We start from the raw sequence: 231,342 nt of genomic DNA on the forward strand, positions 1-231,342 counted from the left end.
AACATAAGCTCTCTCGGTGAGTTTGGAGTCCTCGGATTGTGCGTTAACTAACACACTGAAACTCATGATGAGAGCCTGTGGGATGAGGTGCAGCATCATAGCGGTGCAGCTGGACGAGGATGGAGGATGGAGACGGTGCTTGCTTCTTCCGCTGGAGCATCCGGGTCCTAAAGCACTATCGGTGTTCTCAGAGCTGAAACGATTAGCATAGAGAGCAGTGGTGGGCAATAACTAAGGACATAAACTCACAGTACTTTTTGAAAACATACATTTCAGAGGCACCTTTACTCCACTACATTTATTTTAACACATACAAAATATGCTGATAATGCAGTACTGTAAGTAATACACACCGTACTGTAAGTATCTGAATTTGGTCCACACTGACATACCTTTCTGAGTACTCTTATTTTTCATACTTGAAGTACATTTTGTCAATAATACTTGTTTACTTTTATCTATATAAATATTTGAAATGAGGAGTTTTACGTAGTATTTTAATACCATAGCATTTGTACTTTTACTTAAGTAAAGGATCTGAGTATAGTTGTCAATGGGAAGATTTTTTAATTACTAATCCTTTTTTCTAACAATCAATAATTTCATGGCAATGTAATATAAATAATACAAATCAAATTGTTTTAGATTTAGCATATACGAATAGATATGGATATTTAATTCTACACTATTTGCATCCCACCCACTGACGTCCTAGGACATTATAAATGTTTACATTTCATTTTTAGACTGCCAGTGTTAATTGAATTCTTCAGGCCGTTCTTCCACCCTGACTGCTCCTGAAAGCTTCTGGTGTCTCCAAGTAGCTGTGGAAATTCAGAGTGTATACAATCTTTTTCTCTTACTGATTACCATCAAACAAGTGCGAGGCCTTCATCACATTTCCCCATATCTGAAATGTCAAAGAGCAATGAAGAAAAGATGAAAAGGTCAAGCTCCTTGCGGTTATATCCTTATATAATTAATGTGCATGACTGATGTTTATGGCCTTTACCTTCCTCCTCTATAGAATGTAAGAGTGCACACCATTACAAACACTTATGGTTCTTAACTACATGCCAGAGAAGCTTAATGAATCGTAGGAAATGTCACTCACGCTGGCCTGAAATTAAAACTGAAGGCTTCCTGGAAAAATTCATCAAAACTAGAAAACATTTCATTACAGCGTGAACTCAGAGAAAGGAGACATTTAAACTGGCTTTTCTTAGTTTACATAAATCAAGAATGGACACTTTATAGGTTTTATTTTTAATAAGGAAAATCTTCTATTTCTATGCTCCTGTTGATTCATCAATGGATTTGAACATTGTCATGAGCATCTGTAGATGTATTTATTTATCACATCCTAACATTGTTAAATAAGCACACTCATTTTTTAACAATAGTTACATGGATACAATTCAATGAGGAGAAAAATCTCCAAGCGTATAGGACGCTCGTCACTTGACAACATTATACTACCACCTTACCTTTTGAATACTCTTACTCACTGTTCAACAAACGTTACATCTCTATATTCCTATACATTCACACAAACAGTTGACTTATATTTGCATTCAGATTATTCAATTTGAAATTATATATATTATTTTGTATTTTATCCCTTATTTGAACTTAGTTTCTTCTTGCATGCTTTCTTTTTTTATGTATTTAATTAGCATTCCTTGAGGAAGTGTGATTCTTAAGATTTTGTTTTTGTGTTGCTAGCGGTTGCTTAAATTGCTGTTCATATGATGAATATATTATACTCGAACTGATGATCTTTTTCACTCTTTTTGAAGTAGTGGTAAATTATACAGTATATATACTGTATATACAAAATCTATGTATATGCAATAATACAATTTTAAAATTAAGCTTATCTAGCAAATGAAAAATAGCTAATATTTCCATATCACTCCTGCTATCTGAGACTTATACACTCAGAGGTAGTACTAGTGCCATGTGTTTTGTCAGGATTAATGGCCGCACTTCAACATGCACAGTATCAGTCATGTTGTCCTTGATATACTGTTAGCTGAGCTGTTCATGTCAGGTAGAGAAGATACCATCTATTTAGCAGGGTCTCTTTTATGTTTCTCCTGTTCTCTACTTCAATGGCAGTCAGTGACACAAAGGGGCTTTGATCTGTACGTCCATCAACCAGAAGCTCAATGGGGATCATATGTTTCAAACCCCTTCTCCTCTCGTCCTCACCATTACGTTCATAACTGTCGTCCTTGAAGAGATCGCACTTTTTAAATCTAAAAAGTTGTTGAAGGTGTGTGTGTGTGTGTGTGTGTGTGTGTGTGTGTGTGTGTGTGTGTGTGTGTGTGTGTGTGTGTGTGTGTGTGTGTGTGTGTGTGTGTGTGTGTGTGTGTGTGTGTGTGTGTGTGTGTGAAGGTAGAGGCTGCTCGATTTCCCTGTATGTTGATGGATTCTGGATATTGCAAATTAGCTTGTTAATTAGAATATCTAATAGAGGTGAGCAGCAACAGCCAACAGCCGTCACAAAGACATGAAGATCACCATATGGAGATTTACAAAAGAAAACCCTCTTATGTGATCTGCTCCGTGTGTCACAGTCAGGAAAGAAAATACCTGTTGTAATACAGAGAGTGGAATTTAACGCAATATATGTGATGTTAAGTCTGTTTGGTCATGTTTAACCTCCAGGAATGAAAAGAACCACAAAGATAAAATATGTTATTTACTATAATTCATTTATACACATCTTACTATTACATAAACCAGGTTTCAAAAGGACTGAAATCAAACAACAATCATCACCTTGCTCATCACATTATTCTATAAATAAAAATAAAGTATAAAGCACTTTAGATTATCAAATGGAAAAGTGATATTACGCTATGTGTCTACAAACATTTTTTTGAACAGTCTCAAAGTACATTGAAAACATTGGAGAGGCACAATATCAATACAACCTTTACAAGTTTTGTACATACAGTGTAATATTTAGGCAGATTAAGGCAAAACAGGCTATCTGGAGTTAAATATAGGCATCAGATGGAGGTCAAAAAGTTCATTTTGGATTTGAAGAACCAACATACTTACAGTTGGACATATTGTGTTTTATATTATGATGATGTACTGTAACTACAGGCAGGACTTTTTTGGCAGAAAAATGAACTGATGAACTTTGTCTGAGTGCCTCACATATCTCCATTACAAAACAATATACCAGCACTGTATTACAGATCTACTTCATGAATATGAAAAACAGCATTGGCAAAACTCAAGGAAGGTCTGAAATTTACTGGTGAACTGATTTAGGTTTGGTCCCATCTTGTTTGTATGTGTTTAGACTAATTCCAACACAAACCACACACAATATCTGTTCAAATTACCACAAATAAACTCAGCAAAGTCTGTAACATTTGGTAAAACATCAGCCGACATACTTTCAGATTTGTTATCTATAAAATGAATAATAAGCCTAATAAATAAAGTTAATAATTATGTGAAAAAATGCAAAACTCTGCTGCCATGATTCTAGTGGAATAAGTCTGTATAAACCTCTGTTTTGATTGTTTCATCTTGCTTTTCACATACAGAAAATGTTGAACTTAACAAGAGAAACAGCCCCATGCAATAGAAATAGTTGGCTAAATGTTACATATAGAAATACTTGTTTTTATTTTCCTTGGGATATACCGTAGTTCTTGTGTGATAAAGATAGCATATTAAGAAGTAACCATTTAGTTGAATTATTCACTACCAACTCCCACAACCACACAAATGCAACACATGGCAAAATGTGAAGCTGTAGATCTGAATACACACAGACCATTCTGTAAGTTATGAGTATTGCTACCTCAGTTCCTCCTGGAATAACAAGTTTAGCAGCATTTATCATTTTACCGAGTGTTTATGTGCAGTGAAAGTTGTCATGTTGGATATCATCAGCAGGTAACAGTCACGTAGTCAGATAACCTTCAGGTCCAGTCATAAATAATACCTTTAAAATGTGTTTTTTGAATAGAAACTACAAGCAAGGAGTATTTTTCATAATGTGTTTTTCTTTCTACGGCACAGTGGCCATGTTGAGGCTGTCAGCGTGGATGTCAGGTAGGGTCCTCTCTGGTCTGAGACACACCGCCAACCTCTGTGGGAAAACCAGGCAGTTAGAAATTGAATATAAAGGAAATTTATACAACACTTCATTTTGTATTAATTTCTCTGTCATCCACTGACCTGTTTGAGAGATCCAGGGGTCCACACCAGCTTGTAGACCATGTAGATGGGGATCCACATGAAGGATGAGAAGCCCATGAAGTATCCCACCGTGATGCTCCAGTCTGGGTATGTATAGTCGAACAGCGTCAGGTGCGGCACCTTCAGCACGGAGCTCACTATAATATACTGGGAAGAGTTGGGACACAAGACATTTCCATATTTAGCATCTCTATATGGAAATACAACTTTCATAAATAAGAAAATATATTGAGAAAGGGTAATATATCTGTCACACTTTCATTCATAAAATATATGTATCTCTAGAGGAAGTCATGATAGTGTAATAATGCAAAATGTCAACAGGAAGATTGATTGATGCAAATAAGAGAGAAATATATTAGACTATATGTAGGGGAGGGAAATTTGACATTTACCTGGCATTTATGCAATTAAAATTGTGTTGGAAAAGTGTTGTGGAAGGAATTTCATATAGAGGAAGGTTTAATGTGCTAAAAGGGGGGTCAGCTGGTCTCTAAAGGCCATTGGTGGAGTCGTCCTGTGATCTTACACACAACTTTATGTATTGCACTACGTTCAATGTGTAAGTATGTTTTCACAGTTAGAATATCATGTACAAAAACCAGAACAATTGTGCCATTTAGGGAGACATTGTAAGAAGCAGGATCATCAGGTTATCAAAGTCAAATAAAGCCAGAAACCACGTAAAATGTAGAACACAGAATTATGTTAAAACATTCATTCTGATATTTAGTTATCCGGATAACGTACGTCTTTGAGACCTGCTTACTTCTTACCTGTCTTGTTGACCTACTTATTTGTAATGATGCACTTCTGCCTATTGGATGAGGCCTATTTGATGATACATTTAAAATGTCTACATGTTACTTATCTTGTGTTTAATATAAAACCATCAAAGTAAAATGTTAGCATTGTAGAGATTAAGCCCCAGTTCAGAGGATTTCATATCTTACCGCTAGAAATGCTGGACTGATGGCAACCCAGCAAACCTTCCAGAATAATCCTGGAGCTTTGCCCAGCATGGCTTGAACATCACTGCTAAATCTTTTGATACCTGAAAGCAACAAAAAACACGCAGCCGTTTGTTTTTCATATGCTAACAATGTATTTCAATATCAAGGGTCAACAATTTACATTGCAGATAAAAGAAACTGAACACAGGTCAGTTGATAATAACATTGTGTTTACCGTAGAACCAGGAAACTGCAATGGCCTCGAGGAAACCCACAGCTATAATGGAGCATCCCACTCCGAATTCCTCCAGCAGCTTCACCACATAGGCACCGCCCTGTCAAAATCATTATACACTTATTAATAAAACACAATTTATCCAAACAATAACCCAACCTTTAAAGTAAGAAAAAAGAAACGTACATATGTAAGGGTGCTTAGAGAGCCCAAAAAGCAGACAATAACCAAGCCCAGAACAAAAAGTTCCCGTCTGTGAGAGAAATGATCCGGGTATTCATCCAACACAGCAGTGATGATCGCCTCCAGCCCGCCGAACTGAAACACACAGTAACGTGTTGTTGTGAGAAAGTCTGAAATATATAGGGCTGTATTTTACTCTGAAAAAAACTGAAACATTGATTATAAATAAATGTATTATGTCAACAAATTTCACATAACTGTAGTAGGTTAGATGAAAGCAGTACTATTAAGTTGAACCTTACAACTTGATATTATTGCTTTCAACTAACCTAATACAGTATGCATCAACGTTTAACAAATCAAATGTTAAACATTGACTTAAATAAATATATTATGTAAACAGATAACCTATAATTGTATTAGGTTAGTTGAAAGCAATAATATTAGATAATACAATTATGTGGAACCTGCTGACGTAATAAATGTAATTAAAGTCACTGTCATTTCTTCAGTGTATGTCCACTGTTCACAGTTCGTACCGTGCTGTCCAGTCCCAACGTGATCATCATCACAAAAAAGATGATTGCAAAAAAGGTTGAGCCCATCATGTTTGCAATGGCCTCTGGGTACGTGATGAAGAGTAAACTTGGTCCTGAAAGCATGAACATATTGAATATACACAGTGTAAGGTTAGCGGTTGATTCATAATTGAGTCTTATCTTCACTTGGTTTTAGTAAATACAACTAATTCCCTGACCTTTATCCCTGGCCACATCCTCCACCTCCACCTGCCTCATCTCTGCCATGTAGCCGAGCACCGTGAAGATCACAAACCCCGACACGAAGCTCGTAAAACAGTTCACCAGACTGGTCACAATGGCGTCTCTGTGGGGAGAGAAATGTAATTATGTTAAACGGCACGCAACATTATAATCCATTTCTGAAATTCTTTTTTAAAACCTAATTTTTCATTTCTATCAGAGGCATTGCTCCAAAGTATCAGTGTCTGAGTGGAGAGCTGTTCAAAGCGTTGCCTTTGTTTAATGGGATGCTTTTCTATTCTGCGTATATCCGACATATGAAGATACTCCTAGCAACCATAAACATCTCACAACAAAACTAATGAGGAATACTCTACTGAAGGATGTGTGTTGAAGGTTCATTAAAGATGTAAAACAAGTGAAGATCAGTCGATGCTTTTAGAAGAGGACCGTCTTTTATCTCTTGACAGCCTCCACAGAATAAGTCACGGAGGGGTTTTGATAAATGAAAAAACATCCTTTTTCCTAATAAGAAATACATTGATTTCAACCAGGATGGGATATTTGTTAGGTACTTTGCAATTCACATGTACTTTTCTAATATCATAAAGAACACACGTTCATGCACGTAAAAATATATTTGTTCAAAACTCAAAATAGTCAGAATAAGTCATTCTCACACTGAGGTTCGACATTATATTCTAAGTTATGTGTTTAGAAAATGTCTGAGTCGACAGCATCCAGTTTCATTCAATGGAGCAATGGGGCATGTGAGGAAACACACATTGTGTTTCCTCACATGCCCCATTGCTCCATTAATCAGTCACACACACTATTAGTCATACCATACAGCTGATGGTGTTCTCCTGTGTACATCTTGGCATTTGTAGCTAACATGTAGTATTCATCACTCCGGGCCTCTATAACACCGTCTGGACCACACCGTCTTATTTAATGCATGAGCAATAAGTCACACAGCTCCTCTTGCAGATCCAACCGCCTATTGTGCACTGAAGTCATTAAACTCAATCCTCGAATTCAACAGGAGGTGTTAAAGCCACAAATGTAGGGTCACATGACTCAGTGTGTCGCAGCTCTTACCGATAGCAGTTATTTGAGAAAGGATTGTAGCTGGAGAGAGCCAGGAGCACCCCGAACCCGGGCCCTAGAGAAAAGAATATCTGAGCCGCGGCATCCACCCATACCTAGAAAAGACCAAAAGAAACATAATATTCTCTAAGAATACAAGTTGTAGGCATATAAAAGCTTAACAATACTCTCATTCTTACAGATTATAACCAGTTTGGGCCAGGTCATTACTTTCAGTGTTTTAATGTCACCCTCCAAATGAAATAACTATTTTTTAAATTTGTATTTTTGTGTTTTGATCCCTCAGTATAATTCACCAGGCAGAAGAGGTGTTGTTTCAGTAGTATAGAAATCTAGTTGCCACACAGCTGTATGCAGGGAGATCTGAAGAGCAGCACGCATTCGGCATTAAAAAGAAGAGAGCAGCGTTGTATATCGGTGAGTGAGACAGAAAGGGAGGCCTTTGTTAATGGGCAGAAAATCTAAACCAATTATGCATCTTATTATCCTGCTCTGTGGCTTATTTATGCATCTCATTAAGTCTCATCCATATTCCCTCCCAACCAAAGCACTCACACATGTTTAGCAAACAACCGGTGTGAGCCGGAGAGGAAACCGAGGACATTTCATAGAGTTACAATTGAAAATATAATAAATTCTTAAGGGAATAATGGGTAGAAATAGGTTGAGTTATATTGTAACTACTGCCTCCTATGCTTGGTCTTATTTTCACTACAGTAGTCCAGCAAGTTAAATACAGGAGGCTTTACAGTAACTCCCTCATATTCGCAGGACAGTAGAGAAATACATTTTAGTACCCAGAATTAAAGTCCTTTTGGGAGTTGAAACAGAAAATGCAATTTATTTTTGTTTTGCAATAACCAAACATTTGTACATTCTCTGAAAAAGTAAGTGTATTAACACTGACTGCTTTTCACCCAAAAAGACATCAAATCCAGCATGTCAGAAACAAAAAACCTGAATTAGTGAAATCTGTCCTTTTCTGACTGACTGACAGACTGACTGACTGACAGACTGACTCTGTACAACTCACACTGGTCTCCAGCAGCTTCCCCCACTGGGGTTTCAGGTAAAACACCACACCTCTCCAGGCTCCTGGCAGAGTGGCTCCCCGAATAAGCAGGATGAAAAGCACAATGTAGGGCAAGGTGGCCGTCACCCACACTACCTGGTGAGCAAGAAAGAGATAAATCAGTACAGCATAGAAAGTTGATTACAGTAGAGAAGATACATAATAACTTCTCCATTGTTCTGGTAATAAAGCAAACAATGTGTTACCTTCCCTGAAGTCTTTACGCCCTTCCAGAGGCTGAAGTATACGATGGTGAAAATTAGAAAAAGGCAGAGCATCAACTGCCAGCGAACACCCCCAACGTCTCTCAGCCCCGAAGACTTGTGGATCTCAAGAACATTCCTCCTGTCACGATGAAACACATGAATCATCACAGCTTCAGTATGCGAGACAACATTTCCCGTACATCATAAGCCGGCTCTATTTCTAGTATTTTTTGAGCATTACTGTAAAGCTATTTTTATATGTGGTTTCTGTAACTCACACTTACATGAACTTACGTGTAAAATTCCTCTGCGGGAGACCTGGAGGAATTCGTCCAGGTGACATTGTCCGTGCCAAAGTAGTTGGTGCAGTCAGGGGTGTTCCACACGTTGTCGCAGTTTGTCCAAGGCAAGATGGTGGAAAAAGAGTGGTAGAAGTAGAAGAGGGCCCAGGCGATGATGGTGTTGTAGTAGAAGGACACATACAGGGCGATGACACAAATGGCATATCCTATACCTGAAACAGAATCACTCACTGAGTCCTTTCGATGTTACATAACATCAAGATAGAATATTCTATTTAGAGCACATTTACACAGTACCTAGCTACGTTTACAAGCTTGATAAACACATTGATACATCAATGATTATAATGAAAACATATATAATTATGAAATGGGCCAATGTGCGTTGCCAGTACTTTTGTACTTTCACTTGAGTAATATTTTGAATACAGGAATTTTACTTGCTACACTTTGGTACTTTTACTTTAAGCACACAATCTGAGTACTTCTTCCACCTCTGTCTATCACAGGCTAACTATCAGATGATCTGTTGCTGAGCAGTGCAGTGTGAGGCCTTACCTTTGAAAATGGGACAGATGTGTTTCCATATGGATATGGCTCCGGTTCTGTGGAACTGGCCCAGTGCCAGCTCCATGTAGAAGAGCGGCACACCACCAAAGATGGCCATCAATATGTAGGGAATGAGGAAAGCACCTGCACAGAGACAAATAATGGTATTCATGACTTTATGTCTAATGTAATAAAGGCTGAACACAAAAAAAAGAGGCGAGGACTAAACAGGGCTGAACTTAAAAATGTAATAATGAAAAGTAGAATGCTGTTACCCTTAAGTCACTGTTTTAATGGTGGTCAACGTTCATTTTCAGCGAGGCCGGACAAAAATAAAAATCTTTTGACCACAACATACCATCAAGGCTATTTTAAAAACACTTATGTTGCACTGAAATATTATGAAAAAATGAATGTCTACATAATGTTGTTTTTCAGTTTTTAACAACAAATCCTGTTTTAACTGTCACAAGATTATTATTTTTATATGGAAAAAAATCGTAATGGCTTTTTTTTATATCTCATTTGCATCATTTGCATCAAAGGTATTATATAAATGAACATGCCCTGCCTTACAGGATGGCCGTTGTAACGCTGTCGACAATTAGTTGGTGATGCTAGAGTAAAGCACACAATTTTCTCAACAAAATACATATGTTTTACAAAAATCTATGCAGAAAAAAAATGATGAATAGAAAAAATTGGTTTCGTTTTTCTGTCAAAAAAACAAAGTTTGAGAGACTTTTGTTTGGTAAATAAGATTGATAAAAGAAAGAAGAAAGTTGATAATCTTTCGTGGTAAACGTGTTAAAACTTTTGAGTGATGTGAAGGCTGTATGTGCCCTTCAGCACCATGGACAGTTTCTCCTGACAAATGCGCAGCTTCAGCCTGATTTCTGAATAATTCAAAGTCATTTTGAGCACAAATTCTGAGTTTTAATCAGCTTGAAAAAGGAATGAAAGTGTATTTCAAGTTGCTCCTAACTTGTGAAGGAAAGGCCTGATTTAAAATATTCAAACCACTTACCGCCACCGTTTTGATAACATACATACGGAAATCTCCAAACATTTCCCAGGTCCACCGCAAAGCCAATGACAGACAAGAGGAAATCCATTTTTTTGCTCCATTTGTCCCTGGAGTCCGTCTGTGTGATGGCCGGCACCGGGATAGGGGCCGCGTTGTTGGAGGTGTAGCCGGGGTTAGGGGAGCCTGGGTGGGGCAGAGTGCCGGCCATGGCTGCTGGGTGCTGTTGGGGCATCGGACTGTGAAAAGTCAGTCAGAGGAGCAGCTCCACAGAGAGGGGGATGTTTCTCCTGTGGTGATGACAAGGAGCAGTGGGAGGAGTTGCTGGAGCTGCGGCGGACACTTGGGGATACCTGTTGGCGGGGAAAGATCACAGAGAAGCGGTGGTGTAAAGTAACCAAGTACATCTACTCAAGTACGATACTTACTTCAGTATTTCAATTTCCTGCCAATTTGTTCTTCCATACCACTAACATTAAGACGTTAATAGTGTACTTATACTCCACTACATGTGTTTAATTCATTTGTGTTACTTTACACATTTTGATTAATAATGTAAAAAAAGACTCCATACCTAAATAAGACTTTAGTTACACCTGGAGTAAATCGTCAAGCTACTCTGCAAAACACAAAGTAAATCAAATCTGCTGCACCTTTACCAGTTTTGATAAACAAATCAATGCATGAAATAATTATAATTGCATATTTTCCTCTATAATGTCCACCTCTGTTCTGGGGTTGGTTTAATGTTCATTTAATTCAATGAGGGTTTTATATCCCATGCTTTAAAAAAAAAAAAAATTCGTTAATCAATGTTGTTAAAACAAAGATGTGTGCTTAAGGGGGCGCCCCCCCGTCAATTTGGCGCCCTTGGCGGTCGCCTTGATGGCCTGTAGGAAGAACCGGCCCTGGTCTCAGGTAAGGGGCCAGACTAAGATTGGTTCAAAAAGACTCCATGAATAACACAATTGGAAGCGAGGATACCCGACCCGTAGGAAGCCCGGGGTCCCCTTCTGGAGCCAGTCCCAGAAGGAGGACTCGTCAGCGAGCGTCTGCCGGCCGGGCACAGCCCGAAAAAGCAACGTGGGCAACACCTCCGCTTCTCCGTCCCGCGGGCCCACCACCTACGGGAAACAACGATGGGGTCGGGTGCGCTGCCAGAAGGGTGGCAGTGAAAACAGAGGGTCTCGACGGACCAGACTCAGGTGACAGAAGTTGGCTTTGGGGACGTGGAATGTCACCTGTCTGGGGGGGAAGGAGCCGGAGCTTGTGCGGGAGGTGGAGCGTTACCAGTTGGATCTGGTGGGGCTCACCTCTACGCACAGCGTCGGCTCTGGAACCTTACTTCTTGATAGGGGTTGGACTCTATTCTTCTCCGGAGTTGCCCAAGGTGTGAGGCGCCGAGCGGGTGTGGGGATACTCACAAGCCCCCGGTTGAGTGCCGCTTTGTTGGAGTTTACCCCAGTGGACGAGAGGGTCGCCTCCCTACGCCTGCGGGTCATGGGGGGGAAAACTCTGACTGTTGTGTGTGCTTATGCACCAAACAGCAGTTCAGAGTATTCGGCCTTCTTGGAGAACCTGAAAGAAGTCCTGTATGGGGCTCCTGAAGGGGACTCCTTAGTCTTGCTGGGAGACTTCAACGCACACGTGGGCAATGATGGAGACACTTGGAGGGGCGTGATTGGGAGGAACGGCCCCCCTGATCTGAACCGGAGTGGTGGTTTGCTACTGGACTTCTGTGCTAGTCATGGATTGGCCATAACAAACACCATGTTCGAACATAAGGATGCTCATAAGTGTATGTGGTACCAGAGCACCCTAGGCAGAAGGTCCATGATCGATTTTGTTATCGTATCATCGGACCTGAGGCCGCATGTTTTGGACACTCGGGTCCATGAAGGGGGATCAATTCCAATCTCACGGGAGGAAGTCTCTGAGGTAGTTAAACAGCTCCACAGTGGCAAAGCCCCGGGGGTGGATGAGATCCGCCCAGAAATGGTGAAGGCTCTGGGTGTTGAGGGACTGTCATGGTTGACACGTCTCATCAACATTGCGTGGAAGTCGGAAACAGTACCGAAGGAGTGGCAGACCGGGGTGGTGGTTCCTCTCTTTAAAAAGGGGGATCAGAGGGTGTGTGCCAATTACAGAGGCATCACATTACTCAGCCTCCCCGGGAAAGTTTACTCTAAGGTGCTGGAAAGGAGGGTCCGGCCGATTGTCGAACCTCAGATTGAAGAGGAACAATGCGGTTTTCGTCCTGGTCATGGAACGACGGACCAGCTTTTCACTCTCGCAAGGATCCTGGAGGGGGCCTGGGAGTACGCTCATCCGGTCTACATGTGCTTTGTGGATTTGGAGAAGGCGTATGACCGGGTTCCCTGGGAGATACTGTGGGAGGTGCTGCGGGAGTATGGGGTGAGGGGGTCTCCGCTCAGGGCCATCCAATATCTGTACTCTCAAAGCGAGAGCTGTGTCCGGGTCCTCGGCAGCACGTCGGACCGATTTCCGGTGAGGGTTGGCCTCCGCCAGGGCTGCGCTTTGTCACCAATCCTGTTTGTGATATTCATGGACAGGATTTCGAGGCGTAGTCGTGGGGGAGGGGGTTTGCAGTTCAGTGGGCTAAGGATTGCACCACTGCTTTTTGCAGATGATGTGGTCCTAATGGCTTCATCGGTCTGTGACCTTCAGCACTCACTGGATCGGTTCGCGGCCGAGTGTGAAGCGGCTGGGATGAGGATCAGCACCTCCAAATCTGAGGCCATGGTTCTCAGCAGGAAACCGATGGATTGTCCACTCCAGGTAGGGAATGAAGCCTTACCCCAAGTGAAGGAGTTCAAGTATCTCGGGGTCTTGTTCTCGAGTGAGGGAACAATGGAGCGTGAGATGGGCCGGAGAATCGGAGCAGCGGGAGCGGTACTGCAGTCGCTTTGCCGCACCGTTGTGACGAAAAGAGAGCTGAGCCAGAAGGCAAAGCTCTCTGTCTACTGGGCCATCTTCGTTCCTACCCTCACCTATGGTCATGAAGGATGGGTCATGACCAAAAGTACGAGATCGCGGATACAAGCGGCCGAAATGGGATTTCTCCACAGGGTGGCTGGCATCTCCCTTAGGGATAAGGTGAGAAGTTCAGTCATCCGGGAGGGACTCGGAGTAGAACCGCTGCTCCTTCGCGTTGAAAGGAGCCAGTTGAGGTGGTTCGGTCACCTAGTGAGGATGCCACCTGGGCGCCTCCCTAGGGAGGTGTTCCAGGCACGTCCAGCTGGGAAGAGACCAAGGGGTAGACCTAGGACCAGGTGGAGGGATTATATCTCTTCGCTGGCCTGGGAGCGCCTTGGAATCCCCCAGTCAGAGCTGGTTGATGTGGCCAGGGAAAGGAAAGTTTGGGGCTCTCTGCTGGAGCTGTTACCTCCGCGACCCTGACGGAAAAGCGGGAGAAGATGGATGGATGGATGGATGGATGGATGGCATATTTTCCGTTTTAATGTTACTGTAAAAGCGTATCCTGATTACGTAATCCCGTTACATGTAATCCGTTGCAACTCAAGCCTGTGTGTGTTTTAACATCACAGTTTTTTCTCGATTTAATTCATCATTACTATATAAATAAAGCTAGTAATCTGGGCAAAATCACATTTAATGCAAATTTAACAGCAACAGGTTGTCGAGTGAAGTAAATGCTCATATTAATGGCAATCAAGGTTATCATCCTTTAATGATAAGGATGTGACATGCAGAGCTCAACATTGTCACATTAAGCTGAAAGCACCTTAATTGTTACAAATTACCAGCATGCACCATTGCCATATGGTTTAATGTCCTTTTCCATCTGAAATCTGGTATTTTGAGAATTCTGAAATTCCAACAATATATGAAAAACATTAATCAGCGCTCTTTTGAAGTTAAACTACTGTTTGTTTCCAAGCCTCTAGATGTTCAGCTAGAATTTCACAGAAAAATGATTAGCTTATGATAAAACACACGTTGCTCTATTTCAGCAACAGGTTGCCCAGCAAAGTAAGTATTCATGTTGAAGTAATTGTAGTGCTCTATATTCACACAATGACAGTAGTCCTTGTTTTAAAATGTTACACAGAGAGCTATAAAAAGCACCTTAAGTCATCTGATCTTGGATCATCAGTTTCAGTAATATAGTTTGGTGAAGACGGCTGAAGATAATCATTGCAACTTAACTTCACTCAGAAAAAACCTAATAAAAATACTTTGTAATCAAATCTACCGCTTTTAGCACCGAGCACTTTGAAAAGGCTGCTAACAGGACATTCAGAGTGTGGTAGAGAGTGCATTTAATGAAGTTACTTTGACACAGAGATGGGACAAGAGGGTTCCAACGGCATCATAAAATTGTGACTTACAGCCAAACTGTCTGCCCTGGTGTTACATGAATCATATCTGGATGTGTGACCTGAAGCTTGGAAATGATGAGATGCAGTTTCTAGGTTTTTTAATCTGTTCATTCAGTAATTTCCTGCAAAGATGTGCATCAAAAAGCAATTTCAACATGGATGGATATATGGATACAGGTAGGTAGATAGATAGATAGATAGATAGATAGATAGATAGATAGATAGATAGATAGATAGATAGATCTAGATAGACTTTTTCTACAGCTCAGATTGCTCCAGATTCAAAATGTCTTTTTGCTGCCAAGCTACTACAGGGAAAAATAAACAATCAGCTGAGGGGGAAATACTGTGGTTGCTCAGCCGAGGTGTGGCAGCCCCTGAGGGTCAAAAGCATAACAACAAACCATATAGCACTGGCCTTCTCCAACATACTATCCTGTCAATGTGCATTGGCACACATGGGCAGAAGAAAATCAGACTGACAGGAGCCTCTATCGCACGTCGAGTCTAATCACAAATGTGCATGTTTGCCCTCTCTGCTGATAGACAAACAGACATGGACATGACACAGCACTGTTGTTTCAGAAAAATGCAGGATGTTATTTTGTGTTTAACTGTTTTCTGCTGGTCACATTGCTTATCATTTTCCTCTCTGGTGTCCTCTGAGCACTTAAAGTGAACTATCCTTTACGCTGGAGTTTCTGATCCTCTGAGACAACATAAATTCTCAAAGTCAAGTATGTGATTCTGCAGATTACCTGCTTGGCTTAAATGCATGTGTTTGTTTTCAATGACTGTGTATTTACCAATGTGAGAATGTAAAGGCTAACTGTAGATGAGCTCTGGTGTGCATGCTTACTCGGGCAGAAGTCCTGGTGTGGTATTTAACAAGACATGCTATTACCTCACATCATCTAAAGCCGCTGCCGGTGAGTCATGTCAGCAAGGGGGAATCCTGGTTATAGAGTGTGCTTGTGAGAGAAATAGAGACCCAGTCCTCATAATGAAGCAGGAATAAAGCCCCTTTCTCACAGCCAAGAACACACAAACCACTGCTATGTATTTTAAATTATTATGTATATCCCAAAACACTCGTAGCTCTGAATATACTAGTTTTTCTTTTATGTTCAAGCTGGTATTCACATAAACAATGGTAAGATTGCAGGTCTGAACAGGTGATTCAGCGTCAGGATTTAGGATAATAGCACATGGACTCACATCTTGACATGTTTGACTCCACTGAGTCTGTCATCCTGTGTTATGCCTCCATGTTTTCAGCACCTGATCTACATGACAGCTCAGTCCTGCAGGCAGAACTGAAACTCCACACTCCGGTGCACTAAATGCTACACCCACTCCTCACACTGTGACTCAGATGGTGGTTTTCCTGAACAAGCTCTCACTCACACCAAAAACCCTCGAGTGTGAAATGTGTTGCTACATATGAAGACTGCATTCTCATTAAGATTAAAGCTGAGAATTGTATGTATTATTTCATCATTTGTGTTTTTTTCGGGGTTGTACGCTTAGAAAGAGACACAGTCGCCATCTTCTGGACAATAAGTGATACAGCTTTTCTGAACCCGTATTTATATATATTAATAAGTATTAAATGTCTCATAAAAGGGATACAACATTGTTTTTAATTTGTTTGCACAATTACACATTGTTCTTTAACACAAGTGTTTAAGAAAACGTTACCAAATGTCTATTCGCATCAATATTTGGATATTTTAATGTAAGGAAGCATGAGATATTTTGTATGAATTCAGACTCAGATTTACTTCGTTTTGTCTATCCCATTTTTTTAAATGTTAACCCAGAGATTTGTCCTGATGTGCTCCACGTGTTGAACTCCAGGCTGAGTGTATCCAGCAACAGGTGGAGCATTGTCGCTTTGAAATGCTGTCTGTCCGATTTTCTGGTACATCATACATTCTGAATCAGAATTTCAGTGAAGCATACTAAGCCTAAATATTGCTGAATGGCACGACTATAACAATCAGATGTGATTTGGAAATAAATCACTGGTACATCACAAGATTTTTTTCCCAGCCCATTCCTCATGTTGACCACAAGATGGCGGGAAGGTAAAATGTTTCCATGTTGCGAACATTTACAACCAGCACAAAACTCCCAACCGTCATGCATTATGCTTTGTTTCAGTTTGGGGATATGCATACATCTATATTTATCTACATGGCATCTGTTCGACAGAAAACATGAAAGTAAGGAGATCCCTGCTTTATGTGCCATTCAGTGATGTTGACTTTTTTATTTAAAGGTGGGAGAGGTATCCAGATCTTGTAAAAAAATAAAATAAAAATAAAAGTCCTGCATTCAAAATGTTACTCAAGTAAAAGTGCAAAAGTATTGGCATCAAATTATCATAGTTATCATGCAAATTAGCCCATTTCAGAATAATGTTTATTACATGTTTTGATTATAATTATTGATGCATTAAAGTGTTTATCAAAGCTCTAAGTGTTGATAATATTTCACATTATTAATCACAATCTGCAAAGTAACTTGAGGTATTGAATATATGATACTTATATTTTAATAATACAAAAGTAATCCTACACTCTACTTACTTGTACTTTATTTAAGTACAATATGTGAGTAGCTACTTCTTCCACCTCTGCTTCTATGTCATTTTTACACTTATGCTTGACACCCCTAATTAGAATACTATCTCCACTGGATATATTCGATCTAAAGGAGATTATATTGCTAGAATATTCAATGCTATATATCTTCAATTAATAGTGTGTTCTTTTCACACTCGGGCCACCCAATAGCAGCCCTGCATTTGTCTTTAAGAGGCGGTGCTGTGGTCCTCAGTGTGAGGCAGCCCTCAGCGGATGGGAGGAGTGCCGCTCGCAGACAGGAGACAGGATCCATGGCAACAATCATGGCAGGTGGGAGCAACAAAAAACCTGAGGATAACTGTATTTCTAAATCCGAATAGTGTTTTTAGATAGATTGTGATAATGTCCTGTGTGTGTGTGCTGTGTTTCAGAGGTAGAGACTCGCCAGAAGCTGCTGCGCACCGTCAAGAAGGAGGTGGGTGTTTTCAGCTCAGCACTTATCGCTTCGGAAAAACAAACATGTTGGTTTTTATTAAGCTGTATAGCCAAGTTTCCCCCTGTGGTTGGATAGGTGATCCCTAGACAACATGTGTTGACATTTGCATTGAACGCCCCATCTTTTCCTGATGATGACACCTGAGATAAATTGGTTGTGATGCTCCTAAAACGCAATCTCTTTAAAATATATATATTTTAAAGTCCAAAATAGTATGTATATTAATACAAATATATGTTTAAAGTGTTGTTTTTTCCTATAAACAATGTTTTAATAGAATTATTCATTAAGAGCTTCCTGTTTTGAGTGTTCGTGCTGCAGCTCAGTAATTATTCCATGGAGAAACAGATTGTGTGTGTTGAGTGTTTGTAACGTTTATGGCAGAGCAAACCATCAGCCTTCTGCCAGCCATTTGGTAAGAGTCAGAAACAAACTGTGTGTGTGTGTGTGTGTGTGTGTGTGTGTGTGTGTGTGTGTGTGTGTGTGTGTGTGTGTGTGTGTGTGTGTGTGTGTGTGTGTGTGTGTAATTCATGTAATGAGTTATATGATGTTGAGTGGAAACAAAGATGGAAGCAGCTCTGGAGGTTTGTTCAGCTGGTTTTCAGCCTCCTGTTGTCACTCATCATCATTTGAGGGAATTGCAGAAAAACAGAAGACCAGGGTTCAGCAGAGATCAAATGAGATGTCGCTACCATTTAGTCTGTCTGACATTCAGACGTGGAATAAGGTTTTACTCTATTAGATCTTCATCCTGGTGTGAACAGTCCTTTACAGAAAGCCTACAGGAGTCTTAAATATAGATAACGTTGGACGGAGGACATGGTGTTAATGAATACTTGTCACATAAACCCTGTCTCATGGAAAATATAGTGCTGGGATGCAAAGCTCAAGTTACGTTAGCATCCATTCTGAGGAGATTTCTAATGTCTTTCATTGATTTTTCTTAACAGACTGCTTTAGATTAATGCTGTGTATATCTAACATACACAGTCCATGCTAAACACTCAAGAGTTACTCTTGGTAAGAACATTTTACTGCAATGTGATTAAATATTTAAAGTTGAACTAACCCAGCTTCAAACCCGTATTGGATGTAGATGAAAGGTAATTAATTGTGCCAATGAAAGCGTGACATGTCAGTGCGTGCGTGTGTGCGTGCATGTGCGTGTGTGTGTGTGTGTGTGTGTGTGTGACTCTATTGTATCTCCACTTTCCTACAGTGGTGTTTACATGATATATTTACACATTTAGTGTCAAATATCTGAAGCTCTACAACATCATCAACATAAAACCTGTTATATCGTTTGTTTTTCTCACTAAAATACTGAAGCAGGGGAAGATTAAAAGAAGTTTCAAGGGAACAATGACTGTTGGTTTAACAACCTTCTGTTAATTATTGATGGATCTATTTCATTAGTTTCATATTAGATTGCCTCATAAATTACAACTTTATTTCTACCAAACAAACAAAGATAAAAATCTGATCCTGGATCTTGTGAATGGATGAAATAGCTAGACTTTGGTCTGATTTGTTTCCCTCTGAGTCCTGTTTGCAGTCTTATCAGTGGAAACCAGACCCTTCCCCATGATTAAACCTGCCTCCTGTGCGCTGTTATGGCTTCAGCGGGATTCATTCACTGAGGCTCTTTTACTGTTCACCTTAAATACAGCCTGATGGAGTCTGTGGATGGAACAACAGTATGATAGCTCATTTTATAAACAGATAGCCCTCATGAAAATCAGCATTAATAACAGTGAGTTAACAAAGACTTATATTGTGTTTCAATTTATAAGTCTTGAAAGTTGAGAAAATTACTATTTTTCTGTTTAGAAATATGTTTGAATTTGAATATATCGCTTTAAAATGTTTATATTTTCACCTTTGGAAACCAAAAATCTTTAATATTCATCATGTTTGTTGTGTATGGGCTCCTGACATCTCATAACACATGCACAGTGGTTTCATTTATAGTACAAAGTAGTATAACAATTTATATGTGATCATAAAGGCTCTTTGAGTCTGCACTGAAACACTGTAAGGTTGATTTAAATCAAATATATTACGTCAACAAATTCACATAACTGTATTAGGTAAGTTGAAAGCCGTTATACTAAGTTGAACCCATTATTTTGTATTTAAAATTGATATTATTGATTTCAAGTAACCTATTACAGTATGTGAGATTTGGTGAAATAATACATTTAATTAAAGTCAACGTTTCAGTTTAGATACCTTGAAAGTGCTTTAATATTACTCTGTAGGGACAATTCCTTTTGACGAAAAGATAGATATTGGTTCCGTTTTCCCATTTCCCGTTTATAGTTAGTATTGCTCTGTGTGGGCTTTACCATATGCTGTGTGTTCTCAAGCTCCCCTTGTCCAGCTGGTTATTTGCCACCGCTCTGCTCAGATATACCTGGATGTGGGCCATTATCCAGAGAGTGCAGGACGTCTGTGGCAGCAGAATTACCTTCTGGTCTTTAATTGCTTTGAAAACGTCTCTTATTTGCTTTAGCTTTGATACAGAATCACTCTCAGACTGTCTCCGTCTGTCTGTCTGGCTCTGATCTTGCTCCTCCCACTGTCTTTTGTATGTCACACGTGCACACAAACACACACCTGTGTTTGCTAAAGGATTGAAATGGGGAGAGAGACGTATGAGTAGAACAGGCAGCAGGCATCTCTCCCATTTACTCTGCTGCGTGCTTGGGATAAAGTTTCAAGCAGTGGAGTGTAAATGAATCCACCCATTCCTGATTCCTGGTATCACGTTGATGTGAAACATTAACGGGGTGGATTTATATTGCAGGAACAAGCAGCCATGAAATGTTATTGTTGTCATAGATACCGATAGATATTACACTGAGTCTATAATACAGTTTTTGACCTTTCTAGATGAATGTATTCATAATCAGGTTTTGGTTTGAGATAAGATAACATGTCAAGTTTATTCACCATTTAAAATCAAACAGAACTACAAGGTGCTGTTAGCATGACAGCTTCATAGTCCACCCCTACCTTCAGACATGCTGTACAGGTATGTCACTTTGAAAGGATTTGAAGTCGAAGCTCTCACTCTGTTCCTTGGAAGTTGGCAAACAATCTCGCCACGAGATTCAGCCAACATGGGCAAGAGGTCTTTAAAATGCTAACAAAATTGATTGTTAATCGAGCATCTGCAGTTCCACGACTCCTGATCTGCTGAAGAAGATCATGTGATCAAAAGCTCCAGGAAAAACTACTGCATGGATCCTGTGCTGAGCCATGCCATACTTCATAATAGATGATCAGTCTGCTTATTCATTGTTAAAGTACTATACAAATAGTAGACACCTAATTCAGGTGCAAATCTGAAATAAGAAGTTTAACTCCATGCAGAGATTAGCATGCATTAGCAATGATGATTTTTCTCCTCCTCCACCTTACATTCCTCGTTGGCCACAGAGATAATGAGTTGTGAAGGCTGGATGTTTAATGGATAGGGCTTTCCCTCTGGCTCATATCATTTGGCTCTGCTGTTGCTGGAGTTAATTGGAATACTCTGAAGATCTTTTATCACTGTCTGATACCTCCGGGCTACAGCGGTTAGTTCAGAGCAGATTCATCAGATTTTGCTGCTGTAAAAGAGCTGTTTAATGTTGTTTGTCACATAATCACCGTTGTTTTATCTGTTCATTATAGTGAAGATATATTTTGTTGTGGCATTTTAGTCGAATGGGGCTTATCTACATGTTCCAGTTTGTGCTGATTTGTGCTTTGTTGATGCACACCGGGACTCTAGGTGGATGGATGTGAAATCATGACGCCACAGTGCTTCTATAGATGTTCTAATGTACTGTAGTTTTGTTTATTTCGGTGATGAATGACTGATGTTAACGCATCTTCCTAGGCGGAAGTGATCCAATGTGAGACACGTGCCGTCTCCATAGAAACCCTGCAGGTTGTCTGAGCTTAGACACTTCACAGGCCTGATCTGTTGCCCAGATGAGGAAGAGAGGAGAAAACACAAGGTGTCTGCGTCCTCAAGTTGGAAAATAAATCAGCTTTGTGTGATTGCATGCTTTACATAAGTCTGATCATGAGTAGAGCGGGTTTGCATCTCATCAGACTGGCACTGTCTCTGTTGTTTCGGCAGTATGAATCATTTCTGTTGATGCAGGAGATGACTGCCACTGATGCAAACAGGCCAACTTTGTGTGATGAATACTGTCTAATTAGTGAATGGTATTTCTATTCTAAATGTCTTCATGGGGGAAGGGTTCAGACCCAAGTGTTTGGTAAACCTTTATTTTTTGTGAGTGAGTGAGAGATTGTTCAGTGTAAGGAACTTACAGTAACAGCAAGGGGGCAATCAGTGATAGGTGGGCCGATTCATCCCAGCACCATCATTGGAAAACAAGTTGTTCTGTTTTTCACAGTTAGATCTGAAGTCTGTGGTTTTGTTGTTCTCTCTATATAAAGATGTTGCATTATGGAAAAGTACTCCATATGGACTCATGGATGTGAGAGCATTTACATATGTGGTTAGTCTCTTAATATAAAGTGCTTTTACTTGAGACATACACAGTTCATCTTCCACTACTGAAAGTTACAGGTATTTTTATCGTTTTGTACAGCTAGAAAGATTGAAGGATATTACTTTATTTTTTACCCAAAGTTGAAAATCTTACCCGAAGACCGAAATTCATCTCCGAGAAAGTTTTATGATCAAGCTGTAAATATCAAACCATGGAAACTGATATTATAAGACCGCTGGCTGCTTCACAGAGAATAGATTTTTTTTATCACGGCAACAAAGATTTCAATCAAGTTTTGGATTGGAAAAAAGGTTAAAAATAAGACCAGAGAAAACATCGACTACTCAAGCGAAAAGCTGTGTGTACTGTATGTGTGTGTTAGCGAGTTTGTGTTTGTGCAGCAGGTGAACTTGGCAGTGTCATACGGCCGTTGTGGACAGACTCATTTCAGCAGGAAATTACAGCTATCTGTGCGTCTGTGTCCGGAGGTTGATATTCCCCATACAGATTGCATAACAATGCCCAACGAGGGGGGACGTCTCCGTAGCCACGGGAGGGAGGGATGGATTTACCAGACATCTTAACTATTGGTCTGTCGCTGTTGTCAGGCCAGCGGGGAGAGAGGGACATCGCCGTGACAACAAAACCTAACTAATGAGCGTTACCTTGTGAGCTTGTGTGACCTTCCCCATCGCTTTTTAAAGAAGTTTGATTTGCATGACTAGGATAACGTCAGACATTGACGCAACAGAATCAATTGCTCCCACTGAGGATTACAAACTTTAAGAAAAAAGGGGTCTGTGATGTGGTGGATAAACCCAACCCTCCCTTTACTCCTCCCCCGCCCCTAAATGTACCACCTCCAAATCCCATGGGAGGTCCTTGGGATGAGAGCTGGTGAGTCATCCACCAACTTAACATGCACTCTTTCCCACTCAGTGGTTCGCTTCCTCTTAACTTTTTCACCCCCTTCCACCCTGCGCTCTTTCATTTAATCCTTTCTATCATATGTGGTTTTTTTATATTTCCTCATGGTTACATTCTATTATATGTGCAGTAAACACTCACCAATAAGCTGCCTCTGTGTGTATGTGCCAGTTGTTAATGAATGACTCATCCAGCATCTTCATGTCGTTGACAGGTGAAGCAGATTATGGAGGAAGCTGTAACAAGGAAATTTGTTCACGAAGACAGCAGCCATATTGTGTCCTTCTGTGGTGAGTAACCAAATACCAAAATGAGTCACGATGCTTCTGCTTCTTTGTAACCTCTTCAGCTTGGACCATTCTGCAATACTGAGGACACAATTTTATTCAAATCATTCCGGATTGAATTTACATTTATAATGAAGTCTAGAATCTGTTCGTAAGTTTCATTGACTGTCTTTGGATTCATTGTAAGATGGTGATTTGCTTGCTTTCCTGTACATTACATAAAAGATTCTACTGATCATTTTTCATGTTTATCTTACTACACTTATCTATTTAGCCGTGATCACAAAGGACTTTACAAAAAACACATCTACACAAAACTTTATTGGTCACAGGGCAAATTCAAGGACACGAGGAAACAAAGTACATAGGAGGCCAGAAGGTACACTGAAAACCAATTCCACAGGGTAGCCATTTTAATAATAGAAACTAACTCTCAAAAGGTGAGGTAAAGGTTATAGGAAAGTAAGAAGTTTACTTAACTTTACAGTTCTCCAAGTACATAGCAATAAGACTTTATGTTTCCTTGTGGGAAAGCAAAATACTTAGTGTCACAGAACCAAGACGACTCACTACCAACAATAATTTGCTTACACACATGTTCTGATGCATGGAAACACCAACCGTAGTCCTTCAGAAAGGATAGCATGAAGTTGATGATCCATATTATGTTAGTTTTCCTATTATAGAGCTATTTCTCCAACAATAAGAATGTATATGCAAGTATAATATACATCTTTAAAAGGAAGTCGAGATTAGAGTTGCCACATTTAAAACAGACAGTCCAGTGAAGTCAGGATCCAAATCATAGGCATAACACAAGCAAAGGACATTTAAAGTTCAATATTTCACCAAATGTTATTGTTCTTGCCACCAAATGGCACCAACAGAGTGCAGCACGATTACTGTGAAAAACACACTGCCCACATGCAGCCGCTCACACCGGTCAGATGTGTGGCTCCGTTCAGAGCTGTAATCAGTATCAACATGTATTTGGGGATTTCAGCAAGAATAAAACGACTCTCAGCTTGCAGGAAATGTGATATTTATGCTAGCCAGAGCCAATGCCTTGCAGACCAAGACTGCTCTTAACTCATATCATCAGACTCTTGGCAAGCAGTGGTCATTTAGGAAAACGTGTTTATGGTATAAAATGAATGAGACCTTTACACAGACACTTATTAGCCAAAAATGGTGCCAATAGGACGTCTTTACTGTGGCCCTTTTTTAAAATATGTTCGAGTCGATGCACTTATACATACTGAACAAATAAAACCTGTAAGAAAAAAGGTTATCATCATGTGAAAATCTGCTTTACTGTGAGACAGTTTCACTAACTTTTAGAACTGAATCCCATCTTCTTTCATTCGCGTCAGACCTGAGTCACTGTGCCTACGTACAGCTCATTTGTGGCTTATTTATATTTAACCAGAGAAAACGCCTCTCAGGTTTTAAAAATATACAATCAACATCGTGTGCTTAAGGGACCTTGGAGATAAAATCATTACAAGTTATTACATACCACAGAATTGATTGCAATAGGATGTTTTGTACCAGTGTTTTGGGCATTGTATGTGTATCCATTTGATTTTAACATGTGAGCAGTATTGTTGGCCTGCGCTGTAGACAGTGGATCAACAAACAGCTTTTCTGGTCAGCCTGAGGGGGTTTTTCCTCCACTACTATCATACACTCTCAGAGGACATGTAGAAGCTCAGGATGACCCTCTCAGCTCTTTGTTGTTGTCAGTCAGCTTCCTCCTCCTGTGATCCTCATAGTGGCTCTTATTACTCCACATACTCTTTCGGCTGTGGTCTGTTTAGAGATAAGAGCGAGTGGAGGATGGGCGAGAAGCTCGGCCAGCCCACCGGGGAGCAATTAGCCTGCACCATCACGGCTACTCTGATGAGAGGCCCCCGGTAGAGTCTGAAATGTAGACGCTCTGAAGAGATGGAAAACCACCGTTAACTCGAGTTATGAAGCTTTGAGTATTATGATGGTTTATAAAATCAATTGGTCATTTTTTACACATTGCTTTTTCTTCTTTCTCCCTTATTCCTGTGGGTTGAAGACCTTGCTTCACACGTCTGTCATGACGGATCAAAACAGTTATTTTAATGGCACCCTTGCTGATTTCTGTTGAACAGTGAAGAGATTTAAGCCACTTCATTTGACTTCACCTTTTTTAGAAATGCACAAACCTATTTAATCAAAATGTGAGCTGCACTCTGCCTGATGGTGACGTTAGAGATGCAATCACGAATTTTGTAAAAATTGGCTAAAGGATTTTTCCGTTGTAAATGTTTCCATGTCACGGCCAAGTGGCTTCGACACTCCACTAACTATTGTGCTTAAAAAGTCAATCCTTTCCCCCAAAGATGTACATATTGAACCATGGTAAAGATTAGATCAAATTTTGAAACAAAGATAGCAAAAAGCGTAAAGCTGAAGCCACCAAATAGCTTAAAATGAACCAGAGCATTAGATAGATAGAATCAGAGATGAAACCCTCTTTATTAGTCACATGCATGCACACAGCAGAGCACACACAGTGAAATTAGTCCTCTGCATTTAACCCATCCTAGTGCTAGGAGCAGTGGGCAGCTATTGTGCAGCGCCCGGGGAGCAATGGGGAGGGGGGAATGGAGGTGTCCGGTGCCTTGCTCAAGGGCACCACAACAGGGCCTAGGAGGTGAACTGGGACCTCTCCAAGTAGCAGTCCACTTTCCATATTTCAAGTCTGTTCGGGGACTTGAACCGGCAACCCTACGATTCCCAGTCTAAGCCCCTACTGACTGAGCCACTGCTGGATCATTACTTGATTTAGATGGTTGGCTGTTAGTTAATGTGGAGCCTTAGACAAGCAAGAAAGTATAGTCACTTATATAATACCTCTAAAACCAGTTTATCACCAATTATGTATTTATTACTGTTTGTAAATCATATGACCATTTTTATTTGAATCGCTCAAACATTACTCCGTGTGTCTACAGCTGTATTTAACATTTCCAGACCAGAAAAAAAAAAGTGCAAATCTGTGTCTTCAACCAAACAGATTGCATTTTTAGCTGACATGTTGTCTTGTACGACATGATTAAAATGGACTATAATATACTACGTCCACATCATGTAGATTTGGTAGAAATTCGTGATGAATCATTTTCTGGTCTTGGTATTTATGTTCGGTCATTATTGCTGATGAAGCTAGTGATTCATGTTGAAATGAATCACCAATACTGCTGTCATCCTCAAGTGTGTCTTTTTATCACAGTATATGGATAACACACATAATACATTGATTAGGAACATCATTAGATAATATTCTGTGGATGCACTCTATGAGTTATTATCAGCACTGTCCACGATGGGCTGTTTGTCTGTGGTGGGTAAAGTGTTGGTCACTGTCCAGGAGTCTCTTAATGCACTCAGTTGCCACAGATACAGGGTGATTAGAGGCAATTTACTGTGTTAGCTGTTTTTACCAGGAGACACTGCACCAATAAGTGATCCTACTGACATGAGGCTCATTTTCTTGTCACTTCTGTTTTTAATTATGTATCTGGTGAAATGGTAAAATAAGATTTCCATTCTCCGTGCTTTATGACTCAAACTGAAGCCTTTTGTTATTTTTACGTGCCATACAGTGAACAGATTTCCCAAGTGAAGGACTAACAGAATATTGTTTGGAAGATTGCCCCTGATGTCGTTGTTTATTTAGAGTTTGTATCAGACTGTGACACACTGGGAATTTTCTCGCTCTAAAACAGTGTCATGTTTGGGAGTTGCTTTCTTTTGCACCTTTGCCATCTCAGACTTGTTAGCAGGAACGATGAGAGGAAGCAGGATGAACTTATAGTGGAGACCTTTTAATGTTATGCTTTGTTCTGACATTTGGCTTCTTGCTCTTATAATGATGTGTGGGGGGGGGGTAAGCAGCACAGGGAGGAAGGGAGCAAAATGCAGGAAGAGATGGAGATGAACAGATCAGCAAAGATGACACAGTTTTATTAGAAAGAACACTCAAGCTGATGTCGGAGCTGACACTTTTATTTCCCAGGTAGGAGTCAAACGCCGTTAGCAGCAGCGACAGAGAAAGTGACGGATGTTCTGATAGCATGGAGGCAGGAGAGACGCTGTGTTTGAAGGGGTGAGGGTGATGGAGAGAGAGATGGAGGGATTGTGATGCTGATGAGATGCTGCCACCCCTCCCTCCCTCCCTCCCTCCGCTGCTCGTCTCCCAGAGCTCGATAGCTCCATCAACAGGGGTTACCATGGTTACACCAGCCTTCCCCCTGACCCCATATGAACAGAGCCACAGGATTAGTCCTGAAAGCAAACTCAAATGTCAACACAGCTCCAGGCGCTGCCACGTAGGCCTTAGAGAGTAGAGGGCTGTCTGCTTTTCTGCACAATTGAGCAATTTTGTAAGTGTGTCATGGACTTGTGTGTGTCGCCACAGCCCGATGGGTAACTTTTTGTAGGTAAAGATGATAACGTAATGGCCTGAATCTTCATTTAAATCGCTTCAAAATGTTTTTTTATGCAGTTTTGAACTCATTCAAGATATGCTGAGAATTGAACAGGGCACCACTTTATACTCGCCTTGTTTCATATGTAAATACTCACCGTCAAACACATTAGTACTGCGCATAAACACTTCATTAAAAACATACAATAAATAGGCACTGTGCAGAATTGCGGGGGGTGACGAAACTCACTTGACATCCTGCGTGTGCGTACATGCATTGTTGCTTTGTTTGATTGTATTATAGTGCGCTTGAATACCTTGAAATCATTGTCAACATTAATTATGACTTAAATCAGTATGATTATTTTTGTGCCAATTAAAGAGATAAAATGTTATGGCGGGGAGTGTTTAAAAATATAATTGCATTTTTTTATGATCAGATTAGTCAAAACAATCATATTTGTAATTTCAAATGTAACGCTTTGGCATCTTAGAGCTGATTGTTTTCTTTTTATGGCATTATTAACTATGTTAAGGGGCCAGATATTTTATATAATAATAATAAACTACTTTTGTTTTATATGCATGCATTTTTAGTATAGTGCCTCTTGTCTAACCCTGTGTTTGTGTCCCCACAGCTGCGGTGGAGGCTTGCGTTCTGCATGGGCTGAAACGGCGAGCGGCAGGCTTCCTGCGTAGCAACAAAATAGCGGCACTCTTCATGAAGGTGGGGAAGAGCTTCGTCCCGGCTGAGGAGCTGTGCAGAAAGGCCCAGGAGCTGGAGCAGGTCATCGAGACAAAGTGAGAGACCAGCATCTCACACATCACAGCAGACTTCAAAGCTTACATCAAAGCCCTGTGCAAGCGAAAGCCCTGAACAATAAATGGCTGTCTGCTCACTTGAAGTATTCTTTTTGTAATGAAAAGCTTCTAAATAATTCATGTTTTCAGCTTTTATGAATCATGAATTGCTGATGCCTTTGAGTCATGCAAATGCAGTTTTGGCTGAATGAGAATTTAAACCATGTTAAACTTGTTGATATTGTGACTCTCTCCTCCTGCAGGCGAAGTCAAAGCTTGCAAAGTCAAGACGGTGTACGCAAGATGCCTCGCCTGCCCAGCCTCAACCCACAGGGAGTCAAGAACCTGTGGATCCGGACGGCTTTATTTGAGAAAGTGCTGGACAAAATTGTCCTCTACCTGGTGGAGAACAGCAGGTACATTGAGGATGGTCAATAAAAACACTTTTTTACTGCGTTACAAGACTCGCTGTCCCCTTTTAAAATCCCCCTTCCACGTTTGTCTTCCAGCAAATATTACGAGAAAGAGGCTGTTCTAATGGACCCTGTGGACGGACCTATCCTTGCCTCTTTGTTAGGTAATTATGTGTACCATTACAAGTGTGTCCTTTATTGTAATCATCTGGCATCATGACGTGTGTAATCATGTCATTATAAGAGACAAATTCAGCAGAGTTGTACTTTTTTGTTGTACAAAAGCTTGTGAATTGACCAGTATATTTCACAAGGACATTTTGGGTCATTTTTTCTCTCTGTTTTTACTAATAGCCAGTCTTGTATTGCAGTCTTTGATTGTGCTAATGTCAACCCCTGACCACTGGAGGTTTAGACTAAAGCAAATAGTGCTGACAGGCTAACCAGTAGGAGCTCGTCTTGCTGAGACGGGGACATGATTCCTCGCCAGCTTCCCATCTGTGCTAACTGACAGTTGTTTCATGCGAGCCGACTGCACTGCAGCTGGGGGCAAAATTTGGTTCCCAGCAGAAAATGTAATGAGTGTGCCAGTACTTGTATTTTTTTGAGACTGTCTTGGTATATTTGGTACCCTAAAGCAGTGAAACCTGAAACAAGATAGACACAACATAAATCAAAGGGCATGGTAAGTTGATTACCAAGACACAAAAACAGATAAAGAATATTTGAGCCGCAGAAAATTCAGTTTGTATTTTGTTTGTCTAAGCTTTGCCTTTTGCTTGTGAATTGTTGGGTACACTTGCAACTTCCAGTCCATGAAAAATGTCATTTTAAGATGAAAATGTTTTTGTTTTTACCACCTGTGAACTTATGCAACCCGTACCAACGAAGCAAAATAATACAACACTTATTTTAGAGTGCCAAAAATAAAATGTACCTCTTATTACTAAAATGTTATCCTGCTATTTCTATTTTTAAGTGTACTTTTAAGATGATCCTGCGCTGTTGCTATGGTTTAGAAAAGTATTTAGTGAGTGCCTGCACCATGTAACTGTTCACCTTTACTGTGACAGTTGGACCTTGTGCTTTGGAGTACACCAAGATGAAGACAGCCGACCACTTCTGGACCGACCCGTCTGCCGACGAGCTGGTGCAAAGACATCGTATCCACGGGGGCCACTGCCGACAGGATTCTCCAACTAAGAGGCCTGCACTGTGTGTGAGTATTAAACACTAGCAATGCAGTCAGTGACTATGCATATGCATTGTGCCAGGCTCCTTTTTCATTTTATTTATGAGTTTTAGAGGTGTAGCTGATCCCTTCTGAGATGCTGCATGTCTGAATAAAGTGAAGTTGCTATGATTTCTGCACAGCGTGTCCCGGGAGAAAGAACAGAGAGTATCTGAGACCTATACACCTGTTCAGTCTCCATTGACTAACCAGGTCAACTCGGCCTTTCTTACCACAGTGCTCTAAACATTTGCACGGTGTTGTGTATTTGTGTGTGTGTGTTTTCCAAGCAGAAGCAAGTATCAGAAACATAGGAGGATGCATTCGTGCGCATGAATGAATCTTCTCTTTCTCTCGTCTTGATTTATGTGAAACAGAGGATCATGTTCATGAAAACTGACTACACTGGCCAGCTGTAATTTATTCTGCTGAGACAGTCATCGGTTTAGCTCTGGTTTACGATGTTTGTTATCTGATGTGATGTATTTTGTCTCTGTGCAGATCCAGAAGCGGCACTCCAGCAGCAGCATGGATGAACGCCCTTCCCCCTCGCCATCAGCTCGTGAATATGTGGAGTCGCTGCATCAAAACAGCAGGGTGACCCTACTGTTTGGCAAAAACAATGTGCTCGTACAACCGGTAACTGTCCGATACCTCTGAGTGACTCATCGATATAGAACTATAACACTCCCTACATATAATATCTGACAGGTGCAAGGAGGTTGAAAACATCTCTGTTATTATTTCTAGATTTACTTTGATAAGAGCATAACATGCTAAATTAGAAATATAAACGCTACGACGAAAAAAACTATTATTTAACTTATTTATATTTATTCATACAATATTTCTAAACTGGATCATTTAAAATACTTCCTTATCCTAACCCGAACCCTAACATCTATGGTTGTTTCAGAGGGATGACATGGAGGCTATCCCAGGTTACCTCTCTCTGCACCAGAATGCTGACCTCATGACCCTGAAGTGGACCCCCAACCAGCTGATGAACGGCTCTGTTGGAGACTTGGACTACGAATGCAGGTGCAAAATTATCCAGCTGCAGATGGATTATGATGATGGTGTCTGTCTACTAAGCCTATGCAATCCTTCTCGTATAAAAAAAAAACCCTCTGCCATATATCTTTTATTTCATTCGGTGTGTAACTCGGTGTTCTGAAAAATGCTGTGTGTGTTTGTTTGTAGCGCAGTATGGAGAGTCAATGCTGCTGATCTGATGAGGCTTATTTTCAGCCACCAGCAGCCAGCAGATGGTTTATTGACTGAGACACTGTCAGACATCTTTCAAAATTGACAAACCGTGTTATGTTCCTGTGCCTGTGCATTGTTCCTCTCACCAAAGCAATTGATTATTGCACCAGCCAACTCAGCTCATGCTTGTCTCTGCACACACACTCTCCACTACTCTCTTTATTAGCCATAAAAATTAATGTTGCTTGGGATTTCGAATCGCAGAGATAACCCTTCCCCCTCATGATTTACTTTTCATCTTTTAGATGGTGATTTGCCTAGTGTGTTAAAGCTAGTAACCAGTTTATTTTCTTCATTTCTTTTTGTATTTAATGTTTTCTAGTGTATACTGGGACTATGCAATGACCATCCCTCTCGGGGAGATAGTTTACTTGCACTGTCATCAACAAGGTGAGTCCTCGTAAACCTTTATAGCACAACCTTTTTTATTTGTTATCATTCTCTGAATAAACACTGCTGTGGCATGAAACGGCATCCTCATAATTAAACTTCCTCTGGAATATCTCATGCAGTTGACAGTGGAGGGACAGTGGTGCTGGTCAGTCAGGATGGGATCCAAAGACCTCCTCTTCGTTTCCCCAGAGGAGGCCACTTGCTCCAGTTCCTCTCCTGCCTGGAGAACGGCCTGCTTCCCCACGGACAGCTGGACCCCCCTCTGTGGTCCCAGAGGGGAAAGGTCAGCACAGAAAGTCTTTCTTTAGGGTCCCTAGCCTCAGATACAGTAACCAAATCACACACAATAGGCATCCTTTAAGAAAAAGGGCACTAAAATGCAGAATCAGCCGAACAATTAATCAATAAAAACGTAGTTTTGAAACGCACTGCGTGGTTGTAATATTAGTTTGAGTGAAACTAATGAATGTGTGGCGTAATGTTCTCTCTGCACCACAACACAGAAAGTGTCTTCTTTAATGAATGGATGTTTGTGATGGACTGTGGGCAGCATTGTATCTGCAGCTAAACCTTAGAATGAAAACTGCCCATGCAGGTTCAGGCACTATTAATAAGCTTAAGCACTCTTCATCTTTAATTCACAGGGATTGCTCAGCTGGGCTCTAATGGTTAAGAATGATGTAGTTGTTGATATTAGTTTAGTATTGTTTATATTCTCGACACAGGGGAAGGTGTTTCCGAAGCTGCGGAACAGGGTTCCTCAGGGATCTGGAACCTCAGACTCGGTCTCAGATAAGGAGGAGGACGAGGCCACCGACTATGTCTTCCGCATCCTCTTTCCAAACAGCCACTCTGAGTTTGGTGAGATTCCCTTCACCGATTGTACTTAAGTACAGTACTTGAGTAAATGTACTTAGTTACTGGAAGCAGATGAATATGAGCGCCTCCCGCGGGCCTTTCCAGATTGTTGCATTTAAATTTGTTCACACTCGTTGTTTGTTACAGTGACTGTAACCCATGCTCCCCATCTGACTTCCTCCCTCTCCCTTCAACTGAGTGGGCAGTCCCCCTTCAAAACAGGCATCCTGGTTGTACCAAAGAGGTCCTGCAGCTGCCCAGAAGACCCCCCAGCACTCACTGGAAGCAGCTGTAACACAGTCACACCTCTGCTCTGTCTGTCAGCTTGCTTTAACTCTCTCTAATCTAATCTCGATCTGACCTGTCCTGAGCTTCTGGCGATGTTTATCGATGTGTCCTGTGATTAAAGCCCCGCCCACTCCCTGCCACCCCTTTTTACTGCATTACAGCGCAGTAACCTTTCAGCAGCCGCTGCGTGGATAAGTGATTGATCGATTTCCCTTTTATAAAAATGTAATTGAATATGCCGGCTCCATGCTTTCACATTCTGCATCAATGGAAGATTGCACATGTGTTCTTGGTAATATGCTTTAACCTGGCTTTAACTTTAGGAATCCAACGCAAACAAATTGTACTCTCAGCTCAGGTGCTTTTAGCGGATCACTGTTGATGAGCATGATTCTGCAAGTGTTTACAGCTGTGTTTAAATCAATGTGCAAATGTAATTGTGTGTGTGTGTGTGTGTGTGTGTGTGTGTGTGTGTGTGTGTGTGTGTGTGTGTGTGTGTGTGTGTGTGTGTGTGTGTGTGTGTGTGTGTGTGTGTGTGTGTGTGTGTGTGTGTGTGTGTGTGTGTGTGTTGCAGTGACTCCTCCAGACTTGGATCAGGGAGCTACAATGTGGCACCCCACCCTCAGGAAGTCCTCGTGTTCCTCTTGTTCTCAGGGCAGTTTCTCTGACGGGGCCACGCCCAAGGGGTGCAATCATGAGAGGTGAGAGATTAGCCACCTTTATGCCAGACCTTGTTCATGTTTGTGGTTGGGGAGGGTTACTTTAAAAATGTAATCTGTTAACTGTAAATAAAATCAGTAACCTAATCTGAGTATCAAAATACAAAAGTAATGTAACCTGATTACTTTCCGTAACTTTCGGATTACCTCTATGCAAATGCAATGCAAATAAATACAAGAGAAAATAAATAGATGTTTTTTACTTAAGTAACTTTGGATAAGAAGAAACCAAGCTATTTCATATCAAAAAGTGGTAACAGTAATAGTTTACAAATGCTGTTTAAGCTTGACACATTAATCAAAGCATAAACTGTATTTTAGTTTGATAAGTCAGGTGTCCACTTAATGCAACAAAAAATAAATGTATTTAAAATAAAGAAATAAAGTAGCCTGAATATAAACCATAAAGACCTATAGTATATTTATCTTTATTTCAAAATGTATTGTAACATTGTCATTCTGCTACTCATCTTTTTTTAATATAACAGTAATCTAGTTTATTTATTTTCTTATGTAATTTTTTCTTTTTTATCTTGTTACATGTAATCCGTTACCCCCCAAGCCTGCTTGTGGTACATTTGTGACAGGGAAACCGCTCAAGACACACAGTAACCTGACACCTCATGACTTCTTACTGGTTTAAGAGGAGATATGTCATAATTTCTATGTGTGTGCATAAACAGATTGTTACATCCTCATCCTGATTTTGCTTAGTCGTTTAGATCACCCACACAATACAGAGGAAACAGAGAAGGAAGCAGAGTTACAAAAACAAGGCAATTACCTAGAAGAAAATTATATGACATTTACCTCACTGACATGTGTTTGGAAAATTAGGTGATAAGCAAGGCTGATAAAACGGTTAAAGTTAATGAAAAAAAGGCTATCCTCAGAGCCATTTAGTTCTGTATGGCAGTACGATAATAATTAACATGAGAAAAGGTTAAACCCTACCCTGTAATAAACTCTACATTAGATACAGTTTTTTTACCAGTTACCTCTGCATTGGGTAATTATTTTAATGATAGTTTAAGGACAGAGAAGAGAAAAGGTTTTCCCTTGTGAATGTGCTGTGTCTTCTTTCAGGGCTCCTCTGAAGATGCTGTGCGACAACATGAAGAATCAGATCATCTCTCGGGCGTTTTACGGCTGTATGTTGATTATTGTTTGAATTAAAAAGCATTTCACATAAGTATTCACATTCAGTATGAGAAATGTGTTTGGAAGAAGTGCGTAATATTCTCATTTGAATCATCACCAACATCCGCAGAGCCATTAAGTAAGGAACTGTATTGTCACGCAGGGTTGGCATACTGCCGTCACCTGTCCACGGTGCGCACACACCTCTCTGCTCTCGTCAATCACACCATTGTGGCCCCCGACGTGCCATGCGACGCCTACAAAGGGCTCACCACAGACGTTTGGCAGACGTTCCTCCAGGACTGCACAGTAAGCTGGTGTCACAGCACTGCAACACAAACCTCACACTGCCGCTGACAGTATGCTGTCCACACACACACACACACACACACGGATGTCCACTCTAAGGCTTTCTCCCTCTATCACTCTTCTGTCTCATCCATATTCATCCTCTGTTAATTATGTGGCTCACACCATTAGTCTCTCAACAGAGTGCATGAAGCATGACTAATGGCCCTGTCAGTCTCAAAGTCCACATCTATAGTTCATTTGGACTTTAGCAACATTTACCCAAAGCCATGAAAAGTTTCACCTGAACATAACTTTTCAAATATTGGAATGAAAACCGGTTTATTTTTGTGAAAAATACTAATGTCATATTTGATTGTTGTTATTTGGGTAGCCACACAAAAAAGGGACTCAATTAAATTGAGGACTGTGGAAACAAGAGTTTGACATAAAAAAGAATAGAGAGAGTCTAGAGTAGATTTCTCTCTGTTGTGAAGACACCTCAGTTGTCTTCAGATAACCAAGAGCCCCAAAGAGAAATAGTTGAATCTCAAAGTATTACTTTTTTTTAGTATTTATTAAAACCGATTACTTTATTGATGTATTTTCCCTTAAGTAACTTTTATAAATCCCATAATTCGTATCAAAATAGAACATGTATATAGAGACACAAAATAACCCTTTGAGTGATTAAACGGAAAATGTGCCTCCTTTTGATTAGATATCAAATGAGTGTTGATAAAAAGTATAGTCATTTGACACAATAAATAACTCTGTATGCTACATAAATCGACAAAGTGTGCCCACTTATGCTTCTGCTGCCCCTTGCGCAACTTATGTAGACATAATCTCCCTTTGCTTTTCTTATACTTGACTTGTACAAACCATCAAATACTGTAAAATGTGTGCTCGTACATAACATCTTCAGTTCTGTTTTTGAGCAAAATCTTCCAGCCTCTCAGAAATACTAATAATTTCTGCATTTACAGTTGAAGGTCAGTCTACAGCTTGCCATGTTGTTATTGCTGATAAATATGCAGTTTAAAAATGTGTCATTTGGGGAAAATCCAAACGCTTGAAAAAAGTATTTGCTTTTCGTATCTTTAGGCGTACAAGGAGAATGACCTGCTCCGTCTTGTGTACTTCGGCGGGGTGGAGGCCTCGCTGCGTAAAGAGGTGTGGCCTTTCCTGCTGGGTCATTACCAGTTTGGAATGTCAGAAACTGAGAGGAAGGAGGTTTGTAGTTTCCATAAATATGTCTCTGTGTTCAGAGCTTTTTCCACCTGCACCACTGACCCTTGATGGTTCCCTTCCTCCCCCCAAGGTGGACGAGCAGGTCCGAGTGTGCTACCAGCAGACCATGAGTGAGTGGCTCGGCTGTGAGGAGATCGTCCGGCAGCGGGAGAAGGAGCAGCATGCGGCGGCCATAGCAAAGTGTTCCTCTGGAGCGAGCATGGATGGTTCCAGTCAGAAGATGATGAGCCACCACAACTCCTCCGTCAGCAATGAGGTGAAGCACACTTATATTCAGAGTTAGAAAATAAATGTGAGGAGTAAAAGTCTGTTTATTAGTTACAGGTGGTACTCAGCTTGTTGAGTCAGTTGTATAACTCTTCTGTAGCTTTTGTTTTTTAAAGTATGGAATCCAGCGTTAGAGCATGTTTCAAATGTCCTTTATCCGCAACGTCACACAATTGTTACGTTAAATCCTCAGTGTCCCTTTAATGTAAGCTCAGCACATGAGCCAATGTAATACAAAGTTTTAAAAAAAAGGTTCATATAATAATATCTTGGTCTGAATGTCTTTTATTACCCAGTCCCAGTCCTCCCAGAGCTCAGACAGGCAGAGTCTGGCTCGCCTGCAGAGTGACTCCAGCAGCAGCACGCAGGTATGACACACTCATCATACAGCAGCCTGTGTAGCTGGTCTTATGAAAAGGCCCTTTCAAAGACTGAAATGGTGCTTTTAGACTTCTTGTATCCTGATCCTAAAGTAATGCATGTGATCTCAACCCTTTTCAACATCCCTGCATTTTTTCCCTTGCTAGTTCTTCACATCCTCCCACCCCTTCCCCTGGAGTAGCCTGCTTCCCTTTGGCTTGTTCTTTCAGGTGTTTGAGTCCGTGGAGGAGGTTGACCCAATCGAGACGGAGCCCAAGAGCGAAGAGGCCAAACAGGTGCCAAAGATACCCAACGGTGCTCTGCAGAACGGGACAAGCTCTCCTGACTCCGGACATCCCTCCTCACGCAACTTCTCCGTCACCTCTGGCCTGTCGGATGGCTCACTCAGCACAGAGGACAGCGCTGCACATGATACAACCCCAAAACCTGCAGCTGTCCCTCAGGTGCCACAGAGCCCAGTCAAACCTGCAGACAGTGAAGGTTTGACAGAGGAGATGGACAGCCAGGGGAAAGGTAATGGGGGGAACAACAAGGAGGAGGGGGAGGAGGAGCAGAAAGGACATGAGGTGACCAGAACTGAAGAAAATACCAAGACTGCAGAGCTGTCTGAGGCCAACAAAGAGACAAGTCTGCAACCCAAAACACAAGAAACCGTAGAAGAGTCTGGAGCAATTCAAACAGAGAGGCCAGAAAGTGAAGATAATGATGCACTTAAAGGAGTTGAAGGGGAAACAGAAAAAGCAGTGCCCGGTGAGGATACCATGATGGTATCAGCTGCTGCTACAGAATCTAATGGAGAACTTGTTGAGCACAGTCTGGCAAAAGAAGCAGAGCTAAATATTGAGGAAAAGATTAAGAATGTAGCAGACACAGATGTGGAAAAAACTAAGGAAATGGATGAATCAAAGACAACCGAACCACAAGAGTTTTTATTGACAGAAAATAAAGAAAATGCATCTGCTTATCCTGTGGATCCCGTGGTTGAAAAGAACCTAATCTTCCCAGCAGATTCGAGAGCAAAAGAAGCCTACGTTTCCTCTCAGAAAGACGAGGTTCAAGTCATGACTGAATCTGACGAGTCTCCCTCCGCCATAGAGATGGAGGAGATCCCCAAAGCCAAAGTTTCCATGGTGCCTTGGAGCAGGAAGGGACGTTGTGAAGCATCGTCTTTCTCTGAGGACTCAGCCACCCACTTGGCGCCCGGGCAGGGAAAGCCCAGTGCAGAGGAGCCAGGGATGGAGAACCTGTACCCTAACTTTGACTCTCTGCCTGGGTCTGGAGACACTAAGAATGAAGCGCCCTCTCAAGAACCTGGAAGTCCCTTCACTGTATGCATCTGATTTTTTTCATTAGTTCAAATGAATATCTGCTTGGGCGATAAACACGTGTTGTTATTCAGCTTGTTTCACCTATTTATTGTGTTGTTTTTTTCAGCAAGAGCTTTTGGACTTGTATACATTAAATCTGCACCGAATTGAAAAGGATGTCCAGCGCTGTGACCGAAACTATTGGTACTTCACTCCCGCCAACCTGGAGAAACTGCGCAACATCATGTGCAGGTAAAACACTCACAGCAAAGAATACAAACAGGCAGCTTTCCTCCTTCTTAATATATACTGAACGTGGCTTACCTACCTTTTAAGGCTGGCAGTATGAATGTAAATGTGTTAATGAGTGTTGGGATTATAATAATGTCCCGACCCCCAATCACACAAGCCAACACATGGTTGCCTGCTGGCAATTGACACACTAGAGCACCAAGTGTGTCAATTCACAGCTGAAAATAGTCTACAACAAATGCATAATTGTCTCATTTTGAGTAAGATTCACTTAAATCTACAGTGCCTGGCTGTCTCAAGAAATCATGTAGCCTTTTTAAATGTGAAACTATTTAAAGATTAAAGTCTTTAGTAGGTATAAACGTCTTGGGGCTGAGTTCAAACGATTGAGCCACTGAAGTCAGAAAGATGATTGAGACAAACTAACGTTGTTGGTTTTGGTATTTTCCAAAGATTTCAAAGAAAACACTAGAAAGAAAAATGTAAAAATAATGCCCAGGCTTATTCTTTAACAGTAATAGATACATGTGTTTCCATAGGGCAACTCCACATAAGCATAACTGAAGGGCCACACAGTTATAGCCAACATGTCTGCTCCTCTACCTCTACCTGAGACCCCGCAAGACAAAAGCCCTTTAGTAAAGCCTTATCATTTTGGCAGTAGTTGAAGTGAACATTATTTAGAAAATGGCGTTGAAGAAATTATTATTAAAGGGACACTGTGTAAAAAGGCGCCAAAGTGGCCAAAAAGGGTACTGCAACTACGGTTTTGGCCAAAACCGGCTACGGCGACTCTCGAAGTTCACAAAACTTCTTCCGGTTTTGAAACTGATATAAAACCTGCTAGTTCGGTATTAGCAGTAGCAGTAACAACACAGTTGCGCGACACAGCAAGATCCGTGTCGAGAGTCCTTCTTCTTTTTCTCTTGGATAAAGGAGTTGGTTGCTCATGCCGCTCGGAGTATGTGTGGTCCTGCATTTTTGTTTAGTAGCTACGATCCCGAACGCGCGGTGACTAGTCATTAGGAAAACGCCGGAGGCGGAGCTGCAAATTCTGTATGTCCCCCAGAGGAGGTTGTACTTTCAAAATGGCTGCGGGCCATGGGGAAGATCCCCTTTGTATGTAGGTAAAACTGACTATATCTAAGTACAACAGAATACTTAGATTTCGGGATGGATGTGAAATGGGTTTAAAAAGACTGTATTTATGAATGGGTATCTTAAATTTCGGTAATTAGCTAGTAAAAGTCTTACACAGTGTCCCTTTAATAATAATAATAATACGCTCTATTTGTATAGCCCTTTTCATACACCAGGTGCATCTCAAAGGGCTTTCCCAATGTGGCACAGGTCAAAAATTAAAACAGAAAACAAGAAATTCAATTCAGGTCAAACGGTTAAAACCTTTAGGCACACATGCAGCATCACAACACAACAGAACAGTGCAAGGGACACATCGGAGGTAAAAGAAAATACAATAAAATGAATAGCAGACATGAGACCAAATGAATAAAAACAATAAACTATTAAATCTTATAAGATAAATAAAATAATAAGAAAAGCAAGAAAAAATTCAATCAAAACAAATCAGAATAATAAAGATTAAAGGTACAATTTAAAAGCAGATGCAGCTAAAATGTATAAATGAATAGATAAAAGAATATCAAAATAAATAAAATGAACAATAGAGGTTCAAAAACCAACTAAAAGCGGGGTGTCGATAATAAAGACCTTATCCAAAAAGATGTGTCTTCAGCTGTCGTTGGAGAACGTCCACTGAGTTGTAAAATGTGTGAAGGCCTCTGAATCCTGAGCAGCGTGTGACTCAGCGGATGAGTGGCAGATAAAAAGCGTTCACTTCTCTCGGTTGTATATTTACAGCTATATCTGGAGGCACCTCGACATCGGTTACGTACAGGGCATGTGTGATCTGCTGGCTCCACTTCTTGTCATTCTGGATGATGGTGAGTCAACACTGAATCACCTTCTCTTCTCTGATATGTGGTGTATTTTTACAGTTATTGATGGAACAACAAAGGACAGATTGCCCACACTCTTTCTCACTCTCTGTTTCCTGCTATCAGAGGCCATGGCCTTCAGCTGTTTCACTGAGCTCATGAAGAGAATGAATCAAAACTTTCCCCACGGAGGAGCTATGGATACCCACTTTGCCAACATGCGCTCTCTAATTCAGGTGAACATTCAAATCTTAACACATTGTAGCAATCAGGTATTCATACATTCATTCATGAGCAACAAACGTCCCACTTTTTGTACACCTTTCCTTTGCAACTCATTACTTATTTTTATTTTCTGATCCGCTCTCTGCGTAGATCCTGGATTCTGAGATGTTTGAGCTAATGCACCAGAACGGAGACTACACCCACTTCTACTTCTGCTACCGCTGGTTTCTCCTCGACTTCAAGCGAGGTAAAGTGGTGTGAAAGAGTTTGTGCCAATTAGAGGAGAGAGAGATTCCCTCCTCTTTAAGCCCTGTTGGTGGATAACATGCCAAACACCTCTGCAGCTTGCTAGCAAAACATTTAGTTATCAAGTCTTGGAAAGCATTTGGTAGTGAGATATATTTTTGGAAAGCTGTTTGTGGAAGTTGCTTATGAAGTAATTGCCATGAGCTGCAGCTGCAGGCTTTTTACAACAAAGGACTTTTCTGTCACCTGGGTATCTGAGAAAACCTTTCCTCTCACACCCTCTTCCACTCCTATCTTTCTCCCCTGATAACTCCACTTCATGCTCGCCTCACATCCAAGCTTTCAAGCGCAAAATGTGGTTTGACTACCATCTCTTTTTTGAATTTGTCTTCCAGAGCTGGTGTATGATGACGTGTTTGCAGTGTGGGAAACTATCTGGGCAGCCAAGTATGCCTCTTCTAGCCACTTTGTGCTTTTCATTGCCCTGGCGTTGGTGGAGATCTACAGGGACATCATCCTGGAGAACAACATGGACTTCACTGATATCATTAAGTTCTTCAATGGTAAAATATGGCGCTTTACAGCTGAGATTGTTGACAAACAATCATTGTTTTCAGTGCACATACCACTCGTCCAGTGGAATACTGTACGGCCTGCCAAAACACCTGGCTCTGAAGCGGCTTTGTCCAATCTCAGTAAATAACAGTCATTGGGGTTGTGTAGGGAATTTGAAATGACTATTTCCTAAGCTAGGCACTCATGCAACAAATATATCTATTCAATTGCATTATGGGAATTGTAGGAACCAGCATTGTGAGAGCTTGACTCACACTAGGGACTAAATACTGTATGTCGCCATCTGCTGCACCGATGATGTCCATTCTTTTAAAATATCTTCTTCACAAATCCCTGAGTATTATAGACCTGAGACTGGATCAGAGTCCTGATTTAGATTTGTCAAATAAAGAGCTCTGATTGGGTTGGTTGTTTTTACAACCAGGGAAACAGATGTGACTCATAACATCTGAGAATACATTAAAACTGCAATTCATAGGTCCGGAACCAGGCTAAAACGTAATAGAATAGCAATACTTAATAGCCAGAGTGATCATTTAATTTGAATCCACTGGAAACTGACGCTTCACTGTTCAGCCTATGTCACTGGTTGGTTGCCAAATAAAAATAAAATACAACTATGATAAACTGATTTACAAACCAGCCGTGGCACACCTGTTGTTCCCAAGACGAGTCAGAAAATGTATTCTTTAAGTATCCTTCTTCTGGTTTTAAAACAATAAATTCACTGGCATGTTTCTTTGTCTTTCAGAAATGGCTGAGCACCACAACATGAAGCAGATTTTGACCCTGGCCAGAGATCTGGTGTGCAAGGTGCAGATTCTGATAGAAAACAAGTGATTGAGCTCTTTGTCTTCTCTTTCCTTCCAAGTAAAGTGTGAACGGCTGTAGCAGCACAAGAGTAAAATACATCTGGGCGCACACGCTCTCACACACTCACACACACATTACACCAAGCCTTTACAATCACAGTATGCTGCTATGAGCCTTTTTGACTGTATCCACAATGTTGTTTGTGTTGTCAACAGCTGTATGAGAATATTATGCTACATATTTGTCAGTATGTTCAAGTGAAAACATGTATTTGAAAAGCATTTTTTTTAATTTCTAAATAACTTTGTCAATCTTTATCAGAGTGTGCTTAATATTTTGATAATTATGGTTTTAGTTCCACCTTTCAAACCAAAAACACAGAGCTGAATTCCAACAGAGACTATATTTGTGAGAAAAAAATATTGTTATAATAGATTATGATAGATATTTTATTAGTAAAGTCTACAAGATCGATAAGTAACCCCAATATACCTATCCCTTAATGAATGAAGAATGTACAGTAAGCAGACTTTCAATTTTTAGTTTTAATCAACAACCCAAAAGTAAATTGTTACTTGAACTCCAGTTCTGTTTAACACACGGCATTGAGTATAATTGAGCTGTTAGCACCATGTCAGTGAGTTAGCTTCCAACAGTATTTTTAATGTTTTCATTGAACTGCCTCGCCTGCCAAATATAGTCTTTATTTGTTAAGTGTGAGTTGTATTGTAATGAGAGAAAAATGTGTTTTAATTATGAGGATTATATTATGTAAAAGCATAACCTAATATTCAAGTGACCTATGGATGTCTGGGCAGAGATTTATATAAAGCAACAAGCCTGATTTGTTAGCCTCTTACCTTACTTTTTATTATCCAGTGACCCACGGTTTATTTCGTAAATTGTGAAGTTTACTCACCTTGATTTTTGTGTTGTGTTATCTGTCAGCTGTTTTTTGAATGTTTACATCAGCTTGAATATGTTCATGAATTGGGACATCGGATGAGACAGTGAAATAATGTAGTCACAGTTTTGCTGTGAAACGTTAATCAAATTCTTTAGTGTGCGACAGACTTTGACAGAGATGAACATTTAAACTACAGATTTAGTTGTGAGTGAAATGGTATTGATGTTTTGGCAGATGTGGGGCTTGTGAAGACAACAAATATATGCTTTTACCTCCTAAATGAATACTATTATTGGTCTCAAATACCAACACTCATTGCCAAGAACTTCACTCTGTTGCTCTTCAAGTGTTGTTTCATGAATATGGTCAAATGAACTGCTTTTAAAATAGATGTTTGTTTGTGAATGCTAACTGCTGTCAGAAAACCTTTATTGTAACATTTATTAAGTAAATATTTATTTATTTATTTGTTTTCTCATTCAGATGCTGCTTTGTTGTTAAAGCTGATATTTTTATTTTGTGGCCAGTTCTAAATGTGTATTGTAAAACAATCAAATTCTATACTAAGAGTTCAAATATATATATATATATTGAATGGTATATGTTCTTATAATAAAAAAATAAAAATGGAATCATAACTATTTTTCCAAAACATCTTGTAATGTGTTTTATTTTAATTACTTTATTCAAACTGGTAGTAACTCATTACAACATGCCCATTCATATAAGAGTTGTATAACAACTTCTTTAAATTACTGTTGACAATCAGACATATTTACACATGGCTGTTGACATTGATTAATAATATACTTACATTTTAATATGTACACAATGTTATTTCTGTTATATTTACATTCTTAAATTCATGAAATTTAAAAAGCACTTAGTGGAAAATATCAAACATCATGCACCGGAGAGGTGGGGTTGCAACAATAGACGCATTATTTATTATCAGTCATTATAATAGTTGCTGAGGGAATCCTGCTGCTTAAATAATAAAGGATCTGGAAATTATTCTAAGTATAAGACTGTGGATCACAACCAAAAATACAACCGCCCGAACAGGGACTTGAACCCTGGACCCTCAGATTAAAAGTCTGATGCTCTACCGACTGAGCTATCCGGGCGCTCTGAGAGGATTTCATGCGAGTTCCTTGATAAAATCTACGTAATGTAGGTGGGTGTTGTCTGTCAATGTTAGATTTTCATCTCATTCTTATTTAACATTTAATAAACTATAACGTTAATTCATAAAATTACATTTTTACATTAGTACGCATTGAGACAACGACAACTCACACAGGAAGCGTTGGTTTCACAAATCTATGTGTATATTAAAGAAGTTACTCTACACGAGAGTCACTTTAAAGGGTTAAATGTCGAATATAACAATATTCCTTAACTTTTATGACCCTTTTTTGCAGTCTGGTGTCTGTTTGTGATACAATCGAAGAAGGAAGGAAGTGGAAGTAACCTCTCGCTACTTCTCGTCCCACCACATCCCGTGAGCTACCGTTAGCCACAGCAGGTCGTTAGCTACATGTGCTAGCTTAGACCTCAGTACTGACCTTCCTGTTTAGTTGTTAATTACTCAAAAAATGTGACACTTTTCTCATACTTCTTGGGCATAGCTGTCTACCTTATTATCCCGAACATGTTCTGTATCGTAGTGAAACGCTCCTGTCGTGGCGTACGCGTGTCACTTAAATCATGTAACCTGTTAGCTAACGATGGATACTCAATAACAAACGTGGAGCTCTTACACAGAAGAAGGAAACATTTCCTGCAGAGCCACAACACTAATGTAACGCGACTGTTGAGCTCTCGACCACACAACTCCGAGGTAAAGTAAAATGTCAATTATTTGGATTTGACTTGAAGTTTTTGCATTCAGTAGCGAGTGCAAAACAAGCAATTTGCAGCATTCATTTGGGTGTCTTTTCTAATAGGTACCAGAGGCTGCAACATGGGAACCAGTACCAGAGGACCAACTTCCCCCGGTAGTCTTCTCATGTCTAGTTGAACAAGATACATTACTAGCATAAAGACATGCTGTGTGAACTAATGCCTTGAAATTCATGTTAGACATTAGGTATTTAATTAAAAGCTTTGTTTTAAACAATTGTCTGGTGAACATATGTAGATTGGGAGGGTTAGGTTTGTGTGCTGTAATCCTGCCCCCTGTTATTCTCAAATATATTTCATTAGGGACTAAATCCACAGTCCTTATTGCAAACAACAATGTGTGTATCTGTTGTTAACATGAGGCTTAAGCAGTGTTGATATCTCTGTTGATATCCCCACAATTGTATAATTTAAAAGACATACATTACCTTTTTTGGAGGGATGGGGGTTTGTGTGTTGAGTGTAAAAAATGCTGTTTTTTAAGCCTCTGATTTATGTAGATGTCCTGCTATTCTCGGTTTGATATTGAATATTACAATATAACATATCTCTATATTAAACTGCCCATCTTTTGGTTTGGGACTTACAAAACAAGACATTGAAAGACACCCATTTAGACATAAAAAAAAACACAGGATGGACAGTTTTTCTATTATCTGACATTTTACAGAGCAAGGAATTAATTAAAAAATATAGTCAGTATATGAATATGAAAATAATATTAAGTTACAGGTTTAATTTTGAGGGACAAAATCTCACAATTTCGTCAACATGAAGAGATGAACAAAGGTCGAGTTATTGGGCATGAGTCATGGCAGTCTTTGCTGATTAGTAATGATTAATAGAGGTAGTGACATTATTCAATGGTTAAAAACATTCTTAAAAGATTATGGAAAGAATGTGTCATATTTTTCTTACACATTTACAGCCTGTGCATATCCCTGCTGACCTGGTGGACCAACTGGAGCGACTGGCGTTGGTAGATTTCCGCACCAAACAGGGACTGGCCTGTTTGGAGAAAGCCATCAGATTTGCAGATCAGCTTCATGTTGTTGACACTTCAGGGGTGGAACCAATGGATTCAGTTCTGGAAGACCGGTATGGTTCAACCAGTTATAAAAACTGGATTTGCATGTGGGCCTCCTCATCCAAGCTTTATCAAATTAGCCACAACTGTAGCACAGTTTTGAACTGAGCCTATTGCATAAATATTGTTATGTTTCATCCATGCACATTCAGGTCATTAAACCTTAGGGTCGATGCAGTGACAGAAGGGGACTGTGCTGAAGAACTGCTTCAGCTCTCCAAACACACAGTTGAAGAATATTTTGTGGCACCACCAGGTGAGAACAAACCTGAATACATGTGTTTTTAAACATCAGTGTGGATTTTATCATTGATTTTAAATAACTAAGACTATTTGGGAATGAAATTGAACAAGGCTCATTGGTTGCTGATGTATCTCTGGCCCACTACACTGTATGCTATTCCCATACATGTTTACTACTGGTTTCTCTATGGCTGAATAACTAATCAGAGTTTTGTCTAAGTATTCATCATTCATCACTCCCTTAAACATAGTTTGTTACACATTTTTCTGCTCCAGTCCTCCTCACTATAAATCTCCCTGTGTATTCACATCTATACTGCTGTCTTTACCTGTACTTATCTACAGTTTATATGTTGGAATCTGTCTCTTATTTGTATCCTGTGTATATCTGTGTATTCATTTCACACTGTTCATACTGTTAATACTGTAGGCAACATACACTCATTGTTTTGTTATTAATCCATTTAGTTATTCTCTATATGTTCTGTACATTAATTTAAACTTAAGGATGACATACCTTTCTCTTCCTGTTGTTTGTAGCTGTGAATTTCCTTAACTGATATACATTTTTTTCAACACAGGAAATATTCCTCTACCAACGAGGGAGGAAAGGGCAGCCATACTGAAACACTCAGAGTTATGATATCTTTTACAAACATAAAATGTTGGAGATTGTGTAAATAAAACCTTAAGGTCCTGCATTTAGATGTTGTTATTGTTATTGTTCAGTTTCATTTACACCTGCAGTACAGTTACATCTAATCTTAGTTTCGTTCATGTTAGCAAAAATGAGTCAGCAGTGTTTTGGCAACCTGTGTTATGAGGACATTCATAACAAACGTAGAACAGAGCTTGTGATTTTCATATGTCCTGTTTTTATTCTAGTGTTTAACTTTGGTAATTAAAAAATAATGTTTTCTATCTTTTTGTTTTCTTTGTTTTAAGTTTATTGTGCGGCTCAAATAGACTCTGACGTGTTATGCGCAACTTATCTGATGAAATTATTTCCCTTTAGTTTCAATAACTAGACACTCCTTATAGTACTGTCAGTACGTGCTCATATCTGTGAATCATTAAAGTGCCTTAAGGCTCTCATCCCCAGGTGGGGGTCATGAGGCGTTCATTTTAAGTGGTGTAAAACTATTTTTGGGTCTGGATTATTATTTAAGATACAAACTAAATCTCCCAGGAGGAGGGCCAGGTAAAGCTAATGAACCGAGCTTTCCCTCTAATCTAAACAGTCGCCCTACATGAGTAAAGTATGCAGTTAAATCAACCAAAGAGATACTGTTTCACAACAATGTCAAAACTTAAGGGAGAAGGAAACCCTGAATGTGTCATAAAAGAGAGGAGTCTATTAAATATGTATAGTTGTTAAAACAAATACACCATACAGAAAGAGAATGTTATCAACAGTTTTCAGAAATACCAGCAAAACTCATCTCTGATGCAATAATCACACCTAATAATCTACTTTAAATTCATGCTGCTCATTTTAGGCAAACTCCTACAGTTATCTTATTCCCTTTTGGGTTAACTGCACAGTCTATTCGTAGTTATTGTTATGGTTTAATTCTTTAGAATATCAATAATAAAAAAAAGTAACTTGGAGTTTATTAGGAGTTGGTAATATAGCCTCATGCACTATACAATGACCAAAACACTGCACCGTCCTTTTTGGAGAATAGAAACCGAAAATGTTGAACGAAGGAAAGGGAAAACGAATCTTAAGTGAGGGGGTGGAGCCGATCAGCTGGGCACACTGTATATAAACAGTGGAGAGAGGAAACCACCGACAGCTGCGACAACACATCAATTCCTGACACCGTCTGAAGAACACCGAAGTTTCTGGCAATTATTTTCTAAACTGATCTCAAGGTAAGAAGCGTTCTTTATCAGCACTGTCATGAAATGTATCGTGATACTTTATTCTTCTCGTTTTTTCATGTAGACTTATTTATTAATGTATTCAGTGATGTAAAATTACTATTTACTCAGTCATTGTACTTATTCTTTATAAGGGAGTTTGCTATTTTGTACTTCTACTCCACTAAAGTTCAAAGGTATATAGTGTACTTTAACTCCACTGCATTTATTCATTAAGTTTAGTTACCTTGCAGACTTGCATTAATGGTGTGAAGTATAAGAACACTGTAGTTACTCCTGGAGTAAGTTACCCTTCATTATACGAATATATTAAATAGGTTGCACCTTTATTAGCGTTGATAACACTTTAATGTATCAATAAATATAAACAAAACATGTAATGTATATTATTCTGAAATGGGCCAATCTGCATAATGAGTACTTTTACTTTTGGTACTTTAAGTATATTTGTGTGCGAATACTTTTGGACTCTAATTTGAGAAACATTCTAGTTGCATGGCTTTTACATATAACAGAGTAGTCCTATACTCTGGTACTTCTACTTCTACAATCTTAGTACTTCCACCTCTGAATGTATTCACCTATCTTCCAGGCCATTTTCATCATGGAACTAATCATCGGTATGCTGGATGGGTCCTCCCACACCATGAATGTGCACCCGCAGGACACAGTGGGTTCTCTGAAAATACTCATCCAGCAGGACCTTGGGTTTCCATGTGAGACGCAGAGGCTGCTCTTTAAGAACGGCTCCAGCACACCTCTCAACAACGACTCTGCGACCCTCAAGTCCTATGGTCTGCACTCCGGGGCCATGGTGTCCCTACTGTTGGCCCAGAAAGCCGTCCCCATCCAGGTTTTCCTTAAAAACGAGAAGGGGGTAAGCACCACGTATGATATCAAACCGGATGAGACGGTGAGCCACTTTAAGAGCAAGGTGGAGGCCAGAGAGCGGGTCCCGGTGAGCCAGCAGAGGCTCATCCACGAGAGCAGAGAGATGAATGAGGGGAAACTCTCCGACTACAACGTCACAGCGAATAGCACCATCTTCCTGAACCTGCGCCTGAGAGGAGGCTGAGGACACTTCAAGTTAATGAAACTTCTGGACATTCCTTTATTTAAACTAAAAATGAAGATCACATATATTTGTATTTATTTGAATTCATATTGCAATCATTAATACATTCCTTGATAAGTAATCATTCCAAAATGATTGGTTTTATCTTTACAAACATGTTATTATCTTATTTCAACCCGTTAAATCTGATGTCAAATGTACACCTTAAAAAATAAAATAAAGATCTTAATCGAAATGGCATGTCTCCTCATTTCCTGTTCTTTACTGAGTCTTCAGCTCAGGGGTGGAGCTGCATTCTGTACAGACCACAACCATAAGAAGAAACCAGAAAAGCACACTAACATTGATTTAAAATTGACATTACGAAAAAAAACACTTGCATTTATTATGTTGTCATTACAAATGTACTCAACACATCACAGCAGTATGTTATCATGGCTTAAACTCATTGTACAGGTTTGTTAAGTGTCTCCAAATAACTGTATGTGAGAATTATTGTCCATCTTAGTCCGTCTTTTATAACTAACTTGCCCAGCACGATAGATATGACAACAGCTGGGGTTCAACATCAGTTCTGCAGGAGTCTGAAGCACAGCTTTTTAATAAAAGACGGGTTTGATCCCCGTCTGGGAAAGTTAATTCAGGGGCTTTATAAATCTGGGCTCGGATTTTTGAAACTTTAAAGACCTCTAATAGGAAGCTCTATTAAATCTGTAAAATGCAAACAAATTATAGCAGAAAAACTGTTGTGACTGACTGGGTTGTTGAAAATATGATTTCAAGTTGCATGAAAGGGAGTGTATCCTATATATTTTTCCCTTCATCCAGACTCAGGGCTAAAACTTATTCAGGATATCTCGGCCTCTGCTGCAGCAATTTTGTAGTAACCACAACTTAATGCCTGTGCAATCTCAAATCACTAGACAGCTCCTTTAATCTGATGATAAGGGGGACAGTTTCTGAGATGACCTACCTCCAGGATGTTCATAACAAAGTAGAAAATCAGCAGAAAGCCAGGGGCAAAAATAAGCCGATCCAGTAGCAGACGTTTGACTATGCAGAGCGGGTCTGTTGTGGGCAGCCATACTTCCATCAGCTGGTAAAAGAAATGGCTCACTGGGCCTGTGATAAAAACCCTGAAATACACATAAAATAGAGGGGAGGTCGATTTTCCACAATTGTTAAAGCATTTTAGTTCACGCTCACACAATTACAATACATTTTGGTCACGTATTTGGTCTCACCCAAAGGTTGCATATCGTGCAGCTGCAGCGGGGTCAATCTCACTGACCGGGGCTCCACTCTTGATCTTTTTTCTTGCCTCCAAAATCTGAGACAGAAGATTTCCTAAAGCTGAGAGGAGGCCACTAAAAATATCAAAAACAAACAACAGAACTCTTTTAATATCCAACAGATACATTTATCATCGCTATTACTTGTTATCAAATAAAATCAGTGTCAAAAACTAGGGGAGGTTTCCAGGGCAGATGCTGATTGGCGACAGACACCAAAGGTCAGTCGGTGGTCAGTGCAAACAAAGATAAACTTTGAAGTCAACCATAACGTGAAAACTGCCAACCGATGAACAGAGGTGGGAAGTAACCAAGTACATTTACTTTAATACTTTACTTAAGTGCAATTTTGAGATGCTTGTACTTTACTTGAGTATTTCCATGTTATGCTACTTTGTACTTCTACTCCACTACAATTCAAAGGTAAATGGTTTACTTTTACTTCACTGCATTCATTTTGTACCTTTAGTTACTTTCCAGATTTGGATTATAAGAAATCAAATCAACACTTAAATCAGACTTTATTTTCCCCTGGAGTAAAATTCACAATCTACCCTGCAGTATACAAAGTCATTAAAAGTAGCTGCACCTTTACCAGCTTTGATAACAGCGTATGTGCATGTGGGCCTTCTCATCCCATCAAATGAGTCACAAGTGCAGCACAGTTTTGAACTGAGCCTATTGCATAAATATTGTTATGTTTCATCCATGCACATTCAGGTCATTAAACCTTAGGGTCGATGCAGTGACAGAAGGGGACTGTGCTGAAGAACTGCTTCAGCTCTCCAAACACACAGTTGAAGAATATTTTGTGGCACCACCAGGTGAGAACAAACCTGAATACATGTGTTTTTAAACATCAGTGTGGATTTTATCATTGATTTTAAATAACTAAGACTATTTGGGAATGAAATTGAACAAGGCTCATTGGTTGCTGATGTATATCTGGCCCACTACACTGTATGCTATTCCCATACATGTATACTAATGGTTTCTCTATGACTGAATAACTAATCAGAGTTGTGTCCAAATATTCCTCATTCATCACTCCCTTAAACATAGTTTGTTACACATTTTTCTGCTCCAGTCCTCACTATAAATCTCCCTGTGTATTCACATCTATACTGCTGTCTTTACCTGTACTTATCTACAGTTTATATGTTGGAATCTGTCTCTTATTTGTATCCTGTGTATATCTGTGTATTCATTTCACACTGCTCATACTGTTAATACTGTAGGCAACATACACTCAGTGTTTTGTTATTAATCCATTTAGTTATTCTCTATATGTTCTGTACATTAATTTAAACTTAAGGATGACGTATCTTTCTCTTCCTGTTTTGTTTGTAGCTGTACATTTCTGAGACACACATTAGGACTGTTCGGATTTGGTATATTTGAGTTTTTTGCCTTGTAAATCATCCTTTTTTACAGTATAATCAGGTGTTACCCATCCCAGAAATCAGCAGATTATCATGTAATGTTAAATGTCACTCATTAAAGACTTCTATACTCTATAATAGGGGATTTATACCACAAAACAAAAATAAATCTAAAAACGCACCTTGAATTTTAACTTAGTTCATAAAAACAGAACTGCTAACCATAATATTGTCAAAAACATTCAACACAGAAAGTTGCCCACATTTGCACTGGTTGTTGCACTGTACTGGTTTTAACCAGTGCAGATGTGTGTAGATCTCTGAAAAGGATCAACACAGACAGGGCTCCTGCACCTGATGGCATCCCTGGCCGTGCTCTCAAGGTGTGTGCAGTTCAGCTGACAGATGTGTTCACAGACATTTTCAATAGGTCACTGCTCCAGTCTGTAGTCCCCACATGTTTTAAAGAGTCCATCATTGTCCCTGTCCCCAAAAAGACAAAACCTATCTGCCTCAATAACTACCGCCCTGTTGCACTCACCTCCATTATCATGAAGTGCTTTGAGCTGTTAGTCAAAACTTGTATCACCTCATCCCTCCCTGACTCACTGGACCCCCTGCAGTTTGCCTACAGAGCAAACAGGTCCACGGATGATGCCATCTCCCTCACCCTCCACACTGCCCTCTCCCACCTGGACCAGAGGAACACTTATGTGAGAATTCTGTTCATTGACTACAGTTCAGCATTCAACACCATTGTGCCCTCCAAGCTCATCATTAAGCTCAGGGACCTCGGGCTCAACAGCGCCCTCTGTGACTGGATCCTGAGCTTCCTGACGGGCAGATCCCAGGCAGTGCGGATGGGGAACATCACATCCTCCACCTTGACCCTCAACACCGGAGCCCCTCAGGGTTGTGTGCTCAGCCCTCTCCTCTACTCCCTGTTCATGCATGACTGTGTGGCCGCACACAGCTCCAACATCATCATCAAGTTTGCTGACGACACGACCATCATCGGCCTGATCACAGACGGCAAAGAGACGGCATACAGAGAGGAGGTCAGAGCCCTGATATCTTTGTGCCATGACAACAACCTCCATCTCAACGTCAGCAAAACAAAGGAGCTGATTGTGGACTACAGGAAGAGGCAGAGAGAGGCACACACACCCATCACCATCGATGGGACTCCTGTGGAGAGAGTCAGCAGCTTCAGGTTCCTCTGGGTAAACATCAGTGAGGACCTGACATGGACACATCACACCAGGGTCATATCCAAGACAACTCGACAGCGGCTCTTCTTCCTCCGCAGGCTGCGGAAGTTCAACATGGACTCCAGGATACTCTGCAACTTCTACAGGTGCACCATCGAGAGTATCCTGACTGGCTGCATCACCGCCTGGTATGGCAGTTGCACCGCCCTCAACCGTAAGACTCTACAGAGGGTGGTGAAAACGGCTCAGCACATCACCAGGACGGAGCTGCCATCCATGGAGGACCTCTACACCCAGCGGTGTAGGAAGAATACCGGTAGGACAATAAAGGACCCCCATCACCCCAGCAACAATCTGTGCCGTCTGCTGCCATCTGGCAGACGGTACCGCAGCATCCGGACCAAGACCACCAGACTCAGGGACAGTTTTATACCACAGGCTGTAAGACTGCTGAACTCCTGAGCTCTGTGAATGTCTACCCACATCTGTTTATAGTACACACATACATATAATATATATACATATATATATATGTATATATATATATATATTATACACATCTGCCATACATATCTGTTTATAGTGCACATATCTATATATTGTATATATCTGCCATATACATCTGTTTATACGTAATATATGCATCTGTCCATACCTCCTCATTCAACAGTGTAAAGTATTTAAATACTTTCAATGTATTCCACATATGTATATTTACATCCTGAAATCTTTATTGTTGTTATTGTAAATATTCTTCTCTCTTTTTACACTATTTTATTTATCTTATTTGCACCATGTATGTTGAGTTGCTGGAGGAGCATGGGATATAAGATTTTCATATGCACAACATATACGTTGTATATGCTGTGCATATGACCAATAAAACCTTGAAACCTTGAAACCTGAATTTGTTGGGATTGTGCCAGAAGTGATTAGAAGCTTCTAACTTCTGTTCGTGACTTCGGCCCATCATTTTTATGTCTAAACATGATGTATATCATGGCAGTTGCTGTCCACAGTCACACACAGGGCCACCTGGCATGCTTTGAACCAGAATGGGGTATTCATGGACACACTTGATATCGTTGTTTAGCGCTGTTTCTGTAGTTTAAGAGGCATGTCTCTAGCTCAAACTGCTGAGAAGTTATGACGCTCTGAAGATGACGTGATATTTGGGAGTGTATACGCTCCCGTGACTCTCAGAGGGTTTCCTTAACTGATATTTATTTTCTTCAACACAGGAAATACTCCTCTATCAACGAGGGAGGAAAGGGCAACCATACTGAAACACTCAGAGTTATGATATCTATTACAAACATAAAAAGTTGGAGATTGTGTAAATAAAACCTTAAGGTCCTGCATTAAGATTGTGTTATTGTTATTGTTCAGTTTCATTTACACCTGCAGTACAGTTACATCTAATCTTAGTTTCAGGTTCATGTTAGCAAAAATTGTGAGTCAGCAGTGTTTGGTGTGGCTAAAAATAGTCTCTGACGTGAAAGGATTTCCCCTTTCCTTTAAAAACTAGACACTCCTCATATTCCTGTCTTTACATGATCTTATCTGTGAATCATCAAAGTGTCATCCCACGTGGGGGTCACCTGAGCATTACAAGGGAGTCCTGAGGCGTTCATTTTAAGTGTCGTAAGACTATTTTTTAGTCTTGATTATTATTTACGATACAAACTAAATCTCACAGAAGGAGGGGTAAAGCTAATGAACAGAGCTTTCCCTCTAATCTAAACAGTCGCCCTACATGAGTAAAGTATGCAGGTAAAACAACCAAAGAGATACTGTGTCACAACCAGTGTTGTGGGTAACGCATTAGAGTACTCTAATTACTTTTATCGAGTAACGAGTAACGTAACGCGTTAGTTTCGTGCGTTCGGTAATCAGTAACTCAGTTATTTAAAAAAAAGAAAGTAATCCGTTAAAATCCCGACTGCAGCCTGCTTTTTGTCAGACAGTTCTGTGCCACCTGCGGATGTGTCAGCGGAGGCGCAGCGCTGTGATGCGTCTGTGCCCTGCTGCTGACCTACATTACCTGTGTGTGTGTGTGTGTGTGTGTGTGTGTGTGTGTGTGTGTGTGTGTGTGTGTGTGTGTGTGTGTGTGTGTGTGTGTGTGTGTGTGTGTGTGTGTGTGTGTGTGTGTGTGTGTGTGTGTGTCTCGAACCCCCGGCAAGATGGCAGAGAGGTCAGCGTTTTCATCGTGGAAGTACGCACATTATTTTCAATTCACCAGCGAAAAGGACAAGAACAACATAACGGTGAAATGCACTCTCTGGGTTGTTGAAAAACGTTTCGAAAGTCTTCTTTTGCTACGTTTCAATCACTACTTTGAAGAGTAAATGTGAGTTTAGGCCTGTGATACTTGAATAGTATTTTCATAGTTCAGCTATTAGGCTATATTTGTAATTTGCCTGCTGTGTGCCAGTGAGCGATTTTATTGTTCGTTTTATTCGGCATTTTTGTTAGATCGTTGATTGGTCGTTAATTTATAAATGGATCTGAATCTGCAACCTGTTTACCTCAGATTCTGTTTACTTAAGCGCACGTAAATTCATGCACTTTCATAACTGCATCATATCGGCTACCTGGGCTGGGTACCAAACGTTAGGCAACTCCTGAATCTTGATCACATGTTCTGTGATTTAAAAAATAAAATGCTATGTGGCATATAACTGAGTGTCTTTCTTGTTATTGTTATCCTGCAGAGTTAATTTGGTTGGATGATGTTATTCATTGTCAGGACGTCTCGGTGCATTTAAAGTAGGCTGTGTGTCTGCGTCAGTTAAGCTGCAGCATGTGCGAGGCGCTGCAAACGGCTTTTAATTTTCGGTAACGCAGGAGTACTCTAACGCGTTACTTTTATTAATAGGTAACGCTGTAACGTAACTGATTACTTTTAATTGATAGTAACGTTGTAACCTAATTAACTACTTTCCAAAGTAACTATACCCAACACTGGCCACAACAATGTCAAAACTTAAGGGAGAAGGAAACCCTGATTGTGTCATAAAAGAGAGGAGTCTATTAAATATGTATAGTTGTTAAAACAAATACACCATACAGAAAGAGAATGTTATCAACAGTTTCCAGAAATACCAGCAAAACTCATCTCTGATGCAATAATCACACCTAATAATCTACTTTAAATTCATGCTGCTCATTTTAGGCAAACTCCTACAGTTATCTTATTCCCTTGTTGGGTTAACTGCACAGTCTATTCGTAGTTATTGTTATGGTTTAATTCTTTGGAATATCAATAATTAAAAAAAGTCACTTGGAGTTTATTAGGAGTTGGCAGGCTATTGAAGAACAGGACAAGATTACGTCAAGGAAAAAGGTTTGGTAATATAGCCTCATGCACTTTACAATGACCAAAACACTGCACCGTCCTTTTTGGAGAATAGAAACCGAAAATGTTGAACGAAGGAAAGGGAAAACAAATCTGAAGTGAGGGGGTGGAGCCGATCAGCTGGGCACACTGTATATAAACAGTAGAGAGAGGAAACCTCAGACAGCTGCGACAGCACATCAATTCCTGACACCGTCTGAAGAACACCGAAGTTTCTGGCATTTATTTTCTAAACTGATCTCAAGGTAAGAAGCGTTCTTTATCAGCACTGTCCTGAAATGTATCGTGATACTTTATTCTTCTCGTTTTTTTCAAGTAGACTTATTTATATTAATGTCTTCAGTGATGTAGAGTATTTATTTGGTCACTGTACTTATTTGTTTAAATGTTTTGCTGTTTTGTAATTCTACTCCACAGCATTTATTTATTACATTTGGTTACCTCACAGATTTGTATTATACATGGTGTGAAATATTCTTAACCCTTAAATAAGACTGTAGTCACACCTGGATTAAATTCACCAGTTACCCTAAACTATTCAGATGTATTAAATTAGCTGCACCTTTACTAGCTTTGATAACACTTTAATGTATACATACAATATTATCAAAACAGTTAATATATATTATTCTGAAATGGGCCAGTCAGCATAATGAGCACTTATACTTTTGGTACTTTAAGTTGAGTAACATTTTGATGGCAGGACTTTTACTTGTAATAGAGTACAGTTTGTACACTCGCCTAATTCTACTTGAAACGTAGTAAACAATCTTAGTACTTCCACCTCTGAATGTATTCACCTATCTTTCAGGCCACTTTCATCATGGAACTAATCATCAGTATGCTGAATGGGTCCTCCCACACCATGAATGTGCACCCGCAGGACACAGTGGGTTCTCTGAAAATACTCATCCAGCAGGACCTTGGGTTTCCACGTGAGACGCAGAGGCTGGTCTTTGTGAACGGCTCCAGCACACCTCTCAACAACGACTCTGCGACCCTCGAGTCCTATGGTCTGCACTCCGGGGCCATGGTGTCCCTACTGTTGGCCAAGAAGGCCGCCCCCATTCAGGTTTTCCTTAAAAACGAGAAGGGGGTAAGCACCACGTATGATATCAAACCGGATGAGACGGTGAGCCACTTCAAGAGCAGGGTGCAGGCCAGAGAGGGGGTCCCGGTGAGCCAGCAGAGACTCCTCCACGAGAGCAGAGACATGAATGAGGGGAAACTCTCCGACTACAACGTCACAGCGAATAGCACCATCTTCCTGGTCCTGCGCCTGAGAGGAGGCTGAGGACACTTCAAGTTAATGAAACTTCTGGACATTCCTTTATTTAAACTAAAAATGAAGATCACATATATTTGTATTTATTTGAATTCATATTGCAATCATTAATACATTCCTTGATAAGTAACCATTCCAAAATGATTGGTTTTATCTTTACAAACATGTTATTATCTTATTTCAACCCGTTAAATCTGATGTCAAATGTACACCTTAAAGAATAAAATAAAGATCTTAATCGAAATTGCATGTCTCCTCATTTCCTGTTCTTTACTGAATCTTCAGCTCAGGGGTGGAGCTGCACTCTGTACAGACCACAACCATAAGAAGAAACCAGAAAAGCACACTTTAGCATTGATTTAAAATTGACATTACGAAAAAAAACACTTGCATTTATTATGTTGTCATTACAAATGTACTCAACACATCACAGCAGTATGTTACCATGGCTTAAACTCATTGTACAGGTTTGTTAAGTGTCTCCAAATAACTGTATGTGAGAATTATTGTCTATCTTAGTCCATCTTTTATAACTAACTTGCCCAGCACGATAGATATGACAACAGCTGGGGTTCAACATCAGTTCTGCACGAGTCTGAAGCACAGCTTTTTAATACAACACATTTTTCCTAACCCTAACACTAACCCTTCATTTCAAGTGGTGTAAAACCATGTTTTACTCTTGATTATTATTTACGATACAAACCAAATCTCACAGGAGGAGGGGTAAAGCTAATGAACGGAGCTTTCCCTCTAATCTAAACAGTCGCCTTACATGAGTAAAGTATGCAGTTAAATTAACCAAAGAGATACTGTCACTCCCTCCAGTTAATACACGACACCATAGCTCTTTGTTACAGGTGGATTTATTCCTCTTAATTGCGCTCCAACATCACCGTCATCAAATCCACCGTCGAACTGTTCAAATACAAAATACATACAAGTAAACAAGCATTCATATCACACACAACTGTAAAGACAAAACGAATATGAGTGACGAAACATAAACACGTAAATAAACACACCTCGCTGGCTGCACACAACCGAACGAGAACGAGTCCACACATCTTCAAACGTATATTGTCATGACCTTAAACTTCTTAAACGTTCAACTTATAGCAGAGTATACACTTCTCATGCTGCTTCTTGGAGGTGGTTGCAACAACTAAAGGTGTCCCCGAACAACATGGGATGTAAACACATAGTTCCTGCGTAGTGTTAATATAACAATCAATATTGATGAAAAATAAATATGTAAACAACGAACCAAAAAATGACATCAATAATATGTATGGCAGTTAAAGATACTGTGTCACAACAATGTCAAAACTTAAGGGAGAAGGAAAACCTGAATGTGTCATAAAAGAGAGGAGTCTATAAAATATTTCTAAATGTTAAAACAAATACACCATACAGAAAGAGAATGTCAGGGGCTTCTTGGTAAGGGGAGGGGGCACAACTCTCAACACTAATATGAAAAATATATGAATCAATCAAAGTATAAAAATAACATGACCAATGACGATTAAAGGAAATATTTTCATTCAAAAAACTGTATTCTTCAAAAAGGAGCACCTGACGTGAATGCCCTTTTTATTATTTTTATTTTTAAATTTCACATTTTTTATTTGGGTGGGCTTTAAAACAAAATAGGCCTAGCTATGCCCCTGGAGAATGTTATCAACAGTTTCCAGAAATACCAGCAAAACTCATCTCTGATGCAATAATCACACCTAATAACCTACTTTAAATTCATGCTGCTCATTTTAGGCAAACTCCTACAGTTATCTTATTCCCTTGTTGGGTTAACTGCACAGTCTATTCGTAGTTATTGTTATGGTTTAATTCTTTGGAATATCAATAATAAAAAAAAGTAACTTGGAGTTTATTAGGAGTTGGCAGGCTATTGAAGAACAGGACAAGATTACGTCAAGGAAAAAGGTTTGGTAATATAGCCTCATGCACTTTACAATGACCAAAACACTGCACCGTCCTTTTTGGAGAATAGAAACCGAAAATGTTGAAGGAAGGAAAGGGAAAACGAATCTGAAGTGAGGGGGTGGAACCGATCAGCTGGGCACACTGTATATAAACAGTGGAGAGAGGAAACCACAGCTGCGACAACACATCAATTCCTGACACCGTCTGAAGAACACCGAAGTTTCTGGCAATTATTTTCTAAACTGAACTCAAGGTAAGAAGCGTTCTTTATCAGCACTGTCCTGAAATGTATCGTGATACTTTATTCTTCTCGTTTTTTCATGTAGACTTATTTATTAATGTATTCAGTGATGTAAAATTACTATTTACTCAGTCATTGTACTTATTCTTTATAAGGGAGTTTGCTATTTTGTACTTCTACTCTACTAAAGTTCAAAGGTAAATAGTGTACTTTAACTCCACTGCATTTATTCATTAAGTTTAGTTACCTTGCAGACTTGCATTAATGGTGTGAAGTATAAGAACACTGTAGTTACTCCTGGAGTAAGTTACCCTTCATTATACAAATATATTAAATAGGTTGCACCTTTATTAGCGTTGATAACACTTTAATGTATCAATAAATATAAACAAAACATGTAATGTATATTATTCTGAAATGGGCCAATCTGCATAATGAGTACTTTTACTTTTGGTACTTTAAGTATATTTGTGTGCGAATACTTTTGGACTCTAATTTGAGAAACATTCTAGTTGCATGGCTTTTACATATAACAGAGTAGTCCTACACTCTGGTACTTCTACTTCTACAATCTTAGTACTTCCACCTCTGAATGTATTCACCTATCTTCCAGGCCATTTTCATCATGGAACTAATCATCAGTATGCTGAATGGGTCCTCCCACACCATGAATGTGCACCCGCAGGACACAGTGGGCTCTCTGAAAATACTCATCCAGCAGAAACTTGGGTTTCCATGTGAGACGCAGAGGCTGGTCTTTGTGAACGGCTCCAGCACACCTCTCAACAACGACTCTGCGACCCTCGAGTCCTATGGTCTGCCCTCCGGGGCCAGGGTGTCCCTACTGTTGGCCCAGAAGCCGCCCCCATCCAGGTTTTCCTTAAAAACGAGAAGGGGGTAAGCACCACGTATGATATCAAACCGGATGAGACGGTGAGCCACTTCAAGAGCAAGGTGGAGGCCAGAGAGCGGGTCCCGGTGAGCCAGCAGAGGCTCATCCACGAGAGCAGAGAGATGAATGAGGGGAAACTCTCCGACTACAACGTCACAGCGAATAGCACCATCTTCCTGAACCTGCGCCTGAGAGGAGGCTGAGGACACTTCAAATTAATGAAACTTCTGGACATTCCTTTATTTAAACTAAAAATGAAGATCACATATATTTGTATTTATTTGAATTCATATTGCAATCATTAATACATTCCTTGATAAGTAACCATTCCAAAATTATTGGTTTTGGCTTTGCAAACATGTTATTATCTTATTTCAACACGTTAAATCTGATGACAAATGTACACCTTAAAGAATAAAATAAAGATCTTTATCGAAATGGCATGTCTCCTCATTTCCTGTTCTTTACTGAATCTTCAGCTCAGGGGTGGAGCTGCACTCTCTACAGACCACAAGCATAAGAAGAAACCAGAAAGGCACACTAACATTGATTTAAAATTGACATCATTATCAAAATCTTAATCAATGTTCACTACAGAATCACATTTGACAAGTGAAAGTAGTGCTCTGTTAAAGAAAAACACTTGCATTTATTATGTTGTCATTACAAATGTACTCAACACATCATAGTATGTTATAATGGCTTAACCTCATTGTACAGGTTTGTTAAGTGTCTCCAAATAACGGTATGTGAGAATTATTGTTCATCTTAGAAAAAGGTCAAAAGGTAGTAGAGGAAACCGCCCAATGCTAAAGCCACAGCTTCCAGTTCAGTGAGGTTAGGAAGCGAAGCTTTATTTCCTGACAGATGCCAGGTAGGCGTACCAAAATAAGGCCACCATGTTGGCAAACAGCACTCGGAACTGAAAGCATAAAACAGAGAGGAAGCGGAAAACCATTACAAGTGATTCATCATTTATTTGATGACAGGATGCCAGTGAATGAAGTGCATACCTGAACTGGCACAAAGTTGATATTGACGAACTGAAAGGGAGTCCACACTTTCCAGTTCATTTTCAAGGCAGTCCAGTAACTTCCTCTCATCTTACTTTCAAAGTCTCTCCATCCTTTTGCCTGGAAAAAGGGGATGGGAAGGTCATTTAGTTTCATTTATTCATCTTTTGTCTATATGGAAGCAATATTGCATGTGTTTATTACTACACGATAGACACTGGACCAAATACTGTGGGAAATAAATGTAGGCTGAAGCATTGCATTAGTGGGAAAAGTCCTTATTAAGAAGATTTGTAGCAGTGTTGTTAGTTACATTATTTGCACCAACAGTATGACCTTCAACTTCTCCTGGACTGAGTATATTCTGATACTGCCTCCCTAACTTCCAGAATGATCCTTTCATTATCGCCAAGCTTAACCCCCCCCTTTCTCCTCTCTGTGGTAAAATATGCAACCCAAACCCTGCTCTCTGTCTTTCACTCTGCAGACAACATGCTCACTGTGTGACTGACTGAACAGTCTTGCAATAAATAGAATAAGACAAAGACAGCTGAATGGTTGGATTCTTTATCCACAGTTGATGAATAAAAATGCCACCACATATGTCAAAATGGGCAGTCTGCCATTTGTACACATCAGATTAGTAATGGGAAAAAGAACTGTGTGCATAGCAATAGCATGTTATGCATAGCAGAGAAATAACAGACAGAAGTATGCAGTTGACGGTCAGAATAGAATATTCACAAATCTGTTTAATAATAAATAATATTTGATCTAAAATAATTATTGGCTTGGCTATGCTTCATCAAATTTAGAAAGAGAAGAACAGTTAAGTTGGATTCATTTTATAACTAACTTGCCCAGCACGATAGATATGACAACAGCTGGGGTTCAACATCAGTTCTGCACGAGTCTGAAGCACAGCTTTTTAATAAAAGACGGGTTTGATCCCCGTCTGGGAAAGTTAATTCAGGGGCTTTATAAATCTGGGCTCGGATTTTTGAAACTTTAAAGACCTCTAATAGGAAGCTCTATTAAATCTGTAAAATGCAAACAAATTATAGCAGAAAAACTGTTGTGACTGACTGGGTTGTTGAAAATATGATTTCAAGTTGATGAAAGGGAGTGTATCCTATATATTTTTCCCTTCATTCAGACTCAGGGCTAAAACTTATTCAGGATATCTCGGCCTCTGCTGCAGCAATTTTGTAGTAACCACAACTTAATGCCTGTGCAATCTCAAATCACTAGACAGCTCCTTTAATCTGATGATAAGGGGGACAGTTTCTGAGATGACCTACCTCCAGGATGTTCATAACAAAGTAGAAAATCAGCAGAAAGCCAGGGGCAAAAATAAGCCGATCCAGTAGCAGACGTTTGACTATGCAGAGCGGGTCTGTTGTGGGCAGCCATACTTCCATCAGCTGGTAAAAGAAATGGCTCACTGGGCCTGTGATAAAAACCCTGAAATACACATAAAATAGAGGGGAGGTACATTTTCCACAATTGTTAAAGCATTTTAGTTCACGCTCACACAATTACAATACATTTTGGTCACGTATTTGGTCTCACCCAAAGGTTGCATATCGTGCAGCTGCAGCGGGGTCAATCTCACTGACTGGGGCTCCACTCTTGATCTTTTTTCTTGCCTCCAAAATCTGAGACAGAAGATTTCCTAAAGCTGAGAGGAGGCCACTAAAAATATTAAAAACACACAACAGAACTCTTTTAATATCCAACAGATACATTTATCATCGCTATTACTTGTTATCAAATAAAATCAGTGTCAAAAACTAGGGGAGGTTTCCAGGGCAGATGCTGATTGGCGACAGACACCAAAGGTCAGTCGGTGGTCAGTGCAAACAAACATAAACTTTGAAGTCAACCATAACGTGAAAACTGCCAACAAATCAACAGAGGTGGGAAGTAACCAAGTACATTTACTGTAGTACAATTTTGAGATGCTTGTACTTTACTTGAGTATTTCCATGTTATGCTACTTTGCACTTCTACTCCACTACAATTCAAAGGTAAATTGTTTACTTTTACTTCACTGCATTCATTTTGTACCTTTAGTTACTTTTAAGATTTGGACTAATGACATAAAATCAACACTTAAATCAGACTTTATTTTCCCCTGGAGTAAAATTCACAATCTACCCTGCAGTATACAAAGTCATTCAAACTAGCTGCACCTTTACCAGCTTTGATAACACTTTAATAATCACTAATTATAATCAAACATATAATATATATTATTCTAAAATGGATCAACCGGTATAATGAGTACTTACTCATTGTCTTACTTACTTTCTTTAATTATATTTTGATGCTAATAAATCTGTACTTTTACTTGAGTAACCTTTTGATTGCAGGACTCTCACTTGTAACAGAGTATTCCTACACTCTGGTACTTGTACTTTTACTTAATTTGAGTACTTCTCTGTACCTCTGCAAAATGCGACATAATGTAGCAAACAGTAGTCTTTAAAAACACACGTGGATTTTTGTGACTGTCAAACTGAGTAAAAAACTTCAAACAAACACGAGTCTGCAGAACAGTGGCAGTCAGTGAATAAGCAGAGCTACAGACCTCGTCACAGACTTAGTAAGGATGGGGTATTTCTTCAGGAGAATCAGATACTGCTGTAGTAAACGGAAATGTATGGACGCATCCCGGACTGGCAGGCTCTCCACAGGCATCGTCAGTAGTTTAACTGTACAAACATTACCAGCCTGACAGGGGCGAAGTTTTAAAGGAGCTTTCCAATATCTTCCTGTCCACGTCATTGCGTCACTGTTAGAGCCACGCCTTTACGTCGACGAAGAGGCGACTTACTTCCTGTTTTGTTTTTTTTTACCCCGAAATGAATCTCCACATTAGGGTGCTCTTGTAAAGGTCCATTTATTAAGAGGACAGTATTTGTTTTTTCTAGTTTTATATAAGGAACCTCATGTTTGTATAGGTGTCAGAGGTGGGAGAAGTATTCAGATCTTCTACTTAAGTAAAAGTAGTGTGATACAAGTCCTGCATTCAAAAATGTTACTCAAGTACAAAAGTATAAGCATCAAAATATACTTAAAGTACCAAACGTAGAAGTACTAATCATGCAGATTGGTCCATTTCAGAGTAAATATATGATTATAAATATTGATGCATTAATGTGTTTATCAAGCTGGTAAAGGTGCAGCTGGTTTTACATTGCATAGTATGCTAAAGGGAAGCTTTCAAGTTCTACTCCATGTGCAACTAAAATTGTTGATTATATTTCACATTCAAAAATATATATATGTTAAGAGACTACAGTAAAGATTGTAAATAAATGTAGTGGAGTTGAAGTACACTTTTTACCTCTGAATTGTAGTGGGGTAGAAGTACAAAGTAGCAAAAAATGTAAAAACTTGAGTACAAATCTCTCAAAATTGTACTGAAGTACAGTACTTAAGTACATGTACTGAGTTACTTTACACCACTGGGTAATTTGACTGAATGTTAATTAAACCTAAGCTACTTGTTTTAGGTTAAGCAAAGTGACTGCTGGTGAAATTACTGACCAGATATTTTACAAACAGGTTTAAAAAGAAGTTTTCACTCCTACGAAAAGCAGCGGAACATGAACTGCTCCTCTCGGTATGTTATGTATCTGAGGAAGTGGGCATATTCAAGATCACATTACGAAACATCAATAAACATCATCCACATTTTGGAACCTCTTTAATGGAAGCAAAATTTCAATCAAAAAGTAATAAAAAAAACACACACATATTTACAATGTTGAAAAGCCATATTGAGAAAGAGAAATGCAAGACAATTCAGTGTATAGCACAACACACAACTTTCTCAACTGCCAACATGAAGTCTTTAGTCTCATAAAGAAATATCTGCACATTCTATTGATCAAACAGGAAACTGTGGAAGCTTATGGGTGGATTTTGGTCTGAAGTTAACTAACATACATGTCAAGAAACCTTAAAGTGACTTCCAGTTTATGGGTGACTTTCCAGATTGCTTCAGCAGCTCGTTGGCCTTGGAGAAATGGCTGCACCCGAAGAATCCTCTATGAACGGACAGTGGGGAAGGATGCACCGCCTGCAGGACGTGGTGGCGTGTCTACAAACACAGAACACAAAGCATGAACATTTGACTCTGATTTATCCAGCTGTTTCATTTTTCTTTTCTTATGTCCTATTTATAATATGTTGCCATACCTACACTGTAGCTCAGCTCCTGTGCATATGATCATTAAAACCCTTGAAATGAACATTAGAAATAAGCTTTGTTTTAAAACCACAGTGCTGCAGACTAACCCTGTCAATGGCAGCTCCTTTCTTCTGAGCATACGCTCCCCAAAGCATGAAAACAAGGCCTTCCAGGTTTCTGCTGAGCCACTGCACGACGGCGTCAGTGAAGGTCTCCCAGCCTCTGTCTTTGTGGGAGTTGGCATTGTGCGCTCGGACGGTCAACACAGCATTGAGCAACAACACACCTGATTGAGTGAGGACACAGATGGAGAAGACGGCAGGTCAGGTAATTGCCAACAACTCTCTTAGCAGAAACATTCAACAAACTGCTTTTAAAAAAGACCTTGTTTGGACCATCCAGTCAGATCTCCGTGTTGAGGGTGCTGAAAGCCTTCAATGTCCGACACCAGTTCTTTGTACATGTTCTCCAAACTAAAAAACAAAAAGCATCAAAATGTGTGTTAAATATGTCAAAAGCACTGCATAGTACTGCATTGTGTGATTTGAAGTTAGAAGACTGAGTGATTCACAGGCAGAGATAATGAAAAAGGTTCTAACCTGGGTGGAGGACGCACTGGCCTTTTGACACTAAAGCACAATCCATGGGCTTGGTTAGGACCATGATATGGATCCTGGCCAAGAATCACCACTTTGACCTGGAAATAGAGGCAGATCTTAAAGCAACCCAAAACAAATTGCCTGCAATTCATATTTTCTGTTTTTGGTTGCACTTTTATTATCCATGTTTTGTCCTCAGTGCCTCCTGGGATACGTAGGCAGTTCTGTTTGGGTTTGGAACGTGGGAGGTGCTAAAATATGCTTGACAATTTATGTCATAAAAATGATGAAGCAGGTTAATATACTGCATGAGCTTAGGGAGAGAAAGTAAGTCTCACAGTAAATCAATAAAAAACGTTTTTGTTTATTCTTCGGGGGTTTATTTGCTAAGATAAGATATAGTTTTATTGATCCCAGTTTGGAAAATTAAAGAAAGACAGAGCAAAGCTAAAGCTAAATCACTTTAAAACATATTTAGTTTATATGGAAGTTATTTTGTACACATTACTGCATCTTGTTTATATATTTATATTATACTTTCTGTCTGCCTCTTTTATTTATGCCATGGATCAATCATACATTTAAAGGGGTTTAAGGGGTGCAGATAAACTCACATCTTGGATGTCACACATTTGAGTCCAGGTGAAGACTTCTTCAGCAGGTGGGTAGACAGTGCAGCTCTTCCTCTCTTGTGAAACAAAATCCATCAACTGTGGCACAGATGTAGAGTTACTCAAACTGTTCAAAACACAAGACACACACTATGTACAGTTGTATTTCCTTTTCTCATACTTTTTTAAAGTAAGGCTTTCCAAACTCTGTCGACAGTCCCTCTCTCCAGCTCTCCCCAAACCCTGGAGGTGTTTGGGCGGAAATGATTTTCTCCAGCGCTGCTCTCTTGTTGCGGGCGATCCTGTCCAGCTGCTCCGGGGACAGAGGAGTAGGAGACCGGCTGGAAACCTCAGGCTCCACCGCCGAGGACTTTGGCTTCTTCTGCACAATTTTAGTGTATTTACCAAAATACAAAACGTGTGAGAAAGGTGCAGCTTGATGATTTAAAAACCCTCGACAATGCAGAACAAACATATCGTGGTTGGTAGCCGATTGCACAACTCTTATCAACAAGGAACAACACAGCGGTGCTTGTGAACGCAGCTTGGGTTACCCTGAACGTGTCGCGGGAAACTACGCATCCCTCTGCTTTAATACTACCGCAAGTACAATGCAAGTTATGTTTTAATATGGATATATTTTAGCATTGCACAGTTCACACAAGGCTAATGTTAAATGACAGACTGAAGTAATAGACGTTTTGCTCACCGGGTCTTTTGCATTCTCCTCGGATTCATTTGTTTCGTTAGAAATCCGTTTTTTCGGGACTGGTGAGAAAAATGAGTTAATAGTTTTTTGCCCAATCATTTTGTTCAAACCTCGACGGTAAGCTATTGTGAAAAACGGAGATGGGCTCCTTGGAAAACTAAACCCCTCTCGCTGGGATTGAAGTGTTCGCGCCAACAAGAAGTGACGAAACGAAGTTATGTTAATGAGCTGAGCTCTGTTCAAGACACACTGCTGTTTGGTGTTTTCACAGTCAAGTAAATGGGTGAGCATTGCTTCGAGCAAAATATGTGGTTTGCATCTATTCTGTGTTAAGTTTACTGTGTCGTCTATTTTGTTTAGCTTTTTATTGGTTATTATTATATAATGACTGTTAGTTGTGTTAGGTTTTATGTTATGCATGTTAAGATCTTTACTTTGCAACACTTCAACAGAAATGAATTGTCTATTTTAATCTGAGTCACTTCCAAGCAAAAACGCCGTAATTATTGTGGTTCCATGTTCAGAAATGCGAGGCTTTACTGCTTCTTTAGGGTCACATATAATAGTAGATTCAATGTGTTTACAATTGAACCGTTTTAATATGTAACCTTGGGTTCAGGGACAGTTTGCACTATTCTCTAACATCGTTTTAAAAATAACTAGTAATTAATATGAATTAGTAACTGACAGATTATTTAATTATTGAAATAATGGTTAGTTGCATTGTTTTACTTAATAATGAAGCACTGAGTACAATAACATATCACAAATAGTGGTGAGGCGGTATGATAAACAAGTAAACTTAATGCAGAACCACACTGAAGATATTTTGAACCGCTCTTTATATACATCTGACATCATCCAGGTCCTTAAACTGAGAACCAATGGAAAAGTTTGTGAAAAAACGCTCCTTCATCAGTGATGCAACAAGGCCACAGAAGAAGATCAAACTGGAGGGTGATGAGGGGATGAAGCAGGATGAGGAAGATGACTTCTCACATCCTGTTCCCTGGCAGAAAATAGAGGCAGAAGGACTAGACTGTGATTATGCTCTGCTGTTCTCCAAAGAAGAAGCAGACATGCTTTTTAAACAGCTGGAGGAAGAGGTGGTGTACTCAACAGGTATAATATCATACATTTTTCTGTTGAGACGAGAAGTTGTAGTGTACAGTTGAAAGAGTGTTGCTGATTTTGTTCCAGGGGAAGAAGCTAAGGTCCAGGTGTTTGGCAAGGTGTACGATATACCAAGAAAGCAGGCCACATATGGAGATGCAGGTCTCACCTACACTTATTCAGGAGTGACACGTTTAGCCAACTCTTGGACTCCAACCTTGGAATATATACGGGATGCTGTCACAAAAACAACTGGACAAGCATTCAACTTTGTCCTGGTCAACAGGTGGGAATAATATTTGTATTATATTTGTTTCCCTGCTAAAATCTCAATCAATTTCATATTTAAATCTTACACTATTTATTGTTTTAAATACGTTATTGTGTTATGTCCTGGTACTTTTTATATTCATTTCCATATCTGCACTGTAGCTACTGTGCATATGACATAAAGCCTATGAATCTTGAATTTTCAATCTCGCTTCCAGGTACAAAGATGGCCACGATCACATGGGCGAGCATCGTGATGATGAAAAGGAGCTGGACCCCCTCTGTCCCATCGCCTCTGTCTCCCTGGGAACGCCACGAGACTTTATCTTCCGGCACAGAGATGCTCGGGGAAAACAGGGCCGCAGGCAGATTGAACCGGTGAAGCTGGAGCTCGTTCACGGGAGCCTCCTCCTCATGAACTCCCCAACCAATACTTTCTGGTACCACAGCCTGCCTGTCCGCAAGAAGATTTCCCTGCCTCGCATCAACCTGACATTTAGACGCATCGTACTTGACAGAAAGAAATTACCAGTAGGGGATTAACCTGGCCAGTGGCCCAAGAATCTTCTGACTAAGGGACAATTTAGGCTGAATGGACAAGCACATGAATATCCCAAATCTAATATGGGTTTTGCTAAATCTGAGAAACTATAATGATGTCACAGGGTGAAATAAGAGAGGACTGTTTACTGGGACTCTGAAGAATGAGCATATTTTTACTGTGAATTTATATTTGTTGAAAATGACCCAAAGGTCTGACTGATTCAATTTCAAACCATCATTTCAGTAACTTTACATCCAGTTGTCTTGTAAAACAGCCGGCAATTTGCCCGAAGAATGGGACACTTGCATCCTTATTACAAATTATCATTATATTTTGAGAGGTGCGCTGTATGACCTTCCCAAGAAGATGCTCACTCACACTTGTCTTATTTAATTATGGTCGATGTGTTGCCTGAAAAAGATTTTGTTCAGACTTAGCGTTGGATGGGTTTAAAATGTTTTGAAAGTGCCTGCTGATCTATCCCTACCAGTTATCTGTAAATTATATATATATATATATGTCTGCTTTAGGCACTAAAAATGTGTCGTAGTGTTTGGGTCAAGGACATGTCGGTGTGTGCTGATATTTAGCATCTCTGCTGGCCTGCAATCTCTGATAATTATCTCTAAATTATGATTTTGCTGTAAAGAATACAACTCTGAATTGATTTGTTTATTGTTTTAATACCTGAAAACAATCACCTTAACAGATTGCACGCAAAAACACACACCCTCACATGAATATACATCAGTGCAAATTGCAAACATTAAAAGGGGTTCTGAACCATGCCATTTATCCATCTGACTTAGTTGGTTTGGTAGGAGCAAATCGGCAGCTTCACAGAATTAGAAATATTCAGGATAACCCTAAGACCTGGAGTTATATTAACTGAGAGCATGAAATTATTAATAAACCGTATAACATCAATACCCAGCAAGATGGCTCTGATGCATCATATTTAGCACACATGGCTTCATGTGTTAAAAATATCGACCATTAAAGACAACATGGCACTTTGACCTCAACTCTGCAAATCATGACAATGTAAGGACTCTTGGATAAATAGAAAAATATCAAATGCAACCTCTTATGAAAAAAGTCCATAGAAACATTCATCCAATAGTTTTACGTACACTGCTAGCTATGATTACTTTTTGAAAATCACAGTTATGTAAAAATGAATCCTATTTGACATCATATAATGCAACAAATTCTAAATAACATCTCCAGGAATACTTAATTTAGCTACGTCTGTGTATGTAACGTACAGGCAGTGGACACAATAACAGGAATATCATCGTACGGCATCATAGAAATGCCAGAGTTCAGTAAACTTGACACATGAGCAATGATTTGCAGGGCTGTTACTGTTACTACGGTGCACTATATTGTCAAATGTTTTGTCCTATTGAAGCCAAAATGTTGCATGACAAAAAGTGTAACAATAGCAAAGTATTTTAGTTTGCATGATCAAAGACACTTGACAAAAACATCCTGCAGGTCCATAATCTTTGGGTTTGAGAGCATCCCGCTCTGGAGGGGGCAACGTGTCCACTCATGGATTTAATATCAAACCAGGGTTGATGGTTAGTCAGTGGCTGCTAGATCTGGTAGAAATGGTAATCTATTGTATGGCTGGTCAAGTTTGAACATTTACTGGCCCTTTCACGTAATATTAACCTTATTAAATAATAAATATTGTAGTGTTTGATTATTTTTCACATGAAGTTTCAAACTCACTTCACCAGCCCTTCCAACCCTGATTCAGAAAGCTCCATTCAACGACCTCCAACATGTTGCTGGGATCCATGATGCAAGAGAAACACTACGATAACTCTAGCACGACGTTCCTCTCTGGTGTCATTGTCACAAAGTCATAATCCTCCTGACGGTAACCGGCACATACAGCTGAGACTGAGAAGGCAGAAGTTCGGTGTTACTCCTCCAAGCGTGGAGCGAAGTTCAGTCTCCGGACTCTCTCGTAGAAGAGCATGTAGGCGTTGGACGACAGCACCTCGTGGAGGCTGGCTTTTCGTACCGAGTCGTCGGACACCCAGAGCCACTGGGAGCTGAAGGGCGAAGAGGTTCGGGCTGAGCAGGGGCTGCGGCGGTAGGTCACGAAATGTCCTGAGTGCATGTCGCCGTGGTGCACCAGCACAGCCGTGAGCTGGAAAAGGTACTCTGCAGAACTGGGAGGAGAGACGCTACAATCAGAAGAGATCTTATAATGAGGCGCCACGGATGGCTGCCGTGTCTCAAGCTCCTCTCCAACCCTGAATTTACACTATTCTTATTGTTTATTTATTTGTCATGTTTATATATTTATGTTGCATCGTTGGAGAAGCCTGTGATTAACGCTTTTCATTTAGCTTAGGTCTCACAAAGGTCTCTCTATCAGGAAGCTGCAGCTAATTCAGAACGCTGCTGCTCGAGTACTCACTAACACTAAAAGAGTGGACGTCTTTACACTTGCTTCCTGTCTGTCAAAGAATTGATTTTAAAATGCCGCTGCTTAATCAAAACTAAACAAGGAGAAGCAGCATTTAGCTTTTATACTCCAACTATCTGGAATAAACTCCCAGAATCCTTCAGGTCTGCTACAACTCTTACTATTTTTTAATCCAGACTGAAAACGTATCTTTTTACTGCGTCTTTTGACTGAGCTGCTCGCCTTGCCTGCCCCAATGCCTGTTTTTAAATGCCATTTTTATAATGTGTTCCTGCTCTAATGGTTTCTCAATGTTTTTTATTGTATTTTATAAAGCACTTTCAATTGCCGCGTGCTGAAAGGTGCTATATAAATAAACTTGTCTTGCCTTAGTTATTAAAAAAGGCAAGATAATCGAATAGTGACAGATACAGAAAAGTATTCAGTTTTACATCTCAATTTAGTAAGGGTTGGTAGAGTTTTCTGGGAGATTGATACAGATATATGAAGCATAAAAAGTGACGCTTCTTCCCCGTGTTTCGTTTTGAATAAAAAACATTCCATTTCCTGTAAGCTCTTGTGAGCCAACAAAAATAACCTTTAGTGCTCCTTGGCATAGTTGCTAAATCGCTGAGCTCTACCGATGGGCTTTGATTATCACCAGAGCACAGAACAGCTTGATATGCATGAGTTCCTTATATTGCTGACATTGAAGTTACCTGAAATCCTTTGTAAAGCCGTGCTGTGGGTTCAAGCCAGGAGACTGAAGAAACACTGATGAAAATGTTCCGTTGGAAAAAGGTTTGTTATTGTTGTTACCATGCTCTGCTCCTGGAAAACAAAACACAAACAAAATGCACGACGATGAAAGAAACTGATTGCGAATCAAAATGGTATTATAAAGGGTTTAGGAAACACACCAGCGCCGTTAGCGGAGAGCTTCCCCGTGGAATCATCGGACTTTTCTGCCTTTTTGGGATTCAGAGCACATTTGATCCGCTGACCTCTGTGCGTGTGAGCGTTGTGTTTGTAGCGGTCCATCGAGAGATACTCTGTAAACTGCACATGCTCCGGTCTCTTGATGGGGGTGCCCTCGTTGGACCACGTCAGTCTTTGTAAGTGGATGCAGAGGCATTGGGGGAGCTAGTATAGGGAGGACAACATAAAAGAAAGGACAAAACAACACATCAAACATCTTTCACTAGAGAAGTTTTGATCTACTAAATTGGTCACAAACAAGCTTTGGTAGTGAAGCATAAATCAGGTAGTCGTAGAGTGATTTAAATATAAATGACCGTTACCTTTCCCAGTTTTAGCTGTTTAACAAACGTTGTCCTCTGGCTTCCAAGCACTTCACCATTCACTGAGGTCCCTTGTTGAAGCTGAAGTGGAATGAGACAAACATTGGTAGGTTTTTCACAAGAGTTGCCCGTCTATGGTTCTAAAGGAATTGCTTATTTATTCAAACGACTACCAGAATAAGCAAGACAAATACTGCAGTGAGTGTACCTTGGTGCAGTTTTCACACTCTACTTCTTTGATGGTTTCCGAAGAGATGAAATGTTGAAGACACTGATCTAGAGAGACAGGTCGACCCTGAGGACACAGGCAGACCAAATGATGACTAACACAACAGCAAAAATCTGTATTCAAATGTGATACCATAATAACTTTTAATATAAGCGTGTTCCTGACATGTTTGCTTACCCACTGAGGTAAAGGGATGGACAGGGAAAGGCTCTCAAATGAGTCGTACCGCACCGGACTCTAACCAAAAGCAAAGAAGAGGAATAAATCACTGCAAACCGGTACAAAAACCCTTCCCTGTCCAAAAAAACAAAACACCTACTTGCTGTTCGCAGCGCTTGCATGACATATTGCTTGTTAAACAACCATGAAAAGGATTCTGAGACTTCCATGGACTTGGTATTGGATGAAGAGGGGCTGCAGAATGAAAAAGGGAATACAGATGAAATACGTTCCTTTGCGGTTTGATATTCACTACTTCATAATTTCATGTTTCTTTACCTCGGCTTCTGCAGGTCATAGTTTTCTCATCTTGATCAGGAATGCTCTGGTATTAAACAAACACATACAAAGATTCATTTAAGTGCAGTACCACATTTGGTATTTTTGACACTCCTACAGTTCATATACTAACACTTGACTTTTGAAAGAGGAAGAAATTGGTATGAAATACAGCTACTACAGATGCTTCACAGTGTAAACTGATTCTAAACCTTTTATAACTTAAGGCCAAATTATACCTTCCCAAATAATTGATCAAAGGTAATCAAACAGAACAGGAGATAAAATAAACCGGGCTGTAAATATGCATTAAGCCACCTTCTGCGGGTAATGACCAAAATCAATATTCTGCCAACACTCACCTTTCACTGGCGGCCATTATGAATCCAAATTTAATGTCTCGAGGCTCATATTTCCTCACACTCAGGACTTTTAATGGCGCTGTCTGGTCTACAGCATCCCTTTTTTTGTTTCATAAAACTGATCGATTGTCTTGACCTGTTGATGCGTTTGGATTGGCATGGTGACATCACTGGTCATTAAAAATGATCCTTCTTTATTTATTGTTTTTTTTTAGCACATTTAAAAATAAAAAGGCCTGGATCCTTTTATTCAAGTAACAATTTGGCAGAACCTCCACGACCACTAGACGGCGCTCTAAGGCCCACTGGTTGAGAACATAGACTGTTGATATATTCAGGTTCAGGACAGCTTGTGTGTGCATCTTTAAAGATAATGAAATTAGGGACATTATAACTTGCCTCGAGGGACTGCATGTCAAACAAGGGAACGATTTTTGGTTGACGATCACGCTCCTCGTCCAGAGAAGACGTAAGAACATGAAAGAGCTCATGTGAATCCTGAGAGGGGACAAATCAACCAGACAGACAATTGGAAATAAATGAAACATCAAACATCATGGATGGACATATCAAAGTAGTTCCACACAAAAGCATTACTGACTCACCTGCTCTTCAAAGGAACTGATGTGCCACCGATACAGGCGGAGAACTTCCAGGAGGCACCCGGCATCGAGCAAGTCTTCCTCCCCCGGCTCGTCTCTAGACAGACCTGTAGATGTAGAAGATTTGTCATAATGTTGTTAGGGACACTATGTGCACCAACAGTTAGGCCTTTCTTCTCTCTCTGTGTTTAAATATGCAACACAAACTCTATTCTGCGTCTTTCACTATGCAGACAGTTTGCTCTCCGTATGACTAACTGAACTTTCTTGCAAGAAATAAAACATGACAGACAGCTGAATGGTTGGAATATTTATCCACATCTGATAAATACCACACTTGTTAAACCACAGACTGGTTTTATATACCATTGAGTAGCTGGAGCAGTGTCGTTGAAAGCTTGTTGTCTTTGCAGGACTGGGTTGGAGGCGATCCTATTACCGTCTCCAGCCACCGGATGAAAGACGGACATGCTGCCAAACCCTGAAGCAAAGAGTTCAGGAAGCAGGTGTTGCCTAAGTTCAACAAGCCAGGAACCATACCTGAAGGAAAACACAACTTGTTGTAAGTTCCTTATCTTCGACCGGTTAATCTGTGTATGGTCACAGTGACTCTTACCTCTCTTTCTCTTCCTTCTATCTGTAATTGGACCCCACAAAACATAGACTCCAGCTGCAACCGCAGCAGCTACACCCCCGATGACACCCCAGTTTTTTATCATTTTGTTTCTGAAAAGAAACACAATAAAAAAACAATCAGCAAACATAAAACAAATAGAAAGGATATAAAAACATATGAAGAGCATTACATAAAGAGCATAAATATTAAAACACGACCGATTTCCAAAGCGTATCTCAGGAATAAATCATCAAACACCCTGATAAGCTGTCTCGCGCTTGAGAATAGAGAGCACTAAGCAAATAGCATTTGTGGTGTAATGTTTTCCATTAACGTTAACCTTTGATCGTTTCTGTGTCAAAAAAACCTCCAATAAAAATAACAAAAACAAAACAAACACGGAGCGACTAAAGACTAAAACAAAGCATCTTCCAATTGCCTTAGCTGATGTGTGACAGTTTTAAGCTTGAAATAAGAACTACTTAAAAAGTTACTTTTTACCGCAACATTATCCATTAGTTTTAGCTAACCACAAACACCTATCCCTCCCTTTACTAACGTGTAACCGTCCACCAACGTCAGAGGTGGAAGTAGTATTCAAAAGCTACTTGTAGTAGATTAGTCTAAACATTTCATTACAGTAAAAGTCTTCCATTCAAAATATTACTTGAGTAAAAGTATAATCAGCCAAATGTAATAAAAGTATAAATGTAAAATGAATCATTGTGCAGACAAATTGCCTTTATGTGTGTATATGATTACATTTAGCTATGTGATATTTTTAGAAAGAATTGATCCATAAATGTTGGTAAAACAAAGCTCTGATTGACTTTTTGTCAAATATTTAAATTATTTGACTTAAATAGAAAGATAGAATTTCTTTATTGATCCCAATTAGGGATTTTTGTCGTTGCAGCAGGGCAATGAAAAAAGTAAAACAAGGCAATGTAATAACAATAAAATGAAACTAAATAGCATTTAAAAAGAAAGTAAAAAAAATACTATTTGGTCAAAAAATGTACAGAAAATATAAACAAAAATATAAAGCAGAATATAATATGTATAATCAGTGTGAAGGTGAGTTAGTCCACTAGTACTTGAGATAATGTATTTATTATTTAGTTACCTTCAGTGGTGTAAAGTAACCAAGTCGATTTACTCAAGTAATGTACTCGAGTACAAAGTTGAGGTCCTTTACTTGAGTATTTACATTTTTTGCTACTTTGTACTTTTACTCGACTACATTCACTCTGGTACCTTTACTCAAGTACAAGATCTGAGTACTTGTTCCCCCTCTTGTCACTCCCCACCTCGAAGAACTTGAGTAAATGTATTTGTTTACTTTACACCTCTGCGTGTATAACTACCACTACGAAGCAGCTAACACCACCGTTAGCATGCAGCAGCAGAGCTAGCTTTAGGCTAACTTACCGACAACATCGAGGTTAAGCTGCCCTCGGCTGCTATGTCCTCTCCTTTAATACAAATCCAAAGCTACTATCTAGAAATATAATTAACACTTATCATTGCTGTGTTTCCACATTCGCAGGTTTAGTAACTTAACTCGGACTCTGTGTCTGCGCATGTTTCACTTTAGGTCAAACGCGTCATGACCTGCTCAACCCCTGACCCCGTGCACTATAAATAATCTGTATGTGATGTTTCTGCCAGCGGAGAGGTTTTACCTGACGATTTGTCCAGAGCCAAGAAACTCCTTCACGAGCTTATCAGAGTCCTCAGGTCTGCACCACAACATCCTCCTGCTTTCATGGCGGAACTCCAGTCTGTGGTGCCATGTCTGCTTTCAGGACGGACCTACGGCAGAGAGCACCGATGTGTTCACAGTTTACAGTCCGACCACCAACACGTGTGTTGCGCACATTGGCGAAATCATTTTAAAAAAATCACCGCTGAAGAAGTTTAATGATATGTTGAGGTTGATGGTTTCATGACCTAGTCTATTCTTTAGTTTTGCTCCTTTTTTCAACGAAGCGTTGGCAAGATATTTCTGGAGTTATTCTAATAATTGTGTAGTGATTTCTTAATACTGTTAGAAAATAAACAAAAACATAAGTCCAAAACAACATCCAAATGAGTGCTGTAATGCAGTTGCAAAACAAAAAGTTTAATTAAATACAACCATAATTCAAAGTGTTTTTTTTGTTTGTTTGTTTTGTTATTATCTTTCACTTAAGGAAGGTTTGGCAAGATATTTCTGGAGTTATTCTAATTATTTTTGTAGTGATTTCTCAATACTGTTTGTAGTGCTTAAACATAAACAAAAACAACATCCGGAGAATAAACTTTTTCCTTTAACGACAAAACTTGCCTTTTATAAAGAAGATATTACAACTTTTACATAACATTCGCAGTAAGAGGAGTTCATTTTATTATGGCTTTTTAATGTCATTTCTATTTTAATTATTTAAAAAAATATATGTGATGTTAACTTTCTTGTATAGAAAATATATGCTGTTCACATATTTTCTTGAATAAAGAACTGTCAGATCCTCTTGGGCTCATCATCCTATCCACTTCCCCCCCTTCCTGTGTGTCTCGCTGTGAGTCGCAAAGGGCGGACTCCCATTGGCTGCGGCGGACTCCCGGAGCAGGTAGCTCTCCTCGGTGCTGAAATCATCGCAGCTCGTCGTGATAATGTAAACGGCGATGAGCCTGTCAACCAGTAAACATCAAAATGGACGATGATCTGTTCCAACTGAGACAGCTACCGTGAGTAATACTTCAATCAGAAAAGCAGTGGTGCCTTTGTTTGCTTTTTATTCAGTCCATTTACCACCGTGACAGCATGTTTGGCGGACGAGTCGCCCTCTGACAGCCTCGCGACGTCTGTGTTGGATTTGATTAGCTTGCTGGACCACAAATAGCTTCACATTCCGTAAAAGCAGCAATCATTCATCACAAATATGTATGCAGTTATAATAGAAATGCTTTAAAAAAATTAATTAAAACAACTTAGCATGTTCACACGCAGCTGGCGGTGCAGTTTGTTTACAGCCGCATTTCCTTAAGAATACTATTTGTTTTTTTGTGTATTAATACTATGCTGATTCAGGTTTCGGTTTGAACTTAATTAATTTAGTAATTGTGTTTACTGTCATGACTCAGTACCTTACGTGATTTATTTCTCTGCTCGAGCCTTCATTTAGCCTAAGGCTGGCCGTCATGAGGCACATTTCAACGAGGTATAGTCTTCTCACAAAAACTAACATAAAATCATTGAAAAACAGATGTTTTAATGTAGTTGTTTGTTAAACAAACCATTACAATTATGGATTTGGTAGAAGCACAACAAAAGAAAGACAATACATATTTTCAAGGAGTTAAATATCACTTGTATTTCATTGTAAATAACTTAACAATACAAATTACAGTGGTTTACAGTACAAGACAGACATTTCTGGACATTTCACGAACTCCTCTGCATCAGTCACTCCCCATTTTCAGTAGTCTATGTCATGCAATTACAGTGATTAAGACCTCACTGCCACTACCACAGTTCTTGTATAGTGTTTCATCCTTAATGAACCATCAATTATCTGCATACGGAAGAAGATTATACGCTATAAACAACATGCATATCTGAGTGCTGAGCAGTAAAGTGCACAGAGCTCTCAGTTGGCCTGACACGGTTCCCCAATAGGATGATGTTACCACCCATTCACAAAATCACAGCCAGAAAACCGCATATCACCTAGGCAACAGCCTCCAACTCACATCTGCACTCAGCTTTGCCCTGGCGCTCAACTTCTTAAACTCCCCCGATCAGGCATATTGAAGAGATGTTAAATATCCTATGCGTTTACTTTCTTTTTGTAGTGTTGTCCGCTTCCGTCGCACAGGTGAGAGCACACGCTCCGAGGACGATGGGGAGAACAGAGAACAGATTGTCAGGATTGCAGAGCAGACTGATCTGGAGTCTGTGGCTCTTACAGACGGAGCTCCGGTTCCTCGGGAGTTTGCCAATCCAACTGATGGTACAGTCTGACTTCAAGATACGATACCGTACCGTGGCGTACCATACCGTACCATTCAGTGTAATATCATATACGATACCATACTAACAATAGGATACCATATGATAGGGTACCATACCATACACTTCATTGTCCTCGTAAAGGAAATGTGTTTTCGACTCCGTCCTGCAGTTCCACAAAAGATAAAATCATAAATAATAAATAAACATATAACATGATAAAAGAAAATAGGATATTCACACATGACTTTGAGTTTGCACTATACGTATGCACATACAACATACTGACACTGATGCCCTATTGCACAAGCCCAATTGCTGACATTTCAAGTTTTACATTACGATTGTTTGTTGAAAAGCTCAATGGACATTGGTAGGAATGACTGTTTGTACAGGTGAAGCCTGCTTTTAGGAACCCTGAATCTCCTACCAGAAGTTAAGAGCTGGAAATCTGGGGGGATGATGTGAGTGGGATCAGATGTTATTTTTTTGCCAAAAAATCCCAGCATGATTTAAGACAATAAATTGCTTTTTAGATCTGTTTCCAAAGTGACATCAGAAGCAACAAATTGTTTGATCATTCAGACGTATGATGTCACAGACCTTACTATGTTTCCAAGAAACCACATTATTACATTTCATCATCCAATTTACTCAAACTCAGGTTCAGTCTCTTACAGAGGAGATCATTTATGCTGATTTCTGGAATACTGCTTTAAATACGTCTTCATTCCCCCAGACACATTCATGGTGGAAGATGCCGTAGAGGCCATCGGCTTTGGGACATTTCAATGGAAGCTCTCCATCCTCACTGGTCTGGCCTGGGTGAGACCTGCTCTTTGCAAATACACGATCACTTGCTGTTTATGTTTTTGTATGTTATTAGATATCATGTGTCTCTGGGTTGTTTGGTGTTCACTCAGATGGCCGATGCTATGGAGATGATGATCCTCAGCATCTTAGCCCCTCAGCTGCACTGTGAATGGAGGCTGCCCAGCCTCGAGGTGGCACTTCTTACATCGGTAATGGCTCTAATGTTTGTAAAGTGCTTTTGCCTGCAGTGCTATGACTGTCCTGATAGTTATTGGCTAAGTGCTTAGGGATGTTTCAAGAGCTTGTATTGAACAGTGACAACCTTGTGAAAAAGTAGAAGGTCTGATGTCATAAGATCTTATGACATCTAATATTTGGATTTTAATGACCATCAAAAGCATATTTACTTTTCTAAGTATTACATTAAGCAAACAGGGGAGGTTTGAAAATGTGCATGCCAGGATGTGCATTATATCAGCTATGTGTAGTGACATTATAGTTAATGCTCGTTTAAGATACTGCAGTCCCATTGACATTACTCTTTTCTTGATGCAGGCAGTGTTCATTGGGATGATGCTCAGTTCCTCTCTTTGGGGAAACATATCTGACAAATACGGCAGAAAAACAGTAAGTTCTCATTAAATCTTTGACAGAGAAGATTTCAAATTCTGTTTCCTGTGAGACAAACTTTATTTAGTTCATAATAAGATTAGCATTTGGGTTTTCTAAATAAAAAAAAGTGATCATATCAGACACTGACACCCTAATTTATTCAGCAGCTTGTTATCTTTTGATTGTATGAACACACAGGGTCTGACGCTGAGTGTGCTGTGGACCATGTTCTATGGCGTACTGAGTGCATTTGCACCAGTTTATGGCTGGATCCTCGTCCTCCGTGCACTGGTGGGCTTTGGCATCGGAGGAGCCCCACAGTCGTTAGTAACCCTCATTCATCTCCCTAAAAATGTCACTGAATTATAAATGATGTGTGTTTAAGTTGACTGTGAAATTTCCCTCCTTATAAGGGTGACACTGTATTCTGAGTTTCTGCCTATGAGGTCCAGAGCCACATGCATCTTGCTGATTGAGGTATGAGGACTAAACTTAGCATTATCTGTCTGTCTGTCTGTCTGTCTGTCTGTCTGTCTGTCTGTCTGTCTGTCTGTCTGTCTGTCTGTCTGTCTGTCTGTCTGTCTGTCTGTCTGTCTGTCTGTCTGTCTGTGTCTGTCTGTCTGTCTGTCTGTCTGTCTGTCTGTCTGTCTGTCTGTCTGTCTGTCTGTCTGTCTGTCTGTCTGTCTGTCTGTAAATCTACCTCTGGGTATAAATAAAGTAACTTGAACTTGAACTTGAACTTGTCTGTCTGTCTGTCTGTCTGTCTGTCTGTCTGTCTGTCTGTCTGTCTGTCTGTCCGTCTGTCTGTCTGTCTGTCTGTCTGTCTGTCTGTCTGTCTGTCTGTCTATCTGTCTGTCTGTCTGTCTGTCTGTCATCTTTCATCTGCCTAGCCATATGTTAATGGTACATACACACAGAAATACCATACATAGCACTGAAGTAAGTTGTGTTTCGAGAGGGATTTGATATAATTCTGCCTTTGCCTTGCAGATCTTTTGGGCCCTGGGCACTGTGTTTGAGGTCCTCCTAGCCATCCTGGTGATGCCCACTCTGGGCTGGCGTTGGCTACTCGGACTTTCAACCATTCCTCTCTTCATCTTTTCCATGTTGTGTTGTGTGAGTATGCTGTTATCTTGTCTCCAGACATTCTGCAATATGTAAGGTGAACAAGTTAAAGCCCTATCAACTGACACTTCTGCTTATCGGTGTTGTGTGATCAGTGGCTACCTGAGAGTGCTCGGTACGACATGCTGACAGGGAATCATGAAAAAGCTCTGTCCACGTTGAAGCGCATCGCTGCAGAGAACGGAGTACCGATGCCCTTGGGGAAACTTGTCGCTGCCAGACAGGTGAAAGTCAGTTCCTGCAGAACAAATTACAAAAAAAAACAATTATCTGGATAATATTCATGTATACCTACTAATGTTTGTTTGGTCTCCTCTATTCACTAGGAGGAACGTGGAAAGATTCAAGACTTATTTTCACCGCACTTTCGCTGGACCACAATTCTGCTGTGGTTTATTTGGTAAATAGAGTGAATGAGTCATTACTCAATGATTTTCTTTCCTTTCATCCTCGCCAAAATGTTAATGTTCTCCAAGTGCCAAGATGTATTAGTGTGACATATAAACCACCTTCACCCTGCGTCTCTGTCTTCTTAGGTTTGCAAATGCCTTTTCTTACTACGGGCTGGTGCTGCTCACTACAGAGCTTTTTCAGGAGGGAGGTGCATGTGGAAGTGAGTCATTGCTTCAACACCCACACTTTCACACTCTCACATACACACACACACACACACACACACACACACACACACACACACACACACACACACACACACACACACACTCAAGAGCGCATACACATACTGTATGTGAATTTTCTTCCTTGATAATAGAGCTTTGGCAATTCAGTGACTTGTGTTGAACATCTTCCCTCAGGAGATAAATGTATAGCTTTTTATTCAACATTAAGAAAATAAATAGTGCCTTGTGTCAGGCATAAACAAGTAACACATTATATAAATGTTTGAGGTAATGAGGAATAAGTTAATATTTACAACTACATACATTGTAAATGATTACTATTATGAATTACTTCTTTATTTTAATATGATCTATGTTTTTGTAATATTCTGAGTCTGTGTTTTATTCTTGGCTCTGGTGTAACGGATCAAACTAAAGACGGCTGACACACAGTGAAACAGATCCATTGTTAATGATATTAGATACAAGGATGCTAATCTACCAAAATGTCTGCCATGGTGAAAGTCTACATATTCTTTTTGCAAAGTCACACATTGATACAGAGCTGGGTGTGTACCATACTGTATTCTGCTGTTTTATACCTCCATCTAGTGACCAAAGGTAACAGGAGGGAGCTTGGATGCAACTTGGAGTGTAAATATCTGAACTCTGACGACTACAAAGACCTGTTGTGGACAACCTTATCTGAATTCCCAGGTAAACATCAGTTTATCCTTGTGTCTTCACAAATTCAGTTTATTATAAAAAAAAGAAAAGAGATTCAAATGTATAAGTTAAGCATACACATCAACCACACGAAATATGTTTTGTATGATCATTTTGAAACGTAATAATTATTGTATATTGTTGTTTTGTTTTGTTTGTGTGTTGTATACTGGATGTATCTATGGCTACATCATTTCTTGCTATTATAAAGATCGTCATAATAATGCTAGTTTTATTACACCTGTAACTAAATTACTCCAGGGGATTTCAGGGCACTGAGTAAATCATCATAAATATAATGTTAATAGAGCTTATTCTATAGAGGACACTTTTGCAAAGCGTTAATAATTCAGGTTTGCCAGGGGCCCTGGCATGCCATTAGCATTAACATCTGAAGTTTCTCTGCTACTCCTGCAAAGACATTTCAAAATGTCATAGTAACAGGTAGCATAATCTGTATAATTACTGCACTGTAAAATGTGCAAGCCAGCATATTATATTTTACACACCTGATGTTTTGCATTGTCCCAAAGGACTTCTGGTGACATTATGGGCCATCGATCGATTGGGAAGGAGGAAGACCATGGCGTTGTGTTTCTTCGTCTTCTCTATGTGCATCATTCCGCTCTACGGCTGTGTTGGGAGGTAAGCGGGATACTGAGGAGAATGTTAAACAAAATATGTGGATACACCTCTTATTCAGCATTATTGGTTCCTGTGTTGCAGAACATCCATGACAGTGTTGATATTCATCGCCAGAGCTTTCATCGCGGAGGATTTCAAGCTGCATATGTGTACACTCCAGAGGTAAGCTATCTCACCAGAGTGCAGTTTCTTTAGATTGCATTGTGCAGAATGCAAACATTTTTAGTGGAGCTCAGAGCAAATCAATAACGGGGTGAATGGAGCATCAGCGCAGCCTAATTATTCTTTTCTGAAACCCTGCAGGTGTATCCAACAGCGAGCAGGGCTTTAGGTCTGGGAACGAGCAGTGGAATGGCCAGAGTCGGTGCCCTCATTACACCTTTTGTTGCACAGGTATCACCATTTTTCAACATCATTTAAACACATCACAACACAGGAAAGGTGCTTATGTCCCTGGCATTTCTCCCCCAGGTAATGCTGGAGTCTTCCGTGTACCTGGCTCTGTCCGTGTACTGCTGCTGCTGCCTCCTAGCTGCCATCGCCTCCTGTGCACTGCCAATTGAGACAACAGGCCGGGGCTTACAAGAGTCCGTACACCGCGAGTGGGGACAGGAGATGGTGGGCCAGGAGATGGTGGGCCGAGCCCCCTCCCAAAGCTCAGGGGAACACCCTCCCTCAAGCTCAGGCTCCCAGGGCTGAGGACTTGTTGGCGGGAGCACAACAGGGAGAGGCAAGCACAGTGAGGGAAAAGAGGCGAGGAGAGGCCAAAGAAAGCTCAACCAGCTTTCGCTGTCCATCTCCAGTCCCAAGTTATGTCTCTTCAGTTTAGGCACTACAGTGGCTTCAAAGGGCCAGGCAGCAACATGAAACATGTTTTATTATATAGTGTTCAACTACCATTGCTGTCACAATTTTTGCCACTGAATACCTGCACAAGGGGCTACTGGATGGACCAAATGACCTACACCAGGGCAAGGTTGAGAAAATATGTGAATAAATTCAAGGGAAGCTAAGGTGAATAAAGGACAAAAAAGTCACACCTTCCGATAACGATTTCTTTTGAAAGAGCCTTAAAAATGATCTATTTGCGTTTGAGAGACGTTCTCTAAACCTTCTTTTAGCATACCAGGCACAGGTGCATAGATAAAAGAGACCAGCATATTGTGAACAAAAATTGTCTGTTAAATTACACAAGCTTTATAAAATGTACATTGCTGAAGTGAGGTACACGTCCACATCATTAAAGCAACAGACAATTAGATAAAACAAAGGTTAGGGGAAACTACATGTGTGAAGGCAGTGAAAGGGCACACACTGTGTTAGACCTTGTGCTAAATATGTTCTTTATCTTTTGTTAGTATCATTTCACATTTTGACATGGATGATGTTCGTTCTCTGCTAAAGAAACAAGAATCATTATGATGCCATATTAGTATCAATAACCCAATACATCTGCCAAAGCCTTCGCCATAGCATAATAACATCAGTGACATCATACAGTCGACGATATTCCCTAAATATAACACAACTGGAACAAGTCCACAGTCCTGGGCTGCATTTGAAGATAATTGTAAGTTAATGTTGAAGTAAATCTAAAGAGTTTTTACATCATTCAAAGTAACACAATTTTAAAAAATGACATTAACCTGAGTATATGGTCTCCTGATCTATAAATGCTGCGTCTCTTGCTCTACTTGACTCTGAGGCTGTGCACACATAGACCTACACAGGTATGTCAACATCCATGATCAGGATGTCACATTCTGTCTTTCTGTAAATAATGTATATGTATCAATACCTGTTTTAGTTGTCGTCTTTGCATTTGTTTGTAACAAAGGTGATGTGGAGACAGACTTGTAAGAATGACACTGTGCAACGATTTGTTTAAACAAAAAGGTTACAGGAACTAGTACAAGCTCACTCTTTACCTGACAGTGTTTGAGATATAGTGCTGCATTAATTGTCTGTGTGCACAGATTCTTGTCAATGCACTGGATGTAAATGTGTATGATATTAAAGTAAATAATCTTTCAAAAAGAGCAGTGTATTCATGTTGTTATTTATTAATAAAAGTGATTTAATCAGTTAGACGTTTTTTTACGTTACATTTTAAGAGAACATTTACCAATAAAAAGAAGAACACCTGACATACTTCTTCAAATCAACATATCCTTCTATGGATTTAAGTGTGAATCTGTTAATCTGCTCTTCAGAGTCACATACAATTTACAATTATTACTTGTTTTTAAGTCAGGAACCCCAAAGGTATAGGATATACAAAATCTGTTTGCTTAATGTTAGTTATAGAGAAGAACAGTTTATGGATTACGAGGCACTGACATTCAAATTGGAAGTGAACCTGGACCTAAATTTACAAGCGAGCTTTTGGACCTTTTCCTTTTTGTTCCACAATCTGACCGAAGAGCCTCGCTGCCTCTTGGGCGCAGCCCCGGTGAATGGTGAGTCCAAACCCTCCATGTCCATAGTTGTGTATCACCTGAAAGAGAGGCACGACATTTGAGAAGTTGAATGAACCAAAAATTCATATTGAAAGTATTGTAGAACTTCCTTTTAAAAAAATACAACTGAGCTGTTAACCTCTATTGCAGCTGCTCCAGACTGTATGGTCTCCCTCTCCAATCGGACTTTGCTGCGAACAGGCCTGAGGCCAGCCCAGTCCTCGACTATCCTGGCATGCTGAGGTAAGAAACAACAACACATAATCTTTCTTAAATGAAAGGCTATCAAAAAAGTGTATTGTTCATTGTCAGTAACAAATGTTCTAAATATATCAAATGTTAAATACTTTATCACTAGTGAAGTCTTACTGTTACTCATTTATTAAAGTTGACACGGAAATTATTTTTATGAGCTCTAGACAAACAACTTTTTGATGTCACCCTACCTTGAGACTTGGCTCGACCTGGCAAGCGTTTTCCCAGATGTTCTTATGGTCCGTGGAGTTGTTCTTTTCACTCCAGTTCCCTAACTGGAGAATCCCACCGACTGTTACAAGACGACTCCTGCAGACACAGACATGCAACTTTGTCTTTTGTCTACAAAAACACTGTAATCTCAAATAATCTGATTAAAACAGCAAGTACACAACAGAGTATAACCCCTGCAAACGTTTGCCTGCTACATGCATCCTCTGTATGATACTGTGGTTCCACATTACTATTATACAAACACTAACGGAAAGGCTTGCTAAGTTCTGTGCTAATGAGTGTTTTGTGTCACCCTGGAATGATGTATGGTGAATTGTAGACTCCTTCTTTGAAATTGTGGGTGAGAATCCAATGCTTCAGCCACGGCGCATCCACCTGAAAAACAAAGAAATAACAAGGTTCAACCACAACTTCAATGTTGCTTTTATAGCTGGTTATACAAACAGACATTTAAACCCGTCAGCCCTCACCTTCACTATCTGCCCCCGCCCAGGTTTGAGCTCAGGGTCCGGCTGGAGCTCTCCTGATCTCATCCCAGTGCAGTTTATTACCACGTCTGCCCCAGACTCTGCCAGCTAAATAAAAAAAACACAGCATGCAGCATGAAAGAGAGAAGTGTTGAGACTATTCAATATTTGGACTGTTACAATATTACAGACTCAGTATAAAAAAAATACTATAAATGAAACATACTAATATCAAACAGAAAATATATGTATCATTAATATTGAAAGCTTTCACTAACCTCCTTAAAAGACTGTATTTTCCTCTGATAAAATTTCACTCCCCTTTTTTGCAACCTAAGAATAAGAAACTAGATGTAAATTAAGAGCAGCTGAAAAAAGATACTCTTTGACTTCTGTTTAACTGAAAATGCTCATGATTAAGAACCAGGTATGGCAACATCAGTCATTTACGATTCACTACACAGTGTAAAAGGGAATTTATGTTGAGCACAATGCAGTGCCATGTCTAACATTTAAAAACATTTCAGGACACTAATCACATCATTGCTATTCAGCAGCTGTCCAAACTTTCCTTTTTCCCAGCCAGCACACTGCATAGTAAAATCAGTTTTTAGTTATTAACCACTGACAGATCTGTGCTTTTTACTTTGCATTGTGGAATAATGTTTTCTTACTATATATATGAACCACTACAAAAGATTATCACAGAATTTAGAAAAAAATAAACCCAAAAAAGGACAGAAGAGCTAAACTGAGACCATGTAAGATAAGAATTGATTCAGCCATAGGGGGGAGGTTACAAACGAAATGTAATATAATATTTATGATATAAGACACTTCCCTTCATCTTTTTTATCGTGTAAGAAATGTAGTTGCTAACAGTTGTTATTAACTAAGTAAACTTCTGGTATAATTCGCCTGATACAACATGGAACATCACTTATTTCACGAGACAAAAAAAAGTCACTCACCAATCCATCAGCCAAGGTAAGTATGTTTTACCTTCCAGCATGAGAGCAGTGTTGAACCACCCATGACTGCACATGTTAGAAGAGACATAGTCAAACATATGTCTTTCTTTTATTGGGAACCATGCAATATATTGTTAGATGAGATCAAAATGTTGTAAACATCAATGATGTGCTTAGAAATATCAACCATTTAAGTTGCATGTAGAAGCATGAAAGAAACTAACTAACTAAATATTATGTTTGTGTCTTGCCGTGGCTGTTTCAGCAACAAAACCTACCTGTATCCGGGGAACATCTGCAGTTCTCGCTCTGTGAGCTGTCTGAAGCCCAGGACGATATCTTTAAATGAGGGATCCTGCCATCGGAAAGAACCAAAGATCACATTGCTTATGTTCTGGCTGTGTTTGGTCTCAATGCACATTCCCAATTAAGGACTGAGTATGAGCTTAAGTCAGACCCATGGTGAGGCCTCTCTGTTATTTTTGGAAAACAATAGCAGAGAAGCTGAACAAAGCTCTTCTGTGAGTGAGGCTGAATACCAATTACAGTGTTTATGGTAGATTGGTACTGGTATGTGATACATTGATGAACAAATTATATGAGGTTACATTTTAACTATATTTACAACTGCCTTTGCTCTTGGTTATAAAATCCATAACAAGGTCAAATCTTATCTTTGAGGACAGACTGACAGCGCTTTTTAAAAGAACAAAGCTCTACTCACCGGGGCTGGTTCGGTGCAGAGGTTGTAGCCAGATTGAAGGAATACACCCATTTCAATGGAGTCCGGTGATCTGAGGCAGCTCAGCAAGTAGTCAAATGTTTCCTTATTCCATTTCCTAAATATGAGGAAAAATGCATAAATGAAACATCGGCCATTTTCTGCAGATACAATGGAAAATCAAACAAGAGTTAATACACCTACGTCTCCTGGACATTGCCCTTATCGTAGAGATAGGGCTGCCACAAGCCAGCAGCTCCATCGCTGGTGGTCAGTGGAGTGAAACAGTCGGCATACACCTCGATGGTCAATGGACTGACGATGGAGTGAAACTGCTCGTAGATGCTCTGAGCCGTTGACAGGCCGATGACTCCAGCTCCAATCACTGCCACCCGCATGTCTGGATTAAAATGAGACACAGCCATTTGAATTTTTAATCTTTCTCACCCACAAAGGCCTCCTTATGTGAACAGGACAACTTCTTTGAAGAAAATCTATTTTTGTAATACACTAGATTTGTTTTCATTGGATACAATATTAGAAAGAAATTCTGTTATCATTTCTACACAATGCATTATTTAAATAAATGTAAAGTAATTATAAATAATAGGCTAGTGGGATTATACATCTACTGAATGTACCAAGTTACGAATTAGTCTTGATAAAATCTACATAATAAACATTACCCACTTTGCAAATCCGTTAGACAACTATCAGAATACAACAGGGTTGGCTGAATCCTGCACAACATCTGGGCTAAACTTTTACAGCTAATAATAGGAGACTAGTATATTATGTAACAACATAACAGGCAGCATGTCCAATAAATACATGTTACTTTAGCGAAGCAGCACCGCTGAGGTGGAAGACGGAAGACTTGCTGCATAACAGAACAGACATTGTACACGATTCACCAACAGTTGCATTTATATGATTTCCAAAAAGTTTTACCTTCAGATTTGTATTCTCACTGCAGGAGTTCTTGAAGAAGTCTTTCCCAACTCACACAACCTCAGGTCACTTTCTGGTCCAGCCTGCAGCTGTCACATGGGAGAGGGGCGGAGACAGCACTATCTGTGTTTCGAAGTTAAACTACCAAGCCACTCCGTTTAAGTGCCTCCTTTCATTATCCTTGGATATGCACATATTATACATACATACATACATACATACATACATACATACATACATACATACATACATACATACATACATACTACATACATACATACATACATACATACATACATACATACATACATACATACATACATACACGTTGTTTTCTGCGCGTTCTTATGTGAATATAAATAGGCGCCCTTTTTATATAAGGAAGGAATTTTATGAGTAAGGGTTATTATAATAGTTATTATATGTTTAAAACTATTTGAATTGCATGCTTAGTTGTAACTATTGAGCACACATTGAGGGCATGCATTCCCATATTGGTCAGAAAAGTAAAAACTAGGTTCTTATTATGTAAGAAATGATCAATATGATTGCATTGAAAAACAGTACTCATCGTAGTCCTACTAATATCCTCCTGTTAATACATGGTAGCATACCTCTGTATTCTTTTAAATGCAGGTGTTTACAAGCTTCGAGTCAAACACGTTGTTTAATCTGCATCTTATTTTCCATTTATTTTGTATTAAATTATTTTTAAAAATGTTATAAAGCTTGTGCTGCATTTCTTGTATGGGTGGGATACAAATAAAGTATATAATAACATAATAATAATAATAATAATAATAATAATAATAATCATCATCATCATCATCATCATCATCATCATCATCATAATAATAACAACAACAACATTGCTAATTATTATTATTAATTAACTTTTAACGTTTTATTTTTGAAATACTACTTAAATGTGTGTCTTTCATATATTGTTTTCATAACATTTTAAGCCCTTTATAGAGCACTTTGAATACCGCTAGGTATACAAATGAACTTAATATAACTATTGTTGTTGTTTGTGCTATACAGTTGACAGTGCCATAAGGATTGCCGGGGCCTTGAAGGCAGCACTTCCTGCACAGACAGCCCTGCCTGCAGGATAGTTCCTCTCATCCATCAGCTGTATGTTGTATCGTTAGCTCGGCAGCTAGCAGCTCTCCAGGCCCAGCGGCCGGCCGGTGCTTCCTCATCTTCCAGCCATGGCGTTGGTTACTCTGCAGCGGTCCCCGACCCCGAGCGCTGCATCTACCGCCAGCACAGCAACCACGACCGCGGGGGAGGTCAGTTTGATCCTGGGTTAAGATAACCATGGCTCCGGTGTGGGGAGGTGGACAGGCGGGGGATGTGCGGGATGATGCCGGAGGAAGGCCCGCTGATTGGGGCTGAATTAGCACCGTTAGGTATCGTGATGCTAGCTAGGTCTGTGGCTAGCAAGCGTACGTCTTCGTTCATGAAAATCAGATGCTGCTGGCCACCACTTATGCCAATACGGCGGGTACATGTTCTTATTGTTAAAGACAATTCAATTATCTAAAAAAATATCCCGACACCTTTTTAAATGAAGCGTTATTTTTCAAAACTAGGCGAGTTTGACAAGTGCCTTATGAATGATATAAGCTAACGTTAGCTGGTTATGATTTCTCGTTGACATTGAAATAACTCATTTTCCTTATCATTAATACAGCTATATCAAACAGTCTGTATGGCACACCATGAGCAGAACGATATGTGGTCATTGCAGTTTCATTACAGCTAAATTCATGTCCATTTACTAGTATTCAATCTCAGATTTGTATGTTAAAGTCTGGTGGCTTGATTTAACTTTATTCTCTCTAGCAGACAACATATTAGAGATGGTCAGTGAACTACACACAGTGTTTCAATGTCTAATTTGCTGCCTCCAATAAGTATGGGGAAGTATGAGATTCCTAGGCAATACAGAACTTTAATATTTGCATATACTTCTTTATGGCAGTAGATAGTCACAGTTTGATCTATTAGATTTCTGGGCAGTCATAGCAAGAAAAAGTGATTGTTTTTGCCTCAACTATAACCATTTAAAGACAACTTCCTCTGCTACTTTCATATACAAGTATTTGCCTGGTCTTCACTGCCAGAGGAGGGCGCTAACCACCAGCTATAAACAGGAAAGCTTGCCTTATTCTGCTCTTCATGACCAAATCAGAAGAAACAGATATAACTGTTTATTTACAAGTATAAATGTTTGATCTATAGATGACAACTTACATTTTTAAAGAGTGTTCAAAAACTGTGCAACAAATTAAATGCCGTACACAGGTATTAGAAAGTTTAGTTAGATAGCTCCTAAGGAAGGAGTTTCATTAGCTGTATTGATATGATTGGGTTTCATCTCTGCACCTTGGTGTTTTGCTTGAGCGTTTGGTGTAGTCCAGCGGTGTTGTGAGGTGTGACAGATAAAGCTGCTGCTGCAGCTATGATGTCATCGGCTGATGAGGGGTGGGTGGGCTGGTGGAGTACTACCGTGTGAGCAGTTAATGCGTGACATTATATCACCTAATGCACAATAATGGAAAGTTAGTCATGCAGTGTAACATGCTCGTCTTGTAGAATGAATTTCTTGAAGCTAATTGAACTTATCTTCTGCATGCCAGAGCATTTCTCTTCTTCTACTGCTAAGTATACTTGACTTGCTACATCTGCACATCTTCGGCTATAGGATTTCCCAGGCAGAGGCTGGTTTCTGTTTACTGTTCCTAAAATGGCTGATTCTTGTTTTAGTCAAAGTCATGCAGGAACTATATATTGTTTTACATAATCTAAATAGTCAATATGCACACATGAATATGGGTCTCTGAAACGTGAACTGCTGTATTTGAGTGCCAAACGACCAGACAAATCAAACCCTTTTACATGCTCAGCGTCCTCCATAGTCCTTCATCCTGCCTAACTGTTGCCCCAAATGATATTAAATGTGTAGTGGTGTCTTGGGTATATAAAAAAAGGTGGGTTTGTGACTAACCTGAAGACATGCCTGTGAGTTTAAATGCTGCATTGTGTGCAGGCTGGTCAGCTGAACTACAATCTCTACACTGCCTTTCTTATCAGCCTCCATTATAGCCTTGCCATGCAACTGCTACTCATGTAATCTGTTGCACACTGCACTTTCCTCTATGCTATTTTAGTAATATATTATGTTTAGGAGCTTAAAACTATGTCTGCATCCTCTGCCTCCTTGAGCTGCTCCAGGTTGTTAAATGCATATAACATACACCTGCATTGGCAGTGACTTCACTGGTGTTTGCTCGCAGCATCGTACTGACAGCAGCCTGAGAACAAGACAGGATTGACTTTGATTGGATTGAACTGCCAGTCTTAGTTGTTTCTGCTCTCCTTGATGCTAAAGTCCAACTAAATTCCTCTTTGCCTACAGACACTTTCTGATTAAACATTAGTTAGCCCATTTTCACTACATAGTACAGTTCCCTTCTCTGATGGTGCTAAACTCATTATGTTTTATATTACCTGTTAAAATATTTTACAGCTTTCTCAGTTCCTTTAGTGTTAAGAGGGGTAGTATCTGCCACAAGAAGTAGAATGTACTTGAACTTTTTGTGTGGTAATTCAGTTGTGGGTTATCTTGTTAACTTTAATAATCGATGCGTATGACTGCTGTCAAAATGTTGCAACGGCATTGGTGTTGTATTAAACTTTTCCCTTATCTTTATTGCAGGATTTTGGGAGTGAAGATGAACGGCGAATAAATCAGAGGTAAGTTTACTCCAAGTTGAGTTTTGCCTTTCTGTTGCATGGTACTTGGCAAAGCAGGTGCTGTTGACTGATTGGCTAAATCTACCTTGAGTCATTTAGTGAAATCTGGAGTGGCGACAGACTAGCTGGCATCAACAAATTAGGGCGACTACGTGTCAGTGTAATGAAACACCTGTCTGTCTGTCCTGTTGGCATGTAGTCATCGAGCCAAGTGTCTTCCAACTGCAAAACCATGTTATTCGCAGTAGTTTGTTGACAGACATGTCTGTATTTTTTTATCAGCTTGAACATTGCATTATGAGATGAGTCACTTGGCTTTTCGATAGCTTTTAGTTTGGACCGAATGTGCTGCATTGAATTGATAGAAAGCCGATTCTGATTTTAGAACTTATAGCAATTTACTGGCTATAAACACCCAATGTTTGGTAACCATTTAATGTTTCTACCCTTGAGTTATAATAGAAAAAAACGAATTATTTGTCTCAACAAAAGGTGAAATGTTGCACTCTGGATTAAGACTTTGGGAATTTTGGTAAAACTAATGTTTTTACCAATATTTTTAGTTTTCACCTTTTTCACCCTGCAAGTTCTGGCATGACAGCTTTCCTTTCCCTGGTGAAGACATGGCTGTGTTCAAGTATGTGTTGTACTGTAACATGCAGTTAGGCCACGACAGCCTTTAATGTTGCAATCAAAACATTGCAGGCCTAGGATGAACTAGGGTCTGTAGAAAGCTTTTGCACAGTTTTCACTGAAGTTTCAATGTTTTTAAGATGTTTTCAAGTAGAGAGAACTGACAATTTGATGTTCATTGTCTGACTTCATGTATGTTTTTTTTTTTGGGCAGTTCACTGTGTAGCTTACTGCTGACTAAAAGTTATCTATAATCAAAAGGCTTTGATTGACCCTCTGAAATACAACAGCTCTTGTATGAAAAGCATCTACTTGAATCCAAGTGCTGCTTCTGCATTTTATCAATAATCAACCAATCTATAAAACCTTCACTAGAGAGAATCATGCAAAAACACTTTAAGTCTTGTGTTAACCAGAGATGTGTTAAATGCGTTTCCTTGAAATAAATCTCTCAGCATGAAAAAGTATACAAAAATAACAAATGCACTACGGATATCTTGGTGGAAAGAAGAGAATGACTGATTCCTCCACAGTCTTATTATAAAGCGTTCATTTGCTTTTGTGTGATCTGTGATTTTTCACATTTCTCGTTTTGAAAACTTCAGATGGATAATATCTGAATGTTTTTTTGAAGAAGCAGATGACCTATGACCCTAGAATATAGAAAAAGCGTCATTTTAAGAGTTCCCTTTACTATCAGCTATGCAGCAGCCTGTGCAATATCCCAGGGCGATGCATGTGTGTGAGAATGTTCTATGCATGATGCAAGCCCTGTCTTGCCACAAGATTGCTTTCACGTAATGCAATGAATTGCCTGTAAATTCCTGTTTTCTAATATTATGGCATATTAGGTTGTCTTGTTTTTGACAGACATATTTATCTTAATATCAGGGTGTGCTGATCTAGTACACTGAATAGGTAGCTTCATCTGTTGAAGGACAGCCATATGATTGCCAAGTGGGAGTATTTATGATTGCTGTTCCCCAACTGACCTTGATATGATGACAAGCCCAAGGGGTGGATGGAGGCCAACATAAATATGGTGCAGGTGTTGGTGGCGTTGAGCCAAGGTATGATTTAATCCTAACACCTTATACACAGCACAGTTGAGCAAGAAACTGAATGTGGGTTTATGCATGTTTGTTTGTGTGGAGATATGAGGTTCAGCACGGAGGCTAACACGAAAGATCTGCAGACTATCAGCTCCACAGAAATATGTAATTCATTTAACCAAAACACTTTCCCACTCAGATAGCACACTTGTCGTGATAATATAGATGGATAAAAAGGCAGCGGTATACTCCCTAAGATTTGAGGTCTTTATCGTAGGTTTCCTCAGTGACATGATGATGTCATTTGTACCCAGCTGAGGCCCTCCATGACTCTACTGACATCTGAGGAGGTTTCTTCCTCTCTCTCTCTCTCTCTCTCTCTCTCTCACTCTCTCTCAGGAGTGTTAGTCAGAGAATGGCAGCATTATGCAACTGCGGCCTCAAGAGGAGGCTTTTCATCCTCACTGTGCTGGTGTGTGCAAAACACTCTTGAGACCTTAAATAAACCAGCCTGCTTACTGCCTCTGTGTCGCCTTTTTATAGTCGGTGATGCTTTGCTGTAATCCACTGCACTTCTCTCACATAACAAAACAACTGATGACCGAGAGCAGTGGCCCTTAGGACATCTCGCTCTCTTTGGCTTCATCCAGGTTCATCAGGCTACTGCTGAGCAACATGCTATACCTCATCATCAACATGCTATTATTCCTACCTGACAAACTGAGCTGTCCAAGTCTCCTCCTGATGCATAACTAAACCAATGCCAGCTTGTAGAGAAATACAGTGTATGTTAGAAATGTAGGAGTTTAGGAGTGGTCCTATAATGACTCCAGAAACTGAAATAAGTAAGTATTTTTACACTTTCCATTCCCGCTTCTTGAAGTCACGTTTGGTTGTATTTCTGAAATAGGGTTTTTGATATGATGTTAGCGTTGTACATCATAATACTGTATACATCAGTCATTTCTCGACTTGCATTGTCAGCTTTTACTGTACTTAGCATTTACGTTCAAAAAATCATCAAATTGGTGTTGATTTGTAAAAATGATCCAACTGCTAACAAATCCTGTAAGTATTTTAAACGTTCGTTTTGACACAGATTTCATTTTCTTGAATCCAATGGAAAAATCCAATTGCCTTTTTGTCGAGGAAACATCCGTAGAGCGCTCTAATCAAGAATAAAATGTAGACCTGTCTTGTTATCTGCATCGCAGAGCTATTGTTAATGTCTGTCAGCAAATCCTACATGATTAGATTAGAGTCATACCACTTCAGTGTGTGTGTGTGTGTGTGTGTGTGTGTGTGTGTGTGTGTGTGTGTGTGTGTGTGTGTGTGTGTGTGTGTGTGTGTGTGTGTGTGTGTGTGTGTGTGTGTGTGTGTGTGTGTGTGTGTGTGTCTGTGTCTGTGTCTGTGTCTGTGTGTCTGTGTGGGAAAGTGAGGAAAGAAGTTATATCCCATATAATCTTTAAACCCACAAACGGATCAATCTGAAAAAAAAATAAGAATATGTATGATAGAAAAGTTCACTGTTGTTGGAGGTACATTAGATATAAAGGATATTCTGCAATTTTTTAACTCTAAAACTTAGTTTTTCTCTCTGCTGTATCTGAGTAAGTGACAGCCAGTTCGAGCCACTTGAAGGAGGGAGACGAGATAATCCCTCTGTCATTACTCTTGGTATAATGAGATTTCAGAGGTTGGAAAGACTGCCAGTTCTCACTGCCCTTTCCACCAATGATTGGCCCATGTTTTAAGCTGGAGGCACTACCTTGTTGACCCTTAAGGTGCTAGGCATTTGGAGACAACCTTTTGAAGGTTTTAGCTAAGAACTCCTCCATTCTCTTTTTTGTGTTCTTTAAAATGAGCAGTTAGTCTGTCTTTTCCCCCGTAAGACAGAGAGAAAACTACGGTCTCAGAGGACAGACACATTTGTTGTTGGACAGCAACACACAATGGTATTTGTGGACTTGTTTTGCATTGGCTAAAGAGGAAACCTGTTCCCTTTGTACTGAGTCAGGCCATGAGGAGAATAAGGGAGCTCAGAGTTCATGCTGAAAATGAGAGAAAATCCATCTCTTGAAATCTACTAGATTCATTATTCCCTGTAGGCTTTGTGCTCATGTTCTTATTGAAGAGCCAAAGAAAGGATGCAATTGACTTTGAGTCTCTTCAGGGACGTGTTTGTCATAATCGAGAGTGTGGAATTCCTTTTCTTTCTTACGGATGTGAATGTGTAACCTACCGTAAAAGAGTGGCACAGACTGAAGGCACAGTTGTGTGTGCCCGAGGCAGCGGGTGGAGGCTGCAGTGCATCCCTCCAGGCAGCAGTGACTCGTACTCAAACACACAGACGCTCAGATGAGGGAGGAGTAGGAAAAGGAGGGAGTGGCATTTGAACAGACGGCACTTCTTCACAGAGCAGCGCGAATGAGTGCGGACTGTCAGTCAGTCTGTCACTGGGACGCGGCGGGGAAAGACCCGAAGCCGCTCTTTTTGTCTTCTTATGCTTCTTAACTGTTTCTGGAGGCAGATAAAGAGGAGGCAGCTCCTGACAAGGGAGGCCTTCGTCTGGTGTCGGTCAACAGGATGTATATGAAGCTAGAACACATTCATGAGGCCGTGATGAAGATGCTACCGTATTTTGTGGAGAACGCTGTGCTCACCCAGAGTGAGATAAACCGCATGTGAGTCAAACTTTCTCTTCTGATATGTGGTTTGAACTTGTGGAAATAAGGTCTGTCATTGAATGTTTGATGTGTCATTTCGAAACTGATATTTTGGTGTCATCTCAGCAGATGATCTCCAAACATGCCCACCTGATAAGAGATACCTTGACAGCTGAGATGCAGTGGTGCACAAATGACTGTATTGGTGATCTTTTTAGGACTGTTCACACAATATACATTTTCATCGTATTCTGGAAGGGAGGTATAGATACTATTTTGTTATCTTGTGGGATCCTTGAGCTATCTGGCAAGCTTTCTTGTCATAGGCTTTGTTTGCTTTGATACCAGATGTATTTTTATCCCTCGTGTTTGTGGAGAAGTTGATAGCATAGTACCACAGGTCAAGAAATGTGGCTGTTTAATTATGACGTCTGAACAAAGACTGTAAATCAATTGAAGACAGCTCCTAATTTACACAGGAAATTTGAAGTGTTTTTTTCTCTCTGGGGAGTTGTAAACTATCCCAGGCTTATCTGAGGACTAAAAGTTAGTTTACTAGTTATAATAGAAGAATAAGCAGCTGAGAGTTGTACTCAGTTGCTGAACAGTGATAAGACTGTAGCCGCCTTCTTGCTCTTTCCACTTTCCCCTCGTGTTATCCATCATTCCCTGACAGTGGACCCTCCTGACAGCCTCATAAATCTCAAACAGAGAACAGAGACTGACACAGAAAATCCACCAAAGTGAGACAAAAGCTTGTTGAGAAGTGTCCGCCCCCGTGCTTTGTCAATGTGGAACTTGTCCCTGTGCTGCTGGGGGCGGAGGGAATTTATTCAGAGGTGCACAAAACGAAATCCATTGTTCCCACAAAATCATCTGTTTGTCCCTGGCCTGTTCTTCTGTACGTAGGCTTTGAAAGTGGGATCAGAGAGAGCAGAATCAGAGAACAGTTTCAACGCTGATTATAAAAAATGTGATGGTGAAAGACTTTCATCGATACCTGTTCAAACCAAAGGCCAAGGTCCTTAGTTGAGTGGTTGGATATGTAGTGGATGTATCTTTTCGAAGTTATGCACCTATATCCTTATACTGTTTAAGTCAATACCAGTAAACATCTTCCTACATCCCAAAATATTTTAAGTAGTGTCAACTTGCAGACAGGTTATGACTTTTTCCATGACTTAAGGTGTCATCAGTGCAAAACAACATTAAGCTGATATTAGTATTGCTCTTTAAAGCTAACATGAGCGAGGAATACTGACATTGTTTTAATTATGATAATGGATTTAATAATGGCTACATTTAAAGGTGTGCATGTATTAGTTCTGTTTGGACGTCACTTCAGTGCAGTACTTACTTAAGGATGTCCTGGTTTGCCAGACTGCACACACAGAATACCTGCTGCAGGTGCTCCACTCTTTTATTTTCAATGTGTTCACATTGTTTTTCAGTCAAATGGAATGATTTAATTCAGCCCAAAGGAAAATATGTGCTTTTTTTTTATTGCTATTCCCAATTTATGTCATCTGTTGGCAGCTCCAAAGCCTAACCTGTAAAACGAAGGGATTTTACAGGCAGGTGTGAACCGGTAATTGCTGCTTTTTAGCAATTTTGAGAGTTAATTATCACAAACAACTGCAGTTAGGTCAATTATTTTAGTCTGTGTTGCATTACAGCAAGCCAGCAGAGAACTGACAGGTAAAATCTGATTGCAGCAGAAAAAAAGACAGATAAGCATTCAGGATCAAAGCTTGATTCACGGCCGCTGCAGACCTGAGTACTGCCTCTGTAACGTGGCAGCTGGGCTTTTCCACTCAGCTGTTGAGGTAATTCACGGGCTGCAGGAAGCCATAATTTATGCTCATCTCTCTGGCTAAGACTACTGAACTGTCCTGTTAAATCTGATCATTCAATTTGTCTTGTCCCATTTCTCAGACTCATAAAGCGGCTCAAGGTTTTGCTGAGTTGCTCTGCGGCGTGGTGTCTGATGTAAAGCGTCTATGTGTCAGTGCCTGTAACGGCTCTTTCCCATTTTTTTTGCAGCCTGAGTGAGAGCTTCTTCATGGTGAAGGGCGCTGCTCTCTTCCTGCAGCAGGGGAGCAGTAATGAAGGACAGAAAGCACATCCTCACCACAAACATGCAGGTAAGAAACACAAAAATCACAATCTGTTATCCACACCATTTTCTTAATATAGTGAAGAGTTGATGCGCTTCACTCTGTTACACTACAGCACACGTTTTTAGCTGAGGGGACAGGTATGGAGGATGCTTTGTTTTATAAGTATGTTCTAGACGTAAGCTTAGAGCCGATTAATATTTAAATCCATCTCACCACTGTGAGCTTCTGTTGACGATTAGAAGAGGCCCTTGTTGTTTGCATTACCTTGTGTGTCCTCCGTTTTCCCACTGACCGAACTTTTCTGAGTGAAAGGTAAATCAGATGAATGCAACAACACTTTACACACCACCCTCTATGACTTTCATGTGTAATTTTGTTTCAAGGAAATTGAGTTTGTGGTGACCCCGCCTCGAATCACGTGTCCAGCTGCTTATGTAATTACAAGCTGACAAAAACACCATCTTTGTTTTTAGATGATAATACAGTAATGAAAACATAGCTGTGTGTATTATATTCTGTTTCTTTCAATAAATCCCCCTCAATCCAACACAATGGGACTTGATTCAAAGTCTCTTTTGGCCGCGGTGGCCTGCTTTTATCCTTCTTAGGGTTTCTAAGACACTTTGTCAGGAAACCCTAAGGTAGCTGGTTTTCAAAAACATTTGCCCAGGGAAATTGTCGTATCATTGCCCAGCAACTCTGGCCAGAGAAAGAAGAAGGCAGTTTATTTTGCCAAGTGCTTGATAAAGGTATTCTGCTCTGTAAACTGTTATCCTTTCATCAGTAACTTTAACAGGAGTCAGATATCTTCAACCGCCAGTTTTGTTGAAATAAACATCACCCTGCAGAGCCTGGGTCCTCTGAAGCCACACTAATGTGTTCATGTGAAGAGGAAATTGATCATTTGAAATGTGACTTAATTTTCTTTTACATACAAGTGAGCTGTTCCCCTTTGGAAGAATCAGTGTAATTCACTAATACAGATGAATAACTTCATAGGAAATAGGAAGAGCTTATGATTTAGCAGGAAGTCAGTTAAACCGGTTTGAACCTCTCCCTTGACATGGACACACCATACCTAATTGTCTGCAGACATATTTATGTTTCTGTGTGGTGCTGTTGAATGTTGCAGCTGTTATTATTCAAAACAGATGCCCCCTTGGCTTCCACAGAGCCAGGATGAAAACTAAGGCCACAAACTCACTTATATTTGATATTGAATCCACTCTAATTCATCAAAACGATCATAACACAAATACATGTTTTTGGTAGCAGCTATTGAAAATGGAGCTATAGCTGTAACAGCATTCATCAAATATTGGCAAAATGTTGTTTAACTTACTCCAAAAAGCTCCAAAAAAAGAAGTATGAGAACTTGACAGCAGGTATTTTGGCAAAGCATTGGCAGTTCAATATTCAAAAGCATTGCACATTTTTTATGAATAATATTTAAAGGAACATTTTGGAACAATTCAATCACCCTTGTTTCAACATCCATGTGCTCCAGTTAAAGTTTTCATGTCCTCAGTTTGCCAAACACCTGGGTCTTGTTTTTTTTAACCTTAAGTCATTCATTGTTAAGTTTTATCAGAGCAATCGTCCTTAGGCTATACATTTAAACATAACAAATGTTGACATACAATGGAAACACTTTGCAAACTTTTATCTAAAAACAGGTGCATTATGTAAAGACGGTCACACAGTAAGGAGAGAAATTGACCAATGACCTTTTTCGAGAAACATTTAGTTTTAACTGAGATTTTACGGACAAAACATGCAGCAGTGTTGTGAGATACAAAGACTGAATGAGTCATGACTTCGCTGCTGCAGGCACTTTCTGTTTCATGCCAGCAGCTGTTATAAAAACCAACAGGATGACGTGATCCGTCTACCTGTTGACATATTTCAACATAGTTGCGTCTCCATAAGCTGATGTTCTGCATTGCTGTGGGTCCACATCCACGCGCTGTTTTTATTATCCAGCTTCACTTCTACTACGCCACATATGGCACTCAGAGCACAGAGGGACTGGAAATACAAGACACTTATTTTGGTTAATAAATTAGCAAAATATGTGGTGTGAATCATTCCACTTCAAAGTATTTGTCCAGCAGTGGCTCAGTCAGTAGGGGCTTGGACTGGGAATCGTAGGGTCGCCGGTTCAAGTCCCCGAACAGACTTGAAATAAGGAAAGTGGACTGCTACTTGGAGAGGTCCCAGTTCACCTCATTGGCCCTGCTGTGGTGTCCTTGAGCAAGGCACCGGACACCTCCAATCCCCCCTCCCCATTGCTCCCCGGGCGCTGCACGATAGCTGCCCACTGCTCCTAGTACTAGGATGGGTTAAATGCAGAGGACTAATTTCACTGTGTGTGCTCTGCTGTGTGCATGTATGTGACAAATAAAGAGGGTTTCATCCTCCGATTCTTCTTGGGTTTCATCCTCCGATTCTTCTACAAACGCCAGCCGATACAAAAACATGCTATTAGTTAATGTCTCCAGGAAAAAGATAGATGGATACAAACTTAAAAGGTTTTATTTTGAAACACAAGTGCAGTGTAATGCTTAACTGCAGTTCACTACACAATGCCTTTAATTATACAAGCTTATTGTCTTCCCAGCATGCATTATGATTGCATCACGCAGCGTTCACACGGTTCCGTTGCGTTGACGCTTGCCGGTGGGCGTGTTTTGCGCTTGGGGTTAACGCAACCAACAACCAATCACATTATTCTCCCGCCCCGTACACACATACACGCGGTTTGATTGGCTAGCGCTTGTACTGGCATATTTGCATCAACGGGATTTGATTGGCTGGGGCTTCCGTCAACGCTTGAAAAGTTGAACTTTTCTCAACTTTCACCGCGAGCAACGCGGCCAAAGCGAAGCAACGGAACCACGATGCAGTTCTGCAACGCTTGACGTCACCCCATTCAAAGTGAATGGGAAGGTGCTTCAAGCGTCAACGCAACGGAACCGTGTGGACGGGCCGTCAATGTCAGTGTTGTAGAGAGTAAATAGAGTATAGTTGGATCCTATCTTTCAAGTCAAAATGTGTCAGTACTTATGACGAGGTAGATTTATAACCACCAGCCTGCGCTCGTCATGGAACATTTATTTCTTTATTATCTTCCTCTACAGGCGACTTACCTCAACACTTACAGGTGATGATAAACATCCTGCGCTCGGAGGACCGAATCAAACTGGTGAGAGACAACATAAGTATATGCATACATCAAAACACACACACACATACACACACAAACAGGCCTATGACTAATAACCTGGCACCACAAACCCTCCACTATGCATTTTATTGTGTGCTCATTTGTTCACTGTAATTATTAGCTCATGAGAGCAGGTTTGAACGCACTCCGGAGAGTATTACCAAATGTTTCCATGGTGTGTGCATGTGTAAGTGTAAAGCTCAGTTATTACATTTTATGTTCACCTTTTACATCCTGGGGACTCGCTTTCCTTATACCTTCAGATTCTTCTTCCAGGTTTTGTTATTTGTTGCACTCTGTCAGGCACAGATTTTAGCAGGAGGGTCAGTGTGTTAAACATTTTAGCTTTTTCTAAGGTATTAGCTGTTTTTTAACAATCACATTTCCCGACTCTTATGTTGACTGGGCATGAAAAGCATAAAACCTGCCTCACTAGATTAAGGCCTATTTGAATTAAGTATGGTTCAACCCACATGTTTGAAGTGTGATACTGAATGACTGGTATTATCTTTTATTCAACACACTTAAATTAAATGTTTATACCTAGCGTAATTACATTTCATAAACACTCTTCCTTAATATTACAGTAATTGAATGTATTTTTTGTTGTGGCTGTTCTCAGGCACTACTGAAAACAGGATTTTTTACTCAAAGCCGAAAAGGTCTGGCTTTGTATTTGAAGTTAAATTGTTTGTTCCTTGTGCAGGCGGTGCGGCTGGAGAGTGCGTGGTCTGATCGTGTGCGGTACATGGTAGTGGTGTACACCAGTGGGCGACAAGACACAGAGGAGAACATCCTGCTGGGGATCGACTTTACCAGCAAAGACAGGTAAGGGTTAACCCTTTCTGTATGGGGGTTTATGAACACTGTTTGCCACTCTGGTATTTATACCTTTGTTTTTTTGTGGAATGGAGCTGCTACACATGTACTGTACATCAGAATAAGTTGCAGTAGTTTGTGATTTTAAAAAAAGAAGAAATTCCCAGTCAGCAAAAGATGTTGAATCCCCACTATCAGCACCACATGACATCCTTTCATTAGTACCAAAATCAGTACAACGTTTTTTTTTACGTCAGATGGATGATTATGACATAAAGTAATGATGGAAAAAGCTGTGTAATGAATTACGAGGATAGTAGTGAATACACAAAGCCCATTCAGACACCATCCTTCACCATTTGAAATGTAACACAGTAGAAGAAAAAAATACAGAAAAGAAAATAGGAAAGAAATCAAATATTTAAGTAAAGAAACCCCGCCCACCCCGACGAACGGGTCTACCTAGACACACAACAGAGAGCCAAAGTAAATCACACGCCTGATCTACCGCCTACAGGCCTGCTCAGGATAGAATGCTGTATGTTAAACAGCAGCAATACCAACCTTATCTTGCCATTACATGTTTCTTTTTGCCTGTTGTTTATTTTTCTCTTTTCTCTTCCAGCAAAAGCTGTTCGATCGGCATGGCGCTGCCTCTGTGGAGTGACACAAAGATCCATCTGGATGGAGATGGGTGAGTTCTCTCTGTCAGTGTGACCCCTGCTGCAGCAGTGATATTTCCCTTTTTCTTCTTTACCAAACACTGCAGCTACACCTGCCTGTCGAGATGAAATGAGACACACAGAGCTACACTGTGCTCAGGGGAATGACCATCTGTTTTGTTTGCTCCTCAGGGGTTTTACTGTGAACACGGCAAGTCGGACTCATGTGTTCAAACCTGTATCGGTGCAGGCTATGTGGTGAGTAATACACAACCTCTGGAGCCACAGTGGCTGTCAAAATAAATGTAGCTTCATGACACACCACCATAAATCTTCTGATAAACACATTTGTGAGGCAATTGCAAATCACCCTGCCACCTGCTGTCATTAAAGTGCATGTGCAGAGAAGTGAATGGAGCTCTTAGCACAGACGGACATAAAAAAATACCTCAGAAAGTTAGACTGACTTTTATCATCTACAACAGTGACCTTTTATCTTTCCAAACAAATGCCCTGTAGGTCAGCCCTGCAGGTGCTGCACAAGGCATGCGAGGTATCCCGCAGGTACAACTACTTCCCTGGAGGCATGGCTCTCACCTGGATGGGCTACTACGAGAGCTGCATCGCATCAGAGCAGAGCTGCATCAACGAGTGGAACGCCATGAAGGACCTGGAGACCACTCGGCCGGACTCACCCACCATGTTTGTCGACAAGTCAGTCCACACAAACTTAAATCACCTTAACTAATCACACCTACACTCAGTGTTTGTTTAATTAGCTTTACTTTTTCAGGAACAACTGGAATTGTTTGACATTTTAATGAGATCAAATCTTTGGTAGGCCTTCAGAGCGAGAGAGGACTGGGTGCCTTATCAAAGCCAAACTCAGAAGCATCATGATGTGCAGGGACCTCGAGAACATCACCTGCAAAGAGGTAAATACAGTAGTACTAGTATACAACCCACACACACACACACACACACACACACACACACACACACACACACACACACTGAAATAAACCACTCCTTTGTATGTATTTCTGGTGTGTTTTCTCTCTAATAGGGTTCCTTTTTTTACATGTGAAGATTTATTGAGGTTTCCTGAATGATGTTATCAACCCAAAAAATATTTGGCAACAATTAGCCGAAGGAATTCGACTCTATTTTTCAACAACAGTCTGCTGCAGTGCTCTATTATTTTAAAACACACCAGGAAAACATTACATTCCCCCCAGCAAACTTCGGGGGAACAATGAGGTCAAACATCACCAAATATTTTCAGTTCCAGATCAGCAAATAACACAAAAACACCAAATCTGATAATACTCAGGGATTTTGATTTTAATTGATTTTGTATTTCGAAGAAGAAAACAAAATCCTGGAATCTCTTTATTTTAATTTTGGGGAAACACTGATAAAGCTTTTTCTGCAACTGAATGAATATACATGTACATCTACAATAGTACCTTTATAAAAACACCACACATGAACGGACAAATACTGTATATTTGTCTTGTCAGATCCGTACAGAGTTGGAGCAACACATGAACTGTAACCTGAAGGAGTACAAAGAGTTCATCGACAATGAGATGCTGCTGATCCTGGGCCAGATGGACAAACCAACACTCATCTTCGACCATGTCTACCTGGTAAAAAATAACTGAAACCATGTCCTACATTCACCAAAATATCTGTTACATATGTAGTTTTCTGTGAATAACTGAGATGTAAAGGAAAGCTGCTTGCATGTGAACTGCACTGTCTTTGGAGAACAGTCTTACACAGATATGAAAATACTCTCAATCTAAACAGTATTTCTCTTCATTTGATTTTAGGGATCTGAATGGAATGCATCTAATTTGGAGGAGCTCCAAGAGTCGGGGTAATTTATTTTAGTATGAAGGGGCTAAGATAACCACACTAAACGCATATTTTCATTATGATTTGAGCAAGGAAGAATGTTGTTGAGCTAACATTATCTTTCCTCCCCAGGGTCGGCTACATCCTCAACGTTACCAGGGAAATAGACAACTTCTTTCCAGGCACTTTCAGTTATCACAACATCCGCGTCTATGATGAGGATGCCACTGACCTTCTGGCTCACTGGAATGAGACGTACAACTTCATTGTTAAAGCAAAGTGAGTCCTTGGGTGAAGAGAAAACATGTTGCTCATGCAGCTCATGTATCCATCAGCTATCCTCATTTGTCAAGTTATTTATATCTCAGTTTACATGCTTCATTTGGATTACTTTTCAACCTGTATTTGCAAAGAGAATTATGATACTTTATGACTGAATAAGTGGCTCACCTTAAAGGTAAAATAATTGTGACATGTTCTAAAGATATTTTTAAGCAGGAAAACTTTTACTTAGGAGTATTTTCAGCCACATGCCCCCATACTGTATGTACTGTTAACCCTCAAATGAACAAGCTTAGTCCACTGAGCAATCATAACATGTGGTTCAATTCATTAGAAATAGATATTTTGTAAACCTAAAGGTGAAGATTTATTTAGTCAAACTATGTTTTCTGATTTCTCTTTTTTTAAATCCTCCCCCACAGAAAGAACCGCTCGAAGTGTCTCGTTCACTGCAAGATGGGCGTCAGTCGGTCCGCTTCCACTGTCATCGCCTACGCCATGAAGGAGTTTGGCTGGTCGCTAGAGAAGGCTTACAACTTCGTCAAGCAAAAGAGGAGCATCACACGACCAAACGCAGGCTTCATGAGGCAGCTGGCTGAGTACGAGGGCATCCTGGATGCTAGGTACAGCCCTTCTGTGTGTGTGTGTGTGTGTGTCTGTGTGTGTGTTCTCTCATTGGACCTGTTTTTTTTACTTATACCTTCTGCACTCATTTGTGTATCTCCAGTAAACAGCGTCACAACAAGCTGTGGCATCCAGACGGAGACTGTGAGATGGCAGAGGGGCAGCAGGGAATGTCCCAGTGTTGTGGTGGGGGGGAGGGAGGCCACCTGACTCCAGAGCCGGGGATGTCTCCGTGCTGCGAGGAGGCGCTGTCTGATAAGGGAGCTGCGTGTCCTTCTCCGCGCAGGGCTGTTGCCCTGGAGATCGACCCCGCCTACAACAACTACTATTTCCGCCGGCTCTCTGACTCAGCGCTGGATAGCGAACCGTCCACTCCTGTGCGCGGCCCCCCCCTTATTGGCATGGAGAAAGTTTTTATAGAAATTGACGATGTGGAGAGGGACGCTCTGCTCGATGATGAAGCCTTTGACGGCCGTGAAGGCCTGCCGCTCCCCCCCGTAGGGCCCACAGCTGATGGGACGGCTGCACAGACAAGCTCTCGGGGCCCTGAGGCCCTGGAGGAGCTGCGACTGAGGCTGGAGTTCAGCACAGTGGAGGAGGAGGATGAGGAGGAGGTGCAAAAGGAGGAGGCAGAGATGGAGGTGCTCATGCAGCCAGATGATGGAGGGGGTGGAGAGAGGGGAGGAGGAGGAGGAGCAGAGGAAACGCAAGATGTGGAGGTAGAAGGGGACACAGAGGGGAACGGGATGGACCTGGCAACCCTAAATGAGAACTCCAACAATAACAACCACTTGAGCTCTCCTCGTCCCCTAAATGTAAGTTTGTGTTGAATAGCACAGCTTCATTTGAGAATAAAATTCTGTTACCAATTACAAAACGTTTTTTTAAATACCAATTACCTCCAACATTTTTTTTTCTTTCTTGTCTTCATTTAGGGGAAAGCTTCCTCCCTCCCTCTTGCAGTTGTTGCTTCTACTCTGTCCTGGAGTGATTCCAAGCTGAAAGAAGACTCCCCACACTTGGTTTCTAAGCTTTGCCTTAACCCCAGTCCTCCAGAAGTACCAACTGCTTCAATCCCACTTTCCCATACCTCTTCTGAAGGCCTACCTAAGTGTTCAGTGAAGTCTTCAGGGCTGCCGCGCCCCTGTGGCCCTCAGTGTGACTGTGCCAACTGTACGGCCCCCCCGCCTGCAGCTCTACTCGACAGAGAGGAGCAGTACCTCCCGGAGCCGATGGGCAATAGTGATATATTTAAAGTAAAGACTGATAGTCAGAAGGGTAAATATGCAGCTGCGTCGGAGGCTCTCCCTGAGCTGATGGCACTGGATTTGGAGGAAGAGAAACTTGCTGTGGCTTGCTGCGTCGGCCCACAGCAGGAGACCCTGCTGCAGCTGCAGAGGTCTGGGCTGGTCCGCCGCCGCGCAGAGAGACTAGAGAGACTCTCAGGTCTGTCCAACGAGAGCGTGCTTTCTCTGAAGCCTTTGCACACATGCCAATTGTCAGAAAGCAGCCCTTTCCACACTGAGGAGGAAGAGGAGTTCTCTGGTTTCCCTAAATCTTCTACACCATGCCATGTGCGGTTAGAGCCACTGGTGGTGCCGCTGAGCAACGAAGCCTTGTTGGGAGTCGTGGGTTCCGGGTTGCTCACACCCACCTCCTCGCCTCATGGCTCCACCCTGACTCGCAGCTCCAGTAGCGACAGCCTGCGCAGCGTGAGGGGGAAGCCCGGGCTGGTGCGGCAGAGGGCGCAGGAGATCGAGACACGCATGCGTCTGGCCGGCCTGACCGTGCCCTCCAGGCTGAAGCGCTCCAACTCGCTGGCCAAGTTGGGCAGCATCAACTTCTCCTCGGAGGACTTGTGTTCAGCCTGCTCCTCCGATGCAGGAACGCTGCTGCTCCTCTCGCTGTCCCCAGAGCCAGACCCCGGCCTGGAGTGGGACACCCCCACCACCTCCGCTCTGCCCCGGCACCGCAAGGACCTGCACACTCCAGAGAGATCACTACCGGTGGAGCCCAGAAGCTGACACATCAAGCGGAGGTTACTCATCCCCTCGTTTGTAAGAGCTGGAGAGTCAAAAAGAAACTTATGAAACAAAAAAAACCATGCCAACTGTTGTCGTGAGGATTGTGCACTCTCTTTGCCACGTTGTTTCTCCAGCTGCTGTTCACAGTGTTGAAAGTCATATTGCTGTATCTGATACGTGTGTAAAGCCATCAGTTCACCTCTAACTTGGTTTGATTCATGGACAAACAAGTGCCTTACCTATGAGACCAGAGGCACAGAGCTGTGTGGGACTGCAGGATGAGGCGCTACGAGAGGCTGTATAACCTTTAACTTCACAGCTGTGGGCACCTGATATGTACCAAATGATGGTATCCATTGGCACTTAGATTATTTTTTAACCTGTCTGGTACAAAGTGGTAGCCTACATTGCTGAACTTCCCTCAATGGAGCTTGACAAAAGCAAGGTGTTTAATAAATGTAGAGTTGTTTACCGCACAGTTTATGTTTTAGATGCTAGAGGGTTGTAAAAATGTAATGGTTACCTCATGTTCATGAAGCTCTTTCTCAGATGAACACCGGGCTAGAGATTTGATTCAGTTACTTTGCTGGTTTTAAAAGTGTGGAAATCAGTTTTGAGGTGTATTTTAATGCGTGACAGTGTGAGTCTATGAGTGAATGAATGGGATCAAAGAGAGAAGGTTGTGACTGTTTTTGCCAGAGGCATGCTCACTGTTTCAGACAAACAGAACAGAAACATTTCTGAGTTTGTTGTTCCTTTGCACTGCTTTTTTTATTGAGTGAATACCGGTACACACAAGCAAGCTTTTCTTCCAAAATAACATCAGAGTAATGTTATTAACCTCATCATTCCCTACAACGTTCTTAAGAGAGCACAGTGAGGAGTCACGATGCATGGCTTCAAATCACGAATCAAAGTGTGACAGGAAATATGGATTGATGGCAGTCAAATCATATAATTTATGTGAAGCTGAAGTTATCTTTTGACAAGATATGATTACAAACATTTGCATCCAAACCTTCTTTACCTTAAATCATCCTTGAGGGTTGCCAACATTTTAAATTCATTCGTGCTTTTTTTTTTTATGTGAAAGACCAAAGTTCTTTAACCATCTCGACAAATTGAAAAAACCATTGAAGCTGTTTAAAAGTAGGTGAACCATAATGTCAATCAACCATGTGCGTGTTTCAGTGCTGTCACATCTTTTTTGCACCTTTTGGGAAAAACGAAAGAGGCTCAGTGAAGTCGTGAGGCTCATAGCTGTTAAGCTTTTCCGCTCAAATCATCAGTGAGTTTTAAAGCTTACATCACAACGGGTTACTCCACAGATTTGTAACCTTTTTCTTTTTATATTTAAGTATGCAGTAACTTTTGTACTGTACATTGCTGTAGTTCGAATGCATATTGCACTTTTTATGTTTGTCAAAATAATGTACTGTATGTGTTAATTATGGAAAATAAACATTTCTTTACATAATATAACGTGTTTTTATTTCTTGTGAACACAATTAACTCAAACTATTTGTATTGGGTATTTAAAATGATAGAGAAGAAGCGTTGTTTATTACCCTTAATGTAATGGATGCTGTGTTTTAAGGCCTTCATGAAGAGGAAAACTATCATAATTAAATTTCCAAGCAGTAAATAAACTTTGATGGTGTGTGTCCTGAAATAACATCACCGTACCCCCATGTATGTTTTGGCAGGAGAGCATTTTTCTACCAGGTTATATAACGTTTGGCTTCCTGTCACTATTTGCATGACATCAGTGAATTACTTGAGTTACACACTCTTGTTCCTCCTGTTTTATATGACTGTGCGTGTCTGCACCATAAATGCTAGGCCCTGTGTACAATAGAGTATGTGTGAGGAACTTACTTCATAGTTTTGTGCCTGAGTTAAAACCGCTTTTTTTGGGGGCATGAAACCTGAGACCTGAAATAATGTGCTAAGTTTTGACTTACTGTAAACTTGTAAATCATTTAAATGACAGAGGGGCTAAATGAGAAGCTTCATTAGTTGGCCAATAAGCTCGTGGAGTCTGTTTTAAATTAGTGATTGTCTTTAATTAGAAACAGATTGACTTCTTGTCTAGACAAGCTTAAGAGGGACATGTTACGCTTTTCATTGTGCCTGCCTGTCAGCGCAGCAGCCTTCAGTCTCTGGGTCGGCCCCTCTTTCCCTACTTCTGCTGGAGAATTATCGACTGACGTACCTCCACTTTTGTTTTATTATCTGAGGACGTATCCTGTTTTGGACATCACTATGGAGACCAAAAAAAACAAAAGGATAAGGTCTGAGCTATTTTTCAGATAATTTCCTTCACTCCTGGACGTACCCAGATTGGCTAGAATTACTCACCATTTATCCCACACACAGGCATGCTTTTACCATGTAGCTTCCTGGACTGTAGCAGTGAGGACTGTGACATCAGCATGCAAACATGTTGGATAAGGGGAAAAAAATAAAAAAAGGGAAATTCCATGTAGTCAACCTTCGTTTGAGAGTGCATTAACCATATCATCCATTTGTCTTCCTCTCTGGATTTAAGGTTAAAAGGTCACCACTTCTCAGCTCCAACCATTAAAAAAAACACATTCTCCTCATACCTGAATCAATCAAATCAAAGAGGTGGAGTTATTGACGATAACTTCAATAACGTTTCTCAAAACAGCAAATGGTAACAGTGAGTTTCCCCTGATTGTATTAGTCAAATGAGCTGTGACATCACATGGATGTAATATAAGGCTCTCATTGCTTGTGCATTTGAGGGAGGACTAAACATCAGCAAACAACCAACAAAGAGCGCTCTGTCGGTCCTGAGGGAGAGCGGACAACACGGCTACACGTCTAACTGGTAAGTGACAGCCAAAACCTATGATAAGAGGTCAATATTATCTGAATCTACCTTGTAAAGAGGAGCGAGCCGTGGTGTGCTAGGCCTGTGCCCAGCTGGTGTTGTACTAAACAAAACTCAGATTATAAAAAAAGAGTGTTTTTTCCAAATGCTGAAACTTGTGATAGAGTTCCTGGTTCATTGGTTTTGAACTCCTGTGTTTCCGTGTTTGTTGAGGCTGTGGAGCAGAGCACATGCTGATCAAGTGATCCGCCTCGGGAGTTCATGGGGGGATGAGACGGGATAACAGAGCAGTTGTTAGCAGGGTTTTTACGGCCTGAAGGGAAGGGGATCCCCGCACTGGTTGATAGAATAGGTGCAGCAAAATCAATGCATGCAAATTCAATTTATCTCTAACATCAAGAGGAGACGAGACACTAAAGGCAAAAACATTTGTTTTCTTATGCAATAAACAAGGATTTTGGCCTATTTCGATTCCATTACATGTCTTCTTTCAGACTAGTGAAAAGAAAACATCCAAAATACCCATTTAAGTGTTTATTTTAATCCAGTTTGTCTATTTGTGTTTGCAGAGTTCTCCCAAAGCAGTTACCATCAGATAGCATACATTATTAAGCTTTATGGGGTGTCTAATAGTAACACATGTCTTCCTCGTTTCCCTGTAATGCTTTGTAAAATCTATTGAGGTTTAATAAAACATCTCTAAAGGCCCACATTAGTTTTTCTTGTCATTCACTGAGCCACATATTATCTCAACTTCCATATTTTGTTCTTAAGGGTTGTTCATGCATCTTTTATAGCCAAATGTATATAAAACTAAATCCTAAAAGCTGATAAAATGAGATTATTTGAATATATCTTTATGTCTGTTGACATGATGTAGTGATACAAGTAGATATAAAAAAATCCTTCATGTGAAAATCCTTGGCTCTAAAATGTTTACAAAATCAAACGATCATTTTGAACCTGGAGCTTTATCCCAATTTCTGTTCTGGTAATGTATGCAAATACGTAAATATTTAATGGGATCACTCCTAATTTGCTATTTTCAACGTAATAAATATCCAAATATTTGTACATTTAATTATAAGATATTAAATACTCAAGTAATCGTGATATTTTGATGGCTATATCTTTTAGTTAAAAAGTTTTGATGAACTTAAGTTGATGAGTACACATGATGACAGAGAGTTCTGTAACTACCTCACACACTATCTTTTTGTGTTTGTCATCTTTTTTTACACACACTCTCTCTCTCCTCTCATAATACCACAGCATGAAAACAATATGTGTGTATTTTCTAGGACAGCGCTGCCTTCATTATGAGAACATCAGCTGTGTGTATGAGAGTAATGGGGGCTGTCAGATGATAAGACAACAGCAGTCATATGTTGTCACACAGACTGGGCATGAGGCCTTGCACAGACAGGAAACAGACTCATGGTCCACAACATTGTTCATTGTGTCTCCACATTTCTCTGCTTACTGCTGCAGTTTAGTGGGTCATTACGGATTAAACAATTAGACTATCTCATGGAAAGTTGAACTCTGCAGCAAGATTAGACAGGTTTTTGCGTTGTGTTTATCCCCCCTCCTCCTGCTGTTACTAATATACAAAAGCAGAGGTTGTGTTCCTCTGAGAGGAAACGTTAAAAAAAAGTATAATGAAAACAGGACTTCTGGTTAAATAAACGTAGAATTGAAATACAATTAATTAAGTAATCAAAATAACCTATGGCTTTATTCAATTCACACTTTTCAATCAGTGAACATATGCTTAGTAACAGAGATTTTGAACACAATTCCTCCCTTATACATGTAATGTGTGAGAAGAAATTATAACAACATTACAATCTTACATGTAAACAAATCAAAGTGCATAAAAAAGATTTTCTGACGGAGTGTCATAGGACTTTGAAAACCTTCAATTACTGAGAATTGGTTGGACTCAGTCGTCCTGTTATCTGCTGCAGTGTTGATTATCCAAAAACTTTGAACACAGTTTTTACTTATCAAGACTGTAAAAATAAAATGATGTACAAATATATCTTTATCCTATTCAATTTGTTCTATCTCTGTTTCCTGCAACTTTTCAGTAGGGGTGTAAATCTTGCATTGGTGTGTTAATGATTAAAAATGATCCATTATCAATTAAATATGTACGTTTTCATATTTTAAAAGTTGTTATCAACTGGTATCCATATTGTTAATATACAAAAGCAATAGGACAAAATAGAGAAACAAAATCACAAAAAGGAAAAAAAGTCAAGTTATAACAACGTATAATAATGTTGCATTACTTAGTAGACATAGGCTAGCTGTCTTTTTGCAGAGAGATTTCAAAATATACTGCACACATGGTAGAAGTTGTATACAAAATGTTATTTGAAATCCATTTTTGGAAGTTTGGAATGGATTCAAAATCTTCCAATAATCTTGTTTTTCCCCAACCCTATACTGTTCAGCATAATATTCACAAATGAAAACTAAGTAAGGATCTGCAGACAAAAAAACAAAATACTTATGGGCTAACATTTTGAACACGTGGTATGATTTGGGAAGCTTGGTCTTAAGGTTGAGGTTAACGCCATGTCTTCTTCCACAGACAATATGGGGCAGAACCAGGATAAACTTGAAGGGGGAGAACAGGCCCTGGGTGAGGGATTGGAGGAGGCTAAACCGTGCCCTGACTCAGGAGCGGCAGGCAGTCATTTAGATGATGTCATGGAGGGAGGAAGCTCCTGTGAGGAGGCTGGTAACTCCAGGAAAAATCTAGAGGAGCCAGACGCTCAGGACCTGGACGGGATCCGCAGCCAGGAGCCAACAACACCTTCTAGTGAGAAGCACATAAATGTGTGGGTTAGTCCTTTTGCTGCAAGGGAGGTGAGACAGGGAGGGGCTGCAGGAAAGGAGGGAGAAGGAGGAGGTGGCAGGACAGCTCCACTGGAGACGGATCAGAACCTAAAGAGTAGTGTGAGGATTGAGGAAAGAGCTGGAGCACAGAGGCTTTCAAATCAACCCAAGAGACAGAAGAAGACTGAGGTTCAGCTAAAAACATCTTCAAAGATCAAGATGGAGTACCAGAAGGAGGGGAGTGTCCAACTTGAGGAGATCCAAGAAGAAGACTCCTCAGTTGAAGAGTTGTATGAACAGTCTGGCCCTGCTGCCACCTCAGGTGATGCACACTCGCTTGAAAACACTGAAGGGGACTCTGTGATGGTGAAAATGAGCGGATGTCGAGATCTTACAGGAAGTGAGTCTTTAATGTCAGTTCAACAAAATCAGCATGGCCCCATCCCTGCTGAAGTTGAAGATGGTAAACTCTGCACAGTAACAGTGGGGCGCTTGAGTGCGAGGAAGAAAACGCCTACAGCTCAACCCCAACATCCTTTGAAAAACACCCTGCAGGAAGAGTCTCTATTAGACCTGAGTGATACCATTCACTGTGGACCTCCAAAGGAGAGAACAGAGAATCATACAAAAGAAGCATGTGAGGTGAAGCAGGTTTTGAAACTCAACTCTTCAACGAAACCAAATGTCACTGAGGCTGATGATCAAAGGGAGTCAGCGAGGCCTTATCTACAAATGGACACAACTGAAGCAACCGCAAACCAAAAGATTGATTTGCCAGCTGTTGAACCCAGTTCTATTTTGAAAAAACTACTAAAGAGAGATAGAAAGGAAACAACCCCAGCTGTTTCAAAAATAAAAGAGGTTGACGCAAACAAAAAGGGCACCATGAATTATACTGCCAAGATGGTGCTTCCCAGGGCAGCAACAGAGCAATCCACCGATAAAATCCATCAATCCGATGAAAATACATCTTCTTCATTATATGACAGGAAGGGGTTGAAAGAAATGGCTAAAGAAAACCATTCAACGAAAGACCCTCTTGTGGATATGAAACAGATGGAAATGTATCACAGTTTAACCTCGGATTGTCTTCAACCTCAGCCTGGAGTGATTGGGAATACATTGTGTGAGAACTCAATCATAAAGTCCAACTGTCCGAAAGGTGATTGTCAGATTGCAGGGGAAAATACCAACTCAGCAGAGGCTTCAATCAATGAGGGTACGGAGATAAAAGAAAACCTGTCTTCAGACAACTTACAATCAGCAGTCTCACATGAGAGAACGTCATGTGAAGTGAGTATTGTTATTTCTGAGGAATTTGCACCCTTATCAAGGTCTGATTCCAAGTCTCCACCCACAAAAAGCGATGCACAAATTGCAGACTCATGCAATGTACTTATGGCTGAGAAGACAGACACCAGAAGTCCACCTCTACAAACAAAGAGTGACAGTAAGCGCCAAGCTGATCCGCAGTTATCTGACTCTACATGCTCAGATGCACAACCTGTGAGGAGGAGGAAGGTGGAGGACACAGTTTTGGTTACAGCGGGCAAAGATATCTCTGAGGAAAGCCAAAAGTTCATGAAGGAGGATCTTAATATGAAACGTAAACCAAATGAGCAGCCTGAGGAACAACCTGGCAAAGAGGGGACTGATAGCGTCTCAATGAGAGATGAATCCCAAGGCAGCCTTAAATCCAGGCCTGTGTCAGCCCTCATAATGGACACCATTCAACTGCATGAAAAGTTGCAGCACCAGGACCGGCCAAAGTCACCTGAAGTAAAGTCTGATGAGCTGGGACACTCTGTGAAGGTGGCACAGATGAAGGCAGCTTTCGACTCAGCTCAGAAATCCCCTGACAAGGGAATTGAGAGGAAACCATCCATGAGAAAAGGTAAGGTTCAGATATGGCTTATGGCATTAATCCTATCAAATGATGTAACAGGACGAAAAGTAACCTGATCAGAGTGAGTCATATGTAATTTTAAAACAATTAACCACTGACGTTTGTTATCCTGTTCCATTAACTGTGATAATGTAGGCCACCAGTTTCAACACAAACACTGACATCAACCCTCATCCAGCAATTTGCAATCTTGTTAAGAAAAAATTCTATATCAAGGGACTTTATAATTGTCCGCTAGAATGATAATAAATACAGTTTGGATGATGGAATACAGCTGCTGTCTTCTGTCAAAGGTGGATGGATGTGTCAAATTACGCCATCTTGTGGTGCTGTGATACACATGTGGTACACTGTGTTCTTCAGGAGAATCGGGATGGTTTTTCCTCATTAAATTACATGTAGAACAATAATATTGTATAAGCATGTTCAATTGTTCAATGGGTATCACATTGGATTATAGTTTACATTCATGGACACCAAAGACCTGCATAACAAAGGAGGATCAAGTCATTATTTCATGTACCTTCTTACACTTTTTTTTATATCCTTATATTTGGTTTCCATATACACCCCCATTAATTCACTGCTTCATGTAAAGTAAACACATAACAAACAGTCTACCAAATGATTATTGCCTCGCCTTACAATGAACCATTTAAATGCATTGATAAATAAATTGTATGATACGTGAACACACAATGATGCTTCTCTAATAATAAGGTTAATGGTGATTGATAGATAGTAAACATATAAAACAGATAATAGGGGTGACACCACAGGAGATTAAAACGCCATAATGCCACCATGAACACACAATTGACGGTGATTTTGGTAAATGGGAGCCTGAAGAAGGGAGGCGTGGGATCCGTTCCTTGTTATCCAAAACGACATTTCGATTGACTGTTGAAGCTGTCCGTCAAAAGCCGCTGATCCACTCAGAGCTCGCCAAGCCAATGCAGGGGGCGGGACTAGCGTCATAGCCGGGAAAGAGCACAGAGTGCGAGAGCGGTGTCAGCAGCAGCGGCTCCGGCAGAGGGAGGAATCAAGTGGTGAAGCGTTGGGCTGTGATATATCATTTCTGGAATACTTTCATTTTCTTCTCAGAAGGTAGGTTACAGTTTATTTTGAATGTTTATAATTGGTTTGATTCCCCCGCATTATTTTAAAAACAGTCATCGTTGTTCCACCTTCCAGACAGGAAAGTGCACACGCTAGCTAAAATGAATCGGGATAGTCTGTCTGTTTTTTTGTAAAGCTAGCGCTAGCCTTCAACGGCTGTTAACTGACAATGCCTAAAAGTTTCCCATCGATAATCAAAGCAGTAGCTGGTTTCATGGTGGGGGTTTTGTTCCTCTTGGTGTTGTGGGTGGGTTTGGTGGATCATTTTACGACATGAAATGTGCTGTTGCACGTTATTGAGCGGGGTGGGGTAGCTAACCACAGTGCGGCAGGAAAACTTATCTCTGAACGATAGATCCACATACATGGAGGTGCAGAGAGGCAGCACAACCGCGCCCTGGCCCCTGGCATCCTCACTGTTAATGTTCCTACTAAACAATGGGATCCAAACATACCAGGAATCCACTCTTTCATTATTACAGAGGATAGCTTTTTTTGTACTATGTATTTTATTTAATTGCAATATCTGCAATATTTACCCAGATGCCAGGTTCAGATTTGACCCACTAACACACTGGTTTGGAAGATAAATGGGAAAGTGTCACAGCATAGAAGCGGTGGCTGCTTCCATGCTAGCAACTACCCGAATGCATTGACAGTGTCCTCCACCAGCTATGCTTGTTTGGCCATAACACGTGCAAAATTGTTGGTATGAAATTATGCAAGTCTGTGCAAAAACTACCTCAACCTTTTATCTAGTTCTAGTCAATAAGGGCAGACAGGAATATCGTGTTGCTGCACCTGAGTAATGCTGAGACCTATATAGTATTATATTGACAGCTGTCTTTAATGCGAGTACTTTTGCTCAACAAAAAGGCTACATTATGTAGTCTTGCTTGTATTTCCTGAGGATTCTGATATTGGTGTTTGATTTAAAGTTTCCAGACTACATATGTTATTGTTTTTGTGTTGTTTTATATTTACTACTCACATTTGAGCAGCTGGTATTTGGCATTGATGGAAATAATCGACTACATAATTTTCTGCCCTCCAGCTCTTCAGATCATTTTCTCCTTCCGCCCTGGTCACAAGTATCATGAATTAGCTTCGCTCTTAAATTGGACTTAGCGCTCTGCCTTGAAGCTGCGAGTAATGTGATGATCAGATCCCATTGCCGTCCTGGCAACACAGTACATTGAAAACTGATAAAAACACAAGTTTCTAGGATAATCATTGAAGGTGCTCCTGTTCCCAATTGGCAGTCATAAAATAGTCCCTTCTGCAGTCGTGCCCTAGTGGCTGTGTGATGACCCAAATAGTCCTCTGTGTGACCCCCTAGTCTGTGTGCCACCACCGGCTCATTTACTTGCTCATGACTATAGGGCAGTTTGATTTGTAAGGGCTGTGTTTAGTGTGCCAAAAGGGCAACTTGATTTGCATATTTGGCCCCCATATTGATCTTGATTACCAAGTCCCCGTGTGTAATCAGCTCTGGGGTTGCAGGAGTTTTTCTCGCCTAGACACGCTGTGGGATGCAGAGCAGGTGAAAGGCTGACAGAGCGACCCCAGGGTCAAACAGTCGAAAGTACTACAGCTGTGTTTGGGCTTGTTAACCATTCCAGACGCATCAAATTCGGCTGGTTGTGCTGCGGTACAAGGTCTTTAGCAGTGTGAGCCTGTCTTCCTGAAGCTGAGCTGAGAGAGGAAGTGGGTCAGGAAGAAGGCAGACGGAAATGAGCATAAGATGTGAGGGAGGGTGCAACTTTTTGAATTGGTTTGGAAATCATTAAGTTTTGTAACCATATCTGACATGGGATTCAGTCCAGCTGTCCATTCCCTCATTACTATACTGAAATAGTTTAGAATAAGTGGTTCAGTCTTCTGTTTGATTTGTGGACTAATTGAATTGTACATTCGTAGCACGGCAGCATTTAAACATTTCTCTTATCACAGTTGGTAATATCAGTGTGCTGTAAAAATCAATAGTCATGTGGAAAGAAGCTATATAGTTGGTCAACAGTTTGGCATTTACATCTCAGTTGGATTGAAAAAGTGCATTCTTTAACATGTCTGACATACCTCATTTTGTGTCCAGTCCTGTCTGTGCAAGATGTTATCTCAGTCCACATTTCCAACAGTACTATCTGCCAGAAACTGTGATATTCAACAGATATGAGATTTTACACTGTGGGTTTCCTGTTTTGAAACTAGTTTTTTTCCAGACAAGATGTCCAGCAGATATTTCTGAGGACAGAGAGAGAAACGTCTCATTATCCAACTACCTTCTTAACATATTAGCGTGTTTGTTTGCTTCGACCCCACCTGAGACGGAAGAGGATCACATGTGGAAATCTGTGCCTCTAATAACTTACACAGTAGAAAACCGTAACACAATAGAAGGACGACGGAAGTTTTCATATTGACTACAAGTGTTTAAAAATAGCTGTCCTTACCCTTTAATAAGGCAAAATAAAGTGTGTTCATTTAAGCTTGAGTGGGTCATGTGTTCTAGAAATGTGTGTTAAATATCCCGATAGCAATCAATAAATCAAATACTCTAACCAATAACCTCTTGCAGGATTGCAACCAGCAATAATATTTACGACCTGAATGAAATGATTGAATGGCCAACCAGTCATTCTACCTTCCTTCCTGTGTGCACTTTGCCCGTGCTGTCATTGCCTAAGCCGTCGGTTAATGAGCTGTGAACAATAATTATCATTCAATGCATATTCATAATGATAATGATTGGGGAGTGGCTTTGGAGGGAAACCTGAAGGGACGGGCTATTGGTGTCGCCAAGTGGGAAAGTTTCACTGTAGAATTAGCGACTTTTGGAGCTTGTGCTGTTCTCTACGTTCATTGGAAAAGAGTGCAACATTAGGCAGGGTTTCTCAATCGGCAATTTTTTCCAGCTTATTTTTGCCGGCTTTTTAATTGTAACCTTCCCAAGCTTAAATATTGGCCTTCTTGTGTCTGTTTTACATAAAGGATGATTCCCACCATTATCCATGTGACAGGGTTTTTAGAAATACGTTTGCTTGGAATCTCAGTGAGGTTCAGGTGTCCTCTTTCAGTTTCATATCGTCTTTCTATTTTATAATTCTTTGCAATTCCAACAGATGCACGTAGACTAGTACCATTTCTTCCTTTGGTCTTTCCCACCACAGCAGACAACATCTGTTGGAATGGAGCAGTGGGTTGTGCATTGCTCATTGGGGGAGGGGAGAGAAGTTGATCAGGAACAGGAAGGGACAATTTTTAGGACTGTACTTTTTTTTTTAATACACACTGCAGGGTTTTTGCATTTGTCCTCTTGTGGTGTCTGTTGTGTTGCTCACCTGACAGGCAGTGTCTAATAAAGACTTAGTCAGAGGTTAATTGTTCAAGTTTTGTTACTCAATGTTAAGTGACCCTAGATCTAAACACTTATTTTAAGTAAGGCTTTATAGGATTTTAATATGGTTGTTTTTAAAACTTCAACTTTTAAGCAGGATTAGAAGTTTAGGATTTAGTCTTTAACGTCTGACCACACAGAAATTCTTAGACAGTTGGGAATAGGGTTTGGGCTGTCGTACAATTTTCTTTTTTATGCAAGGTCAGCGTCAAACTAAATAAACATACATGTTCTGAATGTTATGTTTTCCAAGTTTAAATTCTCAGGAGTCTGTTTCTTTTTTTAGAACAGGGAAATTGGCAAAACCTCAGCATTTGACTTCTGGTGTTGAAATCCTTTCACCTGTAAATGTCTGGAAACGAGGCAATTTAATCATGTATACTTTAGTCAGAGCTACTTCAATGGAGTCCATCATTGGTTCTGTATACGTTACCTTTGCATTGATTTGGACTTTAAGCCACGTTGCTGTTGTGTCTGCAAACCTCATTTCCAAGTATAAAAGACTACAATAGCTTTCCTTGAAACACTGGTGTGAAATGTATTGTGTCCCCGTGCTGTTTAAATGGTCCAGCGCACAGACTGCGTGGTCACTTGAGGCGGGAGAGAGGTGAAAAAACAGCACCTTATCTCATTGTTGCGAAAAAGCACTGGAATGCAGCTGGAATCTGATTACAATGGTGGTCCGTGGCCTTGGTTACAGGAAGGGGATTTAGGTGGCGTCTCATGCGGTCTTGGTGACAAAAGGCAAAAGGCAGCCAGTGTATGGGGAGCACTGAGGCGACATCACTGGTGTGTGTGTAGCGGTGGCATGGGTAGCAGAGTGTGGGAAAGAAAAGTCTGTGACCGTTACTGACTGTAAAGTTACAATACTTTCTGCCAATAAAATACCAAAACTGTAGAATAGTTTTCTGCTTTTCCTTGCTGTATCTGCCCTTTACTGTTAGCATTTTAGCTAACAGTTGTTTGGAGGGATGTACTTTTTTAATATACACGGCCTACAGTGACCTGGATGTTGGACACCAACACAACAATAAAGAAATTGCAAAACTAGACATGTGGCAGATTAGACCGGTTAGGAAACATGGTGGAGCCTTGTTTTAGTTGCTGATTGCGTGTACCCACGGCTTTATGCAAGCCAACAACCTCAGCTTTATAAATGGCTCAAGATGAGACAAATGATGGGCTGTGATAATCCTGGTAAATGAATCACAGACTAACACTGGGAAACGCTGCTGTTTAGCAATGAAGAGAAACATATTGTATTTTTTTAATGTTATTGCACAAGTGGCAGCCACTTTGTTTTTAAGGGTCTGGTGCTAAAACAATAAAAAGGGGTCGATTTTATTGTCAATTCAAGCTCCACATGTTGTTAAAAAGAGAACAATTCATGTCAACATTAGAGTCAATACCTCCTTAGGACAACAACATCAGGAAAAAAACATCTCAGAAATATTTGAACTTGGCATGTTTGCCGTTAGAAGCTAATGAAATGATAACAGGGATACCTTATTCGACATAGTACACAGTAGTTTCCTAAAATAAGTAACTTTGTTGTCGTTGTGGAGACTGTAAAGGCATGTCATAATTCTGCTCTCGCTATGCAGGCCCTCCCTCTTCCACATCGGCTCATCCTGATTTGTGGCTAGGATTTTCACGTTATGTCACATGTGACTCACCTTTGGGTTTCACAGAGCCGGAATAGGCAGTGAGTTTTAATCCTGGTGAGGTTACCTGCTGTAGCAAGTATCTTATTGTCTGGAGTTGTAGGTAAGCAGTAAATCAGACATTTCTCTTGGAACCGAGCCCCAGGTTTTGACCTCTCAGTAGTCTTTTTGTACTACTCCTGTGTCTTTGTTTTCAGGGTGGGGCAATGGTGTGTAATAATTGTATTTGAGCCCTGTCAATGAGAAACCAGTTGGAGTACAAATAGCCTTTGGCAGAATGGGGTGGCCCATGATTTAATTGGAAAGTGTGAACATAACTGAATATGGCAGCGATGGACGGAATTGAAGGTCTCCTGTCACCAAAGACGTGCCATAATCTTATATGTTTGTGCACCGACTCCAAAATCTATACACAGTTGCTCTCCAAAATGTGGATATCCCAGTTGTAGGGATCTCTGATGACCCAGTAGTACAAAGTAAGAGGATAAATATAGATTAAGATCAAGTGATTCATTGATCTTTGTATTCTTCTTTTAGGATCAAGTGACAGAAAACTTGTTCCTGTATTACGTTCTGACACACATCAGTCCTCACTGAGATTTATTTTCTGTACATTTTCCTTTCTGTCGATGTTTTTTTCATAGCTTTATGTCAGAACAATTTCTACTCAGTTAAAGGGAAGGTACTATTGTCTGGTGTTACTATGAGGTAGAGATGTATGTAGATATATGTTTACGGATGGAAGATTTTGGCCATTTTGCCAAGCTCTTGTGACAAAAAAAAATATCAAAACTGACATTTATTGTTAATCAGGGAAAGCACAGTGACATGATCAGTGTTTTTCCTCTCAAAGTATGGTCTAAATAACCAATGAAAGTACACTATAGCACTCAGTGTTTCATACGACCAGCATCTCCTTAACAGAGTGGTCAGATGTAAATGGAGATGGAGGAATGCAGAGAGGGATGCTCAAAAGTGTGTCACACTTGTCCCATTTCCTGTTGGTCATGTCCTCAGGCTGTGAGGTCCTCCTTTTGTCTCTGCACATCAGAGTCAGCTCTGCGGGCTCATGAGGCGAAAAGGTACATACAGTAGCTCTCCTTTCATCTGATTTGCCAAACAGATTTCTGCCGTCTTTTTGCTTGAATTAGGCCTGGCTCGGTGAGCTTTGAATCTCAGGAGAGTGTCACTGGGTTGCAAACACTCCCCCAAGGTGTGTCTCTTTCTCTCTCTGGCTGCGTCTGACGCTGTCCTACTGGTGCCAGACTTGCACTGCCTCAAGAAAGCCCCTGATGACATTGTTCATGCAAATGTCAACCATGATCATTACACGTTCTTGTTTGGGAAAGGGGATGGGTCATGAAAACGGGTTAGTTAATAATTGATTTTGAGGATTCACTGTTGACTCTTGTGTTTTTGGTTTTGTATCTTGTATTATGGACTAATCAAATGGCTCTTTGTTTTTTTTATTTAAAAGATCCAGTGGATGTTAAATATAGATATATTTCCTTTGTGTTGAGAATGACTGTTCACTATTAGTTCCTGTCTTTCTCGGTTAGCAGCAGCAGACTAACAGGAAGTTGGCTGTCTGGATAAGGCCAACAGAATTACCCTGCCCCCCTGGTTCCTGTGTGCTGCTCTATTCACTGTTAACAGAACCATAATGGTACAATAATATTACAGTACCACAAAATAAGAAATGCACAGCACTGTTTGCTTATGTTTTGCCTCTCATAATTGTACTAAACCCTGTAGATGCACACAAGCAGAAATGAAAAGACATATTTAATGCTTTGATAATCGGTGCACAATCACATCACTTCCACTGCGGTAATTCACCTCACAACAAAGCACTGTCCAACACTTCAGCTCGGTCCAGCTGCCACTTTGCATCACTAAGATAAAAGACGATATTGGTGTCAGTCAGCACAGCTATGCTTGTCAGTTTGTATGTATTGCATCACGTCTTTACACTTAACTGGCACCTTAAATGACTAAACAACAAGAATTTTCTGCTGCCCTTTCTCGGCTTACTTACTTCAAGGTCAGGTCTGGGATAATGATGTTCTTGCATAAGAGTTACCCTGGAAAACTTTGGTTTGGCACGTGCTCACGCCGGGGTTAAGACCTGTCTTTCTCTTTGGAGGAGGGTAGATGATTCTGAACCTTGGGTTACTGCCTGGGAGGTTTTAACACAGATCTTGTCCTGTGTAGCTCTATGGTGTGATGTGTTTGAGTCCTGCGTGTTAAAAATGATTCCAGGTCTGTAGTGAGCCTGAAGTTATCAACTATTCTGATTTTGAGTCCAGGACTGATGCTGTACAGTCAAAAGTGTATGTGCCTGACACAGGAGTAATGATCGACATAGAGGAAATTCCCAAATTGTATGATTACCCTCTGAAAAACAGCCCTAATGTTACTTTTTTTTGTCTTCTGTCTCACCCCATGTATCAGTTGGAATGGCTGCTAACAACGGTGAGCATCCAGTGACTAAGAAATGGTGATTTCTTCCTGAAAAGGATCGTCAGGATACCACACAACAAGGCATACTCACCAAGGCCCAGTGTTGCATAGTCAGCTGCAACCCCACCCAGTCTACCCTGACCTACATCGTGCACACCGATATAGCCCAACCCTCTCTTCATAGAGGTTTTAATCCAAACTGTCAGATTGGGCAACAATGCATAGAAATAATTGACTCCTTTTGTCTGTGACTGTATCATAGGTCACATTAAGCCATCATCCTAAGCATATTTGTCAAGAACTAGTCCTGATTTGTTGCCTTTTTAAAAGAGGTTTATTGTTACAAGAGGGACATATGATATTGAACATTTCCTGCTGTAAGAGCTAAAGGGTCGAGTGACTGGGGATCTTTGTGCAGGCCCAGACTAACCTCAAGAATGCAGTGATTGTTTAGTCAAGGCCAGAAACATTATTGTAAAATAAAACAGCACATCTTTCAAAGCTCTCCTACATAAAACAATATACTTGTTCTGCTGCAAATTAACAGTGCCGAGAGCAGCAGGATAGGGTCACTGATCTTTCTCTTTTGAGAATGGGAAGAGCTCAAAAGCATTTATGTGGGTTAGGTGTGTCATCAGTGTCATTAGGACATTTATGGAGGTGATAAGCCCTTATCATACAGACTAGTGATTGAAAAGGGCTCTCCTTAGCAACGTCAACATAAAAATGTACTACAGTGGACTTGATAGCTTACCGTGGGCTTTTCCCAAGACACGGTGGCTGTTTGGAAGGGACACTTTCAGTAGTGTAGCAAAATGAGTTACATTTCAGGTGAGAGATAGGCCATACATTCAGGCTTGATTTTACATCTGAAACTCTTAAGTAATTCCTCACAAGGTTCAATAGTTGAGAGGCACCATGTGCTCTGTAAAAACTCCAAATAAAGCTCTGCTTGTTCTCTCATCATCTTAACCTCTTCATCGAGTGTGCTGATTTCCAGGCTTCCAGCTGCTCTGCACTATGCATTGCCAATTGATGTTTCCCAGACTAAAATCATTAAAGAAACCTGAACCTTTTTTTAAATGTGGTCTTGTTTTGCATGGCCAGGTGTAATTTCAAATGTGGGGCTATAATCCATGTTAGCGGTTATTCACATTTTTACATTCTAAGTACCGTTTTAAGACATCAGTTTGTATGTCTCACTATTGTAATGTGTTTCTCTCCTGTGTTGGTATTTCCCTGATGTTGCTAAGCAGCATGTCTGTGTTGCTAAACATGTCTTTGAGACAGATCGCAGCCAACCATACACCCATGCAATTGCCCGTGGCATAAAGGGAGTCTTTTGGACTTCTTTTATGATAAAAGAAAAGTTTTACCTTTCACACAACTTTGTCTCTTTCTACTGTTTCCTTTACCTGCCGCAGAATCAAACTGAGCATACTTTTCAGCATCAAGAGCAGCGTGCCTAAGAGGGAAATGTAGACTACAAAGTATCTCATTGAGGAAGTTATTCTAAATGACATTTCAATTCATAAGCGGAATTGAAAACAAACTGATTGATTGATTCCATGGTCTTTGTCACTGTCACTTTTTGAAATGAATGGGTGCCAAAGAATCAATAATAGTTATGTATTTCCTTTCTTCTACACACTCAGTTGCTGACGCATTTTCATTAGTAGTGCTTTGTTCCCCCTTTTTTCACTCCTTTAGTTTTTTCTCTCCAGCCAAGAGAACATAAGGTACCATTAGACAACCTGTAAGCAACCAGCTGTAATTGACCAACATTGGCTAACATTTAGCCTGTTAAACATTTGAGTCATTCAATTGAACATGTATGCTAAATTCAACTTTTCTTTCCAATCCCATGTCCTATTTTCACTTTTTTTTAATATAGGGTTTCTATTTCATATTTGCTTAATTGAATCATGAAATGTCAGATGAGGGATTTGAGCTGAACAGTATCCCTCATTGTGCCGTGAGTCGACCAACTATGTATAAGTAGAGTAAACCAAATAATGATTGGCTTTGTGGCTTAATCACTTTTGAAGTCATATCTCCAACTGATAACAAGGATTGCTGACTGATGTCCTGATCTGTCTCAGTAGGTGTAGTAGAGTTATGTGTGCCAGGAGACGTGTGGATGATTGAGCACAAGCACATCAGCATTTTGTGGAGGGGAGATTGTACCGGAGGGGGAGGCATCATCGACTCTAACTTATCTAATGCATGTGGCTCCTCATTTAGGATCGCTAGTATTTTCTACAGATACATGGTACATAGTTCAAAATCAGCATGAGGAGCGGTGCCTCGTGTGAACTGGACAGTATCGTAAAAGGATGAACTTAAAATAATATTTGTATTGTAAATATTCATTTTTTAATCTTTGAATAAAACATTTATAGTCATAACGATATCAGAACGCAGCCCAAGCAGCAGTTTTTGCTGGAGTTTGACACAACTCTGTAACTCAGTCTCTCCCTAGACAGGTCTCTGATTTAGTTGTCCTTTCACACGGAGCTTCTACTCCACCAGCATACTGTGACAAATCTGTTGCTCCAAAGGAAAGCAAACAAGCCTCATTCCTCATGACAAAGTTATCATTGTTGAGCAGTGCCCTAATCTAGAATTGTAAATCAACATTCTAGAACTGTAAATTGGAATCGTCCCACCTTTTTTGGTGTGTTGTTTTTTTAATTTAAAAACTACCACAGCTCAAAAAAGCCCTAGACTACCATCGCAATACAATAGGAAGAGCAATTCCTTAAATCTCTTTGACATACTTGAAAATAAACTGATCAAGTTCACTTCAGTAGATCATTAGTTGTTGATGTGCAATCAGAGGGAAATTACCAATCCAAACAGCCCCTATCAAAGTATCCATTTGTTGCCTTAAACATTTCTTTACTGACCTATTTTAAAAATAATGTGTCCAACAGGAATTCTGTTTCGGAGGTCAGTTCATGGCACTTGGTGTTTGTCAGCCTTTCCGGGAGAAATAAAGTCAGTTTCCTAGATTAAAGGCGCTTCTGATCCAGATAAATTTAGAGTAGGATTGAATAAATCCCATGTAACTGCAAAATCCTCGATTTAGGTAGGATTAAATCTCAAGTCTCATTAACTGTTTACTCTAATGTGAACAAATGTGTCCTTTAGCACACTTTCTGCTATTGGAGACATCAAAAATATACAGTTAGTATGACTGACGTCTTTTTCAAAAGATTTGAGGACACGCCCTTGTCCCTGCAGGAAGAACTTCCTGCTTGTGTTGTGATCCTTGTTCTGTCGGAAACATGCCATACAAGCGTTTCTCGCTTACATTCATCCTTTCTCTCTTGCTGTTGCTCTGTATCACTCTCTCTCTTTTACACACACACACACACGCACACACACACATATTCACAATGGAAACCACCTCCAGAACATATCCCACATCCTGCGCTGCTCTTTTATCATGTTGGTGATTCAGGCTAGGAAACTGTTACCATGTGCTTTGCCGAAAACTAAAAGATGGAAGGGTTTTCACAAAACCAAGACTGCTTAAGAGGGTTGTAGGTCAGATTGGACCTTGGTTCTGTTGTTATTTTTTGTTTTTTTAAGATGTTTTTTTGGGGGGCTTTTTGCCTTTCATTGGATAGGACAGTGGAGAGTGACAGGAAAGTGGGAGAGAGAGTCGGGGTGGGATCCAGAAAGGACCACGGGTCGGGAATCGAACCCGGGTCGCCGGCGTACGGTGCAGGTGCCCCAGCCAGTTGCGCCACGGCCGGGGCCGGTTCTGTTGTTTTAACTGAATCTCCCCAGCTCTCCGTCAACCTTGGAAGTGGTCTGTTATTTTAGGCGAAGCATTTGGAGCTTTTGAATGGGCTTGTTTTTTCAAAAGTCTTCTGCCAGCATATTCTTGTCCTGGTAAGTTTTAGTTCAACCGGCTACAAAGTCTGGTTGTATCGGGTATGTCTATCTCCCACCTGGGACACATGAGAAGCGTGTTTCAGATGGTTATTAATGCAGAGGGGAAGATTATCAACCCTCTTTAGTTTGTTTGTTTGTTATTGTTTTGCTTCATCTTTGTGAAATAGGAACATTTGAAACCCCTTTAAATGTTTGGGTGAGTAATAGGTGCCTCATAACCATAAGATAAGATAAGAATTACTTTATTAATCCCAGACTGGGAAATGTTTGCCTTCATGGGATAAGTATTTAACTCTACATGCTTTCTGTGTGATCACAGGGGTGAGGAAAAACCCGCATGGCTTGAAAAGATCATATTCTTTCACTGTTCTTCCCCAACAGAGGAATTAAGGGCAGCATGGCAAAAGTGACGCTGGAATTGTTGGCACCACATTGCCCAGACATTTCAGGGACACCCTTAGTGTGCCTAGCAGTAATGGCCACGCTAAGAGTGAAGAAACCAATTACATGTTGTGGGGGGAAAAAAGCTTTGCTGCCGTATTGTGTTCTCAAATATTTCAAGTAGCTCTAGAAGTCCTTATATTGGTTCATGTTACGGCTCTCTATCCTATACCTTGTGACCCTAAACTTCTAACTAGCTAATGCTACAATCTTCTTCTCTGCACAGATATGAGTCGACGAGTTGTACGGCAGAGCAAATTCCGTCACGTGTTTGGCCAGGCGGTGAAAAATGACCAATGCTACGATGATATCCGGGTGTCAAGGGTCACATGGGACAGCTCCTTCTGCGCAGTCAACCCCAAGTATGTTGCCATAATTATTGAAGCCAGCGGTGGAGGAGCCTTCCTCGTCCTCCCTCTTCACAAGGTAAGTGTATCATGTCGTAGTCGTTAATGCCACAAAGAAAACTAGAGTGCGATAAACAAAATGTGTAGGCAATGTTTGCATTTGCACCTTTTTTTTCAGTAGCACAATGCTGCCTAACGATGCTTTGGAGATCGTTTGTATTGTTTACTCGGAGTGTTTACACTACTTTGTCTCAATGTGTTGTTAATTGTGTACACGAGTGACAATTCTCAGTTTGGTGTGTGTTCATCCAGAACTCTGTGTGTGAGGGGAAATTAACATCTATTTTTTGAATCAACAAACCTCTCCTACAATCTATTTGGTTACCACGAACACGTAAACAATCAAGGGTTTCCTTTTTCCATGTTTTGTTTACAGTAGATAATAATTTGCATTGAAAACTTCGCCTCTTGAACTGCTGGCTCTTGGTGTCAGTGTACCACAGGCCTAATGTTTGCCTGAGTTGTTTTATACACCCTCATATGTACAACAGAAACTACTCCAAAGCCCTGGAGCGAACAGTCTCCTGATCCTTGCCTCCATATAAGGAATCACTCCAACTACAACTACTTTTGGTTTGGCAAGACGGCATTTGAAGACTGTTTAACTGTAAACAAGTGTGTTTTACCCCTGCTGTCATAATTGGGCTAATTAAGGTGCAATAGAGATCACACTGTATCCCACAGGGGGCTATGGCCTGTCCCCAAGAGAGCCCTTGGGTGCCATTATGCTTGATGGTGGTGAATTGCTAGCTGTTGTTTCTGTTTGGCAGCTCTTAGCAATAGCCAAGTGGCAGGTCCTGACACTGAGTGACATAAGTACTGCAATACTGTTGACAGTTGTAACCTGGGCCTGTAATTAGTGCACAGCAGTACACGGCCATGTCATCTGAGAAGGCTCTGGCATAGGGGACCGGATCCTCAGGCCTGTCATCGCACAGCTTACACCTCTCAGCACCTCGTTCAAAACAGGACTTGTAGTGGTGGGCTGCAGGCTCCACCAGTTTCACACCCCTGCTGCCCTCCTCTCTCTGTTGGTTCCAATGAGCTGCCCTCTGCATGCCTGCCATATCCCAGTAAACTGTATGGTGTGTGTGTGTCTACCGAACAATTTTAGACCACTGAAATATAAAGTCGTAAGACACTGAGGTCTATATCTGCAGAGCGAACCTCAGGCAATTTCCTCTCGAGTGACAGATTTAAAAAGCGTTTTTAGATCTTCGCTCATACAGACTGCGGGCGTGACTAATGCTTCAGATTTAGTGTTTTCCTCATTTTCAACAGGCCATGCATTCAGACACTGGAGCTGAAAGGGGAAGGCCATGTTGTTTAAGACTAGTAGTGTGTTAACTGTGTATGTATGTTATACTTTGGACAGTGTGGCCAGTGTGTACTCCCGGAAAACCAGTTCAGCAGCCCAGCATACAAAGAGGAAGTTTAGCTGTTGGGAAATTAGAACAACAATCAATTTGGATCCTAAATAATGGGAATTGTTCTTTCTACCATGGTATTCCCAAGTGAATTTTTATGACAACGTTGGTCCATCTGGAAATCTCAGCATAGCCCCAGCTGGCAGTGCAGGTCTCAAAAGTGGGGCGAGCCTGTCCCATGCAAACGGTATGATTAGAGCACACTGCAGTGGTTCAGCAAAACCGAAAGGGGTAAAAGACCATTTTTAATAAATTGAAGGAACAAGGCTTGTATCCTCATGCATGAAAAATAATTAAATGATTTGAATATGAATCATAATGCGTTTCCATTTGTTGTTGAGCTTTGTCTGATGTAGATACTGCTCTAAACCTCACCTGGTCCTCATTTCATTTTTGTTTCAAGGGCACACATCCCCTAAACCCCACCACCCCCACCCCTCTCCATCCCTAATGTGAGGGTGCATCTGTCCGGCTCACCCATCTGCCCGGGCTGTGTTGCTCCCAGTCTCTGTGGGCAGCCAGCTGCTCAGGGCCTTTGTCCCACGCTTACTCCCAGCGCAGCCCTTTGTCATTACCACACTTCTGCTGGGGGGAGGCAGAAAGTGTGATGATGCTCCTTCCCCCTTTTACAATTAACCCATATGCAACTGGGCACTGTCTTTGTTGAAGTGATGCAATAACGGGAGGAGGAAGAATTGCTGAAATGATTACACTTCAAAAAAGGCATTGTAGTCTCCCTCTGCTTTTTGTGTTTATAAATGGCTGGAAGAGCCTCTCTTGGAGTTCAGAGGTCGATGTCATGGCTCTGTGACTTGACTTGAGGTCTGAGCCTCATTTTAGGTTGTCGACCAATAGAGCCGATGCTTTGTGTGACTCAGGAGGGTGAGGTTAGTGCGGCAGGCCGCTGTGACTCAGCACAGCCACGGGTATTGTTGCTTCCTCCTGTCAGAACACAGGGATTTATAGAGGGCATCAGATGTCCAGCTCAACACATGTCATTCCCTTGCCTCATGCTTTCAATCTCCTCCTTTCTCTTTCTTAGCAGGATGCCTGCTAATTTATTCCCTGATTTCCATATGAAGGAAGCGGTGGGAGTGAATGCAGCTAGCAAGTGTTCAGTGAAACATTCCTGATAATTCCTCTCTGTCTGCTCTGTTTATGAGAATGGAAGTCTCAGTAAATCATTACTGTGATTCTAACTATAAATCCCTCATTCAATCTGTGTAAGCATGCCTTTGTTTAGGATTCCACGGTGTCTTTCCTGTTTTTAGCCGTCAGCATTTTATTTTCCGTGCAGACTGTTCACTTTGTCAATTGTTAGCATCTTTCATTTCCTCTTCTCTCTTTTTTACTTTTTAAGATTGACCTTAACTGCAGCCATAACACACTACATAGCACATTGCTTAATGTAGATGGCATGTTCCGCAATCAAACGCTGCTTCTGTACTGAAAGGTTGATCAGATGTGGAGTGTGTATTTGATTTGGATTCATTCCTTCAAAGCACCATTCATCCAGTGCGCAACCTCTGCTGTTAGTAATCCCTGGGTGTGCACGTTGACACAATAATTCTGTTCTGTCTCTCATGCACCAGTTAGGCTGCTAACTAAGCTACGCTCTCTGTGCTCACGAAAATACCCCTGGTTGTGCATGCTATCCAGGGTCTTTCCCCATACTTTGGTCAGCTTGTGTTCCAAGACCTCTATGCTGCTCAGTTGCCTCTGCCTTTGCCGCCTCTGCCGCTCAGTCCTGCTGACTGCAGATTTTACCATATATGGTCATTCACTGCTCCCTGCCTGACAGGCTTCCAAGACCATTTCCTCCCTGCCTTGCTATTGGCTGCTTCATGCAGTGTCGGCACACATGTGAATTCTGGGATAGGCTGAAATATGAAGAGCGGCCAGGATGAGAGAACTGGGTTGAAGTCAGATGTTGTCTGTGTCACAGAAGCACTCACTGCATCCAAGTGCCGTATTAGAATAATTACTTTAATGTGGTAGTCTGTATGACTGCTGGTATCCTGAATAATATGTATAATCTATGAATACAGAGCCGAATGAATGGTAGCTCTTTTAAAACAAAGCAGACTTCTTCTTTTTGCTCAATTCCAGCAGATGGTGTCTGCAGTGCCTTTTCAGTCATTGGATGCTTGATAAGAGCAATTCACACACAAACCACCGTTGCACACAAATTCCACATAGAATCAGCTTCAGGAGGCTGCCTTTCATATGTACCAAATGCTTTCTGTAGATAAATGTTCTTAAATGCCAATATCAATATCTCCTCAGTGCAGTGTTAACAAAGAGAGGACACTTAATGACCCTTCATTAGATTTCTTGTCTTAGATGTTACATGGACCTAATCACTACTGATCCTGTATCATCACCAGCCAGGGCCGTTCAGTTGCCTGTGAGCACATAGCTTGTGCTGCAGGAGCACTTAGATACTTATAACAGATGTGGTTTTAAAATCTAAGCTGCTCCAAATAGTTCCAAACTGGCAGCAGAGCAACCAGTTAAGTAGTAGTAAATAGCAGACTTGTCTTAAATGCTATCTGGAGTTAATCTTATGACATAGTTTCACATAGTTTTCCCTAGCTACCAGGAATATACGGTGCATCGGTGGCACATCTCCGTATAGCTTTCTCTGCTTGCTCTATATTTAGCTGAGGTTGTGCTGTATTGTTCCTGCCCTATCATACAGACAGAGACTTATAAAGGTGGAAATTTCCATGGAGCTCTGAGCAGCACTGGACAGCATGCAGACCCTTTTAGTGGTGTGCATGTGTGAATCACATGTTGAGCTGCGAGGAAAGGAAGTGTGCAGGCCTCTTGTGTGAATGAAAAGAATGTCCTCTGCTGCCTTGAGGGATGTCGCTCATCCATTTTTGTTCTGTTCCAGTCTTTGTATCTATTGCTGTGTGATTCACTTATTTTGTGCAGTCTTGCTTGTTGCTATGCAACTGGTTGTTTTCTAGGCGTCAGACATTCCTCTCGAAGGATACAAATGTCTGTAGTGTGTAGTTATGGACTTGTTAGGTATTCAGCTGCTGACTTTAGCCCCTTGCTGTTGGTGTGGGTGTTTTTTTTCTTTCTTGCATTAGTGCAGTTGAATTCATGTTTTTTTGGTTCTGGACAAAGTCCTTTTCACGTTGTCAGTCTTGCGACGCACACTTTCTATACCTTATAGGCTTGTTGCCTTGGAGATGATTTTCCTGCTTAGCTGGTTTAGTCTGTTTAGGGCCAAGTGTTCTGAAAGTGTAAGGTTACTGACGGACCTATGTAGCTGTTCACCTGCTCGCCAACATCTTCAGTCTATAGTAAGATTGAAGACGTCATGAAGTTCCCATTTGTCCAGCAGTTGCATAGATCTGTGTCGTGTGTGACCCAACCTCAAGACGTTTCATTCGTCAACCCTTGTGTTAGTTAATGTCATCTATCACCGTGTCTCTGCCTCTCCTCATCTCTTTATGCTTGTGGTATGTGCATGACATTCTGGTAAACATTTTAGTTCAAATGCCTGATTTTTAGACACATACAGACTTGCGAATGAGCCTCAAGCTCTTCTTTTGAAAGGGACAGAAGGGAGAATGCAACAAGTTGCCACAGGTTGACTGTCCTGCACTGCTCTGCCTGTACCTCATGTGCAGCTATGGTTGTTGTTTTCAGTGAGACTGTTAATTGTCATAGCAAACAGCTACAAGGATCCATGCAACCTGCGTTCCTGCCTCATGTATTCAGATGTTAATGCAGGCTCGAGGCAAATAACACACTCTAAATTCCTAATTGTGTATATCAGACCTGAGCACCGTTAACACCTCAAAGAGTGCTACATTTGACACCCTCGCGCCCTTCTTGCTCACATTGGTCATACCCTTAACAGAGCTGCCTGGGGCCGAGGTGAGGAATGTGAAGAACGCCTTGCTCTCTGGTCAAACTGTCGGGCTCCTCTGCCGAGTTCGGATTGATCAGGAGGTCGACCCCAAAGGGCTTAGCTAAAGAGTTTCATGGTTTGCAAATCTACCGTAGAAGCTACAATTTCTATTCGTTTCTAGTTTGCACAGGTGACCAAATAGTGCTGATGGAAAACTGAGAGTAATGCAAGAGGTTGTGTTGGCATATTTGCAGCATGCCTGAACCCGAGTTAACATGTGGGATGTGCTGTGAAATCTCTGAAGTGTCAGGGTTGACATGCTGAGTGCTTGGCTACCGTAGGCGATCTTAATCTCTGTGAGCTCTGTCATCCAGGCCTCTGCATGGACAGTTACAAAACACTAGTGTATGCTGATCATAAGTGTTCTATTCATATATTTCAAATGTTGTGTTTAGGCAAGAATAGCGAAGTCTGCGTCTGAAATAGTCAACGCCAGGTCACTTCTGAGATATAGATAAATACGTTTGATGGTACGTTAGTAGTTAACCGTGGAAATGTCCTCGGCTGGCAGCAGTCTACTCCCTCCTTCTCCTACACACAAGCCAGAAACTATGTTTGTATGTCAGTTTACAGCATTATTGTAGCCAAGTAAACGAGTTTCATTGAATCTGCCTTGTGTAACATCCACCCATTGGTGTTGTATCTTATTAGTCAGGGTACCCGCGAGGTCTTAAAAACGTGAAAAAGTCTTAAATTTAGTTTTCGTAAATTAAGGCCTTGAAAAGGTATTGAATTTTGTTCACAGGTCTTAAATTTTGTTCAAAAAGTCTTAATTTTCATCCACCTCCTTATTTGATACGGCGCCACAACATGTATTTTTTTGTTCGTTGTTACAGCGAATCTTAGAACACCCAAACGTTGCATTTTAGTAGGTTACATCCTAAATATCAGGCAACCTGTACCGATTCATTGTAAACTGATTGAGACGCTGACACCCCCCTCTGCATTGCATTGTGTTCTCTTTGGTACAGTCTTTGAGTTCGCGCGAAGTGAAATCCGAAAAAAATGTGTTGACATTAAAGTAGGCTACTCTATTTGCTAGAGATGGGCAAATGTCGGTTCAATCCGTCGTGGGTACACGACGCTAAGTATAACTGGGTTCAGCCTGTGCCAGGGAATGTGTGGGAGGCACAGTGTACTTTATGCAGAAAAACCTTCAAACTTGGGACCATGGGGCATATAGCCTTGAACTCCCATATGAAGAGTGCTAAGCACACAAAATTGGTTGAAGTGCGTTCGAGCCAGGCACCGATAGCAACTTTCTGTGTGCCACCTTCAGTGCAGTCTACCTCCGTGGCTAGCGCTACACCACTGCAGCAGGTACCACTGTCAGGGTTACTGTGCGGGTCAACACCAACTCTGCAGGCAGAGGTAATATGGACTCTTAGGACAGTATACGAACACCACTCCTACTCCTCCAATGAGGGCATCACCGATGTATTCAAATGCATGTTCCCTGACTCTCAAATCGCGGCAACATTTTCATGCGGGAGCAACAAGACAGCGTATCTTACGAAGTTCGGTCTCGTCCCTTTTATCAGTAAGGAGCTCACCGAGCAGGTAAACCAGGCTGTTGGTTTTGTGCCAATGCTGGACGAAAGCCTCAACAAAAGCACAAAAACCAAACAGCTTGACATCCATCTCCGCTACTGGGACGGTGACCGTGTTCGATCACGATATTTTGGCTCGCAGTTCATGGGCCATGCAAAGGCGGTGGACCTTCTCAGTAATTTCAAGGTAAGTTGCTACAGATAACATTTCTGAAGAATACTTAATAAAAGATAATTCAATATGTAATCTAAAGGTAAAACAGGGATGTTTTGAAATTAAAGTCCATATAGGCAGAGCATATCCGTGCTACAGAGAGGCTCTGCACAAGAGATAAGCTAGGCTACTTTATGAAATGGTAAACAGGGCTGTACAATTATTCCCATGCTAACTTCAGAGCCCGCGCTAATGCGCTACTGCCATCTAGAGGAAATCGTTTTTGTCAATATTGAGTCATCACGTTTTCTTAGTTGCTTACCGTGCATTACCTAGATAAGAATTGCAATTCTTAAAACAACTGAGCTGAACAAGTTATTAGCAATTTGTCTAGTATAGTTTTGTTAGTAACTTTTCACACAGTCTGGCAACAAACTGCAAGAATAGCAGTACTGTGGAATAATGAATAGGCCTTCTATAATCTTACACAGTAATATGTAGTCTATTACTGTTAAGACTGACAAAATGTAAAACAAATAAAAACATCTGTTGCCCTTTCATATGAAAATGTATATAGTGTAAACTGTTATATCAGCAACTTGTTCAATCCAATATTCCCCTACCCAAAGCATGATACAAATGGTTATAGAGCACTTTTATATTGTATGACAGAATACTGCAAAGGTGTTTGAATTTTGTTTCTGATATTTCTTGTAGGAGTGTTTACGTGACCTTGATTTGAGGAGGATGGTCTCTTTGTCCATGGACGGACCCAACGTCAATTGGCGTTTTCTTGAGATGCTGCAGACGGAGCATGCTGAGCATTTTGGGGGTGCCCAGTTGGTTGTAGTGGGAAGTTGTGGGCTACACACTCTACATAATGCTGTCAAATGTGGATTCACTGAGTGGCATATGGAGAAGTTCTTAAGAGCTCTTCATACTATTTTTCACAATGTGCCAGCAAGAAGGGAGGATTTTTGCAATCTTACAAAGTCCAAAACCTTTGCTTTGCCTTTCTGTGGTCACCGCTGGATCGAGAACCTCCCAGTAGTGCAGAGAGCCATTGAGATCTGGCCTGACATGAAGAAATATGTTGATGCTGTTACAACCAAGAAGCTCCCAAACCCTGGAACGTCTTCTTATGACACCATCGAGGTGGCAACCAAAGACCCTCTTATTTTGGCAAAGCTGCATTTTTTCATGGCAGTTTCACGAAGTGTGACACCCTTCTTGACAAAGTATCAAACGGATGAACCTGTGCTTCCATTCTTTGCCAATGACTTGGCTGAATTACTGAAGGTAAGCTGAATCTTTTAAGTGAATCTGTGTGAATATATGTCTTTTTATTTAACATCATCTCTTTTCATTACAATAAGACTACTGCTGGTTGATTTGGGCCAATATGTGACCACAGACTACATCTATATAATCAATTTCAAATAGTTCAAGTGTATTGTGACAATGATGCTACTGTGTCCCAAAGACATTTTCATTCTCGGATATGTTTTCCCTGTTTTGTAGAATTTGCTGAGGCGATTCATCAAGCGAGAGCTACTGACTGATGTCACACCTCAGCACTTGGTACGGCTTGATGTCACTGACAAGCAGTCGAGGGTGCATCCAAAGGCAGTGGACATCGGCATTGGTGCAGAGACTGCCATAAAGGTATTCTGGAAATAATCATGGCCGACAAGTAGGCGTTTCACAAAATTGCAATTTGGTGGTTAAAGGGAAAGAGCAAGGAGAGTTGTGTTGTAAACAGTTGTGTTGTAATCAGGGACAGTTCACTTCAGCTATTCCTTATTCATCCTTAGGAACTCCAACAGCGGAGTAAATCCTCAGAGGAACTTTCCATCCTACATTTTCAAAACCAATGCATGGAGTGTCTATCCAAAATGGTCCAGAAGATTCAGGAGAGGAGCCCTTTGAAGTTTCCGATTGTTAGACAATTAACTTGTCTGAACCCAGCCTTTATGTACAGCAACCCTGAACTGTGTCAGAAACAGATGAAGAGCATAGTCAGGAAGTTTCTACAAGACAGACAGTTGGATGGAGGAGTTGCTGCTGGTACATATTCATACATTATTTTATTGATGAGGTCTAAACATAAGCATACAATTTACTAATGTAATACCTGTACGTAAGGGATAAAGAACATCATGGTATTCTTGTATCAAAAAATACTGCATGTTCAAAGTGGTAGCACAGGCGTTACACCTCAAAGTGCATTATTTGTTTTATCTACGAATGCAGTTCGTTATCCTGATTATGCCATTGTTGTCATGCCATTATAAGTTAGAATAATGCTGTGCAGTGCATAGCACTAAGTGTATTGTAACACTCTTTAATGTGACAGTTCATTGAAGCTTCCCAATGCGGCCGATGGTCAAAAAATAGGAACTACGTAATAAGAATTATAACATAATGCATATGCTAACACAGCACAATAGGACATTAGATCAAGCAGTCGTATGAATAATAATATATTACTGATATTGTAGCTATACATTTATTTGAATGCTCTTTCATCCACTCTTCTTAGGTGATCTGATCACCCAGAAGTTCTCAGAGATGCTGTCCGTGGAGGTCCGAACTGAAGAATTTCAGTCCTTCCAGCCATTCAAGAAAAGACTGGATGTCTTTCTAAGCAACATCATCAGTGAGACCTACCCACAACTTTGGTCCTTTATCCAGAAGCTTCTACTTCTATCACACGGGCAGGCAACAGTTGAGCGGGGCTTTTCGGTGAACAAAGAAATTGAAACTGCTAACATTCACGAAGACACCGTTGTAGCGCAGAGAATCGTCTGTGACTACATCTCTCTCCATGGAGGGGTTACCAAGGTCCCCCTCACGCCAGCCCTGCTTTCCTCGGTCTCATCTTCCAGAGCAAGATATAGAATTCATCTTGAGACGGAGAGAAAAAAGAGAGAATCTCAAGCAGAGTCAGAAAAACGAAAGGCCATTGAGGAGAACCTGGAGCAACTGAGAAAGCACAGAAGATCCATCAAGGAGGTAGCCGAACATCTGCTCAGGGATGCTGATAAGTTGGCAGACCAGGCTGAAGCCAAGCAAGCAGGCAGCAAGATGGCGGAGCTAATAGCAAAATCGAATGCCTTTAGAAGGAGCCACAAGGAAAAGATGGCTGAACTCATTAAACTGGACGAACAGATTGCTGCCAAAAGAGCTGAGCTCCAAAAGCTGTAGGATCTATTGAAATGCACACAGGCACACCCACAGACGAATGCAGGCACACGCACACACAAACACACACACACACGTACACCCCTCACAGTTATTGTTTTAAATTATTCTGTCTTAGGACTTAAATACAGTGTAGATTGCAACAACCGCACACAGGCACACCCACAGACGAATGCAGGCACACGCACACACAAACATACACACACGTACACCCCTCACAGTTATTGTTTTAAATGGTTCTTAAATTAATGACTTAAATACAGTGTAGACAGGCTGTAGGTTACTTTGGGAAAAAACATCCATACAAAGGCGCACCCACAGACGTGTGCATGTGCATACATGCACTCCTCACACAGTTATTGTGTTTAAATATGGTGAATGTTATGTTGAAGCAGATCTTTGAAAGCTGTTGTCCTCAGAGCATATTGTTCATTAAAGTTATTTATTTGATTGATTGATTGATTGATTGATTTTCAATTTTTTCATTAATACGCATACCAGGGAAGGTGCGACGTTGGTCTTAAATTTTATTGAAAGTGGTCTTAAAAAGGTCTTAAAAAGTCTTAAATTTAAGACTAAAAATCCTGGGGGAACCCTGATTAGTACAGCACCAATTGATTTTGAAATGGTATGGACTGTTTTACAGGACAGAACTGGTTTGAAACGTCTCTGGGTGACATGCATTTTTGTGGGTGTGCACGTTTTAACTCGACTGGGCATGACCTGTAGCACTTTGGAGCCTTTTTAAATGGGAGGTAATAAATGCACTGTTAATGAAGAAACTTAAGCGTCTACTTTTAAGCTAGTCTTATCTCTGCAATCACTTCGCTCTTTGTTGGAATTGTTAATGCTGTTCCTGTTGCTACACCTGGTCATCAGTGTGTGTCCTTCCTGCTTAAATCACATCCTGTTCCTACTGTCTTCAGGAAGTCATGTGCAGAGAAAAAAGTCTGGTGAACTCTGTTGTAATACTTGCTTACTATGCTCGGATATCATGAACGCTTCATAATGCAAATATTTCTTGTTGTGTGCTCACCCAAATCAACATTTCAAAACGGATTCATTGGGCGAGGTCACCAGTCTCATACTTAGTGGGAATGTTATCTGATACTGGACGGTGGGTCATAAATCCATATTGACATCAGTGTCAAAGTCTGCTTCTTCTTTTTTTTTTTACACAGGGTGTGTTCAGCAGTCAGGATGAGGTTTAGACAAGATCTTGTGATTTTCACATACTACACACACGCACGCAGAGTTCATTCTCATATACACTGGACTTTGATCACCAAACTTGGAGTTGGAGAATGTGTCACAGCCCAGCTCTGTCCGTCAGGTGACTGCATGGTTACAGGCCTAATATTTTCATACAGCACTGAGTGGCTTCCTGTGATTTGTACCGATGGCCAGCCGTCGGGCTGTGCTGTTAACTTACGCATGTGTTCTCAACGAATATGAACACCACTGAGGGGTGAATCTTGCTACTGGTGATATCAGTCACACCACTCTGGATGTGCACTGTAACAGCAGCAGACTTGAAGTGCCCTCTGCTCTTTATCTGCTGTACCAGAGGCAGAAAATGTCTAAGAGCCGGAATGCCTGAGCAACATGACACTCGTATCCGGGACCAGACTGTGCCTCCGAGGCCGAGATCACCATCCTCCGTTCGCCTCTGGCTTTTTGTTTCGTACTCTGTGTTGTTCTAGGGAATGTGGATATTGATTCATGAAAGACTCCAGATTCTTGCCATTCTTAGAAACTAGCAAACATCATTTTTTACACAGAAGGACCTTTTTAAACCTATACAGTCAGTGTTGTCAAGCATGGTCACAAATAACCAGTGCACAGTGTTGTTTGGTAAACAGTTGAGGATTTTATTTGCTTAAAAAAATGGAAAAATGTCAATTTCTTGCGCTTCTGAAATACTGAACATTGTCACAGTGTGCTGCAGACGGTGAATTACACGTACTTTCTGTATTTATCTCACACTCTCCTCTTTTTGAAAGCTTAAAGATGCATGTAATCACTTGGCTGCTAAAGCCATAATGTACAATTTGGGTTGAGCGTGGTCTCTGAGCCGTGGATCTGTCACTTTACTCACACCAGTAGCCCTGCCTTCTGTGGCAAGGTCTCACTGACTATAGAGACAGTTAGAGCTTGTTTACCCCTTACCTGTTTGACTAAATGAAATAAATGTGGCTTGGTGTTTTATAAAGGTATTGTTAGACCAACTGGTGCTGGTTTGTTTAATGTCCACAGTAGGTGGAGAAGCTATAAGTTGTAAAGGGAGAAGACGAGGCTAAGAAGTATCTTTTTTATAAACGAGAAATGGACTGAAGAAAAGGTCCAAAACGAACGCAAACAGATTCATAACACTTTTGATGTGTAGTCTACTATCACTGTGAATCATGCTTGTATCTATTGTTTGGATAAACATTAGTAATTACTTTGAGTTCTGTTTTCTTGAGGTTAAAGTCGTTTCGTTGAAGCTCTTGCTCATTACTGAGTTTACACATTTGGGATTTTAGTTGCTCTTCTCAAGCTGTTATGTTTGCAATACTCTGTGTAATGGCTGAATAGCTGTGGGCAGTGAGTGGTGTTTTTTCTTGTATTAAGGAAGCCATCGTGCTTTAAATAGGGCTCCAACAGCAGGACTCTTTCCACATTAAGTGACCTCATCCCTCCGGCCCTGCGGTGGTACTTGAAGTCAACACAGACCAGGGTGTGTCTCAGACACCCATCCACCACAGCATGGGTTTGTTGGGTCACCTGGTTTCCTGGCTCACACGGTTCACAGCTAAAATCCTGCTGCTTATAGGAGGATAGAGAAGGATGTGCAGTATAACTGAGGGTTGTTTTTGTGCATCACAAATGCATTTGTAGCCTTCCGGTCCATTAGTTATATAAGCAGGTTATGTAAAGTGCACAGTTTAGAGTTAGATACAGCGTTACCATTTTAAAGTAAGGAGATGCTGTGGAAAACTAAGCATCTGTTGGAATGTGTCTACTGTATAATGACGTCACCAGTAATACCTTTTCTTAATTACTATGCTAGGGCTAAATCTAATCTCAGTTTGCTTCTATGCAGCACTGATGAAACCCTAGCTTCTTTTTTGGCTGAGCGATGACATTGCTGGCTTTAAGCAGTTTGTCTTAAATTCAAAAATGAAATGTTGTCCGCAGCATTTGGCTGTAGTTTTTGTGGGACTGGGGTTTCCCCTCACATCTGAATAACGTTCTGAAGCCATTTATAAAGTGCTTCCACCCGACTGGGGGGAAATGTGGGATCAAATGTATGATGTCATGTTGTTGAGTAATCTAATCCAAAATCGTTTCCAATATCGGTTTTTCGGTCTTCAAACTATGTTGTTACATGAGATTGGTTCTGCTTTCTTTGAATTTACTCATCAGTTTATCCAAGTGACTTTGAAATAGTGAAATAAAAAAAACGTTTTTAATGGAAATCCTTTTCAAACTGCCATGTTATCAATTCTTATTCTCAGTGCAGGCTCCGTTGCACTTAATTTACATTTGAATGACAATTGGATACGTTTCATTTCCCCTTTTTTTAATAAAAATAATATATAGCATGTTTGAGGTTGATCATGTAGCTAGGATTTAGAATATGTTATCGACGTTTCAAAACACGCTCACTCCTTCAGCTTAGACAATGTTCTTAGTGCAACAGCCCACTAAGACTAATCTCATTACTCTGTTGTTTACCTTTGTCTCTACAGACAGGACGCATTGACAAATCCTACCCCACAGTGTGTGGACACACAGGGCCGGTGTTGGACATCGACTGGTGCCCCCACAATGATCAGATCATCGCCAGCGGCTCGGAGGACTGCACAGTGATGGTGAGGTTTGCCACACCCTTTGCACCTGAACTCAGACCTCTTAATTGTGAAAAAATGCAACACACATTCTCGGGCTGATAATTGACAAGAGACTACATGCCTTTATTGCGAAAGGCCCGGCTGCAGTAACGACGAGATGGGTGCAGACCTCACCCTCTGGATTAGATTAGACTCAAATATGTGTTGTAGGAATCAGAGCTGGGGAATGATTTAGCTGTTTATTGAGCTGAGGTCACCGACTTTTTTGAGACTGTAGTTGTACGTTCCTCCATATGTCCTTATTTGGGCCTTGAAGGGGCTGAGATAAGTGTGCTGCCTGTTTATGTTTGCTGCTACCACTTCCTCACCTGAACGTCCTGACTTCCTGTTAAACCCACTGTGAATCAATGCCATATTTAGTTCATGTGTGCAGAAGTAAAGGTCATATAATGAACCATCAATGGTTCCTCTCTTCATAGTATTTGATATTGAAAGCGAACATTCACAGCCTAAACAGGCTCTTGGTGATGTTTAGTTTAGATTAGCGGCAGTGGGTGGTTTATTTGTCGGCTGGTGGAGATATGCACTCAGATTTAGACGTGGCTTCACTCTTTTTATTTTTTTTTATTTGGAATAGGCTTCAATTGTCAAAGCCCAAATAAAGTTTAATGTACAACAACGTTAATCAGCACAACTCAGTGCTGTTGTTTAAAATATGAGCATATAAAATCCTTTACTGAAGCATGCAGGGTGCCTTAGTCAAAGTTTGGACATGGTTTAGTGGGAATAAAAGTTTTGCCAGAGACAGTAATGAAGGCAATCATTTTAAACGCTTGGGAAAGCTAAATAAACGACATGAATGCCATTCGATATCATCACCATCAGTGTCTGTGTTAAACAGAAACACACGTAATGCAGATTTAACTGAAATGACGTAAACTACACAATGACTTCATCGTCCTTTTGCCCTGTGATGTTTGTCTCTTTTTTTGGGGGCTAATATTGTACTATTTATAGTGATAATATCAAACCTTAACTCTGTATCCCATCTGTCACTAACTCATGCTGAGCTCTTAGCCTCTGCTGCCCCCTGCAGGTTCCTTTTGGTAACTACCATTCATTGATGTCTTCCGCGGTAATACAGTTGGTAGGGTGGGGTTGGTGGAGTCATAATAAAATATTTTTTAGAAATGATTCTGTTGTCAGATTTAGAGTTCAAATGAGTGTCTCTTCAACAGGCTGGCTTTTTTTTTTTTTGTCGACATCTCATGGAAAATAATAAAAAACAAAAATGAAACAAAGTCTGCGACACTACTGCAGAGCATTAACACTGATGTGCAATGTACCTGGTGAAATGTATTATTATTACTGGCTGCCTACATTTTAATACTGTAACAAGAATCTTTGGGTAAATCTGTGCAAAGTGTAATTTTACTGATACACTGCCCAGCCAAAAAAAAGGTCACAAGCCTGTGGGGGACAGTGCTATGATCTGGGGTTCCTGCAGTTGGTCTGGTGTAGGTTCAGCAATGTGCCCAAAGAATGAGGTCAGCTGACTACCTGAATATACTGAATGACCAGGTTATTCCATCAATGGATTTATTCTTCCCTGATGGCACGGGCATGTTCCAAGATGACCATGCCAGGATCCATCGGGCTCACATTGTGAAAGAGTGGTTCAGGGAGCATGAGACGTCATTTTCACACATGGATCGGCCACCACAGAGTCCAGACCTGAACCCGATTGAGAATCTTTGGGATGTGCTGTAAGACTTTGCGCAGTGGTCCGAATCTCCCGTCATCGATACAAGATCTTGACGAAAAATTAATGCAAAACAGAAATACATGTTGTGACATTGCAGAAGCTTGTGGAAACGATGCCACAGTGAATGCGAGTCGTAATCAAAGCTAAAGGCGGTCCAACGAATATTAGAGTGTGCAAACCTTTTTTTTGGCCAGGCAGTGTAGATTCTCACACTGCCTTCTACTTGTTTTATTTCTGCTGTAACAATGTTAATGTTCCCCCCTGTGGGATGGTTAAAGGAATTCTGATTCCGACTATTTCCTCTTCGTGTCCCCTCCAGGTGTGGCAGATTCCTGAGAATGGCCTCGTCACTTCCATGGCTGAGCCAGTGGTGGTACTGGAGGGCCACTCCAAGCGGGTCGGTATCATCACATGGCACCCGACAGCGCGCAATGTCCTTCTTAGTGCTGGTAAGGTTCTCTCTTGAATTTACAAAAGACCAGAAGTGTAAGAAGTACACGTATATTTAAGTATTAGTAAGAGTGTAAAAATACTCCTCTTAATAAGTCCTGCACAAAAAATCTATTTTGTCCCATTTTAGAATTATATGTATTAAATTACTGGATGATTATTATTGTTATTATTGTTATTATCCATGCATTAATGCGTTCATCACAGCTGTTATTTTATATATGGCTGTTGGATATCTTAACCTATAAATACACAGTTTATGTATTACTAGATTCATATTGTGTATAGTTTATAATCTGAATATATAGCAACTCGTTTTGTCAAATAAATGTAGCAGAGTAAAAATCACACTATTCACTTCTAAAATGTAGTGGAGTAGAAGTATAAAGTAGCATAACATATAAATACTTGAGTACAAGTACCCCGAAGTCGTACTTAAGTACAGTACTTCACTGCATTGCAGCGCTGGTTTGAACACACGTCTCCAAGTAATTACATGTCATCATCTGGCCTTAAAGAATTATCTGAATTGAATGCGCTGCTTTCCTGTTCTCCTCACTCATCAGGTTGCGACAACCAGATCATCATCTGGAACGTGGGCACAGAAGAGGCTATGATCACCCTGGAGGACATGCACCCGGATGTCATTTACAGCGTGAACTGGAACCGCAACGGGAGCCTAATCTGCACCGCCTGCAAGGACAAGGCCATCCGTGTCATCGACCCCCGCAAGGAGGAGATTATCGCCGTAAGCACTTTTCAGACAATTCTTGGGTGTTGTGACACGTCTTCCTTTGAGGGTAAATATTCATCTCGGTGCACGAATAGGGAGGCTGCTTCGTTCAGCTTTGATAATTTACTTGAAATTATGACCCTGAATTACGACTGGAATACTGCTCATTGAGTGTGCCCTTGGAAACAATTAAGATCAAGGCGAGCAAAGTGCTTTGTGTAGTGTTGTGTTGTAGTGGACACAACAACAATTAGCTAAGGAAATGGTGACTTGAGCACACAAGTGTTGACTTGTAAACTTCACTTCACAGGAGAAGGAGAAGGCACATGACGGGGCTCGACCCATGAGGGCCATTTTTCTGGCTGATGGCAACGTCCTCACCACAGGTTTCAGTCGCATGAGTGAGAGGCAGCTCAGCCTCTGGAACGCGGTAAGCTGCTAATGTACTACTACTGTTCAAATGTTGTTATTTTATAACCTACTATACTATGTAATATAGGTCTTAAAGTTGTCTCAAGAACTTGCAGTACTGGATTCCATCTCATTTTTTTAAATAACCGTTTAAATGTAGTGGTAAACACAAGTATAAAGTAAACACAATACTACCATTGATATTCCTTAAACGGCTGCATTATTCACAGCTTTGAAAGGGCGACCATGAATGCTTACACCTCTTACTGTTTAAAATCCATTATTTATTGTCTTTGTTTTTCTCAGTCTCTCCAACAGAACTCATTTATCATCATTTATCTTTTTTTCCCTCCTCAGAATAACATGGATGAGCCCATGACTGTTACTGAAATGGACACCAGCAACGGAGTGCTGCTGCCCTTCTATGACCCAGACACCGGCGTTGTGTACCTCTGTGGGAAGGTAAGTTCCCTTTTCGAGTACTCCGTTGTCCCATTCTCACTTGGGTGAATACAGAAATAAAACACTTCTTTAATTCTTGACAGGGCGACAGCAGCATCCGTTACTTTGAGATCACAGATGAGGCTCCGTACATTCACTTCCTCAGCACCTTTGCCACCAAGGAGCCCCAGAGGGGCATGGGCTACATGCCCAAGAGGGGCCTTGATGTCAATAAGTGCGAAATTGCGAGGTAAGCTCAGATGGATTTTTAAACATCCTCTCGAACACAGGAAGTGGTTCTGAGTTTTGATTTTTGGTTTACCAGATATAATGTGGAGTTCCTAGAAGCTCCACTAGGTGGCGGAATGTGATCATGACAAAATAATAAAGCCTCTCAGGAAGTCTTCAGTAAACTGTCTTATAAACTGTTTGATGTGTTCAATAACTCATTGGATTGTGAGGTAATTATTTTAAATGTGTATGTTGGCAGGTTCTTCAAACTGCACGAAAGGAAGTGTGAGCCTATCGTGATGACTGTACCGAGAAAGGTGAGACTTCTTCCCGAATGTTCACTGTGCAAACCTGCAGACCCTTTATCTGCTGTTGAACCACAGGCGTCCGAGAGAGACTTTTTCTTAAAATGTTTAGTATTTTTCTCACAGCTTGTCACTTTATCTTTCTCCTGTCAGTCTGACCTGTTCCAGGACGACTTGTACCCAGACACATCTGGACCTGATCCTGCCCTGGAGGCCGAGGAGTGGTTTGATGGCAAGAATGGAGACCCCATCCTCATCTCCCTCAAGAACGGCTACGTCCCGGGGAAGAACCGCGAATTCAAGGTGGTCAAAAAGAACATTTTGGATGGCAAGGCGACCAAGAACACAGAGAACTCGAGCCCTGCCAACAAGTCTGCCTCCCCAACTCCATCGATTGTGAGTATTTTTGCATTTAATGACATCTATGTGTTTAAAAAAGGTCGCTCAGGATTACATGGTTGCTTGGTGGTTGTGAAATGTGATAATGAATGGCTTTGGTGGGGAATAGCTTTGTCTTCCCATCAGGATGATAGACAATCAACAGTTACTCGTATATTCCCCGACCTTATCACTCGCGTCATTAATGCCCTTCCCTTCTGGCTCATCTCTGTACTTGCCTCTCCGGGGTGCATAGTGTTAAGATACAAATTGTATGTGTCGGCAGCAGGGCCGATTTCTGGCTGTCCTCGTGAGGTGGTTTGTAGATGTTGTTCAGCCCACTCTCTGACCCACAAACTGAGGGGTCTGGTTCTGCTCTGGGCGCCTGTTGCTGGGCGTCCTGCCGCACCTCACCCACAACACAGCCACCCGCCTGGGACCCAGCCCATGAGTCTGTAGGCAGGCCTGCTCTGTAATCACAGCCCACTGGGCTCCAGCGAAACATGTTAACCCTCAGAGCACCATACCCCGCCACAGGCCTGTTCGCTCCGAGACTTTGAGACAGTAAAGGCTCTTCTGCGCTATTGTCACACGTCTTCTCAAACACCTTGAGTTTTTTTTGTAGCCCATGTTCGAAAGCAGCAGGGAGAAGAAAGTCTTATTTTACCTGCCCCTTACCCAAAAATAAATGGTCTTTCAATCGCAGCTTTTTACAAATACTTACGGTAACATGAAAACAAAAACAACAAGCTACCATCAGCAAAACAGGTTACCCGACATCTTCATACTGTCTAATTATTCTGTCTTCATACATTTTCTTAAACATAAAGATGTTCAAACAGCCCTTTCTTAAAGAATTCCTCAGTTTAAAACAAATCATTTTTGTATTTTTTTCTGGTAGTATTGTGTTTGTTGCTTTATTCACAACTAATGAAGTCTATATTTCAATTCAATATTTAAGTTTGAACAGCCTTGACTCAGTAAACTGTGTATTTGTGTGTTCTCTGGGATGTGCGACATTATCTGTAGTGTAAATAAAGGTTTTACTCATTATGTGTTTCCCCACACTCCAACACAGTAATGTATATATGGCAGGAAATCATTGAACAAAACAAAATGTGCGTTGACTTGTAGTCGAGCACATATTTGGCTTTGTTCAACACAAAAATATGGCCAACAGTGTGTACAAACTTCTCGTCTCTTGTGTCTCCCACAGAAGTCTGAAGCCAAGCTGGAGGAGATCTTGAAAGAAATCAAATCCCTCAAGGACCTGGTCAGCAGTCAGGAGAAGCGAATCATCAAACTTGAAGAGAAAATGTCCAATATTGCCATTTAGGGACCCTTTACCCAACCCGCTACAATTCAGGACGTTCCATTGGCAGGGGGGAGGGGGAGGGGGGGGGGGGGACGGGACCAGTCACTGCCTATCTCAATGACAGTGTTTCGTCGGAGGCCTGCCTAGCAACGATCCCTAGCAACATTCCAGATGAACTTTTTCTTAGCCAGCCCCCGACCCTCAGTTTAACACAGGTGGAATAAGGACGTGTGGCAAATTTAACAGAAAACACTCTTTGCTTTTTGTTGACAAAGGACTCTTTTCCTTTAATCGTGTGGCAGTTTGTTTGTTTATTTTGTCTACTTGTGTAAAACAAAAACAGTCTTACATATTTGTTTGCATTTTAGAATTATGACCAAATTCAATAGTCCCCGTTTGCCAAAATGCAAAGCAAGATATTTTTTAAGTATCAGTGTTTCATATCACCATACCCCAAAATTATAATGTTGCCAAATTTTGCTTACACCCCCCCCCCCCACCCCCCCCCCCCAACAGTGTTTCTTTCTCTCTGTGTGGGAAGAGTGAAAATGCAAACAGCGCAGTCGATCAGGTTATGTAAGGAGGTCATCAATACTATGAGATTAATGTTAAATGAATTATTTGGTTATGCTAGGAAGATTCTCAAACTGTAATTAGGGGGATATAAATTCAGTTTGAAGACCAATTTAGCTCCCACAGTCTTCACCAAGCACCCAGACATTACATTCATGACGATTCCCGCTGTCTGTGTTGAATCTGCTCAAAGTAACTCCTGCTTTCTGCCATTTTCTTCTCATTCCTGTCGCTTCCCGTCACTCAGGCTGTGAACGATAGTCCACGTAAACATGCATTCCTCTCTGTTCAGCTTCATGCACCGTGTGCTTATTGAAAAAAAAAAAAAAAAATGACAAACACATTCCACAAATCTTATTGGCAGTTTTGTTGTGTCGGGAAAATACTTCTGTAACGTTCCTCCTCCTGTGAACACCGTACTGTAGTGACTCGGTTACACTGGTTGGTTGTTATTGTGACATCGATGTGCTGCCCATGAAAATACCAACTTTGTGGATTTTCAACCCTCAGCTCTGCTTTGTTTATGTGACGGGTACAGACACCGACCTCAGTGTTTAGAAGCCACGGGCTACGCTGCAGTCAAGTGTAGTGGGATTATTTTTTGTCACCGTTCATTTGCATTAATTGCCATCTCAGATCTGTAATTCTGAACGAAACAGGAATTGACATGACACCAAGTAATCACACATTGACTTGACTATTTAAAACCTTCTGGTGGTTAAACTGGAGATTACTACAGAAACTGTTCATGATAGACCTTAAAGGCCTAGATTGTGTGTGAATATGTGCCTCATGTCTTTGGTCTTTTTGGGTACCTGTCACTTACGATGTTCCTGCTTTGTTTCTTATTTGGGGGAGGGTTATGCAAAGGACTCCAAGACTAGCCTCCATCTTGGATGAATTGAATAGTTGGGATATTGCTTCACCTGTTAATTTTAGCCTGTTTCTTGTTCCAGCTGTGCTAATATCCCTCTTAGCACTTCCACTTTTTTTAATGGTTTATTTCTCAGATGCCCCTGTTCAGTATAGTTATCCGAATATCAAAGAACCATTGTATTGTCCAGTCTGAGCTGGTTTGATCAGACGGCTATGATAAAGCTCCTCTCGATGTTTTAGTTTAGTTTCCCAGTGGGAAGCTAGAGACGGGTAATGGTTCAGTCTGTTGTTTGCCTTCAATATTTGTTACCACTGTAAAGACCTGAAAGTGCCATAGAGGTAACCATGGAAGTGTTTGTAGGGGACAGTTGTGAGAGTAGATTTGTGTAGTAAATGGAAGAGTTGATAGGTGCCCGACTTTAAAACCACTTTGAGGTGCTATACTTAGCCTGCTCCTAAAGTCCTGTGTCACGTACTCCTGCCAATCCATCCCTCAATACACTGAAAGAGTTTGACAGAAAGCACGGTGACATGTTGACACTTTCCATCTGGATACGGGTATTCAAAACATCTTCGAAATAATGTCAAACCGAGAAGCTTTTTGAGTCATCGTGGCTTCCAGTCGCAATTGGAGCAGCGTGTCGTAGAACATCAGTGAAAAGAAGTCTGAGAGTGATAAGTATTTGTTATACTGCCCTATCGTGTATATCAGACTGCCACTCTATGGGTTCTACATAGCACCGTCGGCACGAGAGCAGAGGTGGAGAAGTAGTAGTGAATAGCGATCCAAAGGGACTCAGTAGGTTGGAGAAGTGTGCAGTTGAAAGATAGATGTATGTTTGTAATTTAGGTCTAGAAAACTGAGTGAAAGCTTTGTAAATAACATGACCATATTTTCTGTATTTTTTATTTTATTTCTTTTTTTGTTTTTGTGGTTGTGCTGAAGAGGGTATTTGTGTGGGAGGTGGGTTTTAAATGTTTCCCCTTTGTCTGTGTTCCCTGCACCTTGCCATAATGCATCATAAGAAAAGCAGAACCTCCGTTAATGTCGGAGGTCGTATGAATATCGAGAAAAATCAAACGAAAAAGAACCAGGAGGAAGCCTCGTGTTGGAGGTCTGCTCAGCATTTTTGTTCATTATTCTTGCTTCAAGTATCAAAACATTGATTATAAGAAAAATTAATAAAGAATTTTTAAAATGGACCGATGGTATCTTTTGCATTCAATCCTTGCTGTTTTGGATTTGTCGTCTTTAACAGAATTTCGTTAGCTTTTCATGATAAGGTAAAGTCCACAGTTGGAGTACAAAAATCTAAAACCAACAGGACTACTTTAAGAGGAGTAAAGCCTCAAACTTTTTGAAGAAGGATGAATTTCGCCAACAAACCTCATGAAGGATGAATAATGTGCGATCCTCAGCCTGTACAATACGGTTTTCTAAATCTTTAAAAATGGATTGCTTGTACAGTCTAGTTGTTATTTCTGTAAACGGCTATGCACTGTAGTTTTAGGAACTGGCATGCAGACAACAAAATACTACATTGGTTGGGAACTATTTTTAGCAGCAGATGAATACGTATTTGGTGCTCTGCTGAGCGTTTGCAGCAGCGGGACAGTTCATGTGCAACAGACTTAAAATTCACATGTTCATTGCGAAGGAACATGTCTGCCAGAGGAACATTTAGTGTAAGACAATTGTAGCTCAGAAGGCACAAAGAAAAGAGCCATATCAGAATGTGGTTACACTGAAAATACCTTTTTATTGGAATAAAATATGTGGTTTTTAATGTTTCACATGTTCTTTGAAATGGCATTCTCTTGACTGCACTGAAAATGAACTTTTACTTATGTCAGCAGGTTCCACATAACTGTATTTAGGTTAGTTGAAAGCAATCGTATTAAGTTGAACCTATTGTGTTTATTTAAACGTAATGTTATTGCTTCCAACTAACCTATTACAGCTGTGTGTCATTTGTTTAAATAATGCATTTATTTAAGGAAACGTTTGGCAGTTTTTTTCAGTGTGGTGCATGAATCATAAAGTAGATGGTTTGTGAATTAAAGTGAATCTGCTTGAAGTAAAGACAACAGCTCTCGTGATTAAGCTACTAAAAATAACTAAACGCACTTTTGCAGTCTCTGTTGCAGCATGCATTACAAAATCAAAACTACAACTTTGTGTGACAGAGTAACAGCATAAAGTAAACTTTCACTCTGAACCTGCAAAATTGCTACCTACTGATCAAAATCCCGTTCTGACCAGCTATACTATCAACATCTCACACCATCTGTCAAAATAGCCTGAATGAAATAAGAAAGAACGCATCAGCAGCTCTAAATAGTCAACCTGCATATTTAGAGATGTATCCAGAGATAAGTGCTGCTAAAAGACCATGCCGTTTATATGTTCGCCCTGTACATGTGTTTGGGGATGAAAGGGTTTGCTTTCTCTTTGCGTTGCTCTTGTAGACAGGCTGTAATCTACGGGCATTTAATTAGAGAGGACTCAGTGGGAGGCAGAGGAGTTTTGGGACTCGCCCCGCCAAGGACAGAAATACACATTTCCTTAAAACATGGGACTCATGTTCTATCTGCATCATCTCTGCAGTGAGAGGAAAGCAGAAAGCTTAAGTTAGCTAAACTAAAGTCAACACCCATTGTGGTAAAATGCACTTTAATGCAAAATGAATCCCTTTCCAGGACGGTTCAGCATTTCTTTATGTATAATACATAATGGTGGAAAAGTATGTACAGAATCACTGCATGGCTGCCCCCTCCATCATAATTCAGAGGAAAATGTACAGTAAAAAGGTACAATCCCAAATGGACGCCCCATGAGTGCAGCCAGATGAAGAGTGGTTGTGGGAGGTCGGAAAAAAAGAGGGATGGACATCGTTCTGCAGTGAGCAGACTTTTTAGGGCTGAGTTAAAAAACAGTCAGTATTACTGAGCAGGGAGGGCGGATGCTCGGAAACTCTCCTCACTCTTACTTTCCTCTCCGGACTTTTGTGTCCCCTTTTTCATCCGCTCTGTCTTCCTGACACAAGATAAACTCGGGATTACACAATCTGTAAGTATATGTTTACGTTTGCAGAGAATGTAAAGTGGATGTTATAAAGAGTGTCAAATCTACAGCCTAATGCTTTATTCAGAACTCAATATGATGAGTGATATTTTTCTGTCTCCGATTCATTAATACACCGAGCATGTACATTAGTGTTGGAGGTACAATTATCACAACATGGAAATGTTAAGATACTTTACTTCAGTATCTTTATTTGCAAATGTGTATGCTCATTTTATGCTACTGATTATAACACATTTGCTTAATTAGCTATGGTCACCAGATGGATTTCCAGTTCATAAATATTACCTGAATCTAACCCTTTAAAATAGTTTAGATTATCTTTAACTGTTGTTATATTAACACAATTATAAAATGATATAGCCATTTTTTGTCCTGCATAAAGAGTAGTTTTATGTTTGGTACTGAAAGTTGATTTAGCTAATAATACTATTGCGTATTTCTTGATAACATTTCATAAAGCAGAGATTTGACTTTAAGTACAGTATTTTTACTTGTTACTTTTTGTATTGTTAGTTTATTTAAATAAAATAAGCTTATTTTGACCCCGCTAACATCTAAAAGAAATCTGAATTGTACTTAAATGATCAATAATGAAATGAATGTTTAATCTGAGGGACTCATTTACAACCTTTATTTCTTTACACTGAATATGTTTTATGTCAGAAAATGTTTGAGAGGATCTAAACTCTTCCAGAGGCGCCATCTTTGCAAATGCGTATTTCCTGGATATATTTTACTTTACTAAGACCGCATTTTTCCTAAACGTCCACGTATGCAAGACTGAATTTAGTGTGAAAAATAATACCTAAGACTTAAAGCTTATTCCTTTCTGACGTAGCCCTTAATACTTCAGAAAAATATGGACAGATTGAGAGATTAGAATCAGAATCGGTTTTATTTCCAAGAAGGTTTCCACATATGAGGAATTTGCTTTGGTATATGTTATGCAAACAAAGACACAGAAAGAACAATAGGAATTAAGAACCCAAATGTCATGACATGGATGAATTGCCTCAGTGATGTCTGAAGACCTTTAGTTGAAGGTAATGTGGCCCCTCTGGAAAAATACAGGGAATATAATTACATCTGTAATTATAAGATGCAGAGGGCAGTGCTGTACTATAGCTGTACATCCAAGGATGAAGACCCAGCCCTATGTGGTCCAGCGGGGCACATATACTGCATGTGCGACCACACAGGGAGGGGGTTTAACACTGTAGTGTAAATCAGATCAGGTTTCTATAGCATGATGCTGATTACAAGTGTGCCTTTACAGCTTAGCACCGTGTAATTATATACTGTAAATGGTGACAGACTGAGGCCTGTAACACTAGCTCTCATGTTAAAGTTCAACTTCACACTGACATGGAAATGGAAGAAAAGGTAACATTGGGTTAGTAGGTTTATACAGTCAGATGTAGTCAGTACATTTTCCTGGAAGCAGAAATATCTCCATCAGTCTGAGCTGCTGTTGCGGCTCGGCTGGAGCTCAGCAGCTGCTGCCCAGTGTAAATATAGAGGCCACAGCCGCAGGTCTCCCACGCCTCTGTGCTCCCCTGGAATATAGCTTCCTCTTGGCTTTGGTGTGGTGGATGGGCCTCCCTGTATTTTACAAATTATAAGGCCTTCAGCACCAAAACTCACTGTCTCCACCCCAAATAAGTAATGGCTACTCTGCTGCCTGCTAAAATAGATCTGGTGCAAGATGGGAATGGCAGAAAAACCTGAGTCGAGAAGAATACTGGTGCTACATTTCAGATGGAAACAGCTCTTAAAACATCATTTTATTATCTCACTAGAATCTTTGCAAGGACTATATACAGTATGGGTCAAAATAAAATCCAAAAGGCTCACAAGAATTGTTAAAAATCTTCAAAAAAAAAATCTGACTTAGTTTGTTATATTATTTCACATTGACATTTACTGCCAAGATTTAGATGATGATTGACACTCTCATGTTTACATGGAGGCATCTAGCCTAGCTTTTCATAAAGACAAAACACAGGGACATGCATAGTCTGGTTAACCAAAGTTGAAATATACACCGCTCAGCAGACTCCAGGAAGTCACTGCACCAGGCTTTTGGACGCCAAGGAAAAGTCATTGTACCTTTTATAACTCCCTTAAAAAAATATGCTTGTGTTTGGATTAAAGAGCTGGATGCACTGTTTATCCCTGAGCTGTACAGTGCTGCTAGATGACTTCTGTCACCTTAAGCCAGGCAAGATTTGTCAGTCTTTTGCTAAGCTCACCCAACTCCAAGGGGTCACAAGTCAGTGGATCTCCTCATTTTAAGATCTTTAAATCATTCATTTTGTATCAAATTTAAGATGTTGTTGTCGTTGTTGCAGGACGCAGAGGAGAAGATGAAGTCCCACTTTTGTTTCCTTGTCACCTGTGTGACCCTGCTCTCACTGTGTCATGCAACTCCTCTGTTCTACAACATCTCCATGGACGGCAGTGGTGATGAAACAGAGCTGGAGCTCCTTCCGATCTCCCTCACCACTCGAACCCCCGTTCACATCTCCGCTGCTACCGGACCTCCCAGCCTCACCACCACCATCACCAACACCATCACCACCACCATGATCCGCCTGAAGGACTTTGTCTTCACCCGAGTGGTGGACTTCCTGCAGGCGAATCTACTCATCATCATCGTTGTGACCTCTTTACTCATCGTCATGGTCTTCATCATCTGCTGTGCCTCTGCCATGAGTCAGAAGCGCAAGCTGGAGACCTACAAACCCCTTCCTAACTCAGCCCGGAAGCTTGCGGCGAGCAAAACAAACGCACGCAAGAACTCCAGTGAGCCTGTGGAGAGGCCCTACGCTGTCGACCACGTTAAGAGAGTCCAGACTCAGAGCATGGCCTCCCCCAAGACCCTGCGCCAGCCCTCCAAGGCTCTGGTGGGAGAGAGGGGGAGAGACGTTCGCTCGTCGCCTCGCCAGGAGGTCAGAAAGGTCCGGGAGTCCGAGGAGGTGGAAAAGCGCCGAGAAGAGCCCAAGCACAAAGAGCAGCCGAGGCAGAGGGAGGAGGTGCAGCAGAGCCCCAGCACCAGCGCCGCCCCCACTGTCTGCACCTGCCACCTGAAGAAGGGCCACCACTAGGGCGGGTTCAGGGCCGATGGTGGCAACCATGACATAACAACAAGATCTGGTTATACTGTACACCTTTGGAAAGAAATCATTGGGATTGAAATCTGAAATACCTCTGGATAACAACAGGAAATGTATTCTTATCTGATGTAAACATTAAATTAAAAGTTAAAATATTGAATTTTGCTGCATACATCCTGTCTTCAAAAGTTGCTTCTTAAAGTTTTTGATTTATATAAAAGGTTCAAAAGCCAACATTTGATAATATATGGCTTTTAAAGAGGATCAGTGGTCTGTTTGTCCCTAGTCTTGCAGTGGTCGATTAGGATAAGTCATTATGTTGGTTCTCATTATTGCAAGTCAATGTTTTGAGACATATAATGCAAGGATGTTTTATCCATCACAAGGCTTCATTTGTTTTTTAACTTTTGTGACCACAGAGTCGTCACTGACTATTAGAACGTCACTGTGCCATTAAAGTAGCATCATTTTAAACAGTGATGTAAACATTTGTATTATGGATACCATCGTTTTAGAGAAAACCAATAACAATAGAATAAATGGGTAGCCATTGGTTCCCTAAAAGAAATGACAGATCAGTATCCGTGTGTTTGTGATGTATGACTACATGTGCCTGCCTTGACAGAGGGATCTCCTCGGTACGTCCTGCTGTTCGCCTCGGCGTTTCTTCTGCAGCTTTAGAGCTAACCTCTGCTGCTGTAAATAAAGCAAAGTGAGAAGCCAGAAGCCGGATTGTTCTAACAAAACAGTCTCTTTTTATTTACCTTCATATTTACTTATTTTTCATTTGTTATTTCCTTTTTATGTCATATCCTATTGCTTTCTCCCTCACAAACCTAATTCACAAAGCTCTACACTAAAGGCATAATTTGCAACTGTGTTACTGGGAAGTAAAATATATATATATTATCTATCTGTATATATATTTATCTTTGGTTGATAATTCTGATCTGCCTTCAACATAAAAGCAGTTTTTTGAGGGGATACATAAACTTTGTGAATCAGGTTTTATTTTAATTTTAATAAGTAATACTTATGTATAATTTAAATGATGGGTTTTATCTTTAATATAATAATTAGTAGTGAGTACAGGGATAGATAGCTGTTGTATTAAGTTTTATTGTTTTGATACGGTGTAATTGTCATATGTTTATGGTTTTCTTTGACTCAAATTGAAGACTGGAGAAGAACTATCCATCTTACTGTCCCCTTACTGAAGTCAATGACTCAAATTCAGTGAGTTTGTATGCCTTATGGGCCAGTTTCTCTTCTAAATACTTTTCAACCTCAGACTGTTGTCCTCAGATGTTTCCAAACACATGCCTCCTCTGTAAATGACAGATTTGTTTTGCTTGTGTTGAATAAAATTGTTGTTAACAATGTTTCTGTCATTATTGAAAATGGTGGAAAGAGTTCCACGATGAAAGACATATGCAACTCCGTAGAAACCTAAGATTAGAAGAGGCGCGGCAGGTAAAAAAAAAAGAAGGATGCTTACTACTTGAACATTATGTTCCACTTGGGACTCTGTAATTCAGAGCTGTGTACACTGAAGAATCATGGGTAACTATTTTAAGGTAAATGCCCAAATGTCAGATTTGTATATGATGTTTTGAGGGATGCTCCGTCTTCCAACTTAACAAACTCAAGCTGTGCACACAAACACACACGCACGCACACACGCACACACACACGCACGCACACACACACACACACACACACACACACACACACACACACACACACACACACACACACACACACACACACACACACACACACACACACACACACACACACACACACACACACAGTGCAATGTTAGATCAGAACAGTTCAATTAAAAGCAGCGGCAAAAAGAAGTGTTTTCAGCCTGGCTTTAAAAGTAGTAAGAGTAGCAACAGACCTGCAGGGCACTGGGAGTTTGTTCCAGATATTTGGAGCATAATAACTGAACGCTGCTTCTCCATGTTTAGCTAATTCTGGGGACAGAAAGCTGACCCATCCCAGAAGACCTGAGAGTTCTGGATGGTTCATAATGTAGCAGGAGATCACAAATGTATTTTGGGCCTAAACACAACACAAAACAGTTCCTTAGCCCCTCTGTCCTCGGGCTAGTCAACATGGATGTTAAAATCACCAACAATGACTAGACAGTCAAAGTCAATACACATTATAGACAGCAGTTCAGCAAAGTCATCAAAAAAGTTTGCACAGTATTTGGGGGGTCTATAGATGTTTAGGAACATAAGTCGAGAGGAGCATTTCAGCTGAAGGGCCACATATTCAAAAGATGGGAAGGTTCCATAAGATGTCTGCTTGCATTGAAAGGAATCATTAAACAAAATAGCAACTCCACCCACTTTCCTATGCATTCTTGCCTGACTCATAAAACTAAAGTTGGGAGGGGTTGATTCGATAAGAACAGCTGTGCTGTTATTTTGGTCTATCCAAGTTTCAGTTAAAAACATGAAATCCAGATTGTGCTTGGTGATAAAATCATTGATTAAAAAGGTCTTTCCTGCTAAAGACCTGACCTTTAATAAAGCGTGTTTAAGCTTGTTGAATACACTGTCAGTCTGATTTTGTGGGACAAGCTATGACTGACGAAGAATCGCAGCTAAATGTGATAAATTCACGCTAACGGATGAGCGCTTTCTATTTCGAAGCTGATTCACCGTTCTTAATCTATAACCTATCAACACAGATATCCGCAAAGCTATTGGCAGGCAGGGTCCTGGCATGTTCTGGAAAGATTTGAGAGTGCCATACGCCATTGAGCCTGGACCCAGCACATATCAGTTAGAGCTTGTTGCCTTTTCTACACACACATCCTTACCAGGCTCCATCACACCCGTACCTCGGCCTACAGAAGGTACTGGAGCCTGGAGATGACGAGAGACCCAGTTGTCCTTCGCTGGCAACTGTACCTGATGGTTTAAATATTTCAGCAGCAGTAATCCAGATCCATACAGAGCCCTTTACTCCTAAACAACCCTCACTTATTGTTTATGAATCTTAAGACTCTGATTTCTCTCACTGGTCAAAGAGGAAATCATAACTTCAGGGTTTCTTAGCGCAAATAGAAAGTACCTTAATGGGAATTTAAGTATTGGTTTATCCGTTATGTGTGTAAATGCACTTCTTTCTACACCATCTGCCACTTTTACCTTGATACAGGTATTCACATCTGGAATCTATTGTTAAAATCAATCACAAAAGTATTAAAATGTAAATAAATATTGCTTAAAATGTCATAAACACAATCAAGTTTAATGAAAGAAGAAAAGAAAGCTTGATCTGGATCATAAGTGGGTCAACTCTTCAAAGATCAAACATCAAAAATGACGACAGATCAGCTCCAAGGCAAACGTAATCCTGCGGTGGCTGAAACGTGAGCCCTGACAGAGCCTTGCACCGGGGGTCAGATTCCCCTCTCTTTTATCAATGAGGTGCTAAATAATTAGAGAAAGTACAACCCCTTCACTTTCACTCTTCCCACCTGGTGACAGGAAGACACACAGCTGCAGGGCCAGCCGGCGACGCTGTCTGACTGAGGTCTACATTTACTTAGTCTGAGTTTTTTGACTCTGTGTAGTTTGACTTCTTTTACTGTCTGCTGCTGAAAATCTATCAGACCTGTCCATCACTTTGAAAGGTGAAGATGATCCAGAATCAGTAACACGGCACCTTGAAGCTGTCGTTAAAGTTTGATGAGCATCTGCCAGGAATTCTCAACGGTGGTTAGATCTGAGAGAGAGAGAGAGAGAGAGAGAGAGACTGGGGGGCCATGTGCGGACAATCCTGCCCATACCCGTTGAGGAGCAGATAATACAGGAAAAGAAAAATGGTAAGTGTTTTGACCTTTATTCATTCCCTTTTTTGAATTTTCAGTCTTATAAGTCATCGTTTATGAGTTTAAATAATGATATGTTGCTAATTATGGCTGTACAAGAGGTCCCTAGCCCTTGATTAATGTCCGATACTTAAAGTATTGGTAACAGATGTTTAAACCCACTAGTTGCAATTTAAAACTATAGAAAAAAAGTGACACTTTCTAAGTAATAGCAAGTAAGAAATATGTTTAATATGATCGTCTGTCCTTCATTATTCCTGGCAGTGAGTCATGCTTGGCTGCAGATGTGGCGTCCTACTGGTTCTCTGCATCGGTCCTCTGGCTTGCCTCATCCCCTCTTCCTGTCCTCCTGGCTGCTGCTGCCCAGGATTCCTGGTCCTGTGCGAGTCCCTGGGCCTCAAGTCGCTCCCTCGCTCCGTCCCTCTCAGAACCTCGGCTCTCTCCGTGGCCAGGAACCAGTTGTGTAACGTGGACCACCTGCTGTGGCCCTTCTCCGACCTGCAGGAGCTGAGCCTCAGTCACAACCTGCTGCCCCGCTTCCCTCGTGGCCTCCCCCCCAGCTTGGAGTCCCTTCTGCTGCAGGAGAACCGCATCACTTTTATAACCTCAGGCGCCCTGCGACAACTGGGGAACCTCACACGCCTGGATCTGGAGAACAACCGCATCAGTGCCATCCAACCCGGGGCACTTCTGGGTCTCAACAGGCTGCAGGTCCTGATACTGAAGGGGAACAAGCTTACAAGCCTCCCTCTGAATCTCCCTCCATCACTGACACATTTAGACGTGTCAGCAAACTGCATCTCAGTCCTGGACCTGCCCTCGCTGTCTGCTCTGGTCAACCTGCAGGTCCTGAAGATCAACAGCAACTGCCTGCGGTCGGTCCCAGAGAACGCGTTTGACGGCCTGCCGCGCCTCAGGTCTGTGGACCTCACCAACAACCTTTGGGTGTGTGAGTGTGACATCTTGTATCTCTACCGCTGGCTGCTGAGTGGCAGGGTGAGGATGGCCACAGATCTGGTTTGCAGCGAGCCGGTCCATCTTGCTCACCGTCTGCTTCTGGATCTCTCCGTCATGGCCATCTGTCCTCGTGTCCTGAAGCCCAATGAGAGGACACAACAACTGGACCTGAATTCTTCCCTGGAGACAGTGAAGCCCATGGGACCAAACTCATCCAAAACCAAGCGGTATTTGGGGAAAATGTCAGAGATGATATCACAAGAAACCACAGATGGACTTCTTTCCAAAGATGCTCATAAAACTCGTGTGTCACTTGACCACTACTCTTTAGAGACCCTCACCTATGAGGACTGTTTGTCCCTAAATAAAACCCAACCAGTCAGCTCACCTAATTTAAAAACCACTTCAGTCCCTGGTGAGGAACAGAAATGCAGAGAAAACATCACAAGACGGTCCCCTCACGTTAACACAACCTCTGCTGAAGGGACTCGATCTCTGCTCTCTACAAACCGAGATGCACCCCGGCCCACTCTGGACCCACGACCGTTCACACAACAAGACTCTGCGCTGGTTGTCTCTCTGCTCGCAGTTTTATGTGTGTTAGTAGCTCTCCTGATGCTTGCGGTGCTGCTTGTACTGAAAAAGGTTCTCCTGCGGCACCAGCAGGTGGCTCCACTTAACGTAGGATCGGGGGGATAACATCGACACACAGGCACGGAAGTCTTTTTAAATAACTTTATTCCCAATAGGCACACAAACCCATTCAATACTCTGAATCATAATAAAGTATGTGTTCTTTAGCTGCATTTTTATACTGAATCCTTTACGAGAGACATGTGATTTTATACGATTCAGCCATATAAAAAGAAATGCCAAAAATAAACCACATCTCCACTTTAGTTTCTGTTTATTATCTTAGAGGGAACAATGTTGAGTTCCCATGTTTAAATGTAGATGTTTACCATGAAGTTCCTTCTCCAAAATCAGCATCAATAAAGAGTGAATTACTGATTATCAGACGAGAAGCAGCTAAACACCAAGCACTGCCATTTTCTTAAGACTTTCAGATTGTATAACTCCCTGAAGACCTGGTGTAGTATTATCGTGATCCATCCTTTTAAACAGCACTGCTGAGAAACAATGGATAGTTAATAATATACATTAACTGGTGGCTTGTACACGCTACTACTTCTTGACCTGTTGTTTTATTCTGTAGTCTGACAGCGCTGCTTTAATGGCATCCTCTGCAAGCACTGAAAAAGAAAAGGAGGGAAGAGTTTAAAAACACACTTAAAGCATGAAAGGAGATTTGATTGTTCACTCAGAACTACACAGCCTGGCTACAACTAAGAGGGAACCAGTCGTACTCAGGACATATTTATTCAATGAGATTTTGTCTGAGTCAGTAATGTGGGTAAAATGACATATTGATAAATGCATGTAATTAATTGTCTTGTTAAGTCAGAAAAGTACATCATTCACAGCAACCCAGAAAAACACCACAGTTATGCCATCTTAAAACAATCCAAGACAATACGTAGTTTCATGATATAATATAAAAATTGCCCAGCCCTAGTTTAAATGCACAAACACTGAGCATGCATGGGGGAATAACACTTGAATTGTTACACAGTACTCTTGAACACTATCATCGTATAACCAAATGATGAAATATACGTTGTGTGTAAGTAACAAGCGTTTGTTTGTGTTATAACCCTTACATGACAGGGCTACTTTCAGTATTTAATGTGTTGCGATTAACTTACTGGAGCAATGCAGCTTGACGGGCGGAAGGCAGAGTTCTTTGGCGATGTCTATGTTCCTGATCTTCAGAGCTTCATCCACCTACAAAAGGAAAGCAGACTTAAGCTAGAAAAGCAGGACTTGTAGGTTTCAAGGTTTCTGGGACTTGTAATGCCACTATTCTCCTTTCAAGCCATGCTCTACAAACTCACCGACTTCCCCTTCACCCACTCTGTCGCTAGAGAACTGGAAGCGATGGCTGATCCGCAGCCAAATGTTTTAAACTTAGCATCGACAATCTTGCCGTTTTCATCCACCTGGATCTAGAAACAAAAAAAGAGTACACCTAGTTGTACAAGAGAAAGTTATGACAGTCATGATAGCAGGATAATTTGACCTCTACCGTACCTGAAGCTTCATTACATCACCACAGGCCGGTGCACCAACCAATCCAGTCCCCACATTTTTGGAGTTTTTGTCTAGAGTTCCTACATTTCTAGGGTTTTCATAATGGTCCACCACCTTGAGGAAAGACACAAACAATGATATGTCATAGTTTTGATGTTTTAGAGTGTAGTAGAGATAAGACATACATGTTTAAGTTAGCTACCCTACCCTATGTATTTATGTTTCACATCTTAAAATATTTTACATACTAAGAAAACCTTTAAAATGTTTTTATACTCAGTGATGGGAGTAACAAAAGTCCCAACTAAACGCATTTATAAATCGACTTTATTGCACGTTGAAACAGGTATTGCCAATCGCTGATAACATTAGTTTAAAGTTCAAAGAACCTAGGGTCCTAACTCGTGTGGGATAGGTTTGACCCCCTGTCGGACACACACATAACGTAGGTAACCATCAATACAACGTGTGACATCAATAACACCTGTGACATTACGACTTTAAAACACATTTGATTTACCTTTATGTGATAGAAACACTGGGCCTTGAGCTCCGGGCTGAATAAACGTCTGCTAAATAACACCAGCGAGGACGCGGAGTTTCGTAAAGACACAATCGCCATGTTGAGATAACGATGGTGAACGGAAGTCAACGAGTGAGCCCGAAAGAAGACGAGCACCCTTTGTTGACAAACAAGTGCAGAAGGACTCATCGAGGAAGGAGCGCCTTCTACTGGCGAACAGCAGCCATTACAGGGGATACATGTAACATCAGATAAGATAAAATATACTTCAAAATACGCAAAACAGTGAATATATACATTTCAGCCATGAAGGATACTTATCTATGGAGTACATTGAATACACAATTTAAATATATAGAATAAAAGGCAGTGTATATTATGCTTGTCATGCCTTTCAAACTCCCCAAATTCAAACATCGGATACACTTTTCAATTTGTGAAATGTCCAAATAGGGAAACCTTACAATCGCTCATTAGATGCTAAATTATCTCATAAATCTCATATAAAGTAAATATTTTGACTATTTTGCCACTTTTTATTTAACTAATCAGTCACCCTTTCTTTACAAGGACAGGCTAAATCATATTATTATTATCTGTACAAGTTTTATGTTAAGTCCCTTGATTGCAATAACACCACATGCTTAATAACAAAAAGAAGAACAACATACTTAATCGTCCCACAGAGGGAAAATGTACAAATTACATTAGAGCCATTCTAGTGTTAGTAGCAGTGGGATGCCTTTAAGGAGACATCGGTACCACTTGTTCTTTCAGGGATTTGCACTGGTGACCTTCGGGATCCCAAGACAAGCCCCCATGGATTTAGGCTCCACCGCCCCAAGAAAAGGCGCTGCTGAGATTCGAACTCAGGATCTCCTGTTTACTAGACAGGCGCTTTAACCAACTAAGCCACAGCACCGGTGACGATGATCAGACTAACTGTGGAGTCTAGCGTCAACAGTTGATCATTGTATATTTAGGGAAACGTTATCTCCATAAAAAGAGAGGGCGTTTTTAACAATTTGACCTATAACGAAAACAACATAGTATCACTTGAAAAGTATTTAACAAATATTTGAAATATATAAATGGAATTTTATTTTGTATTTATTTATTTATTTTATGTACATTTTTATAAAATATATGATGTTCATATTTCTTGAAGAAAACACCTTTTGACAAACACTAAACGAAAATGTGCTTCATCGTCCGGCGCACTTCCTGGGGTTTTGGTTCATGCTCCAAATCTCGCGATACTCTGTTTCCAGGCAGACCGAACTTTCCAACATGGCAGCGTCAAGCAGCGCAGAGCAAACGCAGTTGCACGATATGGAGGAGGAAGAAGAAGGGATGGAAGAGAGAGCGATGGAATCAGACGAGGAGGACCGCATGGGAGGAGAAAATTCAGACGAGGAAGAGGACGATTCTTCGGAGGACGAAAAAGAAAATGAAGCCGAGATCCAACGCTTGGAGGAGCAGGTAATTAACAACAAGATGCGTTCAGGGACCGAGGAGCTAATGAGAATGAATGGTAAACACAGTCAACTCACCAGCAGCTTTAAAATATGATTTGCTCTGTCCTGCTGTGGTTTAAAAGAGACCAAAAATAAACTGCGGCTGTTATCCAAAGCAATTGAATATAATTTACGATACGACGTCATTCACATAGCTGTCGTGATTAGTTAGCTGACCTGCTAATGTGTGATGCTAATGTGTCGTCTCGTGTCACACGCGCCTTTTTTAATGTCTTATTTCAGTTACTGTTTTCAGAAAGTGAAAGTTCACATCTTAAAGTAGTTGCACAAACAAAATACACATTGTCTTAACTTTATTGGGAGAGACGCTCAGAAAAATAATCTGATGTATCGATAGCGATGTATAACACGTTTCATCATTGTGTATGTTGCAAGGATACAGTGTGTCGTTTCGGTTCTTCCACTTAATCTGCAGGGCTTTTTACATTGCTGCAGCATTATGCATTATGTACATACCATGATACCTACAGTTTACAATTTGTACTGCGTTAATGTAATTCTGCACATCCACCTCCATTACGTTTTTATAATGTATATTTTTTTGTAATTGTTTTTAAGAATCAACTTCATGTTCTTTTTGTGGCTAAAGTGTGTTGAGCTATGCTGCATCTGAAAGTGTAGGGTGTATTGGCAAATAGAGCCTTTTAAAAGAATCAAAACCTTCTGAAATCAAGTTGTATATGCGTTAGTGTTAGCTAGTTATACATGATACACTAGCAATTTAGTACGGTAAAGTATACATTTAAAGTGTGAGTTATTAAATATTTGAGATAGCTAAACATAATGTCATTAATTAATCAACAAGTGATATAATTTCTCTGGCTGTGGTGCTTAATCACAAAGAAGCACAAGTTAAATATGATGTGTATAACTGTTCAACGTCATAACCCATCTATCTTTGTTTGATCCTTCAGTTGTCTATCAACGCTTTCGACTACAACTGCCACGTGGATCTCATCAAGCTACTGAAGCAGGAGGGAGAACTTCTCCGTCTGCGAAAGGCAAGGCAGAAGATGAGTGAGCTCTTCCCACTCACTGAAGGTCGGTGCATGTCTCATGGAGTATTAATTGAGAGCAGCTCTAATCATTATATCCAACTGAAACCACATTTCCTTAAAACCTGCAGAGATTTGGCTGGATTGGCTCAAGGATGAGATCCGTCTGACTGAGGAGGAGCCAAACCGGGAGAAAGTTTATGAACTTTTTGAACAAGCGGTGAAAGATTATATCTGTGAGTGATACCCACCATTGAGGACAGCCTTTGATTTGACATTCAGTTATTTCATGATCTTAACGTTTTATTCCATGTATTTATACCCAGGTCCAGATATCTGGCTCGAATTTGCTCAGTATTCAATTGGTGGCATGGGCTTGCCAGGTGGGATGGAGAAGGTGAGATCCATCTTTGAGAGAGCTGTGACGGCGGTGGGGCTTCACATGACCAAGGGACAGACGGTTTGGGAGGCATACCGAGAATTTGAGAACGCCATCCTGTCCACAGTACAGGTTTGTGTTTCCACCACAGTGGTCTGACATGTGCCCTTGATTTTGTTGCTATTTGATATTATACACGCGGAGAGAGGCTTTGTTGTGAACTGTAAGTGCACTCTGGCTCAACTGGGCCTTTGGTAAATATGGGTTGCTGTTGGAATGGACTTGAATAACTTATATTCATAGGTATATAGTTATAGTCTGTATCAAGTCTCATAATCGTTAAGCTTTGCACAAGATGCACTACACTTTGTATTATGCAGATTGATGGGAAAGATTTTCTTTCATCCAACATCGTCTAGTGCAGTGGTTCCCAACCAGGGTGCCGCGAGCACTGTCCAGGTGTGCCGTAGAATCTTTTGTTTTAGGCCTATGTTCCAAATGTTTTTCCTCACTTAGTAACCTTCACTTCAAATAAAGTTTATTTTATTGCTTGTACAATGGAGTTGATAAGCTAATAAACGGTATATATAGCTCAGATTTAGAAGTATTAAATTGAATATAGCCTCATAAGGACTGCTTAAATTCTCATGACTTATGTCAGCCGTCATTGTTTCCAGCGTGCAGAGCAGCTTTTATCCTCGCGCCAAAGCACTACAAGATGGATCGTTGTATAGTGACAACAAATAAAGAAGCACCCCAGCCCTCAACACAGGCAGGGATGGCAGAACATGATGGAACAGCAGTGCAAAAGAAGTCTAAAAGCAGACAGTACAGCTAATGCTGACTGCCCAGCTCCGGGATCCGTTTAATCCTCTCTCTTATTATTATCAGCCATTATTTTAAACAGCAGAGCTCAGGATGAACTCGCAGAGCTATCTATGGACCGTTCCCTGAAACTGAAGCTCGGTGAACTACGTGTGGATATCTTTTGGCTGCTTGTGGTACACGAGTATGCATCCCTCTCAGAGAGTGCCATTAACGTGCTTTTACAGTTTCCTGCCTCCTACTTGTGCGATCTGGCGTTTTTCCTCACTCGCATATGTCAAAAATAAGACCCGCCCCGGCTGTCAGGGGAACAGGACCTCCGCGTTGCGTTGTCCACTCCCCCCCTCCACTGGTCTAGTGTGTCAGATTGGATTTGCGAACGCACTGTATCATAATCAATCTGTACCTGTCAGTTTAGCATTGTGTAAAAACATGCTGTGGAATTAAAATCCTTCGCTTAACTAATAAAAAGTAATTGAATAAATATATTTGAATTCCTGTCATATTAGACAAAAAAATGTTTGCTTCTTTTTTGAAACTATTTCCTCTGCTGTGTTTCCTCCAGCCTCCCCCTGGCAGGGTTCCCAGCTGCAAGGAGCAGGAGCTGCTGAATGTTCAGCTTGAGCGCATCCACACACTGTTTCGCCGCCAGCTGGCTGTCCCTTTAATGGGTAAGCATGATGCCTGTTTTGTCCAAACAGCTGCTGTATAAAAAGCTGCATTTCTGTTGTAAGGGTTGTCAAAAAGCTGAAAAACTTGGAATTAACTGTGAGTTGAAGAGACAAAATTGCCTTGCGGTATCATTTATGGCTGGTACGGTTGTGCCGTGTCTTTTTGAAATGCCGTTCACATTCAGAAAGAACATGACTGCTTAGTGGAGTCAGTTAGTTTCAGGAGTGGGCAAAAGACACCAGATGGTCTAGAATTGTTGTTAATATAGTGTACCAGCCGAATAAAGAGCAGATGGATTTCTGTAATATGTTAAACCCTTTCTTATCTGAACATCTCACATTTCTCACTGCAATTAGGTGGTATTATATCAGCAATTTCAAATTCACACATTCCCCATGCACACTAAAAGTTATAGTTCTCAATGACACCCTTTTACAATTTGCCAAATCTGTACGTGGTGCCTGTATCTTTCTTTGTTGATGTCAAAAAATGATGTTGAGAAAATTGTGCTCTGTCGCTTTGCAGAAATGGAGGCCACCTACGCCGAGTACGATGAGTGGTCTGAACATGGGGTGGCTGAGACGGTCATGATTCAGTACAAAAAGGCTTTGCAGCAATTGGCCAAGTGCAAACCTCTGGAAGAAGCACTGGTAACTTTTAGACCATTACAGTCGCCCTGCTTTTAAGTGTTTTGAATATTTTGCTGCAATGCCTTACATCTGTTGTCTATTCCCAGATATTAGCAGAACCTCCTAAGCTGGCAGAGTATCAGGCTTTCATCGACTTTGAACTAAAGGAGGGCGACCCGGCGCGGATCCAGATCATCTTTGAGCGGGCCCTGTCTGAGAACTGCCTGGTACCGGACATGTGGGTCAAATACACAACCTATCTTGTGAGTATTGGTCAGTGTTTGGCATGGAGCTGTACTTTAAGGGTTCCCAGTCAGACTGTATTGCTAACTGTGCAGAGTTTGGACTTGTTTCATATAGTATTACCTCCCAGGCTTACTCTCGATGAACAGCACAGTGATTTCTCCAACAGCTCCTCTTGGACTAGATTCATGGGGGATTTTGTGCCATTTTAAACACAAAATTTGGACAAAACCCAGTAAATCATCAGGTTGATAATCCTATAGTCATCTATAAAGGGTATCTTTCTTAATCTGGATAAGGTTGATCCAACTTTTTGACCCTAATGATTGGGAAAAAAGGCTAAATAAGTGTTTACCCTGGGAATTGATTTACCTTAAAAACATTCAGTCTGCAATATACAGACATATTTCTTCAAGTATAAGTCCATAAAAAAATATTTTGGGCCCAAAGGCGTCAGGTAACAGAATGGTTTATTGTTATGCCATCATTTGAGGCTCAAGTTCAGATCCTTGTTATATCAAATGTAGTTCTCTGACTGGTATTTCAGAATGTTACAGTTGTGGCTGGTCTTTGTAACATGTATATTAATATACTCTACAGTGACGAAGGAAAATCTGGTCTTATGTCAGAAAGTGGTTACTTATACAGTCAGCTCCATACATCTTTATAAGAAATCTTCCAGCTTGGTTTAGATTATTTTAACCATTTAGTTATTTGTTCCCTCAGGATCGGCAGCTGAAGTTTAAAGACCTGGTTCTCTCATCACATGAGCGTGCGGTCAGGAACTGCCCGTGGACCATGGGTCTGTGGAAGAGCTACCTGCTTGCTCTGGAGCGCTATGAAGCGGACCATGCCACCGTCTCAGGTAAACACTTTCTGCAATGTTGATTTCACGTAGCTGTGTTTCATTTATGGCCACAATCCCAGACCTTTGCTCCTGTAACGATGAACCTGCTGCTGGTGTCTTCCTCACAGATGTTTTTGAAAAGGCGCTGATTGCAGGTTTTATTCAAGCGACGGATTATGTGGAAATTTGGCAGGCATTCCTCGACTACCTCAGGAGACGTGTGGATTTCAGCAAAGGTGAGAGCAGAAGTGAATTTCTCTTTGTGTTTGGACACTGTTGAGTTTCCTCATTGTAACAGTGTCTCTTGTGGTTTTGCAGAATCCAGTAAAGAGCTGGAAGAGCTGCGGGGGTCTTTCTCTCGGTCTCTGGACTACATGAAACAAGATGTTGAAGAAAGTAGGTGGAGCTCAGCCGGACTGCACTTTACTTCCGGTATTCTAGGTTTGGCTCTCTCATCATTCATTGTCTTGTTTCCCTGTAGGATTTGGTGAAAGTGGAGATCCTTCTTGTATCATAATGCAGATCTGGGCAAGGATAGAGGTAAGAAGTGTTACTATGACAACCATTTACAATAGTTGCAGTGAGCTGGTCTATTTTTGAACCCAGTAATAGCTCAAGTGTGTACAGCTATGATGTATTAATTGACTAAATTAACCTTGAAGCACAGACTGAACTTAAACAGCAGCTTACCTTTTTAAAACGACACAGTTTTAATGATATTAAAGTAATAAAGGTTAAATTTCCATCAATTTCATATGGAAACAATATGAATGAACAGCTCCTAATGTTTTCTTCTCCTCTACAGGCCCTGCACTGCAAAAACATCCAGAAAGCCCGAGAGCTGTGGGACAGCATCATGACTAAAGGGAACGCTAAATATGCCAACATGTGGCTGGAGTACTATAACCTTGAAAGGTCTGTAAAAACAACATGACAAAAAAGGAAATGAAGTGCGGATGCAGTTTGAGCCTAAACTTGTATTTGATGTCCCTGATTTTATTTTATTCATTTCTTTACTTCTTTATCCGTAGGTCTTATGGAGACACCGCTCACTGTCGGAAAGCTCTCCACAGAGCAGTTCAGTGCACCTCAGATTACCCTGAGCACGTATGTGAAGTCCTGCTCACGTTCGAGAGGGTGGAAGGTGAGTTCAAATATAAAAAAGTAAAACACAACATTAAAAAGAAGAAGATTCTCATAAATTAAAGCATGGGTGTATTTTCTCACCTACAGGTTCCCTGGAGGACTGGGACGTGGCCGTGCAGAAGACAGAGACCCGGCTGAACAGAGTGAATGAGCAGCGAGCAAAGGTAAGAGCACCTATGAGCACTGCACCGGACAGCTGAAATATTGAGCTGCTTTTAGCTGACGTTACCTCGCTCTGCACATCTGTTAGGCTGCTGTGAAAGAGGCTAACCACGCCCGCCAAGAGGAGGACCGAGCGGATCAGCGGCAGAAGACCAAGGCAGACAAGAAAGCTCAGAAGAAGGGTCAGAAGGGAACAGGAGCTGTGTTGAAGAGGAAAGCAACGCAGGATGATTACCATAACGATTGGAACGAGGACTCTGGTAAATTCAGATCATTTTATTATAAACTTTCTATTTTAGAGTAAAACTATGCTTGGGAAATACTCCTGGTGACTTCATCGTTTGTGAATTATTTATATATTTTGTGCAAGTGAATGAGAAAGCCTGCAAGTTCTCATTAAAATAAATCTCAGTGTAATTACCTTGATCCTGCTCAAACTATCCCGTGTTCTGTGTCCCTGAATCTGAGGGAATTTGGACGGGAACGTCTTCAAAAAAACACTTTGAATTAGATGTTTAGGAATATAAAGGAACTCTGAACTTCAGGTTTATTAATTTTTCTTTCCCTTTGTGACGGAACCAGCTCCCAAAAGACATAGAGGAAGCAGGGACCGCGCCACAGAGGAGAACATGGAGACCGAGACAGGGAGGAACCCCCCGCCCGGCTATAAGCCCGCACCGCCCGGCAACAAAAGAGCCCAGCAGGGGTCTGCGGCCCAGAGTCAGAACGATGACAAGCCAGAGCTCCGCAATGATAACTGCAGTGTTTTCATCAGCAACCTGGCATACACCCTGGAGGAGCCGGAAGCCAAGCTCAGGACGCAGTTTGAGAGCTGCGGTCCCATCGCACAGGTTCGCCCCGTCTTCGGGACCAAAGGGACCTTCAAAGGCTACGGCTACGTACAGTTTGAATCCACGGTGTCTGTCCCCGAAGCCCTGAAGCTGGACCGACGGGAAGTGGAGGGCAGGCCCATGTTTGTGTCTCCCTGTGTGGACAAAAGCAAAAATCCAGACTTTAAGGTAAATATGAACATGTTTCTGAATATAGACATGTCTGGGTTTTTTCTGAGAGTCTCAAAAGTCTTAATCATTGAAGAAAGGCCTTAGAAAGTATAAGAAATAATCCTAAATGTACTAGTTATCTGTATCATTAGTAATTATTTAATTTACGTCTGAAAGGTACTGAACACATACAATAATCAACAGTTCTAGATCCTGATCTTTTCACTGGGTTTCCATCCCACTTTGGCCAGTATTAATGTAAACCAAGTGTTTTGATTGACGACTGTGTCTTTTGTGTCTGTGAACCCTGCAGAAACCTTGTTTATGTGCAGTACAAGTGACCGCAATCATTTTCCCGTAGATCTTCAAATACAACACGACCATGGAGAGGCAAAAGATCTTCATCTCCGGGCTGCCGTTCTCGTGCACTAAAGAGCAACTAGAGGAAATCTGCAAAAGTCACGGCACTGTTAAAGATATTCGCCTGGTCACGTATCGCTCTGGAAAACCCAAGGTGAGACATAAAGAGGAGAACAGTGTCCAGCAGTTGGCTAAAAATACCCATCTTGATTGAGCTAATGATTACCACCTCTGACCACGCAGATGCTGGACAAAGTCAGATAGTGGTGTGTTAACTCTGTGTCTCCGCAGGGCCTGGCGTATGTTGAGTTCGCAGATGACACCCAGGCGTCTCAGGCAGTTCTGAAAATGGACGGCCTGGATATCGGAGAGAACAAAATATGTGTGGCTATAAGTAACCCCCCGCGGAGAAATGTGATGGATAGACCTGGCATGGACAGAATGGACTTGATGCCTCGGCAGGTCTTTGGAGCGTAAGTTAACTGACGTTCTCTGAAAGTCTTCCTCTATTTCATCTTTACCTGTGCTAACACAAAGTCTGCTTTTTTCTTCTTTTTGTTTTCAAAGGAGAGGAAGAGGGCGCACGCAGCTGTCCTTACTCCCTCGTTCCCTGCACCGCCAGAGTGAGCCTCTAAGCAAAGTTAAGAACGGCACCGTAGAGGCTGCGGGAACAAGCAGCGCCGGAGAGACCAAACCTTTGTCAAACTCAGACTTTGCCAAGATGCTTCTCAGCAAGTGAGAGGAGGAGCGGATAATAAGACTGCCTTCACACCGAAAGCCATCTTGTGTCCTTACAAATCTGTCTTGGAGATTTTTCTGTATTTGGTTAGCTGGCTTCCCTTTAATCCCTGTCCTGTCTGGTGGCCAACCTCCTGCCCTCCATTGGAAAGACTTCTCACCATGTGACAGATTGTTTTCATTTTGCTCGTTTGAAGGTAGATGGCTGGGTATTTTATAAAAAGAAAGTGTATAATATTTGTGTGTAAATATATTGTATCTAAAACTGTACGCCTCATGTTGCAAAGTGTCTTCTTTTGTTGTGAATTCTGAAACCGATCTAAGAGAAGCAAATAGCAGAGTATTTTTTTTAAGTAGTCATAACGGCTAAACTAGTGAATGTTGTTTTTAAAAAAGTGGTATGCAAAAGTTCAGCTGTGGTGTGTGTGTGTGTGTGCGTGTGTATACAGATGGGTGTGCTATAATAATGAGAAGATATTCTCCAGATGTTTTTAAGAAACTTATTTCTCTCTGAAGACAAATTTAAAAAGGCTAGCAATTACTTTTTTATGACTACAGCGTGTTCAATATTTTCATAGTACCATCTGTGAGCTACCATCTGCTATTAACCATCAGTATTATGATGCTATAGAGTCTACAGAGGGCCATTCAAATACTAGTTATTTGGCTTTATCTCAGCCTGAAGGCTTGTAATTAGAATAAACTGCCCTGGTATCATGTCGCACTACTGACTGTACTTCTCTAAGTAGACTTTCTAAAGATTTCTCTGCTTTTATACATCACTGTTAATGTGACCTGTCTGTTCAGTGTAAACACATCCATCATTAAATCACCTACAATGTTTTAGAAACTACCCATAATACTTTCACCTTGTGACACTCGCATGTGACTGACAGTGAAGAAACATTTCTAAGTGGCTCTATTGGAGGCTGCATTTGCAAAGATACGTAGATCTACATCAAGTGTATTTTAATAATTCATCGTTGAAGTCAAATTTAGATGTTTTTTTTCAGTGTCTCAGATGTTAAGATTGTTGCTTTTCTTCTTAAAATTAGTTAAATAAGATGTATATGGGTTTTAGATTATAGATAGGACAACATACAATTAATGACATCATACGCTCTAGAAAACGTATGGGCATTTTTCACAGGTTTTCTCAAGCTGACAGAATAATTAAGCAAGTAATCGTATAAGAAGCATTAATTAGTTTTGGGTGTTAGGAGATAAGCATAAATGCTAAAGTATGTGTGTAACTCAGTTTTGTAAAAGTGATCCTATAACTTAAGCACAGTTTAATTGTTGTGATTGTGACCCCGTTTAAAGTTGATCCTCTGAATGAACTTGGTTTGAGACGAGCCCCACTCGGCTGACATCTCTGAGGTATTCTGGGTAAAGAGGCTGATGCTGTCTCCTACACTACGTAGGTCTGCAGATCCTTCAAAACGAAACGAGAATCTATGCAGTTTGTCCTTTTCTGTGTTCTGAGGTTATGAGCCATTAGTCTTGTTTTCATGTTCAGTAGTTTAAAATAAAAGGTCAACAGTTTGTTTATAAGGTATAAATATAGGTTTTCAAAACAGATGGAATACAAGCTATATGGATTGCTCTCACCACAGTGGCCTAATCTAAAATTAGAACTACGTCTCGTCACCTCTATTTTCTGTCTGACGCTAAAAGGTGGTGTGTGTTCATCTGTGTTTTGTATCCTTTCTATAGTAAATGTTTTAAATTAGTCTATACAGGTCAATACTAGATGGCGTTTCTGTCTTCAATCACGGTTTTTATGCACCATTTCTTACCCCTTGTGTTTTTGGGTCCTGTAAAAAAAAATGATTCATGTTTTTTTTCTGGTCTAAAACTTGTTTTAATAAAGTCATGTAAATCATCTTTGATCCCAGTGTGAGACCCACAGCTGTGTTCATTATAAAACAATTCATAACCTAGAGACATAATAAAAGTAAATCCACATTTATTTTAAAATAAATAATCAAAACAAAAGTGCTTTACAGTGTTATGACATTTCATATTTCCTATCCGAGAGATAGATCATTAACAAATGTTCACACCCACACATTTTCATTTAAGCATCTCAAGTCAAATGTCATGATAACAAAGCTTCCTTTCCTCGTCGCATCACCAGTGGTCACATGCAGATTGTATTTTGATGAGATCTGGAATTTGTTAACACTCTCAGAGAACATGGTTACTGACAAAAAGTGGGGAAAAGGTTTCTTTTCAATGAAAAAACAAACCTCAACAGAAATTCAATTCAACACCCTATGAATGAAAGCATTTAGCTTAAACCTAAACTAGACTATAGATGATAAGGTAGAACATGGCCATAAAACAAGGCAATTGAACACATAGTAGGATTGTAATTAAAGAGCTTTTAGATTCCCCTTCCCTTTTTATCTAGTTGTGAATGGGAATGGTCTGTTTGCAGTCGGGACAGGCACGATCCTCGCTGGCTGCCGGCAGCCCCACAGCATGCTCCGTTGTAGAAATCAACAATGTGTCCAATGTCATTTCTGTACATTTGGCTATAAAGCGAATGAAGGGCCGTACATCGCCCTCATTAGCTGTGTCTAGAGCTGCATAATACTCTGCCCTTTGTTCTTTGCGGATAGTGATTGGTGGGTATCGCGCCTGCATGAGCACAAGATTCATGAGCAGCCGGGATGTGCGCCCATTTCCATCGACAAATGGGTGCACATAGACCAGTTTGTAGTGGGCGAGAGCTGCATACTCCACAGGGTGCATCTGCAGGGCGTCCTCAGAGTTGAGCCACTGAACCAGCTCCTGCATGTGTCTCTGCAGGTCCCGAGGGTGTGGGGGGATGTGGTGGCCCACAAACACCTGACTGGTGCGCAGCCTACCTCCTTCCACAGGGTCCACGTAGCCCAGCACCCGCCGGTGAATCTCCAGGATGTCACTGACGTCCATGGTTCCTGCTCTTGCCAGCAGTGTGGTGTTGATGTACTTCATGGCTGCGTCTACACCGATGGCCTCGTTCTGCTCCTGGAGGCTCTTCCCAGCGACGGCGTAACGCGTCTCGATGATGTAACGGATCTCAGACAGAGTGAGCGTGCTGCCTTCTATGGCCACTGTGTGGTAAATGTGGTGGTAGTAGGTCTCCTCCATCACCCTGCGGAGTGCAGAGTTGCCTTTAGGAATGGACATAAGCCGGCGCACTTTACTGTCAATGAGGCCAAAGTAACGCTGGTCAATCTCTTCCACCAGGGGAGAAGTCCGGTCCCGGCTCACTAAAGCTTTCTCATTACAAGGTGAGATGGCCAAGGCCTTGGTGTAGAGATGGTCTGCCTGCACCACATCCTTCTCTTCTTCCAGGATGGTCCCCAGCTCGGTCAGGGCATCCACAAATTCTGGATTCAGGCTGAGTGCATGCACCAGCAGTTTATGAGCCTTCTCCCTCTTCCCAAGCTTTTTCATCTCCAGAGCCAGCTGCAGTGCCGCCTTGGCCTCCATTTTCATTTCTGCAAACAGAACATTATAGACAGTCAACTCCAACACATGTGAAACAGTTGAAGATAATGTTACAGAAGTCCTTTACAACAACATGCATTGGTACTAATATAAATAAGAATCATGATAACCTTATATCCATGATACCTTTACTTATTTTGCAGAATTATATATATTATATGTTTGGGTTTTAATAGATGATGTGTTTATGAAGCTGGTAAAGGTGGAACTAATTTCAACTACTTGTGAATTTAGTCCAGGTGTATCTTAAGTCTTGTTCTTGTTCGTACCATTGCTTGGCTTGGACCTGAGTGGCAGAACATCCAGGGCAGTGAAGGGGACAGTGAGGCTGGTGGTCTGCACAGCTAGAGGCTGTTGAGAGCCTCCCCACAGCTGGCAGCGGAGCAGAGAGAAGCCCTTCAGGGCGGCGCAGCACTGATCCTCCTCCCGAACCAGGGGCATCAGGACAACGACCAGAGACCCGACGAGGACACATATTAGCGGGCACCATCCTCCAAGGAAACGGCCGCTGGTGTAACGAGACACCGTCACAGCAGCCATGATGGTCCCCGGTTAAACCTTCCATCCTCCAGCGATACGGTTCCCCATGAATATCAACCCCAGCTAGGAGAGCAGAAGGCCGACTGACAGGAGGTAAACACCGTCACCATGACAGCTGGAAACTACCGAGGAAAAATCAAACTGTTACCAAACGTTTAAGGCTTGTAAGTTATTCGCTAGCTTAGCACTCTGTCGCTTCTCTTTAACTGGAAGCTCAAACCAAAAACAAAGACTTTATTAACGTTCAAACGACGGCTAACTTATGCCCAGCGTCAGTACAGTTTGTAGTTGTGTTCACAAAATACACACTATCAACTTCCTGGTTCGTTCCGAACGTGTTAACATCCCGCGATATCATTGGTCAGATATATATTGAAGGGTGATGATGATTGGCTGAACACTCAGCAATACACCGAATGGTTCGTAACCGTTTCTGATTGGTTACATTTTCAGGCAACGCAGTGTGACAGAGCCGCAAATTAAAGCCATGCAACACATTGCTCATTTGGAAAAGTCAAAGCTATATGACTTGTCCAACTAGATATTTATTGGCTTTCAATTTGAACCTTAATTCGTTTACCGTATGTATTCCTGTTTTATGCATGTATTAATCAATAATATATACAACTGTTTTTTCGAAACATCATATCATGTCCAAAAAATGCTCAAAAAACCCGGGGAATGTTGCGTAGGGGTAGGTAACGGCGTATTCTGTCCTATTAAGTGATAATATCCACATTATTAAAAAAAATGCTTTTTTTTCAAAAACGAGAAAAACCAAATCCTAATTTATTTTGGGTTTTTCCCCCATCTTTTCAAAACATCATAACTTGGCCAAACATTGCTCAAAAAAGCTGGGGATTGCAGCATCAGATAGGTAACATAATGTTCTTTCATATTATGTGATAATATCAACATTTTCAAAAATGGCTTTTTTTCAAAAATGGGAAAAACCAAATCCCAATTTATTTGGGGTTTTTTCCCCCATCTTTTCAAAACATCATAACTTGGCGAAACATTGCTCAAAAAAGCTGGGGATTGCTGCATGAGGAAAACCAAATGCTTACTTTTTGGGTTTTTTCTCCCTTTTTTCGAAACTTCAGGTCCAAAAAAATGCTCAATTTCACTTTTCAACCCCAAAACCCACCTTATGCTGTGCATTTCCTTATCATGTGAATTAACTAACAGACAGAAGAGGGCAGTATTGCTCTGCTATGCAAACATCACAGTCAGAGAATATCCTGTTAAGACTGTAGCACTCCTCAAAATCACTTATCATCCAGATTTGTTCTTATGCCGTCCAATTTGTTAATGCAATGAAATGGAATCTATATTTGCATGATTAATATGTCCCCCTCAGCCTCATGTGCCCATTTCTATGAAAATACTATAACCTTTCAACCCTATTATACTCGTCGTTCATGCCGTCAGCATTCATTTTTGTTACGTTGAATGTTTTTTATTAGAAGTTTTTATACATTTAGGTGTCATCTAGTTATAGTGAAATTGCCTTTAGGGACTCTTCCACCAGCTGGGATCGCCTGAGGTGATGAGGATTGAGTCCTGGCTGTGTGCCAACACCAACACTATAAGATGTATAATCAGCAGATGGCAAACTATCGCCTCTAAATAGCTAATATTCAACAGTGTGATCTCTGTAGCAACATGATGCTGCCACAGAAAGTTATGAATGAACAACCATATAGATGTTTTATGTTTTGTTAGAAATTGAGTTGGTCTGTCTGAAATCTGGGGGTTTGAATTTGTCAAGTCATGATGCACACTGTAGTCACAGGGAGCTGGGGAGCCGCACACTAGTCCCTCTGTGCGGCTCTGCCCCACTGCAATTTCACCTTGGAGGATATGAAGCAGCCATGCTTGAGATGCGTTATATCTTTGCTGTTATTTATGTGCCCTATCACACCTCTCAAATCCAAGAGGATGCTGTAGCCAGTTATAGTGGCAAAGAGTATGTCACAGAAAGAAACAAGAAACCTCTGGGGAATATTTAATCAACACGCTGCCAATGATTAACTGAAGAGGGAAAGGAGTTACTGTTGCCTGTAGGATACAGAATCTGAATTTATTGTGAAGCTCTTATCACACTCAGTGCTGTATAATTTTGCCACTGCACCAAGACACTTTTAATACTATGGTTAGGCGTGAAAGCAGCTTTCACTCCATAATGCATGAAACCAGACCATGGTTGTAGCTATGATATCACCATTTTCCACATTTGTTTTTCATATTAGAATTAAAAGAAAACTATAAAGTCTTAGATATCTGACACTTCTTATAGACTTTTTAAGATTCCCTTATAAGTAAGAGAAGATATTATACATCTTTAATACATATAACAATGGGAGAGGGCATCAATATGAGTTCATGTAACAATAAGTGTTCAATCTATCTAAAATTACTAATAATAAAAGGAAAAGGAACTCAGACACTGCAGAGGGGTGGACATACGCAGTGAACAAGTGCACAAAATAATAATATTATTTATTCATATATGAGAAAATGCATCATGCAAAAAGACTAATCTAGTCCTCCTTCAGATTTATCTCCAGTAAGAACACTATTCATGAAGCAAAGACAACATTTCTCTGGAATATGAATGATCATCTACTTTAAACTTTGATCCGAGAACCTCATAAAGGGTTGGATCATGCATCTTAGATCAGATGCCTGGTCTTTTGATCTCACGCAGGCTTCTAGCTTCATTGTGATTTTCAGTGTAGATGTGTGCAGTATAATCTTGCAGAAAATATATATACTAAATGGGCTCGTATTCCCTGAATGTTAAATGCTAAAGCAATCGACAGACCTGCCAAAATCATTTAAAATCCACTACAAAATGTAAATGTTGGCAACAGCCGACATCTGTTTATGTATTTCATAAAAACAGAATCTGCAAAGATGCAAGAAATCAGGCCAAAGATGTCTCCAGCATCTGTACCACTCTCTACCATGCTCAGGGCTTCATACTGTGAAGGTGCCTCTTCACAATACTGTGTGTTTTCATCTGGCAACAAGCAATATCATTTATCTTGTGCTAATGGTTGCCTCTTCTGAGGAGGTCAATCATTCCTGCAAGTTGTCAGTTTGCCCTTCTTAAGGCACACTTCAAAGCCTGTGAATACAGTTGCTTAATGTTTTCTGTGACTTTGAGGATTTTAGTCAATCTGAGAAATGATGTAATCTGCGTTATCTCATCTACAGTTTGAACACTTCAAATTATTAACAGGAAACGTGACTGACTATCTGGCAGTGAAACATTTGACAGATGTGTTCACCAGGCAGAGAGGATCTGATGAGAAGGTTTCCTATGCTGCATTATGTAAGATAAATAAATACATTTTTAATATGGCTCTTAAAGAGTTCAGCCTTTTAGGTTTTTTTGTTATTTTTGTGACTGATGTATCTTCAAATCAGTCAGATTTTTAGATGTCTTTTTAACGTCTCATGTTGTTTTGAAAGGTTAGTTGGCAATGAGCTTCAAAATAATTTCTGTGAAACTGACACTGAAATCCTGATCTAGTTTCTTCAAAGCGAAAGCCCCCTGGTATGGTGTTCTCAAAACATAAGTAAGGAGGAATTTAATTAAGATCTTTCCTCCTTAAATTAAGGGCCAACAGAATAAATGGATGCTAAACTAGTGTGAGACATCAGCTCTTTTATCTGGCTGCAGTCCAGATACTCATAGATGCTCATAAAAGCAGTGATATCTTTGCCACTTTAAGAAGCTGCACAACAACTGAGTTTAGACTCGGCTTTAGTTGAAAAGCAAAGACAAATATGGCAGAATGGGCAACTGATAAAGAAGAAATGAAGGCATGAAATGAACAGCCCTCGGGTCTATTTGTGGACTAATTCTATGCCCATCTGGCATATGCTCATACGAGCTAAAACCCCCTCAGCTGTGGAAACAGATAAAACTGACTCTGCAGTTAAAATCATTGATGAGGGAAAACACTGCTCTTGCTGTATGTGTGCCATTAAATGCCTAATGTCACTTTTGGATTATTATCAGAATGGCACAGTCTCATGAAAAGTTAGGTTTTCAATGCAATCATACAGTGTGCTTTTATCTAACACATATCAGTGTTGTTTAATGACTGTGATGCATGCAACACAAATTACATACTTTATTTTACGACATTGGGGAACTGACTATTTTATAAATGAGTATATAAAGGAATATTTTGCTTCATGCATCAACTTGAGCCTCACAACAGCTTAAACTTGAATCACACTCCAGAGATGACCTGCCGCAGACTGTAAAATAACACCCTGTCTTTTCACTACTTGCTAGAACTGTGCTTCAAGAGGTAAAAAAAATCCCTCTGCCCACCTGGAAAAAAGCGACCTGTCAGGGCAGGGAATAAATCCCTCCGGCACTCGCTCCTTACCTCCTCCCCTACCAGCTTGTGCTCTTCCCTCCAACCTCTCTGGAGCCATCAGCCTGCTCGCCTCCCTGTCTGAAAAGAGGCTTTGTTCCGGGTGACAGAGCTGGGTGTCAGAGATAGAGGATCTCGTTAGGCAGTCAGAGGGAGAAGGATGGTGGCTCTCTTTCCACTTTCTGAGTATGGATGGCTCAGGGAGAAGGAGTGAAGGGGCCATAAAATGCATGACGTAGTGAAGGAAAGCTGCACTGGGAGCAACAACTGTCCTCCACTGTCAGCATCTAAAATGAGGGTTTGCTCCACAATGACGGGTCCACACACTCAATTGCAGTCTGACAAGTGCTGCTTCAAGACATTTTGGGAGGTCAGGACATCTTTTTTCTCTGGTGACAGGAGCAGAGGACATGCTCAACCTATAAATCAGAGGGATCAAAACCCTCACTCTACAAATAACCAGTGTACAGGCTGGTTTCACAGCAAAAATCTGATATTTCCTCTATCGCCTTCTTTCCCCCAGTGCATGCACAGAGTTCTCTCTTCAGAGTAGGTCAAAGAAACGTTAAGAGATGTTGCTGCCTCCCCAGGTGTCAAAGAGGTAATGACAGCCTTCCTGCACTGAGAGAAAGTCCACTGTCACAGTGGGAGGCCAACATTTTGTGTGAAGTGCATGAGCAAATGATGCAGCATTTCAAAACGCAGCAGTTGGTAGGTTGCATTGTCCATTGTGAATGTGGATCCCCATCTGTAGATACAATGGCTATATTGTTTTGGGATCAACATTATAAAATACAATATGTTGACATCCCTTCACACAGCAAATTACACAGTTACCCTATAATGCAAAAAAAGAATTAATAATATTATAAATGAACTAAACATATGTTAGATGAATCAGTATTCTTTGAAATATGTATCTATTATACGTAATATATGCATTTTATACGTAATATATGCATCTGTCCATACCTCCTCATTCAACAGTGTAAAGTATTTAAATACTTTCAATGTATTCCACATATGTATATATTTCACATCCTCAAATCTGTATTGTTGTTATTGTAAATATTCTTCTCTCTTTTTCACTATTTTATTTATCTTTTGCACCATGTATGTGGAGTTGTTGGAGGAGCACGCGACATAAGATTTTCATTGCCAACATATACGCTGTATCTGCTGTGCATATGACCAATAAAACCTTGAAACCTTGAAACCTTGAAACTAGGGATCTTTTTTCTTACAGTAAATCACTGAAACACTTTGCAAGCCTATACACTGGGTTTCTAACTGATACAGATAATAATGTTGTGTTCAGACAATGCTTCAGGCTACTCTGAAATCTGTGAGTTTCTGATTTCCATCTGTCCCTAAACTTTGATCTGTAACGCATCCACAGATGCATGGCAGTTCAAGCAGACTACTAAAGTGGGTCTTGAGAGTCCTCTACTGTCTAGAACAGACATTATACAACACAGCCTTCACAATAAGGTAAGCTGTTATTCCTCTACCTCACTGTTCTGCTCAGTGCCTTTGTGAACTCTGCTGCAAAAACACTAGAAACACTTGCTGCTGCTTTACTCCTGTGTCCCTTCTGGGATTTGCTAAAGAAGCTGTCCTCCACTCTGTAAGCTTCCTAAAGGCAGGAGTATCCCAAAGGTGGCTGACTGAACTTAGACCCTACAGAGAATCCATACAATTCAGCAATACCTAAGACAGAGGGATCATGGATAATTAATTGTACTGGAGGATTTTGCAGAAGGTAGTGTGGATGCTTTTTCCTCATACCTTGGCCAAAGCCTGGAGAGACTAGACATGATTTATTTAATCCATGCTTCTAGCTGTCTGTCCTCTTTCTCATAGTCGCACGGCCCTGAGGGGAGCCATTTCACATGGCGATACCCTTTGACAATGATTTCTGTTTGTTTGGGGTGAGTAGACAGGCACGTTTTTTACATGGGATCTTTGGTCTTGATGACATGTTCTTCTTTGTCAGTTGTAGCATACCTTCAGATAAGAGATCTCCCTCAGGCTCTGTTTACATGCTCGGTCAAGCTGGCCATTTGCTAGAGGGACACAACAGGACAAGAGATAAGTGAATGATCCATCGGAAAGACAGGAGACAGAAATAATTAGGTCTCCTCAGAGGGGCAGTGATTACTAAGGACCTCCCTCAAGCAATTCTGGCTGCTTCCCTTATTATCCAACTTCCCACTATCCTGTGTCGTTCAGAGAAGAGGGTGTGCAAGCCGCCAGCTTTGTCAGATGCACCAATTCCAACTCTAACAGGCATATCTTACGACACACAGCCATGACTCAGCAACTGTGGGTGGCTCATTATTTCCTTCACCCACCCAGAGATGATGGCTAGTGACTTTGTTTGGTTTATTTGTTAAGTTACAGGGGTGAGCACAAAATAAAATGTAAGCTCCTTATAACACGATTAAATACAACACACTAGTACAGGATGGCAATGTTTGCTTATGTGTGTGCTGCTTCAGTGGAATTGTTGCCTTAGGCTGTTTTTGTAACTTGTTTATGAGCCTTTGTAAAGCCAGGCTGATGATTTGGTTGCAGGGGAAACTAATCACACTCTCACAACCCCCTGTTTGAATTGCTTTTTAGAATTGCAGTCAGACATAAAATATACGATATTATAATTTGTCTGCATCAAATGCCTGCTGCCTTTAAAAGTCACACATCAATCATCAAGTTGTGCTTTTCAGAGATGGTTGTACTTTTACCATTTAACTGTTTGGAGGCACAACATATAAAGATGGGTACAACCAAATGTTGTGACACTGTGATTACGAGCAGAAATCCAATGATCATGAGCCTTGGTCTCTTCGAGGATTAGAGTTGTTAATTGACTTTTTCAGTGCCATAGGATCTGTTCTGAGATTCTAACAGGATTTAAGAGAGAGCAGATGATCACATAACACCACAGATCCAGAGTTATATTGGATTATCATAGCAGCATCATTTATGACATGTCAGCTTTATCCCATTAGTTCAATTTGCTTCAATTAAGAGTTTGGGTGCTCAATAAGATAATTATACACAGGTAGGATGTTACAAACACATTTATCTGCAGAATTTACAAACAGAGAACACCTACAATATCTCCAAACGCTGATGTTTATTGGTATTGCTTTTTTCTTTTCTCCATATAGCGTAATGATAACACACATTCAACAAGAAAGAGGTAAAAAGAAAGGTATAAAGGAGAGTAAACATCTGTATTTTGCACTTTACTTTCTCAAGCTGTATTTAGGTCCATCAGTGGTCAGACCAACCTGTCGTCTTGCATCAGCTCTCCTTCTGTGTTGTATTCCCCTTGTAAAGCAAAGCGGTCACTGTCAGGGAATCATGCCATCAGAAGTTAACTTCAAGATGACCTGCCTGTTTATGTGGAGTGAACATTGTATTATTGTCACTTTGTGAGAAAACAATGTCAGAGCAGTGAGACTTAAATGTATCTTAGATGAACTCTTTTCCTCACACTGTGGTCTGGAGGGATTAAATCCTGTTAATGTAAAGATTTAACATAGAGGCATGTTGGTCCATCTGTGCAAACAGCTTGCTCTAATCCTCGGAGTGTGTATGTGTGTGTATGAACACATATGTCAATGCATGTATGTATCCTGTTGTGTCTCTCTTTTCCCCTCTACTCCCTCTGCACACACAATCACAACACAAATAAACCTTCTTGACTGGAGCCTCTTTCAATCTCAGTTCAATTTTCTGAAAGATTATCATTTCCTCCTTTATGGATGGTGTAGTTCAACAAATAATTAAGGGACTTACCATGATTTATTGCAGCACTTCTCGGAAAAAATAACACAACAATGTACAGCACAGACCTTCAGGTGACACGTGAAATCACATATTGCTAAACCTATTCTTTCTACCAGTCTTTCACACAGTCGATGATGCAAGAAGAAGAAGAAGAAAATTAAATAGCAGAAGAAGAAGAGTTTGTCTTTATAGTTCAATTCATGGATATAATGCAAGTACTTCACATGAACTCTTTCTAATGTCACAAAAGAAAGGAGATGTTAGCAGAGAAGAAGCCTGCAGGAGGCAGAGCTGCAGATAGGTGACAGTATGTAAATTATACATGTTTTAAATGTGTACCATCAGTGTCTGGGGGCAGTTAGGGTACAATATCCCAATGGATTAATTACATTGGCTTTGCAAATAGTTGTACCTTAATTAATACAATTATGTTACTTCATTTATAACGACAGCACCTGGTGAGCTGCTACGTGACCAAAATCAAACACTCACGATTTAGGTCATGTCATTTCCTACACTGCCTGCTGGACCTTTAAGCATCCTAGTTTAGCATTTAAGCTCCTAACATTTTCTAATTAGTGCTAAAAACAATGACATCCCTAGGGCTGCTAGCACGGATAAAACAAGTCATATTGTCCATGACTTTTTGAGGGACCAAAGTGAAATTGTATAGTCTCTATGAAGCTAGCGCTCTTTTAAAGACGCTCATGTCACATTCAAAGAAAGAAAACCATTTGTACAGCCTTTCAGTGCATTTGTGTTGATGACAGGCCCCAATTAGTCACTGTGACAGTCAGTCAATGTCTTCCTGCATTGCATAAATTCAGACATCATCAAACAGCCCAAAAGACTTTCACAATCTTTCTTGTGAGTCATTTATTCATAATAGTCTTAATCTCTGCCAATATTTTTAACACTTTGTTGCTTCACCTTACAAAAAGAAAAGTGGAAAACATTGTGATTCTAATAATAACTGGAGTCAGATGTATGAAGCTACAACATTACATCCTGAGGCTACTGTGATTTGCTCCACAGATGATTTCAACACAATTACTATATTTTTTCAGATATTTTTGACCCAATGACTCAGTCCACTTTAATCTGCATTGTGGAGTTTCATTTTCCGAAAGCAGATTAATGCTGTTGACGGGTGCATCTCTGCTACACTTTAATCTATATAATGGCTTTCAAGCAGAAACGACTAACGTAGCGATAATACTCAGGTTACTTTAAAATACAATTCAACTGGAAGGAGTGGAAGCTGATACCGCAGGACCCTCCAGCAAACTGCCGCAGAGGAGGCCAGTCCTGATTGCAGGAATAAATAAAAGGGTTTCCTAGCTGCAATGCTTAAATTACACAGTGGCTGATTGGTATCCAGAGGTATTTCACATAGGAACGTTTTTATAAATAAATGAAACGTATCTATGCTGTCTAACTTGCATATATTGTAGCGGTCATTACCTGGCCTGAGGACAAATTATTTCTAAAATCTGCAAATACAGTATATGAGTAATTCAGTCTGTGAAATCTGCAACATAGGGAGTGGAAAAGTGGTGGTATTGGTGTTGCCACCATGGTAACGGCTGGTCATGATGTCAGACGTTATAGAAATAGTTGCTTTCATTTCCTGAAAAAGTGTAATTCAAAAATAGCTCACACCGTGGCGGATAGGACTAGAGATCAGCAGCTTAGAAGGTTGAGTATTCTTCTGCTAAAATGAATCAAATGTATGTACAGTTTTTATCTGTATTGGAATCGTACAGTACAATAGGACCCTTGCATGTGTTGTGTCTCGTCAAAAATGTCAGTCGTGTCAAGTTTCTTGTTTGTGTCGTCATGCCCCAGGTCTATGGTTGGTCATGTTTTATGTTTTGTTTAGTAATTTTTGTCTTGTCTCCCACTTCCTGTTTTACTTTGGTACTCACCTTCTGCGTCTCGTTCCAGGTCTCTTGGCTCCCTGTCACTGCCCTCGTCAGCGTCAGCCCCGCCCCTGATTGTTTCCACCTGTTCCCTGTTACCTCATGTTTAAATAGTCCTGTCTCCCCCTGTCTTGTGTCTGTTCGTCTTGTCCTGTCTGTGAGTCAGTAACCAGCGTACCAGCGTTGTGTTTATTAATCCTCCATGTGAGCGTCTTGAGTTCTTGTATTTTTTGTGCATTTTTTGGAAATAAAGTATTTTTTAATACTTTAACTCAGTCTCCTGTGGTCGTGCATTTGAGTCCTACTACCTTGTGTTGAAAGTTCGTGACAGTGTGACCCTAAACAGTGAAAACGCTTATTCCTGTACCTAGCTTTCCCATCCCAAACTCTGCAGAATCATTGAAAAAGATGGAAATAAAGAAACTACACTTCATCTATCCTCAATGTTGTCCTCTGAAGTTAAGTGAAGGATGACTAAACTGAAGTTATCGGTTGAAAGATGGCCTCCATTTTTTTTGCCTTCTGTACCTCCGATGTCACTGCGTTTAGCTCAGATGTCAATTTTTTTTTTTTCAGATGTTATATGTTTTGGGCTCCTTTGGCCTTTAATCAGAGTGACAGTGTTGAAAGGGGTAGACAGAGGGGATGACATGCGTACATGATTCCAGGCTGGATTCAAATCTGGGTCCTCCGCATGGGAGCTGAGTCCCAATGCATGGACCACCAGCTCTACCAGGTGAGCTATACAGCAGAAAACTCTGTGTGTGTTTGTTATAATTCAGGATTGACCAAAAATACGTGTCAATATGCAACGTGAGTACAGATTGCTATACACTATACAAGGATTGTTATACACTATTCACACACTGAATGCTTTTTACAAGCAGCATTATACTTAGTGCTTAGTCACTTAAATGCTTAAATCAACTGTATGGAATAAAATACCCTGAATTCTCTACCAAAGCTAGCAGCATCGTTTGAAATACGAAGGTATATGCCTTGCAGTGGGTATACCAGAGAAAGGCTATACCTGGTTATTGTTTTGGTTTTATTATTTATAATCTCAGCGTTCGTTAGGAAATCTAATCTGCAGGGCACCAGCAGGTTTCTGCGTCCACTGCAGTAAAAGTGATTTGGCTGAAACACATTTAACCTGGTCAGGTGGAAATGCTGTGCAAAATACTATATTTCTTAATTTACCAGAGAGCTGCATGTGGCTCAGGATTACACCCATGAGCATGAGCAACATTTGTGTTACTATTATAATTATTGACAGAATATGAAGAAATGTTTTCAGGGTTTTTTTCACCAAGCAGCAAACTGATGTCTTTAGCTTCACAAATAATTATTTTCCCTTTGGCGTGTAGAAAATGAATTGCTTTTATTTATCCCTTATGTAGTAGACCTCTAATTATCCTGCTGAATACCAAAAAGTGAACTGCCGTACAACAGTTGTCAATGTCAGAGAAAATGTAAATGAATATGTGTAAATCTCTTTCTAGTCCGTTAGACCTCGGCTCAGGTTGAAAGTGGACGATTCTATTGTGGAAATGATGAGCGAGCTAATAGGACAGTCTATGGTTGTCAATCAAGTGAAGTCTACAGGCCTGCATGTTCCTGAGAAGAGGAGCAATCAGCCAAATGAAAATCACCTCTGTGTGTTCACGATGGCTTTTAAAACTGGAAGTCTCATTAATAAAATATCTGCATTTGTAAACCATGTAGTTTAAAGTTTTCCCATTCATATTATCATCTCTTCGGACAAGCTAATATGGGGGGACGATGGGACATTTAATCGACTAAAGTCAATTGTAAAAAAAAAATCTTCAAATATACTCTGAATAGTCCACAAATTAATTTAGTTTTCTTTGTGTTTTTTATCTTGTGCTGTATTAAATCTGGAGACATATCAGGGCAGATACTCCCTGAGGTCAGAGGAAGGTTGGGTGAAAGAAGAGTGAAAAACAACATCTGGAATACGTTAAAGATGCCCTAGGTCACCGAGTGGGGCATACAAAGTTATGGCCTAGGTGGTATAGTAAATCAGTTCATATGCAGTTGTTTACTCCCTGAGGTCATAGAGAGTGCAGAGAGTGATGTGGTACGACAGGAGGTTGTAGAACAAACCTCTGGACTACGTCAGAAGACCTCCAGGGATGAGTAAGACAAAGACTAACGTATATCTCACCTTATTTGGGTACCGCAAGACATGGTGTACGAACGTATAGCTCACCTTATTTGGGTCCACATCCTCATAGAACATCGCATGTTGACACACACCCACACACTTCTCCTATAAAGGGTATGCACAAACACTGTTCGGGGGACTTCCACAATTGGCTCTGGGAACCCCGCATCGCCCGTGTTGGTGTCTGATACTATGCTGTTGTAATAAACCTTATTATATACAAGCCGGTGTCTCTGGAGACTTCTTCATCATCTTCACAAACATCGCTACAAGATATACTTCAGACTCTTTCCATGTCTGAGGTCTTTTTTCATGGTGATGCCGTATGCAGTAGTATCAAGTGAATAGTAACTGGAATCCACCTCAAATTATTTTGTTTCTCTTTTGTTAACTGGACTTATAACTTCACACTGTACATTTTACATTTAGAGCTGCGGAAAAAAACATTTCAGCATTATCAGTTTCTCTTGTTTTACTATTTATAGGTTTGTCTTTGAGTTACTTTTTTTTATTGTATTCCATAAACTACAGACAATTTTCCCTCTGTGTTGGAATTCATCAGACACTGGAATGGCTGCCATAGATGTAGAGATAACGATTTAAGAACAATTTTGAGTGGTCTCTCAATTTTTTACGGAGCTGTATATTAATTTAAAATGCCATTCTTGAACAGTAAATAATATCCTACCTTTATATTATATTATTTAGCTGTAATTTAGCCCTTCGATACAGATAGCTTACAGATTTTATTTTCACTGTCAACTTTTATATTTTCAATCTTTACTTATTTTTTATCTTCTATTTTGAGATGTTTATATTGTGTAATTGTTCAATTGCTACTCTTTTTTATTTCTAATTATGTGCAATCACTAAAACTAGAAAGTGAAGCTATACAACAAAAATCAGTTTCACTTTTTGAAAAGAGTTCCCTTTTCCTGTACACTAGAGATGTGGTTTCAGGTGAATTGACGACTCTAGTGCAAAGTTTTTTATTGACAAATGTTGCTGTCTTCCTCAATTATTATGACATCTTTCAAACTGCATAACTTTGCCATCTGCGGCTCTTCTTCTTGCTGCTGCTTCTGGATGCATCTGTCTCGATGATCATGACTCTGTGAAGCAGGAACAATCACAGCGATGTTCTCTGTCCCACAACAGCTGTGTTACAAGGAACATCTTCCTCAAAACATTCAATTAAAATCAACTTGTTTATTGCCTGAGAATGTTTGTGGTTTAGTTAATACTCTGGCGTTGCATGCCTCCCCTGATTTGCTTTGCACAGTTACATATGGCCAATAACATGCATCTGTCAGAGAAAATAAATGCCATATAACAAAGCTCAAACATGAATTAATTTCTTAGATAACACAATATTTATTCTGTAAATCAGGAGTTTAATATAATTTCTTTAATATAAGAAGCTTGAGTGTCCTTTTAATGGTTTTTCTGCTACATACCAAAGGTCATACGATTTGTGAGATGCCTTTAAAACCTCAAAATGCAGTACTGAAAGTATTCAGGGGATGGAAGTGTTGAGAAACACTTGCTGAAAAATCTGCTGTCAGCTGATTGCGAGGCATCTAGGGTTATATGTTTCTAACAAGTTTTAAGGAAACAGCACATCTCTTTTGACACCCGACTGGACACCATCAGAGAAGCTCTGTGCTGCAGGTATGGCTTTGTTGTTGTCATAAATGAGGTTATACAGCATTTTTATATTGAACTATTTGTTCTAAAATGTTCATTTAGATAAGATGCTGTTTATTTCAATAGTTTTTCTTCTTTTCTTTTCTACAGAAATCTCCCCAGACGACAAAATGGATACTTCAGATGATTATGATTATCAAGATTACGACTACAGAGATGCCTTAAATGACAGTGCACAAGAGGAAAATCCGTTTCAACACAAAACAACGTGTACTAAGGAAGTGTTGTGTGTGTTTGTACTTGTAGTGAGCGTGTTCATTTTTCTGCTGGGCTTCTTCGGAAATGCTCTTGTGATCTGGATTTCTGGCTTCAAGATGAAGAAGACGGTCAACACCACCTGGTACCTGAGCCTCGCTATCTCTGACTTTGTCTTCTGCGCCTCCCTACCTTTCAGTATCACCAACATGGTAATGGAGGAGTGGGTCTTTGGCCGCTTCATGTGCAAATTCATCTCCTCCGTTATGTTCCTCAACATGTTCAGCAGCATCTTCCTCCTGGTAGTCATCAGCATTGACCGCTGCGTGTCAGTCGTGTTTCCAGTTTGGGCCCAGAACCATCGCACTGTAAACAAGGCGTCCGTTGTTGTTTGCATCTCCTGGTTCCTGGCAGCCACACTGAGCCTTCCCTCTCTCATCTTTCGGGATGTTGGCAGTCACTTGGGAAGGACCCTTTGCTACAATAACTATACCTCATCCCAATATAGTCACAAGATAATTGCAGTGACCCGCTTCTTTACAGGGTTTGTTGTCCCGTTCATCATCATCATCATCTGCTACTCTATCATTAGCCTCAGACTTCGAAACAACAGGATGACTAAATCCGCCAAACCCTTAAAGGTCATGTCTGCGCTCGTCGCTGCTTTCTTCGTCTGCTGGCTGCCGTACCACGTGTTCGTCCTACTTGAGCTCAACCATGAACACTTCGACCAGACCATTTTGATTTACGGACTCAAAGTAAGCACTTTCATGGCGGCAGCAAACAGCTTCCTTAACCCGGTCCTGTATGTGTTTATGGGCAATGACTTCAAGCGGAAGTTTAAGAACTCCGTGCTCTCAAAGATGGAGAATGCGATGGGGGAGGAAGGCCGCACCACCAGCCGATATCTTTCCAGGTCCAGCTCCATGGATGGCAGAGCTTCTACTCACATCTAAAGACATTTATCTGGAACTGTTTCCCTCAGATATGCAAATGATTAACACAAGAAATTAATTATGTGTTGCTTCATGGTGCTAATGAACTTATCTGTTGTACTTGTTTACTGTTGGGAGCATGGAGAAAGCTGTTGCAATTCAGGCTCACAAACAAATAATGTGTAGTTGAAGGATCTGTGAATGTGAGCCAATATCTTAACATTCTGAATTGCAAGGTAGGTAACATAAATCTCTTCCAGTAGAAAGAATGTTTTAAGAGCAGTGTTTGAGGAAAAATACGTCAGGCATTCTTTTTTTTGGTAATACAAATATTAAATGCATTATCGTTACTCGAGGAGCTCCTTTCATGAACAATGTTCTCTTTCATGCTCATGCACAAATTGTAAGGCATATTCTCTTGGTTAGTGAAAATGCATCAAAATGTGAAGGAGAGCAAACGGCATCAGCTTTGGCAAGATGTTTTACTCATGTGTTTGTGCAATTGATTTTTGCTATCATTGACCTTTGAACTAATCCAATAAGCACCAGGTCACACATTAGAAAACAAACAGAAGGTTAAAAGGTATGTTTGCTGAAGGAGAATTGCAAATCATTGAATACTTTGGTTTCTTTATAATGCACATACAAACTCAACCGGCCAAAAAAGGGACATTTCATTTACTGACACCACAGTGCAACTTTTTGTATTGAAGCATTAAGTATGTAGTTGTGTGTCGGACTGACCCAACCACAGCGTACCGAGGAGTGGAGAGCTGTTGAGATGCGTGCAGTTAGTTCAATGAACGGTGGAAGAAGCACAACCCCGGCTGTTATTACAAGTTGACATAAACAATATGTTTAATGGACGTCTATTTCTCTGTTTTTATGCATCAGATTTGTAAAGCCAATGGTGAATAGTGTTTTTCTTTTCTGAATGAAGCTAGAAAAACTAAATGCAACTCTCTGAATGACTCATTTGTCGATATCAACTTTACTTCTGAAATAATAAAACTGAGAGATTGTATCGAGTTCATCTTGTTTGTGACAAAAAAAAGGTAACCATTGCAACACCTCCAGAGTCAAAATGAGTTTTCAGCTGAAGCACAACGAGACATGATTCATGTGTTTGTTTTGTTAACATTGTACCTTTGCATATAAGTAATCTCACTTTGTTCTCAGTAACAAAAGTGAAGGAATAAGAAAAGCGAGAAGAGGGCCTGTCGTTTATTTTCTGTTGAAACAATTTGGGGAAGCCCTAGAGTGCAGAGGTTACATAAGACTCTCAGAATCACAATGAAACCAGGGCAGAGATTACTTTTAGAGCGGCACTAATCAATGTTCATCAATTATAGTGATATGGTGGAGACCAAAATGGAGCTAAAAGTAGATTCAATATTGGACTTGTTTTAAAGGGTGATAAACTCCTAGTAAATGCTAATGTTGCGTCATATCTGCTAGATGCATGCATCTGTATGCTTACATGTTTGCCATAGATGTTGTGTTACAGGTTGTCCTGTTGCTCCTGATTTTTATATAACTTATATAATATAATTAATTTGTTACTTTTATTTTTCCACTTGACACATCTATGGGGACATTGCTCTGTGGAGCGCAATGCAATTAGGTACTAATGTACATTTTTTTGGCTTATTAATAGAAGGGCCTGGAAAGTGAAGTGAGGTTCAAATACAAAAAAATGTCTTTGATCTTGAAATACACACATCCCCCTTTTTATTAACTTCCCCAACAGTGGTTCAGAAATGACAGTGGACCAAAACACATTATGTTATTTACTCATTTATTGGGCCTTATCACATTACATTCATTCCATAAAAAATACATTCAAATGTGACACTGAGTGCCTGCTTGTCAATGAAAGGGAGAGCCAATAAAGTTTAAAGCATGTTTTAAAAATAGAAACAACTTCTCCCGTTTTGCTCGTTGCAATACAAATCTTGTCAAAGTGTGAGCAAACACTATAAAAATATATCTATATCATTCTGAAAATGGAAGTCAGTTAATATTTTCCTGGTTTGAATCACCAGTGTTTTATTTATTTATATATTCGTGTATCTATTCATTTATATATTTGTTTATTATTTTCAAGCATATCGCATAGCACATTAAGTACCATCATCAGACGTGCTGCTCATAAAATGTAGTTGAATTTTTCACACATTGGTGGATATTCTTTTTAAATTATGAGGAGTAAATGTATTATCTGCGTTGACTATGTTATAGCTCTTTTTACAACAAAGACAAAAAATAAAAACAATTTTCACATTCAGTATGATTAAATGTCATAAAACAAATCCATAAAGATCACTACTACTAAAGGAAACCTCCGGTCTATAGTACGTGTACTGCTTAATTCCTCAGTGATCTTTGGGCCGAGTGTTGCACAGCAAAGTGCTTTTTGGATTTCTGCATCAAGTCCAGTGTTAAGGAAACATTTCACAACCGAGTGGACGTGTGCACACCGCTGATAAATAAATGCTGTCAATGTAAATCCTTTTTCTCTCCTTGAGTCAGTGCCTTCAAGAGGGATTTTTCATCTTCTTGAATATGAGGAGTCCTTAACCTCTTCATTGAAAATACAGATTCCTCTTACGCACAGTAAGCTGACTTACTTATAAAAGCTTGGAAACACAGTATCATGATCAAGTAGTTTTAACCTGCATATTGCATTTATCCCTCTAACAGAAGGGCTGAACATTTTAAAGTTTACGTATAAAATAGTATTTTTCTGTAACTGATAGAAGCCCAAGAATCATACATTTAAAGTGTTTCTCATATTTCTCTTTAGCACAAACTAAGCTCAAACTTTGCCATGTTGTATAATGATTTTTGGGTCACATGTTTTTCTCACTGGCAACAAATCAGCCAGTGCAGTCAGCTGAGCCTCCCTGTGGTCACAGCTATTGTACCTCCTTTATGTTAAGGCATTTGCACATGCCTACACAGCACATGTGCATAGAGCAGGATAGGAAGTGCTTTTCATTTAGACAAAGAGAAAAGCAAACCTTCCTAGGGAAAACTGCCTCTCCTATTAATGCATAAAGCTGCTGAGGTTCAACAGAAAATTAAAGAACCTTAATATTAAAATAGTAAATAGACTTGTTTCTGACTACAGCCTTAACCTACGTTCACCTTAAATTATTAAAACAAAGTATTTCAGTTATGTAATCCTACAAATATGGTGCAGAGTGTCCAATTACCAGTCCGAATAAAGGAGGGGGGAAATAAAACGATATATCATCAATGGTATATCATCTTGGCATATAATCGTCTGGAACTCCGGACATGTTCCTCTTCCTCAAGGCAGCGTTGACTGTCCGGATCAGTTCATTGATACTCGCTCGCATTTCAGGAGTATACGGGTCATACTCAAGCTTTCGTAGGCCTGACCGCTTGAAGTTTCCGTCCTTCTGGCCCTCGACGCAGAGAAGACGCTCCTCAGAAACCTTCAATCCCAGAAACTGGACCATCCCTTTGAGCTGGGAGAACAGGTCCCTCTTCACATTCTCAAAGTGGACCACGTGGACGACCTTCCCGTAATTCAGCCAGTCCAGCGTGTGGGACGCCCACCAAGGGGAATAGTTCTTCACAAACTCGGGCCACTCTGTGGGACAAATGAGAGTTCAGAAATGAATCAACCTGAAAAAGTGATTGTCAATGTACGACAAAAGTGCGAGTAGAAGTAGGGAAGAAAGACTCAGTAAAAATGTCTTTGGTAACAATGCAGCACAAGGCACATTAATCAACTTCCTCCTAATTACATTGAAGTGAATGAGTAATGGAAGGAATAGCTCTTTAGTGGACTCACAATTAATCAAATGCCTGCTCAGAGCAGAAACACTCTGATAAATACAGGCGCCAATCTCAGAGCAAAACATCGAATAAGTGCAAAAATAACATGTTGATAAATGTTCTAAAAAATAAATTGGGGACTGGATGAAGGGGAAGTGAGAGTCATAAAGCTGATGTCATTTTCTTGAGAAGTATGGCACAATTTCACCGCAGGGTACATTAAGTGATTTCTACAATCTTTGGACAGTGAAGTGGACATTCTTGGTTGTCAATCAAACTGCAGAGGTACTTTATCAGAAAGCCCTTTGCTTGCAACTTTTACTCATTGATAATCTAGTAGCCCATAAAAAAACCCGGCTGCTGGCAGGAGTTGTGCTGCATTAGCACACATCTTACTCTGGGAGAGGTTGTCGTTAAAGTTTAAAGCCTGCTGAGTTTGCAGTGCTGTCTCAGGAACCAATGAGAGGCACAGAGTATTATAAATGCATCTAAAAACACAAGTAGCTGTGCTCTGACCACACTGACTTCATTCGCATCAGTCTTGCAAAAGCGTCAGGGGCTTAAAATAAGAAGGAACCAACATAATTAACTCCCGCTGAACATCCTGTGCTGCTAATGTTTGACTGAATATCAGATTAAGTTAAGATACTTATGTTCTTATTAGCAGGGGTTTGACTTTTAAAACCAAATAAAGGGATTTATGTAAGAGCCTTTAACTAAAGCCATTAGATAATACTGAAAAATAACAGACTGTGCTTTGTGAAATGACATGCCCTCCAAAATAAGTTACACCCGCCCCTGAGATGACTTATTGGGCCTCAAAAGGAGGCAGTGTCGGTAGAATCATCCGAAGCCCGTGGCCTCCCCCTTGCAGAGGTGAGCGCATCAAATGTGACAACCCAAACTCAATGTCAGGCTGACTCTCAGATGGGATCTTCTCTCTGTATTGAAAGTGGCAGCTGTCAAGAAGCTTTTCTCTTTAATAATGTCACCGCATCATTTCCCCAACAACAGCAGGAATAAACACTCATTGGAAATGGCACGTCAAATGTGCTGATGTTGCAACAAAAGAGAGACAACTGCTGGGTCGGCAAATCTCCAGCCTCTGGAAAATCAATTAAAACCTCACAGAACGTCCGAGAGACGGTGAGCGGACTAGACACAACCAGTTGTCATGGTTACAGAGACACGGCTAAAGAGGGTGAAGGAGCCGAGGAGCGAAGAATCTGCATGAAATATAAAATAATCTCCAACGTAAAGTTTTATGGATAAGATGTACTGGACCCAGAGGTTTCATTTGGCTTATTGATAACACTAAAGCACATGGTTAATCATCACGGAGGCCTGAGAGCAATTTAACCTTACTAGATTGTGCTGACACATAATTAAGTGGTCGCATGCTGGACGTTTAGGTAAAAGGTCCAAATCATCAGAAAGGGACAAATTAAGTCGGTCTAACAGAGCAGCTTCTTAATGTAATACATTAATGTCAACAAGTAGCTAATTAAAAAAAACAACACTTCTGGAGATATTAGAGGGAGTCACGTTGATACCCTTACATGCAGTAACATTGAAAATACGCACAAGCCTTAAAAGATCTTCTGTTCCGTAGTCTATATATAGATAAGAAGTTTTATACCACATCTGTCTATTAAACATGAAGCAGGCAGAAGAGCCTCAAAGACTTGAAACAGCTAGCATAGCACCACTTAATCTCATGTTATCTAATGCATTGAATCTGTAGAAGTTCAACAAACAATCAAACAATAAATAAAATTGATTGTGTTTTGCATTTGTGAGTTTTTCAATCAGGATTTTGTGTCTTTTCTACACACAGTCCTGTCACACTTAACTTATTAAATGAAGCAATGAGGAAGAAGCGGGTTTGACTTGGTGACATTCTTTAGCTCATGATTAAAAAATGTGACGAAGGTTATGGTTTGTAGGCAAGGTTTCATTTCCTGTTCTTTATAAACAGAAAAATAGCTTTTTATATAATGTTGCAAATGGTTTTGGAAACCACTAAACATTTCCTAAATTTTCTTACCAATTTACGCCAGCATGGACCATTCCCCCTCTTCTGTCTTTGAATGTACTTCTAGTGAAGTTTTTATCTAGCCTGGCTGAGGAAACCTTTCTTATTTTCTAAGTGAGTAAGATTGGAAATGCTTAAAAAACAGCATCAAGATCAACCTCTAGATTAAAGTCAGCCTGTACATCCAAATATTGAATTGTAGTTAATGAAACTTCTTCAGTTGTTTAGTCTGAAGGTTTTTCATAACTGTACAGGATGTATTGGAACAACTAATATACAATATTGTGGCTACAGCTGCTCACCTTTCCCTTTCCAATGGGCCTGGGAAGCAAATCCAATGTGGCCCCCATACTTTCTGTTGAATTCAGCCATGAGGGCTTTGTAGGGGTTTCGGATCATGAGGACGCTGGAGTCAAAGGACTCGATCTCCTTCTTGCCGCTCTCATGTGTCTTAATGCAGATCGTCCTGCCACTCCGCCAGTGGTCCCGCTCCCCTTTAAATCCTGGGAAACAATGACCACCCCACAGTGGATATATATATTTAACCAACAAAGATTTATTTGTGATTGAATTTGTTTGTGATTCATGTCAGATAAATGTTAACCTTTGTTGTAAAGGGAGCCATCAAAGTAATAGCTGCCGGTGTAGAAGCCGGTGGCGAGCTCTATGAGGTGACGGGCCCAGGTGTTGCCGGCTCCGGGGAAACTAGCGAGGGCCACGAGCTGCTTAGCACGAGTGGGGAGGAAGTGCCTGTCCATGCAGCGGTTATCTGAGGAAAAACAAAGACAGACAGGCTATGTTATTGGTTTTATAATAACGATAATACGTTTTATTTAAGGGCGCCTTTAACGACACCCAAGAGGTTGAAAGCAACATGATCAAAACCCACACAGGCAAACATGAAGGAGACAATAAAAGTAGACAGAAATGATGGGGACAGGACATTCAGGGGTAACAGATGATGGTGCAGTGAGTAAGCTAATTTATAGATGTGAATAATTACTGAAAAATGCTACGGTGATAGACATGATGTGATCTGAGTCAGTGCCTGGATGGGGGATAATGTATGGTGACCTATGACTGCTAAATATTTTATAAGAACAGAATACTGCAAATGAGTCACTTCTGTTTTATTGACATATGTCGTAAAGACAAAATGAGTCACGTTGCAAGATGGGGTTTGGTGACATTTAACATCATTTGAGAACAAAAAAGGTCTAAAAGAGTCACATGACCTCAATCTGGTGTTTTGTGTGGGAAAGCTTGGCTGCTTATCACAAATTGACTAAAATACCCAGTCACTGATTGTTGTGAGACGTTAATACTGTAAAATAAAACTTGAGTTAAATTGACAACTTCTGCAAATTTGGTACTGCAACCTGTCGAGACTATTTACTTAAAGTTCACTTCCCGCTCCAGCATGTTCTGTTTTTTTTGGTTCGCCACATAAAACTTCCTTTTTTGTTTACTGGGTGTTGTTTTTCAGCTGATCTAAGCTACAGCTGCCGGCTGAGTTGAGGAAACACTATCCACTAAAATGCTTAAGCTAAAGACGGCGTGGGAACAATATTTAGGAAAAGAAGTCAAATTGTTATCCGTTTTCAAAGTTATATAATGATTACTTAGAGAAAAACAAAGAGCAACAAACAGATCTGATTAAGGTATGTTAGGGACAGGACTTTTTACAGATGAACTAAATAAACCTTAACATGGCGGAAAGTAAGAGTACATTTATTCTAAAACAACATTTTTAACTAATCTTTGTTGGAAATACAATTATTTAAAACAACGAGTAAACAGGGCAAACCTGGGTAAGGTCAGAGATTTGCTGAATTTTGAGAGCTCAGCACTTGTAGACTACTTCACGGTCGATGTTTGTACATCCTGCACTCAGTGTGTGGTGGACGTATCCAGACATGTCTCTTTGTCCAATGTGCCCTTTAAATACACCTTTGAGCCCCCATATGTTACCTTGAACCTGCGTCTGGTACACCACAAAGTACTCCTCATTCCCGCAGGTCTCAAATTCTTCCCCGAGGCAGTGGTGGAGACACAGGCTCTCGTCCTCCGGCTCATGAAGGGAGAAGAGCGGGGTCGGGAAGCCGCAGTGACATCGATCTCCACCCAGGACGGCCAGCGTTTTCTCCTGAAATACAGCTACCATTAAACACTGAAGACACACTCATGTGTAAATTACAATGCATGGATGCACACATTTAAAATTCCCTCACCCTCTCCGTGCACATGTCCACACATGTTTCCACAGACATGTTTTGGATGACCGCGCTGATGGGAAGTGCCAGAGTGACATTGTCCGGCCTGTGAAAACACCCCTTAAAAATGGAGCTGCCATCTGAAACACACAGAACAAACAAATGTCATTCACCAATGGGAAGGGAACTCAAAGCACTCCAGTTTTATGGTTACTGAGCACAGCTTCTGCAGCTTGGCCTCTATTCACTGACCCCACATGGAGAGATCCCACTGGGACTCTCCTCTGCTGAGACCCTGACCTGCCGGCACACTGAGCCAATAGCAGCACTCACATCCCTGCAGTGTGTTGATGACCTTTAATCTCAGATACTCCCTCTCTTATGATGGATAGACAATAAATCACAGCAACAGAGAAGAGATGCTTCCTTCTTTAGCAGGAAGTGCGCAATTTGGAGCTAAAATCCAGTTCCTTAAGAGTTTTCCGATGAAAATTAAAGTAAATCCCAACCATCCACTTCACATTTCTTTCAGCCTGTCAACACGGCTTATGTGCTGATGTACATATAAAGCTTTCTCTGCTGTCAAGAGACTTGTGCATGTATAACAGAGGAGGAAACCACACACTAAAAGCTTTTTGCTGTGACATACCATGATGAAGAAAGCCTGCATGCTAAAACGCCGCTGAATAAAATATGCACAAGGAGCTGTGGGTTGGAGGAAACTCTTGATACTTAATTTTATGCTACCAAAACCTGCACCTCCCCAAGACTGCTGAGCTAGTATTAGCCTTCAGTGCTGTAAGGCTTTAACACACACCCCTTGCAAATTAGCTCCAGCCATGTGTTCTTATCCAATGTTTTATTTATTTTATACGTTTTTTCCTGACTAAAAGTTACATTTTTAATGTCCTTGCTCGCTTTATTTCCCTGCAGCATGTCTTCACTGCAGCCTCGTTCTGTTCTGCCCTTCTTTGCCATCGCAAATGGCAGAGCTTATTAAATCATCTTGAGAGGCTTTTCTGTGCTCTGTTGTCTAGCATCACACATAAACATCCCAACATGTCTGTATATATTAAATCTTGGCTGTAGGGAAATGTAGACTCACATAACCATGATAAATTGCAGATGGGCTGTATGACAATGACGCAAATGCACAATATAATCTTTGTTGGGTTACATTTGACTGAAAACACTAAACCATATGACCATTATTGGCCCCAAGTGGGAAAACCACAAAAAACCGCCACCTCAACACATTGCCAGCATTTTCTGTCTGATGTTGACATGACAGAGGGTCAGAGGTGAAAACACAACCACGAACAGCTTATTCAGCAGTAAGGGCAAACCAAGAGGAAGAAAAAGCAGAAATGAAAAGAATAACAAACAAACAGCACTGAACTGGACGAGTAAGAGCATTTAGATGTCTAAATATTAGTCATAAATGAAATGTGTATGCTTGTTATTAAGCAGATTATTTCTAAGAAGCGGAAGGTAAGGAAGAGCAAAGAGAAGGAGGAAAGGTGTCAAAAGTTACTTCACACTGCGAACAGCAATTCCTTTTTTATTTTATTTTAAACAACACAGATTTTTTCCCCTTATGCTCATCAGTCCTTCCTTAACTTCCCTTTAGTTCTATAGCAGCAGCAGCATCCAGTGTTTGGGATGCGGACCACGACTGGCTGGGTTACGTAGGTAGCACAGTGCTCCGGGAGAGGGGTAAACACAACAGAGCAGCCTGCTCCCAACTCTGGCTTTAACCCAAAATGAAACAAATATTTTCCCGACAAACAGCCGGGCTTTTGCATTTCTGAATCTAAATAGCTTCTTTGTGCCTCGGTGGATACTGTTGGTCACCACAGGAATGATCACTCTAAGATCAGGGGTATCAATTTAAATGTTATTCAGGATACAACTCCTATTTTTTGTCACCAAATGTATCAATTTCCAAATTTGACATTGCTCTCCTGTGTTTATTTGACAGCCTTGTTATTCCCATCAAGTCTCGGGGTGTTATTTGTTGCAGAGTGTCACACTCACAGCGGCGCGCAGACTCCTGACTCAGCTCCAGCCGGTATATGGACAGTCGGTTGGGTCCTCCGCACAGGTTGCTCTTCTCTCCTTTACACTCCATATTGCATTCGCTGTCTGAAGTATTGGGAGCCTGGATCTTGTGACCGCAGTAGCACTCGGCTCCGAACTCCAGGCCTGCGTACATGTACCCTCTGGAGGGGAAGAGAAAGGAAAAGGCATGAGCATGGTCAGTAAACAGAGGACAGAGAGGTTTAAGTGATTGTTTTGAGCCTTCATGATGATGTGTCTTAATCCTCCTCATGACAATAAAGATCTTATCTTTCAGAGCAACTGGATAAGTAGTGATCAATAAAACAAACGTAGCACATGGAGAGAGTTGTAGATTAAAATTCATCCAAAACTTCTCTGGAATAACACCTCTAACTGTGGAGAAGATGATGTAATGCTCTAAAGGCAATTATACATATACTTGACAACGATCTCTTCTCTCCTTTCTGTTGCTGCATGAAGGATTTGACTCCCACGAGGCCTTTGGGGGGCAATTAAATGCCTAACACACCCCTCACACAAATCCTCTGGGCTGTCAATCAAACCCAATCCTCTGTGCCCTGCTATTGCCCGCCATTTATTTGTCTGTTTATATTAACCCGCTGCAGGAGAGAAGGAGAGCAGGTTGCAAGAAGCCATAGGAGGAAGGAGCTGAAAACAACCGTCTCCCTCTGTTCCTATTTTCTTCTTTTTGAAATGCAGTCTGTGTAATTCAGTGCATCTGATGAAGCCCTGGTAAAAAGGTGGAGGAAAGATGGGTGAGGTAGCAGAGAGGGAATATCCACCAGTGTTTAATTATTGCCAACAGGCTTCAGAGGGATCATGTGTTTGGTCCTGTGAGTGAGTTTATGTCTTTTCACAGCTCATCTTGCATACTTTAGGAGAAATAGGATAAACTTTTATTGTGCCCATTTATGTCTGTATGCTAAATTACCTCTCGTGGTTGCAGTGATTCACAATTCCACTATATGTTTTCAAGTTTATAACAAATCAAATACTTCTGGTAAACTAAATTACTACAATTTGCTATATGTTTGAGGGTTTTACAATTGATTTATCATTTCAATTAGTCTACTTTCATCCTCTTAGCAATGTTTTCTTAATATGACCTTTGATTTCATTGTGTCTGATGGCCTTCTGTTGTTTAGTTATCAATTCTGTATTTTATCTTAACCCGTAAATGGTTTCTGTGTCCTTGGGGATACAGTCAATGACAGGGTTTAATAACAGTGTGATATAGGTGTAATATGGGTCTAAAAACGATGTAATAATGGCGTAATATTGGTGGTATACGGTGTAATTACGGTTTTATGGGGGGTCTATAAATGTGTTATAAGGGTGCAATAATAGTGTGTGTCATGGGTGTAAAAATTGAGTAACATGTGTGTAATATGAGTGTAATTACAGTGTAATACGGCTGTAATAGGGGTGTTTTAATGTGTAATATGGGTGTAATAAGAGTGTAATAAGGTTATTATTTGCATGAGCCCCCGAGGTAAGGAAATAAAGTGTTCTATTGAGGCAGAAATGGAAACACATGTCGTCTGAAATATAATGAAGATTTACCTTCAAGTCACAAAGAGAGAAAGCCCAAACCAAGAACAGAAGAACAGCCCCATACACGTCCATTTAAATGCTGTCCATACATTTAGCTCTATAGTCATTTTATCAGCACACAGGTATTATTCTTCACCGTAATGTATTTCAACAATGGTAAAACTGATGATGGACAATTACTGTCTCCCAGCCGTTCTACACCACCAGCTCTACTTTAGTATATCAGTCTGACAGTGGAAATAAAAAAGAGAGGATATCTAATGGATGCTTGTTTTCTTGTTGTTTGCCGCTGCCATACCTTTCTGCACAGTTGTCCTGGCAACGGAATACAGTCATTTTTTTGTAGTCGAAAAAGGAAACTCCTCTCAGCGCTCGTTTCTGTGTGTCATCAATGTGGCAGCCAATATACTTTGCTGAAAAAGAGAAAAAGGGCATGCATTTAAAAACATATTTTCATAATAAAATGCACAGATATACACATTATATTTCCCTCGGCTACTATACAAAACAAATAGAAAATATATAAAAGTCATGACTGTCCCCAACAGTATCTTCCTTACATGTTGACACAGAGCAGTTACATGAAGAAGTGAAAGAAGTGCTGAAATATTGAGAAATAGGTAAAAATCCTGCCTTCAAAACAGCAATAAAGTAAATAATAATAAGTACATAACAAGAGAACTCATAATGCATATTAATATGTATTATACTGCTAAATAATAGTTATGTATGCATTAAGTAGTATTAATAATAATAATGTTGCAGCTGGTGAAGCCGGTGGTGTTACTTATTTATATTCCTTAGTACGCTCCTCTGAGTGTGTTCATCGAAGATTAATACATCATCATTTATTAGTTGATTTATATTAAGGATCTGAATATACACAGTTACTTGTCAATGAGATTCAGTGATGTAAAAAGTCTAATTATTCCTCTAAATTGAAGTGGAGTATGAATCAAAGCAGCATAAAAATCAAATACTCCTGTAATGTGCAGGTGTTATACCTCAGTACTTGAGTAAATATACTTTCCACTACTTGTAAAAGAGCACATGAGGAGTCCAAACTGGGGCAGGATCTTAATTTATTAATAAAGACATACATCCCCTTCTAGTGGCCTGTAACTGTAACTGTGCTCTGTGTGGGGGCTGGGCTTCAGTGAACCTCTGCAGAGAGAGACAGCAAACCACCATCAGCTTCCTCCCTCTCATTAAAACACAGCAGTCACTTTAACAGAGCTGCGCAGGCTCTACTATACCTCTGACAAACAAACCTCTCGCCATCTGTGCAGTGCCATTACCCCCCTGAGCCACCGGACCTAGCATTACTTTAATTGTTGTGGACTAAAGGCTTGCATTTGTGCAGCATTATGGTGTGCTGCTGGACTAGGCTGTAATCTTCCTCCAATCTATTGTTGAGCTGAAATCTGCTTTATGATGGAGGGAAGCACTGCATGAAGCAACAACTATATGTTATAAGGTCTTTACACTGTGAGGGAAAAGGATGAAACCACAGATGCAACGGATGATATTATCTGTTTTATATCTTTCAATATACAGCTAGAATAACCACCCCGCATCTGGTTGATCATATTAACAATTGTCAGCAGTGGCTCAGCTGTATTCCCAGACCTCTCCTGTTTTTCCCCTCAGTATATGCGACTGTGCCACTGCAGCACAGTGCAAAATATGTTTATGGGCAGTCTGCATGTTAGGCTGCAATATTTCCTCCAATTTAAATTCATAGCCAGTGGGAAAGAGTGCATTTGCAATGAGAGAAGAGGACATAAGAAAAAAAAATTGCAAAGTAATGAGGGGTGCTGGATGTATGAGAGCAATTGAATGCTTTGAAGCTGCTAATTACTCCATCATCACTTCCAGCGGCAGTCCTGTGAGGCTGGTGCTCCGGGATGGGAGGGGGGAGGGGCAAACTGAGAGGCCTGCATTTCATCCACCCAAAGCTTGAATATACATTGTAAACGTGTTTGTTTCCCCAGCCCTGAAAAAACGCACGTTTTACAGCCCCATTTATAACCGTAGGATTTGGTCCTAGAATGAAACAAGCCGAATTGCCTTATTTGGGGGCTCATTTACATAAGTATGACAAGCTCTGCTCTGATTGGCTGGTTTACAAGGCGCAATCCATGGATGCCTCAGAGCCCACAGAAGTAAGTGATGTTCGCAAAACTGTGAGAGATACCATGGAGGCTATTGGCATCCAACCTTACATGTGTGAGCCTTTATCGGAGGAGGAAACCGATGAATTTGAAGAACAGCCAGTTGGTCGGAGATAGGAGAGCAACGTTACGGAGTGGTTAGTGTTAGCCTTAGTGTTTCCAGCAGCTGGTGTATGCAAATGTTGGGGCTGGACTACCGTGTGTGACGTCACACACAGGGATTGTTGTAATTTGTCGTTTCACCGCTGCGATATGCATATTCATGATTTGCACGTGAAGGAGGAAACAATGGTGTTTGAGGTTCACGGTATGTCAGTTCAATGTACTGAACTCTCCTTATTCAACTATGCCAAGGGAAATACAGTTTTCCATTCAATGGCACCTTTAAGCTCAGAGAGGTTGGAGTCTGTCCCTGAGTACAGTGAGATGATAATTATGAAAGCTGCCAACTCACACACAGACACGCGACTCATAAACACACACACACACACACACACACACACACACACACACACACACACACACACACACACACACACACACACACACACACACACACACACACACACACACAGAGCAGCTGTCACTCACACTCATGTTTCATATTTATGGGCAGTTTAGATTATCCACCTGCTCTCTGGAGAGAAACCCGAGCCCCACATGACCACAGTGAAGTAATGGTGAAATGAATGGTTCCTCAGTGTCTGTTATGACATGCTGCGGATATGAATAAACTGAATAACACTGTAACGTGTAACTTAGTACTTTTACATTCTGGTAAGGCTGCCTTTGCTAACGAACAGTATCTGAATACATGTTTTCTGCAAATGAAAGCTCTTTGGAAGTTTGAAGCTTTATGTATTTCAGCTGCGCACTAGAAATAGTATCTACAGTGTCTTATCACCTGCTGAAAAAAGTACTTAAGTATATTTACACATCTAATGTACTTCAACTACAATGTAGAAATGGTTTTTTTCTTTTTAATGATATTTCATACCCTTTTTTCCCCCAAATTACATGGATCTGACAGCAAGACTTTCTGCCCAAGTTACTCAAATATTATACTTTTTTTTTTACAATATTAGAAACGGTGCCTACATGGCATTGATCAGTGATGATAATCCCACAATATAATATATAAAGTATTCAGTGTGAGTGCTTTGAAGTACATTTTGATATGTTTATATTTATATATTTTATTGTTGTGAGCATACTTCAGTACAATCAAATCAAGCACATTTAATTGTAGGAGTTTTTAACATTTAGGTATTACTACCTATCTATTTAAAGGCTTTTTCACATCTGTTAACACTATTCTTTGTTTCCTCATGGAGAGAGAAGTAGGGGTCTGGCGATACTTCTTGAATAGATGTCGGAGAAATACACTGTTTGACAATGTTGTTAATATTTTATACTTCATCCAACAGAGGAGAGAGTGTTTGACAGTGTAATAAAAGCCGAGAGGGGAAAGAGAGCCCTGGGCCATTGATAGCCTCTTATCAGCTCATTCGATCATGTTTAGTTGGCAAAGGAATAAGACAGATATCCATGCTATCCAAGGTCAGAGATGTTGGCTCTGGACAGAGATTTCCTGTCCTCGCACTCATGTTTTCAAAACGTTTTTTAACCCGATAAGATGTCCCGTGCCAGTCAAAGTTTACATGTAAACCATTTCTGTCAGGATTATGTTTTAGCACAGTAAGGAGAGATACAACTGTAAAGCCTGTGCGCATAAAGCCATATAGATGTTGGGATTGTGTTCCAGATGAAACTCTGCAGATTCGACCCTCGAAGGATTCACTCTGAGACGAGCCAGAGGACTTAATCATAATCATCATCCCACTCCACTCTCGAGAGACCTTCTACATCACCAATTACAACCAGAAATCCTCAGTCATTAAGACGTGCGGTTTGTAATTAGAGATTACTTTGGATCAATTTCATATTAACATAAAGTGGTGGAGGGACAAGTGTCGCCTGTTGCCAGTGAACCTGCACTGCAAATCAGCCTGTAGTAAAATGTTTTAAATAGCCTACTCAGATTTGTTCAATATTCTTATTCGCAACTATGACAAAAACAATGGGTAATTACTATTGTTGTAATTATTTTACATAGAAAACCGGTCGTTAACACTGAGAAGTCACTAATCTTGCAACACTGCAATTATTTTTTGAGACGTTGTGATTATTCCCTAATTCAAAATTAATTGTAGTCTACCAGTACACTCTATTTATGCATTGCTTATCTGCTTAAGTGAGCACACCTTTCAGTAGGTCATTTTACAGTGTTGAAGTGTTTTATAATGCATCAACTAGTTTCAAACATGATCTGTTGTTTAATTTGGAAAACTGTCTGGAAACATTACCACTGAAACAGCATGGTCTTTGAGTAACCCACCTCTTCCATCGTCCACATCTTTGGCACTGCGTGCTTTGAGGGCCCGGTTCCAGTTGTTGGTGTAGTCTCCCCCCCTGCGCACCGTCTCCTGGCCCTCCTGTCTTGCCTTCTTCATCCACGGAGGGCCGTACCTCCGCCCAGACCTGCGAGTCTCCTTAAACACTCGACTCATGATGCCAAGTCCCCGAGCATCTGACATTGAAGTCCGGCTCCCCTTCTCTGAAGCTACGAGGGAGTCTCGGCCTCCTCTGGCCCCGGAGCCGCTGTCTCCGACGAAGCCAGAGTGCAGGAAGACGAGGCTCCCAGCAGTCAAGTAGAGGAGGATGAGGGAAAAGAATCGGACAGGTTTCCTCCGGAAATAGCGCTGTATTTTCAGCAGAGGCTTGGCCATGCTGGCTCCCCCTGCCAGTGATGAAAACTCATAAAGCAGAAGAATCAACACCAGCTGTATCGGTTCCCAACACACGGCCCCACTGGGCCCCAAAAAAGTGAAAATGAATCAGGTAAAGTGTCTTAATCCTGTATGAAGATTATGCAAACAATGGCATGACTATTCCCTCATGTGTGCTTCTGCATTCTCATGAGGAAGATGAGATGATGAGCTTCTCCCTGCGCTCCCGCTGACAGTCCAGCCTCGAGAGCCGGCTCAGGGTCCACTGCTTGAAAGGTGAGTGGCTCAGAGTGAAAGATGATCCTTCAATGCTGCCTTCACTCCAGTTATCAGCCTGCAGAGATGCCACACCAGCACCACAGGGGCACTTTCTCCCACGCTGTGCAGAAGGAAGACGGTTTTATTTACAGGCTGAGCTGAGCTCCTTTCGCCTTTGTGAGGGCGGCTATTCACTGAGAGAGAGGGCGTGACTCACCATCTGCAATAAAGACACACACAACAAAAAGGAAGAATGAGCACACACCTGAGAAAGCTTTATCATGGAAAACGAGAAATAAAATCAGTCGGTGTACAAAGGATGATTCCTTGCAAGGAAATACATAATCCTTATACTGCTGCTATAAGAGGGAATCCCAAGTTAAACTGTCTTTATTATTTCATATTCTGTAAAACTAACTTACTAATGAAAATAAAATAAGGAATTGCATAAGGTTAAAAGCATCTCGGAAAACTATTTGTTGTTCGTTGCACAAAACAGACGGAGTCAGATTGTCTTCAATAAATTAGGTTAAGCCTAAAGGGGGGGAAACAAAAACAAAGCTCTTCCCTGTGGCATTTTCTCTGATGTCTTTACGAACTAATTTGGCAGGAATTGAAGGAATTTTATAACATTCAAGATGATCTTAAGCAATGCTAATTGTGTGTGAAAGGAAAACCAGGCAACCTTGATTTCCAAGAATGCAGAGTTTAAAGGGCTGCTCGTCATAATTCTGTTTAACATTTTACAATAATAACCTTTTTTTTTTAATTGGCTGACTTCCCAAATTCCCAGCAGCGCCTCTCAAAGGACTCTCTGTTCAGGGACGAGCCGGGGAGGCTACAATTGGAAGGTGTAACGCTACACTCCTCAGGGTCAGGGAAATTTCGAGAACATTCAATGGGACGCTCGCCCTTGTGGTTCTCTGTCTACCATGGGACAAACCCGCAGAACACTTGTCACCTGAAACCTCAATGGCACTGCAGACCTCCCATGGCTTTCCACCCCTCTACTTTTGACTGCGGTAGTCTGGGAAGAGTCTGGGACCCTCAAGGATAAACGGATCACATTCTGCGTATGTGCTTAAACCTTATGCATCCGGGCACAAGGACAATCCACATCCTGTCCTCCTTCTCTTTGCCCCTGTTTCCTGTTCAGTACTTCTCAATAACTGCAAGGATAGATTTCCTTACTGATGTATTGATGTCTCTGCCTTTTAATAATTCAGTATTTGTATTCTTTTTAAGATCAGATCCCTTTGTCCAGGTCTAATTAAGTTCCCAAATGAAAACACTTGATGCTCTGACATATACTGTGATGAGTCAATATTAATAATCAACCAAGTGAATAATTTAAGCGAGGTCCACACTCAGGATATAAAAGACATTACATTTTACAGGCTCCACAGCTTATGAAAAAACACTTAGAAATAAACTGCTATGGTGTCTGAATGCTATTAAAGAGCATACATCTTAAAACCTGCATAGATAAATCTGCACATTAGTAATTGTTCCCTTTTTTGAAGATAGTGAGATGTGAAGATTGACTGCACCCTCATGTCTGTGTGCTACATATGAAGGTAGAGACAGCAGCCGGTTAGCTAGCTTAGCAAAAAGGCTGTAAATAAAGCAAGACAGCTAGCCTTAAAGTTAGGCTACCTTTAGAGTTTACTAATATCTGTGAGTTGTATATCTTGTTTGTTTAACACGTACAAAAACTGGAATGAAAAAAACGACTGTGGTTTTGGGTGTGTTATATCGCTAATGCTATGCTAAGCTAAGCTAATTAGCTGCTTCCTAAAGCGCTGAAGGAACAACAGTGGCATTGATCAACTCATATTAATCCCGGGAAAGCAGATTTCACAAACCCTCTTTTTTACACATTTGTTTTTAAAACATCAATGAATTTCAGTTAATGAACAGCACAGGGATTCACATAAATGCATATACACATTATAATCATTTATTTGTATACAAGTGTAAATCATTAAGAAAAGTGTCTGCTATACTTTCTCCCAGTAACCATGTAGATGTTTCAGTCATTTGTCAGTATTTTTCTCCTTGTCGTTGGAGAAATGACTCATATTTCAGGACAGCAATAGAGACAGTAACTCTCAAACAATTGAGGCTTTGTTTTAAACTCTAGATTGATCTAGATTTGGTTCCCTACAGCATTGCAAAGTATAAATAGAAAAATAAAATGGCATATTTCAATATGTCTCTTACTCCTTACCCACTCCGGAGTGTTTTCTTGATGGGTTTTAAGTCCTGAAGGCAAACATACACAGGAGAGCATGGGCTGTGTGTGCACAGGTAAAATATAGCAAGGCACTTCGGTTAAAACGCAGTAAAAAGGTTTATCAGCATGAGCAAACTCAGAGAATTACATAAGGATACATGTGACACCTCCCTGTTCATCATGGCTGCACTCGGTGTTAAATATTCATCCGAAAATGAAATTGTTCTTGTGGCTGTAATATGCAGGCTGAAACGAGACTAACTAGAGTGTGAAATGATCTATTGTTTGAATCATATGAGGTAGAAAATGATAGAAGACTAAGAGTCAGAGCAGATCTGTTACTCTATGGGTACTATGGTGTTTCAATCAAAATACTAACATTATCAAAATAACACTAAAGCTGATGATGATGGGATTGTCATTTTTGGGTCGAAAAACCATATTGGATTTGTTCAGATTAGAGATAAAAACATTATTACAATTCATCCTTGGGATATCTGAACAAAATATATGTTCAAACAGACACTTCATGTGAAACCACATGTGAAGGTCATGGGAAGGTGGTGCAAGAGGTCATTTAGCAGATCATGTAAATCATATGAACTGACTGGGGACCATGTATGTGTTTGTGGAGAGGGGGGTTGTGTACATGAATTGATGTTTGTTGATATATGGTCCAAAGTGTTTGACAGAACGACTGACAGATGGACATTGTCATTCCTAGAGTCATGCCGCTTACGTGTCAAAGATTCAGTGAGTGTGAGTATGGCCCTCACTTTGCAGTTTCACACACAAGAGACATTAGAGGTGGAACCATATTCAGATTAAGAGGTAAAAACAGGAGAAGTGAAGACAAATCAGGAGTGACACTTTTGAACAGACAGACAGACAAGCAGGAAACGCAACAGACAAGACATAGGAGGTGCGGAAAAGGTCTTTCTGTTAAATCATGGCAATTACTCAAGTGGAGCAGACATGAACTCACTGACTGACCATTAATTTACATTCATATTAAATGAGCCATCAAATATTTAATCAGAGCGGATTTAGGGGGGGGAAATGTCAAAGTTAATCTTTGGTGAGCGGGCTGACATCCAGCTTAGTTTGTGCTGCAGGCAAATGGCTCCCCAAGTGAGTCCATAAATATTCTTTATATCTGTCCTGTGACTCATTGACAAGGGGTTGAGCAACACAGAGCTGGTGCTAACTCTGAGACACCTCTCGAGTTCAGAGACAACACATAACTGTCCGCCAGCCCAGCGTGGAGAGGAGGAGGAGGGGGGGGTTTGCATATGTCTCATTGTCATATCCTCAAAGAGTGCTGACTATAATTGAACTAATATAAGTTGAATAATAAGAGGTTTGACATTTATTCATCAGAGAAGCAGATCAAAAATCGGTTCTGTTACTTGATTCAGCAGATTTGATCACTTTCCATTCCCCCCGTCCCACAATTGCCAGGAAAGCATTCCTTTCACTCGATCATGGGTGAGGTGGTTCAAATGTTAGACTTCAAAATCCCCAGTGCAAATAACACCATCTGATTTGTATTACTTGTGATATTCGCCTGTAGTTACCTCCAGCCGGGCGGTTATGTTTTCATCTTGGATTGTCTTTCTGTGTGTGTGTGTGTGTGTGTGTGTGTGTGTGTGTGTGTGTGTGTGTGTGTGTGTGTGTGTGTGTGTGTGCGTGTATGCAGGGTTACGGAAAAACTACCTGACTGATTTCCATGAAATTTGGGGTGAGGTGTGGCATCGTCCAAGAAACAACACATTTCATTTTGGAGCAGGTCCACATCAAAGGGCGGATACACAAAAGAGGTTTCACTTTGCGAGATGGAGCATTTGTGCTACATACATGTGGTTTGGGAAAAATCTCATAATGTTGTTCCAGACTGGGAAAATTAATGTGAAAACCCCCTGATGTCATAACAACTCAGAAACAGATATCAACATGTTATTTAGAAAACACATTTCCATGAATCTTAAACCTTAAACGTTTAAAGCTAATGAAGTAATAAACAACATTTATATTGCAACATACAAACGTGTAACAGTGCAGGGAGGAAACACACATTATTATGACCTGAACAGAGGCAGGAAGAAGAGGTTATCAGGTGCACCAGCATTAGTAGGAAAAGGAAACCACTTGAGGCTCCCCTTGTCCTTGTTTTCAACTACCTGTTTGTATATAACCAACTTTATGTCCCATCCTGTAGACTACTGTACTTGTTACGTGTCGGATGTGTTTGGTAGGTCAGCAGCAGAAGGGTTAACAGTGTCGGCTGCAGCAGCCCTGACCCTCCCTCTTCACCCTGGGGCCAGTCTTTCCGCTCTCCTGGTGTGTTTGGCCTGCCAGTGCGCATTAGCAGTGTTTGTCAAATCAAACTAAAGATCACATTCCTCCCCGGGAGATAACACTGGCCATGCTTGTGTTCATGTTTACACAAATAGTTTCAAGGCATGCTACTTGCGAAGCCTGTTGCCTCATTACAGATCTAAGAGAATACTCAAGACCGCCCTAATGATGGTGATTTCCTAATGATGATTTATTAAATGCATGAGAAAAAAAACCCTATGTTTTTGAACAAAGTGTTGCAGGTGAACAATAAGATGATTTTGAAGAGCTTTGCAGTCCAGGAAAGACTGCTGCGGTCCACATATGAGATTTGCAGATGTTAGGTTAGATGCAAACTTTGCAGAACAGATTCAGGTGTCCGCTCAGCGCAGATGGCAACTCTTAAGGAGTGCATGACCCCTGAAAAGTGTGAACATGACTGCTTTCAATAACAACATCACACAGCCAAAGCAGTTTTCTTTTGGCATTGTGTGCATATTTTATCACGATATGAGCTACAGTTTTAGCGTCCCATTTTCGAGTCAGCAATTTTAATTAAACCTGTGTCTGATCTCAGTGTGTGACCGCATTAGTGATTGGCTTAATGCCCAACACACTTAATTACAGTCAGCCATTTAAAAGGAAGCTCATCAGCAAAGATGTTTGGGAAAATCGCTGCATAGTGACAGATTTTATGAAGCTAGAACAGCATATGTTTTTGCTACACATTTTCTACAAAAAGGCGAAGCACTTTCACTACAGAGAACTGCGTCAGGGTTGACACTTACTGTAAAGGTCCCACTTCCCCTTCACTCTGATCAAATGTCTAAAAATTGTGTTCCGCTTAAAATACTGCTGTCATTTATCAGAACATTATCCGTTTATAAAACCTCTGTCTGGAAGTCTTGAAATTGTGAAACAAACAAGGGATTAAAGAGGACAAACCTACTTTATTGACTGTAGACAAGCAGCAGATTGGTGGCAGTAAGACATCCAGTGTCCTCTAATTACACCCTTCATTAATGAGGGGTTAATGAGAGGTTACATACACAAGATGTTAATGTTTTACTTTTCATGAGATGTATCACCTTTGTGGTTTTATTTTAGGGAATGTCTTATAATAGTACATTTGATAACTTAAATTACAACATTAGCAAACAAAGAGGCAGCTGTACTGTGAAGCTCTATTTAGCCTGCCTGAGTATAAGTCCTGTCAGCTCTAGTGGGAACATAACAGAGTGGAAAAATAGCTGACTGTAAAAACAAAAAGGCATGCTTTTTTCCTCAATGTTCTGACAGTAGAAGTTTACGTGTGAAATGTAAACACAGGGGTTTTAAAGTCCCAAACCAGCAAATGTTTTCAGCACTTTCTTGCACAAAACAATCAACTCAATGACATATTTTAGTAATTGTGTTTAGCTGGTTTTAGCCAGAACTCGAGAACTGACCCGTGGTTGTGTGGTAGACTGTGTTTTTTTGCAAAAATGGAAAACAGGCCCCCGCTGGAGAGTTAATTTGCTGCCATGAGATCTTATTGCTCGGTTGGTTACAGCCTCCTAAAGCTTTCAGATAATTAAAAAAACGACTACATTTGAAAATAGAGAGGTTGAACAGACCAATCACAGTTAAGGCTTTTAAGTATACCCTATGAAGCTTTAAAATTAAGCCCAGAATGGCAGGGAAAAGGCTCATTGTAATCCTGATAATACTGAATGGGCCATTAAGCTCAACAGTGACCTTTTATTCTAAAAGAGTAGAGGTAAATTAAAGGGTACAAAGATAATGTAATCCTCTTCTTTGACTGGTGCACAGTAGCGTTAAGCTGCAGCATTGTAATCAAGTGACTGATGATCATCATTTCTACCAGTGATAAGCAACTGACACAAGCAAAAGAAAATGGGGTTGAAGGAATAAAAGCTCTATTGTGATTGCAGGCACAAAGCAGCGGAGTTCAATTAGGCATGAGCAGAATGACAGAAACGAAACAAAGTCATTTCCACAAATCTGGATTAGCACTAATTATTCTATTTGTAGACTTGTTTGGTTGTGTAGAGCCTGTTTGTGAAAGAAATAAATGAAAGGGGAGATCAAATCTTTTATTTGTGGGGGAGAGGTGCTAAAGAAATGTTTGATGGCAACGGGAAAGACAGTCCTGCCACTAATGATGTGTCAGACAGCTCCAAACAGAGACAAATATCCCAGATGCCTGTGGTGTGTGTGAGTTTCAGACCCACCCTCAATATCTGCCACTCCCAGAGCCTTGTTGACTACACGGATGGACATTTGAGAAACAGTCACTTGAATCGGCCCTCTCTAATGGCTTCATAAAAGAAGTAATTATTCTACATCGGGAAGGCGCTGTCAATGGCAGATCAAATGATGTCTTCCTCCAACAAAGCGCTTCATTCAGAGCCTTACAGAATATCGGCAGTTCACTTCAGGATAAGAGCTTTCCCCCCCCTTTTTTCTCCCACCTCCACCCAGCACTGAAGATCTCTCTGCTTTAATTAAAAGTGAATTCTCCTGGCTCAGTTCGGCTGCGAATCTCAGTCCTCTCTTCATTGGAAAGACTTTAGAGGGGATTGCAGTGAGTTTCAGCAAATCTTGAGTGTGTGAGTAGGAGAAAGTGGTTGGGGGGGGGGTAAAAACAAATGCCTCTGGAAGTAACTTGAGGCAATGTTCAAAAGCATATCATTAAGTTAGTAAGTGTGAAAAGCAGCACACAGGCAATGCATGGTGCTCAGAAGTACAGTTATTTATTAACTGAGAACAACGCCTTTTCTTTTTCACATTGAACAGCCAGAAATCCTTAATTTTACCAAGCTTTCAGCATCTCCACAAGGTGGGTGTTTGGCTCCGTTATGTTTGGAACCACTTGCCTTTTCATATTTTTAATATAGATGTGACTCAGTATTTACTATTTTTAAGGCTTGGACAACTGTTCTGTCAAACAAGAGCCCAGAGAAACCTAACTGCAATCTGTTAAACTGATGTTAAGTAAATGTTAGATTTTTTTGCACATGAAATAATGAACTTTGGAGAGAGCCAGGAAAGCTGCTTCTCCATATTTCAAGTGTTTATGCTAAGCTAATCTAAACTGACTCTTCACATGACTAGGCCAACATGATAGCAAACAGTTTCTCATTAAACTATCCAGTCGTTACAGAACAGTCCAATATTCACTGTGTTGTAGCCTTGTGTTGGTCTCCTAAAATAAATATCTGTAGTAGCTGATAAATGCTGCATTATGTTCACCGACTTTAGTCTCTCATTCATTTTTCAACTAGCAACCCATTTCACATCATGATTTGATCCATTGTTGATACAAAATACGGATAAAAGACATTTAAATCCTGCTGATCTGACTTAGAAACCAAAATGAATACAGCAGTATGCTTTGTGGTATATTAATGGTGTCGTTGGGGAAAGATTTTTTCTGAGAAAGAAGTTTACAGAACTGTCTTTCTGTATGGCACGGCTTCTTCTGCTCGGCTGGACAGAGTAAGGAAAGCAAACAGGCGAGTGCTCGGTGGTGCAGTGAGAGGGGAGACAGACCCTCTACACATTCAGGCTCCTGCATGAACGAGCACCCACTCTGCTGAAGTGTCCTTAAGCAAGACGCTGAATCCTACAGCACTATTGTTCCAACAATGCCTAACCCTCCACCCCGAGAGAGAAAAGAAAAGAGCATTTTGGATTTATTCTGAAAGAAAGATGATGAATGACGATTCTGTCTGAAATTACTCGGCCAATGGCACCGACTGTTACAGTAAATGTGTGTGGGGAGTGAAATAAGATTGCGCCGGGGGGGGATGGTTGCGTTTGAAGTTATCATTATTGACAAAATCTCTCTTCGACTTTGCTACAGTCCTCTCTTTTCTTCTAGAAAACAACAGTGGGGTTGCACAGACTATTGGAACAAAGCTCAATTCATTTTCGACGACAAAAACCATAGATTCTTTTAGCTCACTGTCAAGACCATTTCATCATGTCATCATTTTGCTCAACATATGTCCTTAAGGGCTAAAAGAGTCTGCTCTGAGATCAGAGAGGCTACTAAAGATGTTGTCTGAAATAATCAGGGTGATTCTGCCCATAGCAACCCATGCTGGGATAACTTCAGACAATTCAAGATCCAGAAACTGCTCATTGCTCTCCCATCGTAAAGCACAGTTAAACATATTATGCTCATTTTCAGGTTTAATATTTGTGTTTTTTACCTCTCCTGGGACATGTCTCCATGCTTTAATGTTCAAAAAGCTCTTTATTTTTCTCGTACTGCCTGTGCTGCAGCACCTTTTTTCACCCTCTGTCTCTAACCAGAGCCCAGTCTGCTCTGATTGGTCAGCTGGCTGGCTCTGTTGAGATTGGACAACTGCTTAGAGATGTACCGTCCCTTAGCCTATCACATACAAGGGATAGGAGTGCTAGCCAACACAAGTGATTTCACTATGTCTCGGAAGTAAACAAAGGAATCCAATCAAGGGGTTTCTGGCAGGGATGGAGTGTGTGGGAGTTATTCTGTGACAAAAGGAAGTGTTTTGTATCCTTTACAAAAACTGAAATGTAGCCCGTTGATACTTAAGTGTGACAAAAGTTTGTGGTGTTCAAAGAGAATAAAGAGGGTCCTTCGTTCAATTCTACTTTATTCTCTGTTGTGTTTGGTTTAATGTATGTGTATATTGTAGCGGCTTATATTTGAGTGTGGTAAATCTAAAACACCGAAGTTACTGATAGCTATCAGTTAAAAGTACAATTGAGAAAAGTAATTTAAAAAGTATTTAAGGTAAGTACAAGTACCTCAAAGTTGTACATAACTGCAGTACTTTAGTAAACGTACTTTCCACTAACAACTATAACACTGTACCCACCTGGAAAGGAATATATGACAAAAAGGAAAATGCTTAATGACCTCTGAATTGCATCTACTCCTTCTTCGGTTGAGTGATGTTTGGAAAGAATCATTATACAAACATGTTTAATACCAAACATTGAAGCCTGTTTTTAAAATGAGAGTTGACAGTTATATGAGGAGAAAACAAACAAACAGCAGGGGGTTTTATTTTCTCCCACAAAGACTGTAGCATCAACAGTATAGAGTGCATCAGTCGAAGCACGATTTGATTGCTACACAATTTTTTTTTTAAATGTTCCTGCCGTTTGTATGCTCTCTACTGAATATTGCTTTCACCACCTACACATAAAAACCCACTGCAGAATAGGAAGCATTTGAGTGAAGTGAAAGACGAGAAAGAATCATAGTTAAGTTTAAAGCTACTGAATGGCATTGAACATCATCAGTGACTTTATCCTCTATAATAAAAGGAGAATGAAAGGGTGGCATGAGAGCAGCATGATGTACGCAAGCCATTTAGAGCTTTTTGATGAGCTCTCCAGTTTGCACAGTCACGCAGGGCAGTGGTCTGGGTGCAGTGGTCTGGGAGCATTCATCTGAGCAACATGACATGTGCATGTAGAAGGGTGCTCTGTAAGCAATGCCTCGCAAAATGTGTACTGAGCCATGGGCCTCTTCAGCATCAGGCAAATCAGCATGTAAAGGTCGAGCAGCACCAGAGGCCTGCTGTCAACATATCCCTTCCAATTAAATGGGAACATCATTATAGTCCTTGTTGCTCATGCAGTCTGTTTTGTACAACTGTTGTTGTTGTTGAGCAGCTGTCATGTCATCATTGTTGGTCCCATGAGCTCTACATGGAAAGACAAGTCAATGACTGAACAAATCAGCATGTTTAACTCACGTGTGTTTTAATTATTGATTAAAATTAAGTCAGCAATGTATTTTCAAGTAATAGGAGTACAACTTTTGCAGCTTCACTCTGTTGGAGGAATTAAAATGTATACATATTGAAGTCTACAAATGAGATTATGAATGTGTATATAAGACACAGTTAATAGGGTTACTGGTATCTGTAATTACACTTTTATTTCCTACTTAAACTGATGCATTTGTTGTTGTTTTGGTTCTTTTCAAGCCATTTTAGAAAGCTGAATATTAAACAAAGTGTCAGTAAAGGACAAAATAAAGCATATTGTGAATACTGTTCCTGATAATGTACTCACTACAGGGTTCCAGATAAGTGATTTTGTTATTTGTCCTGTAATAACATTGTTTGGCAGAATCAGAAACAGAGATAAAATCTAAAGGAAGTTGAGATAGAGTGACTTCTGCAATTGTGGAAAGGATTACATGTATGTTTACAGGTCGCTGGGGAGCAATATACTATGCCATTAAATCTATGTGTGTGTGTGTGTGTGTGTGTGTGTGTGTGTGTGTGTGTGTGTGTGTGTGTGTGTGTGTGTGTGTGTGTGTGTGTGTGTGTGTGTGTGTGTGTGTCTGTGGGGATTCAGGCTTTCTGGCAGCCGCCTGCTTTGGGCTCGCATGAAAGAAGCGAGCCTCGGTGCTGCAGCGTCTCCTAAGATGAATAAAATATGACGAGCACGCAGCAGTATTTCACTGACGCAACACGGACAACATCTCTGAAGCAACAGAAGAAAGCTGCTATGTGGGAGATGCAGAAATATGAATCTAAATATCAGAGAGAGATAACAGTGAGGTGGTTGATTATTTTGTAAAAGAAATACCGGCACTGATGTTTAACTAATTTCCCCAAAAAATACTGTATGTTCTCACTTCCCTGTAGCATCTGAAAGTGCGGACAAGGTTTGCCATTTTGCCAAAGAATCTTAAAAGGACTCTTTCTTCAGTCGATCCAAAGAAAACATTCCTCAGTGAGTTATGTGGATTCTTCTGAGTAACTGAGACACTTATGGAAAGACATGTTTTAATGCTGTGATCACCACCAGCACAATTCCCTACACCTCAATTAAATTGGAAAGGAGGCAGAAGTTTCAATTACCTGAAACTGTCTGCACGGATGGATCACAGCTACAGGAAGTGGCTAAACTGAGCATTTAAGCTTCAGTTCAGCAAATAATTCGGAAAAATACACAGATTTGTTTCTTTGAGTTACGGAATTTTCCAACATCAAAAGGCCAACGTGGCAATCCTCCATCCAACCAGTCTGTTGTAACACCTGAGCATCATACGCTGCTAGTACTTGCCAAATTCAATCCAGTTTCTGTTCCTTAAAATAGAGGGTGAATGAAAGAGACTCAAACAATGATAAAGAATGAGAGTTTATCATCAACAGTTCCTGTGTAATGTGTATTTCACAGATCCACAGCAGCCTGTCTGTGTTTTTCTATGTGGTGAATTATTACCGAAAGATCCCATCAAGCCATCCGCCCTGCTGGAGAGGGACAATAAAGAGATGCTTGATCCATCTGATAGTGCGTCATAAAAAAAAAAGTTAATCACTACATTTGAGGATTTAATGCAACACAAAAAGTGCAGCCTGTATTTTGTCCTAGTGGTTGAGCTGAAACGGGAGTCGGTGAGGCGCTGAGTGGGAGATCGAGCTGAGTCATCCCACCCTAAAGCAACCTGGGAAAGACATCTGCACGGTCACACACAGAGCGGAGGTGATGAGGGTTGACGAGGCGTGGCAATGTGCTCGCGGCTGACCAGGCGTGCTTCATTTACTGCATGTGATAGCTCCTAACATCACGGCCAACCTGGGCAGCTCAGCTGACAGATGGAAAATATTAGCAGAGGAGCTCATGTGTGTACTCTGCTTAACGCCAGTGTCAGAAAAGTAGCTGATAAGGGGATAGACTTAGGCGCTCATCCTGCTTGCTGCTGGAAATTAATGGAACAACATGTAAGGCTGAGTGTAAGAATAATAAGCCCTTACTTAAAGAGTGTAGAAATAGACTGGGTTTGGTTACGCTTGCACACCTTACAAATTAAATCCCAGTAGATGCAATTACTGGGCACAAAACTATCATGACAATGCAAACTTCAATGACATATTCCCAACAGGAAATTTGCAAAAGTAGTTTATCTGTGATACCATGATAATGACAGCAGTGGAGGGGTGGGACAGAGGCATCTTGATTTCGGCAAGTGGTTAATTTCACAGAAACCTGACACATTTCTCTGGCAAGTGTGAGAGCTCAATTAGTGCCCTGCACTCTGGGGAGATATCTGAAGCGCAGGCTGACAGACCCAGAGGGGGGCTCCACCCCTTCTGACTCTTTATCATACCGGGCTCATGCTGTTGTTTTGCAGCATTGTTAGGACAGGGCTTATTATAATCTCCTGACATCCTCTTTTAAGCAAAAAGCCTGTCTAATTCTTCACAGTGCAGTTTGGATGTGGATGGATGTGAACTAAGACTGCTCAAGTTGACGTTCTCACAACAGAAAAGCCCAGTAGGGCTACTCGCTGCATATAATGGCTTCTTTAAAGAGCTTTTTAAATTCTTTATATGATAGATGTAATTAAATTGTCTTTATGAACCACTTTCCTTGAAATTAGGGTCATTTTTTCCCCCTATTACGATATAAATACCTTCAATGTAGGAACTCATTTGGGAATATAAATAGTGCTTTAGTTTGAGGTTCAGCATGAGCCGGGCAAAAAGCTTCTCAGATGAACACACAGGCAGCAGTCACACCCTTTGGTCCTCCAGTTACCTAAAAGTGGAGTTGGTAAACTGCATTTCTTTTTTAAAAGACTCGGCTGTTGCCAGGTTGGAGCTCTGTTGGTGCAGCAGGTTCAGACAACAGTGCCAAGCAGTTTGACGCCTACAAAGGCCTTTTTGTGAGGCAGGGATCAGGTTGAAGAAAGGACAAGGGGTCTGCTACACAAGGTAAGCAATTACGGTGGTGCTGTGCTGATCTCTGGGGCTGGCACCATTTCAAGGTCAGGCATGGACCACAGAGAACGTGGCTTTTACATTCAGAGTTTTTCTCCATTGCTTTCACACTCTCTTTACTCCTTCAAGCCTTCTGCCACAGTGGTTTGTGTTGGACATTCACAAAGTTGTGATTCATGTTTGATGGTGCAGAGAAGGCAAACAGAAAGTGCGGTTCAGACTGAGAGGAGCCAGAGTTTACGCAGGATCTGACCTCCTGATTAATGAATTATCCTCGTTTTTGAAAAAAGTCTTGGAAGAGGAGAGAGGTTTTTCCATCGCATCATTCTTATATTGTAAATGATGTAACTTTTAAAACAAACATGCTGCTGTTTGATCGCGATAATTATGTTCCTACTGTAGCACCAACTACCGCAGGCATGTGATCAGTCAGGATGCAAAACAAAACCTAATAGATAACATTTGGCATATTTCAATAAACTGTAGTTGTAACTTTTCTTAATTCAAGGTTTGACTGTGAATTCAAGCCATACCTTGAACAAATTAATATCTGCAGTTCATCAACCAAACACTTCTGCTAAAGTTTAGGCTTTGTTCTGATGTCTACCACCTAGTGTTTCCTACCACCTGTTTAGGCAATGATTATCTGGATACGTCTTACGGAGGAGGTCTGGTGTTGTCAATAATCCTCCTATAATCTGAAAATCTGGCTGAGATGCACATGCAGAGAGGCAGGCCCACTCTGATCTGTGTAACTGAAACACAGTTTTCAAGATGATACTCTTTCAAGAAATGTATTTACTTTTGAGGAAAAGCAAAATAAGCAGTTTTAAACCATAACACATTAAGGCATACCATCGGTGTTTTGAATACACACCAACAAAAATACAATTTGAAGCCACTGAGTGTGAAACTGCTATTCTGCTCTTGAACGTCAGACACTAGAAACAGGCTGAAACTTCCAGCAGGTCATTGGCAAAGACATCGGAGTATTTAACGCCAAGCTATTTTTGAAGGAGCTCTAATGAGGATCTTGACATCCTTATTTGATGGTGATATATCAGGAGCGAGCACAGCACCCAGCCTACACACAGCTCACACTGCACCACTGTTATTCCAGTGCGATGGAAAGCACAAGCATGCAAAGTGTAATTCCTGTCAGTTCCTCCGGCGATCTTCAAAGTGTGCTTGCCATTGGATATTATCAACGGCACGTCCCTGAGAGGTCGCCAAGGGGACAAAGAGATAAGCTCTGGATGAATTCAAGGCCTTCTCACTCTGCTGCCGGCAACTTCGTCGCTACACGAGGGACCTCATATAGTGAGCCACTTTCAAGTTCCCCTCTGCAGCCACAGCTAAGCTTGTGTGTGAAAATAAACATGTGTTTGTTTTTTGTTAGGATTCAATATTTTGTTGTGCAATCTAATGGAGCTGCCCTTGAACTGCAAAAGGGCTTCTCTTGATTAGGCTGAGACTTTTTTGTTCACTGAAGCAGCAGCAGCAGTGGTGAAAGCACTCTTTCTTTCTACAGTGTACAAATGTGTTTTTCAGATGTTGGCATTTTCCTCTTCAACTCTGTTTAGTACTCCCTCTGAAAGGACTGGGCTCTCAGGGCAGCACAACGGCTGTTTGCAACAATAAAATCTATGACTTTATTGTTTTAATAAGCGGCCACATCTTTATTCCATGTGCAGCTGAAACCGCATTACTATACGATGTGATGGACCCTCCCATTGCCAGAGGGTTAAAATAGAATAAGGAGGACGGGGAGCTTTGATTTTTATTTCACAGTGACGTTCATGATATTGATCTTTTCTGCTTGTTCTAGATTCAGAAGCTATGAACTAAGTGCTGCTATAACAAGAGGTCTCTCGTGCTCTATGCTTTTTATTAATGTCATGCCTGGTGCAGAAATAGCAGCGGTGTGTGCAATTAGTGCCATTTGTAAATTGATTTCAGCAGCATTGTGATCAATCTTAACAACCATTATGTTCTTCTTCTTTTGGACACAACACAGTGTGGCTGGTTCAATAAAAGTATCTACAGTTCACAAAGAGCATGGGAAACAAAGAGGGGGAAAGGGGGCTGCTGAATATGCATACCTTTTCTTAAAATCAATAGCAGTTACCCAGTTAAACTGTTATTTTCATTATCAAATAATCTGAATGTTTTTGTCGTGGACTTTTAGTTTTTTCTAAAAGAACAAAGCAAAAATATAATTTCTCAGAAACCACAGGGACATATTCAAATACCTTTGCCGAGAAAAAATAGTAATCCAGATGTATTCAATTCAAAATGATACAAAAACAGTTAAATGCAGCAGATTGCAGTGTCTGAAAGGCTGGAAACCGAGCACACTTCACAAAACAAAAGATAAACAATCTGTCAGACAGATCTGCAGAACTGTTATTATGATAAATAAATTGCTTGAGAAAACAAGAATGTTAGTAGATCCAAAACAATCTAGAAATCAATTTCTTCAACCAACAAATTAAGGTTGGAAATGCAGGGTTCTGTCTGTATGTGTTTGCACCTCTGGTTAAAAATTAGCAACAGTGCTCTAATGAAAGTCAGCGACTTCACACTTTAGGGGACATGAGTGTTCAGCCAGTGGTGCCACCAACCATGCACCTGGTTAGACACTAATGCATGTCTCTGCTCACTGAACATGAATGTGTAATGCGTAGAGAGCAGGGACATCTTTACGTCTGTCACACAGCAGCATACAGTTGCAATTATAACCCAAACCTAACAATTCAAGTCTCTCAAGCCAATTTGAGTCCAAATTAATGATATATTTGAATTGTACTGCCTATGGTGCAGAAACACAAAGGGCTGATTAGGCTGCTACCTCTTCTTCCCTCAGGTATTTTTCATCACCTGAGGCTCAATCTAGTCAAAGCATATGGCCTTTGAATAAACAAAGCTTAGCTACTGCAGCTTCTTCAGGCTTTCCGTTCAGAAGCTGTATTCACACATACACTGTTCACACAATACATTCTGGGTTTGTGGGTTTTGTTCTACGCTAAGGATTTTAACCAGCAGTGTTCATACTGGTGCACTCTGAGAGTGCATACTTCTGTAACACCACAAATAAAACAAAATATGGGCACCTTTTACAGGAATCTGTTTAGCTTATATTATAGATTTTTCTTCTAGGTTTTATGAAATTCAAGATGTGCAGTTTATTCACCTTACCTTTAAAACGAGTCAAGAGAAGAATCCAGCTGATGGTTTGATGCAGTTCGCAGGACACAACTCAGCTGAGGATATCTCAGGCTCTGGCATGATGTTTCATCTCCACGATCATTCCGCCAAATATGTTTTCTGCTCGGCTGTTTTTACAGTGTTTCCATCCGCAGAAAAGCGACGTTAGTTTGCCTCATTAGCTCGCATAGCCACTCAGTCCTGTTAATAATCTACTGTACCGTACCGCAGATAAACCGCTACTCGCTTCTCGCTTTCACTAGGAGGAGGAAGGAGTAATGTTAATGGCCCTGTAGGCACACTCGGCCACATCAGCCCCGATGAGACAATCCCTTCTTGGCTTCACTCGCTCCAGTCGGCTGTTTAAAGCGTGGATGTGATGCAGGCGCTGGGTCGACCTGTCTTTTCTGTCGCCTGTCGGATGTGAAGGCTGTGTGATTACGCTGAGGCAGCGCCGCACCGTGCGCACCGCGCTCTTACAGCACAGCCTGCTGTACTGAAAGAGACACAGCAGCGACACGGTGTGGCTGCCGCTCTGCGCTCTGCTTCTGTGGGCGCAAAAGTGATGTTTGGCGCGGTGAAACTCTCCCTGCTTATTGGACGACTTATGGTGCTTAAGTCCAAATCAGATGTTGCGAGGTTAGTTTTGCACATCATGCAAGTATTTCTCCCTGGCTAGTACTTTCCCACCACGTCGAGCAGCTTCCATGCATCCCTTTAAACAATCAGGTTTGAGTTGTACTTAAGTAAAAGTAGTACCAGAGTATGAACACTGGTATAAGTAAAAGTCCTGCATTCAAAGCAGTAGTAGTATTGGCATCCACATATAATTAAAGTGCCATAAGGAAAAGTACTCATTATGCAGATTGGCCCATCTCATCATAATTAATCCAAATCTGCAAAGTAACTAAATAAATAAAGTAGAGTAAAAGTACAGGATTTACTTTTGAATTGTAGGGTAGAATTACAAAGTAGCAATACATTGAAATATATACTTCATCACAACCTTTCTAAATCCTCAACTACTCTTTGTATGTGGTTGAACTAATACAAAGCCATTTATTTATGTATTATTGCAGTGTGCTTTCTCTTGGTATCAGCAGTCTGGATTTAAGCAATGGAAAGTGGTAAGGTTAAAAGATGTGCGGCAGCAATTGTATTGATAGCAGTAGGCTTAGGATTAGTTTAGAGTGCAGCTGGACCCTGTTTAATTCCATTAGCCTATGAGGAAAAGGTTTTGTCTGTATAGTGACATTTCATTCTGTCACATGAGTACCAGCATCATTTAATCAGATGACCTTGTCAAACAGGAACAAAGACAGTAGAATTGAACCAACCACATATAGATTATTATTTCTATGTTGTCCTTTATATTTACATTTAACTTTCTAAGATGTAATTCATTTAAGTCTTTAAGGTTCTGGAAAGTCCTTGCATAGCAAAAATGACTGGTGGGGAAAGATGGTTCCAAAATGTTCTCATGTGGGGAAATTCGGATGCAGTGCCACACACTGCAGGTGCTAGAAAACATTCAGCATGCTGGCTCCCAAACACCTGCAGCTTAATTGCCTTTTATTTTGTATTCGCCCCTGTCCCTCAGACAGCTAAACTACTAAAAATCATAATAGCAGGGAGAAACCATTTGAGATGTTGGGTAAGAATCAAATGATTTTGTGGCAGTGAATTGTATATAACTGGGTTTTTATTGAGTAATAGTATCCCAAGCCTTCACTCACCATGATTCCAGCGGCTATGAGAGAACTTCACTTGTGTAAATACAGAAACTCAACCCATTCCTGACTCACCATGAGCA

The 231,342-nt window shown here is 40.7% G+C and overlaps 21 protein-coding genes, 2 long non-coding RNA genes and 2 other non-coding genes across 34 annotated transcripts; 14 read left to right on the forward strand and 11 right to left on the reverse strand.

The window, feature by feature from the left end:
• Window positions 1-4,042: 4,042 nt before the first annotated feature.
• Window positions 4,043-10,863, reverse strand: slc6a4b (solute carrier family 6 member 4b). The gene is made up of 13 exons (XM_063896833.1): window positions 10,632-10,863; window positions 9,614-9,748; window positions 9,048-9,267; window positions 8,754-8,892; window positions 8,509-8,643; window positions 7,467-7,570; window positions 6,362-6,489; window positions 6,144-6,256; window positions 5,608-5,739; window positions 5,422-5,521; window positions 5,187-5,287; window positions 4,213-4,380; window positions 4,043-4,123 (listed from the first exon to the last, which is right to left on the reverse strand). The coding sequence occupies exons 1-13, from the start codon at window positions 10,861-10,863 to the stop codon at window positions 4,043-4,045; spliced, it is 1,788 nt and encodes a 595-aa protein (XP_063752903.1).
• Window positions 10,864-17,847: 6,984 nt separating this feature from the next.
• sgsm1a (small G protein signaling modulator 1a) lies at window positions 17,848-44,481 on the forward strand. Of its 4 annotated transcripts, none has more exons than XM_063896828.1 (26): window positions 17,848-17,913; window positions 18,015-18,058; window positions 23,738-23,813; window positions 28,914-29,076; window positions 29,340-29,492; window positions 29,586-29,653; window positions 30,563-30,708; window positions 31,222-31,359; window positions 31,637-31,761; window positions 32,312-32,379; window positions 32,502-32,665; window positions 33,108-33,243; window positions 33,388-33,531; window positions 34,103-34,229; window positions 35,334-35,398; window positions 35,551-35,696; window positions 36,783-36,911; window positions 37,000-37,185; window positions 37,493-37,564; window positions 37,724-38,905; window positions 39,012-39,136; window positions 41,018-41,100; window positions 41,221-41,330; window positions 41,470-41,566; window positions 41,961-42,128; window positions 42,893-44,481. In XM_063896828.1, the coding sequence occupies exons 1-26, from the start codon at window positions 17,895-17,897 to the stop codon at window positions 42,979-42,981; spliced, it is 4,023 nt and encodes a 1,340-aa protein (XP_063752898.1). In that variant the 5' UTR covers window positions 17,848-17,894; the 3' UTR covers window positions 42,982-44,481. The 4 variants fall into 4 exon arrangements, with proteins under 4 accessions (XP_063752898.1, XP_063752899.1, XP_063752900.1 ...); XM_063896829.1 differs by having other exon boundaries at window positions 37,787-38,905; XM_063896830.1 differs by lacking the exon at window positions 33,388-33,531.
• Window positions 44,482-44,915: 434 nt separating this feature from the next.
• On the reverse strand, window positions 44,916-44,988 carry trnak-uuu (transfer RNA lysine (anticodon UUU)). Its single transcript has one exon. It is a non-coding gene; the product is annotated as a tRNA-Lys (tRNA).
• Window positions 44,989-45,022: 34 nt separating this feature from the next.
• gatc (glutamyl-tRNA amidotransferase subunit C) lies at window positions 45,023-48,017 on the forward strand. The gene is made up of 6 exons (XM_063896841.1): window positions 45,023-45,038; window positions 45,286-45,704; window positions 45,811-45,861; window positions 46,695-46,864; window positions 47,006-47,109; window positions 47,678-48,017. Exons 2-6 carry the CDS (start codon window positions 45,516-45,518, stop codon window positions 47,737-47,739), a joined length of 576 nt encoding a protein of 191 aa, XP_063752911.1. The 5' UTR covers window positions 45,023-45,038; window positions 45,286-45,515; the 3' UTR covers window positions 47,740-48,017.
• Window positions 48,018-48,846: 829 nt separating this feature from the next.
• Window positions 48,847-50,293, forward strand: LOC134873334 (polyubiquitin-B-like). The gene is made up of 2 exons (XM_063896842.1): window positions 48,847-48,974; window positions 49,576-50,293. Exon 2 carries the CDS (start codon window positions 49,588-49,590, stop codon window positions 50,056-50,058), a length of 471 nt encoding a protein of 156 aa, XP_063752912.1. The 5' UTR covers window positions 48,847-48,974; window positions 49,576-49,587; the 3' UTR covers window positions 50,059-50,293.
• Window positions 50,294-51,632: 1,339 nt separating this feature from the next.
• Window positions 51,633-66,935, forward strand: LOC134873337 (uncharacterized). Its single transcript, XR_010166946.1, has 3 exons — window positions 51,633-51,773; window positions 52,071-52,174; window positions 66,679-66,935. It is a non-coding gene; the product is annotated as an uncharacterized LOC134873337 (long non-coding RNA).
• Window positions 57,413-58,830, forward strand: LOC134873335 (polyubiquitin-like). The gene is made up of 2 exons (XM_063896843.1): window positions 57,413-57,546; window positions 58,113-58,830. The coding sequence occupies exon 2, from the start codon at window positions 58,125-58,127 to the stop codon at window positions 58,593-58,595; it is 471 nt and encodes a 156-aa protein (XP_063752913.1). The 5' UTR covers window positions 57,413-57,546; window positions 58,113-58,124; the 3' UTR covers window positions 58,596-58,830.
• Window positions 60,693-62,098, forward strand: LOC134873336 (polyubiquitin-B-like). Its single transcript, XM_063896845.1, is given in 3 exon segments — window positions 60,693-60,780; window positions 61,382-61,628; window positions 61,631-62,098. Coding segments are annotated over 2 exon segments (468 nt in total). The 5' UTR covers window positions 60,693-60,780; window positions 61,382-61,393; the 3' UTR covers window positions 61,864-62,098.
• pxmp2 (peroxisomal membrane protein 2) lies at window positions 62,290-65,482 on the reverse strand. The gene is made up of 5 exons (XM_063896840.1): window positions 65,267-65,482; window positions 64,246-64,368; window positions 63,975-64,137; window positions 62,674-62,793; window positions 62,290-62,582 (listed from the first exon to the last, which is right to left on the reverse strand). The coding sequence occupies exons 1-5, from the start codon at window positions 65,461-65,463 to the stop codon at window positions 62,514-62,516; spliced, it is 672 nt and encodes a 223-aa protein (XP_063752910.1). The 5' UTR covers window positions 65,464-65,482; the 3' UTR covers window positions 62,290-62,513.
• unga (uracil DNA glycosylase a) lies at window positions 66,372-69,036 on the reverse strand. Its single transcript, XM_063896836.1, has 7 exons — window positions 68,794-69,036; window positions 68,266-68,466; window positions 68,088-68,183; window positions 67,474-67,571; window positions 67,259-67,347; window positions 66,982-67,160; window positions 66,372-66,784 (listed from the first exon to the last, which is right to left on the reverse strand). The coding sequence occupies exons 1-7, from the start codon at window positions 68,890-68,892 to the stop codon at window positions 66,644-66,646; spliced, it is 903 nt and encodes a 300-aa protein (XP_063752906.1). The 5' UTR covers window positions 68,893-69,036; the 3' UTR covers window positions 66,372-66,643.
• On the forward strand, window positions 68,200-71,387 carry alkbh2 (alkB homolog 2, alpha-ketoglutarate dependent dioxygenase). 3 transcript variants are annotated; one of them, XM_063896839.1, is made up of 4 exons: window positions 68,200-68,697; window positions 69,659-69,915; window positions 69,994-70,192; window positions 70,395-71,387. In XM_063896839.1, the coding sequence occupies exons 2-4, from the start codon at window positions 69,678-69,680 to the stop codon at window positions 70,717-70,719; spliced, it is 762 nt and encodes a 253-aa protein (XP_063752909.1). In that variant the 5' UTR covers window positions 68,200-68,697; window positions 69,659-69,677; the 3' UTR covers window positions 70,720-71,387. The 3 variants fall into 3 exon arrangements, with proteins under 3 accessions (XP_063752909.1, XP_063752907.1, XP_063752908.1); XM_063896837.1 differs by having other exon boundaries at window positions 68,203-69,076; XM_063896838.1 differs by lacking the exon at window positions 68,200-68,697 and having other exon boundaries at window positions 69,089-69,915.
• On the reverse strand, window positions 71,384-78,608 carry usp30 (ubiquitin specific peptidase 30). Of its 2 annotated transcripts, none has more exons than XM_063896834.1 (13): window positions 78,442-78,608; window positions 76,757-76,866; window positions 76,507-76,680; window positions 76,144-76,247; window positions 75,938-76,036; window positions 75,177-75,222; window positions 74,998-75,092; window positions 74,856-74,915; window positions 74,658-74,744; window positions 74,450-74,530; window positions 74,069-74,291; window positions 73,868-73,979; window positions 71,384-72,909 (listed from the first exon to the last, which is right to left on the reverse strand). In XM_063896834.1, the coding sequence occupies exons 1-13, from the start codon at window positions 78,510-78,512 to the stop codon at window positions 72,657-72,659; spliced, it is 1,515 nt and encodes a 504-aa protein (XP_063752904.1). In that variant the 5' UTR covers window positions 78,513-78,608; the 3' UTR covers window positions 71,384-72,656. The 2 variants fall into 2 exon arrangements, with proteins under 2 accessions (XP_063752904.1, XP_063752905.1); XM_063896835.1 differs by lacking the exon at window positions 78,442-78,608 and adding an exon at window positions 78,188-78,373.
• Window positions 78,609-79,289: 681 nt separating this feature from the next.
• On the forward strand, window positions 79,290-87,328 carry svopa (SV2 related protein a). The gene is given in 17 exon segments (XM_063898273.1): window positions 79,290-79,486; window positions 80,594-80,751; window positions 81,490-81,575; window positions 81,674-81,772; window positions 82,119-82,190; window positions 82,374-82,498; window positions 82,589-82,652; window positions 83,166-83,291; window positions 83,396-83,524; window positions 83,627-83,700; window positions 83,837-83,913; window positions 84,533-84,637; window positions 85,180-85,291; window positions 85,373-85,413; window positions 85,416-85,453; window positions 85,595-85,684; window positions 85,763-87,328. Coding segments are annotated over 17 exon segments (1,659 nt in total). The 5' UTR covers window positions 79,290-79,451; the 3' UTR covers window positions 85,991-87,328.
• Window positions 87,329-87,334: 6 nt separating this feature from the next.
• On the reverse strand, window positions 87,335-91,499 carry LOC134874220 (D-amino-acid oxidase-like). The gene is made up of 11 exons (XM_063898274.1): window positions 91,350-91,499; window positions 90,603-90,798; window positions 90,402-90,516; window positions 89,956-90,032; window positions 89,678-89,743; window positions 88,985-89,039; window positions 88,710-88,814; window positions 88,532-88,614; window positions 88,197-88,314; window positions 87,890-87,988; window positions 87,335-87,788 (listed from the first exon to the last, which is right to left on the reverse strand). The coding sequence occupies exons 2-11, from the start codon at window positions 90,794-90,796 to the stop codon at window positions 87,663-87,665; spliced, it is 1,038 nt and encodes a 345-aa protein (XP_063754344.1). The 5' UTR covers window positions 90,797-90,798; window positions 91,350-91,499; the 3' UTR covers window positions 87,335-87,662.
• Window positions 91,500-92,464: 965 nt separating this feature from the next.
• Window positions 92,465-112,548, forward strand: ssh1a (slingshot protein phosphatase 1a). 3 transcript variants are annotated; one of them, XM_063897009.1, is made up of 15 exons: window positions 92,465-92,644; window positions 95,077-95,114; window positions 101,509-101,609; window positions 104,726-104,790; window positions 105,518-105,639; window positions 106,256-106,324; window positions 106,485-106,550; window positions 106,812-107,006; window positions 107,134-107,227; window positions 107,816-107,944; window positions 108,131-108,177; window positions 108,288-108,434; window positions 108,860-109,060; window positions 109,165-109,876; window positions 109,997-112,548. In XM_063897009.1, exons 1-15 carry the CDS (start codon window positions 92,564-92,566, stop codon window positions 111,083-111,085), a joined length of 3,156 nt encoding a protein of 1,051 aa, XP_063753079.1. In that variant the 5' UTR covers window positions 92,465-92,563; the 3' UTR covers window positions 111,086-112,548. The 3 variants fall into 3 exon arrangements, with proteins under 3 accessions (XP_063753079.1, XP_063753081.1, XP_063753080.1); XM_063897011.1 differs by lacking the exons at window positions 92,465-92,644; window positions 95,077-95,114 and adding an exon at window positions 97,400-97,644 and having other exon boundaries at window positions 109,997-112,547; XM_063897010.1 differs by lacking the exons at window positions 92,465-92,644; window positions 95,077-95,114 and adding an exon at window positions 99,256-99,483.
• A 7,141-nt stretch (window positions 112,549-119,689) lies between these two features.
• On the forward strand, window positions 119,690-154,881 carry coro1ca (coronin, actin binding protein, 1Ca). 2 transcript variants are annotated; one of them, XM_063897036.1, is made up of 12 exons: window positions 119,714-119,808; window positions 127,336-127,356; window positions 131,918-132,117; window positions 146,099-146,221; window positions 148,285-148,414; window positions 148,982-149,163; window positions 149,459-149,578; window positions 149,917-150,021; window positions 150,105-150,250; window positions 150,491-150,548; window positions 150,690-150,932; window positions 152,131-154,881. In XM_063897036.1, exons 2-12 carry the CDS (start codon window positions 127,341-127,343, stop codon window positions 152,248-152,250), a joined length of 1,443 nt encoding a protein of 480 aa, XP_063753106.1. In that variant the 5' UTR covers window positions 119,714-119,808; window positions 127,336-127,340; the 3' UTR covers window positions 152,251-154,881. The 2 variants fall into 2 exon arrangements, with proteins under 2 accessions (XP_063753107.1, XP_063753106.1); XM_063897037.1 differs by lacking the exon at window positions 127,336-127,356 and having other exon boundaries at window positions 119,690-119,808.
• On the forward strand, window positions 138,112-142,815 carry LOC134873427 (uncharacterized). The gene is made up of 5 exons (XM_063897019.1): window positions 138,112-139,193; window positions 139,878-140,459; window positions 140,682-140,825; window positions 140,975-141,227; window positions 141,703-142,815. Exons 1-5 carry the CDS (start codon window positions 138,501-138,503, stop codon window positions 142,365-142,367), a joined length of 2,337 nt encoding a protein of 778 aa, XP_063753089.1. The 5' UTR covers window positions 138,112-138,500; the 3' UTR covers window positions 142,368-142,815.
• Window positions 140,253-142,945, reverse strand: LOC134873451 (uncharacterized). The gene is made up of 2 exons (XR_010166958.1): window positions 141,831-142,945; window positions 140,253-141,151 (listed from the first exon to the last, which is right to left on the reverse strand). It is a non-coding gene; the product is annotated as an uncharacterized LOC134873451 (long non-coding RNA).
• A 1,497-nt stretch (window positions 154,882-156,378) lies between the features above and the next one.
• tmem119a (transmembrane protein 119a) lies at window positions 156,379-161,262 on the forward strand. The gene is made up of 2 exons (XM_063897055.1): window positions 156,379-156,748; window positions 159,118-161,262. Exon 2 carries the CDS (start codon window positions 159,133-159,135, stop codon window positions 159,871-159,873), a length of 741 nt encoding a protein of 246 aa, XP_063753125.1. The 5' UTR covers window positions 156,379-156,748; window positions 159,118-159,132; the 3' UTR covers window positions 159,874-161,262.
• Window positions 161,263-165,416: 4,154 nt separating this feature from the next.
• On the reverse strand, window positions 165,417-167,578 carry iscua (iron-sulfur cluster assembly enzyme a). Its single transcript, XM_063897057.1, has 5 exons — window positions 167,367-167,578; window positions 166,847-166,960; window positions 166,651-166,761; window positions 166,462-166,540; window positions 165,417-165,948 (listed from the first exon to the last, which is right to left on the reverse strand). The coding sequence occupies exons 1-5, from the start codon at window positions 167,556-167,558 to the stop codon at window positions 165,881-165,883; spliced, it is 564 nt and encodes a 187-aa protein (XP_063753127.1). The 5' UTR covers window positions 167,559-167,578; the 3' UTR covers window positions 165,417-165,880.
• Window positions 167,579-168,217: 639 nt separating this feature from the next.
• On the reverse strand, window positions 168,218-168,291 carry trnat-agu (transfer RNA threonine (anticodon AGU)). The gene has a single exon. It is a non-coding gene; the product is annotated as a tRNA-Thr (tRNA).
• A 359-nt stretch (window positions 168,292-168,650) lies between these two features.
• sart3 (spliceosome associated factor 3, U4/U6 recycling protein) lies at window positions 168,651-178,796 on the forward strand. The gene is made up of 19 exons (XM_063897017.1): window positions 168,651-168,851; window positions 169,822-169,948; window positions 170,034-170,138; window positions 170,229-170,413; window positions 171,672-171,777; window positions 172,304-172,428; window positions 172,515-172,670; window positions 173,377-173,515; window positions 173,626-173,733; window positions 173,816-173,893; window positions 173,979-174,037; window positions 174,303-174,412; window positions 174,529-174,641; window positions 174,731-174,807; window positions 174,894-175,065; window positions 175,388-175,824; window positions 176,168-176,320; window positions 176,458-176,639; window positions 176,734-178,796. Exons 1-19 carry the CDS (start codon window positions 168,660-168,662, stop codon window positions 176,903-176,905), a joined length of 2,796 nt encoding a protein of 931 aa, XP_063753087.1. The 5' UTR covers window positions 168,651-168,659; the 3' UTR covers window positions 176,906-178,796.
• Window positions 178,797-178,856: 60 nt separating this feature from the next.
• Window positions 178,857-181,272, reverse strand: ficd (FIC domain protein adenylyltransferase). The gene is made up of 2 exons (XM_063897041.1): window positions 180,678-181,272; window positions 178,857-180,398 (listed from the first exon to the last, which is right to left on the reverse strand). Exons 1-2 carry the CDS (start codon window positions 180,946-180,948, stop codon window positions 179,317-179,319), a joined length of 1,353 nt encoding a protein of 450 aa, XP_063753111.1. The 5' UTR covers window positions 180,949-181,272; the 3' UTR covers window positions 178,857-179,316.
• A 13,516-nt stretch (window positions 181,273-194,788) lies between these two features.
• Window positions 194,789-197,117, forward strand: cmklr1 (chemokine-like receptor 1). The gene is made up of 2 exons (XM_063897047.1): window positions 194,789-194,927; window positions 195,054-197,117. The coding sequence occupies exon 2, from the start codon at window positions 195,074-195,076 to the stop codon at window positions 196,112-196,114; it is 1,041 nt and encodes a 346-aa protein (XP_063753117.1). The 5' UTR covers window positions 194,789-194,927; window positions 195,054-195,073; the 3' UTR covers window positions 196,115-197,117.
• Window positions 197,118-197,874: 757 nt separating this feature from the next.
• wscd2 (WSC domain containing 2) lies at window positions 197,875-230,010 on the reverse strand. The gene is made up of 9 exons (XM_063897035.1): window positions 229,521-230,010; window positions 212,360-213,228; window positions 208,086-208,200; window positions 206,189-206,373; window positions 204,170-204,291; window positions 203,910-204,084; window positions 202,543-202,707; window positions 202,241-202,441; window positions 197,875-199,715 (listed from the first exon to the last, which is right to left on the reverse strand). The coding sequence occupies exons 2-9, from the start codon at window positions 212,748-212,750 to the stop codon at window positions 199,363-199,365; spliced, it is 1,707 nt and encodes a 568-aa protein (XP_063753105.1). The 5' UTR covers window positions 212,751-213,228; window positions 229,521-230,010; the 3' UTR covers window positions 197,875-199,362.
• Window positions 230,011-231,342: the final 1,332 nt, after the last annotated feature.

This window comes from Eleginops maclovinus, chromosome 12 (genome assembly GCF_036324505.1).
Source record: "Eleginops maclovinus isolate JMC-PN-2008 ecotype Puerto Natales chromosome 12, JC_Emac_rtc_rv5, whole genome shotgun sequence".
NCBI lineage: Eukaryota > Metazoa > Chordata > Actinopteri > Perciformes > Eleginopidae > Eleginops > Eleginops maclovinus.

What these genes read in the sequence shown, in the direction of transcription:
- pxmp2 (XM_063896840.1), bottom strand. Translation starts at nt 65,463, where the DNA reads ATGACGTGGACAGGAAGATATTGGAAAGCTCCTTTAAAACTTCGCCCC. An exon ending in CTTACTAAGTCTGTGACGAG is followed by an intron (nt 64,369 to 65,266) that starts GTCTGTAGCTCT and finishes TAATATTTTTAG; the next exon opens with TGGCCTCCTCTCAGCTTTAG. An exon ending in TCAACTTTGTGCCAGTTCAG is followed by an intron (nt 62,583 to 62,673) that starts GTATGCACTTCA and finishes TTATGCTTTCAG; the next exon opens with TTCCGAGTGCTGTTTGCCAA.
- alkbh2 (XM_063896839.1), top strand. Translation starts at nt 69,678, where the DNA reads ATGGAAAAGTTTGTGAAAAAACGCTCCTTCATCAGTGATGCAACAAGG. An exon ending in AGAGGTGGTGTACTCAACAG is followed by an intron (nt 69,916 to 69,993) that starts GTATAATATCAT and finishes ATTTTGTTCCAG; the next exon opens with GGGAAGAAGCTAAGGTCCAG. An exon ending in AACTTTGTCCTGGTCAACAG is followed by an intron (nt 70,193 to 70,394) that starts GTGGGAATAATA and finishes TCTCGCTTCCAG; the next exon opens with GTACAAAGATGGCCACGATC.
- LOC134873335 (XM_063896843.1), top strand. Translation starts at nt 58,125, where the DNA reads ATGGAACTAATCATCAGTATGCTGAATGGGTCCTCCCACACCATGAAT.
- slc6a4b (XM_063896833.1), bottom strand. Translation starts at nt 10,863, where the DNA reads ATGCCCCAACAGCACCCAGCAGCCATGGCCGGCACTCTGCCCCACCCA. An exon ending in TGCAGTTTCCTGGTTCTACG is followed by an intron (nt 5,288 to 5,421) that starts GTAAACACAATG and finishes TGTTGCTTTCAG; the next exon opens with GTATCAAAAGATTTAGCAGT. An exon ending in TCAGTCCAGCATTTCTAGCG is followed by an intron (nt 4,381 to 5,186) that starts GTAAGATATGAA and finishes AACTCTTCCCAG; the next exon opens with TATATTATAGTGAGCTCCGT.
- unga (XM_063896836.1), bottom strand. Translation starts at nt 68,892, where the DNA reads ATGATTGGGCAAAAAACTATTAACTCATTTTTCTCACCAGTCCCGAAA. An exon ending in GAAAGCCTTACTTTAAAAAA is followed by an intron (nt 68,184 to 68,265) that starts GTATGAGAAAAG and finishes TCTGTGCCACAG; the next exon opens with TTGATGGATTTTGTTTCACA. An exon ending in AAGGAGCTGCCATTGACAGG is followed by an intron (nt 66,785 to 66,981) that starts GTTAGTCTGCAG and finishes CTGTGTTTGTAG; the next exon opens with ACACGCCACCACGTCCTGCA.
- cmklr1 (XM_063897047.1), top strand. Translation starts at nt 195,074, where the DNA reads ATGGATACTTCAGATGATTATGATTATCAAGATTACGACTACAGAGAT.
- iscua (XM_063897057.1), bottom strand. Translation starts at nt 167,558, where the DNA reads ATGAGTCCTTCTGCACTTGTTTGTCAACAAAGGGTGCTCGTCTTCTTT. An exon ending in GTGATGTAATGAAGCTTCAG is followed by an intron (nt 166,762 to 166,846) that starts GTACGGTAGAGG and finishes TTTTGTTTCTAG; the next exon opens with ATCCAGGTGGATGAAAACGG. An exon ending in AGTGGGTGAAGGGGAAGTCG is followed by an intron (nt 166,541 to 166,650) that starts GTGAGTTTGTAG and finishes TTCCTTTTGTAG; the next exon opens with GTGGATGAAGCTCTGAAGAT.
- coro1ca (XM_063897036.1), top strand. An exon ending in CGGAGGACTGCACAGTGATG is followed by an intron (nt 146,222 to 148,284) that starts GTGAGGTTTGCC and finishes TGTCCCCTCCAG; the next exon opens with GTGTGGCAGATTCCTGAGAA. An exon ending in TGATGACTGTACCGAGAAAG is followed by an intron (nt 150,549 to 150,689) that starts GTGAGACTTCTT and finishes TTCTCCTGTCAG; the next exon opens with TCTGACCTGTTCCAGGACGA.
- sgsm1a (XM_063896828.1), top strand. An exon ending in GAGCAGGTCATCGAGACAAA is followed by an intron (nt 29,077 to 29,339) that starts GTGAGAGACCAG and finishes CTCCTCCTGCAG; the next exon opens with GCGAAGTCAAAGCTTGCAAA. An exon ending in GACTTGGACTACGAATGCAG is followed by an intron (nt 31,762 to 32,311) that starts GTGCAAAATTAT and finishes AATGTTTTCTAG; the next exon opens with TGTATACTGGGACTATGCAA.
- tmem119a (XM_063897055.1), top strand. Translation starts at nt 159,133, where the DNA reads ATGAAGTCCCACTTTTGTTTCCTTGTCACCTGTGTGACCCTGCTCTCA.
- gatc (XM_063896841.1), top strand. Translation starts at nt 45,516, where the DNA reads ATGTTCTGTATCGTAGTGAAACGCTCCTGTCGTGGCGTACGCGTGTCA. An exon ending in CTCGACCACACAACTCCGAG is followed by an intron (nt 45,705 to 45,810) that starts GTAAAGTAAAAT and finishes CTTTTCTAATAG; the next exon opens with GTACCAGAGGCTGCAACATG. An exon ending in CAGAGGACCAACTTCCCCCG is followed by an intron (nt 45,862 to 46,694) that starts GTAGTCTTCTCA and finishes ACACATTTACAG; the next exon opens with CCTGTGCATATCCCTGCTGA.
- LOC134874220 (XM_063898274.1), bottom strand. Translation starts at nt 90,796, where the DNA reads ATGCGGGTGGCAGTGATTGGAGCTGGAGTCATCGGCCTGTCAACGGCT. An exon ending in TCACCATACATCATTCCAGG is followed by an intron (nt 88,315 to 88,531) that starts GTGACACAAAAC and finishes CTGTGTCTGCAG; the next exon opens with GAGTCGTCTTGTAACAGTCG. An exon ending in AGGTCGAGCCAAGTCTCAAG is followed by an intron (nt 87,989 to 88,196) that starts GTAGGGTGACAT and finishes TTCTTACCTCAG; the next exon opens with CATGCCAGGATAGTCGAGGA.
- ficd (XM_063897041.1), bottom strand. Translation starts at nt 180,948, where the DNA reads ATGGCTGCTGTGACGGTGTCTCGTTACACCAGCGGCCGTTTCCTTGGA. An exon ending in CAGGTCCAAGCCAAGCAATG is followed by an intron (nt 180,399 to 180,677) that starts GTACGAACAAGA and finishes TTCTGTTTGCAG; the next exon opens with AAATGAAAATGGAGGCCAAG.
- usp30 (XM_063896834.1), bottom strand. Translation starts at nt 78,512, where the DNA reads ATGTTGTGGTGCAGACCTGAGGACTCTGATAAGCTCGTGAAGGAGTTT. An exon ending in ACTGCTCCAGCTACTCAATG is followed by an intron (nt 76,248 to 76,506) that starts GTATATAAAACC and finishes CTACATCTACAG; the next exon opens with GTCTGTCTAGAGACGAGCCG. An exon ending in GGCTTTACAAAGGATTTCAG is followed by an intron (nt 72,910 to 73,867) that starts GTAACTTCAATG and finishes CTCTCCTCCCAG; the next exon opens with TTCTGCAGAGTACCTTTTCC.
- ssh1a (XM_063897009.1), top strand. Translation starts at nt 92,564, where the DNA reads ATGGCGTTGGTTACTCTGCAGCGGTCCCCGACCCCGAGCGCTGCATCT. An exon ending in CAACCACGACCGCGGGGGAG is followed by an intron (nt 92,645 to 95,076) that starts GTCAGTTTGATC and finishes TCTTTATTGCAG; the next exon opens with GATTTTGGGAGTGAAGATGA. An exon ending in ATCCATCTGGATGGAGATGG is followed by an intron (nt 106,325 to 106,484) that starts GTGAGTTCTCTC and finishes TTTGCTCCTCAG; the next exon opens with GGGTTTTACTGTGAACACGG.
- wscd2 (XM_063897035.1), bottom strand. Translation starts at nt 212,750, where the DNA reads ATGGCCAAGCCTCTGCTGAAAATACAGCGCTATTTCCGGAGGAAACCT. An exon ending in CAGGACAACTGTGCAGAAAG is followed by an intron (nt 206,374 to 208,085) that starts GTATGGCAGCGG and finishes CTTCCCCTCCAG; the next exon opens with AGGGTACATGTACGCAGGCC. An exon ending in TGGCTCCCTTTACAACAAAG is followed by an intron (nt 202,442 to 202,542) that starts GTTAACATTTAT and finishes ATTGTTTCCCAG; the next exon opens with GATTTAAAGGGGAGCGGGAC.
- LOC134873334 (XM_063896842.1), top strand. Translation starts at nt 49,588, where the DNA reads ATGGAACTAATCATCGGTATGCTGGATGGGTCCTCCCACACCATGAAT.
- sart3 (XM_063897017.1), top strand. Translation starts at nt 168,660, where the DNA reads ATGGCAGCGTCAAGCAGCGCAGAGCAAACGCAGTTGCACGATATGGAG. An exon ending in TCCAACGCTTGGAGGAGCAG is followed by an intron (nt 168,852 to 169,821) that starts GTAATTAACAAC and finishes TTGATCCTTCAG; the next exon opens with TTGTCTATCAACGCTTTCGA. An exon ending in GGACCATGCCACCGTCTCAG is followed by an intron (nt 173,516 to 173,625) that starts GTAAACACTTTC and finishes TCTTCCTCACAG; the next exon opens with ATGTTTTTGAAAAGGCGCTG.
- LOC134873427 (XM_063897019.1), top strand. Translation starts at nt 138,501, where the DNA reads ATGGGCAAATGTCGGTTCAATCCGTCGTGGGTACACGACGCTAAGTAT. An exon ending in ACCTTCTCAGTAATTTCAAG is followed by an intron (nt 139,194 to 139,877) that starts GTAAGTTGCTAC and finishes TATTTCTTGTAG; the next exon opens with GAGTGTTTACGTGACCTTGA. An exon ending in ACTTGGCTGAATTACTGAAG is followed by an intron (nt 140,460 to 140,681) that starts GTAAGCTGAATC and finishes CCTGTTTTGTAG; the next exon opens with AATTTGCTGAGGCGATTCAT.